Below are 288,358 nucleotides of genomic sequence, written 5' to 3' on the forward strand. Positions count from 1 at the left end.
TCAGGCTGCAATACTAAATTTTAATGGCACATGATTTATTATGAAAGACTTTTTCAACTTATTTTTACTGATATCATTCACGTAGTAAAGATCTAATATGTTTGCCTAAATCCTATAATATGCCTATTTTAAATCTGTAACAGAAAACCGATCAGGACTTTTTCAAATTAAACAATACATGTGAATAATACATTCTTTCATTAAAAACAAAAAATGTAATGGCATATCCTTCTACTTAGCATTATCCTTTAGTTATTTATACCCAAATAAGTACAACTGGCAACCAGAGCATTCCAAAGATTGCTTTTCTGTTGTTTGCCCCTATAGTGATAATTTCTATGGTAATTACAAGGATAATCCCGGGCATAACTGTAAATTCTATGGCTAAGCATCCTCAGGAAGAAACTTCAAAAACAATAGATTAGCTTATTTTAATGATGCTACATGTTTGCGTGGTTAAGAACTATTACATCCCTCTGGGCTAAGAACCCAATGCTGGCACAGAGAGGATGGAAAGCCAGGCTCTAGGACATCAATAAAAAGAGCAAATGGAATTCAGTGTTTGCCTTTTTTATCCTAGTCTTTCAACTATTATGGCTGATATAGTTTATGGCAAGTCTCTGAATTAATGAAGAGAATACACTGGTAAACAGAAATGCATTTCATGTTCCACAAAGGGAAATTGAGTTGCTATGGAAAAATATACCCCCAAATAATGACAAAATTTTATGCTTTTTCTAAAAAAAATTTCAAAACCCAAAAACTAATTTAAACCTTTTTAAAATGCTGGGAAGTCTCAAGTTTTTCAGAAATGCAAATATTTTAGGTCATACAATTTTACTGCAGAATTCCAAATATATATATATATATATATATATATATATATATATATATATATATGACTGGAAACACTGATGTTTAGGGAGGAGCTGGGAAATTGTTGGAAAGCTGCTCTTTTCTCACAGAAAATTCACTTTTTACAACTCTCTCTGCTGAAACTTCTAAAGACTTTGCTTTGGGGTTCAGTAATGGATGCCATTATCTGACAACGTCTGCTCCATATATTTTTAAAAAAGCAAAATACAGCTAGATGCTGAGTGACGTGTAGTTATTCAAGATCCTATTAATTCTATCTGTTCTCTGTAGCCTGTTACACCAATGAGCATTTTGACCTGTATCCAATAATTTCTACAATATTGGCTGTTTTCAGGAAGAAAAAAAAGCTCAGACAGGAAACTCAAACTTCCTTTGAAATACTTCATTTGAGTGAAAGTATGAAGAATTTTGTGGTTTGCAGACTATGTGCAACATTTGTTTGAAATGCATATGTTTGAAATCCATCATAATGTAATTATATTACACTGATCAACTTTAGGTTGAAGAAAGAAATTTCTGGAGAAAAATCTTCTATCCTACTCATCAACAGCTACCAGTGATGAGTCCCTGCCTGTTTCAGGTTCTTTACATATACAACCTGAGACTCTGTCAACTACCCAGAAAAGCAAGTGGCATCACCTCCATTTCACAGGCTTGGGAAACGAAGTGACTTGCCAAAGGCCATAGAGCTAGAAGGTGACAAATGAAGCTGGCTTAGATCTCAGCAACTTCAAAACTTGTGCCCTCTCCACTACACCTGTCTCCTAAAACCCTGCTTCTTACTTATAACAGACACAACTACTGTATCGATAAATCTTCACCACCATCCTAAGTTAATGGGTACATGTCGGTGAGAGCTAATATCAGAGGCTGACTTCTAACACTAAAAACCGTGTTATCACGAGTGAAATCACCAGCCACTATAAGCTGTCCCAATGTTCCTGCAAAATATTTTAGCTCTCTTTGGAGAGACTGTGAAACTATGTCACTTGTAGATTTATTGAGACCTAATCACAATCTCTTTCCTATTGTCCTGCAATGCTTTAATCGCTGGAAAATTTGTCATTGCTTAATGTAAATCATATGGAGTTGGAACCAAAAGGACAAGACTCAGAATTATTTATGACAAATAGGGAGAGTTTTCCATCTACGCAATATTCTATCTTAGTTCTAGTATACTGAAAGAATATATAACCCAGGATTACCAGCTGTGGTGTAGCCCTCCCCACAAACAAACAAACATCTCATTAAAAAACAAATTCAAAATCGCATTTATGCAATTTAAGCATTTCATTTTTCATTAGGTAAAGATATAACATGATTCTCTTTTTATTCTTTCCATGCATACTTGTACTCTTCCTTTTGAAGATCGTTCTTTTTTGTTAAATTTATATCACTGTGTTTGAAAGTCATTTAAAATTTGATGACAAGTAACTTTTTAAAAATAAACAGGACTGGGACTTCCCTGGTGGTCCCGTGGTAAAGAATCCATCTTCCAATGCAGAGGACGCGGGTTCGATCCCTGGTCGGGGAACTAGGACCCCACATGCTGCAGGGCAACTAAGCCCACGCACCACAACTACTGAGCTCTTGTGCCTCAACTAGAGAGGCCGCGTGCTGTAAACTACAGAACCCACACTCTTGGAACCCAGGCGCCACAACTAGAGAGAGAAGCCCATGCGCCGCAACGAAAGGTCCCACGTGCCACAACTAAGATCTGACGCAGCCAAATAAATAAATAAATAAATAATAAACAGGACTGATTTATGGAGAATTGAGACTCATTCTCTTATGGAGTACTGTTATCAATAAAAATTTACCTTATCAACATTAACATTTTATAAGCTTTGACATATTTAAAATGAGCCACAGGGCGAACTATTAAATAGCAAAGTATTTAATTTGATTCTCTCCATATGGGTTGTCCTGTATTCTCTGTAACATTTCCTTGATTATATTAGGACTCTACTTATAAAAATATAATAAAAAAATAAATATAGAAAGAAAGAAAGAGAGAAAGAAAGGAAAGAAAGAAAGAGGAAGGAAGGAAGGAAGGGGTGAGGGTAGTAATTAAGAGGTACGAACTTCCAGCTGCAAAATAAATGAGTCATTGGGTATGAAATGCACAGTGTGTAGAATGTAGTCAATAACTAAGTAATATCTTTGTGATGCCATATCAAGATCATTGGTGATCATTTTGAAATGTATAGAAAAAAATGTATAGAAAAAAAATTGACCTGCCGCTGTAGGTCAATTATACTTCAAAAACAAACAACCATACACACAAACTCACAGAAAGAGATCAGATTTGTGGTTACCAGAGGCGGAGGCGGAGGAAGGAGTAACTGGATGAAGGCAGTCAGAAGGTGCTACAAACTTCCAGTTATAAGATAAACGAGTACTGGGGATGTAACGTGCAACATGATAAATATAATTAACACAGCTGTGTGGTATACATGGAAGTTGTTAAGACAGCAAACCCTAAGAGTTCTCATCACATACACAAATGTTATTTCTATTTTTTAATCTCATTTCCCTATGGGATGATGGATGGTCACTGAATTTATCGTGATAATCATTTCATGATGTATGTAATTTAAATCATTATGCTGGACACCTTAGACTTGTACTGTGCTGTATGTCAATTATATGTCAATACAACTGGTAGAAGAAAAACAAATGTGATTAGCGTGATATTTATTTTGTTTTTCCTAGGTTCTAAATCAATTTTATTTATATTCAAATCAAATATAATTTTTGTTTAGAGGAATCTTGTGATTTCTCCATGCTATGCAACCTTAAGATATAATAGAGTATCTATGATAGAAAGTGTTTTTTCTGAGAAGAGTACTTTTTTGGATTCTTTCTTACAAATAAGATAACTTTTCTGAGGATTAGGAAACTGAATACTGGCAAATAATTTAACTCCCCTTTTGCATCATGACATTGAAGATGGAAGTAATTAACGTTTTCCAGGTCTAAGCTGGACAAGGTAGGGAAGAATTTCTGGTTTTTGTTGTTTTTTTCGGTAGACTTAGGAAGAATGCATGGCACCAGGTTCTGTACACTATTCAAACACCGGTAGTAAAGAAGTCCAAGTGTAGGACTGATACATGGAATTGATGTAACTTTTAAAAGGTGCTTTTATTCTGTTGCAGAAGAGAAGGAAGAGATACTCAGTATTATTTTCCCTGCTTCCAAGGCAAAGCACGGTGTAAAGAACCCTGTTGGTTTTGCCAGGTAGGATAATAACACTGTTTTTTCTGGACCCCCTTCTAATTTTTTCCAGGTCACTTTACTGCAGGGTATACACGTTATGACCATGATCCTCCTACTGTTATAGTGCAAATAATTTATCCAAACCATGTATATTTGTATGAACAACAATGTGTGACACGGAGGCGGCTCACCCCTACTGTCTCATGGTGAGATTTCTTGATTTAGAATTCCAAGTATCCATTGGAAATTTCAAATTAAATGGCAAGAGGTGACCTTTAAAAGTCTCTTCCAGAGACCGCTTAGAAAGTTCTGTGGGACTCATTCCCTCTTCCTTCCTCCTCTTTGCCTTTCAGTTTTGGATGTGTTGGTTTAAAAATCAATCATTTTGTCATTCAAGAAGTGATCATACATTTCCAACAGGAGAGAAAGTAAGGGCATGAGAAAAGATGACTTTTTTACTCTAAATAAGGGTAACAAATGCTTATCAAGGAATGTTTGTTTGGCTCAGAATTAAAGTCATCATATATAATAGGAGTTTAGCATTTTGCTTTCCATCCAAACCAAGACTGCTTGCTCAAGCGCCTTTGAGAAACAACACAAGATGACTTAGGCTATTAGATTCTGTCAGCATAAATCTTCCCTATTGGCAATGGGAATCTATTTATTTATTTAGGAAAAAAAAGAAAAAGAAAGAAACCTTTCCTATGCCAGGAGAATTAATGCTACTAAATGAATACAATTAAAGACAATGGAACTTTTATCCACTGTTATGAATTAGTCTTTGCACAGCACAGCACCCACAAGACTACAAATTATATTTCTGTCTTTATCCACTTGGCCAAATGCGCACTTATTACCACCATTCATTTAGAATCTAATTCAATCATCTAGGCAATAGATTTTAATGGGTTCTGCTACTTCTTGATGTGCCCCAAGGGAAGAAGGATTTTGTTTGGTTTTCCTCCCTGAATCTAAGAGACTGTGTCGGTTCTACCCACTTGTAAAAACAGTCTTGCTCTGCATGTTTGCTGTGCAAAATAGGGTGTGGTGAGCATGGAAAAGAGACTCATTTTAGGGAAACCCTCCAATTTTACGTGATATTGTATTTATAGTAACAGGAAGTTATACACAGATTTATGGTCTCACATCAGTGGCTAGACACAGGTGCTGTGACCCAGCAGAGAGCTGTATCACACGGGAGTAGAGAAAATTCTGCTCATGCATTTAGTTGCATGTTTCTACATCTCAGTCCTAATACCTGGGAAGGCAGACTTCAATATGTTCTGTTAATTAAAAATTTTATCATAAATTATTTTTGCCCAAAATATTATCCAGAGTAAAGGTCTAGGAGCTATTTTGTACAGATAATCTCAAAACGTAAAATGTTTTAGAAGCAGAATTGCTATATATATCAGCTCCACCATGGAGAAGCAATATTAATTCACCACATTTTATTTGCACGACAATTGACATGTCATCACGTTAATTCATGTGACACCCTTTATAGTATTATCCACATTTTTAAGATCAAAAGAGGTGACATCATTTGTTCAAGGTCACAGAGCTAGTCGGTGGTGGCACCAGGACTTATGACTCCACAGTTGACATTCTTTCCACTTTATCTCCTTAAGAAATTGGAATACTCATCGATTCATCATTAGTAAAGAAGAGGAAATGTATCTTCAGCTCCTAAGGGTCATGCTTGATTATTCCCCAGATGTGGACTGTTTTGGTCACCTCTCAATTCATGCCAGGATATGCTTTCATAGACTCCCTTAGAGCAGATTCTTGCCATCGTTTTGGAGGACTCCAAAATGTCAAAACACGGCCCTTCAGCTCCTTGCCTGTCGCCACTGCTGAGACATCTGCTTCCCACCACTTCAGCCACCCCCTGGAATCCACTGTCATCTCCCTGACTGTAACCCCCTAGAAACTTAATCACGTTACCTGATGAGAGGCAAAACAGTACAGTGGGGCTTCCCGGGTGGCGCAGTGGTTGAGAGTCCGCCTGCCGATGCAGGGGACGTGGGTTCATGCCCCGGTCCAGGAAGATCCCACATGCCGCGGAGCGGCTAGGCCCGTGAGCCATGGTCACTGAGCCTGCGTGTCCGGAGCCTGTGCTCCGCAACGGGAGAGGCCACAACAGTGAGAGGCCCACGTACCACAAAAAAACAAAAAACAACAAAAAACTAAACAACAAAAAAAACAAAAACAAAAAAACAGCACAGTGTTACTTTCATGGGCTCTGGAATCTGACCCCTGCACTTCAACCCTATTCCAGTTCTACAGTTTACTAGCTGGGCAAGTTTTAGTGTCATGGTCCTAAAAAAGTTGATAAGATGAAAAGAGTTAATAATACATGTAAAGAGCCAAACAATCTGGCATTTAGTTAGTGCTGAATAAATAGCATCTTTTTAAGCCCTTCAACCTTTGACCCCCTCTTTCTCTCCAGTCTTCACCAATGTGTATACTGGGGGAAATCCCTGAGAATTGTGACTGTGAATCTGTGAAGGAATGGAAACCCGCTGGCTAACTTCCATGAGAGAGTGGTTCCTAGACCAACATAGATGCATGGAAGACACAGGTGCATGGAAAGAAGCACAAATGATGGGGGTTTACAGATACAGGGATGGGAGCAAAGTCCAGATAGCCTGCTGGATTCTGAGTAACATGAGAAAACTGGGAACACTGTCAGCCCAGGAAACATAGGCAGGGATGAGTCGTCCTAAAGCACATTTTCACACAAGCCTGATGGCTGGGGAATTCCAGGTGAATGTGTGAATGTGAAACTCCCTTCAAGAAAACGGTATCTGAGCAGAATGGGTCAAAAGACTGGGAAGTGAATCAGAGAGCAAGCAAATCTTCCTCTCCAGTTCACTATTTCTCTGTCTGGGAGAAGGGGAACACAGTAATAGCTGTTCCCTGACTTGACTTTGTACCTTGGAGACTCCTAAGGCACATTCACATATTGAAGTTTCTTAGAACTCCTATTGTAAACCAGTAAGCTTAACTGTGTTGCAGCCTGGTCCTCCTGTTCCTAACTTTTATTTATTCTATGTTCATCTTATCTTCACCCCAATCTAGGAGATCAGATGTGAGATTTTTACCGTGGAGAAAATAAAGGACAAGATGCAAGACCATGTTAGAAAAAGTTACAGAGTACACATTTCTAGGAAGTTCACTTTTGCAGAGATGGTTTGGATTTAGTGATTCACGTGTATAAGAGAAAAACACTGGGTTCCTTGATTCCAAAAACTAGCTCTCTATGCAAATACTAGGGGATAACCCCCTGAACTCTGCCATCTCACTTTGTTCACCTATATAGTAGAGATTATAGTGCTGGTCTGACTCAAAGGAAAAAAGAAGGTAAAAGTTAAATGAGACAATGCATGGAAAGTGCTTAGCAGAGGGCTTGACACAGATAAAGGAGATATTACAAGTTTTGCTTTTATTATTGTTATTTTACTCTTCGGTTTACAGAGTTCAAAAGCTTAAACTATTTAACAAATATCATATGATATAGCTTATATGTGGAATCTAAAAAAAATGGTACAAATGAACTTATTTACAAAACAGAAATAGAGTCACAGATGCAGAAAACAAACTTATGGTCACCAAGGGGGAAGGGAGAGGGGATAAACTGGGAGATTGGGACTGACATATACACACTACTGTATATAAAATAGATAAGAACCTGCTGTATAGCACAAGGAACTCGACTCAATACTCTGTAATGACCTATATGGGAAAAGAATCTAAAAAAGAGTGGATATATGTATATGTATAATGGGTTCACTTTACTGTACACCTGAAACTAACACAACATTGTAAATCAACTCTACTCCAATAAAAATTAATTAAAAAAAAGCTTAAACTACTTAGAGTACAACAACACTGTTGGTGATAAAAAGAACTCTGTCTTCCAAATATGAGGCCAGAGTCCTAGGTTTTCACTGAAATCTTAATTCTGGAAACAGTCTTAAATTTGCCAATTTAGAAAAACAAGTAGTGTCGTAAATATGAAAACTGCGCCTTAAGTTCTACTTGGCAGTAGGTGATGGAAAGGTTTTGCTTTGTCTTATTAACTACAATAGATTGAAAAAGAATGATATACATCTTTTTTGCACTTTTTAAAAGCCAAGAAGAAAAACAACAAATAAAGTGATAGACTTAAAGCTGCCCGACCTTCACGTATTTCATCAGCACACACTGCTAACTGAGGTATCTGATCTCAGAATGGAAAATGTTTCCAGATAATTCTTTTATTTCTCCACTAGGCAAGGAAAGCACTTCTTCTCCACAGACCATGAATCCTCAAACTTGCATAAAGATATTGAAATATACTTTCATTTAAAACTTCAAAACAAATGACAATAACGATAGAACTATTCTAATATAATTTCTAACCCATGGGGAAGGAGTCATGTGTACACGTGCCAGAGTGTGTTCGGTCAACATTGTATTTGTGCTTAATATTTTACGATTTTACATATACACTTAGGTCCATATCATGTTGCAAGTACCTTCAGATGAAATCAGATTCTACATTCTTCTCCTCACCTCTCACAAACCTTGTGGTCTGTGTACCAACAAAGGGTATGACGGTTAATAACTGAAGCAATCTGATCAAATGATGTTGCAATATTGCAAAGTTTACACTTTGAAGTTTGATGAAGCTGAACCTTTCTCAAACAATAATATTTATGCATCATTTTGACAAGATCATCCAACTGGAATGGACAGAGCTCTCATGCCCTTTTGACAAAAGATTTAATGGTCTTGCTTCCAGTACATTCTGCCCTCAAAAGTTCATTCTACAAGAGTCAGAGGGTGCCTCCAACATAGGTGAGACTCTGGTATTCCTCACTAATAGCCTGCTGAAAGCTACCCATCTCACTTGTCACAGGGCTGTCTCAGAAAACAATAATCTAAGAAGGAACAGAAAACAGATGACCTAAGGAAGAAATTCAGTGGAAAAATGCAGAGAATAAATTTATGTCTAATATTTGTCATCTGTTTCCTTAATTGCCCAACCAATTTCCTCTCTCTCTTTTTTTTAAATAAATGTATTTATTTATTTATTTTTGGCTGTGTTGGGTCTTCATTGCTGCACATGGGCTTCCTCTAGTTGAGGTGAGCGGGGGCTACGCTTCATTGTGGTGCGCGGGCTTCTCATCATGGTGGCTTCTCTTGTTGTGGAGTACGGGCTCTAGGTGCATGGGCTTCAGTAGCCGTGGCACGTGGGCTCAGTTGTGGCTTGCAGGCTCTAGAGCACAGGCTCAGTAGTTGTGGCACACGGGCTTAGTTGCTCTGCGGCATGTGGGATCTTCCCAGACCAGGGATCAAACTTGTGTTGCCTGCACTGGCAGGCGGATTCTTAACCACTGTGCCACCAGGGAAGTCCTGCCCAGCCAATTTCTGAATTTAACTTACATCAGAAGAGCTTAAAAGTTGAGACACTAGATTTCACTCATATTTTCATATTGAGAAATGTGTGCATGAGAACACGAAATGTACCTTTCCACTGTTCTCTACTATGCCATCCTCATTAATTGATTAATGTTCTACCCCCAGAAGTGGCCCTGCTGCATGTCTCTATCTGTTCCTAAATCTGGCCTCATTCCAGCCATGCTGGTCTCCTGTAAATACCTCAGGGCCTTTGCACTTGCTACTCCTAGTACTTTACCCTGGGACACAGCTTCCTCCCTTTCTTCTTTCTGTAGGGTTCTCTGCTCAAGCATCATTTCACCATAGCACCCCTCCCTTCACTCTTTTCCCCCTTGTTCTCCTTCATTGTTCTTTATGGTTCTTCAATTTTCTTTCTCCCCTCACTAGGTGTGAACTTCATGAAGGCAGAAACTTTGCTTGTTTTGTTTACTGCTGAATCTCAAGCCCTGGAAATTTGTGGAATAAAAGTGCCACGAAATAATAATTCATTGGATCAACTGTGTGAATAAATAAGTGAAGCATTTTCAAATCTTATCTGCACGTGGCCAAATATGCAAGCAGAGTGCAGAAGGCACAACGGTCCCCATGTCAGGCCAAACCCACTCCTTTTTTAAGAACCTGAGACTGGGCTTCCCTGGTGGCGCAGTGGTTGAGAATCTGCCTGCTAATGCAGGGGACACGGGTTCGAGCCCCAGTCCGGGAAGATCCCACATGCCGCGGAGCAACTAGGCCCGTGAGCCACAACTACCGAGCCTGCGCGTCTGGAGCCTGTGCTCCGCAACAAGAGAGGCCAAGATAGTGAGAGGCCTGTGCACTGCGATAAAGAGTGGCCCCTGCTTGCCACAACTAGAGAAAGCCCTCGCACAGAAACGAAGACCCAACACAGCAAAAATAAATAAATTAATTAATAAACAAACAAAAAGAACCTGAGACTAAATGTAAAGATAAACCCAAGGAGTGAGAAACAGGCCAGGTGGGAGTAGACCCACTAAGACTTAGAGTCAGAGATTGCTCACAAACCTCTCAGCTATTGGAACTAAGCATGTCTCTGCTAGTCTAGCTTCAAGAAGTCTGTGACTGGCTTTTCTCAGGGGTGGATTAAGCCCAGAGAAAAGGGGTCAAGATCAGTGTGCAGTCTGTTCCCCTGCCCTTCAATGTGGATGACCTAACTCATCTAGAGCATGTTCTGGCTCCAATGAACTAGTCTTATAAAATCCTTGAATTTCAAAGCTGGCATGGATTTTTGCGTAGTTGAGCCAACACGCCTCATAAATGAGTAAACAATAGAGTGAAAATTTTTTTCATTAGTTCATGTCTTTTATTAACCAATATACAATTACTTGTCTTCTGGTTTGTTGAAACAATAGGTCAGACAACATTTGCCACAATGTCTGTCAAAGTGGCTGGCCATAAAAACTCCAGCACCACATTCATTTGAAGGGCACTCCCAACGAAGGAGACTGATTTTGCCATTCTCATCCACCTTATAGTATTTCAGGACAGCCAGCTTAACCTTCTTTCTCTTACGCTTGTTCTTCTTGGGAGTGGTGTATGACTTCTTCTTCCTTTTCTTAGCACCACCACGAAGACTCAACACAAGATGAAGAGTGGACTCCTTCTGAATGTTGTAGTCAGACAAAGTACGTCCATCTTCCAGTTGCTTGCCTGCAAAGATCAGTCTTTGCTGGTCAGGAGGAATTCCTTCCTTGTCCTGGATCTTGGCCTTTACGTTTTCTACTGCATCCGAGGGTTCGACCTCGAGAGTGATGGTCTTCCCCGTCTGGGTCTTCACGAAAATCTGCACATTGGTGGCGGTGCCACTGCAGATGGAGGATCCAAAAGCTAGAGTGACATTTGTAAAAATTCAAATGTTTGCACTCAAGGCTTGGGGAAACTATCTTCCAAGAAATAATTTTAGATTAGAAAGAAATAAGGACTGAGTCATTGCTTCTGAGAGATGCTATGTAGCATCCACAGAAATCCCTGGTGAAGCTTGAAAATTTACAGAAGAATAGAGTGATGTTACTATCAGTGTGCTACACTCTTGTTTGATACCCAGGTATATTGAGTCCTGTGGTCTGGGTTGAACTAACAAAAGGTGACGGGGGAAAACAAGGGCAGGAGGTAACCAGGTGAGTGACCAGGCCATGGTGGTATCTTTGTCCACTTGGGCCGCTCTAACAAAAATACCCCACAGAGTGTGGCTTATAAACAACAGAGATTTATTGCTCACAGCTCTGGAGGCTGCAAGTCTGAGACCAAGGTGCCAGCATGGTCGGGTGAGGAACCTCCTCTGGTCAAAGACTTCTCACTGTGTCCTCATATGGCAGAAGGGATGGGGGAGCTCTCTGGGGTCTCTATTATAAGACACTAATCCCATTCCTGTGGGCCCCATCCTCATGACCTAAGTGGCTCCCAAAGGCCCCACCTCCTAATACCATCACATTAGGGGGTTAAGATTTCAACATATGAATTTTGGGGGGACACATTCAGACCATAGTGGTTGATTTCAAGGCGTCCACAGAGGGTCACTGAAATTTGACCTTGCTGACAAATGAACGCCCCTCTCCTCATTGTAATCCAAAGATATCTAAACACACTTCTGCAAGTTGTGGCCACTTGGACCAAACAGAGGGCATAATTCCTGGCTAAGAGCAAATAGCTGAGGACTAGAGAGATCACAGTTCTAGTTTTAAAGTCTAGGCTATTCATGCCTCGTTTTTAATGACTTGTCAGGCAGAGGACTCAGGTCACCTGCCTCTCCCACTTCAGGCACGGCCTGGATCCCTGGCATTCAGTCTGAATTTGATCTATTAAAAGCACTGATGTCTGCAAAGCTTCTCCTCGCAACCTGAGTCCTGGCCTTGGCCTCTTCTGGCTTCCCTGTTCTTCACTGCCCACTTCCTGGTGTGGCAGTGGACACTGTTCACCATTTGTGGCCACAGGCTTCAGTCTTAGGATATTATAAGTGCATTTATGGAAGAAATTCTTCAGAATGATAAGCTGGATACTGAAATAGGCTACAATGAGAAAAAATGTCATCATGAAAACTGAAGCAAAGGAATTCAAATAAAAAGTGAAGTTAGAAATATAAATGGGAAATAAATTCCACTACTGGGGTCGTGGAAAGTAACTGACTTTTATATTATAGAGTGTTTTGTTTAAATAGTTACAGATTCAACAAAGAAATGAGCCGCTACCATTCCAGTCTATGTGTTTCTTAACTTTGGTTTACAGCAAATAAACCACCACAGTGTAAAGAAGCAAGCAAAAGGACAACCAAGTTAACTACCCAGAAACTGCCTCTGTCCCATGTGGACTCTGCATGGGTGCCCTCCCTTCTCTGTATTTGCATACTGCTCACTCCTCAGTCTTGATAAAGTGTGGACTATCCATCAATCTCAGTCTTACATTTAAAACTCATTAAAAATCTATTTGCCATTCCTCTAAAAGATTAATCACACAAGTCCAACATGATAGCTTTGCCAATTAAAATGCTCCCGCTTTACCATTTCATTTCAAGTGTATTGTAATTATATTATATTGTTTCTGGTCGAGTTAGAAAATTTATTCAAATAATAATTCTATTTTTGGTATATGGTACACTCTTAGCACTATTTCTCATGTTAATTATGCACAAAACTTGAAAATGTACTTATGTGTCTAAAGAAGTAAGATTGTCTTTGTCTGCCTGTCTATCTATCTATCTATCTATCTATCTACCCATCCATCCATCCATCCATCCCTTAAACTGTGCGGTTATGTAAATATCCATAAATCCATAAGAAGGGCTAATTACTTACCCTTTGGGTGTCTTGGCTTTTTATGCAACCACTTTTCTATCTCTCACTTGTGTGTCTGTGTTTTTTTTTGGGGGGGGGGCTCGCCGTGCGGCATGTGGGATCTTAGTTCCCGGAACAGGGATCGAACCTACGCACCCTGCAGTGGAAGCGCGGAGCCTTAACCACTGGACCACTAGGGAAGTCCCTCACTTGTGTTTTTAATAAGAAATTTATACCAGAGATCACATTCATTTGCCTGCTCAGGCTTATAAACAGATGCATAACGGGAATATGGTTCCCAGTTATGAGTTTTGAGAAATCACTTGTGCTTAGTCGATCCTATGAGTTAGAGAGAGAAGCAGTTCCTGGCATCATTCCTTATGTCCCAACTCTTGACTTATCCTTCTCCAGGATTAAGTCAGAGCACAAAACCCTTGTTCTAGCTGTCCTAGATACTCGAGAAAGCATATATGGATGTGTTTACAATATTAAAAAAACTAATCTTAAGGATCCTTTTTTTCCCTTTGTCATGCAAAACAGCAAACACTGACTCAATTTCTTTTCTTTTTGATTTTTTTTTTTTTTTTTTTTTTTTTTTTTGCGGTATGCGGGCCTCTCACTGTTGTGGCCTCTCCCGTTGCGGAGCACAGGCTCCGGATGCGCAGGCTCAGCGGCCATGGCTCACGGGCCCAGCCGCTCCGCGGCATGTGGGATCTTCCCGGACCGGGGCACGAACCAGCAACCCCTGCATCAACAGGCGGACTCTCAACCACTGTGCCACCAGGGAAGCCCTTCTTTTTGATTTTTAATGAATTGGAAAGCACTGAGTGAAGGAGACAGATGTTCATGAACTCCAGGTCAAGCTAAGCTTTGGCAGCCAGAAAAGTGTTCCTAATAAATATGATTTTATTTGTAAATGAGAGAGACAGATTTCTGGTTTTCTTTTCCACTCTCAACTGATTAGTGTGGCTAGCTCTACAGAGATTGCCAAAATTAATTAGAACCAATTTTAATTATTTCGAGTTAATTTTTGTTAACTAGAGGTGATCCAGAACTAAGATTCACTTTTAAGATTATATCTAGGTAAATGATTCTAAAACTAAATTGTAAATATGTTGGATTTTTCATTCATTCATCAGATATTTACTGATACCCTACAATGTGCCTATGCCTCTTTAAGGCATTGGGAAATTTGGTAGTTAACCAAACGACAAAAATTCCTTCATTTGTAGTTGAGAGAGAAAGATAACAAAGTAAATAAGTAAATACATATAGAGTATGTTAGAAGGCGATATAAAGGAAACAGGGATACGCAGTGTCAAGGGTTCAGCTCTAAATAAAGTATTGTGGGGTCCTCACTGAGTGGATGTTGAGAGGGAGCAGGCAGGTGATGAGATGTCAGGAGAGCCCCAGGTGAGGGAGGAGCATCTTCAATGTCTCTGAGGGGAGAGAGCACCCCAACAACAGTGTGCCTACAGCCGAGAAAGGGGCTGAGCATCAAAAGACGAGCTCAGTGGAGGAACAGGGCTCCGGCAAGGAGAATGGCCCGTCACTGTAGGAACTTTGATGTTTACTCTGAGTACCTGAAAGGCCATAGGAAGTATTTGAACTAGGAAATGAACTGACCTAATTTATGCTTTTAAAGATCATGCTGACTCTGGTGTTGAGAACAGACTGTTGGGGAACTGAAGCTGGGAGGCTGGTAATGGGGTAAAGGTAACAATTTAGGTTCAGTGGGCCAGTGGACCAGGCAGGTAAGGAGGTGGTGAGAGGTGGTTGATCCTGGCTGGATCATGAAAGTAAGGTGGCAGGATTGGTTATTGGTTAGAATATAGGATTTAAGAGATAAAAAGAGCCAAGATTGACTCATATGCTTTATTAACTAAAATTATAGGAATAGTCAATCATGGGTTTGATGTAGGTGTTCATTCATTGTGACCATATTTACTATGAATTCCTAAAAACATGAAAGAAGGAAATCTTTCTAAGCTACCTTGAGTACAGGTAGGGATTCCAATATGATTTCTCCCTTTATGCTTTGATTTCCCTCATTGAAAAGATATTTCTTTCTTCTCCCCTGCCAAATATTTTCTTTAGACTTCATAAACATCTTAACGTTTTTTTGTCTTTCAGAGCACACATTTTTTCTTAAATAATTATGTTGAAAATTACTAAATATATCTTATATTTTCACATAGTTACTGTTCATATTGTTATTAATCTGCATACCTTTTCCCATTAAACTGTAAAATATTTTTTTAGAAAACTCTTTCACTACGTGTACTCAAAGTTTTTCTTGAAATAGCAGAAGACACCCCAAACTAGACTGTTCTATTTTTTGCATTCTCTTCCAGTCCGTGTTGTTACTTTCACAAAGTGAATACAATTCATGGGTTGCTCTCAATTACTGTAGATGGATATGCATGTTTCAGCAAATGGTAAAAAATTTGAAACATAATAAGTGTAGCAGCTGTGCACCTGGGCATTCTCACATGATCTCTGTCCCAATTTTGAAATGCAAGGATTAAGCAAACAAAAGTGAGACAGCATTCCTGTCACCTTTATTTTGACGAACTGACTCAAATGAAGATGACTTTTGACTGTATGATTCCCGATCTGTAATTATTTCAGGAGCAACTCCTGAAAAATTCAGACCTATCACAAAACATCTGTTTCTCCCTCCACAATCGTTCAGACCCTGAAAATATTAAAACCGATTAAGGCGATTAAATACATTTAGCAGGGTGGCCCAGTTTAGCCTCTCAGAAAATACTGGAGAGAAGATAACCAAATCCGTCTGGAGTTTATTGATGTTCCTTGGAATTTCATTATAAGAATGTGGGTACTGCTACAGCACATGGGGACTAACTCACACAGAATGTGGTCAAAGACAGTAGTCAACTTCAGTCCACAGGTACAGATGGCCGTTTTTGAGTAACCTTCCCTAACGGCAGACTTTATGGAAACAGTTTGGGAGTACAACTAAAAATAAACTTCATGGGACTTTTATTTCCTAATTTAAAAAGATAAAACAATTTTTAATAAGAGACTGCTCTGTCCTACAGCCATTCACCTGGAAGGTAGCTCATTTGGAAGAGCTACTGATTATCATTGAGTTCTAGACCTTTTATCGGTGTATCCCATATCCTGACACTCACCCATCAGTTTATTCATGAGTTCGTTTGGATCCACCGTCTTTGAAAAAAATTGAAGAAATTATGGCAAAATGGACTAGCCAATGTCTTCCAAACTCTACCATCAAATCAACACTAGACTATGACGCATCACATTTAGAGGAAAGTTTACAGACTCAAGTGTAAAAATTACTATGAACAATAAGAAAATTTTATCTCCTTTCTCTTCCTTTTCCAAAGTGTTCAAAATTACCAGCTACCATCTTGCATTCTAATTTGAAGTATTTAAAAAAAAAATCATGCCTCTAATAACGACAGTCAAAAAATTACTTGCTAAAGAGCATACTTATTCCCAGACTCCTGAGATACTGACAAGATGACAGCATTTCCAAGGCCCCTGTTCATCATTGTTCTGTAAGACTGTCAGTATGAAAGTGACTGATGCCTTCTCATCCACTTGCTTCCCCCCGCCCCATCAACCAACCAATTCTTTGTGACAGGCTCATTTTCAGGGCAAACAATGTTCTATGTGTTGGTCAGGTTTCCACACATGCATGTACAGAAGCAGAAATGTTACACAGGTAGAATTAACAAGGAAAGAAAACGGTGTTATGGCCATCTTTCCAGGGTCCAGGGATCCCAAGTGTGGTCAAGAAGAAGGGGCTGGACACAGCAAAGACATAGAGCCCATAATAGGACCCAGATGCCCAGGCCCAAGGGTGGTATTACTCACAAGGGTACTCACTGGAGCCATCCAAAGAGCACAGGCATAAGCTAATCCACAAGACTGGTACCCACGTCATTGCCTGCAGTTGGTCTGAACCGTGGCCCACACATGCAGGAGGTGTCACTGGAACCAGCACAGGCTGTGGGTTCCATCAGAGGATGAGGAGAGCCAGGCTCTCCAGGCTCACCTGCCCCCACCCCAGACACGACAGGCCACCTAGACCATGTGATTGCTTCCCTCTTTTCTCCCCACCTTCCTCTCCCTGAGTGCTTTCTACTTGTCCTGGCTTTATTTCAAATGGACCAACCCTGAGAAGCCCCTCTCTCCTCTTCCCTCACTGGGACCAGTCTTACTACATGTCCAAGGCTGAGGAGAGTCCGGACAGTTGAGGTCTCTGGGGTGAGTGGCTATTGTGTCAGTCCCTGTTCTCTAAGTTGGGCTGGTGCCCGACGCTACCCAGAACATTCCTGAAGGTAAATAACTGTGATAGGGTCTGGCCTTTGAAATATAATTTGGTTGGTTTTCTCTGTGTGTGTAGGTATGTAAAAAAATAACTAAGTAAACAAATAAATACATTTTGATTCGATTTTTAAAAAAGGTGATTGGGTTCCTAGGAGTATCTTTGTACTTATAGAAATTTTAAAGTTATTTAAGCAGCAGGTATTGGGGATTTAGTTCCAGTGAATTATGACCAATTGGTTGTCTTGTACGACTAACATTCCCTTTTTTTGGATATGCAGAATTATTTAAAACGTTGAGTAAGTCTTTAAGCATCTAACACATATACAATATTTTTAGGGGGAATAAAGATGAATAAGAAAAACTTCCTATTTTTAAATTTAGTTAATAAAAAGAATAGGATTAAAAGTACATGTTAGCTTTTAGTGATACTGTGCTGTTCTTTTTCTTTTAACTAAAGTATTTCCTTTTTCTTCTTTTATTAATTCAAATTAGAGTTAAAAATCTCTCAGTGTAAAATGCCAAGCTGGAATAATTAATCTACACCAAGAAATGGCAGAAGCAGCAGGGAGAATGAAACTCAAGGCTCAATTAACAATAAAAGAAGACTGCACTGTTGTGATATTTCCAGGGTGCCAGGTATCCGGGATCAAGGTGGTCCCCAGCCCATGGAAGAGGGAATCACAGCAACCTAATAGGTTATATGATCCTTTGAATGAGAATTTAAGTATCAATCAGGTCTTCTGGCCACTGGAGGTGAAGGTGAAAGGGTAAAATAATTTTATCATTATGTGATCATAAAATAGAGTCATTAAGATAAATAGTAAATACACTTATGGCATTCTTGTTGTAAAAGAAAAAAGGGGGGTGGTTCCCTGGTGGCGCAGCAGTTGAGAGTCCGCCTGCCGATGCAGGGGACGCGGGTTCGTGCCCCAGTCCAGGAAGATCCCACATGCCGCAGAGCGGCTGGGCCCGTGAGCCATGGCCGCTGAACCTGCGCATCCGGAGCCTGTGCTCTGCAATGGGAGAGGCCACAACAGTGAGAGGCCCGCGTACTGCAAACAAAAAAAAAGTGGGGGGGATTATGAAGTACTTTTCAATCAAAGCAAACTCACTCAGGATAAAAATTGGGGGAGAATGAAGCCATCTCAGTGGTTCCACGGTGTAAACCACAGAAGAGATGATCTGTCAAAAGAACAGCAAGATTTCAGATCACTCTCCAGACACAGTACGCAAGGTGTTTATCCGGAAATGTCCAAGGAGCATAGGGACAATCCTTGAGTCAGTCAAACATTCCCGGGTGGCTTTACTTATAGTGACTATACTTGTTCATTTCTAGAAATTCTATTTGGGCCTTTTAAAAATTTTATAGTCTCTTATTTTATGGTTTCTTTCAGCTTGCTCTAGTCACTCAAATTCCTGGACCCCCAATCATTTAGTCTGCTGAAAGTGCTGACTCCTTCCTGGTGACTCATTTGTCTTGTCCTTGACATTTTTGAACTCTGAGCTTATCATCAGTAGGGTTTCTCTTCTTTCCTAAGGGGTTCTTGCATGATCCACTGTGTGGAAAAGCTTTGCAGAAAAGTGTTATGTTCACCTAATGCTAGGATCCTCAGGGTTTCTAGACAAGTCTTCAGTTTATTCTTTTCAGCTCAAGTTTCTTTACAACAGACAAGCTGTAAGCTCAGACCCTGCCCTCAAACACGTCTGGTTTCTCAAAGGAGAAAAATTTCCCCACTTAAGTACCAGAGAGGACAAGCTTCCCTGGTGATCCCAAATCAGTGATGAGGCATTTTGAGCTCTTTCCACAGGTGGGGCTGCCCTTTCAGTCCCAGGCAGCGTGCAGAGACCCTGTTCCAGCTCCCTTCTCATCCAGCTTAAAATCATTTCCTTCTTTCTTGGTGGATATCTAAGTCTGCTTAGCTGCTACAACAAAGTACCATATACTGGGTGGTGGCTTACAAACAACAGAAGTTTATTTCTCACAGTTCTGGAGGCTGGAAGTCTGAATCAGGGTGCCAGCAGGGCTGGAGTCTGGTGAGGGCCCTCTTCCTGGCAGACGGCCACCTTCCTGCTGTGTCCTCACATAGCAGACGGGATGAGGAAGCTCTGTGGGGCCTTTCTTATAAGGGCACTAATCCTATTCTTGAGGGCTCCACCTTCATGATGATTCAATTCCCAAAGGCCCCACCTCCAAATAGCATCACATTGGGGATTAGGTCCCAACACATGAAGTTGCAGCTTGGGTGGGACGACACAAAAATATTCAGTTTATGGTAGTGAGCCTTTAGCATCTGGTCCTCTTTCCTCTTGGATTATATCTGGATCATAAAGCCTTGGGTTTAAGCTCCATCAGCTTCGATTTCTCCATTTCTTTTTTTTTTTTTTTTTTTTTTTTTTTGTGGTACGAACAGGCTCCAGACGCGCAGGCTCAGCGGCCATGGCTCACGGGCCCAGCCGCTCCGTGGCATGTGGGATCTTCCCGGACTGCGGCACGAACCCGTGTCCCCTGCATTGACAGGCGGACTCTCAACCACTGCGCCACCAGGGAAGCCCCTAGACTATACCTTTTAGAATAGTTTTAGAAAAATTGAGAAAATAGTGCAGAGAGTTCCCATATACCCCACATCCAATTTCTCCCCTATTATTAACATCTAATATTAGTATGGCATATTTATCACAATTATTAAACCTATATTGGTACATCATCATTAACTAATGTCCATAGTTTCTTCAATTTCCTTTTCAGTTTTTTTCTGATGTCCTTTTTCTGTCCCAGGAACCCATCCACCAGGATCCCGCGTTGCCTTTGGTCATTGTGTCTCCTCAGACTCCTCTTGGCTGAGACAGTGTCTCAGACTTTTCTTGTGTTTGATGCTTTTGACAGTTTTGATGAATGCTGGTCTGGTGTTTTGTAGGATGTCCAGTATTGGGATTTATCTTTCTATTTTCTCATGATAAGACTGAGATTGTAGGTTTTGGGGAGGAAGACCCCAGAAGAGCAGAGAGCACTTCATCACATCAGAACAAGGGTGCACACCATCCACATGACTTTCCCCTGTTGATGTGGATCTTCATGACTTGGCTAAGGTACTGTTTATTTGTCAGGTTTCTCCCCTTCTTTTCAGGACTCCTTGGTGCATCCACTCATCACTTGCATCTTGGTCACACATTAGTTCATGGCACATGCTTAAGAAGGCTTTTAGTGAGGTCCCTCTTTTGTTCAATTTTATTTTATTATTTTTTCCTTCATCCTCTATCCCCATACCCATCCATGCCATGCCTACCCAATATATCCTCGTAACATATTAAATGTATAACCATCCTATTTATCTTCTCTATCCTTATTAGATAAAAGGTGGTATTTCTGCATGCATAATTTAAAAAACACCTATGTGTTATAATAACTTTTTAAAGAAACTTTCTTCAAATAACATTAGGTTTGGGTAACCATCCAGTTCATTACTTCTGACTGCTGCCTAATGGTTCTTTGGGTATATCAACCATATTTTCTTTTATCGATGACTCAAATTATGGAGACTAGAATACTTCCAGCTTCTCTGTCCACACCAAGTGCTTGAGTTAATTCCTGGGATGGTCTCCTTATGGTCCTGTGGGAGAATTTTCCCCTCTTATTTGCCCAGGGGTAGAAACACTGGGTCCTGGGGCTTTTTGCAATCCAGCTCCAAAGCGCCTGCACCTGTTTACATGGGATGTGAGTGCTTCTTTGTCCACATCCTCCCCAGGATTTAATTTTATTTGACTTTGCAGCATTCTCCACACTGATGGGTATAAAGCAGTCTGTCCTTACTGTTTTCATTTGTATTTTTGATTATTAGTGTATCAGTCAGGGTTCTCTCACCCCACGGCCAGTCAGGTTGACACAGAGAATTAACCATCACAATTAGTAAGGTCTAACTTATTTTTACAAGCTTTACCATTTGTTTGCTTCCTATGAATTGCCTAATCCTCTCCTCTGTCCATTTCTTTTTTTTTTTTTTTTTTTTTTGTATTTTGTGATTTTGCCCTTCTAGTGGATGCGGACTAAAGTTTCTTGCACACTCTGGATACCTGCTACAATTACCTTGTCCCAGCTTTCACCTATGTTTATGATGTCCTTACTCAAAGTAGTAATCTTTTATTTTGCTGTAGTCTAATACATCACATTCTCAACTTATGGTTTGGCCTTTGTGTATCTTGTTTAAGAAATATTTTTCTTATGGTGGTCAATATACTATTCTAGATTATGAATTTATACAATTTGATATTGAGATAAAACTAATTTTTCTCCATGGAGTGAGCCAATTTTCAACATCAGGCACTGAACATCATCTTTATCCTGTGACTTATGATGTCAAGATCACCAAATACAAGGTCCCCTTAAGTACCCAGCTCTGATATTGGATTCTAGTTTGCTGGGTTATTATTAACTCATAACTATTGATCATACTCAATGCCGGTCCTAATAAAAAAGCATAATTATATGTTATAGTTAAATGGGCTTATGTTTTTCTCTTATCTCTACATATCCATACTTTACTTGTCTTTCAAACTCCAACCTCTCTGTGGATTCTTCTTAAATACCCGTTTTCATTTAGTTGTTTAATTCATTGCATGTCCAAGCACCCTATCTCCCCCGCTAACACTAAACCCCAAAGAGGTAGTAAAACCTCTAAATCTTTGCCACTTGCCAGCTGCATGACCACTGGCCAGTTTCGTAGGCCATCAGAGCTACTGTTTCCTCTTCTTATGGGGCAAAATAAAACAACAGGATTAATGAACATTTATTGCATGTCCTATTGCATAGTTCTAGGAAGTAGCAAAGATTATTACTGACATTTTGTAGACAAAAATTTGAAGCTTGCCCAAACTTGCACAGCTAATAAGTAACTGCTAGAGTAGGGATTTAAACCCAGGATGTCTAAAGATAAAAATCTCTGTTCCTACTTTTACGCTATATCCCCTTATTTGGACCATAGGGAGAGAGGTCTACTTCAATGATCAGTAATTATTATTTACCTAACTCATGAACTATGGAATAGAGCAGAACCTCTCACAACCTCAGCTTGCTCCAGTGGCTTTATGACAGTTAACACAGAAGAACATTCCTCATGGGAAATAGAAAATTCACTGTCTTTATCTGAACAAAACCATAAAAATAATAATGGTTCCAAGGTACTGAGGGTTAATATTTTTTGCGAGGCCCTATGTTTAAGCACTTGGATTCTATAACTCATTTAATGCTTATATTGTTCTAACATGGTAGATACTTATATCCCCAATAACTGAGATTTTGTTAGGTCAAGAAACTTCACCAAATTACAAAACTAGTATGGGCAGAGCTGGACTTCAACCTAGATTTCTCAGTCTCCAAATCCTTCTATTTTAACTATTTGGTATAAAGTTTATAATTTTAATGTATTTTCTAGCTATTGTTTTTTATTTTCTTTTTATATGATCTTATGACATATTTTGTAGTATAAGAAATGAAATTAGACACATTTGAACCCTCTTCTACTGAAATAGTTTCTTTCATTTTTTTTTTTTCTTTAACAAGGAGAAACAAGGACTGATTATACTCAGAATTTATTGTTTCCTACTGTCTTTAAAGCACAGTTGGTGATGTTATCAACATCTGTAAATAAATTCCAGGAAGAGAATATTGCCTTTGATAAAGGTATGTACTGACAGTAAATGCTAAACAAATGGGTGACACTTGCTACTAATCAGTGTGTCCCTCTCTATCTGACAGACACATATTGATGATGACTTTTAAAAGCTCAGACAGTTCATTCTGTAAAGGCCAAAAACGGGTTCATTAAGTATCATGCCAAAATCATCCTGAGAGAAAAATCGATATGGGAACTCCCTGTCATTGTAAAGGCTTAATTTCCAGGTAGGAGTTACCCATGACAAAGAGAATAAATATAACTGTTAAGAAGAACAGGAATTAGGTTTAATATGACCTTAGTTCCCAAAGTCAAGTCACAGGGTACTGGAATTTGGTACTATTTAACTATTAAAATTGTTAAAGTGAATAAATCTATGTCTGGGCTATAATACGGGCTGGCAAAATGACTTGTCCTTCCCGTTACCATGTGAAAACAACTCAGCCTTTATTTTCAGGAGCAAACATTTTAATATCCAAAGACATCCCCCAAACCTGTTTAATTTCTTGCCTTTAAAATTAAATGCTGAAGAATGAAAGGTACCACTGTGTGAGGCTCTCATCGGATATGAGTACTTACTTCATCCTGGTTTATTTTATGGTGGATTTTCATTTGAGTCCTATGATTGTTGGAAAACACTGAACTTAACAGAACTCTTACTAATGTGTTGATTCTCACTTTACAGCTTATGGGATAACCAGCAATAACTTTCAGTGGAATTCTCTCATGCTTTGCCATAGCTTTGTATAAAATGCTTGGCACCAGTACCATCCTTTGTTGCATAATTGAAGATAAATTTTGTCTCTTATTATGCTTTTCCTAAGTTTTTTTGCTTCACCCATCGATTTTTTCCAGATAAACTTTAGATTAACTTTTATTTCCTATATTTTGCCTCATCCTTAATGAATTGGGCTTTTTACCTGGAACTGTATTCAATCTATAAGTGTGTTGGGGAAGAACTTACATCTTTTCAATGTGCAGTTTTTACACAAAGTCTCTCAATGATAACACTTTTATCACTTCTATAAGTTTCTGCATTTAGATTTCAAGCAGTTTTGGTTGAAATAACTTCCAAGAATGTTATAGTTCTGCAGCCGCTGAATTTGAGATCTTATACTGTTAAGTTTTCTAACAGGTTCTTACAGATATTTAGGGCCGCTATTGATTTTTTTAATTATAGCATATTTTCTAATTTGGAAAGATTTACAGTATGAAAGTGTTAGACTGACCAGCAATTATGTGACATCAAGTTTGGTACAAAGAGTGAAATGGATAAAACTGAAATGTTTCCTAGTCTCATCTAAGATGAGAGACCTTTACTGATTAAATTTTAGCAGTGTCACCCATACTCAAAATTTAGTGGCAGGTCAAAATCTTCAGCAGAAAATACAAAATGGATTGCCAGACCTCAAGAGCTAAAGTAATGGGATTCATTTTATAGCTAGAGCCTTTGAGTATAGGACTAAGGAGAATAGATGACAATTACATTCTCAAAGATTTTATAGCACACAACAGAGGCATGCCAACAGCATGAGAGGGGGAGGAGAGAAAATGCAAAATCAATAAGAGGTAACTTGTAGCATCTCCTAGCACACTCCGGGCATTGAATGTCCACATAGTTTATTGTAAGTAATAAGCTTTCTCTAGACCAAGTAATAAAGATTTAAGCAACACCTGGCATCCCAAGGGCATCCATTCAATTGAGAAGGGGATATTGAGTTCTGGATGGGGCAGCATTCACAGTGGCTTCCAGAGCAAAGGAGGGAGCCCAAGCAGGTTTATTCTCACTGATGCTGAGAAGAATTCACTGGTACAGTCAACAAGAGAGGGAATGGTTCCAACACCTCTCCCAGGGAAGATGTTCATATCAGGCGAGAGTTAAAAACCTCTCCTGGTGCACCAGGAAGAGGATACAGCAGGTATGCACACAGTCAAAACACTGTAAGAAGACCAACTACTGAATCAGGAACTGAGGAGGAAGTTAGCAAGGACAACTATGAATAACAGGACAAAGTCTGAGGTCAGGGTATCTAAGAAGAGTCTCTGTAGGGCACACAGCTATTCCAATGGGTATGCTGGGTATAACCCTCAGGGTGCAAAGGAGCTGCACCCATCCTAGTGAAACTGCAGTGACAAGTGTGAACATATCCCTTACCCCTCTTATAATTTTAAGCTCCTGCATGAGCATGTGACCAAGCCTGGCTAGAATTAAAGGGCCCTTTCTTCCTTGGTAAGCAGCAAACACAAGAGCCTTAAGAAAAGCATCGATGCTGTTTGGAGCTGAGGGCACACAAACAAGAGAGATATCTGTATATGATCATTTGGTTTCCACTGAGATTTGTCTAGAGAAAAACCAAACCTTTGTAACTGCAGATTTTTGCATTCTGGCCATGTGAAATTGGAAGGAAAAAAAAAAGTTAAGCACAGTTTCTATGGTTAAGACTTTGATTAATTATTTATTTAGATACTTATTATATATTTAATGATTAAATTCATTATTAGCCCCTACTCTATGCATTGGGCAAGATACTGTGTTCTTCACCCCCCCCCCTCTAAATAAGCAAGACTTATCAAAGATCTTCCAATCTATCCAGTGGGAACATAAATATTGTAATACAAAAAAATATTTTTATAACAGTGAGAATCAAGTTTCAAAAATGGTATCAGGAGAGCCCAGGAGAAAGAGAAAAAAATAGTCACTCTACTTTCCCTCCCTCTCCAATGGTATTAGGTGGTAGACCCAAAGGAGGTAATTAGGATTAGATGAAGTCATGAGGGTGGAGCCCTCATGAATGGGATTAGTGCCCTTATAAGGGTCATAAGACCATTTGCTTTCTCTCTCTGCTCTCTGCCATGTGTTGGAAGTTTGTAACCCTGAAGAGGAATCCAGCAGAATCAGACCATGCTGGCACCCTGATCTTGGACTTCCAGCCTCTAAAGATGTGAGCAGTAAATTTATGTTGTTTATAAGCCACCCAGGCTATGGTACTTCTGTTACAGCAGCCCAAATAGACTAAGACAAAACTTAATCAAGAAGTGAGAATCAAAAAACTACTTTGGAGAAAGTAGTATTTGACCTTGGCCTTGGGCACTGGGTAGCTTTCAAAAGACAGAGGTGGGGACTAGAGATTTTCTTGGTGGAAAATCAGAGAGAGGGCACCAAGACAAAAGGGGCCCTGGCATGTGTCTATCCAAAGTCATGGCTTGGCTTGGAGCATCATTGTGAATATTGGATGGGAATTTTTTTTTTCTTATGAAGTATCTTTGAAGACCAGGATAACTGTAATTTCTCAGTCTTGACGTCATTATATATGTTCAAACCGAGCCCCTTAGATGAGTCCCGTTAGTTCAGCAAGTTCCCTATGGTTGCTTCCCAGCTCTTTTTACTATATTACAAAGTATCTTACATGGTACCCTTGAAGTGTCCTCAGCACTTGTATTGTGTACACCTGCCTCTCACTGGCTCTGTGTGCTTCTGGGGCATCTCCTTGTCAGCCATTTGCATTTGCCCAGCAAAGCTGAGGTGTGATTATTAAAGCTGTGCTGCTTCCACAGGGATAATTTTCTGAACCACCAATCTATGGAAAGTCTTTAAGTTAGAAGTTATAAATTAAGCTAGTCTCACATTCACACTGCAAACAAGGCAATGTGGCTCATGAGGTTTATTTCACATACGCAGCCTGTGTGAGCTACAACGGATATTGGCAGAAAGTGAGAGAATATAGAATTGATGAGAGGTTTTTGTCTTTGTTTTTCTGGTTTGTTTTTTGTCCAGTAAGACCAAGGGGTTATATGACTTACAAAGCTTACTCAAGAAGCCAAACTGCGAGAAATTAAATTTAGGATTCTAGATACACAAGGAGCAGTGGATGACTAATTCCTACTGCCTTCTCTCCACCCTAGAACCTAAAAGGGAACAACTAATGGCATAAAAATGTCCAATACACCATTCTGAATCAGTTTGGGTCCAACAGCATTTATTATACGCCTAATTTGAGTGTGCAAAACACTTGATTAGACTCTTCCTCTCAAGGAATTTAGGGGAGACACACATATAAAGAGTGAATTCTAATCAGGACAGAAGGAATGCCTAAAATTTGATGTATTAAGCTTTCCCAATGCTATCAATTAAAGTAAGAACTTGGATATTGTAATACATTGCAGAGTCAACTGATAAGGGAAAGCAAAAGCTGAAACAATTCAACTTTTATATTTTTCTACTTTCCATCTTTAAATGCAGGGTTACTTTGAGCATCTTATGTCCTATAGTTACATAAAGGAAAGAGACAATCTCATGTTGCTAAACCTGAATGGACTCAAACCAAAGAATTTTGGGAACTAATTAACTTGGATTATTCACTTACGGGCTTGTAACGCTATCCATAGTTTTACATTATTACTGACTTTTCAGAATTTCAGAACGCCTTTAAATTCCCACTTGACTCTTCTGTGCTCAGCTATAATTACCAATAAAAGTTATTACTTGGATGATTTACTAGGTGCCAGACAACATACTACGTGAGTTACATGCACAATTTCTCTCAAACTTCTCAATAATAATGCAAGATAAGTATTATCATTCATGTTTTTCAGGTGAGGCAATGTAGGGCCCAGATAGGTAAGGAAACTTTGGAGGCAAAACTGAACACCAGCTGATCCTGAATCACCTTCACATATTTACAGCTCTACACACCCACACACACAACAATCTTCCCTGTAACAGCTCCTCACAAGTTTCTTTTTCTATAAATAATAACATCCATTTCCTATCCAGTATGGGGACATGCCCAGAGGGCATTATATCTGGGTAGAGCAAGAAATCTAGACTAAACGCACATGATTATTGTTAGAATTTAATTAAAGGATAGCCCCAAACACTGAAAAAAGTAAAGTGCTATATAAATGTAACATTTTAATACACTTTATAGTAAAAAATAATACAAAACAATTGTGTAATATTGAAGCCACAGTTGTGTTATCAGAGATATTTCTGTGCTTGTCTTTTCCTTCCAACTAAATTATAACATTGTACAGAATGGAAAGGGTTCAAGATACCTTCGAATGACTGAAGTGAACCATCCCCCTTTTTATCAATATATAAGGGTCTCATTTTCCTTTTGTTTTTTTTTTTTTTTTTTTTAGTTTTTTTTTTTTTTTAACATCTTTATTGGAGTATAATTGCTTTACAATGGTATGTTAGCTTCTAAGGGTCTCATTTTAACATAGAAACTTGGTGGATTCACATTTAAGAATATTTGACTAAGGAAATAATTGGCCCTTAGTCATGTCTTTTCTAACTTGACTAGAACAAGTTGAATGTCAAGAAGAATGAGACTGTGTTGAATGATTATTAGTGAAATCAGTCCCATAGCTTTACAGGTGGAGTTTTTACATCTCACTGTTTTATTAGCAGATCATGATTTATACCACACTTATCATGACAACTAACTCTCAACTCTACAGGATCTGGTCTTTGAAAAGCAAGTTATTTTTGTTTTTGTTTTTTTAACAACTATATGAGGGTAATCTTGGACAGAGTAGACACACCTGATAGGGAGGTAAATTCAACCCAAGGGAAAAACGTTTACGAGTTAGTACATATCACCTATCTTGATATGACCACAAAACCACTGCTTACAAGTTTATCTTTCTATTGTGGTTTCAATGGTCTATGAAGAATTTCTTTTCATTGGGTAATGCTTTTCACTTTTCTTTAGAAAAGTTGGGTGGAGGCTAAGAAAACATTGGTACAAATAGTGAACCACTGGCAATTAACTCTTGTACTCTTGTGCTGTCTGGTTTTTAGGGATTTAGGATCAAGCAGATATGACTGCTGTCAAATAGTGAGGCATTACCTTAAATCACTCAGCTTTGGGTGAAAGGGTTTTACCTCAAATTAACTCAGTCAAAAAAACAATATGACTTTGGTAAAAACTAACCTATTAGAATGATTTTTCATTACCCACTTAGAGTAGACTTCATGCCAGGCTTTTGCTCTTGTATGTATGTATGGATTGATACATGAATGTGTGTGCACATATTTTTTTCCTTCTATTTCATAGAAGACTGTAATTTCTCCCACCCTATTTTATCAATTTGTATCCATCACATTGTGAACCCACTGCCTTTGCTGTGCTTGGGGGACCTCTGAATCTGATGTCTATTTTACAAAAGCAGTTTTTATAGCACAGCTGATTGAATGTAGAATCCTGCATTTTACCTGTGGCTCTGAAATTGCCCACATCCCTTGCACTTTCATAAACTGCTTTCATATCCGGTGTGAGACCTGTGAAATCTGGCTACGTGGCTCTCAGAAGACGGGAATTGCTGGAGCAGTGGCTTTTCAGCCTGTTAAGCACAGTGTCTTTGGAACACTTTGTCAAAACACATCAGACCAGCCACATCCGCTCATTTATCTGAACCAGAGAAAACAGCTTTTAAGATCTTCTTAGATAGGGCATATTGCTGCTGCTTGATGACTTCCCAAAGGTATACATTATTTTTCCCCTTGACGGGCTGAATTTCTCATTGGCCTACTATAATTATGCATGTTATTTCACAGTCCTCTGAAATCTGCACTGGTCCATGAGTACTCTGGCTTCCTGAAAGCAACTTAGTCATCTCCACTGCAATTAATTGTGAACTTGGAACTTTTTAACACAGTCGATCTGCTAAGCTTAAATCTGAACATAAAGAAATGCAAATAGGATTAGATCTAAGATTAGATCTAAGGTTAGGGGACACTAGATGAAAACTGTATCCACTCTGATGACCTCCCTCACTTAAAGTCTCATTGTGGTCCAAACATGCTTTTGTTTTTTTAATAAAGTTATTTATTTATTTACTTATATATATATATATATATATATATATTTATTTATGGCTGCATTGGGTCTTTGTTGCTATGCACAGGCTTTCTCTAGTTGTGGTGAGCGGGGGCTACTCTGCGTTGTGGTGCATGGGCTTTTCATTCGGGTGGCTTCTCTTGTTGCAGAGCATGGGCTCTAGGTACATAGGCTTCAGTAGCTGTGGCACATGGGCTCAGTAGTTGTAGCTTGCAGGCTCTAGAGTGCAGGCTCAGTAGTTGTGGCTCACGGGCTTAGTTGCTCTGCAGCATGTGGGACCTTCCCGGACCAGGGCTCGAACCTGTGTCCTCTGCATTGGCAGGTGGATTCTTAACCACTGCGCCACCAGGGAAGTCTGCAAAAATGTTTAACTATAACATTAAAAAAAAAAGTACTAAACACCAGAGAGGGAAACAAACTTGGAATTTTAATTCAATGCCACTCTGAGCAACCTTGGACAGGGTAATCACCTCTTTACGATTGAAAGTTTCCACCAGCAAAACAAAAAGCGCACTCTTTGTATCTCCGGTGTTATTTTATTTTATTGTTTTTTGCGGTACGCGGGCCTCTCACTGCTGTGGCCTCTCCCATTGCGCAGCACAGGCTCCGGACGCGTAGGCTCAGCGGCCATGGCTCTCGGGCCCAGCCGCTCCGCGGTATGTGGGATCTTCCCGGACCGGGGCACGAACCGGTGTCCCCTGCATCGGCAGGCGGACTCTCAACCACTGCGCCACCAGGGAGGGGAAGCCCCACTGGTGTTATTGTTTGAAGGAGCTGATTATAGAACTTTCCTCTCTGACCTGCTGCTCCCATGATGTAAGTGAGGTGCGCAGATGAAGAACCCTGAAAACTCCCTTCAGAGCCCCAGCATATTATGTCTCATGTCAATTCAGTAATAGTTCTTTACTCTGCTGAAACCACTTAGATATGTTTCTGTTAACTAAACCCCAAATAAAATGAGCCCTCTTTATGATTTAAAAACGTGTGTGTTTACACGGATCTATAATTCAATAGATTATTTAAGAAAAAAAAAGTTCTTGGAAGAGAAGCAGGGACGCAGAGCCCCATGCAGGTGAGAGAGTTTCCAGGTGTGTGGGGTGGTGGGCTGTCTAGGAGACTGGTGGGTGGGAAGGCGTTGACATCAAGTGAACTCTCCAGGCTGGTGGAGCCACGACCCCGGAAGGCAGGTAACAGGGTAGCTGTGTAGGAAATAAATGTGGGCATAAGTCAACCCACAGTACTGTGCTGAGCCATGTTGGAGCCTGAGGCCAAAGGAGAAATGTGCCCCTATAGCCACTCATCAAAACACACTCCCATATTTTGAACCAAGTAGAATAAGTTAATATATGTTCTACAATCAAAAAGCATGACACCACTACTGTACGTAAAAGAGATAAACAACAAGGTCCTACTATGTAGCACAGGGAACTGTATTCAATATCCTGTAATAACCTATAATGGAAAAGAATCTGAAACAGAACATATATATATATATATATATTCAGATACATATATATACATACGTACATCAATAAAATTTTTTTTAATTAAAAAAAAAGCATGACTTTAAAGCCCCCATGCTGCTCAATCTTTCCCAGGCCACCGTCAACCCTGGTACACACAGCTGGAGGGGATGCGCGGCTGACTGCAAAGGACACTGTAACAGTAACTAAGGGTGCCACTGACCAGGGTCATAAAACACAACCACCTGCCTTTATGTAAAGTCTCCACATCATATTGATGGATTGTTTGCCTTAACCTGGGCTTTTAAAAATATTGACTTAAAATAGCATTTTTCTCTATTAACTGTGGTTAATTGTGGTTGTTGTGGTTGTTGGCTCCCCCTTAAGTTCTGTGCCGCTGGAAGTTCCTCACTTGCTTTACCCTAATCCTGCTCCATCAGCCAGCATTAAGAAAGTAGTAATAATAAAATGAAAGGGAACGAAACAGGAATCCTCTGGGTGCCTCATCCATAGGAAGCTTGAGTATTTTTTATTTTAAACATTCATATCTGCACTGAGAGGCCTGGGCTATAAAATGTATTCCTTCCTGCAGTCACAGCCAAACAAGGTGGAAAGCCACTGGTACAGGGAGACCAAACTCTCCCGGGAATCTCCCGGGAATCACTGACACCAGCAGTCAGTACAAACTTCACTGTTTGGAAAGTGTTTAGTTATGCTGTTTCTTTCTGAATTCCTTTCGACTGTAAAGGGTAAAGAACAACATACAGCCTTGGGGGTTGGAGGGAGCGCCTGACCCCCTGCTATTGCCTCCCTGGGTCTGAGGAAAACGTCTTTGTACCAGTTCAAAAGCTATAGCTCAAAAGTCCAACTCTCTCCCACCACTGAAGCCCAGCCTCATACCTGAACTAGATTTTGCTCTGGCATAGACCTCAGTATTGCAGGAGGCAGTGTTGAGTGGTTTCCCAGGGCCCTTCCTGTGCACGCTTCTATACTTTGCATCTTTCTGGCAGCTCCTCAGTCTGGAGTGTGTACCCCCCAGCACATCGTGTTTTTAGGGATCAGTCTGTAGAGCAAGGCCCATTTGTGAAATGCTCCCCTGCTACCTCCACACACACACTATTTAACTGATGAATATTCTGAGCACTGACCCCAACAGTATTCAAGATTCAGTGCATGGAATGGGCTCTAGGTACATAGGCTTCAGTAGTTGTGAATGCATTCATTTATGCATTCATTAAACAAAGAATTTGTGACTGCCTTTTATGTATCCCACTCCTTTCTAGAGGCTGGGAGTGAAGCAGTGAATAAAAGGATCAAAACTCCCTGCCCTCAAGGTGCTAACATTCCAGTGGGGAAAGACTGCCAATAAATAGATACATAAGTAAAATAGATAGTGAGTCAGAGAGAGAGAAGTGCTGGAGAGGAAAATGAAGCAGGGATGGGGTGGGGACCGCCCATAGTGGGCAGATGTCATTTTAGGTAGGTTGGTCATTAAAAAAAAAAAAAAAAAGTCTCACCCAATCTAAAAAACTATACAAATGAACTTATTTGCAAAACAGAAACAGACTCACAGACATAGGAAACAAACTTATGGATACCAAAGGGGGAAGGGGGGATGGATAAATTGGGAGTTTGGGATTAACAGATACTCACTATTATATATAAAATAGATAAACAACAAGAACCTACTGTGTAGCACAGGGAACTATATCCAATATCTTATAATAACCTATAATGGAAAATAATCTGAAAAATACATATATATACATATATATATATATATATAAAACTGAATCACTCTGCTGTACACCTGAAACATTGTAAATCAACTATACTTCAATTAAAAAAATAATACATTAAAAAAAAAGTCTCACCGAGAACCCACTGAGAAGGGGACATTTGAACAAAGACTTTAATCAGATGAGGGGGTAAGTGGTGAACTAGGGGGTTGGTGGGAAAGTTCTAGCAAATGCAAGTCCCTGAGGCTGAGCTTGGCTGGAAGACTCATTATCAGCAAAGAGACTAAAGTATTGAAACCAGAAGGGGTGAGTGGGTGGTGCAGGGAGTGTGGTTGGGTGGGAAGGAGGGATAGTAGGAAGAGGGAGAAAGCAGACTGTATATGGGGTCCTTGAGGCCCCTGTAAGTACTTGGACTTTTCTCTGAGATGGGAAAGCTTAGATGGGTATCTGAGGGAGGAGTAAAATGATTTGACTTTTGTTTACAGGCTCCCTCTGGCTACTATGGAAATGAGTTTGCTTGGGGACAAAGGTGAAAATGGGCGGAGGACAGAGGTGGCTGGGACAAAGGTGGCAGCAGAGGAGCAGAAAAAACTGTCTGAATTCTGGATAATTTTTGAAGTTAGAGCCAATGGGTCTAATGAATTGAATACCTGATGTGGTAAAAAATGAGAGTCAGAGATAACACCTGAGTTTTCCTATCTGACCAGCTGGAAGTGTGGAATTGCTATTTCCTGACTTGGAGAGGTGGGCGCAGAAACTCAGGTTTGGGATGGGTGAGAGCAGAAGTTCACGTTTCACCCTGGGGAGTGTTAGGTGCTCATCAGACATCCAAGAAGCCATGAGGAAGCTCTGGAGTTCATGGAATTTGGAGTTCAACGGAGAATTCTGGGCTGGAGATAGATATTCGGCAGTTGGCAGAGAACAGATAGCATTTAAAGTTGGAGTGGACCCAACTGGCAGGCTTGGTTCATTGTGCTGTCGGTTGTTTTAAAGGAGAATTTGTGTGTCATTAGATGGAGCATGTAACCCTTGATTACTCTCTTTTGCTCCCATCACTCTCTTTGGCTTTATACCTGTCCTATGCCACCTGCATGATGCCCAGGCTCCCTGTAAGCTCCTCACGAATGAGTAGGGATCTTGCTGATTTCTGGTGCAGAATAGTGAAAGGGCTCAACAAAGTTTAGAGGAATGTCAAGTCCTAGGAGTATATGGGAAGATTAGAAAGTGAGGGAGGAAACAGACTCAGAAGAAAGAAATGTCCCAGAATGGACTTTTCATTATCAGGCAGACTTAGGGGATGGAAAACCGGATTGTTAATACAAGTGAATCAAGAGGGTCGAATTGAGAAGGGCATTAAAAGCAGGCCTTAGAACTAGAGATCAGAATCAGTCTGGGTCAACGTGGTGACACAAATTTGTTGGCATCACAAATCAGCCTCCCCAGTCTGGTTTTCCAGTTGCATTTTAGCCACACTCGATGTTCAAGTAGCTAAACTGAGGACCCCTCCACATTTCACACACATCCACGTTGGTTCACACCTCCTAGATCAGGATCTTCTCCAAGCCCTTCCTCTACTCTTCTACCTGTGGACACTCCCTCCTTATTCAAAGCTCTCACCAAGAATTTGCTTTTGAACATCTCCCATCACTACTTCATATAAACTTTAGAATCTGTCACATGGTGGTGTGCAGAGTTGACTTCGGGTCTGAATCAGTCATTTGGCTCACGTACATCAAAGTATACATGGTATACTGTATAGGCAGTAGTGCAAGACCTATGGAAGAGCCAGTAAATGTGTGTTCCATTTGATGTAGCACAAGATCTAGAAACAGAGAGCCAACAGATAAGAAAGGGTCAGTCTTTCATGGGAAGGGGCTATATCCAAAGGGAACCAACATCTATTCACTAGGGAAGGCAGCAACTCTATCCTGTAGAGAGGAGTCCGTGGATCCCAAACATGCTGAGATGGGTCACCCAAGACCAACTCTTCCCTGCCCCCATGTTGGATTCGGTTTTGTTTTGTTTGTTTGTTTTTGCGGTACGCGGGCCTCTCACTGTTGTGGCCTCTCCCGTTGCGGAGCACAGGCTCAGCGGCCACGGCTCACGGGCCCAGCTGCTCTGCGGCATGTGGGATCTTCCCGGACTGGGGCACGAACCCATGTCCCCTGCATCGGCAGGCAGACTCTCAACCACTGTGCCACCAGGGAAGCCCACGGTTTTGTTTTTTAATTTCATGTTCACAAAGTGGAACCAAGCAGAAACCTGCAAGGCACCCCTCCCTCCGCCGAGCACAAAACTGAGCAGTTAATGATTAGGACGACAGAGTCACAGGCTCAGTGTCTGATGCACGTTCCTGAGTCGTTTTACTATAACTGACACCAGAGGAAAAAAAGCTAACTGCATGATGACCAGGCAGTAGCCATGACATAAGCTGCTCCTTCCTGAGCAGTACTGAATCTATGGCTAAGCAGTTCCAAGAACTGGCCTCAAGAGAATGGGATTAACATTATTGCTTTTAATAACCAATATCTTTATGGGCATCAAATAATTGTAGCTTGCTCTGCTCGTATATTTAGGCGGGCAATTAAAATTGTCAGGAAAGAGATGCTACAGACCCTTGTTGACCCACTCTGAGAATACGGTGCCTATGTCGGCATGAAGTTACAGAAGATAGACCTTCGCCCTAATCCCATAGAAATGGGATGATGTTCTCTGACAAGTGGGGATTTGTAAGCAGCTCTTTGCAGGAAACCGCCCTCGGCAGGAAGCCCTTTCTGTTGTCACTTTAGCAAAGCTATATTGTAACTAACTTTTAAACTGGGCACCCCCATGCTCTACTCATCTCCGGCCCTAGCACATCTTTCAAATCTTTTAATCACACAATAGCTTGTGTAACGTGTCGGTTCTTTCCGTAGATCGAAGAAGCAGAAATGAAGAATAAATAATTAACAAATGACCAGATCTCTTCCCCAGCTTCCCCTTCAGTAAACTCCTGAACAAACTGTGTGACCAAACTGTGTGAACAAGATAACGTCTAGAGGGGAATTATGAGGAGTCAACAAGCCTGCACACAGTGGGGTTTGGTGACGACCCTGACCCCCATCTCAATGATTAACTGAGTTGCTTCCCAGTTTCCCTTTAAAAGCTTTCATAGCCCAGCAGAATCTTCAGAGGTGGTTTCTGGGAGATGTTGCGTCCACCATCTCCCCAGATTGCCGGCATTCTGATCAAAGGCACCTTTCCTTCCTATCAACATCTGTGGGTACCGACTTTGTAATTACACAGCGAGCAGCAGACCCGATGCATTGGACTATTCGATAACAAAAGCAATCCTTTGCTTCTTAATTTAACTTTTCATACCTGACACTGTAAAATAATTACCTTTGATGGAGGATAAATATTTGGTAACAAATACACTCTTCACTTCTAAAGGGCATTTAAGGCATTTCGGCTACAGTTTAAAAATGAGCTTCCTGGTTTTGGTTAGTATAGTAGAGTTCACCAGAGTCTACTGATAATCGGTGAATAAATAAAATGTGCTGTGTCGGCAAAATTAAGAATCATAACCTGAAAAAGATGTGAGGAAAAAAGAAGAAAGTACTGAAATTCAATTAATCAGACAGTATATTGCATGCCGCTCTGTAGGTTCTGAGTTTCAGGGGACTCAGTGTAAATATAGGATGCTTAAGAGTCTTATAATCTAATTCAGAACATGAAAACGGACGGATATGGAACAGCAGGCCAGACTATATGTTGGGGGAGGCTATTATCAAAGAGACAGGTGAGAGCAGTTCAGAAAACAGATATTATTGTCATCTGCACTTTATAGACCAGGAAATGGCCACTTGGACAGACTAAGTAAACTGCACCAGGTCAAACTGGGAGTCAGCGACAGACCTGAAATTTAAACCCAGATCTGCCTCCAAACTCTATGCTCTTAACCATTACCTTGTAGTTTACTGAGGAAATTCTATATTCCAGGCCCTTTAGTTTTCCTTGATAATTCTGCATATTATATTCTGTTATTTTAACTATTCTAAAGCACAGAGAATGAGAGAGAATCTGTACGTATTTATATAGAACAAGCATGAACTCATAAAAATCAGACAAATAAATACTACCTTATTTATGAAAAGAAAAGCAAAGATTCTAGTTAAAATGGTAGCAAACAAATAGAGCAGTTTTTAAAATGACGAGCACAATGTATACTAGAAAATGCTCCCACAGTCAGCAACCCTTACCTTCACTAGGGTATCTAACCATGTCCTGGAGTGCCTACCAACACTTTCCAAAAGAAATGTAATAGGAAAAATACAAAACCCTCCCTACTGATACTTGATTTTATCATACACCTAGAAGGGTCAAAAATAATCAACTGAAAAATATCTTTAATTACCACGTCTCCAAAAAAGAAATCAGCTTAATGACAGGTTATATATCAAAAACTCAATAGTTTTTCCATATGTTGGCAAAAACACAACATAATGTAGAATATTATTGGGGGAAAAATTCACCATAGGATCAAATTATAAAATACCTAAACATACATTTAACAGAAAAGGTGAAAGAAATGTAAAAAATAGAATCATAAAAGTTCATTGAAGGAGTGAAAACAAAATAAAAACCTTTCATGCAAATTGGGAAAAAAAATCATATTCCTAGATGGAAAGAGATAATATTATTTTAATGCCACTTCTCACCAGAACATATGTATGTCTTCAATGCAATCCCCTCAAAATCTATTTGGATCCTTTCTTTACTTATAGTGTCAAAGTAGATTCATATGAAATACTACCTATAGAAAATCAGTAAACTCAGTTTTGAAAAAGAAGACCTATCAGTTATCAAAATGTATTCTAAAATGACAATAACTCAAATAGCTTGTTATTAGGACAGATATAGACAACTATATCAAATGGGACATAACTGAGTGTCCAGAATAACTCATAGTATGTGAGGATTTAGTAAATAATATTATTTAGTAAATAATAAGTGTTAGGAATGTTATATACTCATTTTAGAAAAAAATACATAGATCTCTGTGTCATGATATTGAAAATACATCCCAGCTAGATAAAAATTTGAAACAAAAAAAATCCAAGGAAGAAAAAAATTACTATGAAAGTTGATGAAAACATATGAGGCCAGTATTTTTATTTTATAATCTTGTACTGAGGAAGCTCTTCCTAATAATCAAGATGCAAAAGGCAGAAGTGATCAAATTAAAGTTTCTCTAAGTCCAAGGATACCATAAACAATTTAAAATACTGACATATTTTAAATGGATAACCAACAAGGACCTAGTGTACAGCACAGGGAGCTCTGCTCAATATTATGTAACAACCTAAATGGGAAAAGAATTTGAAAAAGAAGAGATACATGTATATGTATAACTGAATCACTTCACCTGAAACTATCACAACATTGTTAGTCAACTATACTCCAGTATAAAACAAAGTTAAAAAAATACAAAAGACTGAAAAATTTTTGCAAAGTATATACATAGCTCATAAAAATAGTATAAAAACAAGCCCAGGCAGTCAAGAAGAAAAAGACAAATGCTCAATAGAGAAATGACCAATGAGGTAACTCAAAAAGGAGAAGAAATAAAAATTGCTTACAGACAGAAGGAAACACACTCAACCTCATTAGTGGTCAGGGGAATGCAAATTTATATAAGAATGAGATATCCTTGATTGATAATATCCAGGGTTCATCTGCATGGCAGCAAGTGAGGTGAGTTGGCAGAACCTTTCAGGAAATCGGTTTCGTCAGTAACGACTGAAACATCAGTGTGTCTACTCTTCCATCTGAAAGCTCCTTGTGCAAGAAGGAAAGAAAGAAGGTGGAAAGACAGAAGGAAAAAATAAAGGAAGGCTGAAAGGGAGGGAGGGATGGAAGGAGGGGAGAGGAAGGAAGAGCAAAGCAGATGGGAAGGAAGGAAGGGAGAAAGAAGGAAAAAGGAATAGATACATGTATATGTATAACTGAATCACTTTGCTGTACACCTGAAACTAATGCAACATTGTAAATCAACTATACTCCAATATAAGATAAATTTTTTTTTAAAAAAGAACTAAAGGAGAGACTGACTGAGAAAGAAAAGCAATTCAACAATCATCGCCAGTTTATCTCCAGAGAAACCAAACCTAAGTAGTCTTCATAGTATTATGACAATGTGAAACTATCTTTTTTAATCTCTAACTTGAGAAAAATCTTTCCAAGGCTGTCAAATAAATAATTTAAATTTTAATATAAATAATCACATCTTGATTAGCTATGTGTTTTTTTTTCCTTCTTGTTGCTTATAAATATAGTTTATAATACCCACAGTTTGTTGGGAAGCATATGACATACATAGCAATAACCCAAAGCTTCGGACAATATATAAAATTGTTCAATTATTTTAATGCCCATAGTTATGTTCACATAAAAACAATTCTTTACTTGGCTCAGTGAAAATATGAAACAAGTTAAATATTTCTATTCACTTGTATGTTAATGAGATTTTATTATCCTTACTGAAATATCCATGACTGAACATGGAATATAGGATATAAATGGTCACATCAGAAATAATTTAAAATAGATAAATCGAGAAAGAACATTTATTTGAATTTTTTTACCCATGAGTTTTTATTTTGTAAAATGTGAAACTAGGTTTTTCTTGCCTGTTCTACATTTTAGAATTTACCTTTACAACACAAGCCCACACAGACACACTTTTTAAGCAATGGAAATTCTCAGTATAATGTTTTCTTCTTTTTTCAGAAACAAACTACTATTTTTACTGTAACTTAAAAACCTGACTATATGGTCATTTCCTTATAACCTTTTCTTTCCTACTGTATATGATCCAAAAAGCTCGTTATCTCTGAAAATACTAACCTACTCAGAGTCTCTTAAATTTCAAACAATTTTCTTGGCTATCTTTGAATTACCCATTATGGTTATTTATATAATCTTTAAATGACTGTAAATTATCCTGCCACTTTTGTAGTTTGCCTACATTTAGGCAACATTATCCATGAAATTACGGATCTGACATGTTATTTGTGTCTTTTAAGTACTCACTGAAAGAAATATATAGCTGTTAAAATGCAAAGGTTCAGCCATGAGCCACGTGCAACCATCCCATAGGGCACCAGCTCACTCCCCCAACTTAGCGCTGCCTGAGAGGCAGGTATTTCTAGTTCACAAAGTGATAAAGAACATGTTAACCAAAAATATAATTTCATCACATATTTTAAAGTTTTTGATATTGCCATTGACTTGGCCTTTTCCATATGTGACTTTAGCTTCTTATACAGTTTAACTAGAAATACGTTAGCCCATGATTTTAAAAAATAATTTTAATGACCATACAATAAAATTGGTATTTTTCCTTGTGATGTAGAGTTTTGTGAATTTCAACACATAGATTCATGTGACCAGTAGCATAATCAGAATTCAGAACAGTTCCAATACCCTAGAAACTTCCCTCATGCAATCCCTTTAGACACTCCTTCCTCCCACTTATAGCCCCTGACAATCTGACAATCACTGGTTTGTTTTCCACCTTCACAACTTTGTCTTTGGAGAATGTCATGACTTTTCTCACTTAGCAAATGTCTTAGGATTTGTTGAAGCTGTGGCAGGTATCAATAGTTTGTTCTTTTTTATATCTACGAAACAGAAACAGACTGACAGAGTAGAGAACAGACTTGTGGTTGCCAAGGGGGAGGGAAGTATTTGGAGTTTGGGATTAGCAGATGCAAACCAGTATATATAAGATGGATAAACAATAAGGTCCTGCTGTATATAGCGCAGGGAACTATATTCAGTATCCTGTGATAAACCATAATGGAAAAGAATATGAAAGGAATACATATATGTATAACTGAGTCACTTTGCTGTACAGCAGAAATTAACGTAACATTGTAAATCAACTATACTTCAATAAAATAAAAAAGTAAACATGAAAAATTAATAGTTTGTTCTTTTTTTTACTGCTGAGTAGTATTCCCTCTGGGGATGTACCATATTTAGTTTCAGCATTCAGCTGTTGAAAGAGATTTGGGTTGTTTCTAGCTTCGACTATTACAAATAAAGTTAACATGAACACTCATATTCAGTCTTAATATAAACATAAGTTTTCATTTCTCTAGGGTAAATACCCATAAGTTTGATTCTGGGTCATGTGGTAAGTAGATATTTAACCTTATAAGAAACTACTCATTTTCCAGAGTCGTAGTATTTTGCATTCCTTCCAGGAATGTGTAAGAGTTCCAGCTCTTGTGTGTTCCTGGTATTGTCAGCGTTTTTGTTTTTGTTTTTTTTTGCAGTACGCGGGCCTCTCACTGTTGTGGCCTCTCCCGTTGCAGAGCACAGGCTCCGGACGCCCGGGCTCAGTGGCCATGGCTAACGGGCCCAGCCGCTCCGCAGCATGTGGGATCTTCCTGGACCGGGGCACGAACCCGTGTCCCCTGCATCGGCAGGCGGACTCTCAACCACTGCACCACCAGGGAAGCCCTGTCAGCGTTTTTAAAAAATAATTGTTTGTTATTAAATTTTAGCCATTCTGATATCTCATTATGGTTCCCATTTGCTTTCTCCCAATGGTTAATGATGGAGAACATCTTCCCATGTGCTTTCTTGCCATCTTCATATCCTCTTGATGAAGTGTCTATTCAAGTCCTCTGTATATGCTTTCATTTTAAACTCCAGAGATACTTCTTCTTTGTCCTTTTTCTAGATAAGATCTATAGGCTATAAAAATATGGCTGGATTAGGCAATCCTTTTGAATTCCTTACGCCTTCAACTCATTTTGCTTTTATAAATTCCATAAATGTGCTCTCAAAATCACTGAATAGAAATAAACATATGAATAGAGGAGCTTTTCAACACACAGTTTTACTTCCTTCGAGTGAAATGCAAACAGCATGAGTTGGGAGATGCATTCTGGATAATGTAACCAAATATGCAAAGGAGAGCAAAGTTAATGAGTAGCAATGCAGTGATTGGCACACAGCTGCCCACATAACTTTTACATTCGCATAACTTTATTCTCTATACCTGCTCATCGAGGTGTCCTAACACACATTCAATTATTATTCGTTTTATTTATAGGTTTTTTAAAAACTAAATTTGTTATTAGGAAAGCATTTTTGTCATCTGCAGGCACAGCTGTGTATGAAACGACAACTTGGTGAACGCCTAAGAGGCAGTCTTTGCAAATTGCATTCTAGGTTTACTGTGTTTATTCCAATGCATCCTGGCTCCACCTGCTCTGTAATGGCTCAGATTCATATTCTAGAAAGCACTTCCCAGACAGCCTAGCAGAAACCCCAGCCTACACTGGAGGTGCACAAAATTCCTGATGCGAATTCATGCTGGTGGTGGAACAAACTTCAAAATAAAGCAGAACCTAAACCTCTCCTTAAGAATCCCACTTTCTAGACTGATCGTGTTAACGGTTGACTTTTTTGCTACCCAGAGCTTGCAACAGGATATTTTAAAACTCTGGTCTATGAGATTTTCAAAATTTCCACATGAAAAAGTAATAATGCATGCATTTTTGAAGCCAGATATTAAAAGTCAAAGAATAGGAAAATGGTTCACACTTGTATTTTATCTATTAAAAATGAAAAGATATTTTGAGAACTATGTGGAGTTTTATTCCTTATGTTCTATTTATAAAACATAAACATTAAAAGATAAACAGATTTAGTTTCCATAGCTTTCATTTCTTCCATAGCTTTTGAAATTCAATGCATACTTATCCCACATTTACTCTTGGGCAAAAACGAGTCGAGGCACTAGCCAAGAGATCTAAAAGATCCACAAAACGCCAGACAAATGTAATGAGGACTCTTTAAACATCTCAAGCCTTTTCATTTAAAATTTTATATTCCAATTTTTGTGCCTGACAATAAACATTGGCTTTAAGAAACAAAATGGAACATATGTGTGTATGGGCACACACACTCTCTCTGTTTTAATTTTGTTTCTTCATTGCTTAGATAATCTGTAACCTCACATTCTTCAGTGTTAATAAATATATCAGGATGCATGATCACAGTTAATCAGAAGTCTTGAATAACTTTCAAGTAAACTCCCTCCTTGAAATGAAATATTCAAAAGAACACACATTAAAATAAAAATGCGAGAGACTGCTTATGATGGAAAATGTAGCCATTACTAAAAAATCAGAAAGTAAGATGAATGTGACTATTAATTCCCCAATTTTTGAAAAAGTAGCAAGAGTACATTTTTAGAAGGCCTGTGGCCTTTTAAATTCCACAGTGCTACACAATTATGATGATGATCTCTACCTAGGGTCCACCTGTCCTGATAAGAAACAGCTTCCCCAGTGATGCACGGTCGCCTCCAGGACCTTGGGGAGGCCTCTACTTTTACATTGACGACAGGATTTGGAATGTGTAATGGGCTGGATCCTTTACTATAGTAAGTGCAAACAGTTAAACAGCACTGACTGGGTGGGTACCAGGCACTATTCTGAGGGCTTTCCTGTTATCTCAATCATCTTCTCAACCACTCCAGGAGATTAGGACATTACTAATACCATCCCCAACACTGGGGAGAGCAAACTGAGGCATGGAGAAGAGAAAAGGTTTTTTCAGGTCCCCAGAGCTAGGAAGAGGCAGAGCTGGGATTCCAACCCAGGCAGTCTGGCTTGGGGGTCCACAATCTTAACCCCTGCCTGCCTCCTAGGAAGACAGAAACACAGAACATCCTCTCAAGAATAACAGGCATCGCCTCTACAGTGGATGCTCTAGAAAGACTGAAGCCTCCCTCCAACTCTCATCCCGTTAACTCCCTCCCCTTTGCAAGCACCCTGGTTCCCTGTCAGAGTGGGGGACCCTTAAAGCAGTTGCTGATGCCAAAATGCAAAGATGCTACGGTGACAAGTCTGATTTCCAAGCAGATACCCAGTCAGTGCTTTAAATAACATATTTTGGAAAGAATCTAGCAACTCAGCAACTACTTGTGACGCATTCTTTCTAATTACCATCGCACATTTGGTTCTCTGTAGACACTTTGCTGTCACCAAAATACTGCTATTTCATGCATGAGAATTTGCTTAGCAAAAAATATTTTCAAAAAGAATAAGGACAGCTGTCAAAAATGATCATAACCTTTGCAATGTGAGGAATCCTGAAATAAGCTGTTGGGTATCTTTAGGCGTGAAATGGAAACCGGGTACAGCACTTGGATATTAACTTCAAATCTCCTAACCAGTAATACTCTTTTGCACACATCCATATGTTGCTTTATAACGTTAGCAAAACACACTTGCCTGTGTTTCTTCACATGATCTCTACGACCACCATGTAGGGTAGGTAAGTAGGTATTTCTACTTGCTCTATCTCAGTAAAGTTCTTCAAGGCTTGAACAGGTTTAAACATGAATTATGTATGACTACCCTGTGGCGAACCAGCTTCTAGACTACTGTTCTTTCCTTTACAGAATATTATCCATTCTTTGTTTCTTGATGTCTCAGTGCTAGGAAAGTTTTATTCAATGATGTGGGTATGTCTTACACATGTTTATAAGTATGTGTATATATCAGAAAATGTGTATACATATATACAGTATGCCTATATATATGTGCTTTGAATTGATTTTCTGATACCTGTATCTATGTCTATATAGCTATACCTATATTTATATCTAGATTTTCTCTCTACTGCCAGCCTTTTTTTGTGTGTGTGAAAAAATGGACTAACATAAGATATAGTAAAATAAAAAGAAATATAGATTTTGATTCATATAATTATTCTTACAATGACTGGGTTTGAATTACGGACCTCAGTGACTTTGAACCACTTGCTTATTAGGTGATTGAATCCTGACTTGCCATTTGGAAAAAAAAGGGATTTGGTTAAGGCACTGGACGACACCAGTGCCTTTCAACCTAAGGTCTGCAGAGTCCCTGAGTTTCCAGTCTTGGTGTGTCTGGGGTGCAGCGGGAGGAAGTAAGACTCTAGGCTTCACACCCATCAAGCAACTTAAAACTCCACCTCTCTGGGCTGAGTTATAGACTGGACTTCTGAGGAAGATTTCACTAGAAATTCAAGATCAAAACCTGTGTGAAAACCTCTGATCTTTAAGGCCACTTACAGTACATTTGTCATTTAATTCCTTAAAGAGACACACTAATCTTAATATTTACTGTGACCTTATATAGCATGACATCTTCACTCTCTACACATATGTGCAAAATACAGAAAAGTACAATATTGTTTTTTTTTTTTTTTTCGGTATGCAGGCCTCTCACTGTTGTGGCCTCTCCCGTTGCGGAGCACAGGCTCCGGACGCACAGGTTCAGTGGCCATGGCTCACGGGCCCAGCCGCTCCGCGGCATGTGGGATCCTCCTGGACCGGGGCATGAACCCGTGTCCCCTGCATCGGCAGGCGGACTCTCAACCACTGCGCCACCAGGGAAGCCCAGTGTTTTTTTTTTTTTAACATCTTTATTGGAGTATAATTGTTTTACAATGGTGTGTTAGTTTCTGCTTTATAACAAAGTGAATCATTTATACATATACATATGTCCCCATATCTCTTCCCTCTAATATTGCTGTTTTAATGGAGCTGACAATCTAATTGTCTAGAAGTCACTATTACCTATCTATGATGTGTGTGTATATATATATATATATATATATATATAAGCAAGACTCTGATATGAGCTGTTGCCTAAGGTTGCTTAATTTAGGTTAACCGTAAGTGCTCAACAGTAATGAAATTTCATTTAACAGAATACTAATCTTCAGAACTTATTTTATTTGAATCAATGAGGTTTTACATAATGTCTTATTTCAGAAGAGCAAACTATTAAAATTTTGAATTCAGCTTTGCTAATTTTCTCTATAAGTCTTCAGTATATGAGAAACATTAAGGTTCTGAAAAACATTAACCTAGGATAAAGGTAGATTTGTAGTTGAGAATTCAGATTTACGAACATCTGAATTATTTAAAAAAAAATTTAAATACATAACACTAAAGGAGTGCCAAATATCACAGTGATTTAAAACTTTTTATAAAAAAACAATGGTAGGATTTGTGCTTAAGGAAAAATATTTACATTTAAAGGACTGTTCATTCAGTGTCCACTCTTCAGGAATAAAAGATCTACTCATGGTTTTTAAGAATATATCAGTTTTCATAATATCCTGCCAAGCAAGATTCTAAATCTTCCAGATGATAATTAATAGTCATTGTTAACGATTAGGTGACTCCGTTAATATTTTCTGACTCGGAAGAAGATGTGTCTTTGTTGCTACGTCATCAGACATGATGAACCATTTGGCTAAAGAGAAGGTCAAGCCTTCATTGAAAGTAAACATTTTTTGAAGTTCCATTGTATCAATAGCAATTACTGCATTCATCTCATTTGCAAAAGGAAGGGTGCTTTCTGATCTATAAATGCCTATTATAACATGGTTCAACTAAGTGGGAGTGGTATTTGAAAAAGAAATGTGGACATGAAATAAATAGAAATAATTTTCAAAGAGATGCTGCCACCTTTTGGTTGTTCTTCCATGAAGCATACACTCATTTCTGAAAGCTTGTGAAGTCAGGAGAAGCCCTGAATGAAATGACTGAACATTTCAGAATCATAAGCAATTCTGTGATGTCCTCGGAATTTCTTACTTAGATGGCTCCCACTCTTCTTGACAGGTTTCAGACTCGTTGATATGAAGTAATTTTTCCAAATGTTAATATAGCAGTAGAAAAGATCCATTTTAGAAATGGAGAACGTTCCAAGTTTTTTTGAGGTCAGGCATGTTAACGCTATGCCCATCACACCATCCAACTGAGGCAACAAAAGGTAATTTTTATTCTACTGAACAGAAGACTAGGAAAGATCACATACACCTTCTGTACTCAGCATTCCATTTAGACTGCATGTCTCATGTCATCATTCATTATTTCTCATATTTGTGAGTATCTTTTTACTAATTCCATTCTCTAAATAGAGTAGGGGTCAAATTTTGCTTTTCTTGTAAGTTCTTTAAAATTCCTACGGAATTAATTTGCTTTAAGGTTGAAACAACAGATACTGCTTAGGAAATAATTTCCTACTATAGTCTAATCAATAATTATAATAAGAAGAGGCCCCATGATTTTTTTAATGACTTCATTTAACTGACTGACTTGAAATTGAAACTTTTTAGAGTCAAATGGTGATATTTATTATTTATCAAAATATTTTAACAAGTTGAAATGCTAATCATGGTATACTAAATGTCAATTATTTCACTTTAACAATTGAGCAGTTGTCTTAAGGAATATTGAGTAGCATTGCTGGTACTTACAATATTTCTTCAATTCCTTTAAAATAATTATTTATTCAAATCAATGACTCCACATGCCAAAGATTTACAGGGTTTCCAAAATGTACCTGCAGACTAAAGGAACAGTGTCCAACCACGTAAGTCATGGGCTAGTATTAAAGAACTCAAGGAAACTGAGATTTAATCCAGTTTTTTTGTTTGTTTGTTTTTTTGCGGTACGCGGGCCTCTCACCGTTGTGGCCTCTCCCATTGTGGAGCACAGGCTCCGGACGCGCAGGCTCAGCGGCCATGGCTCACGGGCCCAGCTTCTCCGCGGCACGTGGGATCCTCCCGGGCCGGGGCACAAACCCGCGTCCCTTGCATCGGCAGGTGGACTCTCAACCACTGTGCCACCAGGGAAGACCTAATCTAGTTTTTTACACTAGCGTTGACCTTGAACTGCCCTTCAGTGTACAGCCGATATTTAGGCTGAGACCGTCACTGCCCCTTGAGGTCTGGAACACAGTGCTTCGGATGTTTTCACTGCACAGTGGTAGGTGGACGCCCCAGGCCCTCGCTGGATATTGCATATTCCAAGAGTCACAGCAGAGCTTCCATCCCTGGCTCTTAAACTTCTGAGTTCCTACTGTCGCATCTCCCGACCCTTGCAGACCACGTCATGATGCTCAGCCCTTAAGTGACTTTTGCAACAGAAACTCATCCAAGTTCTAACTTCCAGCCTCCCTTACAGGGGCCTGAAGAGGGTGGGGACACACAGAACCCCAGCTCCTTCTCTGCCCCTTGCATCCCACACATCTCTTCCACAGCCCCTCAACCCAATGACCCCAAAGATGCTTCTCCCTCGAGAGGAACCATGAGGCCAACAGTGTCTGAAATAATTTCCTACGACTTTATTACCATGCCTCTCCTTTCCTCACCCTGTATCCTGCCTCACAGCTCTTCCTTTTTAATTCACTCACTCAGCATCCTTCATCACGATAATTCTGAACTGACAGCATTACATTAAACAATGCCCCAGACGCCTCCCTGTCTGTCTCTCCCTACCTGGATAAGATAGCTCCATGGCTATTCCGCCAAGGCTGAGTTTTTGTTGTTGTTGTTGTTGTTGTTGTTGTTGTTGTTGTTTTTTGTGGTACGCGGGCCTCTCACTGCCGTGGCCCCTCCCGCTGTGGAGCACAGGCTCTGGACGCGCAGGCTCAGTGGCCATGGCTCATGGGCCCAGCCACTCCGTGGCGCGCGGGATCCTCCGGACCGGCGCATGAGCCCGCGTCCCCTGCATCGTCAGGCGGATTCCCAACCACCGCGCCACCAGGGAAGCCCAAGGCTGAGTTTTAACGTTTATTTATCTGTTGTTGTAAGCCATGATAAAACAGCCTTAAAAAGTAGGGACCATGAAAGTGTGTGTGGTAACCTCAGGACCATCAGAAATGAATAGGTTTCAAACAGCCAGGCCAGGTTCAGCCGTCTTCTTTCTCCATCAGGCACGTCCTGTGCGCCCCCCTCCCTACCCCCCATCCCCGGTTACCAAACAGTGCAGGGTCAGAACTGTCACGCTGAGAGCATGTTTGGTTTTCATCCCAGCAGTGATTCAGGGCATCGGTGGTTTTATTGTCAGATTTCTTCATGGGGTTAATGCCATCAGAGCTGTTCTTCAGGCCCAGGATGCATAAAAATGGAGTTGTTCAGTGGACGCAGCTACTGGCATTCTGCATTCCATCGGAAGCTGCAGTCAGGGTTTTCAGTCCCCCACACCACCCGCCACGTTAGGAACTTGGATGAAATACTATACATCTTGACGATAAACTTGGGAGAGGTCTATGCAATCGGGGAGGACAGAGATTCCCTCATTAGTACCAGTAAAGGGAACTCACCAGAGAGAATCCTCTGTTTAAGTACCATATTCCAAAAGCCCTTTACTCAGCCAGTTGTTTTGAAGTCCAAACTCATTTGCCCATGGAAACGGTGTCACTCATGATCATTAGTTCCATGTCCCACTCATAATATTACTTTCTTTTTTCAAAACAAACAGCTTTTTATTGATGCATAACGTAGTTGATTTACAATGTTGTGTTAGTTTCAGGTGTACAGCAAAGTGATTCAGTTACACATATATTCTTTTTCAGATACTTTTCCATTACAGGTTATTACAAGCGAGTGAATATTGTTGCCTATGCCATACAGTAGGTCCTTGTTGTTTGTCTATTTTATATACAGTACTGTTCATCCCAAACTCCTAATTTATCCCTCCTCCCTTGCCCCTTTGGGAACCATATGTTTGTTTTCTATGTCTACGAGTCTATTCCTGTTTTCTAAATAAGTTCATTTGTATCATTTTTTAGATCGACAGTCTCTTGAATAAGTGGTGCTGGGAAAACTGGACAGTTACATGTGAAAGAATGAAATTAGAACACTCCCTAACACCATACACAAAAATAAACTCAAAATGGATTAAAGACCTAAACGTAAGACCAGATACTATAAAAATTCCTAGAGGAAAACACAGGCAGAACACTCTTTGACATAAATCATAGTATTCCTGGACTCAGTGTCTAAGCACACTCTTTGGACTACACTAAGCAGAGAGTATGACCAGAGCTCTAAAATGCTGGCCACAGTTTGAGATTGGGGCGGGCTTCACACTCAGGGAAGAAGAAAGACAGTAGCCCTGCACTGGATGCCTGAGTCTGACCGCCTCTAGCTCTGGGCCAAAATCTTGGCATCCACTGTATGCCTCATTACTCCTCAAACATACAATCAGAGTGTGGGAGGACAGAAGGAGTAAACACAGGCACAGAAAAGTCAAGTCACTTGGGGAAGGATGGAGGCCTAGTTAACCACTAGAGCTGGGGCTCAAACTCATGTCTGTCTATGTGTCTCCAAACTTATAAACTCTGTACATTTGAAAAGTGGAAATCCCCCCTCCCCCAGGTTCTAATTATTTTCACTCATTCATTAGAAAACCATCTTTTCTGAGTACCATGCTGAGTGCTTCCAATGCAAAGGAGAACAAAGACGTCACTTCTCCATCAATGACACTCCTCGTCTAACGTGAAAGGTCAGATCACATAAATAACTACGTAAATAGGGCTTCCCTGGTGGCGCAGTGGTTAAGAATCTGCCTGCCAATGCAGGGGACACGGGTTCGAGCCCTGGTCCAGGAAGATCCCACATGCCGCGGAGCAACTAAGCCTGTGGGCCACAACTACCGAGCCTGCGCTCTAGAGCCAGTGTGCCAAGAGCCTGTGCTCGGCAACAAGAGAAGCCACTGTAATGAGAAGCCCATGTGCACCAACAAAGACACAACACAGCCAAAAATAAATAAATAAAATTAAAAAATTAAAAAAAAAGAACTATGTAAATAGAAATTATGATGGGATATGAAGAAAGGGGTAGGGTGACCCAAACTTAATGAGGGCAATATTAGATTCAGTGGTCAGTGAAGACCACTTTGGGGGTAACATTTAAGCTCAGATAGGAAGGATAAGTAGATGTCTAGGAGGCAAAGAATTATGGGTAGAGTAGAAGGGATGGTGTGTGCAAAGGCCCTGAGGCACAAAAGAGCTTGGTGCATTTTAGGAAACTGAAAGACCTGCTGGAGGTAGAGAGGGGGGAAGAGTGGTGAGGGGAAAGTGTGCAAAAATAGGCAGGGGTGAGATCAGGAGTATCTCCAAAGGGCAGAAGAATTTTATATTAGAAAATAAAAGATAGGTGACCCATACTAGATCAGGGAGCTGTACATTTTAGACGTTGATTTGTGTGTGTAAATCACCCATAAATCTAACATTTTTATGTCAGAAACTACCTATAAATTGAACAAGAAAAATTAATGACATACTTGTGTAATATTGTAAGAAAATGGTTTTATGATAAATTAGGTTATCTTTCAGCAAAGCTGACTTCTGCCCCACCCCACTGTGCTGGACTAGGCTTCTGTGCCTTACTGACATTAGGTTGGCCAGGGGACTTGATTCAGTCATTGGGATGAAGAGTATGGGATGTGAGCCTCAGGAAGACGTGGTGACCAACCAGAAGAAGGACACGCCCATTCATCCTAGGCCCAGAATGACCACACATCAAGCTGATCTGAACCTGCCTGCAGCCGGGAGGCAAGAGCAGACAGCAACCTGCACGCATCAAGGCCGTCCAGAAACCACGCGTCACAAGTGATGTGCATAACTGTGAGTGTGTAAATAAATGCTTCGCATAACAATCTGTGGAGCTCTGGGTGGTGCACAACGTGGTTTTGTTGCAGCAATAGTTAACACAAAGCTGTAACATGAAGAACTGCCCTCAGTGTCCGCCCCCCAACACACACGCACAGGTGCACTTGCAAGCATACACGCACGCACACAGACACACACACATTTGCTCGCCTCTAGACAACAGAAGAAGAAACAGAGAAATAATGTCTAGCAGTCTAGGCAGCATGTGAAGCACTATCCTTGACTCTACCCTAAATGATGGCTAGTTAGACCGGGACTTTGTAATCGAATTAAACCAGGCTGCTACTACTGACTGCACTACTCTGGCTTCATTATAAACCCATTACACAGAATATTTCAGATCTTCTGCAAAATTATTTTACTCAAAAAAAAGGGAAGGATATCAGTAAAATGCAATGGCAAAAGAGAACTGCTTTGAGCAGCCGCACATACACCATTTCAGTTTCCAGCTTAGGGAAATCTCCGTCTTTTCTAGCACACGTCTTTACAGCCAATAAGATGCTGGCACTTAAAGCTATTACATCGCTCCCTTGTGTATAACTGGGGGATTTTTATATTGCTATAATGCTTCCCACTTCTTAAGGGTTTTTTTGAAGTAGGTCTTTTAACAGTGAGGTTTTACTGCATAGACTCCAGGATGACATTGAAAGGCACCTAAAAGAGAGAAAATTGCATTGATATATTTGGCCATTGTGTTAATCGCTGAACCAGTCTAAGATCTAGATGTGATTTTTATTTTATTTTATTTTATTTTGCGGTACGCGGGTCTCTCACCGTTGTGGCCTCTCCCGTCGCGGAGCACAGGCTCCAGACGCGCAGGCTCAGCGGCCATGGCTCACGGGCCCAGCCGCTCCGCGGCATGTGGGATCTTCCCGGACTGGGGCATGAACCCATGTTCCCTGCATCGGCAGGCGGACTCTCAGCCACTGCGCCACCAGGGAAGCCCCTGTAGATGTGATTTTTAAAAAATGTATCTGATGGCTCTTAAACATTCTCATATCCTAAGAATTTAAATATACTAAAATACAGATTTCATGAAATCTAGAGTCCTTTCCACTATGCAGAGAGTTCTTCAAATAGGACAATTAAATTTCTTGTTCTTAGATATATGAGTTTACAGAATTTTAGAGTTGAACTAGGCTTCGAAACTGCTGTAACCTAGTGTATCTCAAATTGTGTGAGTCATGAATGCCTTTCAGGATCTAGTGAAACCTAGACGCCACCCCAGAAAAAAATTCGTATCAAAACTTGGTATGTACCTACAGGGAGTTCAGACCATTCTGAAACCCATCTATGGACATCTCATGAGTTCACGGTCTCCAGAATAAGAGCTCTGATCCTGTCCACATTCTAGATGTGAATCATTTTTCCTGTTTTATCCATCTAATTCCCCATTGCCCTGCAGGCTCAGTGGTGGTTAAAAGCCTGGAGAGAGGCCAGACCACTACAGGATTACTGTTTGTCAACTTGCTTCTGGTTTATTTCAAACATTCATAAGTATTTAGAGAGAAATTTACTATGCTGTGGTGTACCTGTCGCCCAGCTCTAACTGTCAGCCTCTGGCTACCTGGTTTAATCTATTCCCCCTCCCTCACTTTTTTGGCTGAAGTATTTAAAAAACAAATCCATGGCATCCTACTATTTCATCCATGAAACCTGCAATGTGCATCTCTAGATGATGAGGATATACCATTATCCAAATTAGTAGAAATCCCTCCTATCGTCTAATCCCAACTTCATATTACAATTTCTCATCTTGGGACTTCCCTGGTGGTCCAGTGGGTAAGACTCTGCACTTCCAATGCAGGAGGCCTGGGGTTCGATCCCTGGTTGGGAAACTAGATCCCACATGCATGCTGCAACTAAGAAGTCTGCATGCCACAACTAAAGATCCTGCGTGCCACAGTGAAGATCCCGCATCCTGCAACTAAGACCTGGTGCAGCTAAATAAATAAATAACGTGACCATATAATATTTAAAAAAAATTTCTCATCTTGAAGATTTTTTAAACAGTTGGTTTGTTTAAATCAAGATTCTCCAAAATTTGCACATTTAATTTGCTTGTTAGCTCTTAACTCTTTTCTATTTAATAGTCCCTTCCTGAATGTTTTTTTTAATTGATTTGTTTTAAAATGAATTTTTAATTTTTTTTCTCAAAGCATCTCCCACGTTCCGGGTTTGGCCAATAACTTCCTTGCACTCTCATTGAATTTCTTCCTCCATCCTATGAGGCCCTAAAATCTGGGAATTAGAGACAGGTGATGTTTATTTGTGGCTTTATTCTGTTTAATCTAAAAGGGAGCAAAAGTCTATGAGAATCCTTTCACTCAGTGGAGAGTAGGATCAATGGAAGACATATTTTTACCTTTCAGTCTGAACTTCCCTCCGGTCTTTTATAATACGTGTTTTCATCATTTTACTGATTCATTACTCTTCTAAGGAACAGGCCTTTCCTGATAAAGCAACTATCTTTTTCCTGCATATGATCTGTTTGTAGAGCAGATGGGCTGTAATAAAATGTATTCCACATCTTGCCCTGGGACAGTATGCATGGAAGCACCTGGCACAGTCCCCCTAAAAATGGCCAGGTCTTCAATGTTGGCTGAAGTTGAACTGAAGGAAATCTCAATTACTCCCAATAACTCTATCTCAGTTATTAAAATAAATAATCAGCTTCTGGATTAAGGAAAACAACTCATCACAACATAAACCAAGATTCTCTGTATTGACAATGGAATAAGAATACCCCTTCCCATTCTTGGTTACACATGACGTCAACTTCTCCAGAACTGTGTGCTTATCTGGTTCCGAAAACTGATAAATCAAACAGTAAAAAAAATACCCAGTGAAAAGGCTGAATACTCAATACAACTTAGGAAGGCAAAAAAGTATTTTAGTTGGTTCACATCGTACAGTCACAGGAAAAATGAATTCTCCACATACTCATCGCCAGTCTGTCACCCCACATACCGCCCAGCTTTATCCTCCAGTAGCTACCGATACACTTTCTAACATAGACATTGAACACCAGGCTGTGAAGTATGCGATGTTAAATGCATCTCAAAGTCGGTTATGATCTTATCTGAAGAACATAAATAGAATTGATTTTTTTGTACTCTCTCAGGTAGACTTCAAATCTGCTACTCGGAGAAAACTAAGGATTATTATTAGAACTGATATAGACAAAGTCTAATGAACCCTGATGTGAGGGCTGCATTTGGAAGAACATGAGCATGTCAGCCGTCAGCTCCTCTTAATGTGCAATCACTCAGCAACTGCCTTGGAATATCTCTCTTACTGAATTTTCTTGTTGTTTAACTTTCTGTGCTTCTCGAGCGTATTTCAAAACTCCTTAAAAGCAGAGATGAGGGGCTTCCCTGGTGGCGCAGTGGTTGAGAATCTGCCTGCCAATGCAGGGGACACGGGTTCGAGCCCTGGTCCAGGAAGATCCCACATGCCGCGGAGCAACTAAGCCCGTGTGCCACAACTACTGAGCCTGCAAGCCACAACTACTGAAGCCCATGTGCCTAGAGCCTGTGCTCTGCAACAAGAGAAGCCACCCCAATGAGAAGCCTGCGCCCCGCAACAAAGAGTAGCCCCTGCTCACTGCAACTAGAGAAAGCCCGCATGCAGCAGTGAAGACCCGATGCAGCCAAAAATTAAATAAATAAATAAATTTATTAAAAAAAAAAAAAGCAGAGATGACTCTGGCTTAGTCACTGAAGGAAGGCAGGTTATCTGACTGTTCATTCTTTCATTAGACAACTTGTTAAAACACTATGCTTACAAGCTTAGCCAACATGACAGAACAGGATAAAAAGTCACAGTTGTCCTCAACAGACTTACTTCTTTGCATCCCTCTTGAACCCATTCCTGGGAACTAAGGAGAAGCCCCACAGTTTTCTGTGCTCCAAGAAGAAGGCAGGAGCCTCCATGATGGACTCTTTCCAGGTAAGAGCTCCACTGTCCCAGGAGAATGGCACTCTAGAATCTGTGCTCCTGGCCAACATAGAGTGACTGTCGGGCCTCTCACCTGACCAAGGACCATCCAAGCAGAAACTATTGAAGCCCTGCCTCTCAACACTGAAAGGGCCTTATACCACAATTTGAAAGTCACCGTTACACTCATAGGTTCAACAAATGTTTATTATGCAACTACTATGTGCTGTGCATTTTTTTAAGGTGCTGGTCATATGGTGCTGGACAAACTGACACCTTTCTTTGAAGAAAATAAACTCAAGGAGTCTTGTTGGGGGGACCAAATCCTACACAACCCGTAATACACAACTAGCTCTAGCTGACGGTTGCTCTGAGTTGGGAGATGGAAGACTGGTCAAGGGATTTAATATCAGCTGTGCTGGTTGTGGGATCTAAACAGTGGCTGGGCTAGTTACTTAGCATCTGTAGGAAGTGGTGGAGACCATACACGGCTGTGAATTACTTATAAAGCAAAAACGTATGATATAGAAATTACATGTGTATACAATGAGACTAATTTTATTTTTTTGTTTACTTTTTTATTAAAGTACAGTTGATTTACAATGTTGTGCTGTTTTCAGGTGTAGAGCACAGTGATTCAGTTATATATCCATATCTGTATCTATATCTATATCTATATATTCTTTTTCAGATTCTTTTCCCTTATAGGTTATTATAAAATATTGAGTATAGTTCCCTGTGCTATACAGTAGGTCCTTGTTGGTTATCTATTTTATATATAGTAGTGTGGGGCTTCCCTGGCGGCACAGTGGTTAAGAATCCACCTGCTAATGCAGGGAACATGGGTTCGAGCCCTGGTCCGGGAAGATCCCATATCCTGTGGAGCAACTAAGCCCATGAGCCACAACTACTGAGCCCGCACTCTAGAGCCCGCAAGCCACAACTACTGAGTCTGTGCTCTAGAGCCCGCGAGCCACAACTACTGAAGCTCACACACCTAGAGCCCGTGCTCTGCAACAAGAGAAGCCACCGCAATGAGAAGCCCACACACCGCAACGAAGAAAGTAGCCCCCACTCACCACAACTAGAGAAAGCCCACATACAGCAATGAAGAGCCAGCGCAGCCAAAAATAAAAAAATAAATATACATAGTAGTGTGTCTATGTTAACTCCAAACTCCTAATTTATCTCTCCCCTACCCCCTTTCCTCTTTGGCAAACGTAAGTTTGTTTTCTATGTCTGTGGATCTATTTCTGCTTTATAAATAAGTTCATTTGTATCATATTTTTAGATTCCACATGTAAGCAATATCATATGATATTTGTTTTTCTCTGGCTTACTTCACTCAGTATGAGAATCTCTAGGCCCATCCATATTGCTGCAAATGGCATTATTTCATTCTTCTTTTTTTTTTTTTTTTTTTTTTTTTTGCGGTATGCAGGCCTCTCACTGTTTTGGCCTCTCCTGTTGTGGAGCACAGGCTCCAGACGCGCAGGCTCAGCGGCCATGGCTCAGGCCCAGCCGCTCTGCGGCATGTGGGATCTTCCCGGACCGGGGCATGAACCCATGTCCCCTGCATCGGCAGGCGGACTCTCAACCACTGTGCCACCAGGGAAGCCCTCATTCTTTTTTATGGCTGAGTAATATTCCATTGTATATATGTACCACATCTTCTTTATCCATTCATCTGTCCATGGACATTTAGGTTGCTTCCATGTCTTGGCTACTGTGAATAGCGCTGCAAGAGACTCTTAAAAAAAATTCCTATGCCTACCCCCATTCTTATTATCCTTACATTGATTACTCAGATCATAATTTTAGAAGTCTTTTGGTCATGACTAATCATAAAAGTGAGATAATTTCAGTAATTAAAATGCTCAGTCTCTTGTAAGAGTCAAAATTCCAAAATATATATACGGTTTCATCAAGAGTCTTCCCAGGTAGGACGTGCTTCAGTTGGGAAGTCTCTGGTCGTACAGTCGAGGGTGTGGGACTTTTCACTGACCCCCTTGCCTTGCATTCCTTTTTCTTCACACCCAAGCTTGCTGGCCGGCGTTTCCCACTTCTGCAGGGGTCACCGTGGGTGGGAGTGAGTGCTGAGGACGGGAGAGTCTGATTGCAGGAGCAGGTCATGGCCCAGCCTTGATGCTCTGGAGCTGACTCTTTGTGGGAGAGACGTTCATCAGTGAACATCTGAAGGCCACTGCCTGGGCAATGGAAGTGGGCAGTAGCTCTCCACCATTCCTTTGCTAAGACCCACCCCAAGCCCTGGGTGAGCACCCGAGGGTGCCCCTGCAGCCTTCTTTCCTGAAGTTTCCTGCTCCTGGTAGGTCTCTTGAGTGGGCTTCTTTCCCAATGACCCAGCAAGGCACCCACCCCAGAGTCCATATCTGGCTTTCGCCCTACAGTCCAAAGGGCCATCTTCTCTCCCGTGGCCCTGCACTCTGCTGCTGTGGGCCACTCCAGCCAGTTTCCTGCTTGGAGGCTGGGCAGGCTTGAATCAGAGTATAAAACATTTCTATAAAAGAGAGTTGATGCATTTCTAAGAAACTTTCTATAAAAGAGAGTTGATGCTTCTAAGAAAACTAGGTTGAATGCTCTGGAAAGGCATTATCAAAAATTTTTGAATAGGGCTTCCCTGGTGGCACAGTGTTGAGAGTCCGCCTGCCGATGCAGGGGACACGGGTTTGTGCCCCGGTCCAGGAAGATCCCACATGCCGCGGAGCGGCTGGGCCCGTGAGCCATGGCCGCTGAGCCTGTGCGTCTGGAGCCTGTGCTCCGCAACGGGAGAAGTCGCAATAGTGAGAGGTCCGCGTACCGAAAAAAAAAAAAAATTATTGAATAACTTAGGAGAAAAAAATGGACAAAGAGGGAAAGAACCATAAATTTAAAAATCCGTCAAGAAGGTCTCTGTATTCAAATTGTTTCACAAGTAACTCTAGGTCTGCTTCTCTTTAAAGACACCAGAACTGGAAGGGGCAGGACTGTAGTATTAGGGGTGCAGTTTGTACAGAATGGATGGTGAGGCAATGCAAGCAGCAGGCCCCCATGCAAAGAAAAGGCCCAGTTCCTAAGCAAAAAGTTAGTGAAGAAATCCACATTTCCAAGGTTTATGTCAAAATAAAATACCCAATGTACACATGTATCACATTTATGATTCTCTGTTTGAACCAGGTTTTTCAACTGCCTGACCCTCTCCCCACCATTGCTGACTTTGTGAACACGGAGAGCTTCCATTCTGCCGTCATCTCCTTTCCTCAGGTTGTAGAATCAGGAGACAAAAGGAAAACCCCAAAAAATCTGAGGTAGAAAACAAAAGCAAAACCTCTTCTCATTTTGGTTCTCCCTTAAGTTATCCTCCCCTATCTGTTTTTTCTTTCAAGTCTCAATTCTATTAGTCTACTTATATGTCCACTTTTGCACTTCATAATCCCTCAGAAAGTCATACAGGCTGGTTTCCATGAAGGGAATTCATCACCCCCCAAAGTAAGCTCCTCAGTCTTCTTCCATCGAGTTACTTCCTGGAGCAATGACAAGGGTGCCCACCCTGGTTCCTGGGCTGTTGAGTTGGGTTTTCTTCCTCTTTCTCTGACTACTTATTTTTCCTCTTCTTCCATGGTGCCTTCATGGGCACAACCAAGGTCCTCTTGTTTCAGCTTCTTCTCTTCCCCTTGCTCACAACTCCTTGTTATTTCAACTCACGCTTCTGGGGTGTTGCCAACGGTGTCCGGGTGCCCATAGCTGAGAGCACTGCACTTTGCCACTGGCAGGGATGCAGTAAAGCCCGTGAATAAATGGGTAACTTCCACTGTCAGCCTTGACTTCTCCCCAGACTCCAAATCCACATACTCAGGGGCTATCACTGGGCAGTGGCCAACAGGGACAGTTACTCAATTAAGACTCTTTTCCTTTATCTGGGCTCCAGAAGTGGTAATAAAATATCACTGATGATAATAAAATGACAAACATTATATTATAAACAGTATGAGGCATGTCAAGGACTTACAAAGTGCTGGGAACATAGCTAGCCCTCCACAAACAGCAGCTTTGTTAACTGCTTGTTAGATAGCACCTCACATCTGTCCTCTGTGCCCTGCTTCAGTAACTGAATTAGCACAGCTTTAATCACTGAGACCAGTAATCAATTTCTGAGTCATTTTCTACTTCTTTCTCAAGCCTCACATCCAATAAATTGCCAAATCCCGCCCATTCCCCCAACCTCCCCCAAAATCTAAAAATTAAATCTTAAAGCTGAGCTGTGTTCCTCTTTATGTTCCCACAGCCACTGACCTACTTTGGGCCCTCGTCACATTTCATCTAGACCCTGCAGGAGGCCCCTCACTGGGTTACTGTACAATGGACTCCCTTGTAGAGTACTAGCCCATAATAGTTCCCCTTGGCTTCGAAAATACCCTTATACGGTTGCCAGTAATGTCCCTACGTAATACTGTCTTTAAACGGCTCAGAAACTTTCAATGGCTCTTTACCACCTGAGGAATCAATCCAGGTGATTCTAAGCAACGAATGGCCTGACCTCAACCCACCTTTCCAACTTCCTCTCCCAGGTGCAGGCAGGCAGGCACCTGTGATTCCCTGCACGTGGCACCTTCTCAGATTCCCAGTCTTCCAATCATTGTACACCCTTGTGCACAAGAAACTTTGCTTCCATTTCAGACCATAAAAGTCCTACCTGTATTTCAAAGCCCATCATTTTCCTGATGTTCTCCTAAATAAACTTTCTTTGGAATTAAAGAATTAATTCCTTCTCCATCTTTCTGTGCTACTTCCTCAAAACTGTCATAAACCATGTATTTTTCCATGTTTAATAATAATCTATACACACACATACATTATATGCAAATATATTTCGACACATACATATATGTTACAGACTAATAGACTACATGCTCATTGAAGATTTTACTTATCTTAATTTTACTAACAGAGCAGTGGATGGGTTCAAAAATGAATGAATGAATGTATGAATATATTCTATGCTATATATATCTACCTGTGAGTTATGGCATTTTGAAATGTGTTATAAAATATATGGCAGGAAACACATTTTTTTCCAGATTATATAAAATAAATCCCCAAAGTTGTTAGTCAACACTGGCTTATATATTATCTATTATAAATTTATTACAATCTAAAAAACTTTGTGGCTGAACAATGAAGATCAGACTTCAAATCAGATGGACTTAGGCTCACTTTGTGCTACATTTTTCACATATTCCTATTACAGGGGCAGAAATCCTATAAAATACCCTGGTGCCTTCTAGATCCTTCCATCTCTCTACTTTGAGCATCCACTGTCTTATGACTTCCAGTCCTATTGGGTTTCTGATAGTTTCTTCCTCTCTGTGTGAGACCTCCAGTACAGAGTCTGGGGATGACTCACCTGGCATTTTTATTTGACTATTCCTTTAAATTCCTTTAAAGATATTCCTTTAGATGTATCTGGCCCCTTGCCTCCACATGCTACACTCCTAGGACAAGCAAACTGTGCCAACCCAAACTTCCAGAGACCAAATTCTCTGCTGGAACTTGGTACCCTTTCCTTAACAGATGCCTGGAGTCTATTAAACTGATATAAGTCTCTGGTGAGAGACCCAATTCCTGGGTGTTAGGGAATGATCTCCCACTTGTATATAATAAGGGACAATTTGACAGAAAGCCCCTTTGAGAAGAAAAAAAGGCAAAAGCCCTGAAGAAAAGAAGTATCCAAAGTCTCACTGAAAAGAGATCCCTGCAGAAGAATGTAACTATAATTTGTGTCCATAGTTCAGGAAACATTCAATTACCTTATTAGATAATAGGGATATGTACAATGTTTAGATTCTCCACTTCTACTCCTTCTCTTTATGCATGCCATCGTACCATGAGGTCAGCCTGGATAACTTCTACCTTTCAACACACACTTTAGACAACAGTCTTCCAAGGGCCATCTCCTACCTTGATGTTCCTCTCAGTGTGCTTTACTTCACACCTTTATTTTAATATCTATCACCTCATTATGCATTAAACATCTGACTCCCTCCACCAGTAGGAAATCTGAGTGCTTAGAGGATAGAAACTATTTTTATTTTAATTAAATATCTTCTGCTGCTATTCAGATCCCCAACCGGAGTCATCAGCCCTTAAATGTTGGTGGAAGGAACAAACCTGAAAGAATCAAGGCTTTGACTCCATCTAAATGACAACACTCCAAGTTGGAAGATAAGTTCTTATTCTTTATCCTGACAATTGTTCCAGAACCCCCAAGTGGCGGATGCATATTTGGGGAACAAGTTAGATGCCTTTGGAAGATGCAGTCATTTTCCTGCCGTGCGGTGAAATATCCTCAGCTAATCATGATGTTCTGGTTCCACGATGATGGGGGTTCTGTTGGGGAAAAGGATCTCGGAATTTTTGAAGCTGAAATGGTGCTCCTTCAACTATTGCAGACCCTGCATTCGATAATGCCAAGTGGAATTCAGCTTTGCGGTACCGTTCTCTCTTTGGGTGGGATACTGCTTTAGGGAACCCTTTCAGGCACCCAGATGGCAGACAAATGTGAACCCAGCACGTGCTTCAGCCCGAGACTTTAAGTGCTGCTTAGTAATATAAATTGGGTGTATTTTTGGCTGGATTATGCCTATGAAGAGGAAGAAAGTACTCAGTGCCTGTGTTTGAGACATGTTCATACTTCCTCCACACAGTTCTCAGAAAATCTGGGGTAGGTTGTGGGGAGTGGGTATCAGGGCTGGTCTGATCCTCTCTTAAACTCTCGTTAAAGAAAAAACCAGGACTTCCCTGGTGGCGCAGTGGTTGAGAGTCCGCCTGCCGATGCAGGGGACGCGGGTTCGTGCCCCGGTCCGGGAAGATCCCACATGCCGCAGAGCGGCTGGGCCCGTGAGCCATGGCCGCTGAGCCTGCGCAACAGTGAGAGGCCCGCGTACAGCAAAAAAAAAAAAAAAAAAAAAAAAGAAAAAGAAAAAACCAGTGACTAGAAATCAGACAGAGTTTGGCCCCATATAACTTGGATTCTATTGTTGGAGCCTCATGCGGTTAAGATGAGGACTGCCCAGTCTTACTGCTGTGTATTGTGACCGTCTCTGCAACGGACTGAACTGTGTGTCCCCAACCTCCCCCCCTCCCCCCGCCCTGCCCCGCCCCGCCCCACCCCATATTCGTATGTTGAAATTCTAACCTTCCAGCACGATGCTCTCAGGAGATGGGGCCTTGGGAGGTGGCCAGGTCATGAGGGTGAAGCCCCAAGATGGGATCAGTCCCTTTTAGGGACCCCAGGGAGCTCTGTCACCCACTCTCTGCCATATGAGGACACAGTGAGAAAACAGCTCTGCCACCAGGAAGGAGGGGGCTCACCAGAAGCCCCTCCACGCTGGTACCCTGATCTCAGACTTCAGCCTCCGGAACTGTGAGAAAGAAATTGCTGGTTTTTTAGTAGCCTCCTAGCCTGTGAAACTTGGTTAGAGCAGCTTGAACGGAGTAAGACAGTCTTATGCAGGCTACAGGGTCCACCTTGCAGAGGTGGGCAGGGGATTCTGCTCCGAGCATCTCCATCTTCCAGGAGCTGGGCTTCTGAGTGGGGAAGGGATCCTCTTTCTCAGTGGCACGGGGTGTTGCCCCATGGGCTCACGGGTGTGGCAATGAGCTACGCAGCGTCCCCACCCCCGTCATGAGGCTGCTGAAAGCCTGTCACAGGCCCGAGGGTGGCCAGCAGCCGGGTCTGAGAGCACGTGTACACCCTTTCCTCGTGGGGTTTCCCAAGTTTTAGAATGATCGATGCTATGAGAACCGGATGATGCGGTTCCAGCCCACTACCTGGAGTTGCCCAGATCACTCTGGGCAACTCCGGATTGATGAACCGGATGATGCGCTCCTGGGCATATCAGCATCGACAGAGCCCTGGGGAACAGAGGAATCGAAGGGCAAGCGATGGAGGATGTATTCCACAGCTGTGGCACTGAGGTCCCACATGCAACGCTCTGGAATACTTAGAATAACCCTGAGTGGGCTGAGCTCCAACAAATCAGGAAAGGATGCACTGGACATACAAAGCCGTAGAATTTTACTTTGTCAGCATTAGCTGCAGATAAAGGCACGTTATTTACTCTACCTCTTTGTCTTCAGGCACTCAACTTTATGTTATGGCTGCTAGGATTTAGAATTACTTTAAGTATATGAAATAATATTCTACTATCTCTGAGGAGTTATTCTAAGAAAATAATTCAGCTACTAGAAATTGCTGGTCTCTCCTTGGCCCAGAAAAATTTCGCTTACAAACACTTCCTTTTCTTAGGGACAAAACTATTTTGTAGCCAGGGTCCTCTCTTCCACATAGCATTTTAATACAAAGCTTTAGGCTGAAGGGGATCCTGTTTTCCTTGTGTTTATGTTGATAGTTGGCTAAGCAAACAATTACTGTGTTCATCAGACTTCAGGTTGAAACAACAGATGCAGAGCTGGAGAGGAAGGGGTTTCTCTTCTGCTTCTGATATGATAATGCAACGGAGAAAATTAGTTTTCTTTAATGTAGCCCCAAACACCATCTATCGACACATTATCAAGTGAAGTCACCTCTTTTATGTTGCACTCTGAAAAATTTTTAATATTCATGTGGAAATAAGAAATGCTTAGGGTTAGAAAAAAAGAAATGTAACATAAAAAATTCCTCCAGGATGTAGCTCAATTGCCAAGTCATCATTTAAATGACAAAACAGGTAATATTGATGCTAGAACTGAAGGGAATCACTAGAAATATCATTAAGTCAGGGTGACTTTAATATGATATTAACATGATTTGACTTTAATGTAGGTAACTTATCGATATCTTTTGATTTTTTGAGAGCCAAAAACCAATCAACTGCTTTACAATGCAAGAGTACCATGAAGATCAAATAACTAAGTGTTAATAAAAAAGACTACATTTCCAGTAACTCTGAAGTCTGGCGTTTTTTTGGTTTCCCTAAGGGATTGCATCAGTGAACAGGTTTGAGTTTTATTGGCTAAAGGGAACAATTGTCTGTAAATACAGGCATTTTGACTTATAAAAGGTACTTGTAATATAGAGGGAGGATGCCAGAAATTACAGACATTGTGGAACTATAAAAAAAAAACTATTTAAAAAGGCATCCCATAGGATGTCCTACGACATTGATCTACTTGGAAACAGCTTTATATTTCCTCTGATTCTCCCATCCAGTAGTAGACTTAGGGGATGCGGGGAGGAAAAGAAAGTAAATAATGGAAAAAAGTAAGAAAAGTATGGCAGGGAGGGGTGGGGAGACTTCCCTGGTGGCGCAGTGGTTTATAATCTGCCTGCCAGTGCAGGGGACACAGGTTCGAGCCCTGGTCTGGGAAGATCCCACATGCCATGGAGCAACTGAGCCCGTGCGCCACAACTACTGAGCCCGTGTGCCACAACTACTGAGCCCATGTGCCACAACTACTGAGCCCGTGTGCCACAACTACTGAAGCCTGCATGCCTAGAGCCCGTGCTCCGCAACAAAGAGAAGCCACCGCAGTGAGAAGCCTGCACAATGCAACAAAGAGTAGCCCCCGCTCACCGCAACTAGAGAAAGCCCACGTGCAGCAACAAAGACCCAATGCAACCAAAAATAAATAAATAAATGAATAAGTAAATTAAAAAAGAAAAAAAACCACAAAAGTATGGGGGGGGAGGTAGAGAGTGAATCATGTAAGAGGGCTTGAAAGTAGGAGAATATTTATAATTATAAATATAAATTGACCAGTAGAGAAAAGGGCCACAAAGAGTTCCAAAGGAAAATAAATAAGAAATGAGTATTTGGTTTGTTTATTTTTTAAAAAAGGTACAACTCATATAAAATCTCTGAAGTAGGAAAAGTCTTGAGTCCATGTAGTAGCCCCTTTCCCTTTCTTAAGGCAAAAATGCATTTACATTATAGCACAGACATGGCTGTTCCAAACAGGGTTTACTGGGGAGTGTGTTTAAATTTCTCACCTTTTCTAGAGAGGGTTCCCCTCCTTAGGAAGACAGAAATGCTTGTTGTAAGTTTCAGGAACAGAATCAAATCTTTATAAGGTACATAAACGACAATTTTTTTTTTTAAAGTCATGCATTTTGCACTCAGACCAAAACCCCTGCTACTTAAAGTGTGGTCTTTGATCCTGGCAATATGGGAGTCAGCTAGGAACTTGTTAAAAATGCTGATTCTCAGGCTCCATCAGCAAGCTACCCTGTCTGAATCTGCATTCAGCAAGACGCTCGATTCCTATGATCAGTAGTTTCAGATGCACTAGTCTAAATAACTGTTATGAGAGATAAACTGAGTTTGTTTAGGTGGGTATCATTTATGACAACTTTACCTCGTAGTTATGTTTATATAATTTGAACGGCCCTAATTCCAACTTTTCTTTTATTAGTTATTACTAAGACTCTCTCTAATTGTACATATTTGTGAGTGGCATTAAAAATTATGTAAGAAACCGAATTCAAAGTAAATAGACTCACATTAAAATGCATTTGCACAGAAATTCTGCCTCTAGCTTTCGTCATCATTTCATGAAAGGGGAACACGTAGCAGAGTTTCTACATGGCAAACAGGAAACTCATACTGCGGTACTATGTCCAAGCATTTGAACTTTAGGATAATAAGGCCTTGCACAGTAAAAGCCCTGTGGCATTTCACGTTGTCTTGCTGAGAGCTGACTGCAGTTATTCTTTAAAGCAGAGGTCCCCAACCTTTTTGGCACCAGGGACCAATTTCGTAGAAGACAATTTTTCCACGGATGGCGAGGTGGGGGGATGCCTTGGGCGGTAATGGGGGGATGGTTCAGGAGGTAATGGGGGAGATGGTTCAGGCAGTAATGGGGGGATGGTTGAGGCGATAATAGGGGGATGGTTCAGGAGGTAATGGGGGGGATGGTTCAGAAGATAATGGGGGAGATGGTTCAGGAGGTAATGGGGGGACGGTTCAGGTGGTAATGGAGGGGATGGTTCAGGAGGTAATGGGGGGATGGTTCAGGAGATAATGGGGGAGATGGTTCAGGAGGTAACGGGGGGATGGTTCAGGAGATAATGGGGGGATGGTTCAGGAGATAATGGGATGGTTCAAGAGGTAATGGGGGGATGGTTCAGGAGGTAATGGGCGGATGGTTCAGGAGATAATGGGATGGTTCAAGAGGTAATGGGGGGATGGTTCAGGAGGTAATGGGGGGATGGTTCAGGAGGTAATGGGCGGATGGTTCAGGAGATAATGGGATGGTTCAAGAGGTAATGGGGGGATGGTTCAGGAGGTAATGGGGGGATGGTTCAGGAGGTAATGGGCGGATGGTTCAGGCAGTAATGGCAGATGGGTCTGGTGGCAATGTGAGCCATTGGAAGCGGTGGGGAGCTGCAGATGAAGCTTTGCTCGCTTGCCCACTGCTCACCTCCTGCTGTGTGGCCAGTTCCTGACAGCGGTCTGCGGCCCAGGGGTTGGGAACCCCTGGTTTAAAGGAATCATTACTCTCAGCATTTCTATCATGTTTTCTCAGAAAATGTTAAAGGCCATTTCACTTTCCTAAGAAAAAATTACCTAACATTTAATGAGTCAGAGACATATCATTTTATTTGGTTTCTGTCTGCAGTAGGCAAAGATCACAACCAAAGTTTTAACCCAGGATGTGCTGGGGAGTTAGAATAATTGATCCAGAGCCACGGTTTTGGGGAAGGTTAGAGATGGCAGGAATCCTATATTAGTGCCGAGATGGTTTCAAGGAGGAAGGTAAATGATGGAGGCAAGCTTAGAGAGTGGGGAGACCGAACTTCAAGGATTTCCCGTTCCATTTGGCTCTCCCCAAACTTAGAGGGTGATGAACAAGTCCATCTGGGAACATTCGGTAGATGGACTGTCTAATTTCGAGAAATGTAGTTGGAGAAAGTTTCCATCTTGTCTCAAATAATTATTTCCATCTTGTGGAATAATTATTATAATTATAATAATTATTTCAAATTATTTGAAATAATTCCATCTTGTCTCAAATAATTATTTCACCTTTCATTTTTCTCCTGCCCATTAATTTCCCTTTTATATGCCAAGCACTGAGCTTGAGCTGGAAACTTGAGATAAAGAGACATCCTAAGAAATTTTCCCCCATTTTGAATCCTGCTGTCCCACAGGCTTCTGTCCTTGGTCACCTTTACTCTTATTTATATAGTTTTCCTGAGGCTATCACAAACCACCTTCTAACACTCAGCTTTTGACTCAAGATTTCACATCTCTGAGGTCCAGATTCATATTTCTGATTGCCCTTGGATGTTACCAAAAATTTTTTTTGAAATCAGCTCAAAATCATCAGGATAAATCTACTTGCATTCTCATGAAGCAGATTTTCTTTCAGAATTCAGTTTTCATTTAATAGGACAATAGCACTTTCATCCATTCAAACATAAACACAGAGGTTTCTTGGATTTATCTCACCTCTCACTCATTCCCCAACCAGGGCCGGTTGCATGGGCACACGAGCTGGGCAGTCAAATAGGATCCTGCGCTCAGAAGAACTCTGTGCTTGGTTTAATGCTCTGCTGTTGCTATCTCAAAATTCTTAATAATTTTTGAACAACAAGCTCCACATTTCATTGTGAATTGGACCCTATGAATTATATGACTGGCTGTGTCCCCAAATCCTATAAATTCTGTCCCTAGTCCTGCCTCTCTATAACCTGTCCCTACACCCTGTTGTCGGAATTATTTTCATAAATCAAATCTAGGCACTTCTCACCTCCATTATTTTTGTTTTTAAAGACTAAAGTTCTGCTATCAATTTCCCAAAGAGTAAAGTTAAAACAAGTGCTTTTGGGCCTTGACTGCAATTAATTCACCAGTGTAAATTCCCAAGCATCTTTACCTCTACCTACCTACAGGGGGCATCCCGCCCTGGTGTTCATGTGTTTGTGTCAATATCACATGGACTTGAAGTCACTTCTTCCTTTCTATATTTGACAACTCTATCCATCCTTCAAGATTCAATTTTACTAATGAGGTGTATGGCTCTTCATTGCTTTTCATCACTCTCTCTGGGTAGGGCCCCTCACCTTGGGTCAACTGTACTGCACGGAAAATGATTACCAGCTGATTCACCTAGGGCTCCAGGGCAATGAGGAATGACTCTCTTCCAGTCCACGGTTTCTTCCAGCAGCGTGGCTGATGACAAGAATAGGTGAGGAAACTCGGGCAGGTAATTAATTACCTTGGCTTTGACCAAAGTCAGAGGGAGAAAAAAACATATGCTCCCAAACCACATCTTCTCTCCAGGGCATCGGTTCAAGCTAGACTTTTCATACCAATCCCAAATCCTTCCTTTCTTGACTTCATTTCTTCTCTGTGGTACAAAACTCTCCCAATGCTTCTTTCCAGATCTTCCTGAAGATGGCACTAACTCACCCGCTTGAAATCATGGCCTACGTTTCATGGCTGTTTTCCTAGCTCTGTGCATGACTTGACTCACCTCACCCCTTCCAGGCACTGCAGGACTGTCCACAGTCCAAAGTTCCCTCTCCTTCTTTTCCATTTCTCTCTGTAAGGAATAAAGGCCCTGAACTCATGCCCCTGAATGCGTGACCTCACACTATGCTTGTTCTACAAACTAGTCCTGACTAACAACGAACAGTGAAATCCTTGACAGCAAGGGCCACGTCTGAAATTTCTGGATCTTTTCACATCTATTTCATAAGATAGGCTGTAAAATGTTTAGTCAATGGGATGGAGAATGGATTAACCTTGTTAATTCTTATGTTCCTGTAAGAATAGAAACTTACCTTCACTCAACTTTTCTGTACCTCACCATTTCACTTTAAAAATTATGATTTTCACTATTACATTAAAAACCACCTCTATTAGAGAAAAAAATAGAAGATGGGTGAAAATGTATAACTGAAGATCACCAAATACATATAAATGATTGAAATTTTTTTTTGCAATTCAGTCCTATAGTTTAAAAAATCTCTTCAAGTATGTCTTAATTTCCAAAATAGCCTAACTATAAGTAGAACCATTTATTTAATAGACACTTATTAAGTCCATACTAACTATTGTGCTTAGTCAAGAAACATATAACAATAATCTAAAAAGGAAGAGGGATATATTTACAAATACATAATAAGATAATATAAGGTAGGTATAAGTATCAAATGCCCTAAAGACAAGCATGCCTTTGACCTAGCAATTCCATTTCCATGTATTTATAATAAAGAAATAATGTAAGAAGTGAACGAGTATTCAGCAATAATCATCTTGATTGATACACTAAAAGATTTGAGATAAAACCTACTACCTGGCTATACATGCAAGATAATTCAGCCTTTAAAAATGATGTTGTATAAATTTGTCTTGTTTTAGAAAGAAGTTAGCTATGTTCTTTCCCTGACGGCTGGCTGTAATCACATGATGGATATTGTGTTACTAACATGTTTAAGAGTATGAACGTAAAACAAATATTTAAAAATCGTTTTCTCTCTATATAATTGCTAACACATTTCAAGGATGACCAGCTTCAAGATTATTTTATTGTGCCCTTTAAACTCTCTACAAAATAAAATTTTTCTTGTCTTTAAATGTCAAAGTGTGACCTCAGAAAGCAACATTGCATGAATGTGCAGTGACAGTTATGCACAGGAGTTGGCATGTTAGGCATATGCACAGGAAATATTAAAACAAACCTCTAAAGTACCCATTTGCTTAGACTCTGACCTCACTTCTGCATAAGATGCAAACACGTATCCGTACATACAGGCACACACACCTCAAAAAATCATAGGCAATGATATTCCTATAGAATACATTCAAATACTTTTTGCGTTGCAGTAATGAAAAGAATGTATTCTAATGTTTGTGTCACATAATAAGAATGTCAAACCAATCAAGTTTCCTTAAAACAAGGCAAGCACACAAATAAACACACAAGCAAAAAACATGCATCCCATTAATTCACACCAACAAAATCAACTCTTTTACAAAAGAGGATGCTTTTCTTTGGTAGAGCATTGTGGTCATCACACTCTGAAAGTGTATTTTCTCAGCATGGAGAATGTTGTGTGCTTTTCCTCAAATATTAGTCCATTTCTTTTCCTCATATAATAAAAATGATACTGGAGGGTTAATGATGTGAAACCCTGCAGGCAAAATGAAGCTACTATCCTCTTTCTGCTGACAAGACCATAGTAATGCAATGTGAAAAAATTAGAAAAGAGATCAAGAGTCTCAGACGGGGGACTTCCCTGGTGCCACAGTGGTTAAGGATCCACCTGCCAATGCAGGGGACACAGGTTCGAGCCCTGGTCCGGGAAGATCCCACACGCCGCGGAGCAACTAAGCCCGTGTGCCAACTAAGCTCTGAGCCTGCCCTCTAGAGCCCGCGAGCCACAACTACTGAGCGTGTGTGCCACAGCTACTGAAGCCCATGCACCTAGAGCCCGTGCTCCGCAACAAGAGAAGCCACCGCAATAAGAAGCCCGCGCACCACAATGAAGAGTAACCTCAGCTCACTGTAACTAGAGAAAGCCTGCGCACAGCAATAAAGACCCAGCGCAGCCAAAAATAAAAATAAATAAATAATTTGCTTTAAAAAAAAAAAAAGAGTCTCAGATGGAAATTCAGTTTATGACATATTTTTACCAGAGCAGGGGCTCCACTTTACTAGATAGCATATAGACATACATATAGGTATTTAATTCATGGTTAAGAGGATTCAAGACATTATAACCAAGGGGCAAACTAGGTTGAGTTATATCATATTCTATACCAATATATCTTTGAATTCCTTTGTATTGGTAATCCCAGACATAAGTGAAACACAAATATGTGATTACACAATCTTCAAAATACAAAGTGTATTTTTATGCACATAGCACCACATTGGGCTTTAAAATAACACTCATGTTTGAATTTCAGCAGAATTGCACGTGTTAATTACAGGAAAATCTAAATATTCAAAGATACAGCTTTCTGTTAAAAAGCCCTAAAATAGCTATAGAGTCAATAATAAAAATCTTTTAGTAAATAGAAAACTTATTAATAGTTCCACTCAGGTCAAAAATATTTACTTAACTTATTAAGTACAATAATTTCATTATTATTAAACAAGAAAGAGAACAAAAGTATCTGAATTTTCAGAGTCACCACCAATACACCTCATTACAAGTTACATCTTAAAACAAACCATAACCCCTAAAACCAAGAACAAGACAAGGATGTTCACTACAGCCACTTCTACTCAACATGCCAATAGCAGTCCTGGCCAGAGTAATTAGTCAAGAAAAAGAAATAAGAGGAACTTAGATTGGAATGGAAGAAGTAAGACTATCTCTGTTCACAAATGATATGATCTTACCTAAAGAAAATCCTAAGAATCCAGAAAACAACTTTTAGAACTGATAATTAAGTTCAGCAAGGTTGCAGAACATGAGATCAATATACAAAAAGTCATTTGCTTTTCTACACAATGGGTGATCTGAAGGTAAAATTAAGAACAAAATTCCACTTACAGTAGCATCAGAAAGAAAATATCTAGGAATAAATTTAGCAAAATAAGTGCAAAACCTACACTGTGAAAAAAGTTTTTTAGTGTTGAAAGAAATCAAAGAAGATCTAAATAAATGTAAAGATATTCCACGTTCACAGATTGGAAATTATAATATTATTAAGATGGCAATACTCTCCAAATTAACCTACAGATTCAACAAAATCTCTATCAAAATCTCAGTTGTTATCTTTTTTTTCCTTGCAGAAATTAACAAGCTGGTCCTAAAATTCATATGAAGATGCAAGGGCACGGAGTAGTCAAACAAACTTAAAAAAGAAGAACAAATATGGAGAACTCATATTGCCCAGTTTCAAAACTGGGAAAGTCTATAGTAATCATGACAGTGAAATACTGACATAATGGTAGACGTGTAACTCAATGGAATAAAGTTGAGAATCCAGAAACAAATCCTTAGATTTACAGTCAACTGATTTCTTCAATGATGACAAGAAAATTTAATGGAAAAATGATAGTCTTTTCAACAAATAGATAGCCACATGCAAAAGAATGAAATTGGAGCTCTAACCTTACAACGTATACTAAAATTAACTCAAAATGGAACACAGACCTACATGTAAACATTAAAACTATAAAACTCTTAGAAGAAAATGCAGGGATAAATCTTCATGACTTAGGAGTAGGCAATGGTTTTCTTGGATATGACCAAAAAAAAGTAAGCAACAAAAAATAAAACTAGATAAATTGGACTGCATCAAAATTAAAAATATCTGTGCTTCAAAGGACACCATTAAGGATTTGAAATGAAAAACCACAGAATCTTAGGAAACATTTGAAACTCAACAATATGAAGAAAAGCCAATTTAAAAATGAGCACAGGATCTGAGCAGACATTTCTACAGAGAAGATATAAAAATGGCCAATAAGCAAATGAAAAGTTCCTCAATATTGTTAGTCATTTGGGACAATACAAATCAAAACCACAATGAGATACCACTTCACACCTACTAGGATGCTAAAATGAAATAAAAAGATAGATGGTATCACCTCACACTGGTCAGAATGGCCATCATCAAAAAGTCTACAACAATAAATGTTGGAGAGGGTGTGGAGAAAAGGGAACCCTCCTAACTGTTGATGGGAATGCAAACTGGTATAGCCACTATGGAGAACAGTATGGAGGCTCCTTAAAAAACTGAAAATAGAGCTACCATGTGATCCAGCAATCCCACTCCTGGGCATTTATACAGAGAAAACCATAAGTCGAACAGATACATGCACCCCAATGTTCATTGCAGCACTATTCACAATAGCCAGGACATGGAAGCAACCTACATGTCCATCAACAGAGAAATGTATATATGTGGTACATATATACAATGGAATATTACTCAGCCATAAAAGAGAACAAAATAATGCCATTTGCAGCAACATGGATGGACCTAGAGATTCTCACACTGAGTGAAGTAAGTCAGACACAGAAAGACAAATATGATATTGCTTATATGTGGAATCTAAAAATACGGTACAAATGAACTTATTTACAAAACCAAAATAGAGTTACAGACATAGAAAATAAACTTATGGTTACAGGAGGGTAAGGGGGGGAGGGATACATTGGAGATTGGGATTGACACATACACACTACTATATATTAAATAGGTAACTAATAAGGACCTACTACTGTATAGCACAGTGAACTCTACTCAATACTCTGTAATGGCCTATATGGGAAAAGAATCTAAAAAAGAGTGGATATATGTATCTGTATAACAGATTCACTTTGCTGTACACCTGAAACTAACACAACATTGTGAATCAATTATACCCCAATAAAAACTAAAAAAAAAAAGACAGATGTTAACAAGTATCGGCCACAATGTTGAGAAATCTGAACCCTCATTCATTTGCTGCTGGTAATGTAAAATGGTGCTCTCATTTGGGAAAACAGTCTGGCAGTTCCTCAAATTATTAAAGATGGAGGTACCATATGACCCAGCAATTCCACTCTTAGACATATACTCACAATAAATGAAAGCACACCTCCACATAAAAACTTGTACATGAATGTTCTTGTAGCATTATTATAACAGCCAAAAAGTGAAAACAAATCAAATGTCCATCACTTGAAGACTGGATAAACAATGTGTGGTATATCCATACAATGGAATATTCAGCCATAAATAGGAATGAAGTATCAATACATGTTACAAAATGAATGATCCTTGAAAACATGGTGCTAAGATAAAGAAATCAGTTACAAAAGGTCACACCCTGTATGGTTCCATTTATATGAAAGGTCTAGAAGAAGCAAATACAGAGAGAGTCGATTCATGGCTAAGCAAATACAGAGAGAGTCGATTCATGGCTAAGTCGATTCATGGCTAGAAGAAGCAAATACAGAGAGAGTCGATTCATGGCTAAGAGGGATAGGAGGAGAGGAGAATGAGGAGTGATAGATAACGGGTACCGGATTTCTTTGGGGGTTAATGAGAATGTTCTAGTATTAGATAGTGGTAATAATTGCACTACAGGGTGACTATATTAAAACTCACTGAAGTGTACATTTGAAAGTGTGGATTTCACGGCATGTGAACTTAATAAAGCTGTTATTAAAAAATCATCTTTACAGCAACAGAACCACTGCTTCTTTGGCATGGAGAATGTGCAACTATAGCTAAAATACTCATTTTCTGCTCGTTGAAAAACTGTATAAAATTGGGCCAGAGATGTTTTGGCTGCCATTAGAAAGCACTTAGAATGAAGACCAACTACTTGCACAATGGTCTGAGCTGTGTTTGATATTTTCTTGCTTGCACTGTATCAATCTAATTATGCTGACACTTCTCTAGATAAGAAAGCACTATTCTGAGAATCAGAAGGCCTTGCTTGCAATCACCTGTCTGCTACCATATGATCATACCAAGGAACTTAAGCATTTCTGTTTGGAAGAGGGATTTTCTTTCACCATTCCTACCTCAAAAAGATGTCATAAATTTAAAACAAGATCTACTTAGAGGCACTGTACTTTCATATAAATACAGTAACTGTAGTTATTAATGGTAATAACTATTACAGGTATTGATGTTTATATTGTTAACTACCATCTACAATGTATCTTGCATATGAAATACATATTTCTTGGACAGGTATATGATAATTACTTTCCAATATCAAAAGGAATTTCAATATTCCAGACACCAGGACGTCTTAGTATCTGAATAAGCATACTTGACCACTGTAAGCTCCATATAAGATCCGTGTAGCGCACGCTGCTAAATACCCGCACAAAACATACGCACATCATGTGGATTATCGTTTTATGCCTTCAATCACCAGCTTAACTTGATCTTCCATAATTTTACATCTACTTTGACTAAGATATATACTTACTAATAAATCTAAGAAGAACACACAAAAAAGGTCAAGCCTTTACATCTATCCCCACTGAAATTAAATCACTTGCACACAAAATCAAGTTCAAGTAAACCTAGTAGGCCTAAAATCGTGTATTTAAGAGAGGGAAACACTAATTTAAGTGATTATATTACTTAAGCGACTTTAAGACAATATAATTTTACCTCCAAAACATCTACTGTTTCTTCTTCTTTTTTTTCTATGCCCCTCCCTACCTCCAAACACGTATACAAATGTAAGAACGTTGAAAGAAAAAAAGAAAACATTTAGCCCTGTGTGTCTTTCCTTAATAGGCGTTATTAAAATCATTATACAGATGAAGTAACTGAAGCCCATGAAGGCTAAGTGACCAGTACATTGTAACATGGCTCACAACCACTGGAGCCAGAACTGAACTCAGTCTCATTTTATAGACCCCATACGTGATCATTATTACATTCTTAATAGCAACCATTTACTGCTTCTTTTTACTGCAAAACTTTTCAAAAGCTTCTACATCTTTGGGTACTGTTCACCTACTAAGAACATTCATGCCTACCATTTCACTGAAATTGATCTGCCAGGGTCACCCATGACTTCCATGTTAGCCAAGCCAACAGTTCCTAGTCTTGATTCATCTTCCACATCTTCTAAGCAGCACTGAAATCCTCTCTTCTTGTCAGCTATGACTTCAAGTTTCCTATACTTTGCTTTTCATTCTCTTCTGTGGGCTCTTTCCTTCTGCTCGACTGCTATATTAGGGTGGTTCAGTCCTATACCACTGGCAACTTGGCTTCTGCATCTGCATTTTCAGAGGTGGACAGAAGATACTGTTTGAAATTATCGGGATTTTATTTCCTCGTTTACTGATTTATTGTCTCCCCACACTAGTATGTAAGATCCATGAGTCATGACACATAGGAAGTATTTAGTAAGTGTTTTCTAGATCAAAGGACAGATGGATGAATGGTGGGTGGATGGATGAATGGATGGATAGATGAATGGTGGGTGGGTGGATGGATGGATGGATAGATGAATGGTGGGTGGGTGGATGGATGGATGGATAGATGAATGGTGGGTGGGTGGATGGATGGATGGATAGATGAATGGTGGGTGAGTGGATGGATGGATGGATGGATGGAAGGAGGGAAGGGAGAGAGTGTAGTGTGGGTATAATCTTTAATCTCTTCTTCCTGGAAAAACTGTGACCTGACCTGGTAAGGAGTGACCATAGAATCTCTCTACTTTAAGGGCTCTCTTTTCTGACAAAGCTTGGGTTGGCTTTATCTGAATTCCACTTCCTTGGCCAATATGCATCAGAATTGTTGATTCCGAGTATTATCCTGGCCTGCCTCTATTGAATTCTAAGATTGGAATAGATTAAAGTTGGACCAGTTCAGTTTGTGATACATGGTATGAGTATAAACTCTCCAGAAGGGAACTGTCATGCTGGATTTAACCACCCTCTCAACAAGCAGGGAAGCCAAAACTCAGAGCAGCAGAGTGAAGTCTGTACTAGGTCTAAAGTGAGTAAGCTCATAGTAGAATCCCTTTTACAAGGTGTTTCTGAGAAACCTACAGTTTAGCACCAGGCCTTGATTTCCGTCATAGCGACTTGTTGCTCACAAGACACTCGAGGCTTTATTTAATTTCCTTAAGAGTCCCGTCTGATGCTGTCTAGATTGACCTCAAAGTGTGGTCCTTCCAGTTTTGAGGGCCTGCATCCAGTGTCAACTCATCAAACATCACGCTTCCGCCTTCCCCAGTCAGATGGGCAGCCCTGATCTCCAGCTGTTCCTCGGCAGCTTTTATAGGAAGCTGTGTTATTTCATCTACCATATGCCAGAGCTCAGCACCTAGCAGTTTGCAATAAATAGACTTAATATAGTCAGGATTTCTGTTTAGGAGAAATGCTAATGATGATAATGATTTACATTTCACAAGGAAACAGGGTGATTCTCTGAACCTAAAGAAACAAATGAAAAGAAATGACTACTTTGTGCTATTTGGTTTATAGTTTACTGAATGCAATTTTCATTGTTTTCCTACTTTCTATATTTCCTATGTTAATTCACAGAGAAGTACAGGAGTCATTTGAATGCTCAAGCAGGTGATATACTTATTAACACTCAGAAATATAATAAATATTCATATCAAAGGAAAAATGACATATCAAAGGCTCTTTTCAAAATTAAGATGGTCATACATTTTTAAGGCTATTTACCTTTCAATAGTACTTTTAATTTTGTCCCCTCCTCCAGCAATGGCAAGTCAAATAAATCCTATCTTAACATCAAGGTGCCTATCAAAGGACTCATCTTTCTAATTGAGCCTTCCTTGATAACTCCTGATCAATTTATTTAATCTATCGAAGTCTCTATTTCCTCATCATCATGCCTACAAAGGAATAATAATAGCTCTGACCTTTGTTCTGAATATTGAATGAAATAATCCAGGTAGAATATTTACTGCATGCTTGGTTCATAGTAAAGGCTCAACACACGTTTGTCATCGTCGTCCTCATCACCATCACCACTCAACAAATACTTAATCAACACCTACTTTGAATGTCCTTAGCACTCTTCAAAGTAGTCTGCCACACATTATGAGGATTCTGGTCCTAAACCAGCATCTGGCAGAAATTAAGCATTTAGTAAATGTATATGGAGTGTTGTTCATGTACCATCCTCTTCTGTAGTTCTGCTGAGATAAAGGTCATGCTGCATCCCTTCCAAGGCTGGATATAGTGTTAGGAACAGCAAACTCAACAGATACTCACTGAATGAAGAGTGCACAGCCAACGTTAAACAGCCATTAGGAAATGATGCAGAGACCTATGTATTCCATTACGGTGACAAGCGACACCAGATCCACTCCCAACAAGAATAATTTATAAACTCTCCTCTCTTGCTCTTTACTGTTAACTGATTACCTGTATAAGAACATTGCTGTAACCTATAGCATCTACACAGCTGTCTGGGACCAGCTTCACGTGGTGATATTAAAGCACAGAGAAGAAAGAGATGCATCTCAAATCAAGCCGGCACACTGTGTGGTTATTGGCTATTAATTCTGGCATCAAAGAGTGTGAGAATTTAAAATATTAAATAGGTAGGTAGATGTTAAATAGAGAGTAATCCATTTAATACCGTCACTGAAACAGATTTTTGAATGTGTGTGTTGCATTTATGATTGTAAATTTTGCATGACAGACATGATGAAGGTACAATTGATTACTCAGCCTCCAGACTGGTTGATTTAGTGGAAAGAGTCCTGGACAGGAAGTCACAGGAATCCAGATGTCTAGTCTCAATTTCATGATTTTGGAAAAGTCACTTTATCTCCAGGACTGAAACCTGTCCATTCCCTTCCAGTTGTAAAACTCTAAGTTTCAAATAATAACCGCATCATCACAATCGGTGTTTTGTTAGTATCTTCCTCTGGAAGCACTGTCACGGATGACAGTCAACTCTATTTTCCACCTTAGAATTCAACATTCTATCCTGGCTCTATCTGCAGGGAGACAATATTAAATCAGCACTCACAATGAGGATTTGTTGCAGCCAGCCAACTCTTTCTCCATGTGAATGAGCATCTCACACAGTCCAAAGATACCATAAACCAATATTTCCCATTCATTCTGATCACAGCCTACTCATGACAAGATGGCAGACTGGGCCATAGCTGGTATCAGATCACATTACTCAGAACTAATTAAATCCCATCATTCCCTATAGACACAGGCACCATTCTTGGATAATAAAGGAGCAGACAGAAATGTCTGGACATTAGAAAAATTTGATACGATAAATACTGTCTCTATAAGCTACACATACACATATATTTTTGTACAGCAGCACACATACATTTTAATTACTTTAAAAATCAAGTTTCTCTGGGAAAACAAGGAAATTTTCAGCATACACTGTCTAATATTTCTGATATCAAGAAGTTATAGTAGAGTGATGTGGCATGATTATATGCAATGAGCTGGCTTGCCATGTCATTGCTACTGAATATGTTGATTTAAAAAAATTTTCTGTGGTACTAATTTCACACATAATCCACAAATACTGGCCATGTTCAGAATTCAATACAGAACAAAATGATGAAGGATAACAATTAGGTTCTCTCCAATGCTTGTTCCAGCTCTAAAGCAAATCATTTACAATATCTGCAGCAATAAGTGGATGTGTAACAGTGCTATTTTTATATCACATAAGATTACTTTTTATATTTGGTTTCTATTTTGGAGCTGTTTTTATGCCTTTGAAAATAATTTCCCAGTAGACACAAATGCACAGAGTATATGTACTGAGGCATAGTTGCATAGCCATCAATCCCTCAACAATTAATGATCTTAAACTTCAGTACGCAGACCAGGAACTTCAATCCTATATTTATATTTTACCACTCTGTACCAGGATAATCCCAGACCCACAAAGGGGCATTTCTCAGGTGCCCATAGGTTTAGAGGTTCAGGTGCAAAGTACCATAGGCTGGAGTCCACATCTCTTGAGAGAGAAATTTGGGGTGAATACAGAATACAGAATAGTGAAAATGCCAGGGCATCACCAAGTGGAATATAATGACAAGAATGGACTGGTCTATGTACTGGTGTCTAAAAGATCCAATGCATGGAGGGCTTCCTGAATCTTCTCTCTCTCTCTCTCCCTCTCTCCCCACTCTGGCTAGAATGCCTCCTCTTCACATATCCAAATCCTGTCCACCCTTTTTATTTAGGTCCAATAATCCTACTCTTCATCAATCCTCCTTGGACCCGGTCAGCACACACTGACCTCTCCTTGCTGTGCATGGCGGGGGGTGGGGGGGTGGGGGGTGGGAATGCCTGCACCTCCCATTTTCCTTTCCTCCACGATCTGTGTGGTCTCCAATCCTCCACCCATGGACCCATAGCCCTGGGTCCTGGCGCTTTATCTATGTTATTGTCACAGTGATTCTTCAGCTAATTAATCCCGATTATGCAAGTTCAGCCATGTTTCAAAAGTGATCCCAGAAATGCTTGTTTAGAAGAAAAAAAAAATCCCTTCGAGGCCAGCTCCTTTTAGAACTGTCTCTGTTGAAGGTAAGATGACAGACAGGAGGAGCCGTAAAGCCCCTGCTGGAATCTCTAATCCCTCAGCGCCCTGGCATCCCCCCACACCCCGTGTACCCCACCCTGGATCTCTGCCTTCCCACGCTCCCTCTGCCCACACACCCCTAATACCAGGCACTCAGTCACAAGTGTGCCCTTTCTCTTCCTACCAAAACAGAGTCATTTTAATGCTTTCCTTGACTTATTATACCCCAACTTCAACACAATCACACTAAAGCATTAAACCCAAAGTATTCTCGCTGTTAAGTTGCGGCATGAAAAGCTTTTGTTCTTTGGCTAACATAATTTGAAGCATCAGCAAACAGAAGAGTTTTATTGTTGTTTGGGGTCTAGAAGGACCATTGAAGCGATGCGCCAGCCCTTGCTGCTTTAATGGTGACAGTGACATGGCATGCACAGAGAAAGCTGTGTTCACACATTTCTTTCCCCAACAAAGCCCTCTCCAAAAGGATTTTAGGTACTAGGAAGATTGGTGCTAGAGACGAATGGGGGGTTCGTGGGTGGAGAATAGCTTCTGTCTGCTCCTTAGCAAATTCCTGTCTCTAAAAAAGTCCACCTTTTCTATTTTCAACAAAGCACCAACACACCTCTACACAGTTATTGCTCATAACAAAATAAATATAGTATGAATGTTCTCTGGTGGCAACATACACTGGGCCTTGCATCATATGTCCAATTATGTATGGAGAGTCAACTCATTTTGCAAAGCTTCTCTTTGTTTTCCAACATGTGAAGGAAGCAAACATTATATATAATATATATATATAAAATATATATAAATATATATAATATATATATAATCTAAAAAATAATTATATATATATATATATATATAATGGCATCCTTTTACTTGAATCCTTTAACTTGCATTCTTTATATGCTGTGTTCATTGATCCACAGCTTACAATTGTTTGTATGATATGATTTGACAAAGGAATTTCAACAGAATATTTAAGTAATTTTACCTAAGTTAGAAAGGCAGGTTGTCTAAAGAAGCTGAAAGTGGCTTTTGTGTTTATTAGAGACGGTCTTTCCGGAGACAGTGAGGAATACATCCAAGGTACTAACTTCCTCAGGAGAAATGCACCAGTGAGGACTTTAGTGCTTTTAAATATGGTCAAACATCCACGTGGGAGTTACGTATCCAAGAAGATTTTTCACCCTCAGTCCAACTCATAGCACTTAGAGCACGATTATCAACATGAAATGGTTACCGAATTATTAGTTGCCAATAACTGTTAAATTATCAACAGGAAACCACCTCTCCGGGTACACCCCCTTCACCAGGACGCTCCTAGAACACATGTGATATTTCAGAGTTAAAATTAACAGATGGTACACCAATAGGTACAGTGTCTTTTTATATTATGAATAAAATGTTCACATTAAAAACACATAATCATATTTGATTTTCCCAAAGAATTTAGGAAGGAGTTCAATTTAAACATTTTGATTTAAGATCTCAGGTTTTGCAGGTAAGGAGATCTAATTTTCTATCACCTGTTACCCGTGGGACACCAGAAACACCCAAAGCTGGAGGAACAGCAGGACTGTCACGGATGGCACGCATCTCAGAAGGACTGTCCATTACTACTGGCAGGGGCACACTGCCTTGCTAGTAAAAGCGCTGATGTTTAGACCTCATCTGCAGGTGTTCACCACGCAGGCTGCACAAGGCTGTGCTTTCAGGTAAAATCAACCAGCCGACACTTACCTATAGCTTGCTATATGCCTCTAAGCACGTCTAAACACTTCATATACATTTAATCCTCACAACAGCCTGCTCACTAGGAACTATCATTATCCCCATTTTATACTTAAGAAAACTAATGTGCAAAGTTAAAAACAGAAATACCAATTGGAACCAGCAATGTCCACTTCCAGATATATTTGCAAAAAAAAAAAAAAATGAAAGCAGGGATTCGACTTGATACTTGTATACCATGTTCAGAGTAGCATTATTCACCACAGCCAAAAGAGGAAAACAACCTGAACAGCCATCAGCAGATGAATGGATAAACATAATATGGTCTATCCATACAGTGGAATATTATTCAGCCTTAAAAAGGAATGAAATTCTGATGTAAGCTACAACATGGATGAAATGTGAAGACATGATGCTAAGTGAAATAAGGCAGACGCAGAAGAACAAATCTTGTATGATTCCATTTACATGAGGTATCGACAAGAGTCAAACTCACAGAGGTAGAAAGTAGAACAGAGGTTACTAGAGGCTGGGGAGAGGGGAGTTATTATTTAATGGACACAGAGTTTCAGTTTTGGATGACGAGAAGGTTCTAGAAACAGTGGTGATGGTTGCACAACGTCGTGTATGTACTTAATGATACTGAATTGCACACTTAAAATGGTTAAGATGATAGATTTTATGTTATTTATATTTTACCACCATGAAAGAAAAGAAAAGAAGTAAGGTACAAGTGCAATGTCATGCTCTAAATCCTTGAGCCTGTACATGGCAGGGCTTGGCCTAGAGCTTAGGGGGTCTGGCACCAGAGGCCACATGTTAGCTACGTGGCTGCCGGATTCACATACCTGCACCCACATCTGCCATCAGTGCTAGTCATGGGAACGCGCAGAGACGCTTGTGCGCAAGGCACATCGCGGCAGACTACAGCTCACACTGGTACACCTGCCAAGCTTCGACTAGACCCTGACAAGGCCGTCTGCCAGCCTGCCCACGGCTCCCACTCTCCTTCGCACACACCTCTGACCCACACTCTGCGTCTCCCAGCACCCTGCCTACCTCAGCTAACCGCCTACACCCTCTTCCCTTTATCTCCAGGTTCTCAAGATCACCTTTCCTATTTCTCAACGTCTGTTCCACCAACATCTTCTACAACATTCCAGTATACATCTCTCGGACTTTTTGTTTGTTACGCCAGTTATAGATCCTCACCAAGAATTCTGTGACCACGTAACACTCTTCTAAGCGACGATGTCACTGTATTTAACATTTCCTACAAACCTGTCTTCGGAATTTTACTGTGTCCTCTTAAAGAAGAGAGGGTGATTTTATGTTTTATTTTTCCCTCAGCACTTAACAGAGAACAGCGGACACAGAGACAAGCACTAAACATCTGCCTAACAAATGTCTTCCTAACAGACACACTAGGGGGTCATCGAGGTAATGGCCACAGTTTGTGACTTGGATAGTGAGATGCATTACAGGTGTGGAGCATTTTTTTCTAAACAGAATTAAACAGATTTCTCAAGAAAAGTAAATAACCTTGAGTAACATCATAGTAACATAATAATAGTAACAGGTTCAGTGAAAAAAAGAAAGCATGCCACGTGAGCATCCATATAGAGAGGCACATTTAAAGCTCCCAGCGGACTTATCCATCACTGTCAATTTCACAGTCCGTCTCATACAGGGTTCAGAAAGAATGAACATATTGTTACTCCCGCAATTGTACTTGGTGTCAAATGACAACGTCATCCATCAAGGAGGCATCGCGGTCAATTCAAGTGAAGCCTGCCTTGAGCCGTATGCACAGAGGCTTTTGGGAACACTGATTATTCTCAGAGCTTCAAAGCCATACTCTTAAAGAATGAATGGCCAGCTTTTCAACTGGGTTCATCAAGTAAAACACAGCAACCCGTGAAATGAAGAGTATCTTTTCCCAACGATTCACTTAAAAATGAAATATCTTACTACTAAATATATTCAGGAGTTAGCCCTCCGCCTCATTGGAGGTTTTAAGTAATTGAAGGTCATTACTTTGACCTCATTGGAGGTCAAAGTAATTGAAATGTATCAGAGGGATCAGGGCAGCCCCGACTAGGGTGGGAATCCAGGTCCCTCAGAAACCACCAAAAGGGGGGTGCAGGATCGGGGTCTGGTACCAGATTCTGAGCACGGCCAAGGTCCTAACAACTCCGTCCCAAATGGCCAGATACACACCGACGCCAAAAAACCCCGCCCAACTCAGCCTGGCCCTACCTCAGGGAAGATGACCATTCTCAGCTGGACACCTGGGGCAGAGTCTGGACCAGGCCACACAGGATGTGAGCACCCACGTGCTTGCTGGATAGAATAAGGCAGTCAGGTGTGGCAGGGCCTTTCTTTGAATTAATCCCCATCTAGCCTCATTTTAGTGGGGACACCAAGCTGCTTATCACCAGCATGGAGGTAGCCCCCATGGCCGCTGCCTGGACCAGGCAGAGCTGCCTGCGGTCGGCAGTTTATGTCAGCGGCTTCAGGGGACACACCTGAGTCTCCAGTCCACTAACAGGAGGCAGCAGGCCTATGCTGAGACCAGTGGGGTGATGAAAATATTGGGGAAGAGAAACCCCAGGCTCACACTTTGGTAAGTGAATGCTTGCAGTAAATGGCAATGAGCAGAACAGGGATGCTTGGGCAATCTGCATTACCTACTGAGAGATCTGGGGAGTAAAGGTTGGTTATCCTTGGCCAAAAGGTGAAGGAAATCAAGGCTTGACCCAAGGCAGTGCTGTTTCCATCCTACTAAGAAGTCTTCCCAAATCAAAGTGGGAATACTAATTATATATACCCTGCCCAGGGGTGGAACAATGCTTAGCTTGGATGTTCTATCAAGTATGTAAAAACAGGTTTACTGTTTGTTTGTTTTTTAAACAGAGATATCATGATGTTTGGGAATGCTAATAAACGGATTATCTAATTTCTATTAAAAAATCAAATGTGGGCTTCCCTGGTGGTGCAGTGGTTGAGTGTCCGCCTGCCGAGGCAGGGGACACGGGTTCGTGCCCCGGTCCGGGAAGATCCCACATGCCGCGGAGCGGCTGGGCCCATGAGCCATGGCTGCTGAGCCTGCGCGTCCGGAGCCTGTGCTCCACAACGGGAGAGGCCACAACGGTGAGAGGCCCGCGTACCGCAAAAAAAAAAAAAAAAAAAAAAAATCAAATGCTCTGTAAATCCAAAATCTTCTTTCAGTGAAGTACATTTTATTTGTAGATATTCAAAAAAGGCGACGAAAAAAGGGAAATTCTTCTATAGTTCATAAGTAAGAAATATACACTGTGTTTCTACATAACCTGAGCCATCTCTGATCTATTTTTAACTCTGCTTTTGTGCTCAAGAGAAACTCACAGGGAAAAAATGATTCAATAAAAAGCAATATCCCCATGGGAGCATAATCAAATAAAGCTTAGTTTGGAAATGTGTTCTGTAGTCTCCTAAATACAAAGCATGTGCTGGATTTACTAGATTTTCAGCAAAACTATGAATATGAATGGGAACTTCCAAGTAACCCAAGATTATGCAGATAGCTTAAGCTTTATTCAGAGCAAAATTTCACACAGATTTAGAAATATTTTCATAAAAAAGGGCTGTAAAGAGATTAATCGTACTTCAAACAATCTAAAATCATGGATTTAAAAGATCTTGCTTTGGTTTATTGTCTTCAAAAATTACTCAGAACAATATGCGCTTAGGTATCTAGAACAGAATTATCAAAATCCTTTGGTACTGATTACTCTACCATTCCTACATTATTTAGAAATAATAATTTACCTTGAAAATTGCATACTATATGCTATGAGATTGCTTTTTAAGCTGTATGCTTTCCAGAGCTTTAAGCTATACTGTACCCTGAAGTCAGCTTCGTTTCAGCTACCAAAATGTTTCTACCAAACGGGCACCTCAGATTTTCCTTGAGTAAAATAGTTCCTTTGGTTTTTCACTCTCTAAGTGCCCACCTCAAACTTTTCATTACCAAAGAGGTTGTTATAATTCTAGCTGAGAAGCAAGTGTGAGGTGAGGATTCCAGAAAGGTGTATAATCTCTATACACATAATGAAAACAACAGTGGGAAGATTCTTTTGGTAAATGTCAATAGAAATGGGTAGGAGAGGAATAATCCTGTCCTACCCATGTGGTTTAAAAGAATCCAGTTTTAGACCCCTTTTGGCATCATTGCCCAGTAGACACAAAAGTCACACAGACTGTATCTGTGGCTTCAGGGAGTTCCTTCCCCACTCTGCTTTTAGGCCCTGGGGCCAGCACTTTCCAGGAGAAAGCTGAAGTTCACTCCAAGATGGACACAGCAGCATTTCCATGGCCAATCTCCAATCAATCCAGGAGACAGAGTCCTCTGCAGCTGGGGAGATGTGGGACCCACAAGACTTCGGACCTCAAGCCCTGAGCACTGCACCCAAAGTTCTAGAGTGCAGGATTTTCCAGAATCTGACACCCTGTCACACAAGGGCGGCAGGGCCTTGCCAACATTTCTAACCATATATATATCTTGACCCTGTTCATCTCATCCATGACTACATGTCTCTAGCACCCCTTCTGCATTGGCAGAACCCATTGGTGTAGATCTTGGTACCCATTTTTGAAGGGCCCAGTGACCATACCTAGATTATGGACTCCTGATTGGGATTCTCAAGTGCTAATCATCCATGCCTAGGGTGAAAAATAATGTTAAATTGCAAACACACATTTTACACTGAACTATTTTCAAAATAAATTACTCTCTGGACAATGTAACACAGCCTGCAGACATAATCATCATTACAGGCTTACTCCACTGGTGGGACAGGAAGTGATGGAAAAAGTTATTACCTTCTTAGAACCACTAATTCTGAATTTACAAAAAGGGCCTAATCCAGTGTGATCAGGCTGAAGTAGATGAGACACTTGTTTCCAAAAAAGCAGGGCTGGCCAAGGAAAATAGGAATAGGGGCATGGCAACAGGTCAAGTATGGGAACAAAAGCAAACAAGAGGGGAGTATATCAACGAATCAAATCTATGCAGGTAAGGGAAGTGGACATGGAGGATGGTAGGAGACCTTGGCTCACGGGGGTGAACTCAAAAAGCTAGGGTGAGCCACTTACATGGGCGATTTTTACCACACGGTATTATTAAAGCCGGAGAACTCAGAAAAGAACAAAATAAAAACCACCCAAAAACAACACTCATCCTTTTGTTATATGATTTTCCAGGCTTCTTTTCTATGACTATTTTTACACAGTTGAAACACTGCACATAGGAATTTATTTATTTATTTATCTTTAAAAAATTTATATTGTAGTTGCTTTACAATGTTGGGTTAGTTTCTACTGTACAGCAAAGTGAATCAGCTATACATATATATCTATCCCCTCTTTTTTGGATTTTCTTCCCATTTAGGTCGTCACATAGGAATTTATATTCTGCTGTTGTCACCAAAGATTACAATTAATGTCATTTAACAATGATTTTGATCATTGATTTGCTTGCCCACTAAATCAGGTCCAGTGACATTATTACAAGACCTACTCACTGGGGTGGGTGCTATGATCAGATCCCTCCCAGGAAGGATCTATTCCCCCAGCTGCCAGAGGACCCTCAGCTGTCAGCCCCCTGGGGAGTGGCTCAGCCCAAGAATCACGCTCCCTTCCCTTCCAGAGCAGCCTACAACCCTTGACTGGTTGGGTGTGAGGATATGTAGGCCTAGCCCCCTTACCCCAGGCAAGCCCTGCAGCTCTCCTGTAGGTCAGCTGGAGCCTCTGTTGCGACTGTACCACAGCCCAACTTCTCCCTCTGTCCTGGCCAGTGTCCTGTTCCCTTCCCTTCCCTTGAGCAGTGCTGACCCCAAGAGCACCCCAATAAGCCTCCTGTATGCTATTTTTCATGTCAGAGTCAGCTTCCTGGGGACCCCGGCCTGAAAGATGCGAGCATTTATTAGGAACATAGGCTCTTTAATCTCCAACTACTTTTGAGACAGCATTCTACAAGACAATTTCAATCTCAAAATTTTAAAATACCTACTCAAAAGGATATTTAAGACCTTTGAACTAAAAAGCAAATTTTATTGAGCTATTGAGCAACAATGCAGGGTATCCACCTTGCCAGGGGCTGAAAATATTAAAACAAACATAGTCCTTGCTCTGTAGACTCTATGGAGATTACTGATATGTGTGTATGTGTGTATTGTACGTACGTATGTGAGTTGGGGTGAAGAGTCTACAGAGAACAGAACTATTGACAATATGGTATGAAACTGATGAAATTAACGGGAAATAAGAAAACCACCGTGTATAAAAATATTTCGTTCTATCATTTCAAATTATTTCTATATATTCAAAATAGAATAAAAAAGAAAAAAATCATGCTAGCTCAGGAAACAAACTTTAAGCACTACTTCATAGAGTAAATGTTGAGGATGCTGGATGAGTTGGATGCTGGCTTCCAAAGCCACCCAAGGCTTGCTTGTTGTTCTCTTATGACAGGGGAAAAAAAAAAAAAAAAGAGGGAGGGGGATAGCAAAGCATTTGAAGTAGTCATTTTGCATAAAAGGAACATGCAATTCAGAGAAAAAGAGGAAATTATGTGAGCAATTAATGCCTCTTTATGAAATGATAAGGCAGTTAGTGGAAACACCAGCCACTAGTGTTCACGGTGAAGTGCAGCCCCCGGGGGCCCAAGGAGGGGAAAGGCGGTAATGCAGGTTCATCACAAAGACACTCAGAGCTAAAAGCAGTCTAGGAGAGCTCACATCCATATGCCAAAGAGTCACTATCTTTGCTAAAAATACTGGATTGACATGAATTCTCGCATCAAATGCAAGACTTTTAATGCCTAAATGGATAAGCATTTTTAATAGGGAACAACATAATCAGCCATGCTTATATGTATATAATAGCCCTCAACAGCCCTGCAAAAATCATACTCAGGAACAGTCCCTGAAGTCTTAAGGGAACTTGACCTCAGGACTCCTTCCACCTGGGATGGGACTTGCTGGTCCACAGCTGCCAAAGGAGAACACGTTTCCAGCAGATCCACTGGGAATCACAAGCAAAAGCTGCTGGGACCTCAGGCAATCAGCACCCTTTAGCCCTGACCAAACCACAGAGGTCTAGCGGGAGCCCGGAGGCTGAGCCCTGGCTTCCAAGACAACTCCAGCTCTCCTGGGGGACCAGGAAGCTTCCCTTCTGGGCAAAGGCCTCCCCTCCCCACGTCAACATCCTCTCAAGCCCTGATGTGTATTGACATCACCCCAGAGCCTTGAGATTCTGCGTGTCTAACAAGCTCCCAAGAGATGATGTTCCTGAGCCCCCGGCACCTCACTTTGAAAGCCAAGTAACCAGTCTCCGATAAGATGGTTTTGGGGGACCCTAATCGTCCATCTTCTTGGTCTGCCGGCTCTCCCAATAAAGTCATATTCCTTGCCTCAGCACCTCCTCTCACGATTTATTGGCCTGTCTTGTGCTGAGCAGAGTCAGCTTGGACTCCTAACACAAAGCTGCTGCAAATACCTGCAACCACCATAGCTTCCCAGGCTTGGGAGGCACTAGAGTCCCATTTTCTTGGAAGGAGTTAGGAAACGATGTAGCTCACAGGGGTCGGAGGCTGAGAGACCCCAGGGCTGATTCTTTGCCAGAGTCCTGGCACCATGCTTTATTTATTTAGATGCTGGGTTTTTTGTTTTTTAAATTTTTGTTGAAATATAGTTGGTTTACAATGTTGTGTTAGTTTCAGGTGTACAGCAAAATGATTCAGTTTTATACAACCACATATACATATATCTATTTTTTTTAGATTCTTTTCCATTATAGGTTATTACAAGATATTGAGTATAGTTCCCTCTGCTACACAGGAGGTCTTTGTTGCTTATCTATTTTATATATAGTAGTGTATAAGTTTTAATTGCCAACTTACTAATTTATCCCTCCCCCCTTCTCCTTTGGTAATCATAAGTTTGTTTTCTATGTCTGTGAGTCCATTTCTGTTCCGTAAATAAGTTCATTTGTATTAATTTTTTTTTTTTTTTAGATTCTACATATAAGTGATATCATATGGTATTTGTCTTTCTCTATCTGACTTACTTCACTTAGTATGGTCATCTCTAGGTCCACCCATGTCAGTGCAAATGGCATTATTTCATTCACTTTTTAATGGCTGAGGAATATTCCATTGTGTATATCTACCACATCGACAGATGAATGGCAACATGCATTTAAAATAAGAGTCTCAGGCTCCTTGTCTGAAAATGGGAGTGATGCCTCCCTCTTTAGTAGGTTGTTAGATGTTTGTGGTCTAAATATTCTAAGAAACACATAAGCTATCTTTTCCTCAAAGACTTTTCTGACAAACCATTCTCCCTGCTCTCACTTTGGTTCTTAAACACTTAAAAAAGTAGAGATGACTACATCTACTTCTATGGTGCATTAATCTGCACTAATTTGATATACAAAAGGAATTCTAATAAAACAATTTCACTTTCTCAATCTACTTAACTATACTGCCTTGTCAAAGAAATAGGCTGCTATGGGATAAAACAGGCTTCAAAATACCCCAACTAACATACAGCAACACTCTCTTATGTATGTGTGTTAGGATTATGGTGTATTTTCTTCTCAAATGTGTTTGTTTCCTATACATAATTTTTCCCCATAGGTAGTATCATGCCGAGTGTGAAATTTCTTACCCTGTTTTCATTACTGTCCATTATAACATGAGCATTTTTTACAAGTGTAATCTTTTAAGAGGCAGCTTTTTTCGTTGTTTGTTCCTTGAGTATTTATAGATTGAAGGGAAACAAAAAGCATTACTGCATCTGTAATCTCACAGAATAGTATCAAAAAAATATGGTATTTCCATGCTTGACCCATCTCAGAACAAATGGAATTGGTGGAATATGAAAACTGTGCAGTGTGAAAATTACACAATTAGTAAAATATAGGAAAGGGTTGACCTACAAAGATCATTTTCTCCTGGTGTTACAAGCACGAACTCTGGACCTTCATTACTGGGCTTAAATCCCAGATACGCCATTTACTGCATAGGTGACTTAGAAAAGTATCTTGAACTCTATGACTTTCCATTACCCCCTCCATAAAACAGGGCTAAGACAAGAAACTCCCTCATGGGCTTGTTGTAAGAATTAAATGCAATTCTATATGCAAAGCGCTCACAAGAGCCCTCGATTCATAGTAAGTACTCAATAAATATAGTGCTAATTACATCAAAGTGCATTTCATGGGTGACAGCAGTGATTCCCAAAGTATGGTCCTCAGACCCGCAGTATCATCATCACCTGGGAACTTAGAATTACAAACTCGTGGGCCTGATCCAAGACCAACGGAATCAGAAAAGAGGGGGACAGCAATCAGTCTTTTAATAAGCCTCCTGGTCATTCCAATGCACTCTTAAGTTTGTAAACCACTGGGATAAAGGCAGAATATACCACTGACCCTTTTTATAGATATGAATTCCCAACGGTTTTCCAGTTTTCTTTTATGGATTAATTAATTTGAGGTGGTGAGGGAAAGGCTGGTTAACAGCTACAGAGCACTACCTAGAGTATAGCTGACCCAGGCATCTTTAACATTAATTAATGATCTCTGTGAATCTTAGGCATTCTAAGACAAAATCCATCCTAAGGTTAACAAACTAGATAACTAAAATATAATGTTAAAATTTTCCTTTCTGTTATAATGCCACACAAAATGAAGAGCAAATATCAGTATTAAAAACTTTATTTTAATAAAAAAAACATTACGGGATTGAATAGGACTCACACATAGCACTCATAGTTTTGAAAATCCATTCATTCTCAGATATTAAATGATTAATAAATGATACGTCAATGCTTCATGATTCTTTTGAGTTGGGCATTAGTATCCTATAGAAAGAGAGTTAATAGTTACCTTAAAAATGCCATTTCCTTTTCATTCATTGACATGGAAAAGAAAGGCAACGACCAGATGATAAAGATAGTCGCCCTTAGGGTGGGGGAATGAGAACTCTTGTAGTGGGAATACAGGATGGTACTCTCCCAAGAGCAAGAAGAAAGGTAGGATACATACTAACAGCATAATTTTTAGTAAATAAAATTATGAAAAGCATATCTTAACTTCCTACAGAAAAGTAAAGTAAAAGCAATCTGTTTAAATACATATTCATAAAACTTTTATAAATATTTCTCCATTATGTTCTCCTGGAAGATAATATTATAGCGTGTAGAATCACCAGTGCTACTGCTGAGCTCATTAATCACCAATTTAAGACTCTCTATACTCACCGACAGTATTCCTAGAATATCCTGAAGCCACTCCAGAGCCTATCTACCATTTGTGGGATTCACCCTGAACTGAATTTGAAGAAACTCTTCCTGCATGAGCACCCTTTTGGAACAGGTGATCCATGCTCATACTGGTTTATTCCAAATAGCAAAGCAGCAGTGTGTCCATAAACCAGTTCCTTCCCTGAGACTGGAAGATTGACCACAGCCTCGAATTACACCACAGTTACATAAACTCAGTTTCCAACTGTAATGGAGTTGTTTAGAAGTCAGGATATTCCTCTAACAGAAGCGTGGGGGGAAAGGAAGAAAACTGCACGCTCTTTGCAGGACACCCAGCAAAGCATACACATCTGTGCTGATTGTGTAATAATTTTCTGACACTAAGCAATGCTCATTCAAAGGAAGCCCAGCTATAACTTAAACTCATTTCAACTTTTATCAATGTAACACTTTGCTCATTTAGCCAATGCCCACTATCTTTAATAGTATTCTTAGCCTATAAAAGAATGCTGCATAAATAGGGCAAAGAGATTTATTACAATAATTGTTTTCCTGATCTTAATTTACAAGATTAATTGCTTCCATTAAGGCTGCTGCTTCTGCTATTTTCATAACACTGTCTGGATGCTAAGAAATCCAGTATCTTGGCAGTTGATCAACTTTATATATTCTATCGTTACTCAACGGCATTCTACTTGAGATATCGATGCTTAATGAAGGGAAATGTAAGTTATCTATTTCTTGGTGTCTTGTTAGTTATTTTTTGTGAAGAGCTCTTTCCTAATCAGACTGGCTGGGAACACTTAGGCCCATGCATTCTGTTTTGTAGCGCTCTCCAACAAGTCACAGGATATTACTTTTAATGACAAAGTTCTCATAAACAATTCTCAATAGTTTTCCAGTTCACTAGTAAGATTTTTCACCTGGCTGCCTATGATAAGATTTAAATGGGATCAACAAAAACCGTATTTCTTATAAAAATGATGTGTAGCGTGTACATTCAATTTTTTAAAAATCCCTAAGTTATCGTTATTAAAGTTAATTAAAATTGTTGCTTATAACATTAATTGTTGCTTCCTCAATGCGTAAGATATACTTTGAGTCAATTCAGCTTACAAGTGTGCAGTGCTCTTTGATGTCCGATGTTCAGACTTTGGGGGCAGTCCAAGGTGGAAATGTCAAGGTCACTGCTCTCCGGGTGCGCCTCACGGCAGACGTGAGACACAAGATTCATCAAACATTGAGTGCATGTGAAGACGGTTCTTTGACTTGGAAGTTGCTCTAGTTGACTACAGAGTGCACCCACACTTGAGTTCTTACTCCTTCCGGGAGGCTGGTGCTCTGGGAAAGAGCTCACCCATCTCTGAGGCCCAGGACCCAGCCAAGGGTTTGCCTTATTGGTTCAGTTCTGTTCAGTCTTGAGAGCTCTCAGCCCTAATGAAGGAAGCATTGACTCCAACTCTCTTCTGATCACCTATTTTAACTTGTCAATTACAAGGGGCTTAGTGACTTCTGAGTCACTCTGTATTGTTGCTGTTTGGGGGACCATCAGTACAGGTCTGTGGTCTAGATGAGCCAAGTGCAAGAATCTCCTGGATATAACACTGACGTAATCAGCAAGCCATGGATGACACCAATGGCCAGTGGAGATCTCAGCCTTCTCCAGCTGATGCTATCCGGTCGGCATCCACAGGGACTCTCACGGCACTGTCACTTGCTAGTCTCTCTAGTGGGATCACCCTCTCTCAGAAGCTGAACCATATGAAATTACTATGGCTGTGGGTCAAGGGGCTGGATATTAGCAATCTCATAAGTTTGACCAAATATTTCTACAAATCGACAGCACCCTGTATAACACGGCTCCAGCTTCAAATGAGCTGCGTTCAAAGTCTCTTGTCTTGCAGCTCACTTCAGCTTCAGAGGAAACCCAAAAGAATAGTCTTAAATGTTGGAATCAGTAAATACTCATAATCGATAATGAACTGGGTCAAGTTCTAACCCCTCACCCATACCATGCTGCAGAATCCTACCACCTTCTTTTGAGGGAAAGGTAAATTGATGGATAATTGTAAAATAATGACTCCACTTATCCATTATCTGAAATGTTCTCTTGATGTTCTAGATTTTTCTGCTCATTCTCTGAGTAAACTCTCAAAATGAGAATTCTAAGTATTAACTTTGTTTAGTTTTGAAATAAACAATTTGATGGCTACTGCGGCCAACATAAGTTGGGGATGTAGAGCAGCTAGTAATGCAAAATATGTTATTCCTATCCATACCAACTTTCATTTACGTTGGATTTTACCATTTAAAAATGCTTTTGCTATATTATCTTATTTAAGTAATGGAAAGGTGATGAAATGATTATGTATTTACAAATAAACTTAAGAAGGCCTATAATCCAGTCAAGTTATTATAATTATACCTTTGAAAGAAATGGCAATTTCTCAATAAACTTATGAAAATGGTGGCTTCCATTTTCATTCTTCACTCGGATCAAAACCCATGCCTTTTCTGGAAAATGACAAAGCCTTAATAATGCATCACCCTACCTCAGATTTATGTGTGTCCTGCAAAACCCACAGCACTGGGAAACAGAGGCGAAACATTTGGGATGGGGTACAGTCTGTTCCTGCCCTTTATTTCTGAATTCTAGTTTTCTCATTTATTGACACTGGATTTTTCACATCAAAATCTCAGAATAGGCAAGATACGTAATTGTCTGGCATCTGTAGAACTCGGATAAACATGTGTATACCTCATCTAACTGTGCCCTGGGGTTACAAACAGGTATCTCAAGTAAGTGAAATCCTCTTTTGCCTATGAGGCTGCTCAATCATCTGCAGTCAAATCACTGAATTCTTTTCGGGTCTAACTTTGGGTCTAACCTATTCAGGGACAGTCAAAACAGGCAGGGTCCTCTTATCATTTTCTATGTAGATTAAGTCTTCGAATATTCCAGGCTCATAATAATGCTTCTTTACATAGAAATAGAGTAGGGGTTGATCAGAAAGGTAATGAGGTATGCTCTCTGCTCAAAGTAAGTGTACTCCACATATAGAAGCATTCTGTGATGTAAGGAAGATGGGGTTTAGGGCAGAAGATACTTCTTTTAACCGAACACTTACAAATAAAAACAGCCCTACATCACTTGTAAAATTCATGTTTGCAATAACTAAATAGTTTGGAGGTTTACTGTTGTTCTGCTTTGCTTTGCTTTATTTTGTTGTGTTTTACTCATTCATTCATTCATTGATAAAAAGATGGATGATGTCAACAACTTCTGTTTAAAGCCACAAGTATGTACTGAAGCAATTAAAACAAGTATGATATGTATCATTTATCAGCTCAATCTAAACACAGAGGAGAGTCACAGGCATTACAAGATAGAAAAGTCATATATATACACTACCATGTATAAAATAGATAGCTAATGAGAACCTACTGTATAGCACAGGGAACTCTACTCAATGCTATGTGGTGACCTAAATGGGAAGGAAATCGAAAAAACAGTGGATATATGTATGACTGATTCACTTTGCTGTACAGCAAGAAACTAACACAAATTGGAAAGCAACTATACTCCAATAAAAATTAATTAAAAAAAATAGAAGTCATTACTCAATTGAGTTTAATGCCAGGTTTATACTACTTGTGATGCTCTCTCCAAATTCAGGTGAATAATTTAGTTTAAAGTGCTTTTAAGTCATCAGGGCTTTCTCATATTTGGCAGAAGAAATGACATATCTTCCTTGGAGGACCACCTTTAAACTCAGACCTCATATAATGCCCACACATAAGCTCCTAGGAACATGAACCTGCAATCAGAAATCTCAAACAGCAGAATGAGTAAGTCCCTATGAGCCATATTAATTAGAAGCAATAAGCAGAAGAATAAAATCCACAAAGATTGAAGACAGTGGAATTATCAGATTCAGAATATGAAAAAAACCCATACTTAATATGCTTAAAGATATAAAGGGGACTTTGAAATTGAAACTTAAAAGAGAGCATCCAATATGTCAAAGCAAATATGAATGAGAACAAATTGAACTTAGAGAAATGAAAAACATAATTTAAATTAGCATATTAGAAATAGCTTAATAGAACTCTCATATGCTACTCATAGGATTGGAGGTGGTACAACTGCTTTGGGAAACAGTTTGGCATTCTCTTGAAAAGTTAAACATGCGCCTGCCATATGACCCAGATATTCTGCATGTAGATATTTACCTGAATGAAAAGAAAGTATATGTCATACAAAGACTTGTGTACAAGACTTGTTCATAGCAGCTTCATCTGTAAATAGCAAAAACTATCAACAACCCAAATGTCCATCAACAGGCGAATGAACACATAAATTGTGCTACATTCATACAATGGAATACTACTCAGCATCAAAAATGAATGAGCTAGTGATATCTGTAACAATTAAAATTTAATAATTCTTTATGATAAAACACTTGGCAAACTAGGAATTAAAAGGAAAGACCTTAACTATATAAATTGAGTTTATTTTTTAAAAAACTGTTTTGATATAGCATGACCCAGAAATTCTACTTGTAGCTATACACTCAAGAGAAATGAAAACATTTGTGCACACAAAGATATGTACATGAGTGTTCACAGAAGCCCAATCATAATATCCCCCAATTGGAAACAACCTAAATGTCCAACACTTGGTTAATGGATGAAGTGTGTTATGTCCATTCAATTGAACTTTACTGGGCAATAAAAAAGAAATGACATACGGATACATGGCACAACATGGATAAACATTGAAAACACTATGCTAGATAAAAGGGCCAATCCCCAAAGACCCCATATGGCATGATTCCATTTATATGAAACGTCTAGAAAAGGCAAATCTATAGGGCTGAGAAGGGTATGAGGTTTCTTTTTGGGGTGATGAAAATGTTCTAAAACTGACTGTGGTAATGGCTGTAAAACCCTATAAATATACTAGAACCCATTAACTTTTACATTTTAATTGAATGGTATATGAATTATATATCAATAAAGTTGTTATTTAAAAACACCTGCAGCAATTCTTGTAATGATAAAGGAATTCCATTAAATAAAAGGTTGCCTAGCCTTGCCCACTTCTTATCAGTACAAAAAGAAAACAAAACGAAATGAAAATTAAAAGATTTTAAAAGAAAACAGAATATAGTAATCTTTACAGGTTACTCATATAAAAACCCTGAAGGAACCTAAAAACTAATTACAGAAATACTTAAAGAGTTTTTAGCAAGTTTGCTTGGTATCAGATCAATACATAAAAATCAATTGCATTTCTATATAAAAAGAAGCTCTTAGAAGTTGCACCTTATAAAAAGGATAACATTTCCAAGAGCAACGAAAACTCTAAGGGGCCTAAGCATGAATGAAAAAAAGAATAGTGCTAAGTCTTTAAGAAGAAACGTATAAACTTCATTGAAAGACAGTAAACAAAATGGATTGACATCAGGTTCATGAATAGGAAGACTTAAAATAACAAAGCTATAATTTCCTCCAATATCCCAGAAGTAGACCACACATATGTGAAAATCTGACATATGATAGAGATGGCATGCTAAGCTCATGGAGCAAATGACAATCTACTCAATAGCAGGTATTGGGATAATCAGTTATTTACATGAAAAAAAAAAAAACTGAATCTCTACCTTTTCCAGGCGCCCCCCTCCAAAAAAAAAAACAAAATCAAAAACCAAAACACAACCAGGAAATCAATTACAAGCGAATTAAAGACTTTAATAGGGCTTCCCTGGTGGCGCAGTGGTTGAGAGTCCGCCTGCCGATGCAGTGGACACGTGTTCGTGCCCCGGTCCGGGAAGATCCCACATGCCACGGAGTGGCTGGGCTTGTGAGTCATGGCTGCTGAGCCTGTGCGTCCGGAGCCTGTGCTCCGCAATGGGAGAGGCCACAACAGTGAGAGGCCCACGTACCCGCAAAAAAAAAAAAAAGGCTTTAATATAAGAAGCTATAGGGAGTTCTCTGGTGGCCCAGTGGCTAGGATTACGGGCTTTCACTGCTGTGGCCCAGGTTCAATCCCTGGTCAGGGAAATGAGATCCCACAAGCTGTGTGGCAGAGCCAAAAAAAACCCCAAAAAACTTAGGAAATTGTTTTAATGTTGTTTTAGTAGATATGATTTCTTAAGCAAGATTCCAAAAAGCATGAATCCTAAAGAAAACAGACTGATCAATCTAGCAAAACTAAAATAAGCCCTTCTGTTCATCAGAGGACACCATAAGAAGGTGAAAAAGCTCAAACTGGAAGAACATGGTGGTAAACACATTAAATTAACAGAAAATGAGTGTCCAAATATACTGAGAATTAAAATAACTAAGAAAAAGGAAAACCAGTAACAGAAAAATGTGTAAAAGACATCAATAGGCATTTAATGGAAAAATAAACACAAATCTCTAATAAATATGTAAAAAGTCCTGTTAGTGCAGAAGGTAGGGAGATGCCAACTTCAAAGCCACCAGATTTGCAACAAAAGGGCCAAGAAAACTTGGAAAGTAGCAAGTTTTTGCTGAGTATATGGAGCAAAGGATTAGTCATCTCTGATGGGACCGTAAATTTGTACAGTTACTTCTGAAAGCTCTTTGACTTTATAAAGGAAGCTGAAGACGTTCAAATCCTGAAAGGTTGCCAGGGCTGCCCTGTGCGTACCCAAAAGAAACACATGCACACCTACACTAGGAGTCCCACACAACCATGTCCCAAGCCATATGTTTCCAAAAAGCAAACCCTGCAAACTCTGCAAATGCTCTTCTCAGGAGAAAGGATAAATGCTTTTTGGCATAGTCAGATAATGAACTAGGAGGCATCAGTGAAAAAAAAAAATTCATGAACTACAAGCACCTATATCGACATGAATAAATCTGGAAAAGAGACGGTTGAGTGAAAAAAATGCAAGTTGCAAAGAATATGTAACATAATTATGTAAGATTCAAAAACAGGCCAACTGGACTTCCCTGGTGGCGCAGTGGTTAAGAATCCGCCTGCCAATGCAGGGGACATGGGTTCGAGCCCTGGTCCGGGAAGATCCCACATGCCGCGGAGCAACTAAGCCCATGCGCCACAACTACTGAGCATGCGCTCTACAGCCTATGAGCCACAACTACTGAGCCCGTGAGCCACAACTACTGAAGCCCGTGTGACTAGAGCCCGTGCTCCACAACAAGAGAAGCCACCGCAGTGAGAAGCCTGCACACCGCAACGAAGAGCAGCCCCTACTCGCCGCAACTAGAGAAATCCCGCGCACAGCAATAAAGACCCAATGCAGCTAAAAATAAATTAATTAATTAAAAAAACACACAAAAACAGGCCAACCAAATAATATTTTGCATATCTGGATGTTTGCATGTGGGAAAATACAAAGAAATCCAAGGGAATGAATAAACATGAAAATTCAGTTTAGTGTTTATCTCTAAGACGGTGAGGTAGGCAATTAAAGAAAGGCAGAAAAGCATCTCGAACAACCATTGGTCAAATTCTATTTCCTCAGTAGAGCTGTGGCATTTTTGAAAACATCCATGTAAACATACCACATATTTTCCATTGTATATATCATATATTTCATTATACTATATATACCACTATCTTAAAGTATAAGATTTTTCTGAGAATCATTTGTAAAGCATAATCTCAAAAAAATTCACTTCATAACTAAAGCCCTATGAATCAATGATAACATTTAAAAAATAAGCTATCAGTCCATTTTAATAGAATACTTTTATTTGGAAGTACCTTATTTTATCATTGTATTCAATTAGCATTTCAGAGTTTTATTTGGTTTTGTGCTTTTCTGACTTAACATGAAAGAATTCTCCCTGGGAATAATGATGCCAGTGAAATCTGTGAAAAATGATGAATTCAATCCCCTGGCAGAAACACTGCTGATTCCTTTATATCTTATTTCCTAAAATTCCCTTATTTTGAAGTTTTTAATATTTCTCTAAAAACTTTCAAATATCCTGCGGAGCTTTATTTCTTCATTAGTTTATTATTCCTTTGTTCTGACTCTAGAGCTGCACAGGAAACTAAGTTCGGATGAATTTTCTCCCTCTGGAATGCTAGTTCATTAGCCAAATATAAGAAGTGTTTGAAATGGCCAGGTTCAAGCTTAAAATAAACCTCTGTACCCGCACCCCAAAGGGCAGTTTAAATAGAATCGAGCTAACTTAATTCTGTCTCTTGAGTTTCGCTCTTGCATTTGCTGCGTTATCTTCATATTAAGTGGTTGATCACACACACGAAGGTTAGCTTGATAGACATCTTGCTATAGACACTAGGACAGCAGAGAAAGATCTTGCTATTATCCGAAATGACATCCCTAAGGCAGCATGAAGACTAAGCTACCTGAGGGCAGGCAATGTGCTTTTCTCATCCAGAGCTGTACTCCCAGTGCCTATTACATTGTGTGACACATAGTAGGGCCATAATTTATGTGTGTTTAACGAAGCCATGAATGAGTGGATGAATGAGATCTTGCACTCCTTCCTGTCCTAAAAGAGGACTCCACAAACCCATGTTCTTATAGACTTGTCCTTGTTTCACTGGCCCTAGCAACCCACTCACATGGCTGAGGGCAACACTTCTCTGATTTGGGAACTAGATAGGCAGACCTCAGCTTTTAGACACAAGTCCCAGAGGGATGCTGTTAGCTTCCACAGTCCCTCAAAGACCCCAAAAGGCTTTAAAACAGTGCTAACAATTCCAGTGTTTCAGTAACATTGAGGAATTTCTCTATTCCCACCTTCATCTCTTTGGTAAAATTATTTTCTAGTACCAGGTTACAAAGGCATTAAATGAGCTTATTAGTGACAGTAGGACACAGACACTCAAAATTATAGTGACTTGAGCAACTGTCCACCTGAGGCAAGTGCAATTTTTATGGTTATGAGACCATATCAAACAGTGTGATGTTTCAGTACATCGTGGCTATATGATCACATACATACTGCTCACACATTAATTCAAGAATATCACCATACTGTGGTGTCCCTAGCAGAAAATGGTGACAGTCAGAATACTCTGTCTTCAGTTAATTTGATATCATCATAATCATCCACTAAATAAAACAAAAAGAAGGAAAGGTATAAACAAATAACAGTGCTCTATGAAGATGAGGGCATTTCCTATCTACCTGTGCACGTGACAAGTGAGTCATAATTATAATATTTATAAAAATTAATTAATTCATTAAGAAGAGGACCAGCCCACATATATCAAATATTTTCTCAGTGACAAACACTATGTTATTTATTTTAAACACTTTTCCACATTTGATCCTTATAACCAACATCTCAGATAAGTACTATTCGCCCCAATTTACAGGCAGATAAATTGAGTTTCTAGAGGACTAGTATATTTCCCAATGTCACACACTTAGCAATAGGCAGAGCGAAGATTCAAAGCCAAAACTTACCGGTTCCAAACTGCATTGTCTTAAACACCACCCGGACCACCTCCTAAACATCAGAGCTTCAGTATTTCTTGGGCATTTATGATACGACAGGCAATCCCAGAATCCCGAAAGACAGAATGAACTCTTTACCTTAAATGAGGAATGTCAAAATGACAGTGAGTCTCAACAGGTGGAGACCATCATCTACACATCAGAAAGAGAAGGTTAATTGCTAGATTTGGGGTAAAGCTGGCAGTCAATTCCTTGGACAGATCTTTTCAATAAAATCTTGCTGAGAGTTACATTCTCAAATAAGTGTGTAAGACGAAGCAACAATTTGTGACAAGTTTTAAACTTCCTCAGCTCTTGAGGTACTAAACAAACAGATGTTTCCGAAGACTGGGGCTTATGAATACCACTTTACTGTCAACAAATTAGGCAACATCTTTGCTGCCTGCTGCTAACGCAGCAATCTCTTAAATTTAAAATTCTATGATAGCTTCTCCTGGATAAAAGGGAATTAGCATACATTCACATACCATGAAATAAAAAAATCAAAGGTTCCTTGTTGAAAATAGGCAATGGTTGCTCACAGTGTTGGCTTAGCCTACCCAAATGTTTAAGTTAAAAAAAAAATAGTAATTTTGCAATCCTGCTCTGTCTCCTTTGACACAAGTGAGTTTACAGACCCTCCCAACTCTAACTCTGAAACCACTGTCAAGTGCTCATGACCTTGCTTTCAGTTTTATGACCCATCTCCTGCACAGAGGCTAGCATCTTATGTGGCTGTCACCAGCCTCCATGGGCTTCAATCTATTCTCCACGCAGCTGGCAGAACCAATGCTTCCTTCCAGAATATCACTTCCTTGGGGAGAACCGTCTTCCATGTTCTATCGCCCACTCAACAAAACCCAAAGTCTCTAGCCTGACTGCTCACCAAATGGTCCTGTCTGCACCCTTAATCAACACCAGTCCATCTATGGGCTCACTATACCAACCACACTGATTCCTATCCACCCTTGTCTTTCTGACTTTGTACTTTCCTTCTGAGCAATGCCTTTATGCCAGTTCTTTCCCTGCCAATGTTTCACATCTTCGACACACAAATATCCCTCTGTGAAACCATCACTGGTATGGCCTCCTGTTCTCTTCATGGCACCAACATGTTCCAGCATGTTCTGCCTGCTTATGTCTCTCTCTCTGTATTTGACAGTAACCCCCTGGAGACCAGGAGCTTCACCACATTCACTTTTTATTTATTTATTTATTTTTGTTCTTTTGCAGTACGTGGGCCTCTCACTGCCGTGGCCTCTCCCATTGCGGAGCACAGGCTCTGGACGCGCAGGCCCAGCGGCCATGGCTCACCGGCCCAGCCGCTCCACGGCATATGAGATCTTCCTGGACCGGGGCACAAACCCGTGTCCCCTGCATTGGCAGGCGGACTCTCAACCACTGCGCCACCAGGGAAGCCCCACATTCACTTTGGAAGCCCAAGGAGTGCCTGCTAACATGTTGGGTCCATACAGTCTTTCACAAGCATCTTTTTTTAAATAAATAAAACCAGTGATTTTACTTCTTAAGAGTCCCAGTCCACGTGAGCTCCCAGTGTGAAAAGCTCTCTTCCAGCTACCTGTCTTTCACCCAGCTTTTAGCCAATGTAGAACACACCTAGACTATCTGAGGCAGTTTACAATATACTTACAAACTTCTTTTAGACTGTGTTTTCCCAAATATAAAGTCCATGCCATAACCCACCTGGAGATGTTCCCATATTGAACAAACTCCCCACATAAACGTGTAGACATCTATCTGCCTTCCTCTGAAGCACCAGATCTATTTGGTAACATCTTGCCATCCTCACGACTGAATTACTTGGCTCTATCATTCAAGTCCAAGAAAAGTCCCCATGTTAAAATATTCAGACATGACTTACTGTGTATCATGAAAGGTTTGAATGAGATGAAGGGCACAGTGACACATCTGGAACAGACTTAAGTGCTCAATGTTTCCTATTTTACAGGTGAGGAAACAGAGGCCCAGAAAACCCAAATGACTTGTCCCAAGTCACAGCTTGAGTGTTTCAGTGCCAAGACCATGATCTTCCTGCTATGCCCCGACTACCTTTCCATCTTAATAATTTGAACATACAGCGCTCATGGTGTTCATCATCCAGTCTTGACAACTGAAGTTCTTTCTTCTTAAGTGGATCAAATACTCATTGTTTTTTTGTCAGTTGAAATATCACTGGTTTCCAGTCCTCTGACATGAGCATAACAGACAAATATAAATTTAAGTAAACTTGGTAAAAGCTTTTGGACCTTCGGCATCTGAGCAAAGGCAGAATGGAGGACACACAAATACCTTCATCAACAGGTCCTTCTACTTCTCAACACACTTATAGCTTTATATAACCAGGAGACTAATGAGCGTGCATCTTTTGGTCAATGCATTCATCTCTTGCTGTTCCCTGTTTGAAACACATCTATTCAGAGAGTCACTGGCTTCTATACCTTAATTTACTATTTCCTGCTATACATATGTTATCCTTGCATTACTGCTCTCCTTTTGATGATGACACAATATCAAAAGTCCCATCTCTAGCTCTAGCAGTGGGTCCAGAGACGCATTAAGTTGCCCCAGGTGAAAGAGAAACTGATTTGGCTTTCTTCCATTTCATTGTGTCAATTTCCATGTGGTTCTCTAGTCTATATTATGAAAGAGACAAAAGTGGTGCTATCCTGATAGATCCTTTTAGTCCTAGTGAGAGGAACTATTTTATAATTTTTTGCAGAAAAATTAAGGAGACTTCAGTGAAAAACTTATCTGTATCAGGGCAAAAAACATATATGATTCACTAGTAACAGCATGCAAGATGCTGTGTGAGATGCTTTACTTACATTTCTCATTTAATCTTTACAAAATTACTGAAAAGCATTATCCCCATTTGTGTAGATGAGAAAAGTAAAATTCAGAGAAATTAGGAAAGCTAGGCCATACCATAAAAACACAATGATGGGGGCTTCCCTGGTGGCGCAGTGGTTGAGAGTCTGCCTGCCGATGCAGGGGACGCGGGTTCGTGCCCCGGTCCGGGAAGATCCCACATGCCGCGGAGCGGCTGGGCCCGTGAGCCATGGCCGCTGAGCCTGTGCGTCCGGAGCCTGTGCTCCGTGGCGGGAGAGGCCACAACAGTGAGAGGCCCGTGTACAGCAAAAAAAAAAAAAAAAACACAATGATGAAATTTAGGTCCAATTTATGGAGCCACAAACTTCACCTTTCAGATCTATGAGTTTGAAAAAAAAATGCTGTAAAGATGAAAGAAAACATGAAGCATCTTCTAGACTAACTATATTTATAAATATTTGCAGTTTTCTACCAATTGGAATATTAAATTTCAATATATATTAGAGTTAGTTTTCCTCAAAAATCTGTTTTACAGTGCAAAACCTCTAAATAAAATTTGGTATATTAATAATTTTTAGATGTAAAACTAATATTAGTTTGTTGATATCTCACTTTGGAAAGAGGACAGGCTTCAAATTTGATGCAAAAGTGTTAAGATACAATAATTGCCCTAAGACATATATCAGATAATTATAACTATTAAATATTTTTAGGACCTACATAAAATTCTCAGGACAGTTGACTATTTCTTACCCCACAGAAATCTAGAACAATGTGTTTAATTGTGCTATAGAATGAATGTTTGTGTCCCTCCAAAATTTACGTTTTATGGTGAAACCTAATCCCTAGTGTGATGGTATCTGGAGGTGAGGCCTCTGGGAGGTGAGGTCATGAGGATGGAGCCTTCATGAATGGGATTAGTGCCCTTATACAGAAGGCCCTGGAGAGCTCCCGTGTCCCTTTCACTATGTGATGACACAGCATAAAGATTATGACCCAGGAAGCAGCTTCTCACCAAACAGTGAATTTGCCTGTGCTTTTATCTTGCACTTCCCAGCCTCCAGAAATGTGAGAAATACATTTATGTTGTTTGTAAGCCACCCAATGTATAGCATTCACTTACAGCAGCCTGAACTAAGACAATGTGATAACTAGTATTTTATAGACTTAGTGTAATTTGTCCACTGGCAATTTGCAAGAGAATACTGAACAGTTACTTTGGATGCACTTAAAAGCAATGATAACCTATACTATTGACACTCTTTATGTCATTTGTATAAGAATGAAATCAGAAACATATTCAGATGAAGAACTTTGAAACTGCTATAATCATTGGAGGTGGGGGGGGCGTGGGGGAGGAGAGGGAAGAAGAAGAAAATCAGTTCAAAAACGTTTTACCTCTAGGGTGAAAATGGACTGAAGACATTTAGATGGTTATTTACAACATAATTCAAGACACCATTTAAGACACGATAATAACAGCATTCCAGCGAGGCATTTTAAATGTGTACTTGGGGAGTAAAGATACCTGGGTTCAAAAATCATGGGTTCAAAAACCAATGTCTGGTCACTAGCTGCTGGATGTTGGGAAAGCAATTTCTCACTCAGAATCTCAGTTTTCTCATCTACAAAATGAAATACAAGTAAGACTTATTAACTCATAGGGTTAACTAAGAGTAAATGGCATGACCTATATAAACCACAGTTAATATTGTGCCCAGCCTATGGAAATTGCTGCAAAAATACTACCATTATTATTGTTAAAATTATCACTACTATCATCATCTTCTTAAGATGAGAGTGAAAATATGAGAATAGGTCAACCACAGTTCCACATCACAGAGCACATCAAACCAACAGGCCTTGGATTCCAGAGTACTATTTTGGAATCTGGCAAGGTCAGAATAATATACAATATGTTATATGTAATGTATAGAGATGGAAATATGTATAGATAGTAAGACTGGTGATTTTTGCCCCCCAAAAAATAGCAATGAGAATAAGAACAGTAATGAAAGTACTGTGTACTCATTCATTTTTTATTCATTCATTCGGCATTGATTGAACTGTTATGAGCAGTATATGGCCACTGCTTTGCCATATACTCTGAGGCTCTGTCCTTGGGGAATTACTTGGAGATGAGGGGAAGAAACAAGAGGCCCAGCACCTACTTCTAGTGGCTGCGGAGGCTCACAAAGTCCCAGTGCAGGGGAGGAAGAGGCAGCAGTTTTTGTCCAGGTTTTTTAAATAAAAACTTCATTTAATGAAAAAAAAATTCTTAAAAACTAAAAATTATTCAAAAGCTCTTTTCTTTTTTTTTTTTGTTTCTTTTGTTTTTAATGGCAGAAGTATTCACTGGTGGTAAGAATCTAGAATCTTATGGTTTTGAGTGTTTTTTTGCCTTTGGCTACATGACTGTTTAGGAATGTGTGTATATGTAGAAATATCTACATAATTAAAAAAAAACTTTATTTGAAAAATTTCAAGTAATTATTTAATATGTCTGGTTTCCAAAATGAAGTATTTTGGCAAATTTCTTCCTTCTTTATTTAAAAAGAATAAATGGAAATATCTACTTGTTTCAAAATCATATCCTGCAGGATAATTAAGAAATGCACAATATGCCTTACTTTGGAAAACAATTACATTCATATATGACTTCTTAAGAAAATGCAGAAATTATGCTTTTAAATAAATACATTTCATCTGACAAAAGTTTGTGACTACTTGACATATTTCTTCACTGCTAATTTAACCAGATCAGTATTTACTCTAAAAGAAGCCTGACTTCTTTGTAGGTCTGGAAAAGATTTTTAGACTCTATTTATAAAACTGTTGGCATACTCACAGAAGCTAGTTAATAAAGAGAATGACCTTTGATAACATTTATAACATTAATTCCTTTTGTATCCCAATCTCCAAAATATGGCAGACTTTTGAAGAAACTGGTTTGTGAGAAATTCAATAATTCATCTGCTAGAAAGAAAGAGCATCTTCTAATGTGGAGCAAGCATTTTTTACACATATATTACATTTTGTAATTTTTGGCTGTGCCCCTCTGGTATGTGGGATCTTAGTTCCCCAATCAGGGATCGAACCCCTGTCTCCTGCACTGGAAGGCAGAGTCTTAACCACTGGACTGCCGGGGAAGTTCCTACATTTTGTCTTTTTAAACATATATTACTCCAGTTGGAGTCTTGGGTATCTATATTATAAAAATGGCAAGGCTAAAGATGATTGCTTTATTAGTTTTCCTTATTCTACAGTAAATAACGACTCCACTCTACATTCAAATACCTCTACTTCTTAGAATCAAAGCCATAGATTATTTTAATATGTGAATCCAAATGCATGTGCATATGCATGAAAAATTGGCAACAGAAATTAAACTTTTGAATGGAATACAGATGCTCATAGAATAAAATTTACTTTCTCTAAAAAACTTTCATAATTCAGCTTGTAATATATAATACCACCAATAGAAAAGCACTGTATTCATTTTCTATTACTGCATAACTAGTTACCACAAACTGAGCAGCTTAGAAAACATATAATTTTTTTATAGCTAACAGTTTTGTAAGTTTTGTAAAGTTTGTAAATTTCATAAGTTTTTCAGGCGTGGCATGGCTGGATTCTCTGTTCAGGGTCTTACAAGGTTCTCATCAGAGTTTCTGCTGGGCTACTTTCCTTTCTAAAGGTTCTGGGGAATAGCCTGCTTGCAAGTTCATTCAGGCTATGAGTGGAATGCAATTCCCTTTGGTCCTAAGACTGAGGTCCCCTCCTCCTTGCCGGCTGTCAGCTGGGAATCACTCTCAGGATCTAGAAGCCACATGTGTTGCTAGCCACGTCTTTAGCTCCATCTTTAAAGCCAGCAAAGGAGAATTTATCATGTGTCAAATCTCTCTAGCTTTGAATTTTCTGACATTGTCTTTGAGCTCCAGACCGACTCTTGTCAAAATCATCATCAGCATCATCATCATCAGTCTTCCAAGCATCAGGTCTCCTTTAGGAAGATTTCATAAGATAGGTCCAACTATTACTTGAATTCAAGTTCTCTCCCATTATGTTCCTGCTGCCCATGGGAATCAAGGGATATGAGTAAGGCATCTAGTCTGGTATCCTTAAATTTTCAGTAGCACTTGAGAAAATCCCCAGTGTCCTTTGACTGAAGGTTAAAACATTCTGCGGCAAGGATCTTCTAGAAAGGTCAACAGAGTCCCAGACTCCAAACTTTGTTAAGTTCTAATAACTCCCAAGGAAGGGACATCTGGCCCCAATTTGAACAGATCAGGAAGACATTCAGAAGAATGTGAGCCCTGAGCTGGGTAACTCAGGAAGAGATGACCTGGCAAAAGAAGCAGGATATTCTAGATGGAAGGGATCACATGCCTATAACCACGTGAGGTGGGAAAGAGTGGTGTATTCATGAAATTGCAGAAGCGGGAACAGGTCCTTCACAGACATGGTTCTGATCTATGTGTTTACGTAGATCAATTTCATACCACATGGAGGATGGATTTGGGCAGAATGCAGGCAAAGGGATGAGTTAGAATGCTGTTCCAGGGGTCTGTAGAGAGTATGACAAGGGCATGGGTACAGGCAGGTCCTCTGGGGCTTGCAGGAGCAACACAGGGCCCCATCTAGAAGAGGACCAGGTGGCTCCTAGGGCTGCTGGACCAAGACCTCCCTGACAGGTCTTCGCCTGAGGAATGGGTGAGAACCAAGTAGTTGCAACTGGCCAGAGGGTGGAATTGGGCTATTAGCCTATTAGCAAGAAGGATTTGGTCATGACCCTAAATAAAGGGCCTCCTCTATATAAATAACATTCCTGATTCAGATCTGGATGGTTCTGGGGAATTAGGGAGAAGCCAGGGAACCAAACTCTCTTGTTGTGGGAGGAAGGAGGATCCAAGAGCTTGGAAAGGTTTGACCTGAAACCAGTGAGGAAAGCCAAGAGAGAAAGGCGATGAGGGACATAGTGGAACTGTAGCTACAGTAAGAAGCAATAATTCTATTCCAGAAGACTGATAACACTTCAACAACCACTAATTGATCTGATTTCTGGAAGCTATGATATGAATTTGCTTAGAAAAGTCTGAGAAGAGTTTAAGAGATCACAGTGTTCTTATTTGCAGCTACTTGTACCCTAGATATGAGGATGCAGAAGTTGCTTTGTGCTGCAACAATAGCTATCTCCAGATTCTCCACTCTCCAAATTCTCGGCATTCTCATTTATGATTTGATTGACTATTACAAAGTTGGCTGTTATTAATGCATACTAATAATGTCTTTTCATTACATTTAAATTGTCAGTGTAACTACCAGGAAAGGTCTTAGGAATCAGATGGAGCAATTTCCTAACGCCAGTACAGGCAGAGGAAAACCAAACTGTATTTACCAGTCATTTTTACCACTTATATAAAAATCTGAAAAATATTTGATTCTGTTTCATTCCCTCTAACAAACCCTCTTACTCATCCCTAGTATCCCTAAGAAGATAAAACAAATCTAAACCATCACAGACTTCTTTATCTGCTCTCCTTTTTCAAAAATTGTTTACATTCTATTTTGTTTATTTTTAAACATCCCCTTTGATGTGCTAACTAGGTTAGTCTATCACCCTTAATAAAGACTTGAATTTCCAAAGGTGCATTTCTGATTTCTGAAGCTGAGCAAACAACTAGGTTGTGACAGAAAAAAAAAAAAAAAAAAAAAAAAAACAGTGGAAGGTATGTATTGGATTTTCTCCAGTGAAATATCAGTAAATTTCTTTTATTATTCAAATGCAGATTCATACATTAGACTTTTCCAAAATACAAAAATAATCAAGCTTTATGAAGACATATATATAGCTATATGGCAAGGGGAAATAATCAGGCAGAGTCATCTGCACTCAGCACTATTATTTAATATATATTTAATACAGAATTATTGATTATGTATCATGGGCTGTGATCTGGGAATACAAGAGACAGTATAAATAATCACAAGCTGTCATGGGATAATTTTTCTGCCTACTTTGGCAGTTCACTGATGTGTTCTATTCATGAAACATTAGACCTAAGAAAAGATATCAACTCAATCAAATCAAATGAGGGAGGAGGAAAGTTTTTAAGAATTTAAAAGGTAGTCTAATAGATGCAACATCTAAATGCAGCCAGTCCTAATGGGAACTAAACTGGTCTCTGACTTTCAGGAACCACAGAGTCTCTGTTGGACTACTCTATGTCACCACAGATTCTTCCACCAGCACCAAATCCTCATGGCCACCATCTCCTAGCACAAACCATTAGATGTCACAGATTTGGGGTCACTTAGTTCACATTCTCAAGAGCACAAGACTAATTTCTTGCAGGCCAGTTACTGGATTAATCACCCTTGGGTCAGATATCCATTTCTGATCCAATCAGAAGTTGGGAATTGAGACACAGGATACAACATGGTCCCCCAGGCCTGCTGCTACCAAGGGCTGGAGGGGGGTGAAACAAAATACAAGATGGAGATGGAGAGTATGCAAAGTTATCACACAGAAAGATTAGGAATACAAATTGAAAAGGTAATCTGACCAATGGTGAAACAATGGGTTTCAAAGCAAATGATGTAGATGTCAACTCAACCAGTGTTTACAGACCTAAAAAAATCTGACAGACTTAGCTTCTCAGGCAATGTTCACCATTAAAAAAGAGCTCTTCAAATATGTACAACCACATGTACTAAATCAAATACACACTTATAAATATTATTTTCCCCCATACTTTAGTCTCACTAACTTCAACCAGTCACCCTTCTGAAAACAATTTCAAGTGGACACAATTCACTTCTCCTTTTTCTTGTCCAACCTACTTTAGTCAATATGGATGTTCAGACAAGTCTGTGATGAGTTTAAGAGATTACAATGTACCTATTTGTAGCTAGTATAGCCTAGGTACTTGTGTGCCAAAGCAGATGGGCTTTAACATACCGCAATTAAGGCTTTACTATTGAAAATGATATTTCAAAGCAATTTAGTCTAACAAGAGGTGCAATGATTTCCATTTAAAGGTTATCACTGTTGGACAAAGCAAAGAACAATGTTAAAAGATTAATGGCAGGTAGCTCCAATAGGAAACATTCCAACTACAAATTAATCTTACAATGATAGAATATTCTAAGAGCAATGGATTCAAGCATGTTTTAGTTCTTTTGTGGCAGTAGTTGGTTAAGAGACCCTCAAACTCACATTCCTGCCTTTTAGGCAGAGTGGCTACAGACGCCAAGACTAGGAATCCCTGCCCCATTTCCATCTATGAGAGGGCATGTGACTGGTTCTCACCAATGGACTGTGGTTGCAGTGATGCAATTGACAATGCAATTGACCAAGAGGCCGTAGGGGATGGCAGGGCTCTCAAGAGAGAAGCCGGGTCCTTAATTACTGCGTGGAAGGGAAGCAGCCCCCTGACCAGCATCCACCACCTCTATCTGTTGCATGAGTAAGAAACAAACCGCTATTGTGTTAAGTCGCTAGAATGCTGGAGTTTATTTGCCATAGCAACTGTTGTTTCCTTAACGAATATACCTCCCTAAAAATGTAGCATGCCAAAACCACAATACAGAACAAGATGACAGGAAAGTACGATGCATTTTTGAAAAATAAAGTCACCTTACGGAGGTTTATTTATGTTTCTTTCACACACACACTCACACGCCACACTCACACACACACACACTTCTATTTTTAAATATGAACACATGGTCCTTAGGCAGATAATTTATTTTGTGGTCAAGCGACTAAGTTTGTTTTTAAATATTTCATAATCTCAAACCAACCCCTAACTGAATAAGCAATCCATTCTATCTATGGATTTGAATGCTTTCACACACAGGAATTGCATTGGTTGATGTCTGAGGAGCAATTTTATAATTTAGCATTGTATATTAGCAAACAATACAAGTTACACCAAAACCTTCTCGCCTTCATTTCCAGAACCTGCAACTCTGGATCATTTAGAAAAAAGAACCAAGCTGAGAGACTGTGACATGGCATCTCCTCATTTCCAGTAAGCTGACTAAACACAAAGCCTCCTTTTTGTGTAAAATGATGCATAATTTGCATTCAGGGCAGGCATTCATTTTATGAAGAGTTTCAAGTACAAATCAGATCAGACACCTTTTGAACATCTTAAATTGGGTTGGTTACAATTCCTTTCCAATATCTATCTGACTGAATGTTCTAATCGACCGCCAGGTTTGCAAGGAGAAGAGAAACACCACAATTTCCTTCCACTGGCAGCTCAAAGCCCAGCCCTGAGGAGCAGTGCGCACAGTACCTGACACTGCTCATGCTGCCGGTCTCGGATCCAAGCTTGCATCGCTCCAGTTGGCTGGCGACGATCTGGCGTTCTGCCTCTAGCTCTCGGGTCAGCCTTTCAAACTGTAATTCCTGAAATAAAACCATCAAAAAGATTAATGCTATCAGCTATACGGAAACTGGAAATCAGACCAAAAAGACAGTATGGTCAAAGGGAAGATTAGGATTTCTCAAGATGTTAAATTTGAGAAGCAGAGGTTGCTGATGTGGACCCGAAGAAGGATGAGGATTTCAAACAGACCTGAATTCATATCACAGTCCTGGGACCCATCAGCCGCAGGGCCTTGAATAAGCTATAGTCTTTCTAAGGATCAGTTTCGTCATCTGTAAAATGGGTTTACAATACTTACTTCATTAGGTTGAGGTGAAGATTAAATGAGACACTGACCATGAAAAATAAGCCTGTGCTATGTTTGGCAAATGTCCTGTACCCAACAGATATTAATACCCCTGTAACCAAAAGTGAAACAATAAATAAACAATTTATTTGTTATATGATTTGGAGTATCGTGTTTAGTCCCTACTGGCCATCTAGGTGCTTCTATATACTAATTGCATCTCTCATATTACTTACCTATTGCAGATTGAAGAAAATAATGCCTTAAACCTACACTTTTCCTTCTTTATATTCCAGCAGAAGGACAAGGACACTGATTCTAATTACAGAGTCTAATTACACGGTGAATTACCTTTGTGATATTTGATACATCACCTTAAAAAACAGCCAGCTGAACCAAGGAAGAATGCTTCTAAAAATCTGCCTGACACCCGCTGTTAAAAGATTAACTTTAATGAAAAATGATTCATTGAGTACGGCAAGGATTTCAGCTGTTCCAGCTACAGGACTTTTATACCATATTGTAAGCTTTATGTTTTATTTTTCCATACACTTAAGTTTTTATAAACATAATTATAGTAAATTATGTATTTTAACTAAAAAATTCTGAAAAAGTTTTCATAATGTCACAAATAACTTCTTTTAAAAAATAAATTATTGGCACAGTTGTATTTTAATGATGGGAAACCTTCTAAGAATGTGGAAAAATACTGAAAAAGAGGGTAGATGTTAACTTGGGAGAACTAAAACTCCCAGCATTACAGGGATTTGTCTTCCCAGAAAAGATGAGTTTATTTTATTTGCTACCCTGGGATGCCCTAGGGTGAGACCTTTAAAAAGTAGGGTCTGGGGGCTTCCCTGGTGGCGCAGTGGTTGAGAGTCCACCTGCCGATGCAGGGGACACGGGTTCGTGCCCCGGTCCGGGAAGATCCCACATGCCACAGAACAACTAAGCACGTGTGCCACAACTACTGAGCCTGCACTCCAGAGCCCATGAGCCACAACTACTGAGCCCACATGCCACAACTACTAAAACCCACGTGCCTAGAGCCCATGCGCCGCAACAAGAGAAGCCACTGAAGTGAGAAGCCCGTGCACCGCAATGAAGAGTAGCCCCCGCTTGCCGCAACGAGAAAGCCTGCATGCAGGCAACGAAGACCCAATGCAGCCCCCCAAAATTAATTAATTATTTTTTAAAAAATGCAGTATCTGTGAAGTGCAATAAAACGAGGTATGTCTGTATATTTTATCTTAAATGTGTCTGTATAACAGTAAACAAACTCATACTTTTGAATTGATAACACCTTAAAAACATTAACACAAAGATTATACAGAGCTCCTCATAGGTAAACAGAAATTCATTATTCGTATTATCTAAAGCACTTTAATTTGCTGCATTTTTGCATATGTTACAAGCAGTCCAATATGGCAAGACAATCTGAGTCAGGATTTACAAAACTTTTTGGGCTTCTGCTAGGACAGACACTACCCTTGGGTGTGCTTGCTGAAGGCTGTGGCCTCACTAAATGTTTTCTTCACATTAGTTTTATGGGAGGGGGGTGTTAGTAGACATTTTCTTCATGAAATCTGCCTTCCAAACTTATAGTCACAATACTCAGTGCTCTTCATCTGTGTGCAGCTATTTAATTCCATCTGACATCACTTCCTTTCTGTCTGAAAGGCTTCTTTTAATATTTCTTGTAATATGGCTCCTTCAGTAATGAATTCTTTCAGATGTATATGCCTAGTAAAGTTCTCATTTTGCCCTCATTTTTGAAAGACATTTTTGCTCCACTGTTCTCTCTTGCATTTACTGTTTCTAACCAAACAAAACTATGATATTCCTTGTCTTCATGTCTTTGAATATATTGTATCTTTTTTCTCTGCCTCCTTTTAAGATTTTCTCTTTATCATCAGTGCTGAACAACTTGATTTTAAAGTTCTCTGGGTGTAGTTTTCTTCAGGTTTCTTATGCTTGGGGTTCAGTGGGTTTCTTGGATCTGTGACTTTATAGTTTTCATCAAATCTGGAAATTTTTCAGCCATTAATTCTTCAAAATTTTTTTTTTCTTTCTCGCTATCTTCTCTCCTTTGGTGACTACAATTAAGTGTACATTAGGCCACTTGGAATTGTCTCACAGGTCATGGATTCCTTTTTCCACTTTTAAAAGTCTTTTTTTCTTTCTTTGTATTTCATTTTGTTTAATTCCTATTGGTGTCTTCAAGTTAACCAGTCTTTTCTTCTGCAGTGTCTAATCCACCATCAGTCCCATGGAGTGTATTTTTAATCTCAAACACTGATGAATCAAACATGTCTAGAAGTTTCATTTGGGTCTTTTTAAAAAAATCCTCCATGTCTCTATTTAACTTTCTAAACATATGGAATACACATATTAAAAACTGTTTCACTGTCCTGATTTGCTAATTCTAGCATCTGCATCAGGTTCCCAGCTGGTTTCCCAGCTTGGCTGGAGGGTGTAAGCACATATTCTGGGTCCTGGTGTGAACACCAGGTACTAGTTCCTCCCATCCTTCCAGGTAGTTCTTTCCCTGCCCCCTGCTGGTTTCCTTACATACATGTGCTGCTCAGTTCTCTGCTGAATAGTCCAAGGGGACCCTCTGCAGATCTCAAGGGTTCTCTTTCTGAGCAGCAATCACCTTTCTTCTATTTTGCCCTGCAAATTTCAGGCACCTTTACCTCTCTGGGTTCTCAGTACTTTCTCCCCAACTCAGGGAGTCCTCTGGGCTCTGCCTGGGTCCCCCTTCCTTTTCTCCACTGTTGTGGGGTAACTCTCTCAAGGCAGTAAGCTGGGGCAATTGTAGGGCTCACCTCATTTGCTTTATGTATCTAAAGAATCTTTTTTTTCAGTTTTATTTTTAATTGAAGTATAGTTGATTTACAATGTTGTGTTAGCTTCAGGTGTACAGCAAAGTGACTCAGCTATATATATATATATATATATATATATGTATATATGTATATAATCTATATATATAACCTGTGTGTGTGTGTGTGTGTGTGTGTGTATATATATATATGTTTTTGTAACATACACACAATGCGGTACGCGGGGCTCTCACTGTTGTGGCCTCTCCCGTTGCGGAGCACAGGCTCCGGACACGCAGGCTCAGTGGCCATGGCTCACGGACCCAGCCGCTCTGTGGCATGTGGGATCTTCCCGGACCAGGGCACGAACCCGTGTCCCCTGCATCGGCAGGCAGACTCTCAACCACTGCGCCACCAGGGAAGCCCCACACAATGCATTTTTGAGAAATAAAAGTTGTCTTACAGAGCTTTATGGTTCTTTCACACACACACACACGCACACACACACACACACACACACTCATAATCACACACAGTGCTATATATAAAATAGATAACCAACAAGGGCCTACTGTACAGCACAGGGAACTATATTCAATATTTTTTAATAACCTAAAAGGAAAAAGAATCTGAAAATATATATATATATATATATATATATATATATATGTCAACTCTACTTCAATAAAAATTAAAAAAAAAATCACTGTCCTTCATTGCCTAAAGTGTAGTGTTTTGAAAACTGGTGTTTTTGTTTTTGTTGTTGTTGTTTCAGGTGGGAAGGTATTACTCCTGGGTCACTGTTACTTTCTTAGCTGAAAGGTGAAAGATTAAGAATTAACTATTTTTCCCCCATGCTTGATTTGTAAATGTTTATTTTCCACTGTATTTAAAAATTCATACTAAATGTACTACTAAACAGCTAAGTACTGAAGTTTTTACCCGTTTAATTTTGTTCACTATTTCAGTATTAAAAATAGAAGCTCTTTTTGGGTTACTTGTATCTTTAGTTTGCATGATGACTTTTTAATTGAATTGGAATTTTCTTTATTAAGGAAACTGAATCAATGTTTTGCCTTTTAAAATGTCCATTCAATAAATGTTTACTTTGTCATGGCATATATGAAACAAGCAAGTAATTAAGTGAATTTTCCCTCTGTGTTTCTCTAAGGAGTACACAGCAATGTCAAGGTCTTCCAGGAGCAAGGCGGTTTCTCTTCTGCACCTAAAATCCTACATTTTATTAATAAAGTAACACAAAACATAATAAAAAAATTGGAGGCAAAAGTATTTATTGATCACTTACTATTGAGTGCATAATTACTAGGACAGCATATAAGGAGGAAACTTTTCCTGCTGAGTTGCCACTGTATCTGGTATCTAGGACAGTCCTGGCACATAGTAGGTGCTCAATAAATATCTTTTAAATAAATATACCGATACTAAGTGCTTTACATGCATTGCCTTATATAAACATCATAAACCTGCTATTTCTTAGGTTCTGTTTTTTTCCTTACTTTACAAAAATGTTAAGGTAATGGGATGAAAGGATTAGCCTTAGTCAGGAAAGAAATTCTTCCTTCAAAAGTAGGAAAGAGAATGAGATCAAAGATGATGTCTTAGGAGATCTGGACATAGAGAAGGGAAATGTTGAATGAACGAATTAATATTGAATGAACTAAATATTCTCAATACTGTCAATTATTTTGTTTCAGAGACCACAGCAGTCCATTACTGTAGAGACATGAGATGTCAGTGTCAACTATGAAGTTCATTAACATTCATATTTACTCATTATTTAAATAGTTTTTATTAGTATGAACTCTAGAGATTGGGTTCCAAAATGCCTTACTGCATTGTCACTTATTTTACATCCATTTTCTACCTTACCCCAACCCAAGGGCCTAAGACTTATAGGAAGGGCTGTTTTGGCCACAGCACATGGTTGGGGATGGGAACTGTCAGGACCTAAGCTAGTCCTGTATGGTTTTACACTTGGAATTAAAAACTGACCTTAGAATTGGGAACTAGCTGAGCTGCAACTGAGGTTCTCAAACTTGGATCACTCCTGTGGCGTAAAAGTATCTGTAGTATCCTCCAGGGCAACATTACAACAGTGAATGAGCTTCTATTCCATTGGGAGATACTTATGCTGTGATGTGGGTGGGAAGATGACCTTCCCCAGTTCTAACTCAGTTTAATATCTGGAGGGAGAACAGACCTCTCAGGACTGAATAATTCTTGGGTATCTTAGAGACTTTAAGATGAGAGAGCATTCAAGAGAGGGATGTTGCTAATAAGGGCTGGTGGGTACCCAAGAAATTAATGGGAAAAATAAATGTAGATATATTTAGTGAACTTTATAATACTGGTTGTAAGTGAATATGTGCTATTAAATTAATTCAGTGAAGGTGAAACTATAAAGAGAGATGAGAAGAAGGGTGAAGAAAGATCTTTGCAGGTTATCTGGATTTGGAGGGACAAGGAACAAGAGAAGTCAGCAAAATAAATACAAGAATAGGCGTAAGGCACAAGACCGCTAATATGGCTTCTCCTGGGCACTTTCAGTGGAGAAGTGGTGATATAAATCAGGCTATATAAAACATGATATGACACCAAAAACACAGGAAACAAAAGCAAAAACAGACAAGTAGGACTACATCAAACTAAAAAGCTTCCTTTTCTGTCAGCAAAGGAAACAGCCAACAGAGTGAAAAGGCCAACTATGGAATGGAAGAAAATATTTAAAGGGGTTAATTTCTAAAATAGATAAGGAATTCATACAACTCAATAGTAAAAAAACAAAACAAAACAAACCAATTAAAAAATGCATTAAGTACGTGACTAGACATTTCTCCAAAGAAGATTCAATGCAAATGGTCAACAGGTATATAAAAAAGGCACTGAACATCACTAATTATCAAGGAAATACAAATCATAACCACAATATGATATCATCTAATAACTATTAGGATGGATATATCAAAAGAACAAAGGATAACAAGTGTTATTGAGGATGTGGAGAAATTGTACAGTGTTGATGGAAATGTAAAATGGTGCAGGCACTATGTAAAACAGTATGGAGGTTTCTTAAAAAATTAGAAACAGGGGCTTCCCTGGTGGTGCAGTGGTTAAGAATCTGCCTTCCAATGCAGGGGACATGGGTTCGAGCCCTGGTCCGGGAAGATCCCACTTGCCGCAGAGCAACTAAGCCCGTGCACCACAACTACTGAGCCTGCGCTCTAGAGCCCGTGAGCCAAAACTACCTAGAGCCCATGCTCCACAACAAGAGAAGACACTGCCATGAGAAGCCCGCGCACCGCAACAGAGTACCCGCTGCTCGCCACAACTAGAGAAAGCCCACGTGCAGCAATGAAGACCCAACACAGCAAAAAATAAATAAAGAAAGAAATTTATTTTTTTAAAAAATTAGGAACAGAACTACCATATGATCTGGCAATCCCACTCCTGGGTATATATATCCAAAAGAAGTGAAATCAGGATCTAAAGGAGATACCTGCACCCCCATGTTCACCACAGCATTATTCACAGCAGCCAAGATATGTAACAACTTAAATGTCCAACAGACAAATAGATAAGGAAAATGCGGTATATACATATAATGCAACATTATTCAGCCTTTGAAAAGAAGAAAATTGTACTATTTGCGACAACATGGATGGACCTGGAAGACACGCTAAGTGAAATAAGTCAGTTACAGAAAGACAAAAATTTTATGATTCCACTTACATAGGTATCTAAAAGAGTCCAACTTACAACAGAAGCAGAAAATAGAATGGTGGTTGCCAGGGGCTAGGGAGTGAGGTGAATGGGGAGTTGCTGTTCAAGGGTATAAAGTTTCAGTTATACAAGATGAATAAGTCTTGAGATCTCCTATATTTAACAACAGTGTTAAAATTGTTAACTTAAAATTTTGTCAAGAGAGTATATCTCATTTTTAGTGTTTCTATAGCACCCCCCTCAAAAAAAAGGAAAGGGACACAAGGAAACATTTGGAGGTGATGGGTATGTTTACATATTTATTTCCTTGATTGTGGTGATGGTATCCTGGGTGTATGTATATGTCCAAACTCATCAAACTGTATACATTAAATATAGGCGGCGGGGTGAGGGGTGGAGGTTGTATATCAATTATACTAAATAAAATTGTTAAAAAAATACCCCCAAAATGTGGACTTAGAAACTGTCTAGAGAATGGGATTTCATGGGAATTAAGACTAGTGGGTGAATCATAGCAGCACTATTTACAATAGTCAAGACATGGAAGCATCATAAATGTCCGTCGGCAGATGAATGGATAAAGATGTGGTACAATTTAATCCTACTCAGCCACAAAAAAGAATGATATGATGCCATCTGCAGAAACATGGATGGACCTAGAGGGAAGTCAGACAGAGAAAGACAAATACTATATGTTATCACTTATATGTGGCATCTAAAAAATGACACAAATGAACTTATTTACAAAACAGCAACAGACTCACAGACATAGACATCAAACTTATGGTTATCAAAGAGGAAGTGGTGGGAGGGATAAATTAGGAGTTTGAGACTAGCAGATACCCGTTATTATGTAATAAGGTCATACTGTATAGCACAGGGAACTATATTCAATATCTTGTAATAACCTATAATGGAAAAAAATCTGAAAAAGAACCTATATATATATATATATATATATATGCAATTGAATCACTTTGTTGTACACCTGAAACTAATACAACATTGTAAATCAACTGTGTGCCAATTAAAAAGAAAAAAGAAGTGGGTGGATTAGAGAGGGCATCCTACAGTAAAGGAGTTTTTTATTTGTTTTTTGTTTGTTTGTTTTTTGCGGTACGCGGGCCTCTCACTGTTGTGGCCTCTCCCGATGCGGAGCACAGGCTCCGGACGCGCAGGCTCAGCGGCCATGGCTCACGGGCCCAGCCGCTCCGCGACATGTGGAATCTTTCCGGACCGGGGCACGAACCTGCGTTCCCTGCATCGGCAGGCGGACTCTCAACCACTGCGCCACCAGGGAAGCCCAAAAGACCTCCTCTTGTTTGCTAACGGAATGGTGGCGGGCAAGAGGGCGGAGGGCAGAAAGGGGCATGGGCTCTGTCGGGTTCAACCTCCACAGTGGAGGCCCCAGGGTTCTCTTCAATGAGCCCTCAAGAAAACTTGCCCCTCGTGCTGAATCAAGTTAGATGAGGAAGGAAAACCTATTAATGAGCCACAGAAGGTACTGGTCTTGTTCAAGGTGCTAGTCCTGTGAGGAAAATTGAAAGACTCAGTCAACTTTCCTACTGTGTCCTCTATTTCTTCCATTTGGTCCACACCTCGTTTTAATTTTGAGTAAATCCCTGGGTCGGTAATAAAGATAGCAATCATGCTCTAGGCCTGGGGCCTTTATAGGAGCATCTTGTTAAGGAATCAACCTTCTTGGGGACTGATGCCCTTTCTCTATATTCCATTTCTGTGCCTGCTGCTGGCTTCATTCGATGGTCCCTTGGCCTGTCCAATGAGCCCTTCACCCAACAGATAACTCTGCTTTCCCCTGACCTCTTCCATCCTCCCGTCTAAGGCTGCCCGTTGCCTAATATCTCCCTGCCTCTTGCTGGAGACTCAGCACATTGTCTATTTCGCCCAGACGCTCACTACACCCTCTCTATTTCAGTGCCGCCCATGTCTTGCCATCTTTTCTGCAGATCAGATCTAGTTTTTAGAAGCACCAATATCAACACAATCACTTTAATTTTATGTCAAAGGAGAGAAGTGGAAGATCATTGCTAGTTCTTTTCAGGCTCTAAGATGCAATGATTTTAGGGAATCTTGACTTAGTGACTCTGCTTGCAATAGTGGAGCAAAATGACTGCTCAAATGTTTTGAAATATTTTATTAGAGAGTGAATTATAGTCATTATCATCGTATAAATGTTGTCCTCAGATGTTTTTCCACCTGGGAGAGAATCAGGGTCTAGGAACTGTTCTCTGTCCTCTGGCTTGAATCTCTGCAGGAAAGATGAAAGACTAGTTTTCCACTGTGTAGATGAGTTCTTGCCCCCTGATTCCCTCATCTCTGCACCCATCAAGGATTTGTATCATCAAGTGATCCTGGGAGACCTTTATTCTCACATCACTTTTAATTCTCCTTTCATATGAACGAGTTGACTCCATAGCCACAAATTCTGGGCAACGTTAATTTCATCCCATGGAGACATGTTCTGAAGCCAAATCTGAAGGGAAGGTGGCACAGATGACAGGGTAATAATAGGAGGCTTACAGCAAAACATTCAACAAGTTTGGAAAGAACAAGCCCAGATGTCGAGATGGAATGGAACAAATCAATGTCAACTGTAAAGCTATGTAAACCTCATCGATGAGTCAAAAACTATGGCAAAGAACTGTCCGTGAAAGTTACCAAAACTGACAGATTAATGTTTTAAACAATCACGCTGTCATCCTGGGTCACCTAGCAAGACAGCGGATGACAGGAATCAGCGCCCCAAAGCGGAATCATAACGCACCTTTCCAGAACAGTTTCAATAAAATAAAATATAACAAATACCTCTTTCTGACCAACTCCTTCAATCTGTAAGATTCCATCTGCTTTGTTCTAGCCAATGCCTTGATATCCAAATAAAGCTTGTTTATCAAAATTTACTTAATTCCACTAAAAGGCAGGGCTCCACAAAATAAAGGAGGCCACATTTCTCGGGCGTTTTAGACCATGTAAGAATCCACTAGGTTGCATACAAAGTTTAGTGATGCTACTATAAGGGTGACCCTTTACCTACATCATGATAATATCTGGAACTGTTTTTTAACGCCTGGTGCATAACTCAGAGCTACAAAATAAAATTTTCTTGGTAATGGGGCCCTCATGTACATCTTGAAAATTTTCTACTAGTGATTTTTATGCCCTTAACTACTTGGGAATAACTTTTATTTACGACACAGCCCACAATAATCGCAATCAATATTTTACGTATTTACTTATCGCGTATCATGCTCAACTAAATGCTTTACATGCATTAACTTATTTATTCCTCACATTGACCCAAAAAGGGAGGCATTTTATTTTCTAAGACCTTGCAAATTTAAGGATGTTAACTAGCTTCCCCAAAGATTAGCTGGCACTTGGACTAGAAGTCTATCTCAAATTAACTGTTCAGAACCCCACTGCCTCAAAGCTCTTGAGTATTTGTTTGCATTGTTTTAATGGAAGCTATAGAACTAGGAACAACACAGCCAACATAATAACACAACTCTCCTTAATGAGGAATGACTACAGCTCAGTCATCTTAGTTTTTCTTCCCTTTCTAGATATAAAATATTGGAATTACTATGTCCAATCATAGGAAGAATTATGCTCACTGTACCATTTAAGTCCACACCACCACTGAAATATTTTCTCCAAATAAAGGCCCTTGACTTTTAAGAGGGCCACTGCCAAACTCAGATATACCCCATGAAGGCAATGAGGATGCTGAGGGGTTATACTTCAGTGTCCTTGTCTATATTTAGCCCGTAATGGAGAAACCAGCCTTCCAATATTTAAAGGGTGAAAGAAGAAGTACCAGACCCCAGGCTCAGCCAAGAACCATGACTTGCAGTCCCCCAAATTAACTCTGAACGGTCTCACTTTGTACCCATTGCTCTGAATATCCACTTCCTCTTCCCCACTCTTTGCTTGATTCTAAGTCTAGGGAAAATGCCTTTGCCTTCAATTTTTATGGTGCCAATCTCAGCATTGACTCATTTAATTCCATCTGTTCTATACAAGTACATTCATGACCTGCCCCTCACTCCTTACACAAGACAACAAATGACCATGACATTCACAGCACCAACAGCTGTATCGAATTCACTTAACTACATACTCATCTTCTTTCTTAGAACATACATGTCTTGTTGTCAGAGACCATGCCTTTGCATTATCACCTTCTTCTCATCAAGCATAGAGTGCATTCAGTAAATGGATGGATGGATGGATGGATGGATGGACGATGGATGGATGATTTAATGTATGACCCAAATATATTATATTGGGTCAATATAAGAAACTGTGCAATAGTGTGTATGCATAGAACAAACTTACTAATGCATCTGATAAAATGCAGAAGTTGAAGTTAAATTACTTTTGTGGCACTTCCAATGCAAAATTTCTATAATCTTTTCCATGAATTTCTCTCTCTCTCTTTCTCTTTCATTATATGACTTTTGTATAACTAACTTGAATTATGGGATAAGAACTATAAGAATAATTCTATTCAAAAAATAAACAAATGGCACCTAATGAAACTTAAAAGCTTTTGCACAGCAAAGGAAACCATAAACAAGACGAAAAGACATCCCTCAAAATGGGAGAAAATATTTGCAAATGAAGAAACTGACAAAGGATTAATCTCCAAAATATACAAGCAGCTCATGCAGCTCAATATCAAAAAAACAAACAACTCAATCCAAAAATGGGTGGAAGACCTAAATAGACATTTCTCCAAAGAAGATATACAGATTGCCAACAAACACATGAAAGAATGCTCATCATCATTAATCACTAGAGAAATGCAAATCAAAACTACAATGAGGTATCACCTCACACCAGTCAGAATGGCCATCATCAAAATATCTACAAACAATAAATGCTGGAGAGGGTGTGGAGGAAAGGGAGCCCTCTTGCACTGTTGGTGGGAATGTAAATTGATACAGCTGCTATGGAGAACAGTATGGAGGTTCCTTAAAAAACTAAACATAGAACTACCATACGACCCAGCAACCCCACTACTGGGCATATACCCTGAGAAAACCATAATTCAAAAAGAGTTATGTACCACAATGTTCATTGTAGCTCTATTTACAATAGCCAGGACATGGAAGCAACCTAAGTGTCCATCAACAGATGAATGGATAAAGAAGATGTGGCACATATATACAATGGAATATTACTCAGCCATAAAAAGAAATGAAATTGAGCTATTTGTAGTGAGGTGGATGGACCTAGAGTCTGTCATACAGAGTGAAATAAGTCAGAAAGAGAAAAACAAATACCATATGCTAACACATATATATGGAATCTAAAAAAAAAAGGTTCAGAAGGACCTAGGGGCAGGACAGGAATAAAGATACAGATGTAGAGAATGGACTTGAGGACACGGGCAGGGGGAAGGGTAAGCTGGGACAAAGTGAGAGAGTCGCATGGACATATATATACTACCAAATGTAAAATAGCTAGTGGGAAGCAGCCTCATAGCACAGGGAGATCAGCTCTATGCTCTGTGACCACCCAGAGGGGTGGGAATAGTGAGGGTGGGAGGGAGATGCAAGAGGGAGGAGATAGGTGGATATATGTATATGTATAGCTGATTCACTTTGTTATAAAGCAGAAACTAACACACCATTGTCAAGCAAGTATACTCCCATAAAGACGTTAAAAAAAAATTCTATTCAGAACAGAAATGTTTGAGTGACAAAAGGCCAATATTTATCCTTTCTCACTCACTGCTCTTTGTTGAAATTTAAATAGCTAAATATTCATACCAGTAGAATAATTATATATGCTCTCATAACTAAACCACATCAGTATTTTACTTGACCTACAGTTAGCATTTAATTCGTTGGCCTCTCCTTCCTTCCTGGAGCAAAGTCGTCATATGGTTTTCAATACACCCCTCCCCTGCTTTCCTTCCCACCTCTCTGGCTGACCTGATTCTCAGTGAATGTCTCTCTCTTAAGCAACCGTTCTCCCTGGAATTCTTTTAAATTTCTATTTTCTTAAACTTCCTCTGAATAATCTCATCCATTTCCACAGCTTCAATAACCAGTAATGGTGTATATCCCACTGTCCACTGACATCTATTCTGGAAAACCCAGAGGTTCTGTCCAAAGCTGAAATCACAGCCAGCCTATAAACCTGCCATCACTCCTTTGTTTTCCTGTTTCAGAAAATGGCACCTTCATTTACCCAAGTTGCCTAATCCCCAAATTTGTGTATCATTCTGGACTTTGTCCTCTCCAAATATACGTAACAAATCATTAAGTACCACTGTGATATTGTGATTTATAAGAAGAAGTATACCTTTGGTCTTCATCCCCATTTCTATCACAGAAACCCTTGGAATTTCCCAAGTGAGAAGAGTGTGACAAAGGTGTCTTGTTATGTTAATGAGGTGACTTTTGGACCACAGGTAAGGATGGGGGCTGGTTGCTAGGAGAAGCAACAAGGTAATTAAAAGGTTGAAACTTTCAGTCCCAGCCCCTGGACCTCCAGGAAGGGGGAGGGAGCTGGAGATTGAGTTCAAGTGCCAATGGCCAATGATTTAATCAACCATGCCAATGTAATGAGGCCTCCATAAAATCCCAAAAGGATGTGGTTCAGAGATCCTCTGGGTTGGTGAACACGTGGTGATTTGTGGAGAGTGGCCTGCTCTGAGAGATTTCTGGGCCCTTTCCCCATACCCTGCCCTATACCTCTCGTCCATTTGTTTCTGAATTACATCCTTTTATAAAAAAACAGTAATCTAGTAAGTAAAATGTTTCTCTGAGTTCTGTGAGCCAGTCTAGCCAATTAACTGAACCTGCAAAGGAGGTTGTCAGTTGGTTAGAAGAACAAGTGCCAACTTGGACTTTCCATTGGCATCTTAAGTGTATGTCAGGGTGGTGGCTGTCAGGGGAGGATCTTGTAGGACTGAGCCTTTAGCCTATGAGATCTGATGTTGGCATCTCCAGATAGATAGTGTCAGAATGGAGTTGAACTGTAGGACACCCAGCAGGTACCAGAGAATTACTTCTGTAGGGGAAAACCCCAAGCTGAAATTGACAGCAGAATTATAACTCTCTAATCTGTCCACTATCCCCAGTGACACCACTCTCGTTCTGGCCACCAGCATCTCTTGCCCAGAAACCTAAACTCATTATCCTAATTAGAGTGTCTGCCTCTCGTTCATACCTGCTTTCAATCTCTCCTCCATGATACAGCCAAAAATCATCTTTAAAAAAATAAACAAATGTGATTCCATTATTCATCTACCTAGAACCTTTCAATGACTCCTTATTTCCTAAAGATAAAAATTAATAGTTCTTAACATTTAATCCTCCAATGGCGGAGCGCTTTATAACAGTAAAGGAAATATTCCTGACCACAAGCGTCATGATGTCTCTCTTAAGTCTATATATTAATTGGAGGACTTGAACGTGTTAAACAAGTCTGACTGGTTGTCCCTATTCATATTTTTCTTTTGTTTACACAAAGACAGATTTTTGCAAGTTAATATAGTTATTAATTTGAAATTATAGACGTAACCTAAAATAATTAACTGAAACTTAATCCTGTCATCACATTTTCTTCCAAACTTTACTACTGTTTAATTACAATCAAACAATTTTTGTGGTAATTACAACTCAGTTACTCCCGTGTTCAAACATATTCTTCCTTTGGCCACCAGGAAGTGTATGTCATAATTTTCGGAGCAAGAAAGAACACATCTTTTTTTTTTTTTTTTTTTTTTTTGCGATACGCGGGCCTCTCACTGTTGTGGCCTCTCCCGTTGCGGAGCACAGGCTCCGGACACGCAGGCTCAGCGGCCATGGCTCACGGGCCCAGTCGCTCCACGGCATGCGGGATCCTCCCGGACCGGGGCACGAACCCGTGTCCCCTACATCGGCAGGCGGACTCTCAACCACTGCGCCACCAGGGAAGCCCAGAACACATCTTTGATTTTGAGAAAAGCATCAGGAAGTACTTGCTTTCTAGTGACCTAGCCTCCAAAGTTCTCTTGAGAGATTGTGAAATCTGTATTTAAAAAAAAGTCTCAACTGTAAAACTGACATTGTCAGTTACTCTTATGCTATAGCATTTGTGTGGCAGAATAGTCAATTTTCCCATGATTTACCATCTTCTTAGCACAAAATTCTCTAATGAAATTTACTGGTAGCTCTCTGAAGTTTACTGAGCACCTGTCATTATTTCAGAACTAGGAGATGTGTCCAGTGTCTTCAGTGGCTCCAAAATTCCTAGAGAGTTCTCTCATTAGATCCCTATAAATCAAAATTTGTCTCCAGTAATCTGGTGATTTTGCTGCTTAATTTCTCAGGTTCCTCTGGCACACAAATGACATGCAAAAGTAATACTTCTCACTAACGGCAACCTAAGGAGGGGACTGAGCCATCAACACTTACTTGCCTGGTAGCAAACCACAAGTTCCAATTATTTTAGAGTGATTATTCTTATGATTGATTCCAAGGCAAGAACAATACTACATTTTCCTTCAAATCTCTAGTATCTGCTAAACAGTAGATGCCAAATAAACATTGATGGAATGAATAAGTAAAAAAAAAAAGCAGGGCAACAGATATTTACATGCAAAGAATTCTGCAAGCTGCTGAATGACACAAATAGGAAAGGCATGGGTACAAAATTAGTTCATGTACGGATCCTGTGATGGTTAATTTTATGTGTCAACTTGACAGGGCTAAGGGCTGGCCAGACAGCTGGTAAAACATTATTTCTTGGTATATCTCTGAGAGTGCTTCTGGAAGAGTTTGACATTTGAAACAGGAGACTAAGTACAGAAGACCACTCTCACCAATGCAGGCGGGCATCATTCAAGATGGTGTTAATTACAATGTTAAAAACAAGGACACGCTTATATTAACTTGTTTAATACAGATGAACAACAGAGTCTGATTTTATTTTTCATATCTTATCATTCTACACAGTTGATTTAAAAAAATACGCTCTTTATACTAAAGTAGCTTTGTGACTTAAATGTTTCATTGTGCTCCTTTCTAATACAGATCCTGTTGATTTACGTCTAGCAAAATTGTTGAAATCTTTCTCAATTCTTTGAAAGTACATCATCAGCTAGAGTACAAAGTAAAATACTAAATTGTGATGAGAGATTTAAATGAATTTCAAAGACAACATCCACTTGGGGAAGATGGAAGGGCGTGGGGAGAATGAAGAAATCAAGGACAATGGCACAAGCAGAAGGTGGCACCTGAGATGGACAGGGAGAGGTTACTATTTGAGCACGTGAAAGGGTAGCGGAAAAGCATTACAGATGGAACAGCATGAATTAAGGCACAGAAGTAGGCAAATACTGAACGTGCGCTTATGTGTTTCAGGGAATAATTGGAGTTCAGTTTGATTGAAGCATATAGAGCAAGACTGAATACTAGGCAAATTAGCTTGGAAGTTTAGACAGAAGTAAAAGGTTATATTCAACAATGATCCTGATTTTCCTTATTCATTGACTGTGATGCACCATATCTCATCTATTTCCATACTCCAAGTAAAGAGTCCCTTGAAATTTTATTGAGCTCATCTGTTTCCTTGTTAAGAAAATACCTAATAAAATTTAACCTTTTTTTTTTAACATCTGAAGGTCAGTAGTGTTACATAGATCCTGTACTACATTATAAGGATATTGCACTGCAAGGATGTTAGTTTGCCTGTCCTGAAATGTCCCTGTCAACTGTAGAGTTTTTTCATAATTAGCTGGACACAGTCAAGTCCTCTGGGGTTGTGGACACAGACAGCTATCGGCTTTTACAACCAAAGAAATGGTCTCATTTCTCTTCTGCTACATTTATATTATTGACATTTCTTTCTGGTGACTTTCGTGTGTATCCTTCAGAACTCCTGTTCTTCATTGCCTCCAGAGTGTTTTTTTTTGTTTGTTTGTTTGTTTTGTGGTACGCGGGCCTCTCACTGCTGTGGCCTCTCCCGTTGTGGAGAACAGGCTCCAGACACCTAGGCTCAGCAGCTGTGGCTCACGGGCCCAGCCGCTCCGCGGCACGTGGGATCTTCCCGGACCGGGGTATGAACCCGCATCCCCTGCATTGGCAGGCGGACTCTCAACCACTGTGCCACCAGGGAAGCCCCCAGAGTGGTTTTTAATTGCTACTGTTACATATGCTGTTGATTGAGGGACCCGAGGTTAGTACTCGGCTGACATCAGGTAAGAGGGAGTTATTAGTATACGTTAATTGTACCCTGACATAATAGTATAATGGTTTCACTCTTTGTATAACAACGGCTGTACTGTTACTCTAATTATTTTGACTTCAAATGACCCAGTGAATGATTTAGGATATGAAATACAATCCATTTGTGTAAAGAGGAAGGAACTGGCCATCAGAGAGGTTAAGTGAATAATTCAAGATTACCCAGTTAGTGGTGTCGCAGAGACAATAACACAGTGACAGCCAGCCCAGCAGTCTTTCCTGTTCTTGACCAGGTATGTAATATGCATATCAACTCTTTTGTTTCATCTGTGAAATATATTTCCCCATTGCTTAGGTAGTAATACATTCAAAACATGAACATTCTTATATTAACTTGTTTAAATACAAATAGAACAACAGGAGTTGAGTCCACTTTTCGTTCCTTATCATACTACACAGATGATTTAAAAAATACCCTCTTTACTACAGTAGCTTCATGGTTTGAGTAGCTACATCTCATTGTGATCCTTTCTCTAATCAACTTCCAAAGGCTGAATTTAAACCTATCTTCAAGCTATGAAAGTTTTAGTTTCTTTTCCTTTTATTTTTTTTTCCTTTTCAAAATTTCTCTATTGGAAATGAATTAAGTGGACTATATCAAGGAATATATCCATATTTGCATCCTGAAATTCACACAAGAACTTGTAGGAATGCAGTGTGGATGACTGTACCACCGTTGAGAAGCAAAATGAACTGTGACCAATAATCCCTTCCCTAGTCGTCATCCTTCCACATCTCCCCAATTTGGGGAAGTGTCTTAACGGATGCGCATTACCAAGTTTGCAGACTTATTTTCAGTCATAAAGAAGGGTGTACCAGATGCTCCTGGTACACTGAATTGGTCACAGTGTAGACAAGCTAATCTGATTATGAGAGACCACAGGGGAAAAAAGAAAAGATTCACATTTAGTCCATATTAACTACCAGAAGACCCATCAAGGTAGCTGGGCTAGCTCATGATACAGCAACTTCTAGCAAATTAGCAGCCCATAACAACTTCGTTATAATGGGCTGCAAGATCTTACAACATAAGCTCCACGCTATTAAAGGGAATTCAAGTACATGAATCCATGTACAGAGTATAACCTTAACATCTGTCTGTGCTTAGCCAATATTTTGTTTATCCCTTTTTAGGAACAGCCAAATTATCCTCGTGTCCCCTGAAACTAGGGACTGTAATTTCCATCAACTGCAGTTTTTAACTGCTAGAGAGGGTAGAGCTGATCAACGTCAGCCTCCCCGGCCACAGAGCTGGGCAGCAAGTTGCTCGTGATTCTGGCAGCTGTTCTGCACACATTAGGCCAATTTTCTCCCAAACCATTTCCTCTTGCTATTCAAGTGGGAAAAGCAATAGTCTAGTCATAAATTAGTCAACAAGACGTGCCTATCTATAAAACTTATACTTTTTTAAGCAAAATGACTTAAACCATATCCTACTAAACTCAGCATGAAGAACCCTCCTATTTTAATTAATTTAGGCCATTGCCATTGTTTTCCCTAATAAAGCAATGTGCCCCTCCTCTTCCCATAGTGGAGTGAATATCCTGTAGGGATTCAGGAAATAATAACAATAATTATAATAATAATAGTAATAATATCACTATTATAATAATTATTATTTCTGTTTTATAGATGAGGCAACAGTGCAATAGATTATCCAAAGTTAACTGGTTGCTAAGCTAAGGGAACAGACACTTAATATATAGTTTAAGGTATTTTCATAGAGTTTTATGTCTAGAATGAATAAATACTTACATGAAAAGTATAACTTCCCTATTTTTCTTCTTTCTTAAAAACAGTGGGTGTGCCTGAATCACTTGGGCAGTGTTTTCAAAATTCATATCCTTCCTCCTAACTCCAAAAACCTTAGCATGTAGAAAAATGGGTGCTGCAAATATCCATATGAGTTTTCTAGATTTTTGTCAAAATCTAGATGCACTCAGCCTACATCTAGTTCTAATCAACCTACATATAATGTCTTAAACATCTCACAGGATTTCATAAGTGGATGGGACCTAGAGGGTCATTTACCTCATCATCCATCCTTCTTGATGAGTCAGCCCCTCAAACAGTCGCTGGCTGAAAAGCTACCATGGACAGCAGCTCAACCTTAGATGCATGCCATTCCACGGAAGGACAGCTCCGGGTGTCAAAACCATAATATGCCTTCTAGTAAAAATCTAGTAATTGATTCTGATTCTGGCTTCTGTTCTAGTTCTGTCTTCTGATTCACCAAAGCATCACACTGACTTTTTCACTGATACGACAGACCAACCCATATTTGAAAACTCACCTTCTCTTCTGTGATTTACAAAGGGGCAGTTCAGAAGTCTCGTCATCGTATTTAGAGATCTCATCATTCTCTACCCACTTCTGTATTGTCTCTCTAGTTTGTAGATTCCCCCAACCCTTAATTCTTAATACCCAACATTTCACACACTATTCCAAATATAGTCTGAAAAGTGCCAAGTACCTAAGCATCATTTGCCTTGTAGCATTGAAATTGAACTTCCGTTGATGTAACCTAAGATTGCATTAGTTTTCTTCACCTTGTCAAATAGTTGCCTTATATGAAATTTGAATTCAACTAAACCTCTAGTACTTTTTTCCCTAAACTGCTGCCAAGTTAGGTTTCCATACAGGATGTACGTCTGCAGTTGATACCTTTCAAGCTATAGACAAGGCTGGACATATATCCCAAATTTTCAACTTCTTGTTTTTATCTCAAATTTTTTCAGCATTTTAGGTTCTTCTTGAAATCTAATGCATGCGTATTTGCATCAAATGTATGCATATTTTCTTAGCCTTGTATAATCTACAAATTTTATAAGCTTGCTTTGAAGACATTAGCTCCATTCTTTGATTATAGTTTTGAATAGAACACACATAGCTCAATGCTTCTCTAATGCAGGCTCTATTTCAAGTTCTTAACAATCTACTAAATGGTGTATCCAAAGGGATATATAAAAACATGTTTAATACATGCCATCAGCATACAAAGCACAGCATAAGCCTTGGATTCCTTTCTAGTCCCTAGATGGAGTACACTGTGGTGTCCACACTGCCTCACTGGCCCCTCACCTGCAGAATGCCTGTTGGTTATTATGCACTCATTTGCAAATGATGGATGATCATTCACAGCTATATGATCTTCTTCATCAAATTTAGTTATAGTCAAGGCAGAGGGTCTTAAAGGGACAAATGGCTGAGCTTTACAAGTATACCTATTTCTCATATCTCGGGTTTTGAATTTGATTGTTAATTTCCCAACACTGCTGAGCTGTTCAGCTCAGATGTGGCAGCAACTGTGTCTAAAGTGGGATGCACCAGACAACTCATTGGAGTTGGGAAAGCAAAGGTTTGCTATATTTTGAATTACTGTTCTTCTTATTTTTTCAATGAGATTTTTATATTTTCTAACATGGAAGTTGTGATACAGTAGTGTATATATATATATATCATGTATAAATAAATAAGCACATAATGGATATTCTTGCCCAAAAGACTTTTACTAATCAAGGAGTGAAACTGACAAAGGCTGGAGACCCCTCGATGAGAGACACACACAGGTTGGGCCAGGGACCCAGGTAAGACTTGACCTTGTAAGCAGCTCTTTGCAGGAAGCAGCTCTTTGCAGGAGGCCCTTTGTCTTGTCAGTTTAGCAAAGCTAAACTTTAACTAACCTTTACACCAGGTGCCCCCATGCCCCATGCTTAACTAACCTCCAGCCCAAGCACACCTTTCAAATCTTTTGATCACAAAATACCTTGCCTAACCTGTTGATTCTTTTCTTAGATTAAAGAAGTAGAAATGAAGAATAAGTAATTAACAGACGACTATATCTTTCCCCCAGCTTCCCCTTCAATAATCCAATTGAACAAACTGTGTGAACAAGATGGTATCTAAAGAAAGATTACACAGAGTCAGCAGGTCTGCATACAGTGAAAAATGAAGAGGACTCTGAACCCCTCCCCAACTGATTAACTGCGACTAGCTTCTCCTTTTTCCTTTTAAGAACCTTCATGACCGAGGAGCATCTTTGGAATAGGTTTTTGGACGCGAATCCACCTTCTCCCAGGTTGCTGGGCTCCTGAATAAAGCAACCTTTCCTTTCCAACCAACACTTGCCTCTCGAGTACTGGCTTTAGAGTCGTGAGCAGGCAAACCCGAGTATGGTACCAGCCTCAGCCAATCTGCTCTGCTCCACAGCTAAACGGTGACAACTCAGCACTGGGAGGCCCCTGTACGAGAGATAATAAAATCCTGTTCATTTGGAAGGGATCACAAAATTGAAGCTTTTAATTTTGCAGGTACAAAAACTGAGGTACAGAGGGATTTAGTGACTAGATTGAGAGCCTCAGAGCCCTTTGGGGACATACCAGGGAGAAGAAAACGAAATGAAATAAGGTGAACACCAGAGCTAGACCTGATCCCACTCTATTGCTCTTACCCCAAATATGTTACCCCCATAAGGAAGTAAACAAACAAACCAAAAGCCATAAACAACAACAAAGAAAGAAAAGAAATAGAAGGGATTGGAGGGAGATAGTCACTTAACTACATCTTTCGGCATCTTTCAGCTCATCCCTCAGTGAGCAGAGTCGTCTTCTAACTTTGAACCCCTTTAGAATGCTATCTTCAAAAGTTGTGAACATACACACTGTTCTAAGATGAATAATACACTGCCACAAAATAAATCAAGATTACAGTAGGGGAACCTTGATCCAGTAAAATGTTCCTGTGCAGATGGAAAAGGAAGTTACCATATACTTTATAAAAGCCATCACCTTGCACCTGAGCACGATAAGAAGAATGTCACTATTCCTACGGAGAAAAAGTTGTGTACACAGTATGTCCACATTTTCTTAAAATCCTACAATTGGAGTGTACCAAGGCCTGCATATAAAACTAAGCCTCTGAAAAAAAAATTAAACAAACAAGAAACTAAGCCTCTGACCTCCAGGCCCATGTTTTTTCCTACTACACCCCAGATAAGGGTGAAAAGCTACCATGAAAAGCTACTTCATACCTGGTTAAATACACTACAAACTTTGTCTCCAATGAAAACACACATTCTTGAATTTTCCACAAAATATCAATGTTACCTAGAAATAAGGACGGTACAAAAAGTTGCCCTGGCTTCCTTTTAAAAATGGAAGTTAAGAGTAAGGTCTTACAGAACACTGACAGTGATAAACCTGTTGGGTCTCATTAGGAGGGGCGTAGCCTCTGTGTCACCATAACACACTCTACTCCTAGATCGTGGTGCTTTGGAAAGGAGGAGTGATAGTAACAGTAGTCATTGATTTATCTTCCGGTCCCTACTAGGATGACAGCTCCACGATGGCAGTGGCTTGGCATCTCTTTATTCCTAACTTTTAGAAGAGGGAAGGGCAAGTAGTAGAAGCTTAGTAAAGAGGGTTGTAAAAACAACTGCACGATGTATGCCATTTCATTTAAACATCCTTGTGAGATGCTTTAGAAATACTGAGATCTGTAGACTTATTAAATGGAGTGAAAATGAAGTGGACTGAGAAATGGGGACAACCTCCTAAGATCAGGCCTGGACCCACGTGTACAGCATCCACCCTCTTAGCACTGAGTGGCCCAGCTGGTATCCAGGCAAACAGAACTTGCCCACCCCCCCACCCCCCACCCCCCACCGTCTGATTGCCTCCCTCTCTGTGTCTATGTGTGCATGCACAAATACAGCACGGCACAGAGAGGGTCTGGAAAAATACAAGATTGAGACTAATCAGCTGCCGGTGACCCCTCCAATCTCCTATCACCTTGAACCTGTCACCTGCATGAGTCTCCAAGGTGGCAGATAGGACTGTTCCAATCTCTACCCTGCTCCCTATTCTCTGCAGAGAACTGTCAGATCGCCCTTGAACTTGACCCTCCACCTCCTGTACAGCCAATTTCTCCATATGTAGAAACAGAGAGGTGGTTCTCAAGTAGTCATGGATCTAGCAGTTTTCTAGAGAAAACTATTAAAAATGCAGATGTCCAAGCCCAGCCTTTGAGACACTGAGTCAGGAAGCTGCATTTATAACGGTTGCTGATTCTGATACGGGAGGGCTTTCCGGAGCACACCGTTACCCATCCCTGAGCTCTGGGCCCCGCAGGATTCCAGATAGGAACATGCCGATTAGTGGGTAAAACCATTTACAGTAAAAGGGAGAGTGGACTGGAGCCCCTGGGCTGGAGGTGACTAGTAAAAAAAAAAAACACAAAAAAACAACAAAAAAACAGAGGGAGTGACATGAAATGGGGGGGATGGGTGGGGAGTGGATATCAGTGAAAAGGCAAAACTCAACAAAGGTTTTCCAAAATCTAAGTGAGACAGTTAAAGTGAGCAGTGCCATTGGATGGAAGGCTGAAGAAGAGTGAGTTGCAGAGTTAAGCAGACACGGATTTTAAATCTTACATTAATTTATCTCTGTGGTCTTGGACATACCACAGAACAAAATAATTACTCACCTTACTGTTTCTCATCCATAGCATAGGGATAATATCTAACATATATAAGGCCTCTGTGAGGATTTAATGAGATACGGTAAGTAAACACATAATCAGGATCAATGGATGGGCTCAGTAAGTGTATCACTTATAATTTCAGAGCAATAATAAAAGGAAGGCTCAAGTTAATCATTTTTTAAATGAAGAAATGCTAAGTTCCTGTTTAAGTCCATATGCCTAGAGAATAAATAAGTCCCTAAAGGGGAAATGTACGATATTTGACAAATATACCTGTGTACTTTGTTTGCCAAATACAATACAAATTCTGCAAAGTAATATCAGATACAAGGCAGGACTGCACTCCAGCACAGCTCCCTGGGCTGCAAACAGCTGGGGAGCAGCGAGGCCACACGGCCCAGCCACCCAGGGGCCTGTGATTTCGTAGACACAGGCGACAGCCCACTCAAAGTTTCCCTCATTAAGTCTTTTCACCTTCACCTCTGCATTGATGTTTTTTTTTAATTTTTGGCAGAAGTTCTCTGTGACAATGTCGGTGCAGTTAATCCCCAAACGTGGCACCTAAATTTAATTGCCTTTCACATTTCCATGTCAAATATAGTATCTCCTGCAGAAACTCTATTAATGCTGACGAAAATGATCAGAAATTGGTTCAGAAGAGCATGAGGGCTTGAAATGAACTGAAGCAGCTGAAATTCATGAAGAGGGGCCATGTGACCAATGGGGAGGCCATGCAATAAATAATCACATTCCGAGTTCCTCTCGTTGGAGGGACACGCATACAAACATTACACTCTCTGTGCAAATAGCTGAGGCTTATGGCATACAGAAAGGTCCAATAATCTATCTGCCTCATACTGAAACAGACAGTTGACCGTCATGGAAAATTAGTTTTTCTTCTTCAAAAGTGAGCTAGTACCACTGGAATCTACAGACAAAGTCAACAGTTTTATTCCTAGAGGAAGTAACCTTCACATCTTTGAAAAATATTGAGACGCTAGAGAAGGTCACTATGAAATTAGCCACACTGTAGTGTTTATTAAATTCCTAGAGCTTGCAGAGTTTATTTTTAAAACCACAAGTACTGGGTTTAATTAAACTTGTCAAATGTACAATGAACTTGATGAGACAGAGGCAGGTGATCTGATCCACAAATAACAAAATATACCCAATGTTATTATGTTTTCTAGGTGAGCCAGCATGAGACATGGCCAAACGATTCAAGATATCACTACGGACACGATTAATATTGATTGGTCATTCTTAAGATCCCAAGAATGTATTGTGCTTTTTGAGTAGCATTTTATTTAACCCAGCTGCTGGCTGAACATGATCACATAAATAATTCAGGCCGTTGACTCTTTTTCTCATGTCAATGGACATTAGAAACATCAAGAAATACATGATTTAACATTTTAGAGATTTTACATACTTCTTTATGTGTTTCTTATAAAAAATACTTTGGAGAGCATGCAGATAAATGACAGAACCTTAGGGAGAGCTGGACTATTACAGTGACAAACACACCTTTTATGGTGAGAAGCAACCTAAGGCTATAGAAACTAACTGAAGGCATTGGTCAAGTTTCCACAGCTGGAGGGTGGGACGAGGGGAGAAGAAGCTGGGTTTTTTCACTAAGAGTCCATCTGATGTCACAGACCATGCCACAGAAGGGAAATTCCCAACTCCTATTCTGTAATAACATAGGAGACTTGGCTTGGAATGTTCATGCACGAGCAATCATGAATCTGCTTCTTGTTATCTGACTGCTTTCACATTTAAGCTACAATAATAGGTTGCAAGTGATAACTTTCAACATCCTCTACTTTATTTTTAAAAATCTGAAACAACAATAAAGTAGAACGCTATATATTTGGTGTCATCCCTCAGTATCCTTGAGGAATTGGTCCCGGAACACCCAGTGGATATCAAAATCCACAGAGGTTCAAGTTCCTTATATAAAAAGTAGTCCCATATAACCTGTGTATATTCTCCTACACACATTCAACCATCTCTAGATAACGTATAATACCTAATACAATGTAAATGCTGTGTAACAATAAATAGTTGTGAATACAATGTAAATTCTTTGTAAATAGTTGCCAGGGCACAGCAAATTTGTTTTGCTTTTTGGAACTTTCTGGAATTACTTTTTCCCAACTATTTCGATCTGCAGTTGGTTGAACTGTGGATGTGGGACCCATCAATACAAAGAGGCAACTACATTCAGATCTTCATTTGTTCATTCAGTAAAAACAAGGCAGCCATGGGTCTAGGTGCTAGGAAAGCATCAATGAAAAAATCAGACAAAAATCCCTGTCTTTGTGGAGCGTACAATCTAGTGGAGAAAATGAACATTGAACAAAACGGACAGGTGGATTACATAGAGCCCCATCTTTGGTAAAGGCGATGGAGAATAACAATTCAGGAAGAGATGGGGAGGGAATTTAAGTAGTTATCAAGAATGAACTCATTGACAAGGTGACAGCTGAGCAAAGATCTGAAAGAGCTGATGGAGTGAGGCAACGTGTCTACCTGGGCTGGATTTGGGGCGGAGGGAGGCTGCTGTCAGGTTTTAAGCAGAGGTAAAGGGCAAATGCACAGGCCCTGTGCTGTGGGCGCCCTCCAGGAGAAGCAAGGAGTTTTGTACGAGGGAGCCAAGTAAACAAGAGGCAAGACTCCGAGGAGATGCAGGGGAGACAGGGGCAGCTGGCAGCAGACCACAGAGGGGCTTGCCCACCACTGCGTGGCCTTTGACTTCTACTCTACATAGAGTAGTAACATGATAGGATTTACATTTTCATAGGATATCTCTGACTGCTATACAGAAATGATCTTTATAGTCATTCATTTACAGTCATTTTCTACAAGTCACTTAACCTTTTTTCATCTCAGGTTGGGAGGATCAAATAAACATATTTTAACGTGCTGTATAAACCTGAGTGACGTTTCATGGTCTCCTTGGCCACACCTCCATGAGAGCAATGAGTCTACTGCATGACAGTTACTAGTTCTCACATCTGCATCCCCACCAGATTTTTCAGTTCTTGGAACCTCGAAAATACCTCTTTCCATTTTTGTACCTGGCATCTGATGCAATGTTTAGCACCTAAAAGGGACTCAACAAAGATTTGGTGAGTAGAAGGTATTGTGAAATACAAGAATTATAAAAGAGCTATAAAGCAGAATTCTAAATCAGAATTCACATGTTAATAAGCTACTTGTAGAAACACAAACCCAAATCTTTGTTCCAAAGCCATTCCAACAGGAACTGTTGGTCAGATTTATTCACTGTAATTCTGCAACTTGACAATATAATCAGCTGAGTTGGACCGAATCTGGAATCGCCTGGGTAAATGTGAAAATATTTTTCTTAATTGTGTGCATAAAACTTAAGAGTGAAATAGCCCAGAAAGGATTTTGCCATTTGGCATTTGGAAATCATCAGAATGCCTATTTTTTTTAAATCATATTTTGTTTGACTCTCTGCTTATGTTTCAGAATGTCACCTAAAGGACCTATTTAAGTGTGTTTTCAGATATATCCACATGATATAAATACCTGGATTTTAAAAAGAAGTTACTTAAAAATAGTTTAAATGTCCTTCCCATAAAAATATTTATACTTGGCAATGTGGGATAATAGCATCTCTGCATGTCAGTTAACTTTTTGTTTTTTTAAAAACTATTTGGGGCTTCCCTGGTGGCGCAGTGGTTGAGAGTCCGCCTGCCGATGCAGGGGACACGGGTTTGTGCCCCGGTCTGGGAGGATCCCATATGTCGCGGAGCGGCTGGGCCCGTGAGCCATGGTCGCTGAGCCTGCGCGTCCGGAGCCTGAGCTCCGAAACGGGAGAGGCCACAACAGTGAGAGGCCCGCGTACCGCAAACAAAAAAAAAAAAAAAAAAAAAGAAACTATTTGGATAAAATGCATATACTGTGCTCTGTGGTTTAAAGATTTAATGTCATTTGTACCCATTAGACTGATGTTACCCAAAGTGAGTACCTAGGCACTATATTCCTGAAGTGAAGCTTAACAGTCATTTACCTTTATATATAGGCAGTATTATTAAATAAGTCAATATATGGAAAATCTTTCAAAGATCAAAGTTTTTTTAAGACACTATCCTCAATCTATACCATTGAGGTTTATTTCCATTCCTTAAAAATGAAAAGATTTCTTAGCCTTAATATGATTAACATATACTTTTAACTTTAATTAAATGAAATATTTATTAAGAGGTACCCCCAGAGTATATGCAAGCCTTCCTTTGTTAGCTTCTTTAAAATAAAATTTATCCATGCTAGGCAATTAAAATACTAAAACATGTAACAATAGGTATCTGATAAAAATAAATCATTCCTTTATGTCAACATGGTCATTATTTGTACTTAGTATTTGAGTTACAAAGTCATTCAAGTTTCAAATAATACTAATCATGTAGAATTGTTAATTTGTGATTGTCATAAGCTGAGAGTCATTCTCTGTTGCTATTATCATCCATTTGGAAACGCTCTAAAGATAAAAACCTAAAGACTTTATGAGGCATTCCATCTTACTATACTCACAATTCTACAATGTACATCTCTCCTACAAATATACAGTCTGATATACAACACCCACAGACAGTCATCTTGTTAAATTGCCAGCATTCTGAAATTGTTTCTTTAATCCCTTGAGTATCACAAATATTCTAACTCTAGCAGCAACACAGGTAAAATCTATGAAGTCATTGTAAATTTGGTCAATGATTCTCTCAATGAGTTATCTGGATAAAAGCAATCTGGAAACATTTCTATGCTAAAGGTTTTCTATAATTATGGGATGACTGCACCCCATTTACACCTGCACCATTTAGAATGATCAAAACATGTAATTATTGTATTCTAGTTCCAATATAAGCTCATCATTGAGAACTAAATTATCCCTATAAGAAAGGGATCAAATTACCTCTATAAGAAAGGGTATGCAATGCAACAAGTTAGCTGCCCAGTATACTGAATTTTTAGTTACCTTATATAGTGTCAGTGTTTGGGTGATTTTTATGCCTTTACTCTCTATGAATAATTTCTTTCCGGGTGAGGTTATTCATTTAATTCTGTACCGAAAGGGAAAAAGGAAAGACCCATAATTTCCAAATTAGCTTTTAATTACTAGATAATTTGCACTTAATTATACATGGCTACTTACACGGACAACCCGTAACTTTCATAAAATCTAAAGTATGTATCTACGGCACACCAAGTTTTACTAAAAACGATTATTAAACAGTTACAATGGTTAGTTGAAAGGGAAACGGCACATCGATCCTTACAACTGCTTTCTGTTTAATCTGGTATTTGGTAATTTGGTATTTAATTTTATTTTACAATTTCAACATTAATACTCTGAACACACTGACAACTGTGAAGCCCGAAATAAATTCTAACCATGTTTTCTACACAGAACTCTCAACCTGCAGTTTTAAAACTTTAGTTAAAACCATCACAAAAACAACATTCACAATGAAAGCATTCAAAAAACAAATACGTTTACTTTCCATTTTTTCTCTGTTACCTTTAGAAATAAATGGTCCTTAAATACCTCAAAACCGTAGTCTAGGCAAACAAGTCCAGTAGCCACAAAGATGCGGGCTTACTTTTCCCTCCTTCCCAAGCAACGAGGCAGGCGGTTCCCTCCTCTCCTCCCGTCCCGCACCACGGCTACAAGGAACCCCAGAGGAGCTCAAAAATCACGAACGGCGTGGAAAAACAGCCTCAAAAAAGTCAGGACGTCAAATTATCAGAGTTTAATTTCTGCTTTCACTTGCAAATGGTTGAAGAGAAAGCAAAGCAAGAAGCATCAGAGATACCACAAGCTTAGTGGTTGCAGTCTTAAAAGAGAAAAGAATTGAGTTCAGCCAGGCACAAAGGTCTCCATGGCAACAGTGAATTTAGACCCCCATCGGCATTATTTATGCAACATTTCATCACAAAAGGACCCTCCCACTAGCCTGCCTAGCAAATTCTAGTTTTCTAATCTGCCATTGCTTTGCCCTGAATTTGTATCTGGATCCCTACCTGCATCTCAACATTGAAAAAAAAATTCCCCACAGAATCATAAAATTATTCTCAAACTGAATCTAGACTTTGTTTCCGTGGTGAATTCAAAGGCAGGAGATAGATTCAAGATTGTTTAGAGTTCACATTCAAAGCCAGTCTAGTTATATTTCAAAGATGGGCACTGCAACCAACACAAGTTTATTCAAAATTTTTTTATTTTTTGAAATGAGATTGTAATTCAAAAGAAATAAAAAATACGGCAAAGTGTAAGCAACCCAAAAGGCTCACAGAAAAGAGAACTTGTCTAGATGCTGACTTTGAAACTAAACTTTATATACTGATATCCACCCCCAGCTATTATAATACCTCAAACACTCCTTTGAATCTTTTATCCGATTTTCCCCATTTTAGCCATGACTTACAAACACACAAATTGAACAACGTATTTTAAACATTTTTTATTGAACAGTGTACGGAAGGGACTCAGGTCACATTTTATAATTATACAAACTGGGGCAAGTTATTTAAAACAGAGATGACAGCTCAATGTAATTAGGTAACTGAGAGTATTAACAAGGTGATAACTTATTGACGAAATACTGTCTTGAATTCTAAAAGTTTATACAACTATAATTGTCAGGATAATACTTGATGATGTTGAAAGGAAGTACTACTAGACCTCATTTGAAAAGGACTGTATTTAGTATTAGCTCAGATAAGAACCAAACAGGGTGACTTTTTTATGGTTTATTACAACTGAAAAAAACTTTTTGTGGTTTTATTTTTTTTTAATTTTTTAATTGAAGTACAGTTGATTTACAATGTTGTGTTAGTTTCAGGTATACAGCAAAGTGACGCAGTTATATATATATATATACATATATATTTATATATATATGTATATATATTGTTTTTCAGATTCTTTTCTCTTATAGGTTATTACAAAATATTGAGTATAGTTCCCTGTGCTATACAGTAGGTCCTTTTGTTGGTTATCTATTTTATATACAGTAGAAACAGTGACTTTTTAAAATTAAGTTTTGATTTTTTTTAAACAATACAAGCTTACTATTAAAAATTCAAAGAGCACATACTTTTATAAAGTAAAGGGTATTTCTCATTCCACACACCAACACCAATCCCACTCTCCCTTAATACAGTTGTATGTCCAGGCCTAAATCATGCACCTTGATCTAGGTCTTGATTGACTATGTCGTCCCTAAGACAGTTTTGCAAGAATGCTTCATGGGTGCCTGTGTTTCCTGCCAGTGCAGATTTGATAAGATTTTCTGTCACCTGCAAGATTGGTAAATATCCCTGTCCCATAAGGCCAGGAGGCTTTATTCACCTAGAATGGGGTGTTCCTGGTGCCTCCAGAGCTCAGCTCACCTCCATTTCTGTGAAGATACCCCTGAAGTCGGGCAAATCATGGCCCTACTTAGCGGTTCTCCAATGTGTGTGAATAAGTCATTCAGGTCTCTTCTGACATTGAAAACTGAAGAAGGCAATACTGGCTGAGGCTGATATTCTCAGGCTGACAGTCTCTCTTTTAAGAAAATTACTCTCCCAGGTGAGAATGATGACCACTCATACATTAGTTCCCAGCTCTCTCTCTTCCATATCTATTGCCTTCTTTTTTGTTGCTTTTATGTGTTTTTTTCTCTTTGTTTTATTTCCCCACACCAGTCCTCTTTATTTCTGCACTCTCTATTCTTGAGGCTTCAAATGTGGTTTCATTTCAGGAAATGGCTTTATTTTTTCCTATCTTTCCATGAGCGTCACCAGCTCACTGTTACTCCTTTCATGTCTTTTTTGTCTTATCATCATCTCTTTGATCTCATTTTTCCCCCATGATTTTAAATGTCTTCAGGCTATAAAAAAGAATATGGCTAACTTTCTCTTAAGTTTCCTGGGGGTAATTTTATTTTCTGGAGTTATACTTTCTCTGCCTTTTGTATATTATTGTGTTACTTTCTTCTCTTTCTGATTTTTTACTTTTTTTGATAGTGTTAACCCACTGTCTTTATTTAAACTCTTCGGTTTATTACTTATTTTTGAATTATGGTGACCTTATCTTGGCCTGACTTTTGCTTAAAAACAGATTGAGGAAGAGAGGGGTGCTGAGTATGAAGGAAATGAAAACTAAAAATGCAGTTCTTGTAACACCCCCTCAAGATTATTCTCTCTTGTTGGAGCTTGTCCTCCTTGGGGCCTTTTGTCACTCCCATGTTCCCCCACATCTTCAGGGCTCCATGTTCCTATGAAGAATGCTGAGTCATGACCCTCCTTCCTTCCATCCATCCATCGTTCCCTCCTTCCTTCTTTTGAAATGAAATTTGCATACCGAATGAAATCTGAAAAGCGGTTTCTAAACTCTGCGTACCTTCTTTATATGAGTTTGTGGCTGATTCTGTTCCCAGCATTGTTGTAAGTGGAATCATATTTCTAATTTTTTGTATTCTTGGTTGATCTTAGTGTTTCCCGGAAAGAAGCAGAATGAGCCGAACATTGTGGAATATTCATAATAATGGTTTAAAACTATATCCTAAAAAAGCATAAATACTTGTTTTTCACAAAATTTAACCGTCATTTGTAATTTAAAATACTATCTTTGCAAACTAGGCATGGAGAGGAGTCCCCTCCATTTGATAATGAAAAAATTACAATCAGAGTTAAATACTGAAAACATCTCCTTAAATATGAATGAAATGTCATTCACTGCTATCACCACACTTCTTAACACCATACTGGAGGTCTTAGGCAATAGAGTAAAACCAAAAAGGAAATGTAAAAATACATCAATTTTCTTTAATGTACATTAGCAATAAAGAAATTAAAACAATAATCATATATATAAATATCATAGAAAAACATCCAGTGACTAGGAACATATCTGTGAAAGTGGTATAAGACCTCCACACTAAACACTACACAATGTAAGCAGCTCCTCTGCCCCTTTTCTGTTTGTTCATCCCTGTTTTCCTCAGACCTTCATCATAAAGATGAGATCACTAGGCTAGCTCCTGATTCTTGCTTTACTGAATGTACACAATGCCTTGCCTAACCTGTTGATTCCTTCCCTGGATTAGAGGAGTGAATGAAGAATTAAGTAGTTAAAGAATGTCTGACTCTACACTCCCAGCTTCCCCTTTAGTAGATCTGCAGGCAGACCATGCAGGCAAGAAAGCATCCAAAGGAAGATCAGGAGAAGTCAGCAGGTCTGCATGCAATGGAAAGATGATGAAGAATCCGACCTCCTACCTTAATGATTAACTGAGATTGTCACCCCTTTTTCCCTTTAAAAATTGTCATGGCTGAGCACAATCTTCAGAGTTGGTTTCTGGACATGAGTCCACCTTCTCCCCAGATTGCCGGCTTTTCTGAATACAGCATCTTTCCTTTCTACTGACATTTGCCCCTCGATTATTGGCTTTTGAGCAGCAAGCTGCCTAACCTGAGTGTGGTAACAACAACACTGTTGAAATTAAAGCAGACCCAAATCATTGGAGGGAAATACCATGTTTATGGATTGACAGATTCAATACTGTAAAGATTTCAATCTCCTTGGGTTAACTGATAGATTTAACACAATTCCAATACAAACCTCAGCCTGTGTTTTTCAGCCTCTCCTTTCAGGGAGAGGCTGAGGTAATGGATAGTGGATTCTAACATGTACATGAAAATGCAAGTTGCCAAGAAGAGCAAGTAGTCTTGAAGAAAAGAAACAAATCCGGAAGGCTGAACCTAGCAGATAAGAAGGCACATTACAAAGCTGTGGCAATTAGTACCATGTGGTGTCCACGTAAGGAGAGACAGAATAGTGGAACAAGAGAGAATGTGGACACCAAGCCACACATATTCCTAATTTATGAGGCTGATGACACTGCCATGCAGTGGAAAAGATGGTGCTTTCATCTGGATATCTGTATGGTGAAAAAATGCACCTTGATTCCCATCTCAAAAATATGCAAAAATCAATTCCATGAAAAGTGCTGGTCTAGATATGAAAGATTAAACAATAAAGCTTTGAAAGTGAAATACAGAATACATGTATGACCTTACAGTAGCCAAGGCTTTCTTACACAGGACACAAAAATTGCTAACCATAAAAAGAATAAAAAAGGTATAAGTTGGGCCATATTAATTGGAGAAATCAGTTTGTCAAAGACTCCACTGAAAAAGTGAAGAAGCAGTAATGGAAGAAAACATTGTATTCTGTGTATGTGTGCATGTGCGTGTGTATGTATATACAAGTGTATGTGTGTGTGTGTGTGTGTGTGTGTGTGTGTGTACACACACACACACATATATTTCAAAATACTTGGACAAGCACTTTATAAAACAGGATATCCACATAGCCAATAAACAAATGAAAAGATGAACAACTTCATTACTCACAAGGGATATGAAATTTAAACTTTCATGGGATGTCAATACCTACCCATCAGAAGGGTTAAAATAAAAAAGAGAGAGGAAAGGAAATGCCAAATATTGGCAAATATTGGGTGTTATCAGAACTTTCATAGACTGTGAGTGGGAATATAAGATGGTAACAGAAATTCGATGTCTCTCTATCTCTTTTAAAGCTCTTTTATGCATATTCTGTGTCCCAGAAATTCTTTCAGGTATACACTCAACAGAAATGTTCTTAAGTGCATCAGAAGACACCACCTAGGATGCTCATATCAGCAATATTAATATCAGCCCCCACTGGACACTACTGAAACGCCCAGTTACAAGAATGGATATAGTATGCTATATGTGCACAGTGAAATGCTATTTAGCAAAGAAAATAAGCCAATAACCAAATGCAGTACTGTGGTCGAGTGTTACACACATCATCTTGAGCAAGCTATACCTGATGGCATATGCTCTTTTTTGTATGTATGTTATACTTAAGAAATAAAACCCTAAGTTATCTTCAATCCCAGATATTTGGACATTATAATAGGCATGCATGAAAACAGGAATATTATTTACCTTCTAACGTCCTCGATTTTTTTAAAATACCATTTTAACCTTATAGTTTTCCAGCAATATCCTTACCAATTTTGTTTTAAAAGAAAATAAAAGATTTTTTAAGTCTTACAAAATAAAAGTAGAACCAAAGAATGAAGGACTCACTATTTGGTGTACTATCATCCGTTTTAAAATAATTCACTATGTTGTGGTTCTTTTGGGCAAATAATCCAATTTCTCAGACCAAATAAAAAGAAAGAAACTGCATTTTAACATCCTGGCTATTTTTATCTACTAATACTGACAGCAGGGTAAGAAGAACAAGTAGCAATAATACAGGAATGCTTTAACATAAATAAGTGACAGACTTCGTGGTGATTTTAAATAAGTTTACTATGAATAGTTTATTGATTTATTTTGATAAAACCAGATCTCTTGAAGAGACGTTGTAAAGGCTCTTCTGGAAATTCTGGCTTTTCATTTTCTAACAATCAGCATTCCAATGGAAAACGCTAATTCTATTTATTATCCCTCCAGACTCTAAGATATAAAATTACAAATGACTGACAGCCAAATTACTGAGTAGGCCTTCTGAGGGGCATGGTGAAGCTCTAGCACAAAGATTCTTTTGCAATTAAACAGTTGCAAGAAGTCATATTTTTAGAGCCAGTTCAGCTTTTCATTTGTAGTCTGCAGTTATCTCTGCTGTCCATGGCCAGAATGGATGGCAGGACGTGGGCGAGGAAAGAAGGGGAGGAAAGGAAGAGGAAGGAAGTCAAACAAACAACGCTGGCCTTTTGCCCAGGGCGCTGGTAGTGACAACGACTCAAATAAAACCGAAACTGCCATGGCGCCTGCTGCAGCTAAACCCTGGTGACCTGGTGTGGGACACACTCAGAAGTAGGACTCTCCGTACTCAGAGGCTGGAAATACATACCTTCACACACCAGCTCATATTCGTGAATCGGTGTAAATTTGAACCCTCTAACTAGGAGTGTAGGATCTTTATACTAAATCCCATTAACAAAACATACTTTGGTTCTCATTTGCCCTATTGGGGTAAAAACCTCTTATGTGTGACCTTTTACACTGAGCAAGACACTTGCCTTCCTTCACTCTTTGCCTAAAATTAAAGCTCATACAATGATGGACTAAGACAGAAGGATTTCAGGGCTCTCCTCCGGTATGAAATTAAGTTCACTGTATTCAAAGCACTCTTGGTTTCTCACATAGAATGTGTACTGACCATCCGGTTATAGTTCAGCAAACCCCTGGCATCCCTGATGTTGTACACTGTCAATCCATGAAATTCATATAAATTTATATTTTAGGCATAAACAAAGCCTGAACACAGGAATCTCCAGTTACTGAATACATGCTTGCAAAGACTGCAAGAGAATGAATTTAGAACACAATCTTTTTCATGCATTAATTAATTAGAGGTAGAAACACATCTGCTCTATAGACTACTCCTAAAACGCCACAATGCAACCGTTTTACAATGAGTATATATGCTTTCCAAAGACTAGTAATAACAAAAGCAGAATTCCTCATTTTTAAAGTTCTCTCTCTCTCTGTCTCTCACACAAGCCTGCGCATAGACACACACACACACACACACACACACACACACAAACATACTCCTTGGCAGAATGATGCAACATTTTAAATTTCCTTATGGCAGAACTCAGATGGAAAATGTCTATCTTATTTTACCCTTTTTCATATCTCAAGCATATATCTGAGGCACTATCTCCTAAGAAATAACTCAATTTCCCTGACTACTAAAGATTATTGGGTCTTCATCTCCCAGTATTAAAAGCTTTTGTTTTGATTTTTTGCATAATTAGCTCATGTCTTTATGTGATATTCTTTAACATTTCTGTAAAGTGGTGATCATGAATAATACTCTCTCAAAACACAGTGAGCCCTGTCCCTTTGGCCAAAGTTAGGTATGATGTCACTGCCCTAGGCCGAGGCACCTCAGGAATACCAATAAGAAAACGCACATGACTAAGCATTTTAAGTTCTTCCCACAATGTGTCTGGCTAAGACACAAGCCAAAGGGAATACTTTAAAAATAGTTCTTTGCAAAAAAAAACCACTAGAGTTCAAAGAAATCAGAAGGATGTGTTTTTAAAAAAATGAGGAAATTCTTGAAAACATACATTTCAATACATCAAGTCATAACTCTAAGTATTTTGTTATAATTATTCCCTGTAGAAGATATTCATCCTCCTTGGGTATTAGCACGATTTTTTACATTTAGCCTGGAACATTCTGTCCTCTCACTTCTAAGATTTAACTGTGTGGGAAGTTAAGATACAGAGGACAGTGGCTACTGGGACTTCTGTCATGGAGATGCAGATTACACATGGATGAACAGGCTCAATATGGCTGGTGTTCCTTTAACTTTAGGACTCTAGTGTCCTTTTTGTGCTTTTCATTTGTTTCTCTGCAGTTTTTTTTTTTTTTAACTGAGAGCAATATTTAAATATTTCCTCAGCAATCTTTCACTATAATCTGAATTATAGTGTATTTGTTCCATTTCTTCTTGGATGCCTGAGAACACTCTGTAAGTTCATTCTTTGCCCTATGGTGGGCTTGGATGTGTGTGGGGCAGGGTAGGGAGCTCGCCTACACAAGTCCAAACTGATCTTTTGTTTTTTTTTTTTTTGCGGTACGCGGGAGCAACAGGCTCCGGACGCGCAGGCTCAGCAGCGATAGCTCACGGGCCCAGCCGCTCGCGGCATGTGGGATCTTCCCGGACGGGGGCACGAACCCATGTCCCCTGCATCGGCAGGCGGACTCTCAACCACTGCGCCACCAGGGAAGCCCATGTGCTTCCCTTAATTCATAATCGAGCACTCTGGACTGGGGCATATTTAAAAAAATAATGAAGATGAGAAAAGCTGGCCTTTTATTGGGTAGGTAACTCACCACTGGACAATAAGGAGGGCTCGCTTCCCACAGCCCTGTAACTGCCTCAGTCCATATCCTCGTGGGGTAAGGAAGAGTTGTCTTTTTTGTTGTAATAAGAAGCCATTTAAGCACAGAGTGGAATTTTACCATTGTTTCTGCACACGTTTAAACGGAACAAGTTAAATCTCATTTTATCGATGAAAAAAGAGATTCAGAAAGATTAAAAAATTTGCCCCAAATCACACAGATTTTAAGTAATGAAACCTGTGTATAAACTTGAGCAGTTTGACTTCAGAACTGGTGTTATTAACCACGACGATACCTATCACTATTTGCAAAGGTTTAAGTTTGTCTCCTAGAGTATTGCCCCAAAACCACAACAGCATCATGTTCTTATGGGGTTTGCACAGCAATGAAGAATTGGATTATCCATCTCCCTACCCCCTACCAAGGAAGAAGGCTCTGATGAGGAGAAATTCCAGCCCCCAAGAATCAGCCACATTCCTGAGGGAGCTACCCCCCATCCAGTCTACCTACTAAGTAATCCTTCACCAACGAGGGTTTTGCGGACCATTTCAAAGGTCATTAAGATCAATATTGTATACAGAAATTTAAATATCTCTTATTCTCTTACATTTGAATGACTTAGCTGTACTTCTTTAAGTGAAAGGAAACACATTTCAATTTCTCCTTTATTAGCCTCCAGGGGATGGTTTAAAGATAAGGAGAGAGAAGAAGTGTCTATTACTTATAGCCTTTTCATATATAGATTGAAGACCAAGAGCTGAAAAAAACATATCTTCACTCACCATGAAAATTTATGAGAAGTACAGGACTTAACCAAAACATTTTATCAATAAAGGCAAGTGTAAAAATGTTAATATTCATTAAAGTTAATATTCACTAAGGACTGGCTTATAAATATCAAAGGTAAGTATAGTGCCTGCAATAACAACTAAAATGTGCACGGAAATCTGCTTTAGTAGATCATGAAACCACAGGGGTATTTTCTGGAAAACTGAAAGAAACAGTGTTAAACGAGAAAAGTTACTTATCATGGCAAGTTTTATCTCAAACAGGTATTTTATTTCTAACAGATTTTTTTTGGAAGCTTGTGTCTTCTAGAACTTTTTTGTAGGTATCAACATATCTGAGTACTTATTTAATGACATTTTTGCAATTTGTTTTCATTCTCCCCAATCATGAATGGAATCTTGAACTTGCCAACAACAGTTTTTACCAGATACAGTGTTTTTCCCCAAAGTGTGATATCCATGGCTGTCAAAGGATTTTTTGCTTTTTGTTTTATTTTTGCTAGTTCCTAAAACCCAAAAAGGCTGGAAGCCCTACTTACCTATGAGGTTGGTGTGGATCAAATGTGAGAATTATGCCTGGGAGTACAATTCAGTGACGAATCAGAGCAACTGAAAAGGGTTTAATGAAATATAATTTAGCCTTTCTATTGAGGTTCATAAAGCCACGAGGTTTATTGTTTTGATGAGAAATGGCACGTGGATATGACTACCCAGTCTCTTAAGGGTCTTATTATATATATGCATGGGAGTCTCAAAGGAATCTCAAAGAGTTTCTTCTGACATGCTGATGGCATTCTCTTGCAATTGAATGGATACTTGAGTTACGTGCAGAGGATTCCAAAGTTAGAAGTGGCTCAAAAATGCAGACCTCCTAGAGAACGGACTTGAGGTTATGGGGAGGGGGAGGGGTGAGCTGTGAAGGGGCGAGAGAGAGTCATGGACATATACACACTAACAAACGTAGTAAGGTAGATAGCTAGTGGGAAGCAGCCGCATGGCACAGGGATATTGGCTCGGTGCTTTGTGACAGCCTGGAGGGGTGGGATAGGGAGGGTGGGAGGGAGGGAGACGCAAGAGGGAAGAGATATGGGAACATATGTATATGTATAACTGATTCACTTTGTTATAAAGCAGAAACTAACACACCATTGTAAAGCAATTATACCCCAATAAAGATGTTAAAAAAAAAAAAAAGGCATCAACTTACTACTTCCTTCCTACTTTCAGGAAATCCCAAATATTGGGACCATAAATGTTCATTATCCAATACTGACACACGGATATAAATATGAATCCGAGGGTAAATGACTCATGATTAAAATATGTGACTCAGGGGTTTCCCTGGTGGCGCAGTGGTTGAGAGTCCGCCTGCCGATGCAGGGGACATGGGTTTGTGCCCTGGTCCAGGAAGATCCCACATGCCGCGGAGTAGCTAGGCCTGTGAGCCATGGCCGCTGAGCCTGCACGTCCGGAGCCTGTGCTCCGCATCGGAAGAGGCCACAACAGTGAGAGGCCCTTGTACAGCAAAAAAAAAAAAAAAAAAAAAAAAAAAAAAGAGGCCACCTACTCTTGCAATATGAAAGTTGTCAATTCTAGTTTTAAAATAGATTCAAAGAATACAAATTTACCATGAACCATACCATGTAACAAACATAATTAGTTATCCCCATTATAACTGTAAATGTCACAGCTGCAGCAGCTGATGGTTTTCAACTTTGCTACCCCTTGCTGGTATTACTGTTAGGACTTCATGTGCTGCCTTAGGACTCCTGAAAAACCTTGCCTGATCTTAAGTTACCAAGATTACCTGCCAGTACCTGCTTTGAAATAGACTGGATTCCCAAAGGAATCCATGGTTAATGGCTAATTACAGAGGTCCTGCATTCCACTTCATAATCATACGATTTTATTTTATTTTCTTCTTTTATTATTATTTTCTTATTGAACTATGGTTGATTTACATAATCACATGATTTTAATGTAAAATATAAAATCCAGGAAGATTATTTTCCCTAAAAATAAAAGCCAATGTAGACGGAGGTTGAGTTTACGACAGATGACAAGTATTGTAGAGAAGTCTATTACATAGCTCAATAAAGTTGAGAAATCGCTCAATTTGAGAAGGCTCTTGTTTTGATTTTCATTCATTTATTCGTTCATTCATTCATTCATTCAACAAATAGTTATTAAACATCTGTTTTGCTCCAGGCACTATTCTGAAGGGTGGTAAAATACACAAAGTGGCTCCACCCTCACACAGCTTACAGTTCACCTTTTCTTTTTTTTTTTTCTTTTGCGGTACGCGGGCCTCTCACTGTTGTGGCCCCTCCCATTGCGGAGCACAGGCACCGGATGCGCAGGCTCAGCGGCCATGGCTCACGGGCCCAGCCGCTCCGCGGCACGTGGGATCTTCCCGGACCGGGGCACGAACCCGCGTCCCCTGCATCGGCAGGCGGACTCTCAACCACTGCGCCACCAGGGAAGCCCAAGCTACAAGTTTTGGGGGGTCAAGGACTTGCCTAACACATACAGTGTCTAAGGGGAACTCCTCATCAGGAAAAGGAGAGGGCACCCAGCACTGCAACGGCCTCACATGCTATGGAATGAAGGTACACATAAGAAAGCAACCTAAATTCTACAGGGAAACAAACGTGTGGAACAATCCCAATGTCCGTGTGCTGTAGGAGCTGAAGATTTGGCACTAAGGAAACAGATCAGGTTCTCACATTCTAACAGAGAATCACAGACAATTCACACCCACCATATATGACAAAGATGGCTTCTTGCAGGGATAAGAAAGTAGTCTGGTGAAGTGACCAAGACTTCACAGGAGTAAACAGGGCCTTGTAGAGCATTTTAAGGTTTGGATCTTACGCTAAAGGGAGCCATTGGAGGGATCTAAGTGACATGATGTGACAGGCATTGTTTTACTTTTTTGTTTTGCTTTAATTTTTATTGGCGTATAGTTGATTTACAATGTTGTGTTAGTTTCAGGTGTACAGCAAAGTGAATCAGTTATACGTATACATATATCCACTCATTTTTTAGATTCTTTTCCCATATAGGCAGTTACAGAGTATTGAGTAGAGTTCCCTGTGCTCTACCATAGGTCCTTGTTGGTTATCTAGGCATTGTTTTTAAAAAGATCGACTTACTATATTAAGTTAATGTGAAACCACCTGGTATAATACAAGTTATGAAGAAAGAGTCCTGTTTGGATCTGATAAACCATGATTCATAGAAATCACGTAGGGTGACCAGTGCGGAGGATATGATGATAATCCAGAAAAAGTAACGGTGGTTGGGAATATGGTTACTGTGATGAAAGGAGAAAAGCAAAACTGTCCTGAAATGGAGCAAACAGGACATGGGAGCTGTAAAAAGGAGAATTCTAAAGGTGTCCCTCTCCCCGCAAGATGCCTGTGCTCTGGTTATTGAAACAGTCATTGAAATTCCACCAAGGAGCGCCTTTGAAGATAAACTTAAAGTTACACATGAGTTGACCTAAAAATATGGAGATTATCCTGGATCCAGGTTGGTCCAATTTAATCACATGAGCGACTAAAAGTCTAGAATTTTCTCCAGCTAGAGCCAGAGAGATAAAATAGAGGAGGCAAGAGATGAGGCAGAGAACAGGTCAGAGAGATTCAAAGCCACTGCTGCTGGCTCTGAAGATGAAGAAAGGGAGTCACGAGCCATGGAATACAGGTGGGCTCTAGAAGCAGAGAATGGCTCTCGGCCACCAGCGAGCAGAGAAATGGAAACCTCAATGCTAGGACTGCATGCAAGTGAATTTGACCAACAACTTGCATAAACTTAGAAGCAGTTTATTCTTCCCAGTACCTCCAGAAAGGAATGCAACACCGCTGACACCTTAATTTTAGCCCAGTGAGACACATGGTGGACTACAACAGTGGGATAAACGTGTATCCTTTTCAGCCACTAAGTTGTGGTAATTTGATACAGCAGCAGTATGAAATTACTACAGCAATGGAATAGATATAAGAAAGGAATAAGGAAAAGAGACATGTCAGGATGACTTAGCTCTTTGGGCAGAATTTAGGGGAATAGAAGAATCATTTACTGAGGTGGAAAAGAATGATGGAAGAACATTAGAGGATAGGGATAGAAAACAAAAATTTGTTTTGAACATGTTAAGCTGGAAATGTCTACCATTCATCCAGTTGGAGGTGATAAGAAAGCAGGCAGAACTACACATTTGGAGCGTAGAGAAGTGGTCAGGGCAGGAGATGTACACTGGCTTCACAAATGTGTTATAAACATATAAATGGGGCTACGTGTGTGTTCCTAGGGATATACGTATATAGATAAAATTAGAAAATCCTCAAGATTTTTCACTAAAAATGTCTAAGGAAAATAACCAATGTTAGGGAGGAAAGGAGATTACATACCTTTACGTGTTGAATTGTGTCTCTCCCAAAAAAACATATTGGCATCCTAGTGCCCAGAACATGTGGATGTGATCATAACTGGTTTTAGCATCTTTAAAGATAAAATCAAGTTAAAATGAAGTCATTAGGGTGGCCCCTAATCCAAAATGACTTGTGTCCTTATGAAAAGGGGAAATTTGGACAGAGACATGCACAGAGGGGAAACATCATTGAAGATAAAGGCAGATACCAGGGTGATGCTTCCTCAAGGCAAGGGACACCAAAGATGGCCAGCAAACCACCAGAAGTCTGGGAAGATCATGGACCAGATTCCCTCTTCCAGCCTCAGAAGGAAGCAACACCTTGACCTTAGGTCTTTAGTCTACAGAATACAGAGACAATAAATTTCTGTTGTTTAAGCCACCGAGTTGGTGGGACCTTGTTACAGCAGCCCTAACTAACTAAATCACACACTTAATATTGCAAAGTTGACCCCTGAGGTAGCTGCGTAGATATATTTTGAGATGTATTTTGAGTACAGTCTCTATATATAAAATTGGCATATATAAAATTATCACCCATTTTAAAATAAATAAAATCATTGAAAACATGGCAAGGAAAAATGATCTATTAAAATAATTCTAGCAGTAATCACACAATTTTAAGTATTTAATTTTTTAAGAAACAGCAAACACATATTAATTATAATGCATAAATTCACTTAGAAGTTTAACTGTCTTTTATTAGATGATATTCAAATCAACTGCAATTCAATTGATATAAATTACTATTATTTGACTATTAAGCCTGTGAAAAATTACGGAAAGAAAGGTGCCCAACAGTCTCAGTTATGAATCTATTTCGCCACAATACTCCTTGTGTTCATTCAAATACTGTTTTATTTAATTCAGACCTGTTAAACATGTCAAACTGTCAATATCCCAAGTAGAAGAAACTCAAAACTTGGGCTGAATGTCTATGAACACAGCAGGTATCAACCCTCCTCCAATTTTAAAAGGAACATACCTTCTGCTATAAGCAGAAATTTATACATAATTAGGTCCCATTCAAGGAAATGTGCTTAAAGTTGACACTATGCATTATAAAAAATTCTCAAGCTCATTAACAACCATAAGAAAAGAACCCAGGGCACTGTTATAAAATAGAGCACTTGTGAATTTTATCAACAATTTGCAACAAACCTGGAAGTAGAAGCTGCAAACTTAATGTATTATGCTAAATGTAATGTGAACCTACCCAGAGCAATGGAAGCTATGAAGAGTCCTGTTAAATTCCGAAAAACTATGATTCATAGAAACCCAGAAAACAAATGACTGGAAGGAGAAATTTCATACAGTTATCTTGTCCAGGCCCAAGGCATTAAACATCATCTATATGCTGATGATTCCCAATGCTTTCATCCTCGGCTCTGCCCTCCCCACTGACTCTAGACCAGTCTAGTCAACTACCTTCTGCCCATTTCCACTGGGTATTTGTTTACCAGAATTCTCATAAGTTCACACACCAGAATAGAATTTTTTATTTCTCCCAACCTTTCCTCATCTCTGTAAAATTGGATCACCATCAATCCAGTCCTCGGGGACAAAAACAGAAGAGATTCGGGACCAGATTCTTTTCCTTATACCCTACAAAAATACATCAGCAAATGTGTTTGCTCTCCTCTCCTGCAAACTATATCTTGATCTCCTCCACCTCACATCATCCCTACTGATGCCAACTAGTCCATCATCTCTATTCTGCTTTTCTGCAACAGCATCTTACTTGGTTTCCCTCTTTCCCTTCTTGTCCCATTCCCCTCTGCCTCTAGAGTCTTATTTTCCACAGAGCAGTCAGAGAGCTTTATCCAAATTTTAATCACATCATTTCACTCCTTTGCTTGTAATGTTCAAATGGCTTCCCATGATCATCATCATCATCATCAACATCAGCATCATTATCATCATCAGCAGCAGCAGCAGCAGCATCATCTCATTCACAGAGCACCTGGATTTGGTCCCTGCCTACTTCTCTGACTTTATTTTCTTCCAGTGTCCCCTCTTTTCGCTAAGCTCCAAACATGGCATTTTCTTCCTTAGACCCCTGAAGCAATTCCTTTACCTGGATCATTCTTTCTCACCTGGCTTCTCCTGCTCTTTCTCTGAGTTTTAGCACACATGTTGCTTATCCAAAGAAGTCTTCCCCCACCTAATCTTGCCCAACTCTCCCCCATTTAAGCTCAATTTCATTGCCCCATGTATTTCATTTTCTTCATACCACTGACCACTACCTGAAAGTATATGTACTGCTTATTTATTTTTCATCTTTGATTGTTGTTTTTACGTATACTTTTATTGTCTCCCCCAGTAAATCAATATGGTTTAGTTTCTATTTACTTACAAAACAGGAAGTTTTTTTTTTCTTGTTGATGAATTATGAATTGTTGACCTAAGGTTGCAGCTATTTCTTTTCCTACTGAACACAGAATATGTGCGCTCTTCAAGAGTATAAATTTTCCTTCCAAGTCAGTGGATCTCAGGGCTTCTCTGGTGGCGCAGTGGTTGAGAGTCCGCCTGCTGATGCAGGGCACACGGGTTCGTGCCCCAGTCTGGGAAGATCCCACATGCCGTGGAGCGGCTAGGCCCGTGAGCCACAACTACTGAGTCTGTGCGTCTGGAGCCTGTGCTCCGCAATGGGAGAGGCCACAACAGTGAGAGGCCCACATACCGCAGAAACAAACAAAAAACAAACAAATCAGTGGATCTCAGTTGACCCTCTGTTACTATGATAGTCTTAACTGAGGGAGAATTATTAATCACTGACACCCTAATGCGAGAATGACATTCTTGAACCTCTGGGAGAACAATAGTCTATTTCATAATACTGATGATGGACACAATTTTGAAACTTATTTTTTGGTCCAGTAGAGATTAATAATGCCCAACACTGACCAGTGAGATAACAGAAGGGAACACCTTGTCTGAAGGTCTGACTGTGTTCTAGTCCTGGAAAGATGTGTCTAGACAAAGCCTGGTCTGGACTCAGGAGTCCTTAGGTTTGAAGCCAATTGCCAAGGGCTGGCCTGAACCTGAGGGCCCTCCTCACCCCACCCCAAAGGTTGGGATCTTGACCTCACAACATGGTGATAATAAAGTTCTTCCACTTGGCCAGACTCTATTAGCCTTTTATCATTTTAGTTTCCTCCCAACAAAATCACATTGAGAATCTTTTAACCTACACAGTGACCTCCTTTAAACATGAGGAGAAATTTAGAACTGATTTATTTGACAGCAATTTGGTTTGAGTCCTAGTATCTGTTATGTTGATTTACGATAACAATATAAGTGCTCATGACAAAGAGTTTTATGACTGGTTCCTGACCCAAAGTTCGACTATCATTCCCCATACACTGAGTTCCCTCTAAAGGCACAGACTAAAGTCTCCAGGCCAGAGCTGACTAAGGCCCAGCCACCCCAAGGAAAGTCGTGACTTTCATAAATGATCCTAAGCAAAAGCCCAGCGCCTTGTGTAGTTTGGGAAGGACAAACATTTGGTTTGTACCATCAAGGAAATGACATTCAAAAGCTACATCTTGTTTGTATATTGTATCTCAAAATACTAACGATTTCAAACTCTCTAGTTGAAAAGATCTTGAAGAATGTATTTATAAGAATAGCTGAACAGGACTCCCCTGGTGGCACAGTGGTTAAGAATCCACCTGCCAATGCAGGGGACACGGGTTCGAGCCCTGTCCGGGAAGATCCCACATGTCGTGGAGCAACTAAGCCCGTGCACCCCAACTATGGAGCCTGCGCTCTAAAGCCCGCAAGCCACAAGTACTGAAGCCCATGTGCCACAACTATTGAAGCCCGTGTGCCTAGAGCCCGTGCTCCACAACAAGAGAAGCCACTGCAATGAGAAGTCCGTGCACCGCAACGAAGAGTAGCCCCCTCGCGCTGCAACTAGAGAAAGCCTGCGTGCAGCAACAAAGACCCAATAAAGCCAAAAAAAAGAAGAATAGCTGAACATTCTAAAATACTTTAAAAAGATAAACCTGTGATAACCGATGTGATATTCACCACAACCCAATAAAGCATGAGAAAGAGTATTCCCCCTTCAGGGTGAGAAACTTTGGTCTAGAGGAGTGAAGTGTGTTACCCAGGTTCATAAATCACTACATTTTAATGCCAGAGGGCTGTCTGGAGTTTTCCTCTCAGTCAAGGGCACCCACCTTCCATTAAGCCACTTTCCTTCCTCTGCTTATGAAAACAAACCCTTAGGGTTCTAGCTGATGGTCTGTAACTTTTAAGCAATAGAATATTATTATCATGAATGTTGCCTAAATCAATCCTAGGGGAAAAATGTTGATTCAAAAATATCATCCAGAGTTCTATTTATCTCAAAGAAGTGCAATAAATTCATATTTCTAATAGAAATGACATATTATAGATCTGGCTACATGGATGCCTTATTGAACTTTAGCTGCATGTACGTTTAGGTGGAAAAAATGCTACTGCAAGCTATCAAAGGAAGCTCTTGTCTGCTGAAAGGAGACACTTTACCTAAAGCAATTAGATTAGAGGTAGACTGCAATTTCGAGCCAAGAGTTAGGATGAAAACCTAGGGTCTAAGTCAGTAGAAAGAGTCTCTCTAACAGCAAAATCTATCAACTCTAAAACCTTCAAAATTGCACTTTAAGCAAGATTTAGGACCACCCTTGTTAGTCTACACTTAATCATGGAGTCTATGTATTTTCACTTTATACTCTGTTGATCAGGATGCAATGATAAAGGTCTTCTTGAACCCAGAACAGATGAGGTGGACGCCTTGACCAGGTCTCCTCTTCCTGTGCTCTGCTCAGCATGCAGGCCCTGGGTACCCTAGGTGTCTCTATGATGATAGACAGCATCACTGGAGTGAACACTCAGCCCTGCTTCACAAGCCTTTGCAGGTTCGGTTCCTTCTACAGGAATCCCTTAGCAATCACCACTCCAGTCCGGTAAACATTAGCTCGTGCCTAGTTGAAGGGTCAACTGCCATACACAGCTTTCCTCCTCCCCCCAAGGAGAGGGACCACCACATGCTCAAAACACCAGGCAGATGTGTTATCCCAACTCTCAGTCCAGTGTATGATAAACATTTGTCTCTCACCACCAGGCCTCTCTAAACTCGGAGCTCTTTGAAGGCAAGGACTGTATGTAATTCCTACTTGTGTTCACAGTACAAATAAGCAGTCAAGGAACATTTGACACTAAGAACAAAATATCACATCCTTTTCATGTCTATTGACATAAGTCCCAATTCTAGGTATTCACCAAGCCTAGACTGTAGTCACAAAATGTAGAAATATAGAGCTTTAAACCTAATATTGCATAGATATATATGAGCATTTCTGATAGGAAACCCCAAATATTAGAGGGTGGGCACTCTGTTCTATCACTTAAACGGTGTTGACTTTGGGCAAAAGGAACGTATGAAAGTGCGATTTTTTGTTTGATTTTAATCTCTATCTTTCAGTATACCACTTCTCATACCTTCTGAGTTGGAAGTTTTGTCTTTATAGAAACCACAATATTTCAGAAGGAATCATCTTCAAAAAATAATATTAAACAATTCAGTATTCCTGAAATATATTTAAATTACTAATGACCTAAAGAAGCAGATTTATGCCACAATACACTGAATACCAGCTATGCATCTTCCTATGCTTTCATGGTACACGTTACATGGTAAATTTGAATATAAAGAAAAACTGTTCATAGAAAGCATGGCTTTAAGATTATATTGCTTAATAAGACTAGGTTCTTCCTATCTCTAAAAACAAAAACAGAAAAAAACTTTCAGTGTTTTCTAAGGGTCAATTAACAACACCTTACGATAGAGTCACAGGTTTTCTGTCCTGGGTATGACATCAGTCTCTTGAGCCCACCTTTTCCCTTTTGTTGTTGTTTATTTTTGTTTTTGGTTTTTGGCCTCACTGCATGGCATGTGGGATCTTAGTTCCCTGACCAGGGATCGAACCTGCGCCCCCTGCAGTGGAGGTGCGGAGTCTTAACCCCAGGACTGCCAGGTAATTCCCCCATCTTTTCCCCTTTGAACAGAATGATGCTGTTGATGGTCTACGGCTGTGGAGTACGGTACCAACCTACTTCTTGTGTGACATTTTCTAATAATTGTTTGCCAATGTCAAGATTTCTTAATCAAAATCCATTTTGCTTTGGAGTTGTCTTTAATGTCAAGATGGCATTCATATAGCAATTATCCTGTTTAAAGTAGCTTGTATAAGTAATGAAATTACAGATTAACTTGTTTCTTTCCCACAATTGTGTAGACATATGCATGTGTGTGTATGTCTATGTCATTTGTTGAAGCTTAAATTAATCTTTTTAAAAGTCCTTCTTATTAAAATTGCCTATGACATTTATGAAAGACAAAAGCAAACCCTGATGCTTCCTTCAAAATGATAAGAGGGGCTTCCCTGGTGGCGCAGTAGTTGAGAGATGGCCTGCTGATGCAGGGGACGTGGGTTCGTGCCCCGGTCCGGGAGGATCCCACATGCCGCGGAGCGGCTGGGCCCGTGAGCCATGGCCGCTGAGCCTGCGCGTCCGGAGCGTGTGCTCCGCAACGGGAGAGGCCACAACAGTGAGAGGCCCGCGTACCGCAAAAAAAAAAAAAGATAAGAAAATATCACCAAGACCACCATGGTATACAGAATCCAGAAGATAAACCACTGCTAGGAGCTAAGTAGCTAACCAAACCTGAGGTCCAATCAGGGCATTCAAAGGTATCATAATTGACCTGCTCAGAATTTAATTTTTATACAAAAATTTGCTCTTTCTGCTACAGGCAATTTATTGCTTCAGGATTGAATTAAATACTGCATGCACACTCCTCCCAGAGACAACCATATGTAAGTAGCCCAAGGAATTAGGCTTTGTTGCCCATGGAAGTCTCAGTTCCTGTGTCACCTCTTTCCTACCTGCTCCCCTACTTTCCACAGCCTGGTTAGGGCTGGAATTAGGATTAGACCTTAGTCTGTGTTTTCGTAATAGTTAGTGCATATCTGTAGCTCAATAACAACTGATCTGGGTATTTTAACTTTGCTACCCCTCCTCTTCCTCTGACTCACCAACCAAATCCCCATTTCCATTTTATTAGATTTATCAACTCCTTTCAATCTTGTTCATCTTTGCATCCACAGTGACAAATCAGACCGTATATAAAATATACATGTATTTATGTACAGAAAGACAAAATGGATGCCGATTTTAAAAGTTTTATTATTTTGATACAAAATTCAATTCCTTGCTTGATAATATGCCTTTTTTTCTATACTTTTGTTTTAAATTCCTTTGAAGGTACAATTATACTTCCAATTACTTACACATCATTCACATTTTTAGCAAATTTATACTGACTGCCTGTTATGTAGTGACTATGTTTAACTGAGTAATAAAATATCTTTCATTTACAAAAGTACATAATAATGTTCAGAAAGGTTAAAAATTGCGCCTGAGGTATGACTTCTGATAAGTCTGAAGAAACAAGATTTCAAACACAGAAAGTTCTGTCGCCTCTAAAGCTGTCTTTTGCCTCTGTATCAAATACCGACTTCCTTTTTACCACCTGATGGATTATTTTTTCCACTTCAGTCTACCAAGATTAAGAAATGCAAGTGATGTAGAGAAATGTGAAGCAACAGAATCTCTTCTATTGCTGATAGGAATGTAGTTTATATAACTACTTTGGGAAATAATTTATATTAACTTATTAAGATGAACTTTGACTCCTGGGTATATAATGAAGAGAAACTCTTGGAAACTATAAATTAAGCCAGGGGTATGTACAAGACCGTTCATGACAGTACTGTTCATAATAGCAAAACCTCAGAAACAACGCAAAGGGTCATAAAGGGTGAATGGACAAATTGTGGCACTGTCACATGATTGAATATCCCAGAGCAGTGAACTCAGTGAACTATAGCTGGGCACAGCATGCAGGCATCTAAATCTGTGTTTCACCATTTTGTGGGAGTGGGTAGCATGGGGTTGAGAGTCCAGATGAAGGAGCCAGACCAGCTCTGGCACTAATATCAGTGTGACCTTGGGAAATTCTGTAACCTCTTTTTTTCTCAGTTTCCTCATCTCGAGAGTGAGAATAATGGTACCCATCTCACAGTGCCTTCGTGAGAATTAATGAGTACATATACAGACACAGCACCTAGAAGGGGTAATGGCCCTACATATGCGTTTGTTCTTACTATTTGAATATATTTTACTAGAATATAGGATTTGAGTAAAATTCAAATATATTTAATGTTCATATTTATTAAGTACATGTAGAAGAGATCCATTCTACTTCTTATAGCGTAACTATATTTGTTATATTTAACATATGAAAAAGTTCGGATATATTTAACTGGAATTATAGCAGTTATTAAACATGGAAGGATAGTAGTTATTGTTCATCCGCAGTTACTTAAGGAAACATGTAGACACTCAATATAAAGTATTTCCCAATCCTAATTGGGTTTATATTTAAAATACTCTCTATTCTTAAAAATAATGTAAGGCCACCTACTAAATGAGCACTTTAGCATGACTATACATTCTTCAATTAAAAGCCGAAATTAGAAATGATGGAGATAGTTCTTAGAAACAGAAAAAAATTCCAAATTGGAGTAAATCTTTGAAATCATGTATTCACAGCCCTTGATTTTTCAAACGGGGAAGACTGAGACCCCAAAATCCAAAAACAATTACATGAGTTGGGGACAGGAGAATAACTGGAAACCATACGTATGGACTGCTAGCAAGTTTGCTCTCTAGTACATCATATAAATGCATTAAAAAGAATATAACAGATAACACAAGAGTTGAGCTGACTTTCTGAACTGCACTGTTGATGGTGGGATGTAGCAACGTCTTCTAGGAGGAAGTTAGCCTTGTGGATACATCCGAGAGGAACTTCTTAGGCAGTAAGCCCAGCTTCCCAAAGACCCTGAGGGGAGAATGACAGTTTTGAGGAGCCCCTGTTGTTGTCTCCCTGAGGCCTAACGACCTCTCCAGCCTCCACGCCCTCCGATCTTACCTCTACTTTCAACAGACGCTCAACTCCCAGCAGCAACTTCTTACTTCCCTGTACTTTAAAATCCATCTGGGTCTTCAGGAGGCCTCCCCTTCTTTGTTCCTGCAGCCAAGATTCTTCTCCTCCCTCTGCTTGGGCTCCTCCAGGGCTGGGATGCTCAATTAACCCCTAACTTTGCTTTCATATTTAATCTCATTTTCTTTCTTTTTTTTTTTTTTTTTTTGTGGTACATGGGCCTCTCACTGTTGTGGCCTCTCCTGTTGCGGAGCACAGGCTCCGGACACACAGGCTCAGCGGCCATGGCTCACGGGCCCAGCCACTCCACGACATGTGGGATCCTCCTGGACCGGGGCATGAACCCATGTCCCCTGCATCGGCAGGAGGACTTTCAACCACTGCGCCACCAGGGAAGCCCTAATCTCATTTTCTTCGTTGGGTCACTCTCACTACAAAAATGCTCACTTTGTAGTTTCCTTCAACCTTTTTGGTTAAGACACTTTCTACTGTGACTTTTTGTCAAGCATCGCAAGATATTTCGTTCGATTCTTTCCATCTGTCCACATCTTAGTCCACTGCAAGAGTTTCTATCATTGTCACTCCACAGAAACTCTTTGTCAAACACGGCCAATGGTTTCCTCATTCTAAAGGGTGACTGCCTTCCCGAGAGACTTCATCTCATGTCTGTAGTATCTGACTGTTGATGACCCACCCTTCTTGACACAGTTTATGTACCTTGGCCGTGATGTTCATACAAGCCTAATTTCTATCTCTACACCATTTATTTTTGCCCATCTTTTTGTCCCCTCTTGCTTCCTTCTAAACATAGCCATTCTCTTACGTTCTGCCTCCAAGGATTGATTCTTCTCCATACATTTCTTCCATTATTTTGTCTGCCCCCAAAGCATCATCCATCATAACTACGTGTTTCACCCTTCCAGCCATCTCTTGCCTCAGAAGTCCCAGGAATATATTTCTAACTGTCCATTACCTCCATGGATGAGCCAAGGGTTACTGAAAATCACGATCACAACAGTATTTTTCTCCCTTATACAAATGCTCCTATTTCTAGCTTCCCTATCTTGGTTTATAACAATACATTCTTCCTGCCCCCCAGGCTCAAAGCCATGATGTTAGCTTTGACTCTTCTTGTTCATTTGCTTCCTATATTTATTTCCAAGTTCATGAGTATCTGTCAAATATGACCCTTCATTTACCTCTAGTGAGACCATCTTTATTATTTCTCACTCCTGGAGAGAAATTCCTGGGCATTTCTCACTAGCTGGACCCCTGGTACCATTTCATTCTCATCTCATCTAACACCCACAAGGCACTTGATGTCATAATCTCTCAACTTGATTCAGGTTGTGCCTTCCATGCTGTGATTTTTTTAGTTCATCCACACCATTCATTCATCATTCATGGAGTATGGATAATGTAATGTGTACTTGGATAAGAGTTATTTTTCATGTGATCACTCGACAAACATTTACTGAGCAGCTATTCTAGGCTCTTTGTTAGGTCAAGAACACATTAATATGAATAGGAGTAAAATAAGGCTCTTGACCTCCATTCCTGTGTAATACTGGTATGCTGAGGAATATGGGCCATTTTCCCAAATGCCTTCTAGGGAACAATATTTTCGTAAATGTTATGGGGAAATAATTCTGGCACATTGTATTAACTAATATGATAATAATACATCGTATTAGTTCAGGTCAGGTTTAGACTCAAAAGGCAAAAAGCTTTTGGTCACTTGTCTCCTTAAGACCTTGCTGACAATATACTGCTAATTAGTCCCAGGAAACATCTTCACAACCCAATATTCACCACACACACACACACACACACACACACACCCCTCTCACAGATTTTGGAGTTAAATGATAATAGCTGTCATTTGGTAAAATTACTACTTAATACATTAGATTGATAATAACAAGAAATAATTCTCATTCAGTGGTACAATTTACAATAAATAATTTTTTTATAATCAAATAATTATAGCCTATTCTAGTTACAAGAAACACTATGATTACCACCCAAGCAATCTCTCAGGAATTAGATGAGCCTCTACATATATTTGGCATCGTTTGCATCCTTACTTTATCCGTACATTATTTTATCTCTCAAATGTTTATTTCATTTTGCGAAAAATAAAATTCTACTAAACATATTACCAATTAACCAGAAACTACGTTGCCCTCCAATTTTTTTGTAAGTTATGTAATTTTAGGAGATGAATCCAAATAAGAATTTTGTAAAAATTAATAGACAATCATTTTAAAAAGCCATTATCTCCTTTCTGGGTTTTTTTCTGGTGGTGTATGGCTTTCATTTATAGGCACTACAAACTTAATCTTAAACACCCTAATCTAAATCTGAAATGATTCAAAATATATTTTCAATATTTTCCCCTTCCTTTGCCCTGCCCTGTGTGTGGTCTGAAAGTACAGGGGCTTTGTGATCCAGTGGGTTATTCATTATTTAGTCTTTTTTCATTCCCATGTGTGAGACTCTCTGCTGATCAGAACCTGTCTGTACTTTTAAAGTGGGTCATAATTAATATATTTTAAATTTCTGAACTTGCTTCCATGACGGTAGAGTTTAAACACTCCAAACAGAAGGCATAAGTATTTTTGGTTTAGCTGAGTATACAAAAATGACATTATCAAAATATCCCAGTTTCTCAAATGTTGCACAAGGAACTGAGACTCTCTAATTCCCTCACTTATCTCAGAGTCATAACCCTTCACCATTAACGACTGTTGCCATCTGTTGGTACTTAGGGAATGAGCACCCAAACTGGAAGGTATATGGATATTTCACTGAGGAAACATCACGAGTCATCTTATTATTTGAATTCTGAAGTTATCATCATAGTATATGCCTCCATTTTTCACATGGCTCTATTGCCTTACAAGGCAGGAAGCATCTCTGGTGGGTGCCCTCTACTTGGTGTCACAGCTCATTTCCAGTTATACTGATTTGAACTTGCGACCAAACATTGAGCTTTACGTTTGTTTTTAAATAGGCTTTCAAGAAATATTTAAAATAATGTGTCAAATGCATTTTAATATTAACAAAAAGAAATTCGTAATCAATGATGTTTCGCATTTCTAGATTTTAAAAATCTCCAACATCTTGAATAAAAACTTGGAAAATAGCAGCTGTATCGTTATTGCTGTGATTCTTCCCCAGAGTATTCTGTATCATAGGCGTATGAATCATGCCCTTTTACTTTCTGTAATTCTGATGCTTTGACGCCTCTGGAGAGACTGCCCCTCCCAGGCATAGTAAATGACCCTCCCAAGGAGCGGGCCTTTCATATGCAAATGAGCCAGTCCAGAGCCCAGGCTCCCCACTGCATCCTCCATTACGCTCTCACTCTCAGGGTCAATATTCTCTTGCCTTCATCACCCCCAGGGCCAGGAAATAGACAAGCTGGGGCATCCCCTACACCTCCCCCCCGCCCCCGAGCCCCCTGATATTATTCTGGAAGCTAGTCAATCCTAAACCTGCTTGCCCTGCCTCACCTGTTCCTTCCCATGGAAAACACGACACAGATTCTTGCCCACATTTACCCCCTTACTCCCTCTGCCTCCTGACTGACCCTGGCCTTTCCCGGTAAGGCCCCTCACCATGTGGCACATCCTTGCCTCTCTGGATCTGTGACTTTTCAATGGCAACCATCTCCTGATCTGCTGGCCTCACCATACCTGAATACTAATAAAACTTACATTTTATTTATTTATTTTATTTTTTTGCGGTACGCGGGCCTCTCACTGCTGTGGCCTCTCCCGTTGCGGAGCACAGGCTCCGGACGCGCAGGCTCAGCAGCCATGGCTCACAGGCCCAGCCGCTCCGCGGCATGTGGGATCCTCCCAGACCGGGGCACGAACCCGTGTCCCCTGCATCGGCAGGCGGATCTCAACCACTGCACCACCAGGGAAGCCCTAAAACTTACATTTTAAAACAATAGGTCACTGAGTCCAGGTCTTAATATCTGCTTGTAAGTTTCCATGTTTGTCAACTATGAATCCCCGCCCCTCTATCTGGGTTCCTAGTTCTAGGCACAAGTGTCAGATGACACTCAACCCAGTGGCTCTGATATGACTCCCAGCGTTTCCTAATGCAAATGCCTGAATGACTCTTCTGGTGCTCAGGGCATACCAGCCCCAGTACGGCCCTGATGAGCTGTTTATGGCTACAGAAAATACAATCTGTTAGCCAACATTTGGTCTGCCTGACACTGTCTCGTGCCAGAGATCCTGGTCAGCTCCAAGTCCTGGCTCATTGCTATTTATCCAGCATTCCCAGGAGTTCCGTGGATGAGTGCTTGCATGCATCTCATACGTACACACGTTCATATACACACGCGTACACTTGCATATATCTTTCTTAAAGTATTCTACTGTATGTAAACATGTAAAATCAATATCAAGGAAACTATGGAAAATCAATATCAGATTTTGGACTACCATATTTGTATATATTAGAAGATAATTTTAAAATATATGTTTGTGTACACACACACCCTCATTGGCAGATAACAACAGTAATTATATTTTGGCAAAGGAAAAAATCTGTTAAATACAAATTTCATGTTGATTACATTAATCATTACATTTTGCTTGAACTATAAGACAAATGTAAATATTTCACTTTTCCAGTAGCCTACGAGCTGATTTCACAATTGAGAATTAATGTGGTGTTCGTTCCAGAAGTTTCATTTATATTTTTAGAGATTTTGTTAGATAACAGATTTCCTTGAATGTGGAATTCCTATTTTTTATTGAGAAAAAACTGTAAATAGCACACATGTACAGTTTACATAAATATGCTTAAATAATGTAAAAACATGATAACATATCTTTCAAACAAATGTGGCATGGCTTATTTTATTTAGCTGTGTATACATGAGGTATCAACCCACCCCAGTTTCCTTCATGCAACAAAAGAGAACATGGTAAAAAGTCTGACTCAAAAGGGAAAGAGCTGTAGCACTAATGTTATGGAAAGATTCTACTAAAATTGTTCTGTGATACTTCCCATCCCCCAGGGATCCAGGCTATGTCCTATATTAAGGATTGCTTCATTAAATATATGAAAGTTTGCCTGCTGGAGTTAACTTGTTCTTTAAGCTGTCTTTAATCACCTTTCCTTCCCTTATCCCAAAGCCTCTGTGGCCTGCACATATAATCTACAAATGAAAATATACTATTTTAAAAATGAAATATTCATCATCGTTTCAAAATAAAACTAAATTCAAATTCCTCAAATGGATTCTTTAAAATTCAACAGTCTGTAAATATGACTAAACCCAAATACTGGGTTTAATTCATAATGCTTACTTAGAGAAATGAACAACACTTGTGTCTTCTTGCAGATTTACCAATAATTACCTAACATAAAATTCTGTTAAGGAATCATGTAACTCGTTCCTCTAGCTCTCAATATACTTTAAAATGATGATTGTATATAGGAATTTACACTGAATAGATTCTATTTCCCAAGTGAAGATTTACATTAAATGACCAAAAATTAGATGAACTTATTTTCTTACCAACATAAAACGTAATGAATATACTATTGATTGGAGATATAAGACTAGCCAGCTTAATATCAAACATCAATAGAAAGCAAATACAGCTAATGAATTTTGCAGTAAACACAGTAATAATAAAAGGTAGTTTTGACTATTTTCTTGAAAAGAGTCCTTGTCAATAAATAGAGATCTCAGTGGTATTCCTATCGGCTGGTGGACTGAACAGTTTCCATTGATTTGGTTTCATTCCAACCATCCTAGATGGCAAAACTGTTTGGACTGACCATGCAGTTAAAATGGCTAAATGACAACATTGACTATGGCTCTGTCCAGTGTTTTCTAGAAAAACATGGCCTCCATGTTTTGAGGCAAACTTGTCACCACAAAAGCATGGTTCTGAAAGCTTCCCCACACTCATACAACCATATCTTCTTAAGCATTTATGTATAGCCTGTCTACTTCAAAATGGACTTGAGACAATTATATCAAAGAGAAAAAAAACCTAGAAAGAAAGAAAAAGCAAACTAGCAAATAACTTTTGTATCTTTCACATTAAACTTCAGAATGATTGAAACGGCATGCTGCTCCAAAACATGCATGATTTCCACTATTTTCAGTCTCCAATGACTATGTCCTTCAAAGTCACATTAACAGAATGACAGGTTTCTTTCTGGCAGCATAAGGAGAATATTTACCGGCAAACTGCTCCCACGGAACGAGAAACTTAAATTACCCAGTTGTTCTTTGAAAATTTTCCAGTGGAAATATTCCTTCCTTCATACATGTATGAGACTTTTAACCTCCAGGCAGACTGCTCTTCATTTTAGAGGGAAAAATACCAAGTCAGGAGAAGAATGCATTGATAAATTTGCACTGGATTATATTTATTTCTTTATAGGCTGGTAAAGAAGTGAAATTAGGACCACACTTCATGCATTGAGTACTTACTATGTGCTAGATTCAGTGCCAAAGGCTTTAAGATAAGATCTCATTGGATCCCCAGAGAGGATCTATTATTCTGTTTTTACAGACAAAGATTTTTTTGGAGAGCAAAAGTTTGCACTTTTGATGAATTCCAATATATGCATGTTTTTATTGTGTAGTTCATTTATGTCATTTTAAAGAAATCTTTGCCTAAACCATGCTCACAACAATTTTCTCGTACTATTCTCTACAAGTTTTAGGTTCCATATTTAAGTCTATGGTTCATTTAATTAATTTTTAATGGCATGATATAAGGGTAGGATAGAGATTGATTATTTTTCCTTTTTCATTTTTGCATATCGTTTAATTGTTCCAACACCGTTTGTTGAAACATTATCCTTTCCCCATTGAATTGGAGGGACCCTTTGTTGAAAATCAATTGACTGTGTATATGTGGTCTTCTATTACAAGTTTTAGACAAAATGACCCCCCATGCCAATCATCCTAAAAAAAAAAAATTGGTGGAAAGAATTTTTGAGGATAAAGTCCCTTTCCTGTGACGACTAGAAGTTTAGCACAAGTCTGTGGTGGGGATATAAACCCAGAAAGACAGAAATGGTCCCTCCCTGCCTTCCATTTTATTGGAAGAGACAGAGAATAACAATTAAATACAGTTTTAAAATTACACATTTGAGTAACTGCATGGAGAAATTCATTAAGTCACTGTGACCTAGAATAACAAGAGGATCTTTTAAAGAGTTAGAATTTAAGCTCAGATTTAAAAGAGAAGAGGGAACTATATTGTTCAATTCCCACCAGTTTAGAACTGGATGAGTTCTCTTGGTGCAAAATTGTGTTTACTCCTGTGTGTGTGTGTGTGTGTGTGTGTGTGTGTGTGTGTAGGAATAATATGGATGAAAATGTAATATTAATTGGGTTCAGGAATGAATTCAAACAAACAAAAAACCCTTGGCAGTCAGGAAAGTGAAAGAAAATATAACAAGGAGTAACAAAAAGAGTATATATTTGGGAAAAAATCTTATGCAAATTAGGTAGGAATGGTATGGAGAATACTATATTAGCAATTTATAGGATAAGGAAAAAGATCATGTCTTGATGAAGACTGAACACTCAGAAATATGAGAACTCTCAAGCCATCTCCTTTAACTAAAGAAATAGCTCACATCAACTGGCTTGTTAAGAGGAAAGAGGCACAAATGTGAAATCTATCTCTAGGGATGAATAAAAATATCGAACTACTGTTTTCATTTACATAAGGAATTCTTTTTAATACTTAGTGACAACTGTGACATTTTAGTCATTGACAAAATATACTGTGTAGGCTGTATTTTGTTAAAGAGATTTAATTTCAGATGCAATTTTGTTAAACAGATGTAATTTCAAATATAAAATTAAAAGGAGACTTGAAAAAATGGAGCAAGAATATTCAGAAAAATTTATATTTATTAAGAGTAATTTTTTAAGTGGTTTTTGTGATTTTGGTTCAGAAGATGTTAGAAAAGGAAAATAAAACAAAATGATTTTTCTCCAGTTAAGGAAAATTAACAGGAGGAACTTCGCAATGATAGATCTTTTCTCTCCCCGAAATTTGCAGGTGTTCCAAATTTTGACAAAAAAAAATTCCAAAATAAAATTCAAAGATATAACTACCATTGATAAACCTGGATCTATCAATTGTGCATTCATTCAACTGACATCTTTTTAGAGTCTACTGAATGCCAGGTGTGTACTTAAAGTGCATGTAATCTACTACTTTTATCTCTATTTTTAGAAGCAAAGCCAAACAAAAAATCCAGAAATACTAACAGCAACAACAAAACACAAAACTACAATTAACTTCAATAACATGCATTGGAAACAGCATGCAGAGAAATGACCACGTGGCTGAAATTGCTAGAGCATAAAAAAATTAATCAATGACATTTACAAAATAGCTACGAATCAGTATGTCCTTTGTTTCTTACTTCTCATCTTCATAGGAAAGGGACTTTATCCTGAAAAATTCTTTCCACCAAATTTTTTTTTAGGATGATTGGTGGGGGGTGCATTTTGTCTAAAACTTGTAATGAAAGACCACATATACACAGTCAATTGATTTTCAACAAAGGGTCCCTCCAATTCAATGGGGAAAGGATAATGTTTTCAACAAACTGTGTTGGAACAATTAAGAAATGATATGCAAAAATAAAAAAAGGAAAAACAATCAATCTCTATCCTACCGTTATATCATGCCATTAAAAATTAATTAAATGAACCATAGACTTAAATATGGAACCTAAAACTATAAAACTTGTAGAGAATAGTACGAGAAAATTGTTGTGAGCATGGTTTAGGCAAAGATTTCTTTAAAATAACATACACAAATGAACTACACAATAAAAACATGCACATATCGGAATTCATCAAAAGTGCAAACTTTTGCTCTCCAAAAAACATTTAAAAAAATGAAAAAGTAATTACAGACTGAAATCACATATCTGCAGGACACACATCTGACACAGGACTTGTCACCAGAGTGTATGAAGAACTCTTATGACTCAATCATAGCAATATTACAAACAACTCAATTAAAAAGATGAACAAATGATTTGACTGAGCATTTAAAACAAGAAGATATATGGGTGATAAATATGCATATGAAAAGATGCACAACATAGTTAGTCACTGGAGAATGCAGATTAAAACCACAATGAGATACTACAACAAACTCTAGATTTGCTAAAATGAAAACAATTGATAATACTGTGTGTGGATGCAGTGCAATGGAAGCTCCCAAACTACTGATGGAAAAGCAAAAGGGGAGGGCCACTCGAAAAAGAGTTTGGTGGTTTCCTTAAAAAATAAATACACTTAACATATGATTCAGCAATTCGACCTCTATGCATCTATCCAAGATGATGAAAACAAGTCCATATTAAGACTTGTACTTGAACGTTCATAACAGCTTTATTCACAATCACAAAAAAATGGAAATAACTGGTGATTGGATAAACAAATACAGTAAAATACTATTCAAAAATAAAAGGGAACATATCACTGACACACTCAATAACATGGATGAATCTTCAAAGTATTTTGCTAATTAAAAGAAATCATACACCAAAGACTAAGTACTCTGAGTCTATCTACATGAACTTCCAGAAAAGACACAAATACAGTGTCTGAAAATAGATCAATGGTTGCCAGGGGTCAGAGGGAGGGGAAGGAGGGGACTGATGACAAAGCGGCACAAGAGGACTTTTCAGGGTGATGGGGAGGTTTCCAGTCATGCTTGTGGTGGTGGCTACATGACCGAATACATTTGCCAAAACTCATCAAACTACATCCTTAAAATTGTTCAGTTTTATGATTTAGTAAATTATACTTCAATAAGTCTAACAAAAAAATTTAATAGTACAGGTGTTTGCTGCAGAGTTTAGACACTGATTTAATTTTTCAGATGATAATTCAGGTACAGAATTACTTTTTTTTTTTTTTTTTTTTTCCGGTACGCAGGCCTCTCACTGTTGTGGCCTCCCCCGTTGCGGAGCACAGGCTCTGGACGCATAGGCTCAGCGGCCATGGCTCACGGGCCCAGCCGCTCCGCGGCATGTGGGATCTTCCCGCACCAGGGCACGAACCCGTGTCCCCTGCATCGGCAGGTGGACTCTCAACCACTGAGCCACTAGGGAAGCCCCAGAATTACTTGTTTAACTTTAAAATTACAAGCATATTATTTTCACCCCAAATATATATTCCAGAGGAATAGAGCTTAATACATTCTGAGGAAAATGCTGTCATTTGTGGAAACATAAGCATGATCATCTCTACTGTCCTAGGATATTTCCTTTGTTGATATATCTTCTAGTCAGGCAGCTACTGCCAAAGAAAGGAAGGGAATATAAAAGTTAACGCAGCTTCTTTCAGCAATATAGAATACAGGGGGGAAAACATTAGCAAGAGTAGGAGTCAGTTCCCTTGAAGTAACGTGGCTCAGATTTATAGTGCAGCTTTAGCACAGGAGGAGGTGGATATGAATACACTGACCACCCAGGATCCAGTCAGACTCACCCCCAGGCAGGGGGAAGGTCAGCAGCAGGGTCACAGGTGAGGACATGAAAGGTGGTACAGGATTCTGTGATGATGTGGGAAGATGAGGACCAATAACAAGGATGGTGAGAAGACTGGTGAGATAACTTCAGGAATGAGATTTAAACAAACAAACAAACAAGAACTTTGCAACGGGAACTTAACAGTCTCTTCAACTAATATCACTGGTGTCCAACTCTTGATGGGTCTGTTCAAAGACCTGGCGTCTCTCGGTTTCTATCTTTAGAGTTCAAGTTCTTGCTCATGACGTCGTGAAAGAAAGAACTATCCTCATCTATGTTAGGGAGAGTCAATCTATCTTTCTCCACCTCTTTGTTTGAGGGGATTCCACTGTGGAAAGCAACCAGCCACCCCAAGAAACTTATGAAATAAGATAGACCAATCCTATCTGAGGATTTTGCTACTAGCCCACTGCCTTGAGAATTTTATCTGAATCACACTCAGAATCCTAGATACAATACAAAAGTGCTAGACAGTCAAAATGGACCTCACAATAATCCAATCATGAATCATTAGTAGCCCTTAGACCACTCCCTGGCATCCCCTCTCCACCACAGACATTGTTTTTTGTTATAGACACAATTCCGAGAAGGTCAGTCATCTCTGACCAGGGCTGCAAATGACCAGGGGCTTAGAGTCATTGACACTTAGAGCAAGAAGCATTGGGTAATATCAAGAAGTGAGAAAATGTATGAGTACACAGCAAAAATCTAGTAATACAGTTGAAGACAAAGAACATCCAGATACTCTAAAACATATATTTTTTAATATTCTGCTGACCAGTATAGAATGGTATTATCATTTTAATACCTCTTTAAAAGACTGAATACAAAGTACTAGGTATATCAGATACCTCATGTGAAATAAACTTTGAGGCCCTAATGGAAACGAAACCCAACTAAAATCTAAGAAAGCATTGGTTAGAAAGTTTCCCCATTGCAAGCACAGAAAAAGGACACGTTTCTTCCACCCAAGCCTTTTGTTCCCCCAAACACTCAGTAATGTTTACCTCTTATTCCATTTGACTGCATATTTCAGGCTGATTGCTTGTCGTGGCCTCCTTATTACCTCGCTTAAACTTTTTTTTTTTTTTTTTGCAGTACACAGGCATCTCACTGTTATGGCCTCTCCCGTTGCGGAGCACCGGCTCCGGACGTGCAGGCTCAGTGGCCATGGCTCACGGGCCCAGCCGCTCCGCAGCATGTGGGATCTTCCCAGACCGGGGCACGAACCCGTGTCCCCTGCATCGGCAGGCGGACTCTCAACCACTGCGCCACCTGGGAAGCCCTCGCTTAAAGTTTTTAATTGCATTGTCTTAAAAGTGAACACTATAGCATGTGTGATATTGAGTAATTAGGTAAAAACTAAAATATAAGCTTACAGGTAAGACATTTACATAATTCACTGAGATTGTATAAAACACTATCATATTAGGAATGTACACATTGCTAATTACAAAATTATATTCCATCAACGACCACAAATTGAAGAGTCAGGGTATTTAAGCCACTTAACAAGCTGTTAAGTAATTGGGTCTTGGAATGTGTTTGCTAGACACGTTGACTTTGTCTCTGGTGGCTGCCACTGTGTAATTAATGTTCTCTTTTTAGAAAAGCAAAGACAGCAAGATTAGCACTACCTTTGATAGAAGAAGCCATGACACCCATAGCCACCCACAAAAATACAGTCATTTGTGCTTTTTATAAAATGAAATACTTGCTCTAGACTATGCAATAAGTTTTATATGTAAATAGGAAAGTAAAAACATAAGAAGAGTTTTACACACATACACAAATTACCCATTGGTGTTTTAATCTAAAAGTCATGCAAAATTGTTCTTCTTTCTCTTTACTTGGTGTGCTGGAGGATCTTTCACTATTTCTGCTAAGCCAGGAACCTTTTTCATCTATTTTTAGCTGCCAGGTAGAGAATAGATGGTGAATAAAATTTGAGTTAATTTGCAGAGGTGTTTGGAAAGCATTTGAAAAATTACTGGTGATCTCTAGGCTCCAAAATTGGGTCATAAAGCACAAGTCCCCTAATACAGACCTTTTGTCTTTCTGATAGATGTATGAGCACTGGAAGAACTAGCGAATTCTGTGAAAACAATGTTTCTGGACTTTAGTCAAGCATCTGAGAAGTCTGTTCATAGTATCCCGGAATGCCCTTCTAACTCTCATCATTCCTGGTCATTCTTTAAGACCTATCCAGATGTGGCCAACTCTGCAAAGCAGACCTTAGTTAATCCAGGTAGAGTCACCAGAAGCTGTTCACTAGTTCCTTAGAACAGATGTTCTCTATGATGTCATTTTATCAGGTGTGCATCACAGTGCTTTTAATAATTTGTTTTAACACCAGCCTCCTCTACTAGAATATGACTCTTAATGTAATATAATGCTTGGCCTGCATTAAGGTTTCAAAAATATTTGTAGACAGCTGTAGCTGAAGTCCTTCAGACAACATCTTAAAAATTTACTAGAGTAACACTAGATATAGATTGATACTTAATGACAACATGGAAACAGTATCTACTATTTCAAATGACAGAGAGTTATCTTATAGTATCCGAATGACTTTTTTATTAACTTGTGATTTGGCTAAGGATAGCTATTACTTGGAAGACAGAAAGAATTCGATGAATTTTCACGATGCTGGAACACTGGGTTAAAGATTAAAAGGTAGAATTTAATCAGGATAAATGAAAAAGTCCTAATCTCAAGTTAAAATATTTTATGGTCCAGGATCAAGACACTGAAGCTTAATACCATAACATGCATAGAAGACTACAAATTAGTGGCGAATAGTCCTAGAGCACCTCTTCTTCATCAGTTTAAGTGCTAAGCATTTTACAGGTATCACTCAGCTCAATACTCTAACATTACAAGGTAGTAATATCAGAATCTGTAAGTAAAAGATGAGGCAGCTGAAACTGGGAGGACGGCTTAGGTAACCTACCTATGGCCACACAAACAGTGTGTGACACAACACAGAGTGAGATCCTTGGTTCTCCAGGTCCAAAGCCTTGATCCACATGCTACACTGATTCTCAATGAAGTCTAAGTGTGACTTGGCCCCTTAAAATATTACAACTTTAAGCCATGCTAACAGATGTATTATGTCCAGACTAAGAAGGGTGACTGTTCTTCACCACTTTTTGTACATTATAAAATTATGGTTGTCCAAATTACAGCATTTCCAGGATGGTAAAGTATCCAAAAACACAAAAAATGGTTACAACTTTTGAGAAGACTTGGAAGGACATGACCGTCATCTTGAAATATCTGAAGGACTGTCCTTTGCAAATTGGACTTTTCCTTTTTGGCCTGACTCCAGAAGGTGGGACAAGAGCCAACTGGAAAAACTACTTAGCAATTACAAGTGCCCCCAAAGAGAACAGGCTAATTTGTGAAATGGGAAATTCCTCTACATAGGAGAGTGCTCATTTGGAAGGTGCATGACGCAAGTTCGGGAGCTGAACCAGGCCAGCCGATTTGACCAGGTGACCCCAGAGGTGCCTCGCCACCCTAAGTATCTGTAATTCTATATTCACCAATGACCTAGTTAGCAGAACCGATGAAAATGTTAATTATGATTCAAAAACTAAGTTCCGAGTCAGTATTTTTGAAAAATGCATATCAAGTATTTCTTTGAATTACTGAACATGGCTATACTCTCATTGCCTAACCCAGAAAAGGGGGGGAAATTCATAAGAGTCAATAAGCCTGAAGCCAATAAAGATACAGAAGGAGATGGGACAGATGTGTGTGGTGCACATTGTAACAGCTGTTCTCCACAGGCGGTATAGGGACTCCAGGCATCTCTTTAAAATTCTCCAGGATGCTCACATCACTAAGAGTGATAACAGTATTTATGTGGAAATAATATTTCTACCTCTAAAACAGAACAGTTTGAACCTAAAAAAAAAAAAACAACAAAATAACTAGCAGCCGTTAAGGGAGATCATGACATAGTGACCAAGAACTGAGTAACACCACTGGCTTTTTTTGCCCATTTACAGTGTTATCCATTTTCTGTTTTATTTGAAGGCACATGTTGTTTATATCTGAACACTTGCTCAATTTCTTTTTAAATGTAGAGTCAGTCCCCAAATCAAACATGCTATGATATGTCCTACTTTAATGGTTGAAAAAACAAAGCTAATTAAATTAATGGAAAGTTAAACTACCTTATTTTTTACAGAAGAAAATATAGAAATGTATCTGCATATTTTCCCCCAGGTTAAACACTTATTGTTGGTCTATGAAAGGTCACTCTATGTTTTTTGTATGTTTGTTCCTGTGTTTGTATGTGTTTGCTTTGATCATCCTCTTCTTCATCTTCTATCCTCAATGCAATCCCTATTCCCTCATACTAACTCACCCAAGTTGATTTACCATACATTCTTCTAATTCATTCTCCATATGGTTATCTATTTATATGTGTATCTTTGAAAAAGACACATTGTGTCTTTTAGCTCCGTTTGCCTTTTTTTTCACCTAACATTATGCTTCTGAGCCCTTGTGCCTGTATAGGGACAACTCATTACTTGAGGTCGATGCTGAGTTCTCCATGCACTGTTTTTTCATTCCTTGAGGCATCTCTCTTGCCCTTTGCTACCCAAAATGTTGTGATGGGTGCCTGCAATGCATGGCTCCTTGTGAGCTAGGAGAATGTTTCTGGTAACATCCGCCAGGGTGGACAGGACACTGGACAACACACAGACCGAATTTCACCCAGTTCAATCGCACTGGCTTCTGGAGGGCTGATCAGCACACACGCCGACCAGGACAGCAGGTGGGATTCCGTTTTCCCTATTCTCGACAGCACTTGATATCATCTGCCTTTTTCCAAACTGACTGGTATAAGGAGATAATCTTTTTATTAAATTGCATTCACAAATTACTAAGAAGAGGTTTTGGTTTCTTCTTTGGCAACCTGTCCAGCTAAATGCTTTTGCCCATTTTTCCACTAGGATAACCTCTCCTTTTTAAAATGTATTTCTATTGCTTCCTTAGATATTATAGGTATTAATTCTCTGCTGGTAAATAAACATGTCTTCTCCCAAACTCTCAGATGTAAGAGATTTCATACATCTCTTAAATTACTTCTCCATGTTCTCTTCCACTGAATAGAAATACTAATTCTAATATAGTCTTATAATATCAATTGTTTTCCCTTATGACTTTTGCTTTTTAGGGGGAAAAAAAAGGCTGTTCAAGAAAGCTTTTCTTATCCTGATGTCATTAAAACATTCTCCAAAAAAAGAAAAACATTCTCCACATTTTATTCTACACATTTTATAAGATTTACCTTTCACATTTAGGTATTTATTTATTTATTTATTATTTTTATTTACTTATTTTTTTGGCCACACCGTGCAGCTTATGGGATTTTAGCTCCCCGACCAGGGATCACATTTAGGTCTCTAAAAGATCAGAAGTTTTATACTCTCTTCCCATCGTAAGAGAAGTCTCCTCGCAAGCTATACTACTTTTACCTTGTATCAAGTTTGCATATATTCATGAGTGTCCCTTCTGGACTCCTCGGAAGCAAAGATCTGTTTTTCTTTTCCTGAACAAGCATACACAGACTTTATTACTATGAAACTGTTCTTATTACATGGTAAACAAAAGGCCTTAGTATTTTAATATACTGAAGATAAGATACTTAATTTTAAAAAGTTCCATTCAATATTCTACAATATTGAATAAAAACATTAAGTTCTTGATAATATTCATACTAGATTAAGGGATACACTGTTAAGTTATCACAAAGACATCCATATATTTTCATTGATAAGGACTCTGTTCACCATATTTCCTGTGAAGTATAAACATTTAGTTTTAATATAAGGGAAAGTTTTATAAGGTTTAAGGTTTCTTTACAACTAAAATCTGATGGCAAGACGTGGTTTTCACATTTCTAAAATAAAATGAATGGACATGATGATGTTGAAGGTCTGTTTAAGCTCTAAATTTTTTATGAGCCTATAAAAATCAGCCAAATAGGGCTTCCCTGGTGGCGCAGTGGTTGAGAATCTGCCTGCTAATGCAGGGGCCATGGGTTCGAGCCCTGGTCTGGGAGGATCCCACATGCCGCGGAGCAACTAGGCCCATGAGCCACAACTACTGAGCCTGCGCGTCTGGAGCCTGTGCTCCGCAACAAGAGAGGCCGTGATAGTGAGAGGCCCGCGCAACGCAATGAAGAGTGACCCCCGCTTGCCACAACTAGAGAAAGCTCTTGCGTGGAAATGAAGACCCAACACAGCAAAAATAAATTAATAAATTAATAAACTCCTACCCCCAACATCTTCTTTTAAAAAAACAAAAAATAAGCCAAATAGAAATTTCAGTGAAAAAGGTAATCTATCTCTATTTCTGGAAAAGTTTCCTAGAAGGTAGGATTTCTCAGGCATTCACCTTCATGCCTTGTCTCAAACATAAGATCATATCTAGACCAACTGAGGGTACAGAAACTTCCTTTGTTACAAAGTAGGTTGATTAAAAATTAAATAGTGAAAACAACACAGAACTACGAAAATTTATGTTAAATTAATACTTACTAATGTAACATGCTTCAGGACTGAAGACGAACAATTTAATAAAACAAGAGATAAAAGGATTAGACATACCTCATCAAACCAAATCTGTATTTCTAAAATGGTATTGTACAAATGCGTTCTTATGAATCAAATTTACGTAGAGACAAAAAGGCACCCTTCTATGTCTAAACATTATAGAATATTTATTGAAATATTTCTTTGTGAGATCTCAGGGGGAAATAGTACATCATTTTTAATACATATCATTATTTCAAAAATATGATATGTAATATCACTTAATACTGGTAACTTATAATTACGCCAGTTTTCCCCTCAGACAAAACTGAGTTTCTTCAGGTATTTTAGAGGAAATCTATAGTAACTTTCAAAAATGTAAGAAGTTTTACTTAGGGGCATTAAAATAACTATTTCATTATCACAATTTTAAAATGAGGCAACATTACACACTCTCCAGGTTGGCTGAAATAAAGACAGATAATCACAAATGCTGCCTGGGATGTGGAAAAACTATAATATTCATACATGGCTGGTGGGAACGTAAAATGATACAGCCACTTTGAAAAAGTGTGGCAGTTTCTTAAAAGTTAAACATAAACTCATCATACCCAGAAATTATACTCCTAAGGATACATCCACGAAAAATGAAAATGTATGTCCTCATAAAGACTTGGATGTAAATGTTCATAGAAGGATTATTCCCAATGGCCCAACACTGGAAACAATACCAAAGTCCACCAACTGGGAAATGGGTAAACAAAATGTGGAATATCAACACAATGGAATACTACTCAGCAGTTAACAGGAATGAACTACTGATGCATGCTAAGACGTGCATGACTCTCAAAACCATTATGAAAAATGAAAGAAGCCAGAGGCACAAGATGATATATTTAGGATGTCATTTTAATATGAAATGTTTACACAAGGCAAAGCCGTAGAGTCAGAAAGCAGATTAGTAGTTGCCTGAAGCTGAGATTGGGAACAGGGATTAACTGGAAAAGGACATAAAAGTTTTCAGGGTAAGGGAGATTCTAAAACTGGACTGTGGTAGGGAAGCCCTTCCAAGAATGGGGGTGTGACAAACATCAGGAACCCTTTCTCCAATGAAACAAACTGGTAAGAATGATTTTTTTTTAAAAAAACAAGCAATCATTTAAAATCTCTGGATATTATCTTAAGGTCATGTAACAAAGGCAGAAATTTTTACATAAGACAGTCAACTAAATCTTGGTATGAAGAGAACCTGTGGCATTGGAACCATCGCAGACTCCCCTCCTTGCCCTTCAATGGAATGGAAGCTCTACTCTGGGTGGCTAGGCCAAGAAGACAGGGCTCCCCCTCTCACCACCTCCGAGTCTAGGACTGTAGTTTCTTCTCAGGAAGGGCAAACTACCAGCATTACTTATCTATCCCCTGCAGCTCCATCTCGCAGAAGCTCTGTTTCAGGCAATGTGACCGAGAGGTCTGGGGCACTCTTTCTCCACCCAGCCCAATGTGTATGAGGAAAGCTCTATCCCAGCTGCAGCAAGCTGGCTCTGATTGGTCTCACCCCATCTTGCTTGTAAGGAGATGGTTCCGTGCTGGGAGAGGAAAGCTGAGACCAGAAATTATCATCCCAGCTCAGCGCTCTGCTCATAGAGCAGGAGTGTCACTCCAAAGAAGTGGGCCACTGTCCTGGTCCCAACTCCAGAGCAGTGGGGCAGATGTTCTGCAGAAAGGGAGATGCAAGAAAGAACAGAGAGGGCTTCGCTGGTGGCGCAGTGGTTGAGAGTCCGCCTGCCGATGCAGGGGACACAGGTTTGTGCCCCGGTCCGGGAAGATCCCACATGCCGCGGAGCGGCTGGGCCCGTGAGCCATGGCCGCTGAGCCTGCGCGTCCGGAGCCTGTGCTCTGCAACGGGAGAGGCCACAACAGTGAGAGGCCCGCCTACTGCAAAAAAAAAAAAAGAAAGAAAGAAAGAACAGAGAGCACCAGTCCGCTCCCTGATGGGATTGAATGTATTAGAAACAGAGCACGGGGAAGTTCAAGCCTAAGGGTATACTGAAAACAAAGATCATCTTGGTGATAGGCATTTAAGAGAAAGCTGGCAGCTCCACGATAGCAATAAATGAAGTGGCAGACCAGCTAGAAGTTTACCAGAGAAAATCCAGGAAACAGACAGCTATGCAGACAACTCCTGGGGATGGAGCAAATCTCAAAGATTCAGGAGATCAAGGAAAGAGACAGGGAAAGACAGCCTGGCTAAACCAAAGTCAACCATGGAGTGAAGGAAGGCAGTAAGGGAGACTGTGTGTATGCCTAAGGGTGCACCCTCTGAGGAGCAACATCAGGTGATGACCAGGGAAAACAGATCTCACTGAACTAGTCCACCAAAGTCACTAAAAATTTAAGGAAGCAAACAATGGAAACAAGCCCAGGCATGCGTGTCAGAGGAGGAATCGAATCAGTATTTAGAATTGCTGCAATGTATTAATACTATCTATATTATCTAAAATGTCAAGGTTTCAACCAAAATGTGATGAGACGTACAAAGAAGTAGGAAAGCAGGACCCATAAAAAGGACAACAAAAGGAGACATATGAAACTGTTGTTGAAAGGGGCACAGGTGGTAGATTTAGCAGACAAAGATTTCCAAGCAGCTGTTGCAAACATGTCCACAGAACTAAAGGAAACCAGACGAGACCTGCAAGATGGCGGAGGAGTAAGATGTGGAGATCACCTTCCTCCCCACAAATACATCAATACATCTACATATGGAACTGTGCCTACAGGACACCTACTGAATGCTAGTAGGGGACCTTAGACTTCCAAAAAGGTGAGAAAATCCCCACATAACTGGGTAGGGGAAAAGAAAAAGAAAAAACAGAGACAAAGGAATCAGGATGGGACCTGCCCCTCTAGGAGGGAGCTGTGAAGGAGGAAAAGTTTCCACACAGTAGGAAGCCCCTTCACTGGCGGAGACGGGGCGGGGGAGCTTCGGAGCCGCAGAGGAGAGCGCAGCAACAGGGGTGCAGAGGGCAAAGCGGAGAGATTCCCGCACAGAGGATCGGTACTGACCGGCACTCACCAGCCCGAGAGGCTTGTCTGCTCACTGGCTGGGGCAGGCGGGGCTGGGAGCTGAGGCTCGGGCTTCGGTCGGAGCACAGGGAGAGGTCTGGGGTTGGCTGTGTGAACACAGCCTGAAGGGGGCTAGTGCGCCACAGCTAGCTGGGAGGGAGTCTGGGAAAAAACCTGGGCCCGCCAGAGAGGCAGGAGAGCTTTGTTGCAGGATGCACAAGGACAGGCGTGGGCATGCCATAAGAGCTTCCCGCTCCACGCACTCACAGACGGCAGGGCAATGCCTACGTGAACACGAGCACGAGATGCGGCTGTGATCTTGGACCCCAGAGGCTGCCACTGCTCTCGCCAAGGGTCCTGTGTGGAAGGCAGGTCCCTGCCCACACCTTCCCAGCAGCCCACGCAGCCAGCCACGGCCAAGGGTCCCACGCACCAGGGCCAACTTTCCGGAGAGAACTCACGATGCACCTCGGGCTCTTGCAACTTCACGCCGGCCTCTGCCCTGAGCAGGCACTCCCCGCACATCCCAATTATGACTGCCGTTTCCTTCCCTCCCCCCAGGTCTGAGGGAGCCAGTGAGCCCTAATCAGCCACTGCTCTCGCCCCCTCTTGCCTGGGCAGGGAACAGACGCCTGAGGGTGGCCCACACGCACAGGCAGGGCAGAAACCAAAGCTGAACCCCAGGGGAAATGCGAACAAAGAAGAGAAAGATAAATATCCCTGTGTAACTGCAGGAGCATTGGATTGATCGCCCTCAATTGGCTGGGTAAACCCCGCACCTGTGGAACACCTGAATAGAAAACAAGTATGCCCACAATTGAGGGTGGGGACGCTGGGGGCAACTATGGGCTTTGGGGGCCAGGACACGCAGGACTAAGGCCAGGTCAGAGTCTGAGCTGCCCCACAGAGCCCACAGCAGGTGCAGGGACCTACCCAGAAGGACTGGAGGGCTTCCTGGGGAGGCAGCAACTGCCTGTGGCTCACTGTGGGGGCCAGGACACTGAGAGCTGAGGCCACAGGATGACATCGCTCCATTTTTTTTTTTGGTTCTGTTGTTCTTTTTTAGTATTATTATTTTACTTTTACTTTTTTATTTACTTTTCATTCTTTTATTTTTAATATATATTTTATTTTATTTACTTTCCTAATTCTACTGCACTTTTTCATTATATTGTGATTTTTCCTGGTGTTTGATTTTTTCCCTTGTTTTTCTCTGTTTTCACTTTATTTTTAACTATATTTTATACTTTTTTATTTTTACCTTTCTTAATTTTTTTCCTTTTGTTTTCATCTTTCTTTTGTCATCACATTTTTCTTTGATCATTTTTGTGTATTAGTTTTATGCTTTCATTGCCTTTTTTAGTTTGCTTTCTGCATTTGATTTGTTTCTGGTTTTATTTTTTGTTACTTTAGTTTTTAGTGTTTGTTTTCGTTTTTGGATTTGTTTATTGGTTTGGTTGCTCTCTTCTTTGTTTTCTCTTTTTCTTCTTTTTGTAAGTGCATGTATTTATGTTTCTTTGTGTGATTCTGTCTGTTTAGTTTTGCTTTAACCATTTCTGTTGGGGTTTTATCTGTTTGTTTGTTTGGGTTCTTTTTTTGTTCTGTTTTGTTTTATTTTTTCTTATTACTTTTCCTCCATGCCGTGTGGCTTGCAGGGTCTTGGTGCTCTGGCCCAGGGTCAGGCCTGAGCCTCTGAGGTGGGAGAGGAGAGTCCAGGATGTCAGACCACCAGAGAACTCCTGACCCCATGCAATATTAATCAGTGAGAGATCTCCCAAAGGTCACCGTTGCAACACTAACACCCGGTTCCACCAATGGCCAACAAGCTGTAGTGCTGGACGCCTCATGCCAAACAACTAGCAAGAAAGGAACACAACCCCACCTGTTAGCATACAGGCTACCTAAAGTCATACTAAGCTCACAGTCACCCCAAAATACACCACTGGATTCAGCCCTGCCCATCAGAGGAACAAGATCCAGCTCTACCCACCAGAACACAGGCTCCAGTCCCCTCCACCAGGAAGCCTACACAAGCCACTGGACAAACCTCACCCAATGGGGACCTAAAACAGAAGTAAGAGGAACTATGACCCTGCAGCCTGCAGAAAGGACCCCAAACACAGTAAGTTAAACAAAATGAGAAGACAGAGAAATATGCAGCAGATGAAGGAGCGAGGTAAAACCCAACAAGACCAACAAATGAAGAGGAGACAGTCAGTTTACCTGAAACAGAATTCAGAGTAATGATAGTAAAGATGATCCAAAATCTCAGAAATAGAATGGAGAAAATACAAGAAACGCTTAAAAAGGAACTAGAAGAACTAAAGAGCAAACAAACAGTGATGGACAACACAATAACTGAAATTAAAAATACTCTAGAAGGAATCAATAGCAGAATAACTGAGGCAGAAGAATGGATAAGTGAGCTGGAATATAGAATGTTGGAAGTAACTGCCATGGAGCAGGATAAAGAAAAAAGAATGAAAAGAATTGAGGACAGTCTCAGAGACCTCTGGGACAACATTAAACGCACCAACATTCGAATTATAGGGGTCCCAGAAGAAGAGAGAAAGTCTGAGAAAATATTTGAAGGGATTATAGTGGAAAACTTCCCTAACATGGGAAAGGAAATGGTCAATCAAGTCCAGGAGGCACAGAAAGTCCCATACAGGATAAATCCAAGGAGAAACACACCGAGACACATATTAATCAAACTATTAAAAGTTAAATACAAAGAAAAAATATTAAAAGCAGCAAGGGAAAAGTAACAAATAACATACAAGGAAATTCCCATAAGGTTATCAGCTGATTTTTCAGCAGAAACTCTGCAAGCCAGAAGTGAGTGTAAATATTTATGCACCCAACATAGGAGCACCTCAATACATAAGTCAAATGCTAACAGCCATAAAAGGGGAAATCAACAGTAATACAATAACAGTAGGGGACTTTAACACCCCACTTACACCAATGGACAGATTACCCAAAATGAAAATAAATAAGGAAACACAAGCTTTAAATGACACATTAAACCAGATGGACTTAATTGACATTTGTAGGACTTTCCATCCAAAAACAACAGAAAACACTTTCTTCTCAAGTGCACACGGAACATTCTCCAGGATAGAACACAGCCTGAGTCACAAATTATGCCTAGGTAAATTTAAGAAAATTGAAATCATATCAAGCACCTTTTCTGACCACACGATATGAGAGTAGATATCAATTACAGGGGGAAAAAACTGTAAAAATTACGAACACATGGAGGCTAAACAACACACTACTAAATAACCAAGAGATCACTGAAGAAATAAAAGAGGAAATCAAAAAATACCTAGATATCTTTGTCTGGTTTTGGCACCACTATTTACAACAGCCAGAACATGGAAGCAACCTAAATGTCCATCAACAGATGAATGGATAAAGAAGATGTGGCACATATATACAATGGAATATTACTCAGCCATAAAAAGAAACGAAATTGAGCTATTTGTAGTGAGGTGTATGGACCTAGAGTCTGTCACACAGAATGAAGTAAGTCAGAAAGAGAAAAACAAATACCATATGCTAACACATAAATATGGAATCTAGAAAAATGGTACTGATGAACCTAGTGGTAGGGCAGGAATAAAGATGCAGGTGTTGAGAATGGACTTGAGGACACAGCGGGGAAGAGGAGGCTGGGACATAGTGAGAGAGTAACATTGACATACATACATTACCAAATGTAAAATGGATGGCTGGTTGGAAGCTGCTGCATAGCACAGGGATATCAGTTCGGTGCTTTGTGACCATCTAGAGGGGTGGGAGGGAGGTTCAAGAGGGAGGGGATATGGGGATATGTGTGTGAATACAGCTGATTCACTCTGTTGTACAGCAGAAACTAACACAACATTGTGAAGTAATTATATTCCAGTAAAGATGTATAAAGAAAGAAAAGAACTAAAGAAAATATTTAAAGAATACAAGGAATGTATGAACAATGACTAATCAAACACAGAATATCAATAAGAACCAAGTTGAAATTCTGGAGTTGAAAAGTACAATAACTGAAATGAAAAATTCACTACAGGGGATCCATGGTAGATCTGAGCTGGCAATAGAAAGATGCAGAAAACTCGAAGATGGACCAACAGAAAATATGCAACCTGAAGATCAGAGAAAAAAGAACAAAATTGAACATAGCTCAGAGAAATGTGGAACACTATTATGTATTCTATGATACATGTAAAAGGAGTACCAGAAGGACAAGAGAGATAGAAACAGAAAAACTCATATAAATAATAATTGTAAACGTCCTAAATTCAATGGAAAACATTAATCTATACACCCAAGAAGCCCAATAAACTTCAAGTAGAATAAACACAGAGATTCACATCCAGACACACCATGGTTAAAATGTTAAAAAAGTCAATGAGAAATCTTGAAAGCAGCAAAAGAAAAATGACTCCTCATTTCAAGGGAATACCAATAAAATTCACAGTTGACTTCTCACCTGAAACAATGGATATAAGAAAGCAGTGGGATGAAATATTCAAAGTACTGAAAGGAAAATAAACTGTCAGCCAAGAATCTTATATTCAGCAAAACCATCTTTCAAAAATGAAGGTGAGATAAATAAATTCTTAAATAAACAAAAATAAGAGATTATTGCTAGCACACCCATCTTATGGGAAGTACTAGGGAAAGTTCTTCAGGCTGAAAGTATATGACACCAGACATTAATTCAAATCAACGTGAAGAAACAAAGAGCACCATTCAAGGTAATTACGTATTTAGTGTAAATGTTTATTTCTTCCCCTTTCTTCTCTTAACTGATTTTAAAAACAACTGCATAAAATAATACGTGTATATCATTATACTATTGCTCCTGTCATATATATAAATGTATTTGACAAAAATGGCACAAAGGAAATAAATGGGAAGAAAGCATCATTAGAGTAAGGAATGACACCAGATGATAAATAGAATATGCAGAAACAAATGAAGAGAATTATTTTTTTTTTTGCGGTACACGGGCCTCTCACTGTTGTGGCCTCTCCCGTTGCGGAGCACAGACTCCGGATGCGCAGGCTCAGTGGCCATGGCTCACAGGCCTAGCCATTCCGTGGCATGTGGGATCTTCCTGGACCGGGGCATGAACCCGTGTCCCCTGCATCGGCAGGCAGACTCTCATCCACTGCACCACCAGGGAAGCCCAAGAATTATTTTTTTAAAATTCTGTAAATACATTCTTGCTCTCTTTTCCTGTCTCAGTTTCTTTTAAAAACATAAAGTTTTACAATGAATAATTATAACAATACGTTTTTGGTTTTGTAATGGAACACAGGTATTTCTCATAATATAACAATAAAAGCACAAAAAAAGTGGGAAGAAGAAAATAAGCTATATGAGGATAACTTTTCCATAGCTCCCTGGAATTAATTTAGTATAAATCTGGTAAGTTAATATGCATATTTAGGCCCTAAAGCAACCACAGTTGGCCCTCCGTATCCATGGATTCCACATCAGTAGATTCAACCAACCGGATTGAAAATATTCAGGAAAAAAATTCCAGAAAGTTCCCAAAGCAAAACTTGAATTTGCTGTGCACTGGTAACCATTTACATAGTATTTACATTGTATAAGGTATTGTAAGTAACCTAGAGATGACAAAGTGTATGGGAGGATGTTCATAGGCTATATGCAAGTCCCATTTTACATGAGGGACTTGAACATCTGAGAATTTTGGTATCCTGGAACCAATCCCTTGTGGAACAACTGCACAAGAAAATTACTAAAAACACGTAGTAAAAAATGTATTAAAAGATTTAAAATATTATACTAGAAAATATTCACTCAATGCAAGAGAAAACAAGAAAGAGGAACAAAAAAGACATGAGACATATAGAAAACAAAAAGAATGACAGATATAAATTCAATTATTGCAAATATTAAATGTATATGAATTAAATAATCCAATCAAAAGCATAGATCATCATACTGAAACAAACAAACAAAAAGCACAAAAAACACAAGATCAAAGTATATGCTATCCAGGAGACACCCTTTAGATTCAAAGATATAAACAGATTAAAAACAAATGGATGGGAAAAGACACTGTACAAATAGAAGAAAAAAAAGGGGGAGAGAGAGAAAACTGGAATGGCTATCCTCATACTAGACAAAATAAACTTTAAACAAACATGTCAGTACAGATAAAGAGGGACATTTTTAATAATAAAAGGGTCAGTCCATCCAAAAGATATAAAATTTCTGTACATACAATGCAATAAACTATTGAGCCCCAAAATACACAAAGTAAAAACTGATAGATTTAAAGGGAGACAAAGAAAAGTCAACACTATTAGTTGGAGATTTAAGTATTCCATTTATAGTAATGAATAGAAAAACGTGATAGAAATATAGATCAGTGGAATAGAATTGAAAGTCTAGAAATAAACTTGTACCCTTATGGTTAGCACTGGAATTCTTCCCCTTTGTGTTGGGTACAGACTTTCTTAAAACATTTCAGTCTGAGCCCATAACTTTCTAGTTATATTAGGTTATTGAAAACAGTGTCTTTCAGATTAAGACTTGATTCTATCCATTTGCGTAAAACCTTCACTTGGAATGAAATATCTTCCTTCTTCCAATGAGGTCTAGACTTGAGGCTTTTAGTGATTTTGAGTGGATAGGAGTTAAGTCCATCTTCTTATACCTGATCTTTCTCCTTGGGTATTAACCAGGGATAGGGAAAGAGAAGGTGTTGGTTTATGAAGCTGTCTTTGAAAGTGGGTAATTATTTGTAAACACAATGAAATCCAGTTCTCCTAAAGCCAAGTTCTCTGCTGAGTTTATAATTAACCTCTGTATCCAAAACTTTATTCCCTTTCTTGTCCCTCACCTGTTTTCTCTCAAGATTGAGGAGTATCAAAGAAAACAGAGGATTGAAACCAAGCAGGTCCCTGTAGGGCCCTCCCAGGTACAAAAGCCTTTCTGTGTCCCTCATTTCTTGTTTGCAGACCTTCCCTAAGTTCTAAAGGGCAAATTCAAACAGTTACTAATCAGGGAAGTGAGGGAACACAGAAACAAAAGAAAAGCAGTCAAGAAACAATAATGCAACATAAAGCAGAGGCCAGTTCCTCCACAGGGGATAAACATTAACAATCTGAAACGTATCTCTCAGTTCTTCTGCAGGAACCAAGGCCCCCACCCAGGTGGAGGATGGTAACTTCAGGCTGAGCACAAGCATGTGGACCTCAGACTGGTTGGAACAAGAAGGCTGATGATTGAGATTCCTCGAGCACCACCCTGTTACCTCACCACCAACCAATCAGAAGAAAGGCACACACCCTGCAGCCCTCCCCCCAAAATTTGCCTTTAAAAACTCTTGCCTGAAAACCATTGGAGAGTTCAGGTCTTTTGAGCATGAGCCGCCCATAGTCCTTGCTCAGCCCTCGCAATAAACCTTTCTCTGCACAAGACTCCAAGGTGTCAGTTTGTTTGGCCTCACTGTGTGTCAGCCACACGAACTTGGGTTTGACAACAAGAAGAACAATTCTACCACGGAATTCCAATCATAGTGAAAAGATGGATATCCCCCTTGTGCTGGTTATCATGGCACACTCAGCAACTTGAGAAATATCGTTGTGAGAGCTGGTGGAGGCTGAGAAAGCATAAGGGACATGGTGCCAGGCAGCACCCCCTGGGAATGACTTGTGAAACCCAGGTACCTTGTTAGTCCAATATCCGGCCGACAGAATCAGGCTCATGCTTCTGCTGCACACAACTCTGTCTTATGCTGTCTTATGCCCCCAATCTCATCTATCTTCCTTTCCCAACTCTTAGGCCTTTGGCTACAATGGGATCAATCTTCTCTACCTTCAAGGAACTATACCCTCACCAGAAAAAGAGAACTTATCCTTTCTTTATCTGGTTGTACCTAGTACCATATTTTTCCAATTTTTTTTAGCCCCAGTGGAACCAGAGCAGCACCACAGGCTCACAGTTACAGAGCCATGAGCAGGGCAGCTCTTCTTGAAAGTACTCATAAACTTCCCAATGGATTCTCTGGACAATTCACATCTTGGGACTTTGGGCAGCAGGAAATAGATAAGCACTTTTCCCTTCCACTTCATGGGGATGTAAAATGCATGGATAGTCTCCTTTTTTCTTCTTAGTCCCAATCCTGTGTACCATCTCTGCAGTCCTCCTGCTACTCTGGAAGAGGAGAGGTGACAAACCAGGATTCTCTCCCAAGAGAGGCTAAGTTCTCAATGGTTGCAGTTTCTGTGCACTCTATGCACTGAAGTTTGAAAGACAGGTCAGGAAAGTTAAATATTTTACTGTTTTAAGTAGGTGGTAGTTGAAGAGAAGGTAAGATGAAATGACCCAGGAAGTACGTGAATAGTGGCAAGAGGATCAGGGTAGAATTACGGGCATTGTAATATTTAAGGGAAAGATGGAAGAAAATGAACCAGTGCTTGAAATGAGAAGAATTTTCAAGAAAATTCAGGATGAAAACAGTTTCCTAAATGTGCAGCCCACAGTATTAGATGCTGTGAACATGTCAATAGGTTAAGAAACAAAAAGAGGCTATTATTTGGGCAGCCTGGAGATCATGAGCCTTTAGAGCAGTTTTAATGTCATATTGTGGGCAGAAGATTGAGCCAAGAGGTTGAAAGATCAATAGGAAATGAGGAATTAGAGGCAAAGAGTGTACAGCACCCTTTCAAGACATTTGGTGGTAACAGCAAGGGAAAGATAGCTTGAAAAGAAAAAATCAAAGATTTTTTTCCCCTATAAATATAGGATGGAGGCAATGATTTGGGCACGTTTTTAGGCAAAGAATATGGAGCAATAGAAAGAGTATTATTAAAAATTTGAGGAAGAATAAGTTATGAAGCAAGATTCAGAAGAATATGGACAGGAAAGAGTGTGGAGGAGTGTGATTAAATGTTATCTTTAAAAAGGAGAAGGGACCACCCCTGAGAAAGGGATAATGACTGGATAGAAGATAAGAAATTGGAGTCTTAAGGTCACCTCCTAAGCAGGAAGGAAACAAGAGAGCAGGAAGCTTGGGGGAGGGAGGAGATGCAGGGGCAGAAATGGAGCTCACCAGGGCCTTGTTTATTATGTACTGAAATAATTCCACAGGCGCTTTAAGAGTTGAGACTGGGAGGATGGAACTTTCATTATTTCTGAAGGGATGTCAGGGATAATACATCTCTATTATTAACATCTACAGTTCTCCAAATTCTTTTTCAGAATCACCACAATTCAGCCACATCTCAACACGGTTAATATGCTCATCTTATTTCTAACATTCATTTCTTTTCCTGTTTCTATGACTGTACTTTAGTAAATCAGCTCTTGACATTCCTCACAGGAAAGAGCTTGCTTTCTCTTCTTATAAGGTAGATAGGCTATTTTTTTAACCCCTTGTTTTCAGGTCCCTTTTCGGTCTTGCCTTGCAGATCTCCTGTCCGGGACCTGGAGCCTCTCTGGGTTCTGCCAGCAGATCAGCAGATCAGCTCCCAGTTTCCAGCCCTCCCTCATCCTGGATGCCAGCTTTTCTGCAAGCATTCTAAATTTCTCTGTCCTCTACTTGATGTCATAAATCAAAGCTCTTCTGCTAATTTGCGGTCTTCTAGAACTGTGTTCAAATTCTTCATGTTCTGAGGACATGAAGAACACAGCATCACTAGTTTAATCCCCATTCATTCATGTTTCTACTATCACCTTAATGGAGTTTAAAGGAGATGAAAGAAAAATGAGAAAAACCTGCCCCTTCAATGAACACTACAAACGATCCTTTGATACATAATCAATTTAGCATGTATATTACACTTCCAATGGAAATTACACACACACACACACACACACACACACACACACAAACACAACTCTTTATAAGTTGGCTATAGACTCTTTTATAGCTGTAACTACTGCCAATCTCAAATCTACTCTTGCCCCAGGATCATTCTACAGGAAATATCAGCTTTGCCTTCCCCTTCTTCCCATTCTGGGATGAAATATCTATTAAAGTAGGAAGTAATTTTTGTGAAGGGGCATACTGCTTTGCTATCTCCATCTAGATAGCGGTTATAGCAGAGATTTCCTGTCCTCAGTAATTATGGAGACAAAACTTTTACTAGAAAGGGAATATAGACTTGGGGTGGAGGAAGCTGTGCCAATGACTAATATCCACTAATAAGAGGCAGTGATGACAGCGCAGGCAACCGTCAGTGAGAATTTCTACCCCCTCTTGATTATATCCCACCCTCCAGTACAACTTGGCAAGCCACCTCTACTGCCTGAAAAAGTGGAACTCTCTTAAAGAAAATCAGGTCCAATGTTCGAGTTTGGAAGATACTTCTGAAACATTATAAAGTGTGTCATCTTAGCAACCAGCTGGAGTGCATCCACTTGGAACAAATCTATTTATCAATCCACGCAGAGAGCAAGCTGAAGACTTGCACCCTGGTGCTGAATGGAGCATGAAGAAAGAGCAGTGGAGACCGCATAAACAGTAAGCAATGACCTTCCGCTTAGAAGTTGGAGGCAATTCCTCACATGGACTTTTATGAATTTAGAATTTATTTCTCGGAGTTCCAAGGTGCAGGCGGACTGTGCTAGGAATAAATAGTATCATGATCTAGAAAACCATGGGGAAAAAAAGGGATACCAACAGAAAAAGGAGTCACTACCTCAAACAGATGGGAATCAGAATAAAAAGACAGCCATTTAATTTCGTAGCTGTAAAGTTTATAGGGAAGGACATTGGGGCCCCGAGAAGAAATACATAGAAGGATATAGGCTAATCTGCTTGAGAAAAGTAGTACCTGAGAACAAGGCATCAGTAAAATCTAATGTAAAGAACTGGTCTCCAGAGTCTTTGATTTTAATGAGAAAAGATAATAGCCTCTCTAGCTCTCTCTCTCTCTCTCTCTCTTTTAATTCAAATGAATTCACTTCAGACTTTTTAAAGTTTTGTGAATGTATTCTGAGAACTTTAGATTAGATGAGGGGGTAGCGTTTGCCCCCTCCTGGAGATTAATGGCTACAGCACACTAATGTCCAGGTCTGGCTACAGCACATCTCTTCTCTATGGCTCTGTAAAGAACATGCACACAGTTCTTTAAAAAACTAAACATAGAGCTACCATATGATCCAGCAATGCGACTCCTGGGCATATACCCAGAAAAGATGGAAACTCTAATTCGAAAAGGTATTTGCATCCCAATATTCATAGCAGCACTATTCACAATAGCCAAGACATAGAAGCAACCTAAACGTCCATTGACAGATGAATGGATAAAGATGTGGTACATATATACAATATTACTCAGCCATAAAAAAGAATGAAATAATGCCATTTGCAGCAACAGGGATGGACCTAGAGATGATCATACTAAGTGAAGTAAGTCAGAGGAAGACAAATATGATATGATACCACTTATATGTGGAATCTAAAATATAGTATAAATGAACGTATTTACAAAACAGAAATTGACTTACAGTTATAGAAAACAAACTTATGGTTACCAAAAAGGAAAGGGGGGAGGGATAAATTGGGAGTATAGGATTAACAGATGCACACTACTGTATATAAAATAGATAAACAACAGGATTTACTGTATAGCACAGGGAACTATAATATCTTATAATAAACTATAATGGAAAATAATTGAAAAAAAAGAATATAGATATATACATATATATGTATAACCAAACCACTTTGCTGTATACCTGAAACTAACACAATATTTTAAATCAACTATACTTCAGTAAAAAAAAAAAATAATAGTAAAAAAAAAACTTTTAAAAAAGGATGCCTCCAGACTGAATGATCCATTCCCAAAAGTTCTGCCAAGGACTCTCTCACTAGAGAATCCAGTTCCTCGGAAAGCTGTCAACACTAATTTTTGGCATTTTATATTATGTTTCCTAATCTTTTCTTTTTGCCTCAATTCTACTGTCACTTTAAAAATCAGCAAGAAGCCCTAGCATTAGTCTAAGGTATAACTGGTATTCTAGCAATACACTGGATGCCTTCATTCTCTTCGTTAGCTCTGCGTACGTCCTTAAATTTGCTGAATTCCCGTTTAGTTCTCCAGTTCTACAAAGTCCATTTGAATTATAAACATGTTCCCTGGAAAAAAGTCGTTAACTGCACACCAACCATCCCTATAACTGAACAGAACATGGGGGCCGACTACTCTCTTTCCAGTCACCCCAATTTTGCAAAAGGTTACTTTCTTATTGCTTTTTAAGAAGAAAACACTTCCATGATCTATGACAATTTAAATATCCTGGTTTTGGCCAATCATTTCCACTGGAACTGAAAAGAAAGATGTGAGAAATCAGAGACAGCACATCATCTCAGTACAAACTATCGTAATCAGTGGCTTTCAAAAAGGGCGATTCTTCCTCCAAGGAGTATCTGGCAATGTCTGTAGACGTTTTTGACTGTCAAAACTGAGTGAGGGGCTTCCCTCGTGGCACAGTGGTTGAGAGTCCGCCCGCCGATGCAGGGGACGTGGGTTCGTGCCCCGGTCCGGGAGGATCCCACATGCCCTGGAGCGGCTGGGCCCGTGAGGCATGGCCGCTGAGCCTGCGCGTCCGGAGCCTGTGTTCCGCAATGGGAGAGGCCACAACAGTGAGAGGCCCACGTACCGCAAAAAAAAAAAAAAAAAAAAAAAAAACTGAGTGAGGAGGTGCTACATAGTCATCTAGTGGATTGAGGCCAGCGACGGGACTACACATCCTACTATGTACAGGACACCACACACGACAGTGATGCCCAAATTGCCAGTTGTGCCAGGGGTGACAGCCTTGATCTGAATTCTTGCTACTCCGAGTACTGTCCTCATACCAGCAGCTTTGAGCTCTTCTAGAAGCTTCTCAGAAACTTGAGTCCCACCACAAGACCTACTCAATCAATCTACATTTAGAAACTTGAGTCCCACCACAAGACCTACTCAATCAATCTACATTAGCAAGATCACCAGGTGATTCACATGGACTGTCAAGTTTGAGAAGCACTGATTATACAACACTTAGTCAATCCTTAAGTGTTATAAAAGATCAGCTGTCTCACAGCCCAAAAGAATACCCTTAACTTAAATAATAGGCTCACTGCTACAGCATCTTGTCTTTAATACAATATTACCCTTATTACCACTAGTTCCACTGGATATCAGTCATTGTTACATACACAAAAAAAATCCATTGCTCAATAATATGGAAAATTCTATGTAGAGCAAACTTAAATGTATTGAAATCTCTAATAGGCTAATGCACCTTAATAATCTCCAAGAGAGAGCTATCATATGTACTATTTCCCCAAATTACTTAACCATAGGATCTATTTTTCCTCAGAGCATTTAAGAGGCTTAAGGTTTCACAGAACACATTTTCCTTTTCTCAGCATGGAAACTAAAGAGAAACTGATTAAAGTTCAGATCTCTCTCAATAGAGTCTTGAATGGGTTATTACCTATGATACTACATGTTGCTTCAACAAAAGACAAAACCCAAGGCCTGCCTTGAGAGTGAAGAATCTCCTGGGTACCACTGCATATTGAAAGGAAAAACAAACTTTAGGCCTGAAGATGAAATCTCCTTGTTCAGAAATCATATTAAAAAGATACACGCTTTCCTCATACTATCTGACTGCTCTAGTGATATAACACTTTCTTCAGAATGTCACAGTAAAACAAAACCAAAATCATTTCATAAGCAATTCTTTGGAACAAATTGCAAAATAGAAGGGAAAAGACATAAGTAATTCAAGGCCAATGGTGACTTTATTATGCACATAAATTATGTGTAGTCACAGACTGTCTCTTTTCATCACTAATTATACTAAGGGTTATATAAGATTCACTTAATGAATGGAATTGCCACAGCTTTGCAAAAATCATGGACATTTCCTTAGCAATTAACAATGCCTTAGGGATGCTACATACTAAGTTTGAATCCCTGGCACTTAATGGACTTATTTATAAATAGATACAGTGTTACACTACAAGAAAAAAAAAGCATACCTTTATATCAGTGAATAATGGCTACAAGACCAGAACATGGAGTCACACATGTTTGGGTTCAAACCTCAACAGCCCCGCCTTATTAAGGCCTGAATTCCCCATACACGGCACCCCCAGCCATATAAAAGAAAGCACTATACCTTCCTCACCAAACACCTGTACCAACATGGCATGAGAGATCTGAGCTATAAGAGCAGGGATCTTGTACGTAATAAGGCAGTGTGGTACCAGCAATTACTATCATTTTATTTTAAATTTATATTTTTAAGGCTTCCTAGCTACTGAGATATTACCTAGCTACTGAGACATCATTGGGTGAACACCAGTCATTTCAGTTTATCAAAGTCATTCTCTTGGACAGAGTTCCCATAAGGAAAAATGAGCCCAATCACCTGTGACAATCAATGGTGTGATAAAGGGATAATGAACCACATCAATTCTGCTGATCAATGGAGTGATAAATGCCAGAGCCACACAGCATTAAGAGTAAACCTTGAAAGTACTTAACTTTTACTGAGTGTAGCATTTATATTTTTAAAAAATCAAGTGTTTACTATGAGATGCGGGATTGAGTTCAAGGCATTGGGCAGAGGTTTTTCTAAAGGTAACCATGAATGGATTCAAGCCCACTCTGAGTACAAGGTACAGGATTTTGGAAAAGGCGAGCCATCCTCCCCTTTTATGATTCCATGTGAAATTACTGAACAGTTTGATTCTTTAACAGTATAGATTCATCAGCTAGGTACCTCTTAATTCTCTCAGACATTTTGCCCTACTGTGTGCAATGTGAGGGTTAAAAGCATACACTGGAAACATCACTGGTCCAGGAACAAGATAAACTCTACTCCGCTCTCACTTCTGCTATGACTGTCCATGTCCTATCAGAAAAGTCGTTCAATCTCTTTTGGCATCTATTTCCTTCTCAGAACAAGAATAAAGGAAAAAAAAATTTTTCCCCTCACTCACAAGGTTATTCAAAGAATTCATTCAGGTATCATAAAATAACATATGTTTAAAATGATAAAGCTATTCATTGATCCCATTATCTTCCCAATAGCCTCTTCTTTATGGGGCATGATACAATCACATCCTTCTCTCATAAGGCTTAATGTAATTGTTGTTTGCTGTCCTCAGTGGATATTAAATTGCACAAGATTGACATGTAAGATCAGGGAAATTTTTTCTTAAAAGTGAAAAAAAGACACAAGGCTTTGAAAACAACTTTGTACCCCAGTTACACATAGTAAAAATCAAGGGGTAGCTATTCAACAAATACTGATTGAGTACCGTTATGTATCAGATATTGCCCAGATGTTTGGACAACTTCAGTGATGAAAACACACAAAAATGCCTGTCCTCATGGAACTTAGATACTAGCAGCTGGAGGCAGAAAATAAATAATGATTATTATAACAAATTATATAGTCTGCTGGAAATGCTAATCAAGTATTTTTAAAAAGAATAGTAGATGAGCTTTCCAGGCAGAGGAAGGAGCAATGCAAAGGCCCTGAGGTTAAACCAAACTGGCATGCACAAGGCCTGCAGGGGAGCTAGGCAAGGTGGGCAGGTGAGGGCCAAGAGGTGATAGAGGGCCTGCCAGGTCTTAAAAGAAGAGGAAGCAGGGCTCCCCTGAGTGGGACATTGGAGAGAGAGTACCTAGGTACAGGCAATAAAGATACACTTTGTGGAGAATTTAATGATAATAACAAACCAACTGGTAATGGAAAATAATCTGAAAAAGAATAAACAAACAAATGAATAAATACATGTATATGTATAACTGAATCACTTTGCTGATAACTGAAACTAACACAACACAGTAAATCAACTATACTTCAATTAAAAAACATTTTTTAATTTAAAAAAACCCAACTGGAATCACTATACTTTTCTTTTACATCACGTGCCAGTAACTCTAAGCAATGTCACAGATAAAATACTTCTCAACCCCTAAATCTTCTGTTGGTCTAAGTTCTAAATGATTGCTGTGGTTACTGTGAAATTTTAATTGTATGTAAGATATACAGTATAACTTCCTGCTATCAGTCAACCCCTAAAAGCTGCCGACTCAGCCACAGGTATTCATTGCAGGAGAAAGTCTGTAATGATCCAGATTGCCTGGATTTGCTCTGGATTCAGTTTGTGTCTCCAATCCTTGTGGTACTACAGGATTGCGGATCTACTGCCTTTAGATTCAAAGTCAGGACAGGATAGTGATTATAACGGCAAAGAAGTAGATCTTGAGTTATAGTCTATGTAAGCTCTTGGCATTTTACTTGTGTTTCAAATTGAAAACAGCAAAACAGATTGCAAACTGTAAGGTGTAATTGTGTGTGTGTGTGTGTGCAAATTTTAGTTCATACAAGTAATATTTTACTTGTTTTCAACTGCAACTTTAGAAAATTATTTTTAAATTGTTATTCATCTTATATCATAACTTATTAAACTGCAGTATTATTTAATTTTTACTGAAATATAGTTGATTAAACTGTAATATTACCTATTACTGTGTGACACCAAAAAGCAATATGTTTCTTTTCTATTTTTTTCCTCAAAAATGCACTAATGTAACTAAGAAATATGAAACAATTACATATTTCCTTTTTACCATTATATTTGTTTGTTTTTTACCAGCCTGAATATACATAAAAGTACAATCAAAGAAATTTTCAATTTCACCTTTTCTCTGGTCATAACTATTATTCATCTGATTTCATAATTATTATTGGAAATAACTTTTTGTCTAGAGGAGGGAATGTTAAAAAATGACCCACTCCAGTTGTCAAATACACAAGATAGGCCGATGATGGGAAGCAGCCCCTCAATTTTGTTTCTTAAATATTCAGTGTACGAAGTACAAGAAAATCACTTAGTCTACAGTTCAACTTTGTTACTTTGGCCATCTTCTCCACAGTGGGAAAAGGTTCATTAATAGTTGAATCAATAAATGGATCAATAGGAAAAAGTGAAAACAACCTAGATAATAGAATCTGAAAGGCTGATAGGAACACGTCATGCCAGATAGAGAACACAGATACCAAAGTGTCACTTTGTGTAATATGTACGGCAATACATTAACTTATTTTATGGCTGTAAATATCTGGAACATGTTTTAGGTAAACAACTGTAATTGTTACTTCTAACTACAGCAACACTTAAATTGTGTGAATGATACCCCATAATGTATTTTTTTAAACTATGCTGGTTTTATAAATACATAATGACAGAGGACATCAGTCATGACTGTCTATCATTGTATTGGCCCTTCATGCATGAAATTAGACAATTGATACTTGTCACCTATAAATCAACCTGAGGTTAAATATTAAAATAAACTCAATGGGTACGTTTTTCAAGTAGAGATATGACAGAAGTAATTTAGTTTGATGGCAGAAACCTGGTAGATGTGTTATAAAACCATCAAGAAGCAAACTATTAATTTTCTCTGATATACAAACTCCAAGCTATAATGATTCCTTCCATATATTTATTATACTATGACCCAGCAGAATATGAAACAGGTATATATAACATAACATTATACCCAGAAATTTTGCTCTTCATAGCATTTTTTTAAAAGAAGAGATATTAAAATCATTTCCTATAGTTATTTGTGCTAAATTAAACCATATATGAACAATTCTTTATTGAGATATTTGAATATGTCAATGATAATCATTACAGTCTTTCAATAGATTGGGACTCTCTTCTGGTGCAGTAATTAAGAAAAAGTCTGTAGCACTTCCAGACACATTTTCTGTATTACTCACTCACTTGTAGTAGTTTCCTTTTTAGAAACAGGAAAATAAAAATTTTCGTGTGCTTACTGATCATCTAAGTATTACCTCCTTACCATAAAATATTCAGAAAACTAAACAATATTAAGAAGAAAATAATCATCACACCACCTATGAAAATAATACAAAAAAACTACATCTGTATAAATACTTATTTTATAAAAATTAACCATGTTCAAATTTTTAAAAAATGGGATCATGCTATTTATCTAGTTTCATAATCTGCTTTTGTAAAACTAAAAAATCTGTTTCCCACAATTGTTCTTGTCAATATGCATAAATATATAATATAGTATTCATCTTCTCAATACACTGTATTTTATTTCACCAGTAGGCTGTGAATGATTTCTTCTCTTCCCTTTTCTTTTTCTCAGTTCTCTCCTCTCCCTCTGTTTTCTTTTTTTCTTCTTTTTTTAGCATGATTAAAATAAACTGAGGACTTACCATGTGATATCTCAGCTTCTGTGTTCAGGGTTTTATATGTGTCATCATAGTGTCCCTCAAAACTTTCTAAGTAGTCAGTACTAATGCACCCATTTTACTGATAATGAAAAGTGAGAATTAGAGAGACAGAGGAATTGCCCAAGGTCATCAAGAATAGTAGGCGGCAAAGCTGAGATCCAAATCCAGGAGGGTCAGTTTTCTATAACCCTCCCTTAACCATTTCACTGAAACAGACCTTGAAACCCAAATTGCCAGAACGTTTTTCTCAGAATAAATTTCCTGCAGTGGAATTACTCATGCCCTAATTTAAAACTTGTGACATGTATTTTCAAATGATCTTCAATTCACATTTTGCCAAACATGTGTGGAAATTCTTGGCTGTCCACTTCTTGGGATCCAATTTTCTTTATTCAATATTTAATAATATTTTTGTTCAATTTGTCTTTTTGTTCTGATCTGCTGAGGTAGGAGTCTTCTCCGCAGTCTCATACCTCCTGAGCTCACCAGAGGAATAAGCCTACTGACCCAGACTTCCTGAGGATGTCCAAGGATAACGCTGCCTGACCTCCTAATGCAGTCAAACCCTTAGATGCCAAAGGTGCATCCTGGTCCCAGGTGCTGTCCCTCCATGCTCACAGAGCTGTTGACACTTGGGGTCTGGTCTCTTTAGTCCCCGTGCACACTGGGCACTCTCCTCCTTAGAACTGACCGTCTCTCCCGACACCCCCTCACAATGTCTCCAGGATGCCAAAGCAGCGTGTGCCCAGGTCGCAAAGTCCAGGGGAGCCTCATAAAAACAGCCTTCTCTTTTTCTGTCGTCTAGTCCACTTCAGGCTTCTATTCTTCCAGCACCTCCAATCCGTTAGGTCTGGTAAAATCATTCCTGTGCTCATGGGCGACTCGACCCGTGACGACTGGCCTGTCCCATCACCGTTTCTGCCTATCCAGCATCTCTAGTGCTCTTCACTCCCGTCATTCCATAGCTGAACTCCCCGCTGTATTAAAACCCTCAGCCAGCTTTCCTCAAGGACCTCTAAATCCCTTGTCCATTTCCTTTCATTACTAGTCTGGCAAAACATCCAATTAGGCTGTCTGCCTTCTCCATGTCTGAGTTCCAACTATTTGATTTCCGTTGGAAAAATAGCCCAGATGCACAGACTGCTGTTCCTGAGAACCCATGCTGCGGGGAATCCAACCCCAGCTCTCCCTACAGTACTTCTAGGTCCCCAGTCACCTGGCCCCTCCTCTCCATCCATCACTCTGACCACTGTGGTCTGGCTTCCTCGTGAACTCCTCTGCGGACTGAGCTCTCACACCAACCTTCTGCTCATCAGTGATGATCTCACGTCACCTCTCCTGTAAGTTTGAAATCCTCTTCCGCTGGTTTCCAGGACACCTCACTCTCCTAGTGTTTTTCTATATGATTTTTCCCCTTTCCCACTATACTTTCTGGGTTTCTCTGTCTGTCCCAGAACTGGTGGTGACTCGGGATGCTGCTTTAGGACCTGTGCTAACTCTACACTCTGTCCCTTGACAATCTCTTCTCACGTGTTTTCCATCACTAGCAGCTGGCTTGATGAGGCCTGCGTTCTACACATCCATCCAATCTTGCTCCTGATTTGGAGCCTATATATCTGGTTATTTGCCTATTTCCTTAGAAGTCCAGGTTTCTGCCTTTGCCACCTGGATAAAATATGGTTGTGTTCACAAATAGGCATAGGAAAAGGGGCAGGCATGCTTGGCTACATCTTACTTAACTTTGAGATCTTAGCCTAGATATTGTTTTCTCTGGGAAGCCTTCTATAAGTGCCAAATCTGGATTAAGTGCCCTTCTTATTCAAAACAGCCTGAACTTCTATCACAGCACTTAACACACTGTATTATAATTTCTTACACAATTTTTTCATCTCTCTCAGTTGACTGTAAACTGGCCCCATGAGGACAGAGAAAGTGCTGATTTTTTTCCACACTGTATTTGCAACATTACACAGGGCACACAGAAGGTGCTCATGTTACTGAGATGAACTGAACTGGATGGAATTAGATTCTTCCTGGGTTTTCTCTCCATACAGAGGCCACCAAGGCCAGGCAGTTTTGTCCTGCCCTGTTAATCCCCATGCCTCAGCTCTCATTTTTTAGGGATGGTTGCACAGACATCTGCTTCAAAAGCCCCTTTCTCCAAGCTTATCGACTCTTGCTAACTGATGCCAATGAAGACCCATCCATTTCTCAACGAGGAATCAACAGACCCATCTGGGTTCAGCTTTACACCTTGCTACACTTTGGAAAGTCCTTCCCATGATGATTTCTTCCAAGTTTATTTAGATTTACTTAGCATGCTCAAATCTTTAATCAATTTGGGATGTAAGGCGATATATATATTTCTTTTTCCAGTTGGTTAGTTATCCTAGCACTATTTATCAAACTCTTTAAATATTCTCCCGTGATCTAACGTTTCAGCTCTACCAAACAGTAAAATCTCCTAGGGCGTGGAGAAGAGTGTGGACTCTAGGGCCAGCTTCTCAGATCCAACCCCACAATGACACTCACTAGTCCTCCGGCAGGTCACTTAACCTCCCTGTGCCTCTGTAATTTGGGGGTAACAACAATAGTATCTTTCAGTGTTGTGATTAATTTACATGTAAACTGCTCAAAAGAGTACTGATACAGAGCAGATCTTTAATTCCTCCTGTAGATTACTACTGTCATCTGTTTAGATACTTCATCTTCAGCTCTGTTCACCTGCTCATCTTTGAGCCTGTGCCGCACTGTTCTAACTGCTGTAGAAAGAGAACGCAGTTCCCTGTCTAGAATAATCTCCCTGAGTCATTGCCCCTTTCCCTCCTTCCCTTATTTAAAAAAAAAAATCACTTTTCTACTCTTGTACAATTATTTCTTTAGTAAAACACTTTTCCCCCCAAATATTAATAACAGTCAACTTTTACTTGCAAATTGCTTTCCATGGGTCAGGCACTGGGTCAAAGGCTTTATTGATATGAATCATCAAATTTAATTTTATGAGATATACTTTATCATTATATTGACTTTACAGATTAGGAGAACAATCATTGGAACCATTAAGGAAGGAACCCAAGCTGTCTGATTCTAGAACTTGTGCCGTTGTATGACTACAGGGCATCACTTCCATTATAAAAACTCTTGTTGAGACTGGGCTCAGATTTGGATGAAATCTCTAGATTTATTTGGGAAGGACTGACAGTGTTGAATGCTAAGTCTTCCTATTCAGTATTATGATTATTTTTTATCCAATTACTTATTTATGTTCTTCAGTAAAGTTTTATATTGTCAATAGAAGTAATATTTACAGAGTACTGACCACACTGTAGACATTGTTTAAATGCTTTGCAAATATTAACTACTTTAATTCTCACCGTGACCCTATGGTGTTGGCCTTGTTATTATTTCCATTTCACAGATAGGGAACCGAAGCACAGAGATGGCTCTTCACATTAAATGACTTCGTATCACATAGCCAGTGAGTGACAAAGCCGGTATTTTTATTACACTCTCTTGGCTCCAGAACCCATGACTTTGGCTACTAAGCTCTCAGATTTACCTCTCAAATCATGGGTAAAGTACTATATTTCTATCTGTTCATATATTATTGATATTTACCAGTGAAACTTTTCTCAATCTATTTTTATCTTGTTATTGCTAGTCTACAGGAAAGCATTGTTTTTTGTATATTTTCTTGCTAACCTGTTGAAGCTATAAATTCCAACGATTACCAGTTGATTATCTTGGGTTATTCAGGGAAGTCATCCAAATAAAGCTAGGTTTTGTTCCTCAATATGCAAAATGCATCCTTTTCTATGCTTTTAAAAAACTGTTTGGGTTAGCACCTTCCCCAAATTTTAAATGAATAATTTTGCATTAGACATCCTATTCCACTTTAGGGGTAAGGCCTCTAGTTTTCCTCTAGTAAAAGAACTTCTGAGGGACGGACGCAACCTTGGGTGTCCCAGCCTTCGCTCGAAGGCCAGCGCATCGGCCTCGATGCCCGGGCTCCGGCGACCGCGGCTTTCGGCCACCGGCTGTCTGGCAGCGCTCTGTGGGATGAGCGCGGCTCACACCACCACCCTGGCCGCGAGCGCGACTACACTCGCGGCTTTACCGACTATCGCCAGCACAGCCTCGGCGCCGCCGCCGCCGCCGCTCCCGCCGGGCACCACTCCAGCCCCAGAAATCTGTGAGAGCCACAGCACGGTGTTTCCTGTTTTGATGCTAACGCTACCCGTTTGGGGTCAGAATGCAAAGGTAAAAGATACTGTTCAGATAATCCCACAGTTCGTGATGGCAAGGGGGTGAACAGCACAGAATTCTGTCCTGGGCTCCCTCCCACACCACTGCCAACCAATTCTGCAGCGAAAACCACAACTCTGCCTTCCCCGTCTACAGCCTGCACCACGGCTACTACATCAGGTACAACGGATACCACTTCAACTCCGGCATCACAACCTGTACGCAAGTCTACCTTTGGGGCAGCCAGTTTCGTTGAAGGAACTGTCCTTGTCTTGGGTGTGCAGGCTGTAATTTTCTTTCCCTATAAATTCTGCAAATCGAAAGATTGAAACTACCGCACTCTGTAAACAGACCCGCTAAATTAACACGGACCGGTGTGTAACTCACTGAAACCAAAATATTCTCTTCCAAGATGTGCCACATGGGAGACGCTATTATAGGATCTTTAATTTTTCAGAGGATGCATATAGGAGGATCGCCCTTGAAGAGAAACCAGTTAAATCTATTTGCTCAACGGGAATATTTAAAATATTCTGCATGAATGCTTGTGGCTGTCTTCTTTTATTTTAAATGGCTGCTGCTGTGTGATTAAGTTCTCTCTTCTTGACATGCCAAATGTAACTCTATAAGTGATGTAAAACATTGTCCTGCGCAGACGACCTTATGACTCTTTTAGCAATTCAAATGTAGTCATTTTAAAGCCTGAAAGCTGCATTTTTTCATGCTAACTTGGAATGTAGTGATGAGAATTGAGAAAAATGTGCCAAATGAGCAGCAATCAGGTGGATTTGGGGCTATAATTGCAAAAAGTGGAATAAATTTATAAATTTAGTATCCTTAGAGTGGAATTTTGTGCTTGATAAGTTATTTTTTCTACATTAGAAAAAAGATGCCACACAAGGAATTACATTCCAGATTTAAAGAAATGAAGGGAAAGTATACAAAACATTAAAGTGTAGCAGGTTATTGTTGATACTTGTAAAGCACCTTATATTGTTGAGAAAATAAAGAACAGTGACTTAAAAGACAGACTGAAAGGTAGACTGTAACTTAAAATGTTGGTGATTTGTTCTTTCACATTAATGAAGGGAAAGGTTGGACTGAGGATGTAACTGTTGATGTGAGCAGTAGTAAACCTGCTTTTAGATACCATAATGTTACTATTTAATTGAAAACTTACCTACTTTATTTCAAGCCTGAGTAACTTAAAGGATGTTACACAAAGTCAAAAGCCTTGATCTACTGAACCTCCCAACATTTTGCTTATGGCTGTTAAAAAGTATAAAGTTGATTTAATTATATTTTCCTTTGTACTTCAAAAACTTATCCTAACACTGTTGTACCTTAAAAGGATTTCCACCAAGCTTTCTGGAAAAGTAACTTCTATAAGGCAAGAAAGAAAGAAGTTGTTTTAGAATCATTTATTCTCTTTAAATAAGACAATCGTTTTAAGATAGCAAATGTGAGCAGTGTAATTTCAGAAAAAATTTTAGTTGATCGGATTACTGTAGATTTTTAATGATGATTGCCCTGGATAAATAGATTGTACTTTTTCTTTCTCCTTTTCCACCCTTCCTTCTTCTTAGTTTCAATTCCTGTAGTATGATAAGCATGCATACTTTTATTTTTTTAGTTTCCTTATGAAGCACTAGTTTTTTCAGGTTTAGAGGGATACTTCTTCCCTGCCTTTGACACACTGCATTAGTTCAGAGGCTTAAATCAGTTTAAAATGAGCTTTTGCTTTTCTAGGTCATTAAGGTTTTTTGTTTTAGTTTCTCTAGCCTATAGCGGCTGTGTTTAGCACTTGGTTTTCAGTATTTTATAGTAAGAAATGACAAGTTGCTTTGGTCCATTTCTGAAGCCAAAATTCCTTACATTTAGATAATAAAAGGTTCTTAAAATGAAGATTTACTGTTTCTTCTTTACTTGCTGGTACAGCTAAAGTTTGTTTTACTTGCACACTGGTATATATACCTAATGTTTTCAAGTGCCTTAATTGTTTAAAATCTCTGGCTTCAAAGGTTTTTGGGGAAAGGTAGGCTTACCTCACATTTTTGTTTCCCTCAGTAGTAATATTTTTGGTACTGCACAACAAATTTTATTATAGTGCCATGGCTATTAGTTTTTAGTGGGTGCTTTAAGATACAAGATTCAGTTGAAAATATACACAATTTCCATTCTCCCAAAGTGGTAAAAATTAGCTACAATGTTATAATTGTCATTTACCTAGACAGGAATACCTTGCCACACATTAATGTTAACACTATAGCTATTTTTGTGAAAATATAGCTGATGAAGCCTCTCATCTTCTGTAATTTTGAATACTGCTCTAACAGAATGATAATATGGAATTAGATTTTACAAAAAGAGCTCTTACAACAGAACTCACAGCCTTTTCCCCTCTTCCTTTAGCTGTTTAGTATCTTGAGCCATTAATAATTTGGGGGTTCTTTTTAATCCCGAAGGTATATAGAAACCTTTGCAGATTTTTCATCTGATTTGTTCAGGTAGACTGTAGTTCTATTAAAATCCCTTATTTTACCTTACAGATATTTGTTGCACAGACACTGCTGTATTTAGAAATTTCTATTTCAGTTCATTAAAAACTCCAAAGCCAATCTGTACCATGTACCAAACTGATTTAAAGTAAACGTACATGTTTTTTGGATTAAAAAATAAAAAAGAACTTCTACTATTTTTTTTTAAGACAGGTACTGTCTAACCTATTAAAAAAAAACAATAACATTGAGATTCTTACATTCAGTCAGTGACTATCATTTCCTGGATTTTCCATTACTATAGGGTACCAAAGCTCTCCCACATCCTACAAAATAGGGCTATATATTCGATGGAAAAGAAAGCTATGTATCACCCAGGAGACCTCTGATTTCCATAATATGGATAGATAACAACTGGCATTTGTAAATACAGAGAAAAGGCAAGAGGAGAAATTTATTCCTCATTCTTGTCGTGATTAATCCGTCTGAGTTAATTTAAAATCATTCTATAATAAATTATATTTAGAGGTAATTTTTAAGGAAGGCATTCATTGTTCGGCCCAAGGTTATGTGTTTTTGATTGAAAGAAATCACAATCCAAATGGCAGAAGCCTTTGCCTATACTGAATGATTATTTTCACTCAGGGCTTAGGAATCAAATGAGATCAATCCAAATGCACTAGAAGCAGCCGGAAGCAGCTCTCACACATTTCATATATGGTTTCCTGGGAAGTAAACACTACACACACTTGTGGTTTCAGTCATTGAAACGGTTACAGAACTTAGAGAGAGTTCCACAAAATGTGAACACCTATAAATTGGCACAAGACTGAACTGCAGCCAAAGAAAACTGGCAGGTGAAGCAAGACAAATCTGAACTTTTAAAATCTATATTTATATTCTTTTCCTGTTTTAATCCATATGCACCTCACGCAGAAATATAACCAAGAAGTGGTTTTACCTCTCTGCTCTTTCCTTAATTCTGTTTGCAATGTCACCCTTTGCAGTGGTCGTACAAAACTCAACTAAGTAAGAGCAGTGTGGGTCTTAGGAGATTTTCCTTCGAAGCTTGCTTTATAAAACCTCTACCTCTGATTAACCCCACGTCTCTGCTTCTATCCTTTCTGCTGAATGTTGCCAGAGAAAAGTGCCATACTAACATGGACTAGAGCCACTGTACAACCCCATTTTCGTCCTCAGAGCATCTGTTAAAGGTTCTTTGTGTTCTGGATTCTCTGTCCCAGTCACCACAGAGGTTACCTCAAACCTGTATCATGCTGTCTCCCCCAATGAACTCACCAGCTCTCCATCTCAAGAGGTAACTTTTGTTCTTACTGACCTATGAGCCACAGAAACCTACAGATAGGAAAGCCTTTAACCTGTCCTACACAGATGAGCTTTAAAGCAGAGCCCCATAAGATAGACATTTAACACCTTTTAATTTAACTATACCAACTCAATAAGAGTGACAAAAAGAAGCGAATGATAAAATTATTGCATTCCAACAATTCTAACATGCACAATTTTCATATCTTAACATCTCTGAAATCAGAATGCATCTTCCAGCCAGTAGTTTCTTACAATCACTTTCAGCCAGATGGTGGTCATGACACTGTTCTCAAGTCCTGCCACAGGTGGGAACTTGGGCCTGCTGTGTTTCATTCAAAAACCACTTGAAGGACTTTGAGGAAGAAATATCAGTTCTGACTATTATCGGAAAACCTTCCAGGAACATATTCTGGTGAGATCAAGAAAAGAAAACTTGCAGGATGTGCCACAACAGCTGGATAGACAATCACAGAGGCAACCGTGAAACCCTTCTTAAAAAGGTTCTGTACCCTCACCACTTTTAGTGTCACTGAGGATGGCTGTGCATGGAAAACTAAGATGCTGATGACAGAGCATCAAAAGTGAATCATAAGAGAGACTGTGGAAAAGTTTTGGGAATACTTCACCAACTTATGGAGCTTGTACTTCCATTTTTAAGAATGTACAATAATATATGATAACAAAAAATCTATATCTAGATGAATCTAAAAGAGCTTTTCCAATAGGAATGAAACAAAATTTTAAGTAAAAAAAAAAACCCTTGTGTCCCAGTTTGCATCCTAATTTTCTTTCTCTTTCTCTCCTTCTCCTTCCTTCCTTCCTTTCTTCCTTCCTCCCTCCCGCCCTTCCTTCTCTCTCTCTCTCCCTTTCCTCCTCCCCCCTCCCCTTCCTTTACTCTGCTGTTTCTTTTTTTCTTCCCTCCTTTTCTTCCTTTCTTCCCTTTTCCTTTCTCTCTTAGTTGTATATAAAATAATGGTGCATATTTAAAGTGTCTCAGATTTTATGAAATTTGGCAATAATTTAAATAGTGCTAGTGATTCTGACAATTAGTCACACAATTAGTGACAATGAATCTGAAGACTGATAATACAAAAAGCAATTTTCCAATTAATATGTTTTTATAAGTACATTTTAAATGGCATACTAATCAAAATATATTTTTAAAGTATTTCTGATAATCCTATTGAACTTAAAATTCAAATACTCACCAAGTTAATGCTTTATATTTTATTTTATTTATTATTATTATTTTTTGCGGTACACGGGTCCCTCAGTGTTGTGGCCTCTCCCGTTGCAGAGCACAGGCTCCGGCCGCGCAGGCTCAGCGGCCATGGCTCACGGTCCCAGCCGCTGTGGGATCTTCCCGGACCGGGGCAGGAACCTGTGTCCCCTGCATCAGCAGGTGGACTCTCAACCACTGCGCCACCAGGGAAGCCTCAATGCTTTATATTTTAAATGACATAAATACCTGGGTTGTTTCTTATTCACTCCATGACTTTTGCCATATAGATGTTTATAATCTTCAAAGTAGCTGAAAATCTTCTTCTCCAAACCATCGTCCAAGAGAATGTTATTTTATTATTCAAGTAATTTTTTTCTTTTTTAAAAAATTACTGCATTCATCTTTTTTATTTGCTAGTTAACATAACAAACATATTCTGAATGTCCATATCCACAAGTTACAATAAACTTTCAAGTTTTATAAAGAAGGTGAAACTGGCATTATTATATCTTTGTCACCAAATGAGAATAACACATATTTCCTGAAAATAACTTGTATGTATGAGTGTTCATATTGACACACGAGCTTTGTTCAACAAACCCTTCACAGATAACAAGGAATATAATCACTGCAGAGGTCAAGAACAAGAGCAAAAAGAAGAAAGAAAGAAACATGCATTAAGGAAAGCCTGTCTGAACATCAGGTATTTTACAGTAGCTTGATGGCGGTGGTGCATTCTGAGTTCATCGGCTGTTCTGGAGTGGATCAGGAGTGAAGTCAAATTACTGACAACCAACAAATAAACAGAATCCATTACCAGAAAGCTCTTACTTCCTGTCTCCCTGTGCTATGCTGAATTGCTGTATTCAGTGGGAAACTCACTAAACCGAAAAAACCTGACATCCCTCATCGTTGTCAAGGCCCTAAAAACATTACAGTCAACATCTTGAAGTCACTTAAGCCCTCTGGCTCTGTGCACTCTGCTCTCAAGCTCTCCATAAATGACGGTTGCTTCCTAATGGGAGGAAGTGACACATTAGTGAATTACAAGTTTACACTGTGCTATATGAATACATTTCCTGAGAATGAGCATTATTGGCTGCTAAGATGTGTTTTGAAAAGAGGTACAGAATTTAGAATTTTCTAAATTGAAGTCCTTCAATTGTAGTAAAATTGTAATAAAAATTACAATAATTTTTAATAAAAAGAAGTCACATTTTTATCTAGTTTACAAAGAATAAGTGAAAAGAAGGTATAGATCTACAATGATTTCAATATTATCATTACATGGTGAGTATAACTAGATAGCATTTTAGAATCATTTCACATTTTCATAAAAAGTTAAAAAATTCATTTTGGTAGGTTGTACACAATTGGTAGGCTATTTTCTCGCAAAGGTTCTTAATGTAGTATATGCTCTTCGAATGAGTCACTAAGTCCTATAGAGGAGTAAGTGGAGACTCTAGACTTCCAGGCATCATTCTTCTAGTTGTCTAGTGCATCACAGCTTCCGAGTCTCAGCAGGTCCATTAAAGCAGGAGCACCAGCTCATAAATGTCTCTACAGATAGAATTGGAACAGGGACCATGGGAATAAGGACTCATGATACCTGTTCAGTGGGTTCTCTCTACGCAGCTGTAACGAACCTTCCAGAACATCAAGCTTAGGAGATGTGATGGCCAAATGCATCACTTCCTGAATTCAGGCTTGATGTTTTTGTGCTTTTTTTCCTCTCTCTCTCTGATGTTTGTTTCTTCTCATTGCCATTCTGAAATAATGGCTGCCTCACTCTATAATTTTGACATTGTGCTGCAGTTTCAACTCTCACCCTAGGGTTTGGTCTTACTAGAACTGAACTAAATTGTTCAGTTCCTTGAATGCATCATACTTTGTTTTCTTTGGGGGCCTTTCCCCAGGTCCTCTTGCTAGAAACAGTGCTCTTGTAGGTATTAGCTTGAGTCATATGGATTTGCCATTTCTGTAGGTCAAAAGTAGCGGAATCTCAGCAATACTGCAAGGTTGTAAGGTTTACCCTAATATTCTCTCTTCAAGTTTCAATTTAAAAGTCCTTCCCTCCAGGGCATTTCCCCAGTCTGCTTCTTTTAACCTTATGTAAGCATTTGGCACAGGTCTAAATTTTTGTAATTCCTTATTCAATTGTTTGACTTGAACATTAACTGTGAGATCTTTGAAGTCATGAGCCATATTCTATTAGACATCACTGTTATCCTTAATGCCTGGGAACATTTTATTGAATATGGTAGGTAATACTTTGTGTAAAATAAATGTTGAGGAATAAATGCTATTAATAGATCCATTTAGTGAACAAATTCATTCAAAACAAAAGGAGCCTTGAAGCCCAAGACAGTACCTTTTCTTAGATTTGACAACACTCAGCCCAATGTCCAGTTCAATTATTTTTTCTTGAATGAACAGGTGAATTATTTGCCTTAAGCAGTGTACATTTATGTTTGCTGATATATCATTTATACAAACAGTTGTGAGGCAAGATCATTTCTGATAGTTGCTCTATGAATGCACCCATCTATATCTAGCGTAATTCCTAGAATTTAGTGTAATTCCCATCTGAAATGGGCTTGGAAGCCTGGTAGGATTCAAATGAGAGGAAATAAATTAGAAAATTTTAAAAGTCAGACAAGGGGGCATTCAAAAGTATTTTTCTCATTTCTTTGTTTTTTCCAGGTCAAACTCAATTTCTTAAAGTAGTTATTTATCTTCTTGAAAATATGAGATAACATATGCCTAAAGTGAAATGCACAGATCTTAAGTATATAATTTGATAAGTTGCTAAATACATACAACCAGATAATTCACACTTGAGTCAAGACACAGAACATTTCTATCACATCTAAAAGTACCTTCATGTTCTTTTTATTCATGCCTCAGCCACTATGTGATTTCTGTCACCAGAGAGTAGTTTTGCTTGTTCTTGAACTTTATATAAACAGAATCATAAATAAATTGTGTTCAGGGTCTTTTGCTCAGCAAAATGATTTTTTGGGGTTTCATCCATGTTGTTGTATGTTTCAGAAGTGTGTATACATACATATACATACATACATGCATATATCATTGATGAGCAATATTCCATTCTATGGCTCTACCACAATATGCTTATCATCACAGACATTTGGGTTGTTTTCACCTTGGGGCTATTATTAATAAAGCTACCATGACATTCTGGTACAAATCTCTTTTCAGACAAATGTTTCCATTTCTCTTGGGTAAATATCTAGAAGTAGAATGCTGTGTCATATGGTTGATGTATGATTAAATTTATAACAAACTACCAGAATTTTCTCCAGAATGGTTATATCACTTTATACTCCCACTAGTAATATATGAAAAATCCAGTTGCTGTATTATCCTTGTTATAAGGGAATATTTTTACAATCTTGACCTAGGGAAGAATATTTTAGAGAGACTAGGAAAGCTCTAAATATAAACTTTTAAAAGGTCAATTTAGATTTCATTAATTTAAAAAAATCTGCACACAGGAAACCGCAAAGATATTGCAAGTTTTGTCCAGACCACTGCAATAAAGCAAATATCGTAATAAAGTGAGTCACACAAATTTATTTGGTTTCCCAGTGCATATAATAGTTACATTTATACTGTACTGTGGTCTATTAAGTGTGCTATAGCATTATGTCTAAAAAATGCACATCTCTTAATTAAAAATACTTTATTGCTAAAACATGCTAACCATCATCTGAGCCTTTAGTGAATCATAATATTTTTGCAATAGTAACATCAAAACTCACTGATCACAGATCACCATAACAAATATAATAATGATGAAAAAGTTTGAAGTATTGCAGAAATTACCAAAATGTGACAGAAAGACATGAAGTGTGTCAATGCTGTTGGAAAAACGGCACCAACAGACCTGCTCAATGCAAGGTTGCCACAAACCTTCAATTTGTAAAAAATTCATTATCTGCAAAGTGCAATAAAAAGAAGCACAATGAAACAATTTATGCCTGTATAATTTTTAAGTTATTTTCAGAATATCTGTGACCTTACGCTTCAAGTGTAACTCTTGTAGACAGATTTGAGTCTTCTTTTTACACAATATGACAATTTCTACCCTTAAAATGGAATGTTTAGTCCATTTATATTTATTGTAATTTTTAATAAGGTTGAATTTAATCTACCATATTTCTACACTTTTCTATTTGTTAATGATTCATTGCAGGGAGTGTAGATTACACTGTTCCCCCTATAAAGTGTGCTAACTTTTTCTCTAACAGATAGTTGAGCTACAAGTGGAACATCTGGATTCTCTCAGTGTGGTATAACAGGAAATATGTATTTGTTTTTTTGTTCCAGGCTCCTGGCACACAGCTCCTAAAACCCTTGGAATTCCCTGAGTGATAAGGGTGATTGATAGGCATGCCTCTTTTTTCTAATTAGGCAACCCTTGGCCAGCTCCTAGACAGCTTCAGGATGGAGACTGGTTGTAAGAAAGACCAAGCCTTGGTTAGAAGCTTGGAACTTTAACCCCAGCCCCCAAATTTGGTGGGGGGGTGTATGGAGAGGTGCCAGAGATTGAGTTAATAATCACCAGTAGCCAATGATTTACTAAATCATGCCTATGCAATGAAACCTCCATAACCCTCCTCTGCAAGCCCCTAAATGTCGGGGTTCAGAAAGCTTCTGGCTTGTTGAACACACTGGTTGCTGGGAGGCTGGTGCACCCAGAGAGGGCATGGAAACTCTGTATGCCACAAGACGTAACTTGCCCTGTGCATCTCTTCCATGTGGCTGTTCCTGAGCTGTATCCTCTACAATAAATGAGTCACAGTAAAGTGTTTTCCTGATTTCTGTGAGTTGTTCTAGCAAATTAGACCTGAGGAGAGGGTTGTGGGAACCCCCGATTTATAGCTGGTTGATCAGAAGTAGAGGTGACTCCGGGACTTGCAGTAGGCACCTGAAATGAGGAGCAGTCTTGCAGCCCTGAGCCCGTAAGCTGTGGGATCTATCATAACTCTGGGTAGTTACTGTCAGAATTTACTTGTTGAGCACCTGGTTGGTATCCAGAGAATCGGAAAACTGGTTATTAGGGTTCGAAAACACCCCAGAGTCAGGCTTGATTTCATGCACGATAGTGTCAGTGTATTCTGTTTTTCTCCCTAGTACTAAGACATCACTTTTACTCTTGGCTGTGGTTACTTCCAAAATGTGGCTTTTCTGGGATCTCAACTGAATGTCCACTGTGCTCAGCTAGGCTGATTCATTCTGGAGAGACCAGAACTCCAACATCACTCAGCACCACATGACCTCTGATTGTGGAGTTGAATCTCCATTCAACTCTTAGTTCCACAGCAGCTGTCCTATCTGAAGCCTTTGGGAGTCTTTTCCTGTGCATGTGCACTCAGCCCTCAGGTGCACTCAGATGGACCTGAGGGACTATCCTATGCAGATCTTACATTTTCCTCTTCTCTGATATCTGCTCCTTCCCTCACAAAGCTCCACTTTCTCTCCTTGGGTCAGTGCTGGGAAACCACACCTAGGCTGAAAGCTGAGACAAATATGAGACACCTCATGTGCTTCTTTTCTCTCAAGAATCAAGTCCTGCACAACCTGTTGGCCAAAGCCTGAAAATGACTGCATCATATCCAATATTTGTTCAGTGTTTACATTTGCTTATGCCATAAGTTCCCATCTTCTACTAATTGTTTCTTTATGACCAGAAGCAGAATTCCAGTCAAATACACGTGAAGAAGAATTGTTACTATTGTAGTAATAGTATTTAACTAACATAATGAACATTTTCAGGTGACCAGTAAACACTAAAACAGGTTAGAATATTAGGTCCACTTACTGAAATAGTAGAAAGATAGACGGAATCAGATTTTGGACTATTTTTTTGTTTTACGTGTAAATATTTTTATTTGTGGAGTAATTATTGAAGAAAGAAAATAGAATACATAATTTACAAACTAGCAAGGAAAAGAATAATAATAATAACAATAAATCCAAAAGAAGGAAATAAAAGAGAACAAAAAGGAGAACAGATTTCTTTTCCCCATTGGTCCATCCTATTTTATTCTTTAAAATTTTATTTTTTATTTTTATTGGAGTATAGTTGCTTTATAATATTGTGTTAGTTTCTACTGTACAGCAAAGTGAATCAGCTATACGTACACATATATTCCCTCTTTTATGGATTTCCTTCTCATTTAGGTCACCACAGAGCACTGAGTAGAGTTCCCTGAGATATACAGTAGGTTCTCATTCGTCATCTATTTTATACATAGTGTCAGTAGTGTATATATGTCAATCCCAACCTCCCATTTCATCCCACTCCCCCCCTTCTCCCTTGGGATCCATATGCTTGTTCTCTACATCTGTGTCTCTACTTCTGCTTTGTAAATAAGATCGTCCATACCAATTTTTTCAGAATCCACAATATGCATTTTCTAATATGCGCTATTTGTTCTTCTCTTTCTGACTTAGTTCACTCTGTATGACAGTCTCTAGGTCCATCCATGTCTCTACAAATGACCCAATTTCATTCCTTTTTATGGCTGAGTCATATTCCATTGAATACACTGGACTTCTTTAGCTGCCAATAAAGAGTTTTTACTCCATTAGATTGGCAAAGCGGCAGCTTTGAAGAATCCTGAGCCCATAGCATGAGATCAACAGTTTGTGCTTGAGGGAGTTTAATCCAGCTGAGCTTTAGCAGAGACCAGAAAAGGGATGAGATCTGCATAGACAGAGAGACCAGTGAAGATGCTGCTACCTGAGGTGGTACGGCCACAAACAAGGATGGGGACAGTGAGGAATTTAATGCAAGGATAGTAGTACACTCCATTTTGAAGGACTACAGCTAGATTAGTGTGGTGCAAGAAAAGTACAAGCCAAAGGTTTTGAGTCTGCCTGATCTGGGGGAGGGGGAAAGTACAGTCACTAGAAATGAGGAATTTGGGGAAAGTAGCTGATTTCTTTCTTTTTTTTTTTTCTTTTTTTGGCCACCATGCAGCTTGTGGGATCTTAATAACCCAACCAGGGACTGACTGAACCAGCCCCCTCAGCAGTGAAAACATGGAGTCCTAACCACTGGACTGCCAGGGAATTCCCGACAGTAGCTGATTTCAAAAACAACTCTATCATTTTGAGTGGGAGGGCTGGTAGGATAGCAAACATTGAAAAATGAGGTACTAAGATGGAAAGGACCAACAGACAGCTGATAATATTGGTCTAGAGTCTCCTGATAGAACTGAATTCAAGACATTAATTTGAGAATATTTGTTTATATGTAGGAGATGGGTGAGTTACATAAGGAGAGACAATGAATCATTAGCATAAGATAGAATTTGGGGAAAAACCCAAACTGGGAAAGGGAAGATGGCAATACCTACATGGTCTCAATTATTCATACTTTGGGACCATTAGAAGTCTTTGCATTTAAAGTATTAATCTAGGTTGCGTGTGTGTGTGTCTGTGTGTGTCTGTGTGTGTCTGTGTGTGTCTGTGTTTCCCAAGTTGACATATTAAACCTTAAAACGGTTATCATTGTAATGACACAGTATTATCCAGGTGATAATAAAGTAAAACACAGTTAAAGCACACAAAGCTATGTAGTATCATTAAAAGCAAAATTTAATTTTAAAATCTTGAGAAAAAATAATAAATGGAAAACTGTAAAGAAGAATATTAGTGGCATTTGAAAATGTGCCTGAATTTCTGAAACATGTGTAGTTGATTCCTGGATTAAAGAATTATTCAAGTAATATTTATTTACTAACCATGATAACTTTCCCCGTGAAATATATAAAATAAGAAAACATAAAAAGTCAGTCTATTATATCTGAAAAATAAAGTCTTAGGGATATAAATATAAGTGTATGAGGATTGTTCTTTTCTTCCTACTAAACCCAAAGAAAGCAGTTGTTACAAAAGTTACCAGGAAATCCATTAATTTTTAAAAAATTGATTATAATTATAATAAGGAGTGAGAGTGAGCAAAAAGCCTCTAGACTTGAAAAGAGTACTAGACAAAAGCAAGAATACTCTCTATTTTGCCACATAGATCCCATGACGTTACTTGGAAGACATCTTAGAGATCGCTCTTTCTAGAGAAGAAAATCTGAGGTTCAGAAAGGTGAGAAGAATTTGCAAAAGTTTACACTGAAAAAAGCAGCAAAATTGGAACTACATTTCTAACTTTTTACTGACTCTTCAGACCCTTTAGAAACTTAGTTCCTGATCTCTTAAACTAAGGCACTGATTCTTATGGAATCCATCACCTGTCTCTTGAAATGCCAACTTTTTTGAGTCTTGTGACTTTCTTCAGTGTGATCTCTTCAGTGGTTTATATTTCACAAAATTAATTTTCCCTAAACATGATTAAATCATCTCAAAATTACTTTAATATATTGTTAAAATCATCTCAAAATTACTTTAATATATTGTTAAAATATACAGATGAGATAATTTTATAAAAGTATATTTCTAAAGTTGCTGCAAATTTTACCTTTACTGGGCCATTGAGAAAGCCACTCATGGAACTGAAAATGGAAAGAGAGCCATGTCCTCCCTCTTTAGAAAGTAATTACTTCTTTCTGATTGGAAAGACCAAATAAGAAAGAATTTTAGATTTCTATTTCAGAGATGGATATTTTTTCTTTTCTTATTACCTTTTGGAGACAGAAATAAGTTCCGAGTGAAGAGTAAGTCCTTCTAATTGGTGTAAATAATAAGGAAAGCAAATTAAGGCTTTTACTTTAATTCATTCTATGAGCCTAACATGATTACTAGACAACTGCTTAGACAAAAGCCACCAGTGAACAAATACGGTAGCCAAAATTCTCCAGTCTCTACTTGCTTGAGAAAGAAAGTACCAGAGAGGATTGTATTAAGTCATCAGTTAAATGGGTTTTGGGAGTCAGGAAGAAACCAAAGGGTTCCTAGTTATTTTTAAGATTTTCATTTTAAAGAAATGCCTCTAATATGTGTCTTAATGAAGGCAAGACTCAAACACAGCACCCACCAAGTCACTGCAGATGACTTTCCATGAATCTGGACTTTCTGGAGAAAAAGTGACCATGGCATTGAAGAAAACCATGTCTGCATAACTGATGTGAAATATAAACTTGAAATAAAAATTAGACTATCTTGGGCTTCCCTGGTGGCACAGTGGTTGAGAGTCCACCTAACGATGCAGGGGATGCGGGTTCGTGCCCCGGTCTGGGAAGATCCCACATGCCGCGGAGCGGCTGGGCCCGTGAGCCATGGCGGCTGAGCCTGCGTGCCTGAAGGCTGTGCTCTGCAACGGGAGAGGCCGCAGCGGTGAGAGGCCCGCGTACCGCAAAAAAAAAAAAAAAAAGATTATCTTAATGTTCTCCACTATCCTAATGTTCTCTGTCCATAGGTTGATCTATAATTAAAAGAGAATCATATTTTCCCACTAAAGAGGAAACACTCAACGATGAACTTGAATTTCCATTCCTATCTGCAAGTGACATTGTAATATATACAGCCTATGTATCCAACGGAAAATAGAGTCAAGTTAACTATTAAGGTGCTTAATGAGTAGGATGGAGATATTGCTGGAAGAAAAGATATCTATTCCTGGAAAATCAAATGGTTTTTTTCTTTATGAAAATAACCAGAAAGACCGCTGAAGTATGATGTGCTCCTAAGACCATGAATTAGTATTACATGTGTGTATGTACAGAATGTATCTGTTTGCAATTAACAGAGGATAAACATTCTTCTTAATTACCCTTCTAAAAGACTATATTCTAGTACAGTATTTATAAATGGGAGATGATGAAGCCAAAGTTTAAACGCTCATGAAGTCTTCAAACATGAACATTCAGTTCAAAGACCCTGAATAATCAAGGATTATGTCTAATAAAATAATCCAGAGAGGAGTCAGAATTTCACTCAGGAAGAATAAGAAAATAAGTATAAGATATTAGATAGGTAAAATAATAATATTTAAAGATATTCTTTATTTCACCATTGCATTCATGCCTGATAGCATTAAGTAACTCTAAGTTATGTCATTGAATTATGTTAGTTTGTGAAATTAATTTTAATGATGGTAGAAGGGACTTGATTGGCAATGTTCCACATTAGCACTTCCTAGTGAGCCAAGAAGGTAGAAACCATTTAAAACCAGATGGCTATTCCATCTTCAAATTCCATTAGTTGCCAACATATCTCAAAGCTACAGAGAAGTTAATTAAAAAAAGGTTTAGTCTTGAAATTCATTCAGATCTCAATGCCTCAGCTGAAGCTGCTAATGAAAATGCTATTCCATACTAATAGAAATTGGTTGCTAACATTGATATCTTTATTCAAAATATCGTATGTCTATCAAATACTTACGCACATACAATATCATTGTCAAAAGAGCATTTGAAAAAGAAAAAGATCACTGCTGGGTCATTCTTTGAGAAAAAATTTTTTTAAAAAAATTTTAAATGTAAAACCATAATTCAGAAAGAGTCATGTACCACAATGTTCATTGCAGCTCTATTTACAATAGCCAGGACATGGAAGCAACCTAAGTGTCCATCGACAGATGAATGGATAAAGAAGATGTGGCACATATATACAATGGGATATTATCCAGCCATAAAAAGAAACAAAATTGAGTTATTTGTAGTGAGGTAGATGGACCTAGAGCCTGTCATACAGAGTGAAGTAAGTCAGAAAGAGAGAAATACCATATGCTGACACATATATATGGAATCTAAAAAAAAAAAAAAATGGTTCTGAAGAACCTAGGGGCAGAACAGGAATAAAGACGCAGACATAGAGAATGGACTTGAGGACACAGGGAGGGGGAAGGGTAACCTGGGACAAAGCGAGAGAGTGGCATGGACATATATCCACTACCAGATGTAAAATAGACAGCTAGTGGGAAGCAGCCACAGAGCAAGGGGAGATCAGCTCGGTGCTTTGTGACCACCTAGAGGGGTGGGATGGGGAGGGTGGGAGGGAGACACAAGAGGGAGGAGATATGGGGATATATGTATACATATAGCTGATTCACTTTGTTGTACAGCAGAAACTAACACAACATTGTAAAGCAATTATACTCCAATAACGATGTTAAAATAAATAAATAAATAAACATAAATAGTGAAAAAATACAATTTCAGGACAAATTGTATTAAGGAGACTTTAAAAAATTAAAATAGATATCTTAATCTCATAACATAAACTCATGAACAAATTAAAATATCACAGAAAAACATGTGTTCATTGCCTGAGTCTCAGATGGCTGAGATCATTTTCATCCAAATTATCAGCTCTAATTCATCTGCCTTGCTACTTCCCCCCACGGATACTTATGGGGAAAGCTGGAATTGACAACTTAGTTTTCAATTCTCCACAAAATGAATTGCTCCATTAGCTCTTGTTCAGAGAATGAAGTATGAAGTTGCTCTTCACTGCAGGATTAAGTATGTAATTGTAGAACGAAGACAAATTAATTGCATTGTGAAATCACTGCTTTGAAGAAAGAACCCCAGCTAAAGGAATGGCTCCTCTGAATGGGAAATCGCTGAGATGTTTATATTTGGTGTCTTCTGGTTTCCTAGTATTCAAGGTGCTGGCCCTCGTTAAACAATGAGCGCGAGGGTGAAATGGAAGTTAATTTCCCCAACCAGATTTCCGCTGAATAACTAACTAAAGTCATGATTGAGTTTACAGGTAACTGGGCTAATATTTGGAATTGGCACACAGTATGTATCAATAATGAAATTATGTAGCTCACAGATATGGTGATGAGTACAAAGACTCCCTGGGAACTGAGCCCGTGAATCTCAGTCCCACTACTTAGCGATGAGATAGTGAACAAGTTAAGCTGAGTTGCTTCGTCACTAGAATTGGGATAATAACATTTATATTTAAGAATTGTTGTACAGGTTGATATAAATTGCAAAGTATCTAGTTGTAGCATACAGCAGGCTACATAATACAAACAGAACTCCTGAGACCTGTGTATAATTCTTAACCATATTTTCACAGACAGAAAGTTACTGTCGTAAGGGATTTAGCTTGAAAAGAAAACAGACTACGTGATATAAGGGTTTTCTCCTTTTCAGGTGTTGTAATTTGTTTTATATTTTAACGTTATAGCAGATATTACATCAAGCATGGCTATTTTCTTGGATAGTTTTAACATTCTAAAATGGTAGCTTTACATAATTGCACATATATTAAATAAAATGTATCAACTTCTATCTTAAAATGTTGGTGCAGAATTGAGAACTGAGTAAGATGTGTCTTCAGAGACCAGCTCAGTGACAAGAAAGGACTCACTGCAGTCAATCCCCTCAGGCTTACCTGCCTCACCTTGCCTGAATCCCTCTGCTTTGTACTTCCAAATGGACCAGTTACCCTCCTGCTTCACAAATACAGTGTCATGTTTAAGATGTACAGCTGAAATGTGTCAGAGGAGAAGAAAATACAGCATATTTTTAAGCTAAACATCACTTAGGAATCATATGCATTATGAGCAAAGAAATTTCCAAATAAACAATTTCCAAAGATCTGAACTCTTCACCAGACCTGGATGCAGTGAGCAAACAATTATTAAATTTACTTCACACAAACTGGATTTGTACTATAGAAGGATGGAGAAGAAAGATGAGATGATCCTGAAACCAAAGGTTAAGGGGGATAAAGGCATTTACACAAACTGCAACCTGACATAACATCATGGCCCCCATGTCCAGTTGCACAGTTTGTGCACTGCCCAAAAAGTTGTTGAAGGAATAAGTAACTAGAGGCTGAAATCATTACACTGGCTGAGTTATGCACCCTTTTCCAGAGCTGTCTTCCTAGAATGAACATCCCAAGTCAATAGGCTTGCATACCAGAGGGGAAACCAAACCTTAGAGACTCAGAAGAAAACAAGTACCTTAAGAAAAGGACAAAGAACAAGGAAAGAATGCTTTTGCCTAGAAAGATCCACACACCCTTCAGAGAGGAAGTTTTAAAGAAGACTTTTCATAGATGGAATGATCTCAATAGTCAGAACTGACAAAATAAAAAAAAGTTTCCCCACATTAAGTTGGAGGAATACGTTTGGGTAAAAATAAAAGTGCACTGTAATAAGACTGTAAAACGACACTAGTTGTGCCTCATCGTTGCACATTGTTCTCTTTCTGCATCTGAGTAGTAGACACAGAGCTTGTTGCCTGGCCCATTTCTGTATAAATAAAAGAAAGAACATGCTGGAGCGTCTTAATCACTCTCTCGTAACGTGAAGTGAATGAATTCTTTTGCATTTAAAGTTGAGAGAATCAGATTTCTATGAAACTGATATGAAGGCCACAAATTTGGGATACAAATCGGCAAATCACTTATCATGTTTTAGTTGATCGTTTCAATATTCACAGGTTATACAATCAGGAAATCCAAGACCTCCATTTTGGAAACACACCACTCCTGAATTTTCCAGAAAGTCTGGAACTTATGCAGCGTTAGGTGGGATTAATCTGATTTCCCCACACAAGTAGGGAGCAGCAGGGGGGCCGTACTTCTTGCTTTTGCCTTTACTGCCTGTACTCTCGTTATATTTATCTTTCCATCTATTTATAGATATAGCTCTCACTATGTATATAGATAGATATGGATATAAATGCCACTGTAGAAAGGGATGTTTGTGGTTTTACAGTATTTTTTTTTTAAAAGCTGCTTCCAACACTGAGCAAAGACTTGTTTCAAATTGCAGTAAGTAATTATGCAGATGCTTTGGTTTTTATGAGTTAAAATTAACTTGGGATGTTGTGGCTTTACATTTGGGAATTCAGTCTAATCTTTTTCTCGTATTTTAAAATCTTATTCCGAAGGCTGTGTTTTATTGTTCTGGAAGTTTTACAATGGCCTCTGGCCAAAAGCACTAAGGTTTCGAGTTGATGTTAGCATGCTGGTACTTATTCAATATCAGGAATAACTGATTTTTACATTAAAATTAAAGTGGTGTTTCAGGAAGGACTTTATTCATAACTTCAAATAAGAGAATGGGATACAAAACTGAACACACACACACACACACACACACACACACACACACACACACACATCTATATACCGATGTTAGTTGGAGGCTCTCTCATTGATCAACAAGTCCTACATCAGAACCACAGAAAGGAAGAGGAAAGGTTCCCAGGTGTTGGCTCCTGGCAAGGTTTCTGATTTGTGCATCTCCCCTAGACCATAATTATGACTTGATAAGTTCAAGATCTAAGGAAGATCAATTCAGTTTAAACCATGTTGACCAGACCTGGGCACACTCATCTCCTTAAAAAAAGAAGTGAAGCCACATATATTCACAGAGATTTGAGAAATAGATCTAAGTATCTAATTACAAGAAAAAGTCATCCATAAATTCAAATGAGTAAATGTGATGACTTTTTGGACCCCAAACAAGTATACAATATGGTCAGTCTACGTGCTGAACCTTTGAATGTCTTTTGAATGCCAAACATAAGGTACACCAGCGGATTTTAAAGTAAAATAGTATCTAGAGCTTTTTTGCTTAATGAAATAATCCACTGACTTTCAAAAAGAGAGTTTTAATGAGTCTGGTTTGATAACATGTGTCAAGTTTCATTAAGAGCTTTATAACCTACTTAAGGAAGGCAGAATTTTTGCGTTGATTCAAATATTCAAAGTAAGATTGCAGATGGAACTATTCTGAAAGGCACTGAACTAAAGAAAGTACAGCATTTACCAAAAACAGAAATAATAACAACAAAAAGCACTTGATATGCCATACACGTACTTGAAATGGGGAATAAACCAATCAGTGCAGCAGGTAGAAACTTGTCTTCCATACCACCTACTCCAACCCCTGTTTCAATTCTGTCATCTCATTTTTGAAACATCCATTGGCATAGCCAACGGAGACTTATCTAAATAGAACCTGTGGTCTGCCAGGCGAGTACAGACATTTCGAATCCAAGTGGGATGGTGGCCTCTGGTCAGGAAATGCAGTGGGACAGAAGGGAGGGAAACACAAGCGGTTACAGAGACCCCGAAGCAACTGGAAAGGGCTGGTCTTGCTCCTCCCAGGACCCCATTTTCTCTCACCACCTCTGTGTAACCTGAGCCCTCCCCAATTTTTCTTTTTCTTTGTTTCTTCCTTTCTCTCCTGCATTTTCTGTTGTCAGTCTTTCAAATCATAGGTGACCCCAAAGAGATTTTTAATGTAGCAACAATCAAAAATTTTCCCTGTGAATGAAACATCCATAAATTCAGTAAATATGAATTTTTTTTTTTTTTTTTTTTTTTTTGCGGTACGTGGGCCTCTCACTGTCGTGGCCTCTCCCGTTGCAGAGCACAGACTCCGAACGCTCAAGCTCAGTGGCCATGGCTCACGGGCCTAGCTGCTCCGCGGCACGTGGGATCTTCCCGGACCGGGGTACGAACCCGTGTCCCCTGAATTGGCAGGCGGACTCTCAACCACTGTGCCACCAGGGAAGCCCCCTGAATTTTTTTTAAAGAACACAAGTCTTACCTATGCATAACATTTTTCAATGGCTTACATAAATTTCCCTTTTTTCTCTATCACCTTTCAGGTATAAAGACAGCTTTCTCTAGCAGCTTACTTTCTAAAGAGGCCTTATTAGATGTGGTAAGAAAATCTACATCATAGCTGAATATTGTCACGATTGCTGTGTCACTCTCAACAGGGTTACAATTACTGAGAAAAGAGGTGGGAAATTCTTAGAGAGTCATAAAATATGGAAGTGAAATAGATGTTTCACACATCTTCAGTATTGTCAATCCCGGGCCTGATTTATGGGGCAAGGAGTCAGAAAGGAGAAGAGTGGGGTGAAATTCAGTGATTAAATACATTAAGGAGAAGCTCGCAGATTGGAAATGAATGAGTATTTATGAGTGATGTAAATCTCCAAAGTTTTAGGGTAGCAATCAGAATATTAAACTTAGTCTAAATAATCTTTGGATGGTCACAAAAGTTAAAAGAAACAAGATGTACATCTTTCAAATCCCTTGGAGTTATTTTTTCAATACCTGAAAAAACTCTTTTACCCCTAAATCTGTGCCACATGTTATCATTCCTTCACAGGGTTTTTCTCTCAAGGGTAGAAGGGACTTGAGACATTCCTCATTGGTGTAGATAAATTGTATTTTAAGTTTACCAAGGTTTTCTGCTATTCTGCTTGACTTCAAATTCTTTTTAAAACTAATTTATTTTTATTGAAGTACAGTTGCAGTGTTGTGTTTGCTTCAGGTGTACAGCAAAGTGATTCAGTTACACATATATATGTATATTCTTTTTCAGATTTTCTCCCATATAGGTTATTACAAAATATTGTGTATAGTTCCCTGTGCTGTACAGCAGGTCCTTGTTGTTTATCTATTTTATATATAGTAGCATTTATATGTTATTCCCAAATTCCTACTTTATCCCTCCCCCGACCTTTTCCCTTTGGTAACCATAAGTTTGTTTCCTATGTCTATGAGTCTGTTTCTGTTTTGTAAATAAGTTCATCTGTAGCATTTTTTTAGATGCCACATATCTGACTGCAAATTCTTAAGCCCAGGACTTTTCCTATGAAATATACTACTCCAATTAATACTGAATCTGTTTCCCTTTTGTGTAAGTTAATATATTACCAGTAAATGGTATAAAGTTTACCAAACATTCCATTTTTTCAAAATTCTCTAAAAGGATGGTTCTCAATTGGTTGCTTCCACTGTAAACGAATCTTTTCATTTTCTCCTGGCTTGCTTAATTGATTCTCTGCTGACCTTTTTGTTTCTAAGTGGCTCTCCAGTAAAGTGACACCAGACAGATTATTATAGTGATGGCCATTCCTAGAAACAGAGGTTAATACGAAGAAATATTAAGAGGTGGAAAAGGCTTCCAGCAGAAACATTTAAAACTATGAGGTATAATAATATATTTAAGAAATGTGAGCAATTAAAAAGTATATATACAGTCTTAGGCAAACCCATGCATTCAAGTCGTTGTTTTTATCCAATCACAGTTGTTCAAAAATGTGAAAATGAACATTTTCTGAGTAAATTCTATTTTGATCATAAGTATGTATCATTTCCTCACCAAATACCTAGATTTTGTCAGTGCTTATCCAAGACATTTCTAACAAGAAGTCCAGATTTGTGGCAAAGGTCAGGTTAACCTGATTCGGGAGGTTTCAAGCGGAACACTTCAGGGGTCCTATTTATGTTGGAAATGTTTCTTTTTCCTTATTTTCTACCCTTTCAGAATACTATTCTGGCCCAACATTCCATAAATGGATAGTGTACTACAAAGAGAGAGAAAGGATTCCTTCATCAAATCAGAAGAAACATCCACTCCATCATAAATCATTGATGAGCAGGAAATTGACCAAAACTTTGACAATAAACAGTTAAAAATAACTTGGCATTGACAATGAAGCAAATATGGAATGTCAGAATTCCCTTCACTGTCAGGAAAATAATCTGAGTAGGTATTTTCGTATCAGATCAATCCTCTGTATGCCAACTTGGAGTTACCTCCTCTTCTGATAGAAATGTGCTTTCATTTACTATTCAAATAGCTGCAACTTAACAACTCCAATATCTATTGGGGGGAGCCTAGGTTTCCTGAGTGATGACTTCAGAATTTCAGGACTGTATTTTACCTGAATAGAATTGTCTAGAGCTATGGGCCTCTACTGAGTCCAGAGTGATAATAAAACCCAGTATTCCTTCATCTGGACAGGTCAAGAGGCCACAATGCACACAGCAGAGTCTATGAAAGATCTCAAACGAAATAAGAAGGATTAGTTAATGCTATAACAACCATGGGGCTTGGTTAGGAAATTAAATATTAAGGCACAGCACTCTAGCACTACTGGATATTGATACAAGCAGTGAATTAAGTCTAACATGAGGTTCTGCATCCTTTGATCCACCCTGCAAATTAATCTGGTTAAATTAACGTAAACCAGGCAGATCATGGAAAGAGTTAAGGTTGTTCTTCCTTCAGTAAAAAGTAACAAATACTATTCTAATGCACTGTGTTAATAAGACTGTGGCAAATTATAGCTTAGTTTAAAAAAAAAATTTTTTTTCTGGCTCCTATAAATGAGAAGTCCAGGTACCTGAGTTTCTGGCATAGCTGGTTCCAGGAACCAAGAAGAGATGTCTGTTTGATCCTTTTCTCATTACCATTTCTTTTCTTTACTGGCCTGTGCTTGGTCCCATTAACAGATATACATATTCCACATGGTGTCAAGATAGATACCGATGGTTCTAGGGTTACAACATTCTGGAAGTTTGAGATACCAGAGGGAGAAAGAGTATCTTCATCTGTTCAGGATGCTATAACAAAACACCACAGACTGGGTGACTTATAAATAACAGAAATTCATCTCCCAGAGTTCTGGAGGCTGGGAATTCTAAGACCAGCAGATTCAGTGTCAGTGAGACCTGTTTCCTGGTTCATAGATGGCAGTCTTCTCACTGTGTCCTCACATGGCAGAAGGGACAAGGAAGGTCTCTGGGGTCTTTGTTATATGGGCACTAATCCCCTTCATGAGAGCTCCACCCTCATGGCCTAACTACCTTCCAAAGGCCCTGTCTCCAAATACTATCTCGTTGAGGATTAGATTTCAACATATGAATTTGTGGGGGACACAAACATACAGTTTCTCAGCATCCTTATAACTATATTCCATGGAGGGACTCTGACTAACCCTTCATGGGGTGATGTCCATCCAGAAACCAATCACTGTGATCAAGGAGATGAAGTCCTTCACTGGCCAGACATGAGTCACATCCCTATCCTTGGTACTGCTGAACAGTTTCTTGAAACTCTCCTTTCTTGTCTTTTTTTGAGGAACCAGTGTCTTCGAATTATTCTTAACTGACTTTTCTTTCCATTCTTGCTTGACTTGTTCCTCGTCCTCCCTGCCTTTCCTAAACATCACCATGAGCAGACACTATTGGACGCCTACCAAACACTGATCCCTCCCCAGGACAAGGATTTGGTCAGGAGTTTACTCTTCCTCCACACGGTCAGTGTGTGTTGAAGGAGGTAGTCAGAAACATGAAGCGGGGAGATCAGGAAGCGTCTACCAAGCAAATCATGGTCATCCCGGTCACTTTGACAGTGCCTGGTTCAGGGATGTACCAGTTTGAAACTGGCAGGCAGACATGTGAGGGTTGGGTGATGCTTCTGTGATATGCTGTCTTGCTACTAAGAAAGAGACCTTGGAAGAGCTAGCCTCCTCTCTGTCTGGAAATTGTCATGTCTATGTGTACTACAGCCTGCTTCCCACCTGCCTGAGTACTGAGTCTATGAGCAGAGGACAGCAAGACTGAAAGAATAGTGGAGCAGCAAGACTTAAGATCCAACCTATCTCTATACACCCTGCTTTGGGGAAAAACACACTATCTTGTGGTTTAAGCTAGTCTGAGATGAGATTTTTCTGTTTCTTGCAGCCTAAAGCATCCTGTAATTTCCCCTAAACCCTCACGGCTGCTCCTTTTCACAGGCCCCACCTTCTAGGCAATCTCACCCACCTTCCAGCGTTTCACTTACTGACTCTCTGGATGGAGGATCTCCAGCTTGTGCCTCTCTGAACAGGAGCTGCCCTTTCTGCACGTCCCATGCATGAGCCAAATTCATTCAGTACTCACCATCATAACCCCAAACTAGCTCGTTCCTCTGACACCCTCAATTCTCAGATGGAAATCCCTATTTGGTGACAACATCAATTTTTTTGTTCTCCTGACCTTTCATTACATTGTTATGGCTCCCACTTCCAAAATATCTCTCCAGATGTTCCTTTGGTTTTTATTCCCTCTGTTACCACCCTTAGTCAAGGTCTAGTTATCTCTAACCTCGGCTGATAAGACATCTACTTTGTTTTTCTGTCTCCAGTCTCTCTCTAACCAAGCACATGTTATACAATGCACCAAGGCTTGCTTTCTAAAGCAGAGCTCTATCATCTCATGCCCTGGTCAAAAACTTCAGTGATTTCTCATGGGCTACCGAACAATGTGACCAACTGGATAGCTGTCAGTCAAGATCCTCTGTCATCTGTCCCAGCCTACCTTACTGAGCAAACTCATGCTGTTGAGTTCATTTCAGTTAATTTCAAGGCATTCTACACTCAAGATAAATTAGACCTTTTTCCCCAATGTATTTCATAATTTCCATCCTTCCCTCCAGCAAGCTGTTTCTACTGCCTGAACTTTCCTCACATTATCTCTGTGCATCCAAACACCATGTGTCCTTTAGACCCCCTCAAATTGCAAATGTTCTAATAAGCCTCTCCTGATCTTTCTCACAGGATATTGCCAATCTTTCCTTTGCACCAGAACAGCATATTCTTTGTACCTCAATTATAACCCATTTATCTTGTCCTATAATTATGTGTATTTTTAAACTTAGATTATAAAGTCTTTGATGCCAAAAACTATCTTCTCTCCATAGATTCTCTCACCACTAGAACTTTGCCTTGATGTATTAGTTGCTATTGCTGCTATAATAAGTTACCACAGACTTAGTGGCTTAACGCACTATAGGTTCTGGAGGTCTTAATTCAGTTTCACTTAGTGAAAGATCAGTTTCACTAAGGTAATATCAAAGTATCAGCAGGGCTGTTTCCTTCCAGAGGTTCTAGGGGAGACTTTATTTAACTGCCTTCTCTTGTTTCTGAAGGTTGCCTTCATTCCTTGGCCCATGGCCCCTTCCTCTGTCTTTAAAGCCAGCAATGTCACCTCTTCCTTCCATCATCCTATTGCCTTCTTCTGTAGTCAAATCCCCCCTTCTGCCTCCCTCCTATAAGGATGGTTTGTGAAAAATCCAGATAATCCAGGACAATCTCTCAAGATCTTTAACTGAATCACACCTGTAAAATTTCTTCTGCCACATAAGGTAATATTCATGGCTGTTGTAACTGTGAGGATGGGGGTGCTACTGACATCTAGTGGGTAGAGACCAGGGATGATGCTAAATCATACAATACAGAGGACAGCACCACAACAAAGAGTTGTCTGGCCTGAATGTCAACAGTGCTGAGGTTAAGAAACCCTGCCTTAGAACAATGGGAAGCCCTAGAAAGGTTTTAGGCAGAGAAGTACTAAGTTAAAATGTGCACAAAATGTACTTCACACAAACAAAAAACTGAAGCTCCTACTAGGAAAACCAGTAGGAGAGCAACAGTAGATGTGGGGCGGACAAAGGGGGAATTGCTCCAGGAGGACAGAACAGAAATGATGGCACAGACAGGTGTGGCTGTAGAGGGGAAAAGTATGAGCATATTCAAGAAATGTCATGAAGCAAAGCCCAAGGGGCTTGTTTGTAATCAGCCATGGTGGGGGGGGAACATGGGAAGAGAAGGTTCCAAGAATGACTCCTATGGTTTTAGTTTTTGCAACTGGGCAGGTAGAGATACCATTCACCAACAAAGGGAAGGCTCCAGGAAGACCAGCTTTTGGAGAGAAAAAAATACACATTCAGTTTGGATGTTTTGAGTTTGAGGTGCCTCTGAAGCAGTGAAGTGGAGATTTAGAGGAAGTAGGGAAGGTGGGGCTGTTATTAATTACAGATGTCAGTGATGGACATGAATGAGCTCATCTAGGAAGACCAGGATGAGATGCACAGAAAGGCTCCAGCAGAGCCTCGTGGAATTCTATTCCACATTTAAAAGGTGGGAAGGAACCTACACTGTTGGTGGGAATGTAAGTTGGTGCAGCCACTATGTAAAACAGTATGGAGGGTCCTCAAAAAATTAAAAACAGAGTTACCATATGATCCAGCAATCCTACTCCTAGGCATATATCCAGACAAAACTACAATTCAAAAAGATACCTGCAACCCTCTGTTCATACCAGCACTACTCACTATAGCCAAGACATGGAAGCAACCTACATATCCATTGACAGATGAATGGACAAAGAAGATGTGGTACATATATATACAGTGGAATACTACTCAGCCATAAAAAGAATGAAATAATGCCATTTGCAGCAACATGGATGGACCTAGAGATGATTCTCATACTAAGTGAAGTAAGTCAGAGAAAGACAAATATCATATGATATCACTTACATGTGGAACATGAAACCTAACACAAATGAATCGATCTATGAAACAGAAACAGATTCACAGACATGGAGAACAGACTTGTGGTTGCCAAGGGGAAGAGGGGGTGGGGAAGGGATGGATTGGGAGTTTGGGGTCAGCAGATGCACACTATTATATATAGAATGGATAAACAACAAGGTCCTACTGTATAGCAAAGGGAACTGTATTCAATATCCTGTGATAAACCATAATAAAAAAAGAATTTTTAAAAGAATGTATATATATATATATAATATATATGTGTATGTACAACTGAATTGCTTTGCTGCACAGCAGAAATTAACACAACATTGTAAATCACACTATTATATATAGAAAATACTTAAAAAAAAAAAAGACGGGAAGAATAAGGTGGCAAAGGAAATGAAAGGAACAGCCAGAGGGTAAACCCAGAGAAGAAGAATATTTTGTACTCAGCAGCCAAAAGAGTATTTCAAGAAGGATGGAGCCTTCAACACTATAGCATGGAGTCTGGAGATGAAGTAAAATAAGAACAGAACCATGTTCACAGCTGACACTCAAGAAATATTCAAATGAATGAATCTAAGTGATCCCAAATTAAAGACTTTGGAACTTAATAAAAACTTTACTTTTTTAAAGTCAAAAGCATGTGTCTGCACTGATGTATGAGTCCTGCCTTTTCAGATTACCTTTTACTTTCTTAGTTTGGCTTTTCCCCTTCCCTGGCTTTACCGAGATATAATTGACTTACAACAATGCATAAGTTTCAGGGGGTCTGTGTTTATTTGATACATTCGTGTACTGCAAAAGGATTACCACCAGAGTGTTAGCTATCTGCATCACATCACAAACTACAGAGGATCCCTGACTTATGATGGCTTAACTTACGATTTTTTGACCTTACGATGGTGTGAAAGGGATATGCATCCTGTGAAAAGCATACGTTGAATTCTGAATTTTGATCTTTTCCAGGGCTACCAACATGTGGTGGATACTCTCTCGTGGCAGTGGCAGCGAGCCTCAGCTCCCAGCCAGCCGTGCGATCAGGAGGGTCAACAATCAACACACCTACAAGCATTCTGTACCCAGACAACCATTCTGCTTTTCACTTTCAGTACAGAATTCAACAAATTACATGAGACATTCAACACTTTATTATAAAATAGGCTTTGTGTTAGGTGATGTTGCCCCACTGTAGGTTACCATAAGTGTTCTGACCACACTTTAAGGCAGAATAGGCTAAGCTATGATGTTCTGTAGGTTAGGTGTATTAAATGTATTTTCAACTTAGGATATTTACAGCGGGTTTATTGGGATGTAGCCCCGTTGTAAATCAAGGAAGATGTGTACCATTTCTTTTTTGGTGGTGACAGCATTTAAGATCTACTCTCTTAACATCTTTCTAGTACGGTGTTATTAGCTATGGTCACGATGTTTGTACATTAGATCCCCAGAATATATTCATCTTATAGTTGGAAGTTAGTACTCTTTGGCCTACATCTTCCGTTATTCCTCACTCCCACCCCAGCCCCTGGTAACCCTCATTCTGGTCTCTGTTGCTATGCACGGGGCTTTTTTAAATTCCACAGTTGAGTGATATCATACAGTACTGGTTTGGTTTCTTTAGCAAACCTGATCTTGCTACCTATTCCGCAGTGCCTCTACTGTGCACTACCTAAAAGACTCTCAGCAATCCTGGTTCCTGAGTAAACAAACCATTCTCCTTCTCTTTCCAACAGGGTAAGTTAATGAAGGGAGGAGAAATGCAACAGAAAAGTATAAAGACTCATTTATTTGTACAAGCCAACACTTTTTATTACTACACAGTAATCTTAATTATAAAGTCATTTATCACAAGGTAATTACTACTGACCATTCCAGGATACGTGTTACAAGTTTATGCAAAATTCCTTTAAAAAATCGGCTCACACCCCTCAGAAAGGCAGATCTTGCCAGCTACCTGCAAGTTTACTAATTACCTGTTATGAGAATCTCCTGACATGTCAGGAAAGGGTTACTTTTTCTCAGCAGCCTTCCCCTGGCCACCTTTTGAAGTAATTATCACCATATAGCAGGAAACAGACAAGCTGTCTACATAGAAATGACTGAAACAGCTTGCTGTCCTTCTGTGCAGGTAAATGCGCTGCATGTTCTTCCCCCGGGCACCTGGGAACAGCACACTGGCCTCTCTGTAGCTCCCCGCCATTGAATCACAGCACAAAGTCATGTAGCATCTGAATTCTCTCTGGCTTTTAGGGAGAAGACATGCAGAGGCAGCGCCGTGGTTTAATGTATGGCAGCCTTACATCCTCTTCTGAGATAAGCAGATCTTTGTATTAAAGTGATTCTCTGTACCTGAAGCCCAGGGCACTTCTACTGGGCTGGTTTCAATATTTACTGGCAACCAACAGTTGGAAGCAGGATGACAAGATAGGGCCAGGTGTTGAAGACCGCCCTTGCGCCCTAACACACAATATTCCATAGATGATCCAAACACAATTTACTCAGGACCATTTGCACGTTATACCAGTGACATCTGGATACACTTATAAAATGTGAGCATGTGTAGATGGTGAATGTGTTCAAAAGCAAAGAATTCCACTGAATGTATATGGGAAGGACATTTCCTTGAGTAAATCTGGAGGAGAAAAACAAGGGTCCACCTTTATTTTCCTTCTTACTTATTTTGCTATATTTATAAAGGTCAACAAACTTGGTGCAATGTATATCCAAACACATTTCACGATAAACGGAAGGTGAACAGTAGAAGGAGACACATACTGTCTCATTCCCAGTTCCTGGTATATTGCAGGTATTCAGTGATTCAGTGCAGGTAATACTAAGGGTCCTTAGTCTTGGAGAGAAAGGCAACAAATAATCAGACCAAGAACCTAAATACGTTGGCACGTATTCTGCTGTTCAGAATAGGATTCGACAACAGCAACAAAACAAATATCACAGAAATAAACACATATGAATGAGGAAGAAAAGAAAGGGAGAATTAAAATTTACAAACTAAAAGTGGAAAATGTAATAATTTAATACAGATAATCATTAATTTTCTCAGAATAGAACAGGTATCACCACAACATAATTTAAATCCCATTTTTCCCCATCATATATCTGCCAATCAATCATGCATCGATTTATAAATTCACCTCTATTTTCTTAAGGTTCAGTCTGCACTGCTACTAACCATGTTCTTATCGGTTACCTGACTAGTTTCTGACATATCTTACTTATCCTTCTCTGTACATCACTTAGAAATTCACAGACACGTAGTGGAGACTCAAGACATTTAAATATTCTTTTAAATGCAGTGCATTAACCAGAATATTAAGCTTCCATGTCAGAATGTAAACTCCAAAGAGGTGATAAAAATTTCACTGCAACAATTTAAAGTATTCTCAGCGTTGCACAAACTACGTGTTAAACAGCAGTAGAAAGTGAGCAAGTTTCATTTGCTTCTAACATTTACTTTCTCCTAAGTCACATATTTAAACCTTGATTTATAATCCATGATAAAATTACCAGTAGGATACTCATAATCCAGTATAAAGACGATGATTTCCCCCCCAAAACCCGTATTTATCTTTTTTAATGGTTCATAGACAACCTAACTTAATGATCCCATAATTGCTGAAAGCCTCCTGTGCATTTACATGGTACTCTGCTGATAATTAGCATTCTTTGTTTCTTTTCTACAAGACTGCTCTCTATAAAGTGCTCAAAGAGAAAAGGAATGCATATCTTCTTAGACTTTTAAGTGAAGGCAAATACGCTCTGGGAAGTGGAAATGCCACGGCTAAAATGGTCCAAGGGACAGATCACCCCGATCAGACGCAGTGAGTTTCCAATCTCGCGCCTTTAAAATGCCACTTGAAATCACACAGGGTAAACTAGAAATCTCTGCTGAAACCCCATGGAGAAACAACATACAGAGCTCCAGCCAGGATGACAGTGTATTTCCATCATGATGATTGAGTGACAGCCTCCAGGTCAAAGCTCCAAATCACTGTGTCCTGCCCACGTCCCCACTTCCTCATGTGTAACATGAAGGGTTTGGAGGAAATAAACTGAGCTCTGAACAGTTCTAAAGCGTTATGACGGTAAAAGTGCCAGGGTCGCATGATTTCCGGGACGACAGTGACACATTTTTAAAAGGTTTCTGCAGCTGTGCCACATCTGGGGAAGAGTATAGGCAAAAAAATCCTGCCTTTGTGTGTCTGTCTGATTTTCATGTTGACCAGTGTTCAACACACTATCGAGTATATCCCAGGGGATGATGATAGGCTTTTCGTGGCAATTTCGCTTTCAGAGAGAAGCTGTGATCTTACAGTCTGTGCTTGATGCCAACAGAACTTTACTTCTTAGACAGATAGGAGTATTCCTCCCACCCCCAGCCCCGGAAGGTCCTTCCTTTCTAATTATAAATGTCAACATGGCTTTTAAAACCAGTTATGTTTATTTATATTAACAACTTTTTTACATGTTGACAGTTTTTGATTTTTCTACAAAAGGACAGAAGATTGGAGGAGAACCCCTAGTAAAGAACCAAAAACTTCACAAAGACTAAAAAGAAGGAAGAACACATTAGGCTTATTATAATATTCACTAAAAGCACATCAAGGTGGGTGATCAAAAGGCTTGATGTTGCAGAGTATACGGTACCTGCAGTACTTTGTTACTATAGTACTCTCATGTGATCCACTGAATACTCCTGTGATTACTATGTGCTTGGACAAACACTTTGGTGAGGCATCTCACCTGTACGTCTCAAGATGTGTATGTGAATCATCTCCTTACTTAACTGCTTTAAGGACAAGAAGAGTTTCCCCATTTCTGAAACTCCTTGACCTTCCTTCCTTAGAATCCTTCCTACTATTATAGTCAAACAAGTAGGATCCACTGTCTTTCCTCTTCTCTGTTAAATGATCATCTACTTGTTACCCTCATGAAACTAGCATTAGACTGAAGCTTTGCAGCTTATTACCTTCGTCTTATTAGTGACAGAACCAAATAAAAGTGCCATTTTATGGGTCTAAAACAGTCTAGTATCAGCAATTCCATGTAGTTCAGCATAAGTGGATTGTTACTTTCAGAAAAGTAGATGATTACAAAACCCAGATAGCATTCAGGAATATCAAGACGATGCTGACCGCTAAGACATTTTTCTTCACTAGACCTGAGGTCACACATTCAAAAGAGGGGCAGCAGGTGAAGTGTATGTATGAAGTTGATGATCATAAAAACTAAGGGAGTCATGAGGACCAAAGTGACCCAAAGAACGCATGTTCTGCCAAAACTGGTTCAATCTCTTTAAAAATGAAATAAAAATGGCAGCCATCATCATAAACACAGGGACAGTTCACAATCTCATCTTTCATGAATTTCTTACAAAAAATTTGAGTTTTCTGGTTATTCAAGTGCCAGGTTGTACTCAAATTTATGTAAACAATCAGACTAGTATTACATGACCTACCAGTTGCTTCAAGAGAGATTTGGGGATTTAGGTGTAAGAATTAATTTAAATAAAGCAATTTCTTCTAACTACAACTTACTTTACCAAACAAAATTATTGTCTTAAACTCAACCTTTTACTTATTAATAAAGACACTCAAGACAGCAAGCTTTGCATGTAAACACTGGAAGGTTTTTCTAGGTTAAATTAAATCAATAAATAATGCAATAATCATTTTAATGATAATACCAATCTTATTACTCCTAACTGCCATTTGACGAACACTTGTAATTTTATTGATCTCTGTTCCGAGAAACTCTACAAACATTATCTCATGTAATTCCTACACACCACACCTACGTGGGAGTTATTTTCCCTAGTGTAGAGATGAGGCAATGAAGATCGGAAGTGTTTATCATTAACCCCTCACAATCCCTAAAAAGAAGTCCCCTTAACATTCACATATATTATCAATACAAGCTTAACAATTAAAAAAGAAAACTCATAGGAAACACTGCACTTTGGAAAATTCTGCTGTAGTGCAAAAGATAAAGGGATAAAGAGACTGTGGATAACTTTGCCAGGCATGGCAGAAGAACCCGCCAACAGCAGACCGCTGCATTGGTTACAGTCAGCAGCAGCCCACCTTTGTATTCAGTAAACCTTCTTTTCCAGGCAGTTAGGGAAGCAACCTTTTGGAGGTGAGCTGTTAGTTGACGGGGGTGGAGGGGGGAGGATGTGCTATTAAATTACATCATCATCATCATAATGATAATACTATTACTAATGAATAAACTATACTTATTTTTTTATTTTTGCCATATTCAAAGGGCTCTCACAGGAGCATCTGTGAGCTCCCGACAGGGGTTACCAGAGCTAGTATCCCTGACCCCTCATGAAATAGCTCTTGCTGCTGAATGTGCGAGGGTGATACATCCCTAAATGTTAGCACGTTAAAAAAAAACCTCACCAAAAACTTTTTTTAAAAAATTGATAAAATTCTCATTAAAAAATCTCACAACATGGTTTGTTAGTGGAAGTCATATATAATATTTAATACTGAATAATAGTATATTATATATAATCATTATATAAACTATAGAGTAATATATTTTTAATATAGAGGAAAGTAGAAAACATAGTCAAGAAGGTAAGAAAATGGAAACTTTCATCTCCCATCCCTCCGAGAAATGTGTCACCCAAGACTCTCTCTCACATGCTCTGTGTATCTACTTTTACTAAAATTCAGTCCATTTTGCCTTCAAAAGTCTTTTGAATTCACCCTCTCTATTTCCACTGCCATTCACCGGGTTCAATTCTTTGTCCATTTTTTTGCCGGGGCTACTCTGATAACCCCCTAACTGGCTTCCAAAACAAACTGGCTTTCCAATTTATTCATACTTTAGCTGGAATGATCTTCCTGAAACCCATGTCTGATCACATCACCCCCTGCTCAGCATCCTACAATAACTGTCATGTATAGAAAACGAACTGCACCACGAAGCCAGCAGACAGCCTCCATCACGGCCTCCTGCTGGCCTCCTCACTGCCTCCATTTCTGGCACTCCTGACCCACAGCCATCACACTGATCACTGTAAGTATTCCCAGTGCCCCCGATACATGGGGTTCTCTTTCCTGTCTAGACTCAAGGGTAAAGATTCAGCGTGTGGGCTCTAGCAACATCTACCAGGATTGAAAACCTGCTTCGATACCTCACTAGCACAGGCCTGGGGAAGCTGCTATACCTCTTGAAGCCGTGGTTTCTGCTGTAATAGGAAGGACCTAATCGGACCTAACTCAGGGCTTAGCTGTAAGGATCAAAGGAGATAATGCACGGAAAGCTTTCCATACAGTGCTTGGCTCACGCACTGGTAATCCTTGCAGGGCCCTATTCTAAGAGCTAAAAATGCATTACACTTAACAGAACAGGCAGGGGAAACCCCAGCCCTCATAGAACACGTATTCCAGTGGAGACAGACAATTTAAAAAATTGATGAATATTTTATATAGTATGCTGGAAGTTAAAAACTCCTATGAAGAACACTAATGCAGGATTAGCAGAAGTGTCACTTTAAGTATGGCAGGCAGGGAAGACCTTGAGAAAGTGGCATTCGATCAAAGATGTGAAGAAGGTGAGTAGGTGAGCAGCTGCGTGGACATCTGGGGAAAAAGATTCAGGCAGAGGAAAGGACAGGGTAAAGACCCTGCAGAGGGAATGTGCCTGGTGGATTTCAGGATGGCAGGGAGACCTGTGAGGCTGACTGCCTCACAGTTGCCGAGGTGACCGTGAGAATAAAATCAGAAAAGCCATAGTAGAACTTCCCTAATGGTCCAGGGGTTAAGACTCTGAGCTTCCACTGCAGGGGGCACAGGTTCGATTCCCTGCTCAGGAACTAAGATCCCACATGCAGTGCAGCTTGGCCAAACAAAACAACACAAAACAAAACAAAAAACCATGGCGAAGCAGATTGTTTTGTGATTTGGGAGCCATTGTAAGGATGTTGGGTCTTACTCCACTGCTGGTTATTCGCACTTATTCATCTTTGTGGGAAATTTTACCCAAATCTTCCAAGCTGGGTAAGAAACCCTCTGTCTCTGCTCCCATAGGGTACCTAGTACCTTCATCATGGCATTTATTACAGAAGCCTTTGCAAATCTCCGACTCAACAAGGTTCTGTCATTCATCTCAGTACCAGCGATTTTCTGGGTGCTCAGCATGCAGGAATGGTTCGATAAAGAACGAATGAATAAATGGTGAATAAACAAATGAACAATAAGCGACACACTTTCAGAAGGCCAACAAAAAGTGTCCATGCCACAGTGAGCTAAGGAAATATCATATGATATCGCTTATATGTGGAATCTAAAAAAAGGGTACAAATGAACTTATCTACAAAACAGAAATAGAGTCACAGATGTAGAAAACAAACTTACGGTTACCAGGGGGTTGGGGGGGAAGGGATAAACTGGGAGACTGGGATTGATATATACACACTACTATATATAAAATAGATAACTAATAAGGGCCTACTGTAGAGCACAGGGAACTCTACTCAATACTCTGTAATGATCTATATGGGAACAGAATATAAAAAAGAGTGGGTATATGTATATGTATAACCGAATCACTTTGCTGTACACCTGAAACTAACACAACATTGTAAATCAACTATACTCCAATAAAAATTATTTTTTAAAAAAGATTCTAAAAACGGTGATAGAAAATAAGCATATGTCTCCCACTGACATCATGTTTGGATTTTCAGCAATCAGGTTCAGAGACACTAGACTACTTTGCGAAAATTATTTTTATAATTTTCAAAATTCTTGCATGTGTTCTCTAAATCTGTCTCAAAAATAACGCTGTGCTTTTCAGACTGAAGTATCTCAGTTCTCCAAGTAACAAAATTGAGGCCTGAAATAACAAGTGACTAGAGGCAGACGCAGTCCTAGAACTCAGGAACCCACGTCCTGTGAGAAGGGGCTGGCTGCTTGTACTGAACAGCTCTACACTTTACAGCACAGAGAGCACAGAAGAACACCCACATCAGAGCAGACCGGCTGCAGCAGAGGGAGCTGGGATGGGGCAGAAAAATTCTAACAACCATCTGAGACAGTGAAGCAAATTTTGAGAGTGAGGGGGTAGCACATAAGCAGGAAAGAATTTCATTCTGCACCTACTAATCACAGATGGCGTCACCCTTTTGATGAATGAGGCAGTGGGGACCACAAAACTAGAGGCGCTGACAAGAACTGCCAAGGTGACTTGATCCAACAGTATTTACGCCCAAACTACTCCCGATAGTGTCTATTCTCCATAGTGCTGTTTTATTATATTGTATTTTTGTCTAGTCTAATGCTGATGTAGTAGTATAATCTGTAATATATAATGCAGAGCAGCTGTAGTGCCAATCAAAGACTAATGAACACTGTGCTCGGACTCAGGAGAGACTCTGCATTTAACTACCTAGGAGATCTTTGACATGCTTCTTTATTTTAATCCTGGTACTCAGTTTTCCAATCTGTAAAATGGGGGTGACAATATCTCTTTTAAAGGTTTATTACAGGACGAATAATACGGTAGGTTATTAAAAATGATGATGTGTAGTCTGAAGGTAAGAGACAATGAAAATCTCTCTCTCCATATATATTTGTGGAGTAATTGTGTTGCCTTAAAATTACATGATATTATGCTAAGGATTTATTTTATTATAATTATAAAATATATATGAAAGAATTTTTCTACCATCTAGATAACTAGCAGAACCTAAAACCAGCATTACACTCCACTCTCTTTCATAACTTTTGAGTAAATAAATCAATTTGTGAGTGTCACTGCAGAAAATGTTGAGACATACTATTTTTTTTTCACACAGAATGTGCCACATTTTCATACAGTTAATAATCACTGAATTGAAGAAATTGTCTAATAGGTCTGTTATTCAGCAAGACCACTTCTACATTTTATTATGGTGATATTGTGACATTTGACAAGGGGTAGCTATAAAAGCTTGTGACCATAAAGAAATAAAGAATGAGTTACATCAAATTACCTGGAAAGCTAAAGTAAGGAAATTTATTTCCTCCAACTTAATATGAGGATCCTACCATCTCTTTCCAACAGTATATCCTGTCATATAGTAAAAGTGACTTTGTCACAGCAGTATTACAATCCCTGGCCTCCAGGCAGGATAGCAAATGTACTGCATGAGTGAATCGCCATTCTTCTTCCCTCCTACACAAAATTGTGAAGAATATGTAGCACCAGTCAAACATCAGGGAGAAATCTGTCTTGCTCTTTGAGAAAGAATAACCTGAGTATAAGTTTTAAAAGATAATCATTCCAAGTTTGGCAATTTTCAAATTGCCGCAATTGTAAAATGACTTGAAAGTGACAAAGTCAAAGAAAATTGCACTTTGATGGGGAAATAAAGTCAGCGCCAGGAGTGAGCTGGAAGAGAATGCAATCCAAAGTATCAGGCCACTGGCATATCACAAGATTATGTAACCGTTGACAAATCCTTACTCAGCAACACAGCAGCTTAAATGCACAACTAAACGTTTAAAAAAAATCTGTCAAACAATGTTACAAATGAATAAGAAAGTGTATTTGTTGAAGACCACATGGTCCTCAAATGCTGCTTCATTTTTAGAATTATAGGAGAAGTGAAACAAAGTAAAAATGCACAAATGACGCCACAGCTCTCTTACTCATTCAAGGTTGCAGGAGCTCTGACTTAAGAAATCTGTGCTCTCAACAAAATACTGTTTCCAAAATAATTAAGTCTTACTATTTATAATTATGATATAAAACACTACTGTTTACTATGGGTTAACATGAAATTAATAACTCCACACAGGAGGATCGTAGCATACTAACCTGAAAACACACTGAAAAGAAAAAGTAAACCTTTAGTTAACAAAACATAATGATTCTGACCATGTCAACAGCCGCATTGTTTTGATGCTTTTTAAAAAAAATCCATCAGACACGGAGTCTCCACAAGATAAAGACAAAGGAATGTGAATGAAGTAAATATCTTGACAGAAATGATATGTTTGGTTAATAGATCACAGAATGTGGTATTCAGGGTGAGTTTCGAAAATTATAGGTTCCCCAAACACACAAGTACTCAACAAAAGCATCAATGCTTTGAAAAGTGACTTTCATCTTAAAGATACAAAGTTCAATACAATTTTTTATGTTTTTGAAGGAAAATTTAAGTATAAAGAAAATAAAGAAATATTCTGGTTCTCAATTATGCAACTATATTTTTTAAATGTGCTCAGTGCCTTTTTCCACACAAAATGTTAACATTTTCTTTGAAGTGGTTCTCTAAAATCTAAAGGTTATGTAGCTAATAATTTTAAAGTATACAATTGAAACTTTAGTTTAAAAAAGTTTACTCAACCTAATATCTCAAAACATCACAAATATATTTTTGAATGATGATGCTATCATTAAAACCTTGTGTTTTAGCAGATGAATATTTAATAATTTGGAAACATGGCTGCAATATATTTTTTAATTTTAACCTTGGAAAACACTGAGCATATAATTGCTGGAGATTTTAATTTTCTCCCTTTTGCTCTTTTTTCTAAACTCTCCAGCAAAACAAAAACAAAAAAACCAAACAAAATAATAACAACAAAAAAAAAACCCTATTTTTAAAATAAGGAAATATGAATCCTAAGCCATCTTAAAAAATATAAAACTTGAATTGGAAAAATATCAGAAAAAGAACAAGGTATTAAAACGAAACTAACCAGAGGCATAATGAGCCTGCTGCCACAGATACAGCTTTGGTAAAATCTCAGTGTCTGGACTTTGTCTTACTGGGTAGCCAAGAAATGTTGACAAGAGGACATAAAGACTGAGGAGGGTCCTGAGGATGAGGAATAGCTCAAGAGGAGGCTGGAGGCATATGAGACAGAAAAGACAATGACGCTGAGACGATAAATGCCACAGTGAAATTTAGAAAATGATGCAGACATAGATTAAAAATTTTTAGAAGTTTAACCGTGAGATGGTTGATAAAAATCTCTTCTTCCTGTGGCCCCAAAACTTTAGAAAAAAATCTCCATCCCTCTTCAAAGTTTAAACCTAAAAATGTCTGGGTTATCTATCTTCACATATTGCTACACATAAACTCACAATCCAGAAACCAAGAACAGTTTTAAAAGGTAACTCCAATTTCCAAAGAACAAGATGAAAAAGATCTACCAAAGACAAAGCAAAATTAGTACCATGATGTAATAGTCATCTAAATTACTGAAGCTGAAGAAATGCTACTCTGTAGCATTTAATATATGAAACAAATATTCAGTAGTCATGTGGATTTTCTATGACTATATTCTCAGCATGTTGTTTTCGGTAATTTAAAAATAAATGGTGACATAATAGCATAGTACTTAAGAGCACAGACTTTAGATCAAGTCATCTCGAGTTTGAAACTCAATCCTGGAAGATACTCTGTTTTATCTTGGACAACTTATTTATTTGAATTACAGCTTGCTTTCTTTAAGATGGGATTAAAAATATCTGCTTCATGGTACTGTTGAGGGGATTATGTGATATACATGAAGTGATGGGCACAGCTCCTAGAAATCAAAAAATCTTAGCTGTGATGGAAGCACAACAAAGGCAGGAATGTTCATCTTCTGATCACTGCAGTTCACCTAGCACACAGAAATGCTCAATAACTATTTGTTGAATGAATAACTACTGTTATTATCAATAATTATTCTAAGAATTTTCCCTAAAAGTAGGTACCAACCTAAACATAATACAGTAGATTCTCTTATGTTTTACAAGGTCAATGTGAACACTGAATTAGTGATAAAGGAACCACTGTTCATAGAGGAGATAAAGGGTTAGGTTCCTGCGAGGCTCTGGGTCACAACGTTTTCAACAACCTATCAATATATCACCTTGTTTTATGTGAGTTTCTGTTTAAAGACACCTTATTCAGAATATATTGTTGATTCGTTAACCTTGAACTCATGGCCAACAGCACTATAACTCATGCCCGAATGAAGTTTACCTAATATACGTATTTTCTCTATAAGGCACGTCACAGCTTTCTCACACTTAGGAACACTAGACAGCACGTAAGCACTATGCCTGAGACCCATTTGAAACAGCAAAATAAATACAAAACAAGCACAGAAGTTGAAACAAGGGCACTAAGTAGACTGCAAAAAGGACACTTGTTTATAGTATGAGAGCTGGGGAAAAAAAGGTAGCGTGTCACCTCTTTTGACCTCAGTTCTGAAAGTGCATGCCAGGTGACTAAAAGTTTTCCCCACCCTGTGCAAGTCTTGTGAATGACTGCAAAAGAAACACCAATATTGATTTGGGGGTTACGGATAACTGTTAGCAAGTAGGCAAATTTCACAAATACAAAATTTGCAAACAATGAGGACTGACTGTATATCTAATAGGGAATATAAGAGACTCCAATAAGGATCACACTTGCTAATTTTATATACCTTTCTCCTCTCCCCTTCTCTCTGTTCAACAGTATCTTGAATACTGCTTTTCAAGCAGTAAACACCCAATCAGCGCTTGCTAAATAGGAAAATGAGCACGTTTGGGAGATTTTTAAGGCCAATGGAAACAACATATACAACAGGACTAAGAATCTCACAACTCTGCTTGTCATCTTAAATATTTACAGTAGAGTTGCCATCCAAAAAATATTATATACAGCAGGTTATTTTGAAAGATGTTACCAACAGAGGTACGGCCTTAAACAAACATTGCTGGGCTGTGGAACAGTTAGAAGAAATGGAAATGTGTTACATGGGGTTGAGTAAAGAGGAAGCTGATAGAGAAAATCACTAGCTTCAATCAAGGACTATAGAAAGTTACAATCACAAAAGGTCAGATCAGGAAGAGGCAGCCTGGAAGAAGAGACATCACACAAAGGAGGAAGTGGGTTTAAATAGTACATTATTAAAAATGCTGATTCTGTCACATCCTGTCACATCCCTTATTGTTCAGGACAAAGTCTAGCAACTGGCTTTAGAGGAAATTAATACCCTATCATAATCTATCCAAGCCATTGCTCCTGGCAAGCAGTGAGGGGAAAAGATATTTTGTCTTAACAGCTCTGTGTTTTGTGCATTGGTTTAGAGTTTCTGACCCCACTAATGCTCTAGAGTAGAATTATTCTCTAGAGAATCATTAAGCACTACAGAGAGAGCACCCACCATCTCTCCTTCCTCTTTTATAATACGATGGACAAATAACAAGCAATTCAGAGGTGTTTTCCTGCTTATATCTTATAACAATGCTTTCCTATCTCTTGTGAATAAATGAAATATTTTTATTCCCTAATGATGCCACATTCATGTTTACTTCATTTGTAAAAAAAGACTATGCAAACTTCCTTTTTCTTTGCTTTGGCATGAGTTTGACGTTTTATATTATTATGGAGTATTGTTATTTTAAAGCTGATGAGGCTTATGTACAATAAATATAGGTTTATTTAAGCAATAAATACAGAAAAGTAAAATCCATAATCCCTTAATATGCCCGCTTTCTTTTTCATTATAAATGTACATATGTTAATATTAAAATTGTGATCTCAATATATATGTATTTTAAACATTTAATACATAATGAGCATTGTCCAGTGTCACTAAACAGTCTTCCAAAAGAGTTCACAGTACCTGTGGCTCAATGTTCACCCCGGTGACACTTCCCTGTTACCTCACCATCAACCAATCAGAGAATTGTGCAAGAGCTGATCACACAACCTAAAAGTTGAGAGTTATGTTTTATTCGGTGGACAAACCTGAGGACTTAAGCCTGGGACCCAGCATCTCAGATAACTGGGAGATGGCTCTGAAGATGCAAGGGGGTTGGAGCCAGGATACATAAGAGTTTCTGTAACAAAGACCAGGTGGTCAGAACACCAAAAGATGACTGTTAATTAAAGAAAACCAGACATCTCAAGTTAAGGAATTTAGCGTTTTTCTGTGTATGGGATAATGCAAAGTCTGGGCTCACTGAAATCATTCCTTTGATATGCACCTCAGCTCTCTGGGGCCAGTATCCTCCATTTTCTCATCCCGAGTTTCCTCAGGGTGCACCGTCCCAGGGCAGATCTACTGGCTGATGGCTGCAACATCCTTTGTTTACTGATACGGCAGGTGACAGTCTTAGTTCACACCTGTATTGCCTGAGCTATTTAAACACTAGCCACATTTATTATAAGTATTTGTACACTTTTTACAAATATCTATAATTTGCTTTAAAATACTGAGCACAGATAGCGTGATATTTCCCCTGTGTTAGTTTAAGCCAGGATCAACAAACTCTTTCTGTAAAGGTGTGACCAAGCAGGACCCTATGGGGCCTTCTCGGGATAGACCCCTCCCCCCATCCTCCCTGCCTGCCTCTTGTTTATAGAAAAGCTATAGTCTCTCAGGCCTCCCCTGAGTCACAAAAGCCTGGCTGAAGAATTAGTGATCCAAAGCATGCTAACAGGTAGTAACAAAAGTAACAACCAGACCAGGAGAACTGGTAAGAATTTAAACAGTAAATCAGCCATATGGCAGTCACAGAATCTTTAGCTCTTTTCTGAAGTACCTAGATAACAGTATCTCATGCACATGGCCTCAGTTATTTTGCAGATGCTAAAACCACCACTAAATGGAAGAAATTAACTACTTGATGACCATGAGCATGTAGCCCCCAGACTTACTGGAGCCTGAGGACTGATAACGTTAACCCCGGTGACACTGCCCTGTTACCTCACCATCAAGCAGAGAATTGTGCACGAGCTGATCACACACCCCGCAACCACCCTCCCTCACCTGGCCTTTAAAAATGCTTCCCTGGGACTTCCCTGGCGGTCCAGTGGTTAAGACTTCGCCTTCCAATGCAGGGGATGTGGGTTCGATCCCTGGTGGGGGAGCTAAGATCCCACATGCCTCGGGGCCAAAAAGCCAAAACATAAAACAGAAGCAATATTGTAAGAAAAATTCAGTGAAGACTTTATAAATGGTTGACATCAAAAAAAAAAAAAATTAAAAAAAAGTTTTCCTGAAACCCATCAGGGAGTTCAGGGTTTTTGAGCATTAGCTGCCCCAGACACCTTGTCTGGCACCTTACAATAAACACTGAACTCTCCTTCACTGCAACCCCACATCAGTAAACTGGCTTTACTGTGTACAGGTGTGTGTGCAGGTGAGAGGACCCAAGTTTGGTTCAGCAACAAAGGTACCAAGTAAATATTTTTGGATTTCTGGGTCACAAGGTCTCTGTCCCAATTACTCATCTCAGTCATAGTAATGCCAAATTGTGATACACGGTACATAAACAATGTGTTCCAATAAAACCTTGTTTATAGATGCTGAAATTGGACTTTTACATCATTTTCACATGTCACAGAATATATTCTTCTTCTGATTTTTTCCCACCTATTTACAAATATGAAAAATCATTCTTAGCTCATAGGCCACAGAGAAACCAGCAGCAGGCTGGATCTGGCCCTCAGGCTGCAGCTGGCAGATCTCCAGTTTAAGCAGCTATTTTTTAAAATTTATACCAGAATGAGTTGTCAGTGGTGAAACTGGGGGCTTGTTAGCATAACAGATATTAGAAATGAGCTCTCACTGTTGAAATTAGTGATATTCAGTGCCAGATTTTAACCCTTTCTTACTCATTCAGAGCTCCTACAGATTTTAAGGGAGGTCAGAGGAACTCCGGGAACTGCCAGGAATTATATACCACCTAGCACGAACAGCTAGCATTTAACAACCAATTTAGTGGGGCCAGGGCACAGTAGCTGAAATCAGCCCTGCCTGAAGGGACTCTCTGATCTCACATACAGGCGGATGCACTCTTTTCCTGCCTGCTTGAGAATCAGTTTGTCTTACTAATGTCTGTAGGCATGGCAGAATTGCTTTTGAGAACTGCTTCCACTTTTAGCTGTTTAAAAAAAAAAAAAAAAAAAAGGTTGTGCCTCAGCAGTATGGTTTGATTTCATTTACGAAAACCTCAATTCACAGATCTTCAGTAAAATATTGGCTGAGGTTCTCCTATGTGCCAGGAATGACTGGGGAAATAGTGGTAGAAAAAAGAAGATATGGTCCCTGCCGTGACATTGTTATTATAAAAGAGGGAATTAAAAAGTAAGCAAACAAAATGTATTAAACATTCTTTTCTATGTTATAAGATAATAACAGGGTAGCATAGTAATCACTATAATCACACAATTTCTATTATAATAGAAATCACAGTAGGGATTTCTATGTGCCAAGCACTGGCCTCATGCACTGAGGCCATGACACATATTCAAAACCCCAAATTATCAAATAAGTTATCCCTAATGTTATTATCCCTATCTTTCAGATGAGGAAGCTGAAGGACATCCTCAGGGATTAAGGAATCTCTTGACATCATAAAACCTTAAGATGGTGGTTTTGGATTGTAACCTGAGCTGCTGGAGGCTGAGTCTGTGCTCTTAACCTCTGCACTTCCAGGTGGAGGAACTTTGGGGTGGCAGGGTTGCTTAGGAGGGCCTTCAGGGAAAGCCTATCTTAGCAGGGATAATTTAAACTGAAGCCTAAAGTATGGGAAAGAATCATCCATGGAAAAAGGCAACCATTCCAATCGGCGCATCTCAGACCCTGAATCTGGAAGATTTCTCTGTTCCTGGAACAGAAAGGAAGCTGATATGCCTGGAAAACCAGAAGCCGTGGTTAGGAGCTAGGCTTTCGTGTTAAGGCAGCAGAAAGTCAATGCAGGGTTGAAAGTAGGAGAGTCACAGATCAGATTTAATTTTAAAAATCACTCTGGTGACTGAGTAGAAACTGGGTAAGGGGAGTTGGGGACAAGAATGTATAAGGTGACACAGGCTAGTGGTTGTTGAAGACCAGAAACAATAGCAGCTTAGACCTGGGTAAACGCTGTAGAGAGAGAAACTGCCAGAGCCCATTTAAGAAACAGTTCAAAAGCTTCTAAACAATGATCCCCAACCTAACTCTCCATGAAATCAACTTGATGCTGAGGATAAATCACTGTATTTCTCATATTAAAGGAATACATTATCTTACACTAAATTACACACTCCCTTTTTCTCTTGGGCTTGCACCTCCCTCCCTCTCCCTGGAGCACTGGAAATAAGGGACTGAATTTAAATAGGAAGAATTTTTTTTTTTTCTTATCCAACTGAGCCATAGGTAAATTCATTGAAAACATCACAAAAGCAGTGGAGCTAGTATCACAACAAAGTTGACAGTAAGAACTGTCAAATGTAATCCATTATGCACATCATTTTTGGAAAACTAAACTTTTAGAGAATTTACAGATATATTCTATCATTTATTCTAAACTATAAATTATTATATAAATTACAATTATTCAAGCATAATTCATATCAATAGACATATTTCCTTTTACCTATTGCCACATATTACTATGCTATTAAAAGCAATTAAACTAGATTTATCATGATGATCATTTTGAAATGCACAGGAATATCAAATCACTATGGTGCATACCAGGAACTAACATAGTGTTGTAGGTCAATTATACTTCAAAAACAAAAAACTCATAGAAAAAGAGATCAGATTTGTGACTACCAAAGGCAGGAGGTGAGAGACGGGGAACTGGATGAAGGTAGTCAAAAAGTACAAACTTCCAGTTATAAGACAAATATAGGGATGTAATGTACAACATGATAAATATAATTAACACAGCTGTACGTTATACATGGAAGTTGTTAAGAAAGTAAATCTTAAGAGTTCTCATCACAAGGAAACATTTTTTTCCTTTAATTTTGTATTGATATGAGATGATGGATATTCACTGAACTTATCATGGTCATCATTTCATGATGTATGTAAGTAAAATCATTATGCTGGACACAAACTTATAGTGCTATAAGTCAATTAGATCTCAATAAAACTGGAAGAAAAAGAGAAAATTGTTTTCTTTAAAAAGTGATTAAAATATATTACAATTTATGTTTTAGTTAACTAAATATATAATTCTATATATATAATATACATACACACATATCTGTAATTTCACCTAGCTACCTAGCTATCTAATCATCTTTTTATTATTTATTTTTTAAGACTTTGTGATTTAAGAGCAGTTTTAGATTTATAAGAAAATTGAAAGTACACAGCTTTTCCATATACCCTCTACTTCTACATATGTATAACCTCCTTCATTATCAACATCACTCTCCAGAATGGTATTTTTCTTTTTTTTTTTCTTTTTACCAAGGATGAATCTACATTGACACATCATAATCACCCAAAGTCCATAGCTTACCTTAGAGTTCACTCTTGGTGGTGTGCATTCTATGGGTTTAGACAAAAGTATGATGACATAAATCCATTATTATAATATCATTCAGAGTATTTTCACTATCCTAAAAATTCTCTGGTCTTTCTACTCTTCTCTCGCCAACCCCAGCACCAAACAACCACTGATCTTTTTATTGCCTCTACAGTTTTGCTTTCTCCAGGATGTCATACAGTTTGAATCGCACAGTATGGAGCCTTTCAGATTGGCTTCTTTCACTTAGAAACAGGCGGTTCCTCTGTGTCTTGTCATGGCTTGATAGCTCAATTCTTTTCAGTGCTGTACACTGTTCCATTATCTGGATATACCACAGTTTATTTACCCGTTCACCTACCGAAGAACAGGCTGGTTGCTTCCAAGTTTTGGCAGTTATGAATACAGCTGCTATAAACATCCATGTGCAGGATTTTGTGTGGACATAAGATTTTAGCACTTTTGGGTAAACACCGAGAAGTGTGATTGCTGGATTCTGTGGTAACAGTATGTTTAGTTTGGTAAGAAATTATCAAAATGTCTTCCAAAATGGCTCTACCATTTTGCATTCCTCCTAGCAATGTATGAGAGTTCCTGTTGTTCCACGTCCTTGCCAGCATTTGGTGTTGTCAGTGTGCCAGGTTTTGGCCTTTCTGGTAGGTGTGTAGTGGTATCTCATTGTTATTTTAATTTGTATTTCCCAGGTGACATATGATGTGGGGCATCTTTTCATATGCTGTTTGTCATCTGTATGTCTATTTTGGTCTATTGTCTTTGGCTCATTTTTAAAATTGCATTGTTTGGTTTCTTACTGTTGAGTGTTTAAGAGTTCTTTGACTATTTTGGAAAGCAGTCCTTTATCAGCCATGTCTCTGGCAAATATTTTCTTCCAGTCTGTAGCTTGTTTTTAAATTCTCTTGATATTGTCAAGAGCAGAAGTTTTCAATTTTAATGAAGTCTAACTTATCTATTATTTCTTTCATGGATCATGTCTTTGGTGTTGTGTCTAAAAAGCAAGATTATCAAGGTTTTTTCCATGTAATCTTTAGGAGTTTTATAGTTTGCATTTTACAGTTAGGTCTGTGATCCATTTTGAGTTAAATTTTGTGAAGTGTGTAAGGTGTGTGTCTTGATTCATTTTTTTGCATGTGGATGTCCAGTTGTTCCAGCACCATTTAGTGAAGAGACTATCTTTGCTTCATTATGTTGCCTTTGCTCCTTTGTCAAAGATCAATTGATTATATTTATGAGGTCTACTTCTGGGCTTTCTATTCTGTTCCACTGATCAATTTGTCTGTTTTTTCACCAATACCACACTGTCTTGATTACAATAGCTTTATGCTAAGTCTTGAATTCGGGTAGTGTCAACTTTGTTCTCCTTCAACATGTGTTGGCTATTCTGGTCTTTTGCCTCTCCATATAAACTTCAGAATCAGTTTGTCAATATCCACCAAATAACCTACTCAGGTTTAGACTGAGATTGAATTGAATCTACCTATCAAGTTGGGAAGAACCGACATCTTGACAATATTGCGTCTTCCTATCCATGAACACGGAATATCTCTCCATTCATTTATTTGATTTTGCTCATCAGGTTTTGTGGTTTTCCTTATATAGATCTTGTACGTAATTTGTTAGACTTATACCTAAGTTTTTCTCTTTGTCTGGGTGCTGATGGAAATGCATTGTGTTTTAAATTTCTAATTCCACTTTCTCATTGTTGTTATACAGGAAATCAACTGACTTTTGTATATGAACCTTGTATCCTGAAACCTTACTATAATCACTTCTTAGTTCCAGGAGATTTTTTTACAGATGCGTTCAGATTTTCTACATGGATGATCACGCAATTTGTGAACAAAGACATTTTTATGTCTTCCTTCCCAATCTGTACACCTTTTATCTTCTTTTCTTGACTTATTGAATTAGTAAGGCCTTCTAGGACAAGGTTCAAAAGGAGTGGTGAGAGGAAACATCCTTGTGTTGTACCTGATCTTAGTGGAGAAGCTTCAAGTTTCTCACTATTAAGTATGATGTAAACTGTAGGGGTATCTTTGTGAATAGTCTTTATCCATTTGAGAAAGTTCCCTTCCATTCCTAATTTACTGATAGTTTCTTATCATTAATGGTTGTTGGATTTTGTCAAATGCTTTGTCTGTATCTATTAAGATGATTTTCGTTTTTTAGTCTGTTAATGTAATAGGTTACATTAATTGATTTTTGAATGTTGAACCAGCCTTGTTTAACTGGGATGAATCCCACTTGGCCATAGTGTATAATTCTTTATACACTCTTATGGAATTTAATTTGCTAATATTTTATTGAGTATTTTTCCATCTATGTTTGTGAGAGATATTGGTCTTTTCTGGCAAATCTGGCAGTTTTCTTTTCTTGTAATGTCTTTGTCTACTTATGGTATTTGTGTAATGTTGGTCTCATGGAATGAGTTAGAAAGTAGTCCCTCTGCTTCTATCCTCTGAAAGAGATTAGAGATAATTGTTATGATTTCTTCCTTAAATATTTGGTAGAATTCACCAATGAACCCATCTGGGCCTGGCACTTTCTGCTTTGGAAGGTTATTTATTGTCAGTTCAATTCTCTAATAGATATAAGCCAATTTGGTTCATCTTTTTTTCTTCTTGTGAGGTTTTGGCAAATTGTCTTTCAAGGAATTGGTCCACGTCATCTAGGATATCAAATTTGGGGGCAGAGATTTGTTCACAGTATTCGTTTATTATCCTTTTTATTTCTATGGGGTCTGTAGTGGCATCCCCTCTTTCATCTCTGGTATTAGTAGTTTGTGTCCTTTTTCTTTTTTTCTTAGTTATTCTGGCTAGAGGCTTATTAGTTTTATTGAACTTTTCAAAGAACCAGTTTTGGGTTTTGTTGATTTTCTCTATTGATTTCCTGTTTTTAATTTTATTGACTTTTGCTCTGATTCTCATTATTTCTTTTCTTTTGCTGATTTTGATCTAATTTGTTCCTTTTATAATTTCTTAAGGTAGAAATTCAGATTATTGATTTTAGAGCTTTCAGCTTTTCTAACATATGCATTCAATGCTATAAATTCCCTTCAAAGCATAACTTTTGCTGCATCCCACAAATTTTCATAAATTGTATTTTCATTTTGATTAAGTTAAAAATATTTAAAAATTTCTTTTGAGATTTCTTTTTTGACCCATGTATTATTTAGAAGTATATAGGTATTCTTTTAAAAAGGGAGCAAACTTTTAAAAATTGTCACTAATCATGTCAATACTTATCAATGAATATCTGTAGAATAGGTTTGCCACACTCAATCATAATATTATGAACTAGAATGATATTGTGAGGTTTGCATTTCAGGAATTTTGCTCGTCATTGTATGGATAAGTTGGAACAAATCAGAATAGAGGTCAAGAGCCCATCAGGAGACAAAGTGGAAAGTAAGGAGTCAGAAGCATAAACTAAGTGGAGGTAGGGATGGAGGGGAACAGATATTAAAAAGAGGTAAGAGAGAAGAATGAGGGCTTGGTAATTAATTGGCTGTGTGCAAAGAAGAAAGGAGCATGTCATGGCCTTGGGCTTTCTGCTTGGGAACTGGGAGGATAACTGAGTCTTCTGAGGATTTAGATTGAGGATGACAAGAGAAGAAGATTGGGGTGGGTGGAAAATGAGGTTAGTTAAGGGTGTGCTGAGCTCAAGGTGTCCACGGGGAATGGGCAGTTGAATCAAAAAGTCTAAATCACTGAAGAAAGTATTGGGCAAAACTTTTCCAAATTTTCAGCAATGTAAGTGAAAACAGGGGAAGGAAAATAGTCTTCAAAGATACAGTGAGAGGGACAGAAAAGAGACAAGAGGAAAAGAAATATTTAAAGGAGAAGAAGAGAAAGAGGAGCCTCAAAATAAAATAAAATAAAATAAAAACAAAAACAACTTTGGCCCACATCTCCTTTCTCTTGTTGGCATCTCTATAAATTCTTGCCACATGGAATTGTGTATAGTCCACAAGTTTCTTTCCAAAATGAAAATACCTGCTTAAGCAAAATTTTAATTAGTCCTTTCTGAAATTAGAAATTATAAGGATGAGCATGAAAAGAATACAATGCACCAGACTGTAAATTTAATCAAATCCATAGAAAGTGGTTTCCCTCCTCTTTGGTCTAGCTTCATTCTTGTATAGCAGAGAAGTTGGGTGCTTTGCAGAAACTCCATTTTACTGATCTTAGAGGTTTTGTCCAAATCACTTATACATTGGGTTTTAAAATGTTTGTGTGTGTGTGTGTGTGTTTAATATCATTTCAATATTTACTGAAAATTAATTTTTGATTCAAAGATTTAATTACTGAAGGTGATGGCCCCTGACACTTAGGTTACAGTTTATTGTGGGATAATGACTTAATGAATCAAATCCCCACTTGGTTTTATTAAGTGTGATTGGAAAATAACGTGCAGTGAAAATGTGCCACATAGTTACACACATTTGAGAGCTTTTCATTTGCACTACACAGTTGTATTTTCTGTCATCTTCTTGCACTGGCATACTTTTTTCTGTTACCTGTCCACTCACTGAAGCCAACAGTCAATATAAATACCAATAGAAATTCACAAGAATTTCTTAAAAACTCAACAATGCCTGGAAGCTTCAAAAAATAAGAGAGAGAGAGATGTGATCCTGAAATAAGAGTCCTAATGAACAACTGAGCTAAAGAGAAAGACAGGCCTTTTTAAAACAAGTGATCAATTTGTTGTTAAAACATGTTGATCTACTGAAATTAGAGGACTGGGTCTACAATATAAACTTATTCTGTTGAGAGAATATGTAAGAAGTTGGTGAAGATAGAATCTGTATGAATTCTGGATTACTCAGAGAAGATTATCTCTGCTTCATTAATATCATACCTAATCAAATGGCAGTTGCTTTATTAAACAGATGTTTATTTTGGTTAAATATTCTGTGATCACCCAAGACCATTCTGCATAGAATAATTATCTAGGGTGTCTAGCTGAGTTGTCAAAATTCTGAAAGGGGGCTTCTAAGATAAACATGAGCCACGAGTAGATATTTCTCCTCTTTATTTGAAGGCACAACAGGCTTTCTGAGTGTCTATTTCTGATTTAATAAGACCTTCCTCTCCATGATGACATCTCCTAAGAGGAGCCTCCAGCACTATGCCATCAGCTAGGAACTTCCCATGAAAGGAATTCCATCACCTGATGCCAGAGATAACAACTGCAGTTCAACCAGTCTGCTGGACAGACATGAGGAACTGGCAGCTGAATGCTCAAGATAAAAGTGTATAAAGTATAAATGAATCCACATTGAAATTAACTGACAGCTTAATGATAACATCAAATTCAGCCAATTGACATCTTGCACAAAAGTGATTATATCAATATAAATGTCTCAAAGGATTTCTATACAGTCAATATTTATATTTATTTTACTTTAAGCTAAACTTCAGGAATTATAAGATAATGAATTATTAAGTTTTATAGGTGACTATATATGTGATGACAGTATATGAGGACATAATTCTTTTCCACTTCATTTACTATAACACAATCAGTGTATTAAAATTCATTAAAAAATACCTGTTTATGAATATAAGAATAAAAGAATAAGAGAGAATGGAGTGTTATGGCACACTCCTTTATATAAGATCCCTACAGTATAAGCATAGAATTTTCATCACAAAGTCTTGTAAAATGTATGACCATACATATTTGTCATTTGTACACTTTTTATCTGTGACAAAAAAATAATGCTGAGAAAATATTTAATAATTCCATCATCCAAGGTAGGCTGGGTTACACTACAGTAAGGACATCCTAAAAACTTAGTGGCTTAACACAACAAAATTTTAGTGAAGATTAATTCTGCAGTGCCCTTCCACTCTGTCTCTGGATTTGGCCAAATAATGTGTAACGGCAAACACGACACAAGCAAAGGCCTGAAAAGCACTTGCACAGTTGGGTTTGTCCTCTCTCTTGTGCTTCAGCCACTGCTATGAAAATAAGCAAAGATGAGCCTATGAAACACAGAGAGCAGACCTGGGTACCCAGTTGTCCCAGCTGACATCCAGCTGACCCTAAACATATGAGGAAGTGCAGCCCAAATCAGCAGAACTGAGCTAACATCCCAGCATTGTGAGCAATAACTGCTTCTCGCTGTGTACCTCTGAGGTTTTGTGGTTGCTGTTACACAGCGTAATTTTGGTAACAGATGACTGACATAGCTATCAATCCCCTGGTATCTGAAGGTACCTCCCAGTTTATTTTCCTGTTTTGATGGACATCATTTAAAATCAGTTGCAAGCCCACACCTATGTGTAGGTTTCCCCTATCCACAGACCAAGAGTTACACAGAATACACGAAGGCGGTATCAGAGAGTACTTGTTTTACTGTATTTCTTGCCCAGATGTTAACACGAGTCATTCTCCTTGACCCCGCCGAGCTCTACTTTCTCCACATCGTTTAGTGCTTCTATCCACCACCAATATCACTTCTCTTCTTTTCCTCCTTCCACACACAACTGAAAAGATAACCAAGTGTCACCATCCCCAAGCCACTCTCTGAAGGTCAAGGATTGTTACGTTGGATCCTGGTGGTGAAAACCCAAGGCGAAGACCTTGTCCGGCTGTTCTGCCTAGATGTGAACATAGTCCCTTCATATAGGGAGGGCTTCCCTTAGACACTCTTCAAAAACACCAAGGTTATTAACCCAGTTTCTCTCTCTCTACTCAGAGGTACTGAGTCCCTCTTTTCCTGGGATGCTTTCTCCTATTTCTTCTGGCTCAACTCTCTGCAGATGCAAATGAGGTCTAATGACCCCACCCTGAGCCAGACAACCAAGCTCCTTACCTAACTTGGAGGAGAGACCAAGTACCTCATCATGTCAACTTTAGTCACAACGTCACCTCCAAAACATGGCAATAGGAGAAACCCGCCACAGGGAGATTTAGGGTGAAGTTTCCAGGGACCAGAAAGGCAAATTCCTATAGGATCAGGCAGGTAATACACATGGTTACAGTGGGCTGGCTGGCACAGAACTGACCAGAATCTGCTAGCTCCATCCAAAGCAGGGAAGAGCTACTCAAGCTCTTGTCAATCCTTCCCAAGAAAAGTGTTTCAATCTTCCAAATGATCAAAAGAAATAAAAAATACATAGTTGGCAACTGATTTTTAAAGAAAATCTTAACCTGGTCCAAACAAAATAGATATTGGGGCTATAGTTTTGCTACCTTTGAATCAGGAGATGGTTTGAGCTATTTGGGGGATTTTTCCAGCAGAAAAACCTGAGAGGTACCTGGACCATGCTGTTTATTGGAAACGACATGCTCCCATCTTGCCTTTGACTGAGTTTTGCAGAGTCAGAGTGTAACGCAGAGGCACTCACAGGCTACACAGGCAAACCTGTATTGTCACTGTCAAATCACAGCTCCTGCCAACCTCAAATATATATTGAAATAAAATCTTCACCATCATTCTAATGCTTATTGAGCAATTGTTAAGCTCAAGGTACTGCTTTAGTTGTCTCAAGGATTTAGAGCAGAAGAAAACATTGTCTCTACCCTCAAGGGAGAAGAGAGATAACTGCACAGAAGTATTTAGTAAATAAAGAAACATATGACTTTCAGTCTTTTGTGTCTGAAAAAGGTAATTTTAAAAAACTGGATTTGAATTATTTATCTGGATATCTTGTATATTTGCCAAAGAATTAGAATTTGGAATAAAGGTATAACATACCCTTTAATTAGAACACGTTGTCTTTGATCAGAACCAATTAGTAACTGAATTAGTTAAGAAGGAATAAAGGAATATTTTCCTGGAGGGAGAAAACGAAAAGAATCATCTCTTGTCTGAGGGATTCTCGTGGAATTTTAAAAGACAATATATAGTATCTTAGTACTTGCACTGGAATCTTCATCTCAAAGCATCATTAGTCCATAATCCTACAATCTTCGCATCTTTCATTAGGAGGAGAGAGAAGAAGAAAGAAAATGATTTCTGAATCAAATATCTGAACATGCTGTTTTAATAGCAATGACTAGAAGACTACATGTAGTCAAACTCCTTTGAAATTAATTATCTAAGAAGTCTCAAGAGCACCTTTCCTATCAATCTTGTTTGGGCTTGACCTCAAAGGACCACCTACAAAGGTGTGAAGGAAGCTCACACTTCAGAACTGTTCCATGCATGGCCTTGGCTGACATTCATGAAGATTAATTAAGAAGGCTTCTCAGAATACAGATGCCTATCTAATGAGAACTGAAGTGACACATACCATTTTTCACTTAGGTCAAGTAGCAGATGGTTAACTTTAACATGGACTTGATGAAAACAGGAGTGAGTGCCTCTCAGTTTTCACGTGGCGGAGTGTTGAAGGCACCACAGTCACGCAGAGGGATCCTGGACCCCAGCCCTGAGCCTCAGGGATGCAGCTCAAGTTCTGGTTTTCAGATAACAGCACACATTAGTGGAGGCCACTGACGTTTAAAACTGAATGTGCTGGTCCTAGAGGAGTCCATTTGTATCAGCTCTAATGGATGCATCCTAACCTTTAACCCATAATATGATGAATGCACTTAAGCTCACATCTAAATGAATATACATTCAGCTTATTCCTTTACAGACCTTCTGTCCAGCCTAGTTATGAAGTAGTTTTTACAGTTTAGTTGTGGCTCAGAGTTAGGAAAAGGAGAAAAGCTGCCTAAGTATATTTCCTTGGCCCCCTTCCCTGGAACCTGCTGGAATGAAGGAGAATAACTGATGTAATCACATATACTAAAAACAGAAAATATGTACAACACAAATGCAAACCAGTGAAACTCAACTAAGAATACACAAAAGCCAAAGTGTTTCTCTCCAGAGCTTGACCAGAAGGCAGATTTCTCTAGAATAAAATAAGAGAATCCTCAGAGTCTCAACAAATGACCCATTTTCTGACAATTAAACTAGAGAAACTGAAGATGAAGCCAGAGGGAAAGAAAAAGAAAATAACTACAAGCATTTGAAGAGCTGACATTTGCCAACGGTACAGAAATAAACCCTATCCAAATGGCCAGTCAAATACCTGTAAAGGGAAAATACCACACGGGCCCTCTTCCAGGATGATCCACTCCTTCACCTGGAGATGTGTCTCCAGTCCGAAGGATGCTACAGATTGTATATGGAGAAACAGAACATATCTGAGCAAGTAGGCCTACCAAGATTACTTCCCCCACCCAATTTCATTCTTGGGCAAACTGTGGGCAAGATCTCTACTCAATGAAGAATAATAATTATTAGAAAAAGAAAAGATGAGAGAAATAGATCAATAAGCTACAAAACTGTTTATATAGCCTGATCCCATTTATATAAATATATAGGTATATGTAGGCATATGAAGAAAATATCTCACGTGAAACATCTGAAGATGTAAACAGATATCTGAGTTATGAGCTAAAGGAAGGAAGGTGAAACGTCTACTTTTTCCTCATACAGGTACATTTTGATTCTCTTGAAATACCATTTTAAAAAGATCTGAGGGCTTCCCTGGTGGCGCAGTGGTTGAGAGTCCACCTGCCGATGCAGGGGACACGGGTTTGTGCCCCGGTCCGGGAGGATCCCATGTGCCATGGAGCGGCTGGGCCCGTGAGCCATGGCCGCTGAGCCTGTGCATCCGGAGCCTGTGCTCCGCAACGGGAGAGGCCACAACAGTGAGAGGCCCACGTACCGCAAAAAAAAGATCTGAGCTGAGTTTAGTCTCTGGAAAGAGTGGACATCTCTCCAGAAAAGCACTGTAATGCTGAGTCAAAGTTGAACCTTTACCCTATCCACCCCCTGCCAAACGCTCATCCTCACATACTTAGTACTTCCCTGGTCCCGATCCAGCTCCCACTTCTGTCATGCCATGAACTGCTCCCCTCTAGTAACCAGCAAACTCCCCTCTCTCTTCCCCCTGGCTGTGGTAGAAGACTTTAGGATATACCCCCATGATGTCTGTCTTCTGGTGTTCACACCTTCGTGTAATACTCTCCTCTTAAGCATGGGTAGCACATGGGACTTGCTTCTAACCAAAAGAATTACATTACATTACTATCTGTGATTACACTATATTACTAAGACTCCCTTTGCTAACAGCCTTGCTGAAGAGACTCTCCTGGCTGGCTTGGTGAGGTAAGCAGTCACGTTAGGAAAGTCCATGTGGCTAGGAACTGTAGGCAATTTCAAGGAACCAGGGAAGCCTCCCCAAGAGCTGAGGGCAGCCTGCAACCTCTTACAGGCTGAACGGGTGTGGACACTCAGACCTACAGGTGTGACAAAATGAAGTCTGCCAATAACCTGAGTGAACATGGAAGCAGATTCTTCCTCAGTTGAGCCTTTGGATGAGAACCCAACCCAGCTGATACCTGTATCACCTTCATGTGAAATTGTGAGCAGAGGGCCCCGTTAAACCATGCATGGACTTCTGACCTGCAGAAACTGTGAAATCACATATGTGTGCTGTTTTAGGCCAAAAACAAAATAAAAGCAAAATTCTGAAACTGAAACTATTTCCATTAGTATGATCTGAATCATGGTGATAAAACATGAGCAGGGCAGGGGAGAGGGATGAGGAGAACTTCTCAAGACCTGTGTTCTCCAAACACTTTTTAAAAGTCAAGTTCACTGATGTAAAATTTACATTCAGTAAAATTCACCCTTTTTAAGTATAAAGTTTAACGAATTTTAACAAATGTCTAGAGTTGTATAAGCACTACCACAATCAAGATATATCAGAGGAGGCTGAAAAATCTCCTACAACGAAAAGCTTTAAGTAAGAAAAGATTACATCCTTCTGCAAGGGTTTAAGTATGGCTCTTCCCAGACATCAGAGCGATTCTAGTACTTCTAATACTTAAAATAACACTAACTATAACTCTTTTATTTACCTACTGTTATATCTGCTGGGATGTGTCCGTCTGCACTATCTGAATAACAATGTCTAAAAACTAAAGGTTTATATTCCTTGCATGATGAGTCTGGAGGTATTTAGTCTAGGACTTCAATGCTGTGACTGAAAGATGCTGAAGACCCAAGCTCTATCTTTCCTGACGCTTCCCCATCCTGGGTGTGCTGCTGGCCAACTCAGGGCCGTGAGCTGCTGTTGTAGTTCCAGGCATCAATCCACAGTTGAGGCAGGGATAATGGGGAAGGACAGTGCATCAACCGTTATCCGGGAAGCGAGAACTGTCTCGGTAGGTTTATGCTCTTATTTGTCAAATATATGTCAGCCTCGCTGCAGAAGAGGCTGGAAGGTAAAATTCAGCTTTCTCATTTTTATAGCAAGGTTGGAAAGGGAGATGGTGGCTGAACTTGGCCAATCTGCAGTGACTGGCAGAGACTTTAAAAGTTCAAAGAGTTTTTACATGTTTTCATTTTTAAGGACCTCAGTAGCTAGAGTTAACTCCCAGGCCCAGTTATATATAGGTATGAATTATCTCTTATTTAATGATTACTGACTCTGGGAAAATTCTCAGCTATACTGTGATATGGTGTGTCTGTGTGTCTTTGTATAATTTAATCATGTAAAAGCTTCTCTTTTCTCTGATCTGTTAAGACACTTGTCAAAACGTCGGATAAAATACGATGATGAACTAATACTGTATTCTAAAATGGTACACAATAATGCCAAGTACTTTGAGTTATTTTAATTTCTTTCCTGCTTACTAAGAACATGCAGTGAACTGCAAAAACAATGTACAAAGTTAAAAGTTATGCAAAAAGCAGTAAGAGCAGCCCAGAGAGAACGGTTTCCAGCATTTTTGAAATGGTACTCAAATTATGTGAAAAGAATGCCAATGCTGTTGTCAATTAGTATAAGATCGGGATCTTGTTAATATAAACAGATTTTGTAAAGAACATTTTTTTTTTTTTTTTTTTTTTTTTGCGGTACGTGGGCCTCTCACTGTTGTGGCCTCTCCCATTGAGGAGCACAGGCTCCGGATGTGCAGGCTCAGTGGCCATGGCTCACGGGCCCAGCCACTCCGTGGCATGTAGGATCTTCCCAGACCAGGGCACGAACCTGTGTCCCCTGCATTGGCAGGCGGACTCTCAACCACTGCGCCACCAGGAAAGCCCAAGAACAATATTTTAATATTAAATTCATGTTCTGTTAGCTAAAACATCCTGTAGTAAAACTGCCATCTAAGTATATTTAATAAAATAGAAATTAACCTCATTTAAATAGGATTAAATGGAGATACTATAAAAATCATATTGGTAGATTATTACCAAAATGTACTTAGGAAAATGACCGTAGTGTTTCACTTAAAATCCATGAATGCTGTGTATTCTGTGATACATGGAAGTTAAACACATTTTCATTGTAGAATTAACCTAAACCCAGAGGGATCTTTCAATCTAGCAAGGGAGAGGAGACATACACAGATAACTCTAATACCAGTTGAAAAGTGCGATGGGTCCCAAGAGAGATGCAGGCACAGGACTGTTCCTTGGGGAGGCTTTGGGAAGCCAAGAACAATTAATTTGGATCTTGACCAGCTTTGCTTTGTCTCCATGTCCTAAATTACCTGAAGTTTTTTTGTTTTTTTTTTTCGGTACGCGGGCCTCTCACTGTTGTTGCCTCTCCCGCTGCGGATCACAGCCTCCGGACGCACAGGCTCAGCGGCCATGGCTCACGGGCCCAGCCGTTCTGCGGCATGTGGGATCTTCCCGGACCGGGGCACGAACCCGTGTCCCCTGCATCGGCAGGCGGACTCTCAACCACTGCACCACCAGGGAAGCCCTCACCTAAAGTTTTAGGCTAAAAGGATCCACTAACCCCTCCCTGTGACTGTCAACATCCAGCCAGCGACCAAATCCCATCACCTTCAGTTCTCTCTTATGCTACTCCACTCCCCAGGCTACCTCCTTGGGATAGGGGTCTGTTTTCGCTCTCCCGGAGTTTTGCAAAAGCTCCTACCCTTTCGATTAGATTCCCAGCAAGGCCCCTGGAGTCAATTTTTTTTCCCCAAAGGATAATCTGATTACAGTACTCTCTTGTTTTAAAACACAACCATTGCCACCACTCTAATTGTGATTTGTTCAAAGAGGCACAAACTTTCACTAATCTTTCCAGTTCTGGCATATAAATAGCTCAATAAATGTTTGTTGACCGGTAGAATCTATAAATAGTTGAATGAACAAATGAATGAACTTTTGCAAGACCCTATCCTATACCTAATTCGCTGTTGCTTTTCCTATATGATGTAAATGAGCTCATTTAACATATCTCTTACAAAGCTCCTCAGCTGATGTTCTCAAAATTCCAGCCCAATAAATCTGAAGAGATACAGGGGTTAAGTCTAACTTTAACTGGGTGAACTCTTCAACCGTTCTAAGGAATTTATTCCCCAGATTTGACATACGAATCCAAGGCTGTGTCTATGTGATAAACTAAATACTTCTTGGAAGTTGAAAAAATGGAGTTGATGGTCAAATAGTTGTGAAGAAGCCTAAAATAGTTTCCCTGCAAACTGATCTGAGATATAGCAAAAGCAACACAAAGGATGTCTAAACTTTCTCCTTCATTAGCTTATACATGGAAATCCTCTAGGATAGGTCTGGGGGGAAGGAATTGAAGATCAATCAGACTTTAACTGCATGTATCTAGTGTTTTCACTAAATACCCTACCCTGGTCCCTCCTCCAGCAGCTGCAGCTGAAGCTCGGGATAGTGGGCCACCACAAGAGCATAGTCAGTGGGCAGAAGGGTAGGCATGATTCAACTATTAGCAGTAAGATTTTTGCTAAATTACTCTTTTATTTGTCATGGCAAAACAAAATACAATGCAATCTGATCCCTTGCCGATTAACTTTAAACACATGAAGGCAAACAAGTTTTAATCACCTGTCACTCCACATAACCCATATAGATACTACTCTTTACTTTCAAATGTCTTTCTTATTGATTTAGTTCTCCAGGTGGTACCACTGAGATTCACATTCTTGTTTACCCATGACTGGTCCTATCTGATGACACTGTTTATAATTTAATTGGCATAGTCCTAATTTTAACCTGTAGGGCATTTTTATCACTTGCCACTTACATATAGAAATGTATTTCTGTCACTTTCAATTGGTTTAACACCAAGCTATAAAAGACATAAATGCTCAGGTTTTACGATTGTCTTTTAAATTAAAAAAATAAGCAGATATTCTGAGGCTAATATCACATAAAAGTAATATCTCATAATTATGGTGTGTTTACTACATACCATGCACTGTTTGAGGCTCTTTACACATGAACTGTGAAATTCTCACAACCCCTTATGAGGTAGACAGTATTACTGATGTATGAACAGATGAGGAAACTGAAACACAGAGAGGTTAAATAATGTAATGAAATATATTTTACAACACTTTTAGTTATGAATAACTCTTACATCTTGAGCATTTGTGCTTTGCTACATACTAGCCACATGGGATTAGGCAAGTTACTTTACCTCACTAAACCTCATCTGTCACATGGGCACTGCAATTGTATATGCTTGAATATGGGGAGGATTAATAAGATAATGTGTCTGGCACAGTGCCTGGCTCAGAGTATGTCCTCAATGATTTTTAGTTAATATTATTATGACTAGGATTCGACACTGACTTCTAGCCTTGGATCTGGAGCTAATACTCTGTATGATGTTGGAGAAGACACGTGAGCCCCGAGTTTCCCCAGTTTCTTTACCTGTGGAGTGAAATGAGCTAACCCTCCTCTGCCGACCACATCAGGTAGCACAAAACCACATCAAACCGTGTTTGCAGAAGCAGTTAGTCAAATGTAAAGAACTATATACATACAAACTATCACTTTTACTAAATCAACTGGGAGAAAATTGCTTTGACCTTTTATTCCACAATTACCACTGCAGAAAGTTTCAGGGTCCCTGAGCTCACACAGCGAAATGTTTTCACTACATTTTTTTTTAATGGCAAAGTGGGAGATGATTTTTAAAAAAAAAGAAAAGAAAAACTGCTTTCAGGAATATATTCAACAAAGCAACTCTCTGAGATTGTCCTGGGACACAGGTCTATCTCTTCAAAGTTTCACAGCCCTTGTTTCTACAATTATGGGTGAAATTCAGTAAATTTTGTGTTCCCACAAACAATACCCAGGCAACAAGAAAACTTTGAAATGTTTTCAGTGTTTGTTCTTAATTCACTAAAGGAAATAGATCTTAAGACAAAAATAATTTTATAATTTAGATGAAAATATTATAGTGCTGACAAAGATCAAACATTAATAAAATGTAAATTCCCTTATTTATTTTAAACTCATTTTCCAACGATGTTGAGTAAATGGGTATAATTTAATATTTTTAAAACCTAGAGATATAAGCATTGCTTTTGCATGTAGCAAACAAAGAGTAAAATAACACTAACCAGTCATTCATTCTAGAACTTAGACTTTAGTAACTTCCCACAGTTCCCATATCCAGTGGCTTAAAATAGGTTCAAAACAACACAAAACAAATATACTGGTTTGAGAAGGAAAGGCTGTATAAGGTTCATTTTTGATTAATTATATGCAATATAATTATGGGAAAATGGTACCAAAGCACATATGAAAGTAGGGTTATTTCTTGATAATAATTTCTTCTATACGAGCCTGAAATCATGCTAAAGCTAAATAAAAATAAAGTTATAATCCCAGTCACTGCAAAAGTGGTATGTATACACTGTTGCAAATTAGATTAAAAGATGGAAGAAATGAGAACTTCAGATATTTATATCTTCCTATGAAAAATAACATTGAATATGACCAAACAGAAATAGTAAATATACTCAGTGTTTTATTTTCACTTTAGGATGAAGAAATGAACATGATTCAGATATTCACCAACACCATATTTTTTTTTGCTATTACTATGAAGGCTGAGTTAAAAATTATTTACTCTTTATAGAGATATTTAGCACCTAGATACACAAGAAATGCAAATATGCACATACCCAGAACAGTTCTTTTCCTAGTATTTTCATCAGGAAGATAAGGCTTCTATACCAACAACGTCAATATCATTAAAATATTTTAAAACAGCTCCACTTCAATAGGGAGAAATAAAGTTTAACACAGAGCGTCAGTTCTGCATCTTTCTTAGGGTATAAATTGGAAGAAAATTTGTGATGGATCTGAAGATTAAAATTAGTGGTCTGAAAAGCTCAATCCATCTTGACCTACTGTTCTCCTGGAGAGGAGACCAGGGGCACGCTGAGGATTTCAAGTTATACCCATTCAAACCCTTGTCTCCGACAAGACTGTAGGTCTGACAGCAAGTGAAATATTTCCCTAACTATAAATTACCCTCTACATTTAATTCCGTGATACAGAGAGAATATGTTTCCTGTGAGTGATGGTTTATTTTTAAAAAGAACCTGAAAGATTTTTCTTGTGATTATATCTGAAAACAAAGTGAACAAATCTGATGGAAGAGGGTTCCTGTGGTGCTAAAACTGGTAGAAAATGAAAAAGGGAAACCCCAGCAAAAATGGACTGGAGTCGATCTTCCAGACAGAGAAACAAACGCCTCAACAAGTCTTTAAACGTTTTTATCTTCTTAGGCATGATGATTTTTTAAATGAGAACCTCCATATTCTTCTAAAAATAATTGCCTGAATTTCTCTCTCTCCTCTCTGACACCTTATTCAGGTAAAGTTTCAGAGCCCAACACGTGTTGCCCTGATTGCTTACTTCATTTAAATACATTATAGAGCAGTGTGGATGTGAGCTCGCTTTCAAGGCAAGGAAATTTAGGCTGGGATCCACTCTGAAATTTAATATAATATAATAATTTAATATAATATAATATAATCTGAGCAAGTTGCAAATTCTATCAATCTCAACTTCATTTCAAAATGGGGATAAAGCAACCTTCCTCCCAAGTAAGTTGTAAGGATTCAGGAAGCTAAAGAGTGATACATACTTATTTGTATTATGGCATGTAATCCTTAGCTATTATGTTATTATGATTATCATTATTAAAAGCAACAATGGTAGCTATGTAAAAATAAAATATCTTAAGCTTTTGGAAGACAGGATTTTTGTCTTAGATTAAATTTAGATTAGATTTCCCTCTGTTGCCATAAATCCAGGCAGGCAGAATTTTTTAAGTGCCCCAATTTAATATTCAGTACTCTCTGGGCAAGAGTTTATTTCCATGGCCAGTGCAGATGTGAACTGTACTGTCATGCATAAACGCTTCATTTCCTCATTTTACATAAGAATATCACCGGAGACTGTCAAAGGCTTTATTGAACTCAGAAAGCACTACATCTTCAGATTGGCACTGCTCTTATCTGTATGTTAATCTATTTTTTGAAAAAGAAAAAAAATTTTTAAAAGGCAATCTGTAAAAGTTCCTTCTTAATGCATCTTGATCGACTCCTTGTGATGACTTTTTTTTACAAGTATTCACAAATAATTGCCTTCATAGTTACTTCCAGAACTCTCCTCTGAGTCAAGCAAGTCTTTTCTTACCCAAGGAAAAGATCCTTTAACCAACTACAAAATATTGTCTAAATCACAGCTACATGTGGAAAGCAGATTTCTTCTCCTGCTCTTTGCTGGGAATTCAGTTCTGAGAGGTCTTGAGGGAACTCAATATTCTGGAATGCTTTAACTCTTCAACAGCTTTTTTAAAGCATTTTTTATGTGTCTTAAAATAGAGAAGGAAAAGTGATGGGTCTGCCTTTAACAAGCTTGCCCATCAATTTTCAAATACATGATTTAGCCAGGACTCATTTGGTTTTAAGTGACAGAAGCTCAATTTGAACTGGTTTAAGTAAAAAAAAAAAAAAAAAAAAAAGACACAAAACAAACATCAAAAAATAAATATTTGCAAATGAAGCAACTGACAAAGGATTAATCTCCAAAATTTACAAGCAGCTCATGCAGCTCAGTATCAAAAAAACAAACAACCCAATCCAAAAATGGGCAGAAGACCTAAACAGACATTTCTCCAAAGAAGATATACAGATTGCCAACAAACACATGAAAGAATGCTCAACATCATTAATCATTAGAGAAATGCAAATCAAAACTACAATGAGATATCATCTCACACCAGTCAGAATGGCCATCATCAAAAAATCTACAAACAATAAATGCTGGAGAGGGTGTGGAGAAAAGGGAACCCTCTTGCACTGTTGGTGGGAATGTGAAATGGTCCAGCCACTATGGAGAACAGTATGGAGGTTCCTTAAAAAACCAAAAACAGAACTACCATATGACCCAGCAATCCCACTATTGGGCATATACCCTGAGAAAACCATAATTCAAAAAGAGTCATGTAACAAAATGTTCACTGCTGCTCTATTTACAATAGCCAGGACATGGAAGCAACCTACACTACCATTATCAGATGAATGGATAAAGAAGATGTGGCACATATATACAATGGAATACTACTCAGCCATAAAAGAAATGAAATTGAGTTATTTGTAGTGAGGTGGATGGACCTAGAGTCTGTCATACAGAGTGAAGTAAGTCAGAAAGAGAAAAACAAATACCATATGCTAACACATATATATGGAATCTAAAAAACAAAACAAAAAAAATGGTCATGAAGAACCTAGGGGCAAAACAGGAAAAAAGATGTAGACCTACTAGAGAATGGGCTTGAGGATATGGGGAGGGGGAATGGTAAACTGGGACGAAGTGAGAGTGGCATGGACATATTCACACTACCAAATGTAAAATAGATAGCTAGTGGGAAGCAGCCCCATAGCACAGGGAGATCAGCTCGGTGCTTTGTGACCACCTAGAGGAGTGGGATAGGGAGGGTGGGAGGGAGGGAGACGCAAGAAGGAAGAGATATGGGGATATATGTATATGTATAACTGATTCACTTTGCTATAAAGCAGAAACTAACACACCATGGTAAAGTAGTTATACTCCAATAAAGATGTTAAAAAAATAATAATAACTTATTGGAAAGGTACTGGGATATCTCAGTGAATTTTTCAAAAAGTTGAACAACCAAGCGTTCTGGCTTTCTTCACAGGTCAACAACAAGACCTCCAACTGTCCAAACTTCGTATGTTAGACCATCAGACTCTACTCAATATAAACTGCTGGGACAAAAAGACTCAGAGAAATGTGATAATACACCCACCACTGTTCAAGTCGCCACGCAGAGGCCATCAATCCTCTGTGCCAACAGAAACACTGGGTAACTGGGACTGTACACAAACTGGGGCCTTAGGGTAACCTGGCAGACACCTCTAAGCTGTCTCATCTCTGGTAGTAAACTTCTGGAGGCCTGCAGTGACAATGCGTCATTATAAAGTCATAATGCTTAAAAAAATGTAAATCTTAGCAATAAAAAGAATAGCAATTCAGTTATACACACAGCTAAGCAGTTTAAAGAACGAAATCATAAATGAAGGAAGTTAACAAGGTGAAAATGCAATTTCTCATTCATTCTTCATGTGTACGTTATCAGAAAGGTACAATTCAAGCAAATACCCAGACGTATCACATTATTGTGAGTAGGAAAGATGGTTTACTTTGGTTCAATTATTTTAAAATTAAATGTGAGGTATTACTGCTAATGAAATAGTTACATCATGACCTTACAACTCTTACCTCTATCTAAAAATATTAAATTTCATCTACTTATTTTCTTTCTACATATAATTCCTAACAGCTGTTATTTAATTATTCATTCATTCGTTCCACCAAAAACGGAATCATCACCAGTTATGAAATTAGACAGTACTGGAGGCTTGATACTAGGCATTTTGTTATCAAATAAAAATTTTGCAAAAGCCATAAAATGTGTTTCACTAAGCTCACTTATTAACACTATAAGGATTCCAACAATTTGAATGAAATAGGTGGATTCATTTTACTTACTTCCATAAAACAGTCCAATAGCAATAAAATATCAGAACTCCTGGAATGAATTTTACACAATCAATTCAACCTTGGTGGTTAAGAATGAAATTTATTACTACTGTTAGTCATATTATTAATTAACAAAATAATGCCAACTTTCTTCATTGTAACCACTGTACAAAGAGCAGCCTCCATATGCCAGGTACTATGAAAGGCCCTTCATATAGTATACAAAAGAAAAAAGGAGCACTTTCCACAGTATCATTCAAATATTGCTAATGTCCTTGATATTTAAGTAGAACTACCTGGGGTCCCCGATTTCATTTTGTGAGAATCCCCACTGGCCCAAGATTTATGCAAACCCTAGGGCCTAGCGTTCTTCCAGGCATCTTTGGCTCTGAGCTCCAGGTCTGTAGGAAAGAGCTCCCTCCTCTCTCAAACACAACAACTATTCCGTGTGCAGACGAATATGAGGAACACAACTTGCTGTCTTTGATTTTCCCCAGACTCCTTGATATCAGACACTGGCCTGTGCTAGGACTTACACAGGCCTGTGGTTTCAGAGGATTTTAAATCACAGCAACAAAAATGACCTGATTATCAAGAGTTCTAAACACATGTTTCTTTATTTCTTTATGAAGAATTTGATTTAGAAAAGTGAGAGAAAGAATGATCTACATATTCTCCCAGCAAGTTGAAATTTAACATAGTTATGTGTCATCAAGGAGCTTCAAAACACCTCCCACACTCTCTCTTCAGCATTACATTTATCGACCATCTCATGTAATAATCTGACAATAAGTAAAACTCTAAAAGCTAATTTAATATAGTTTTATTCTCAGTCAAATATCCTCTTCTCTCTCAATTTCCTAAGCAACTAAAGAAACTCCAGATTTACCTTTGGGTTTCATGAACTCATCCAAAGTTTGAGATTGCATATATGTTTAACTGCCTAAGAAAGACTGGTGAAGAGCAATTCACCAAGCTGATATAAACTAATTAAGAGCATAGATTTCCATGAGATCATAATGAACTAATTAAGTAACATGTGTTTTTACAAGTTGTGTTATAATTTGCATACATTCCATCGTAACTCTGATATATGATTGTCCGCATTTCACTAGATCCTCAAACTTAGTTTTGGAGAGATGTTACATGCCTTAACCAAAGCCATTCAATAAGAAAATGCTGGAAGAATTTGAATCAAATCTACTGATGCCAAGTTTATTACTTTTCCCATCATGCCAAATATTGGCCCAAATCCCATATCTACTTACAAATAAATCATTAAAACAAGATGATACACTTCACCTACAGGAGCTACTGCTAGCTTACTATGGTGCCATGGCAGAAGCTCTGAGGTTTTAATTTGTCCTTGAAACTGGAAGAAACATTTTCAGCCCAGTAATGCCAATTGCCTTTCCCCCATCAAAGTTCATCAAATGTCTTAGCTTAAGTCTTTAACTGGACTTGCTATGGAGGCAATAGTTTCTAATGCTCCGCGATAATAATCGGTCTGTTGATAGACACCAAATATTTAAAAGTTAGGACTATCTCAGACCCGGGAAAAGACTCTTAGCAGGTATGACAAATATGCATACATTCAAACTTTGCCAATATTTATAAAATAATTTGCAATATTTATCTTTAGTGATGGAGTACTAATTAGGAGATTTTATTTACTAACAAGTTGAATGTCAGACTTCAAAAATATTTAACATTTGGAGAAGCCCTGAGTTCATTTAATTCAACCTTTTATCCAAAGTGAGTCCCTGACAGATACTCATTTAGATTCTCCTTGCTTAATTTTAATAATCAAGAATTTGATGTTTCTTTCCTTGAAATTATGGGAAGTCTAATTTTTTTGGGGGGGTTGGGGGTTAGGTAATGGTACAGCACATATCCTTCCCCAATTTTTCATATCCTAGTATCCTAGAAATTCCATATCCTAGTTTTATGTCCTAGTCAGAAAAAGAATAACATTTTTTGAGCATCCTGTGGAAAGGCAATAGACGAAACTGGCAACAAAGGGCTCCCCCACCAGCCCCACCCAGGGCTGCAGGGATCGCTATCAACAAATTTATAGACAATCACGGTACATTTCTGTGCTGCCACCCACTGGTCAAAAGGGCTGCCATTGATCCTTATTTGCTGGTGAATTTCCTGAAGAGGCAGTAATAACTAGTTGCACTTTTTGGTACTTTCCTAAATTTGTCATTTGCCAGCATCCTTGAGAACATTCCTTCCATTTTTGAAAGTTACCACCTTTTGAACCCATCCCCAAGGTAGACTTGCAAGAAAACTGGCCATCATCCTTAGCAATATGAACCCCAAGTCTGACTATTTGGACCTTCAAAATATTTCATGAGTTACCTATGTCTTTGCATTATTCCTTTTCAGCTTAAAATTGCCTAAGTTTCAATTAAGGATCACGTCTGATACGAAACTGAAACGCGCCTCCTCCAAATGTTGATCCTTTGTCCTAATTCTCTTAGCCGTACAACATCTGCTCAATAGATGTTTCCTCCTTCTTTTCCATATTTGACGGCAGTTCTTATAGCCCTTCTTCCCTCCCCCACCCCTCCCACTCTACCACCATAGTTTGCAAGCCAAACATCATTGGCTCTTCCATCTGAAACTCAACGTAACTTGGCTTCTGGACTCTTCACAGGACTGAGTATGCTGCCCTGGAAACACTGGGGCTTATAACAAATGTTTGGGAGCTTATTTTGTCTACTGCAAAAATATACTGCTAAATAGTTTTTAAAATATAATACTTAAATATTTAAATATGTATTATTGATCTACCATAGGATTGTCTGGCGTGTGTCCTCAGGCTCTGGTCTAGCAGTTCATTTAAAAAAGTTGTCTCGGCCCAAGAGCATGGTTAAAATAAGTAAGACAGACAAGAACAAGTGATGGCAGGATGTGAAGAATGTGGTACACTAATAGATGAAAATTCTTTGCAAAACAGTTTGGCAGTTCCTCAAAATACTGAGCTGAGAGTTATCAGATGACCCAGCATTTCCATTTCTAGGTGTTTACCCAAGAGAAATAAAAACGTATGTCCACACAAAAACTTATACATAACTACTCATAGCAACGGTATCCCCAATGGCCAAAAAGTAGAAACAACCCAAAAGCCCATCAAGAGATGAATGGATAAATGAAATAAATGAAATATATCCATACAGTGGAATATTATTTGGAAATAAAAAGGAATGTGAAATAATGATGCATACTACCACATGGGTGAACCTTGAAACATTATGAAAAGTGAAAGAAGCTATTCACAAAAGACCATATATGTATGATTTCATTTATATGAAATGGCCAGAAGAGGAAAATCTATCAGGAAAGAAAGTATATTAATTGTTTCCTAGGGTTGTGAGGCTTGGGGAGAATGCAGAGTGACCGTTAATGGGCATGGGATTTCTTTTTGAGGGGACAAAAGTGTTTCAAAGCTAGATGGTGGTGACGGTTGCATCTGTGACTATACTTGACTCTGTGACTACACTGAAAACCACTGAAATGGGTGAACTGTATGGTATGTGAGTTATATTTCAATAAGCTTATCTTTTAAAGTTACCTCAGGATGTATAGAACCATAAGACTTAGAAGTAGAGAAAAGTATACAGACGGTCTAATACAACTGATTTTTTATAAACATGGAAAATCAACTAAATCAGTTATCTACTGCTATGCAGCCAACCACCCCCAAACTGGCTTAAAACTACAATGGTTTAGCTTGGTCATCATTCTTCAAGTATCGGTGGGATCAGACTGTAGCTGGGGCCACTTGTCTGGGACTCGACTGTAGATGACTCATTGGAAAGTTGATGACAGAAAGCTGGCGAGTTGATGCTGGTGTCAGCTGAAAGTTCAGACGGGGCTATGAGCTCAAGGACTGAGCATTTCTCCACATAGTCACCTCCACTTTATGGTGGCTGGTTTCTAAGAATGAGTATCCCAAGAGAACCACCTAGAAAGTGTACTGCCCCTCACACTCTCGTCTTAAAAGTCAGACGGTGTCACTTCCGCCATAGTCTCGAGTCCATACAAAGTGAAGGACAGGGAATAGAGAGCCCATCTGTCAATGGGAGAGTGTCAGACTCACATCAGAAGAAGGTCACAGAGATGGGAAATAACGCTATGGCCACTTTTTGACAATACAACCTCGCACAGTGAGTATTACAGGGTCAATATATATTGTCACCTGTTTTAATTCACCATGAGGCAACATTTATATAGGGTCCACATTTCTCACAAAAACAACCTGTGCACTTCTGGTGTTGACATAGAAAGTATACTCCGATTTTATGTTTTAGTGAAGTGGCTTTCAGTAACAAGCTGTTTTAAGGCCATCTTCACTTTGTAGAGTTTTCTCATGAGAAAATCCTGCAAAATAACCCTCAAATGAGCTGGGGACATAATCAGGATATGCTACAATAGCACTTATGATTATTCAAACGAAATCCTTATAACATTTTAATATGAAGACTCTATTTCCTGTAACCTGTAGATACAACTGAAATTAGTCTTGTATTGAGTTATGAAGAAGCAAGCTTCCTATGTGTCCAGAAAAGTCCAAATAAAGAAGCTCATGATGGGGGAAAGAGATAAGTTAGGAGTTTAGGATTAACATATATACACTACTATACACACTACTATACACACTACTATATATAAAATTGATAAACAACAAAGACCTACTGTATAGCACAGGGGACTATACTCAATATTTTGTAATAAGCTACAAGGGAAAAGAATCTGAAAAAGAATATATATATAGAAAGATAGATAGATAGATAACTGATATATATATCAGATATATATCAGATATATCAGATATGTATATAACTGAACCACTTTGCTGTACATCTGAAACTAACACAACATTGTAAATCAACTATATCTCAATTTAAAAATTAATTTAATTTTAAAAAGACACAATATATCTTATGCCAATACATAAAAAAGCCAACAACAAGAAAACCCCACAATACATACAGCATACCACCATTAAAAAAACATACAAATAAATAGCAACTACAGAACAACGTATGTCAAAATCTGTAATAATCAGAAGATTCTACTATGACCATATTGAGTTCCATCAACTGTGAATAGGTGAAAAATCTCCCAAACACAAAGGAAATGCAAGACCAGCAAACAATTATTGTAGCTGGATTGCTCTAACCTCTGGGGGAAAGTATATTTTCAAAGAATAGTTAGAAATGATTGAGACAGATACTCAACAAATATGAGAAATTTGGTATAACTGCATAGAAACAAAAGGAATTGGGTGTCTGTGTGTCTTTTTATGTGTGAAGTTGCTGATTCATGTACTAACAGGGAAGTTGGTGGCTTGTTTTTTGTTTTTACTTTCGGCTGAAATAAGGCACACAAGTCCATTCAAGGAAAAAAAAAAAGACACTCGCCTACATATTTTATTAGTGAAGGATATGTTTCAGTTAACATGCCTCATTTTAAAGTTTCGATTTGGGTTGTTTATGGAGGAAACTGCAATTTGGGGGTCTGGGATTCATCAAAGTAAATGGGCTAATTCTGAAACAACATGCAGGGAAGACATGGATGCAATACAACCATTCAAATAAGGATAAAAGAACGTAATCAGTGTAACAGTGGAGACGAGATCCTTGTGCCATACAACTAAACTAATGGCTTTCATCACAATTAGACAAAGCATTCACTTTTGAGCTACAACAGAACAGGAAAACACAGTAAGTTTATTCGTCAACTTACACCCTCAACACAAATATATTAAACATGCCCTCTGGGTCTGGCACTCACCTGGGTGCTGGTGACACAGTAAGGGGAGGAGACCTGGTCACAACCTAACCGATAAATTAATCAGTAAACTTAGATGTTTCTCAGAAAATAAGCATTATTAATTATTATTTCTAGGAATAACAGTATTATCTATCTAGTACTAAAATGTTTCATTTCTGCTAAATCAAGTGACTACAGTGTGCAAAAGGTTTTCAACATCAGGTTTCCATACAACCCAGAAAAGCTCCCAGGATGGTAATTTCTTATCTCTATTCTCCCTAAAGGTGGAGTCATCGCATTACTGCAGCATTATTAAAGCCACGCTCTTGGAAGACATTACTGCGGAGGACTGAGGTGCGATCCCTGATATGAGCAGAGATCCCAAAATAGAGAGAATTTACATTCTAGATTATTCATTTTAAGAATAAACTGCCTCTGACTTTCGACAGGTCTATAGCAGGCAACTGCAGGTCTCTGACAAGCAGCTGGAATGAACGGTATTATTTCTTAAAAGTGTCTGCGTTAGCTAATGGGCTAGGTTCAAAGCAGATCTTTTGTTTGGGTGGAGGGCTTCTCAGTTGTGGAGGTGTTGGGCAGAAGCGCTGGCCAGCAGAGCTACAGTTGCCCTTCAAAAGCTTCCAATCCGCTCAAAGCTGTAAAGACCCTTAGTTGATACCTTGGAGTCCTGCTTCCCAGAGCACAAGAGATGGCAGTGTCCAACTGTGCATGGAATTGCTTGGACTTGCCTACAACTGTGGAACAACCTTAGGTTGACTGTTATGTAATTCAGTTTTTAATTCTGAACTTAACTTCTTCATACAGCAGATCTGCCAGGAGATGTAAGCTGCAAAATGATTCCCCAGATAACTAAATCTATAGACTTGGTGAATAGAACTAGTTAGTATTTGCTACATAAATGCCGAAGATTACTTGTCAAAAGTGATTTTTTTGTTTGTTTGTTTTGGTCTCATTGATATTGAGTCCTCCAGCTGCTTTCAGAGACCATGAGTAGAATGTGAAAGTCAGAACTTGTCATTAGTGAGAGACGCTGGTCTTCACTTTTCTATGGCAGCCGCTAGACAGCCGGCTCATTTAGAGCCCAGGGCATGAACCTGCACATTCCTTTAATGACTGCAGCCGAATGACAGCAACTTGAACATGATCGATGGGCTGCCTGGGGCATGTTTACCTGTGTTGCTGATGCATGCCAGAGATAGCGTCAGTCCAAACCACTGACTCTCAGAAACAGGAATGTTCCAGGAAAGCAATGTTACGGTATTTAATCCACGGGACTCCTGTCGCCTCATATTTTCTCCACAGAAATTAACTAACACTGAGCTGTATAAGTTTGTTGAATTCTATCTGTTTGGAGTCTCAGTAATGATTCCTTCAGATTTCAAAAACACATTGCAGATCAAACTGGTGAAATGACCCACCTCCCTTTTCTGAGTTAAATAAGAACAATACAGGAAGGCGCAACACTTAATTTGACCTCAGCAAAACCTTGGTCATAGAGAAAAACAAGCTAATTTCTCATTTCAGTTCTATAGCAATTTCCTATATGGTAGGTAAACTGAGTAATTTTTAAAGTTCGAGTTTCTTTGGTCATATACAGGAAACACTGAACAAAATAATCACTAAAGAAAAAAGTCATTATTTAATTATATGTCTGATGAAATAAGATTTACATAGAGATCTTAATGAAATATATAATATATATTTCATTAAAATATACAAAGTTTAAAGAAATTTAACATCTGTCCTTTTAAAAAATGTTTTTGTTATTTTGAGACACTAACATTGTCTCCTCGCCCTATGATAATTCCTATGTTTATTTTGCCTATTTCTACCATATTTGGTTCAGTTGCTCTGAATACTAAACATGCTTTCCCCATTTACTCCCTCTAGAATATTCTATTTGTTAATTTCCAGCTCTGTACAAATCCTGTAGAGGGTTATACCCTAGGAGCTCCTGCTTCATATGTCCTGCCTGTGGCTCTTATCAGTAATTAATTTTGGCAGATTTTCTCAGTGAGTTTGTAAGGGTCTTTAAAATCATTCTCAAAACTTTGCTCCAGGCAGCCTCTGTCAAAGTAGACCCAATGATTTATGTACAAGAAAGTAAGACATGTCATTTTTTTTTTCAATCTGAGAAAACTGAATCAACCGAAGAACTGGATTAAGATGGAAAAAGTTAAATAAAATTATAATATTAAATAATTCAGTGTGTCTGCTCATATAGCCATTAGAAAAATGTTTTAATATTTAGTGATATAAAATACTCTTGATATAACTGTTAAATGTACAAAGTATAAAATATTAAAAGTGTGCACAAATAATTTTATAGTCACATAAAAATCTTAGAAGGAAATCTTCCCAAATACTTGCAGCAGCCTCTAGCTGCAGTGTTATTCTCAAAGAAAATTTGCATCTTTATTCCTTTCTGAGTTTTTTAAACTTTCCACAATGTGCATGAATTATTTTATAATGGCAAATCATTAAAAACTATTAAAACATCACATTTAAAATAGTCAATGTGATTTCACATATTAATATTCAACAATGAATTCTAACAATAAATATGAAAGAAGCATTAGAAATGCACTATGATGTCCTGTTACAAAATCCCACCTATTAAAAGCTTACCTTCTAACTTAGCATATAAAGGGTTAATCCATTTTTATTTTTCCCATTATAGCCTTCAGTCCCCTAAAAACTGAACTAATACCTTCAAAGGGGCGGGGCAGACAGCAACCAAATGAATTAATTCTTAGAATAGAATCTGGGGTTATTAAAAAGACGGATGAGTATGTATGTGTCTTGAGAAGAGTTACAAAGTAAAATGTTAAGGGAAAAATCAAGCTTTAGGAAAAAAAGTCAAAATAACTTACAGGCACAACTAGAATACACATGAGGGAGCATGGGAGGGTGCGGAGAAGAAGGGAGGCAGATGATGTATCCACACTTCCAGAATTATTCAGCCATAACTAGAACTCCTAGCATTAATTCCCCAAATCTTACACAAATGGTTTATGACCCTTGTCTTTCTTTGATCTCCAATTTCAACCACCATTCTTGTGATTCAAAAGATCCACGATACACAAAGAAACAGACTTGCTTCAAACCTAGCCAGTCCTATCAGGTTGGTGCCACATGACCATCCCCTTTCCTTCCTACTTGGAAGTCTGGAACTCTACCTACACCACGTGCTTGCTTTCTTTGCCCGGCTGGAAGTCTAATACCCATTTGGTCACTATATCTACATCTGGCTCCCCTCCTGTGTATGTGATATCTACAAGACTTTCTAATACTTTCCTTGTTATGAACTATACCATCGACAAAGACCCAGGTCTACAGATTCCTGGCTTGCACCTTCCTCTCCCCATCCACATGTCCAGACAGTCATTTACTGCTCCTAACATAGTCTGTGGTCTAGCAATGAAAATAGGGGGAAAATCATGCCCTTTTTTTCACTTTCAATCTATATCTGGCCTAACACAAAAAATAAATTTGAAAATCATCAATCAAATAATCCTCATTTTAATTTTAATACATGCAGAAAGTTCAACTTGTGGCACTATGGTCTAATTCTTTTCCTCCCTGATTAAATGAATATAAAGTTCACTAGTCTTTACAGATAATCCTTCTCTATCTTCTCGACCTTTCCTAAAGGTGTTTTAATTTCCTCTTTTTCATGGACGATAATTTTGTCATTACTTTCATAAAACGGTTTTCCAAAATACAGTTGGGAAATTGATTAGTTATATAGGTCATTTCCCACACTGTGTTATCAGAAACTATTGTTGCACATTACAGGAACACTAATAATACTGAGAGATTCTGCATTGCTACGTGGCACTGGAAAAATACCAATTAAGGAAGTGTTTTATAATGTACTCCTTCCCAGTAGCATTCTTGTTATACAGAGCTATGTAATTTTAAAATTATAAATGTAGACACTATGTGAAAACAAAGGCATGCTATCCTCACACATGAGTCAATGTAAATGGTCCACATTTTTTTTAGATTTTACATAAGATAAATCCTTTAAAATGCTTTTTTAGTACCTTTATATGGTTCAAACATATACAAAGTCCTCTGTGCAGTAGTTTTGCAGAGTGGGAGCTCAGAAATGCCTTTCTCCTACTTTTCTACATTAAACATAATAAAAAACTGATTAAAAGCAAGAGAATTCTGTCTTACTACCTGAAAATCAGCAATACCCTAAATTGTGGTCCTAAAAATTTCCTCTAAAAGCAATAATGTAATCTTCTGTCCTTGTGGAATGTAAAGAACAGGAGAAATTACCGTAGCAATACAGTATCTAAGGTTATAAACACTATAAAGTTTAAGGAATAAGTTTATTGGTATAAATAACTTGGAATTTCATAATATATTGACGAGAGTTTTCTTAAAATTTCACCTACAATTTTTTAATGTTTTATAACTTTTTATATATGTTTGTCTTATCTTTTTAGCTTCATGGCTAACTAACTGAAAGCAATGAAACTCCAAATCTGTGTATCACCCAGGGGAAGCACAGTGTTATGCACATAGCAGGCAATTGATAAACACTATTAAATAAACCCAACAAAACGACACATTTGCATATACTGTTATGTATCTAGAATTTTCTATTTAATCTGTTCATTATTAAGTATATTTCACTGGTAGAATCATGACAAAAAACACATTTATCTGAGCCATAATAATTTACAAAGATCAATATGAGCTCTAAAGGTTTTTAAAAAGTTCCCCATGGAAAAGGATCTGAAATCATAATCACTTTGCTGAATCACTTTGCTGTACTAACCCAACATTGTAAGTTAACTATACTTCAATTAAAACATGGTTTTTAAAGTCCCCATAATTTTTTTAGCTTACACAAGAAGACCCTTTAGATATCAACTCTGGAAGCATGTGATGATCAAAGGAGACATAGGTCAACTGAAGGGAAAGAAATGTATTTCAAAACAAGTGTAGTTTTAGGAAAGCCATGGTTTTCTTAAGAGCAAAGTAGTACACATATTGATTTAAGGTAAAATACATAGGTCAACATTACATGGCATGAGTAAATGTAAATTCTTGTCTAATAGTACAGACCAGCACTGGAACAATTTTTTTTTTAATGAAAATATGAAAATGAAGATCAGCTGACTACTCCCAGGCAAACCACAAGCAAACATGTTGTATTTCTTGCAGTCATGAGGCCACCTCGGGTCTCTCCAGTGATGGGGATGTGAGCCCCTGCCCTGTCCTCATTCTCACATCAGCTTTCACAGTCAACAACAAGCTTTCTCTCTCTCTTTTTTAATTAATTTATTAATTTATTATTTTTTTGGCTGCACGGGGTCTTTGTTGCTGCTCGCGGGCTTTCTCTAGTTGGGGCGAGCGGGGCCTACTCTTCATGGCAGTGCGCGGGCTTCTCATTGCAGTGGCTTCTCTTGCTGTGGAGCATGGGCTCTAGGCACACGGGTTTCAGTAGTTGTGGCTCGGGGCTCTAGAGCGCAGGCTCAGTAGTCGTGGCGCACGGGCTTAGTTGCTCCATGGCATGTGGGATGTTCCCGGACCAGGGCTTGAACCCGTGTCCCCTGCACTGGCAGGCTGATTCTTAACCACTGCGCCACCAGGGAAGTCCCCTCTCTCTCTTTTCTTGATTTGATCTCATTTCCCAGAGTCATTACCTAGGTCTCGACACTAACAATAATTACTTTCAAATTCTTCATTTAAGCACACAGTTCTCATGCTATCACCATACATATTCACTCTGTGAATCCACTGTTCCTACCACTTTTTCTGCCTTTTACCCCTTTTCACTTAGCAGCAATTCCAAAATCCGTCACTATAATCATTTTCTTGCATTCATCATATCCAGTGCCTCTCCACCTCGGCTCAGCCCAGCTCTCCAGACCCCAAAACAACTCAAAACAAACTGACCATGTCTACCTGATGACAGGAGAAGAGAAATACATATGTTTCCCGTACCAAGCCATCAGCCCTCCTGCGGCCATGAACTTTGCCTCTCTCCCATTCTCATAGATGTCTTTGTTCTAAAAGCCATTCCCTCTGCTGGTGCACTGGGTCCCCTTCACTCTCACCTACTCAGTGATTTTCCCACTGAAATTATACCCCTCCCAAGCATCATTAATTTCTTCTGGGTCACTGCCATCATCATAGCAATATCTCCCAGCCTGAAATCCCTCGGCCCTTCTCGCCCCTTTAGCCATCACATCATTCTGTCTCCTCTTTGTGATGAAGGGTTATCAGTCTCCTCTCAGCTATTTGCTCAAATGATATGATGGGAATCATCACATGCCCAACCTCTGTCCTCTCTTCCTCTTCTGGTGAAGGACACTCACAAGAGAGGGAGTGGGGACTGGGTCCCTCTCTCTTAGAGCCCCATGGGACAAGAGACTTGGTAACTGTTGGCAACGAGACAGATGTGTCTGAAATACAGAAAATTATCCATAGAGTATAGCATAAATCATGGTTCTGTTTATGTTAATATAAAAGTACAAAATTCACCAGTTAAAAAGCAATCAAGATGGGAAATCAGAGCAAAGAAAGAAAAAAATCAATGAACACCTTTTCACTGAGCAATCCATGGCTGCTCTGTGTTCAAACACTTAGGGCTCAGCTTAAAAATGTCTAAGTCGTGCCATACATGCTACGTGGGGTGCATTTCATGGTTCATGGTTTGGCATGACTTAAGTTCCACTCCATGGTTATAGAGTAGAATTTATTTCTATGCAATGTCAACTACCAGCCCCAGAACTTCTGTTCTTAGTCTCACTAACAACTTATTCCAATGAATTCTTACTAGACTGAATTTTCTTTACGTATCCATTTCTGTTATTATCCTTTATTGTGATTTGCTTAAATAAGGTATGCAATATATTTAATGAATTAGTAATTACATTATGGAACCTATTATATCCAGTCAGCTCAGAATATATGCTTGCTATGATAAAAAAAAAAAATCACTTCCCTCCTACAGAACTGACGTCCAAGAAGCCAGGACTAGAGTGGTACATAATTGTAATGTCATAAAATATTTTTACTTGAAATTCTCTAAATGAATAAATAGGATTTTTACTCAAGAAAGCTATCTCTTCTGAGCACCAGAAGCACCAGGCAAACGATATTCTTTACGTGAAAAGATTTATAAATAGGTTATACACGTAATTGTTAAGAATCATAGAAGGTATTAATTTCTAATGTCGTTTTTCTTTCATCTCAGCTAATATTTTTTAAAAATATATTTAACTTAGTTTTAACTCCATAAAGGATGGTCTATGCATGAGAAAAAGAGAGGAAGGACGTTTTAAGAATAATTTAGGACAAAAATGTCCCAGTGAAGGAAGAGATTGGTTGTTTGCATGAGGCCACACTAAGGAAGTCCATGGGCTTAGCCACTTGTTGATTTCTGCCTTCAAACTGCCAGACAGCACACATGGGACCTGACCGCCGCGTCTCTGATTTGGCCGCTCCCACCTGCTCTAACTCAGCTTCCCAAGACATTTTCATTCCTCCTCACATTACTTATCTGCCACAAAGCATCTCACCTTTACTGTCCAAAAACGAGCAATGAATTTATTTTAATAATTAGAAAAAAACTCTTCACAGTAAGTTTTTATTAAATTCTCATCAAGGCTTTGGAGAGGCCATTTTATTTACTATAATGTATTTTTCCTTTAAGTAGCTTATCCACTCTCTCAACTACAGACATCACTATTTAAGCTGAAGGACTATTTCCTATTATCCAAACCCAATTAATATTTCTTCCAGTCTCCCAATTATCTTCCCCTTTTTTGATACACTTCCTGATCCTCTAAGTCCTCTATGCCCATTCCTACCTCTGTCCAAATGTAAACGCGTATGGTAAGAAATCTAATAATTTGGCTTACTTCCTTGTACACTTTTCTAGAGGCTCATAAACATGTACAAACAAAAAATATGTTTACTATTTCGCTTTTTAAAAACAGGATAATACAATACTATACCATTCCTTTCTAAAATCTTCATGGATTTTTTTCAAAGTTTAGATATATATCTAACTCACTTTTATTAATAACTGCATAGAAAGGCTATATCTTTTATATGGAGGATTTTATATAAAGGAGATACCATTTTTAAAACTTTTCATCAATCAATACTGTTCTTTTTTTTTTTTTTTACTATCCCAAATAATTCTGCAATACATACTCATACTTAATACCTTATGTTC

General features: G+C 39.0%; 1 protein-coding gene and 1 pseudogene across 1 annotated transcript; one reads left to right on the top strand and one right to left on the bottom strand.

Moving 5' to 3' along the window:
• Nucleotides 1-10,879: 10,879 nt before the first annotated feature.
• Nucleotides 10,880-186,109, bottom strand: LOC132517937 (uncharacterized). The gene is made up of 4 exons (XM_060145960.1): nt 185,852-186,109; nt 113,487-113,599; nt 109,104-109,183; nt 10,880-11,385 (listed from the first exon to the last, which is right to left on the bottom strand). Exons 1-4 carry the CDS (start codon nt 186,107-186,109, stop codon nt 10,880-10,882), a joined length of 957 nt encoding a protein of 318 aa, XP_060001943.1.
• A 21,762-nt stretch (nt 186,110-207,871) lies between these two features.
• Nucleotides 207,872-208,464, top strand: LOC132517974 (sialomucin core protein 24-like; annotated as a pseudogene).
• The last annotated feature ends 79,894 nt before the right edge of the window (nt 208,465-288,358 follow it).

Source organism: Lagenorhynchus albirostris, chromosome 3 (genome assembly GCF_949774975.1).
Source record: "Lagenorhynchus albirostris chromosome 3, mLagAlb1.1, whole genome shotgun sequence".
Classification (NCBI taxonomy): domain Eukaryota; kingdom Metazoa; phylum Chordata; class Mammalia; order Artiodactyla; family Delphinidae; genus Lagenorhynchus; species Lagenorhynchus albirostris.

Bases quoted from the DNA above. Each gene is read 5' to 3' on its own strand.
- LOC132517937 (XM_060145960.1), bottom strand. From the start codon at position 186,109: ATGTGCGGGGAGTGCCTGCTCAGGGCAGAGGCCGGCGTGAAGTTGCAA. The intron at 109,184-113,486 runs GTACTGTGCGCA...ATCTTCCTAAAG, and splicing joins GGCAGCATGAGCAGTGTCAG to GAGACCTGATGCTTGGAAGA. The intron at 11,386-109,103 runs GTCAGAAAATTC...ATGTCACTCTAG, and splicing joins GTCTGGAGCTCAAAGACAAT to CTTTTGGATCCTCCATCTGC.